General features: G+C 45.5%; 4 protein-coding genes, 1 long non-coding RNA gene and 2 pseudogenes across 11 annotated transcripts; 4 read left to right on the top strand and 3 right to left on the bottom strand.

Moving 5' to 3' along the window:
• Positions 1-2,225: 2,225 nt before the first annotated feature.
• Positions 2,226-39,659, bottom strand: Tmod2 (tropomodulin 2). The gene is made up of 10 exons (XM_003471875.5): positions 39,504-39,659; positions 31,286-31,464; positions 30,154-30,310; positions 27,736-27,858; positions 24,844-24,930; positions 22,526-22,656; positions 21,259-21,366; positions 12,510-12,653; positions 10,748-10,892; positions 2,226-8,781 (listed from the first exon to the last, which is right to left on the bottom strand). Exons 2-10 carry the CDS (start codon positions 31,409-31,411, stop codon positions 8,747-8,749), a joined length of 1,056 nt encoding a protein of 351 aa, XP_003471923.1. The 5' UTR covers positions 31,412-31,464; positions 39,504-39,659; the 3' UTR covers positions 2,226-8,746.
• Positions 39,660-53,413: 13,754 nt separating this feature from the next.
• Positions 53,414-56,152, top strand: LOC134471220 (uncharacterized). The gene is made up of 3 exons (XR_010040527.1): positions 53,414-53,592; positions 55,771-55,878; positions 56,016-56,152. It is a non-coding gene; the product is annotated as an uncharacterized LOC134471220 (long non-coding RNA).
• Positions 56,153-57,485: 1,333 nt separating this feature from the next.
• Positions 57,486-68,931, top strand: Lysmd2 (LysM domain containing 2). Its single transcript, XM_003471780.5, has 3 exons — positions 57,486-57,965; positions 67,118-67,440; positions 68,417-68,931. Exons 1-3 carry the CDS (start codon positions 57,777-57,779, stop codon positions 68,457-68,459), a joined length of 555 nt encoding a protein of 184 aa, XP_003471828.1. The 5' UTR covers positions 57,486-57,776; the 3' UTR covers positions 68,460-68,931.
• Positions 68,932-72,010: 3,079 nt separating this feature from the next.
• On the bottom strand, positions 72,011-105,645 carry Scg3 (secretogranin III). Of its 4 annotated transcripts, none has more exons than XM_003471874.5 (12): positions 105,457-105,644; positions 104,720-104,772; positions 104,163-104,208; positions 103,851-104,066; positions 99,112-99,254; positions 98,121-98,270; positions 95,544-95,721; positions 85,453-85,569; positions 84,382-84,465; positions 82,034-82,171; positions 73,727-73,807; positions 72,011-72,287 (listed from the first exon to the last, which is right to left on the bottom strand). In XM_003471874.5, the coding sequence occupies exons 1-12, from the start codon at positions 105,545-105,547 to the stop codon at positions 72,169-72,171; spliced, it is 1,416 nt and encodes a 471-aa protein (XP_003471922.2). In that variant the 5' UTR covers positions 105,548-105,644; the 3' UTR covers positions 72,011-72,168. The 4 variants fall into 4 exon arrangements, 3 of the variants coding, with proteins under 3 accessions (XP_003471922.2, XP_063104819.1, XP_063104831.1); XR_010047526.1 differs by lacking the exon at positions 72,011-72,287 and adding an exon at positions 75,050-77,147 and having other exon boundaries at positions 73,741-74,358; positions 105,457-105,645; XM_063248749.1 differs by lacking the exon at positions 72,011-72,287 and having other exon boundaries at positions 73,741-77,147; positions 105,457-105,645.
• A 28,058-nt stretch (positions 105,646-133,703) lies between these two features.
• On the top strand, positions 133,704-267,267 carry Dmxl2 (Dmx like 2). Of its 4 annotated transcripts, none has more exons than XM_063248726.1 (44): positions 133,704-134,085; positions 171,802-171,927; positions 172,980-173,051; positions 173,879-173,957; positions 175,221-175,356; positions 175,968-176,034; positions 196,797-196,975; positions 198,822-199,005; positions 201,447-201,621; positions 208,154-208,393; positions 208,951-209,222; positions 209,823-210,525; positions 210,858-210,979; positions 219,191-219,280; positions 219,614-219,731; positions 223,972-224,091; positions 226,144-226,371; positions 228,286-229,965; positions 232,980-233,090; positions 235,228-235,397; positions 236,883-236,980; positions 237,369-237,534; positions 238,807-239,071; positions 241,505-242,580; positions 243,031-243,222; positions 244,672-244,748; positions 246,181-246,308; positions 248,061-248,309; positions 250,311-250,489; positions 252,790-252,920; positions 253,783-253,868; positions 254,900-255,101; positions 256,345-256,462; positions 258,836-258,898; positions 259,475-259,561; positions 259,641-259,762; positions 260,658-260,796; positions 261,289-261,349; positions 261,460-261,587; positions 261,977-262,054; positions 263,433-263,524; positions 264,056-264,108; positions 265,188-265,405; positions 265,986-267,267. In XM_063248726.1, exons 1-44 carry the CDS (start codon positions 133,999-134,001, stop codon positions 266,193-266,195), a joined length of 9,177 nt encoding a protein of 3,058 aa, XP_063104796.1. In that variant the 5' UTR covers positions 133,704-133,998; the 3' UTR covers positions 266,196-267,267. The 4 variants fall into 4 exon arrangements, with proteins under 4 accessions (XP_063104796.1, XP_063104804.1, XP_063104809.1 ...); XM_013154621.3 differs by lacking the exon at positions 133,704-134,085 and adding an exon at positions 169,161-169,274; XM_063248734.1 differs by lacking the exon at positions 258,836-258,898 and having other exon boundaries at positions 133,705-134,085.
• Positions 140,529-141,768, bottom strand: LOC100717940 (small nuclear ribonucleoprotein Sm D2-like; annotated as a pseudogene).
• On the top strand, positions 210,986-219,172 carry LOC134476072 (RNA-binding protein 39-like; annotated as a pseudogene).
• Positions 267,268-276,808: the final 9,541 nt, after the last annotated feature.

The following is a 276,808-nucleotide window of genomic DNA, read 5'->3' as shown; positions in this document are numbered from 1 at the left end:
GACAAAAAGAAAGGGTGTTTTTCCACTCCTTCATGGAGTCACCCACTAAGGATTGTTCTGCCTGCTCTCCAGGACCAGACCAATGCTAGGAGCAAGGCTTGGCTCTGATACATTTTTCAGAAATGCAGCAGAGGAAGAGGGCTGAAGAGCATGCTAGAGGTGCATTCCACCTACACCTGGGGTGCAGGAGCCACTTACTGGTTAAACCTCTCCTGGCATCTACTTCTGTTCTTCAGAAGAGGCAGCACCCAGGTTAAGTAAACATCCTGGAATTTCCTGCAAGTGGCACTAATTCCAAGAAGGAAGATCACTGATCATTTTGGTCGATTTGATTGATTTGGTTTTTGTTTTTCTGAGACAGGCTGTCACTGTGTAGTCTTAGGCTGGGCTTGAACTCTCTAGATAAACCCAGGCTGGCCCCAGACTTACAATTCTCCTGCCCTAACCTCCAAAGTTCTGGGATGACAGGTGTACACCACCATGTCTGGCTAACTTGGGAAGAAAAGCTCTTATAAATTGCAAGTACTCTTAGAAGACAGTCAATATTCAGTCCTGTGGCCATTGCATCTTATTTTCCACAGCATCAGCTTGTGAATCAACTTCTCAAATGTCCTTGGCGGCAACAGCTTTCTGAGAGCAATTTCTTATAGAGCAAAGGCTCAACTAACATTTACTGAACACTTAACACATACCATTCTAATGCTGCATTAATACTGTCTAATGGAATTCTAAACAACCACACAAAGATTCAATTAGTATCCTTGAGTTTTTTTGTTTTGTTTCTTTGGTACCAGGAATTGACTCAGTACCTTGCAATTGCCAGGTAGGTGCTGTGCCACTGAGCTATATTCCTGGCTCAGTGGCCTCATTTTCTACAGGTGAAAAAACTAAGGCTCAGAAGAGTTAAATCTCTTGCACAGTCACATAGCCAATAATTTATTTGTAGACCTAGCAGGGAAGCATTGCGTCCTGATACAGAGTTTAGCGTGGTCACTAGGTCAGGCTGATGTGTCTCCTAAATCTCCAGTCCTCCAAATAAAATTGGGGACAAAGGGGGGGGGGAGAACTCTCTCACTATAATCTATTCTCTATATCAGCAGCCAAAATGACATTTTAAAACTAAATCAGAGCCAGGTGTGGTGGGAGAGGCAACCCTTAGGGAGAACGGGAGTGGACCGGAATGGCAGGTAGGAGCTGCCCCTGAGTCAGCACTCTCTTGCCTGTGTTCAGCTCCTGGAGTGTGGGAGAGGTCCCTGCTGCTAGCAGGGACTGGATGGTGAAAATTTAATAATGAGTTATTTGGTCCTGCTTAAACACTTGATGTCCGCATAAAATGGAGACCTGTGTTGGCATTAGTATTGATGGACATTTCTCTACAATTCAGGACACACAAATGCCTTTGACATGCTAGGCACTGTGCTACCCATGCACGGTAACACTCAGTGGCATGACTGTGAAGGATTCCTGTCTTTGTTTCTATTGTATGGATGAAGACACTAAGCCTGGATTATTTAAAATGCAATCCCTGTCCATTACGAGGTCTAGACCAAACAGGAGAATCCTGTAAGCAAGGCAAGATAGCAATATATTTCCTCATTCAAAAGAAAGCATGAAACAAGAAAAGAAACTAGACAAAAACCCTCTATGCTTTTTGGACCGCATCACCTGCCTAAATGATAAAATTCAGGAATTAAAAAGTTGGGACTTTGAGTTCGACAGAAGGTCAGGAAATACAGTTTTACCAGGTCATTCTTTCATTATGTAACTTTCCTATTTTTAGTGTTTAGTGTTACAACTTCCCAGTTTAGGTTTTAAAAAATGTATCTATACTTTTTTTTTTTTTTGTCTTTTTCTTTTTTATCGGTACCGGGGATCGAACTCACGAACTGCCTGCTTGCAAGGCAGGCGCTTATGCCGCTGAGCTAAATCCCCAGCCCCAAAAAATGTATCTATACTTTAAAATAACTATATATATATATATATAAACTGCATACAATCTATATTCCCATTTCCATTTATTCTGACAAATTTTAACTCTGTCACCACCAAATGTGTACATTCTGCTTTGATAACAAGTTGTCACTTCTCCCTGTGGCTAGTTATGGTTGTTTCTTCTATTAAGTTGAGGCAATTCATAGTTCTGTTTGCAAAAGTGCTCATTTAAAGTAAGAGGCTGACTCGCCCAGTTATTTGGAGGAGACACTCAAAATAAGCCATAAACAGTCTTTATGTTCACTTTTGAAGCTGAGTTTATTAATTCCCAATGTTTTTTACATTTTCATTTAGAAACCTCATTCCAGACACAAATAAATTATTTTACATCTTTGAAAGCAGAAAGATCTTAGTTAATTAAAACAATTCACATTGACTCAGCATTAGGTCTGGGGCTAATTCCAAAGGGCCAAAAATTGCATCTTTTTGGGCCAACCGGAGTCCTTCTTATCAGGTTATACCACAAGTGTTCAACTTCACATTTAAAAGGCAAATTGGACTTTTTTCATTTTCTTTTTCAGGACTGGAAACTGCACCAGGGTAACAGCAAGTGCTTTACCACCAAGCTGTATCCCCAGCCCTGGCAAACCAGTCTTTAATTCCTAACCAGTTGGCCAGCTTTGATGGAAAAGCTTCAGATGAAAAATAAAATCACATAGGTTTTTTTTCAACAACTGCTTAGCTAAGTGGATGTTGCCAATGGAAGTTTAAACCATTTACAGTTGACAAAAGTGCTCTTATGTTCTCTTCGCAACCACACAGAAACAATACACAGGAGGTCAGGCAGAACAGGCATCTGAATTGGTAAGATACTACAGATCGGAGGCATGCAAGTATTTTACATTTTTAAATGCAAAGAAAAAATGCTGCTTATTTATTTTCCTGGACAAAATGCAACAAGATAAAGACTTAAATAAAATATAAATATTATTTTCCATGTAGATACCTTTTTCCCCCTTAAAAACAAAGTGGCAAAGATTAGAATTTTAGGTCAGAATCATTTCTTTCTTAACTAAAGATTGTCACTGGCAACATTTGGTACTAAATAAAATTCCCTGTAAGAACTTATTTTCAGAGCATCTCATTCCCAGCCGGGCAGTGCTGCCCATCCCCCACAGCTAAAGACTCCGCCCTGGGGCCTGTAGCTTGAGCAGTGCAGAGTCAGGCTGCAGGGATTTACAGCCACACCTGCCATGAGAGAGCTTGCTACGCTCTCTGCATTTCCACCTTTCCTTTCCCATTCATTCTGGGAGCAAAATAGAATATGCTTAAAATATCCTCTCTGGTCCCCTCATATCATTCAATTTATTTTTGTTCTGTGGAGCTAAGACCCAGCCTGTACCTGTGAGGCCATCTCTGTCCTGGATGACACCCTGGCCCTAACTCACCTGTTCTGAGAAATCCAGAACCAAAGACAACACGAGCTGCTGGGAGCACTGCCTGCCAGTGTCACAGGTGGTGAGAACAATTCAGAATCATGGGTTGCATGTTTGGGAGGCAGGAAGGGATGAAGGGAAGCCCGGACAGACCAACAGATGGAAGCTTGCCCAGAGCCTCGGGCAGCTGGCATCCTAACCAGAGTCGTTTTCCAAAAGTATTACCTGGTGACCAATAGAGCAACTTCGTGTGGGATTGGAGGCCAATGAAGTTCAAGCGGTATTTATTAAGCACCAACTATGTACAAAGCACCTTACTGGATGGTACTAGAGATACGAAGATTGCTGGGACGTGGTCCCTGCCTCCAAGTGCTGATGAAAAGTCTTGAGGCCACATTTCTATCCCTTCCTTCCTTAGCAGAAAAAATGCTGGCTGGGCTGGAGTTGCTGGTGAGGGTCACTGCTGCCATGGCCAGCTGGTCACAGCAGGTGCCACTCTCTCCCCTTTCTCTCTTACTAGCACCTGTCATGCTGCTGCTCTGCAGGCACGACAATTCTTGGAGTGCTGGGACAGTCACCTCTTCCAGGCCCCCACTGATACCTTAGGACTTGGCCTCCCCCACTGCAGGGGTGACAGGAAGGTGGCCAAACCCAGACCTTCTGTCACCTCAGCCTATGCTTGCTTCCTCCTGTGCAGTTCTGAGCCTTCTGCAAGGATTCTGGTCAAGGTACCATTGACACAATGTAGGAAAACACCTCATCCTGCACACCCCTGACACACGGCACGCTAATCCACCATCCACCCCTCCCCACACTGGGGTACATGTGAAATAATTGTAGTTCCTCCACCACACCATGCTACAATTCCCCCTACTCCAAAAGATGCGGACAGCGTAAAGCACACTCAAGAGGCAGCGGAACACATTAACCCATTGATAATAACAAGAATCTCCCATTTTGCATAGTACTTTCTAGTTTCTACAGTGCTTTCATCCAACAATCTGATGACAGTCTCACAATTCTGTGAGGTAGTTAGTGAAGGTGTTATTCCCACTTTAGAGCAGAGAGATCACGTGGCCTGTGAGATCAGATGGCTTGCCAAACAACGTTGGCAAGCCAGGAAAGCGTGGAGCCAATGACTCCAAATCCAGCACCCTTCCCCTGGAGATTCTATAATCGGAGGTAACTGAATGAACTGCCCGTGATTGTGGCCCTGCTAAGTGTTGGGGATGGGATTACGTTTTGGAGTCTCCATCTGTCTATGCCAACTGGCGAGCCTGTGTCTGCAGTGACTGCCATGGGTGAGACACTGCAGGAAGTCTGATTAGCTGTCTACTCCCTCCTGCCTCAGTCTCCAGCCCTCTCCTTCACCTTCTTCCAAGTCCTGACCTAAGTCTTGCCACATACATTACTATTAGAACAGCACCCAGGTCACGTTGCAAATTTAAAACTTGCGAATCCATCTCCTGACTGTTAAATCACTGCTGTTACAAAAAGCTCAGAAAGAGGCAACTGGAATGGAGCTCAGTTCTGCCATGAAACAAATGTAAATCTTTGATCTCATCCTCCTCCCTCCTGTCTATCAGCCTCTCCACATCACTGAACTCCACAGCCACGAAGATCTTGAGTTGGTGGACCAAGAACACAGTGCCCATATTGTCGGGGCTCTGGGCACTTTCCTCTGGCCAGGTGGGTCCAAGAGGCTGTCCATGTGGTGGGTCCAGCTAAGTGCTTTCCTCTGCGTCTTAGTCCTTAGCCTTGAGCAGGGCGGAGGTGAGGATCAATTAGGAGTGGGGGACTACTGGGGACTCAGCACAGGACGCTCCCTCTTGGTTCTCTGCCATTAAAGGGGAGACAGCGCCCACTGCATCACCAGAGGAAATGGGGAAGGAAGCTCAGGACCGTGACTTTCAACCTGACTCCGCAAATACTTGCACCTAGGCAGGTCACGCACCATAGAAGCCACGTTCACAGCTTCCTGTCCTGTGCCCACAAGTGCCGAGGCCACTAAACTGGACTACAAAGGGTATCTACTTTGCAAAAAGCCACTCGTCTCATCCCCAGGCCCCAAAACACATAGAAAATTCCATCAAGAATTCTGTCTCTGTTTCTTCTGTCTCCTTCACAGTATCTAGAGAGAGCCGAGCACATTTTATCCATGCAAAAGAAAGTATTTGCTATCCTAACTTTCCTGGGACTATGTTAATTTGAGAGCCTGTAGATGCTTCACACTGGCTTGAGGCTCCCAGCATTGAAACTGTCTTCAAGGCAGCAATCCTCAGGGTGGCTTCCCCAGTGCTGGGGGAGCAGGGAACCACGTCTGGTTCTGGAGTAGAAGCGGTTCTTTGGGTTGAGTTGGGTTTCCCCTGGGGAATGGGTCTGGGAACACAGACACTGGGCTGGCCTCTGGGGTTTATGCAGAGGTGAGCTGTTACTATAAAATGCGCTAAAAGGGCCCCAAGAGGGCCAGGAACAAGGCTGGGAGCTCGGTCTCCCTTTGCTCGGTGGTCCAAGGAAGCCGACTGCCTCAAGGCAGTATTTGCTGATCTCTGTGTACAAAACACGTATGCACAGCGTGTCCCAGAGGTGGAAGACAGGGGCCAAGTTGCACTGATGAGGATGGAACACTACAGCTTGAGGTAGATGGTAAGATTTCATGCTGGAACAATGAGATGACTTCTAGCTTCTACATCTATTTCCTAAGAGTCACTATCCAAATTATAGACAAACTATAGACCCCAGGGAGTCGCTGCTGAGCCTGTAGCGACCCGACAGAGGACAGGGAAAGAGGACCTGGGGAGAGAATATCTCCCTTCAATCAGGTGTTCAGATGTAGCCAGATACCTCCTTGGGTATCTGACAGTACACACACACATACAGACACACTGGTACACACACTGCCAAACCTCCCAACAAAGTACTGAGCAAAACACACACATACAAAGACATTCACATTCCACCCCACGCTAGCAATCAGGAATGAACTTCCTCTCGCTCGCATAGGGCAGATGGGAGCTGAAGGCGTAATGAAACGATCTGACAGGTTCCCCAGAGGGTATGTCTGTCTTCTAACAGTCATCTTCCCTATGCAAACAGGCATGGAAAGTCATGGGGAGGCCACTTTACAAACACAGAAAATAACAAGACAAAGTGGTCAGTAACAAATATTTGATCTCATAAACTCTATTATATGTGACCCAACTATTTTATAAACTAAAAACAGGGCTGTATGTTTACAATGTCTTCCTCGCTTGCTTTGACACAATCAACAGCTGCCCGCATGGATGAAATAGCCATGATCCAGTTCTGATGCTTTTCCCTCACTTTAGGCCAAGCCTTGCCAACTGCCACCGTGGCCCGCGGCTGTGGGGACACTGCTGGTTCTCGGTTCTCTGGGTGAAGGCTGGGAAGGGTGAGTGGGAAAGGAAAGGCTGAATTGGCCACATCAGGAACTCAGCACTTAAGGAGCTGGTCACAGATGCAGAGTAGGGAAGAAAGAGAAGGAGGGGTGGATAAGGTCCCATTGGCAACAAGGTACCCCGAAGGGATGTACCTCAAAATTGGAGCATTTCACCCAGCACCCAGATGACAGCTGACAAGCCAGCAATTAGAGGAGGAAAACCTCCAACTTGTAACATAGCAGTAATTTCCAAAGTATGAACACTCCCACCCCGAGCAGGAAATAACTGAAGAGCTATAATGTCCAATAGATAGGTGGTATTTCCACCTACAGACACACAGATGTGGGTATCTCAGAGCATAGGAAGCACTGAAAGGAAGTATTCTTGACTATTTATCATTACGACCTTCAAGGTCAGTTTTTAATTTCAAGTGCATAGCATTTAATTTAATTTTTAATAATGGCCGTGTTGGGCTGGGGATGGTAGGCAGGGTGCTTGCCTCCCATGTGCAAGGCCCTGGGTCAGACCCCACCACCAGCAAAAACAAACAAAACAAAACAAAAGGTTGTGTTGAGCAACTTGTGTGCAAACTTCTAAAAAACAGAGTAATCAGCAACTGAATCTGAAGAGGGCAGGAGGGATGGGAGGAGCACAGAGAGGGGAGCCCCAGAGAGCCAGTACCCCCATCGCCATGACTGTCTGGAGACCACACTGGGTCTCCCTTCCTTGCTTCTCCATGTGGCTGTGCTGCTCCATTCAAAGATCCACGCATGCTACGGTGTGATCATCTCAGTCCCACACCCACAGGTTCGTCTCTGAGACGACAAACATCTGTAGCAGTGACAATCCGTATTTCCCTTGATGTTTGCAAATGTCTAGATGGATCATGTGGACAAAAATCTACATAATGAACCCAAAGCCTTGCTTTTTATCCTGTAATCATGTTACATAAAGACAAAGCAATTTGTGATTGTAAGGTTTGTCAAGTTGATGCAATTGTGTGTGTTTATAATCTTATTAAAGGTGTGGTTATTATTATTTTTTGACAGGGTCTCATTATGTAGCCAGGTTGGTCTTGAACTTGCAATAATTCTCTTGCCTCCCAAATGCTGGGATTACAGTGTGTGCCACCATGCCCAGTGAGGTTCAGGGATTATTATTTTATGTAGGGGTATATTATTTTAAAATTCTGTCTCACTAAAATTCAACCATTTCCTACCATGTCAGGAAAACTTTACAACAGTTTTGTAAGAAGCTTTTCAACAGGATCACTTTACCAATTGAATGAATGTCAAATAACCAGCAAAGGTACATGTGTTGGTTCGTGTCGCTGCCTAGAACCTCGCTTGGCTGGGTGTTGGGGCTCAGACGGCTTCTGCTAACGTGCCAATGCGCTGTTAAAGCTTCTTGCTTTGTGAAGATGACATCGCTGATCTTTCAACGGTTGGGCATGTGCGTTTAGGGATTTTTCTACAACTAGAGTTGAGCTAAGTGGGTCACATTTTCTCATCCAGTGAAAGATTGGCAATGCTAACTTCTCACATGATAAGCAGAACACTTTGGGTATATTTAGCCTAACTCGAAGCTATGCATGTAAACAGAGGTAGGCCTCTACCATAATCAGTTAAAACACACAGTATAAACTAAATACCTTTCAGTGATTAAAAAAAAAAAGTTCACGTAAGAAAGCGAGGGCAACCTAGTATGAAAGCGGTTAAATTCACGGTCACGGCTGTCTCTCTAATGTCTACATTGGTCCCTTTGGGCAAGTTGCAGAGAAGCCCAAGAGCAAGGAAAACAGTTGGACCCGTGGAAGAATCCCAGATAAGTAAGTAGCGCTAAAAAATAGAAATTAAATCATTAGTTGTACGGTTAACGGAAATGAACAGCCTCTGATAAAATGGTCCCTCGTTGGAGAGGAGTTGGTATCCATTTCCAACGGCTCTGTAGAGAAATTTCTCTGCTTCCAGTGGACATTCACCTTCGATCTCCTTCAACCCTCTTCTTACGAACTACGCACATGAGAGAGAAAGGTTTAAAGGGACAAGTTGAAGGAAGGCACAGCCTTTGAATTCCAAACAACACCAATCCTACAAAGCAGCAATGCCACACGCCTGGGATACAAACTATCCTAAACTTCATTATTCAACAAATCATGGCAATAAATGGAAATAACTAGGGGCCGAGAGACAGCTCAGCAGCACAGTGCCTGCCTGGCGAGCATGAGGTCATGAGTTTGATTCCTGTACCAAAAAATAAACAAATAAAAAATAAATGGAAACGATAGAACAAACCCAGTGTCTGGAGGAATTTACGGTTCTATAAAGGAATTTACGGTTCTATGTCTGGGACTTAAGGGCAAGTACTTCTCATCTCTGGGGAACAGAAAGTATTTGGCCTCAGCACGTCTTCCTCCCGCCACTCCCACCCCCCAGAAGGCAGTCACCCTGGCTTTCATAAACTACTTAGTAAGCACAGCTGCTGCTGTTACCTCCAGTAGTGGCCAGAGAGACCCTGGCTTCTGGACAGGCCAGAGTGTCTGAATCTCGTCCCAATAAAACCCCTAAGTGTCAGCCTCCACTGAAGATGTGACTCAGATGGCGAGCTGACCCAAGTACCAGGCTCCCTTCAGCTGGCTCCTGGGATCCAAGAGGGTGTCGGGCCGCCTGACCCCATCTCCACCACTTCCCTGCCTGGATCACCGGCCTCCCCGCTGCCAGGGAGCTCTTCCAGGGTTCAGTGGAGGTCTCATCCCAGCTCCTGCTCTACACACCCCAATTCCAGGAAGCCCAGGACCACCTTTCAAATCTCTTCTTTTGCCTGTTTTCTGTGTGGTTCCAAGTGCTGCCTGCAGCCTGTTGGGCGGCCTTACCCTGGTGCCTGCAGTAAACCTGGCCGGTCCCTGCCAGCCTCCCCATGCCCACAGCTCAAAGCCCATGCTGGCCAGGCACATCGGGGCAGCGCACAGGGCACTGACCTTTACGTGCCCTTCTCCTTCCCTGTTGTGTGGCCAGTACCATGCAGGGAGGAGAAGCACCGGCTGCTGCCTGCCCATACTGGGGGTGTGGTCCCTGAACCTCAGCTGGGGACTGTGCAGCCACTGGCTGGCTGGCAGCCCGGCATTGTGCTGCCCCAGATGGCTGTGATGTCCCCAGGTGGAGCCCTGAGTCTGTCCTGATCCTCCCTGATGCAGTAACCTTATGCTAACAGGAGAAAAGGCCCAGCTCCTCAGCCAGTGCGGCAGGGGCTGAGGTGAAGCTACTCCGAATTTCACCTCTGTCACCCAGCATTGCCAGTTTACCTCCCCGAAAGTACTGAAGTCCTGAACACACCCTGCGTTCAAACCTAAGGACTGGAAGGTGCAGGCAGGGGCAGATGCAGTGGAGGAGACCTGCATGGCTGGGCACGGTCCACATGTGAGAAACGAGGTGAGAGCACGCCGGGTACCAGAGAGGCCCTGGTTCTCACCTGTCCAGGCCTGCGGGCCATTGTGGGGTGCTGGAGGGGACCATGACCATTGCCATCACCCACACATGGACGGTGACCAGCTCAGTTCTGATTTAGAGGTCCTCCAAACCTCGGGCACTCAGAGCGGCGGTCTTGGGTGCAGGGTCCTGGGTGTGTGAAGCTGCGTGAGGGTGCATGTACTGTGTTCTGGGTATGTGGTGCTACCCCTGGGTGTGTTGCACTGGGCATGGGTGTGTGATGCTGCATATGGGTGCGTGGTACTGGATCCATCCACTGGTGGGTTTACAGCTGGGTACGATGTCACAGGCAAAGCCTAGAGGTGGTGGTGGTCGCTGGCCCAGTCCACCTGCCTCCTCCTTGATCTGTCTGTTTCCCAGGCCCTGCCTTGCAGCTGGCTGACTATGGACTGAATCGATACACACTCTGAGCTACAGTAAACCTTTCTGCTCTGAGTTGTGGGTGTGTGGTACTGCGTCCCAGCGATGAGAAAGCAACAGACAGTGACATTACCCAGGTCGTTGTTCTTCGTGATGGCAGCTGCCACCCTAGTGCGCGGCCCCTGCTTGGTGAACTGGTATCCAAACTTGAGGATCCTCGAGTTTTCCTCCAGCATCTGCGCGATCTCCATCTCCACGGCTGTTCCCAGCTGCTGCCGCTGGTGAGGCACAGGCACAGGGAAACCAGAAAGGAAGAGGAAACCGTTACTGGCACAGCAAATGCATGAAGCATGGGGCAGAAATGAAAGGGCCTTGCGCAGTGTTGCCTCTGACACAGTCATCGAGTCCTGCACATGGACTCTAGAAGCAAGATCTAGACAACAGCGGACTCTGCTGCATCTGAAAATGAAAACGCTGAAATACCTGGGATCAGCCTGGGAAACTCAGCAAGACACTGCCTCAAAATTAAGAGTAAGGGGCCATGGATTTAGCTCAGCGGCATAAGCACCTGCCTGGCAAGCTTGAGGTCATGAGTTCGGTCCCTGGTATTGCCCCCCTAAAAAATTAAGAGTAAAATAGGGCTGCAGGTTTGGCTCTGTGGTGAGTGTCCCTGAGTTCAAGCTCCAGTTAAAAAGAAAAAAGGCAATTCTACAGGTCAAGAAAAGTAAGACTAATACTTGGTATTTCCAAACTACCCAGTGTTGGTTTGAAACATGGAACCTTTTCTTTTAACCCATGAAACTGTCTGAATGAATAACCAATCAAAGAGTGGACTGAGAAGAGGTTTGAACACCAGGTAAAATCCTGTTTGGTGCAGGCAGGGAAGCAGTGACTCCTGGGCGTGACTCTCCACAGAGGTAGAGACTGACTTTCAAAGTCGGTTAGGCATCTCCCAAAACCGGAGGTGGGCTCCTCTGGCTCCAGCCAGGACCTGCACTTGGTCTAGGAGTGGAAACTCCTTGGGGATGCTGCGTGTGGGACTCAAGGTCCACAGGACTCGGAACCCACAGTCGGAGCCATGGGTCAGCACCAGTCGCCAGCTGAGCAGGTGCAGCCCTCACCGCGTGGGAGAATCATGCAGTGATTTGCAAGGCAGTAAAGGCTCATTACCAACGTGAAAAGCCTGGCAGTAAAGGAAAATAAACACATTTCCAGAACGTGCACCACCGTAACCAATTTATGTGACAAGCAAGCGTGACCACAGGGGCTAGAGATCAGGGAGCCATGAATGGCTGCACAGAGGCCTGTCCAGGCCCAAATCTGTGCACTGATCTGGAGGACACAGCCCAGGGCCTTGCCAGGACTATTATAAAAGATATGCCCTGTCCCCACGCGGCCCCAGGGACAGGATGTGGAAGGACCAGAAGCAACAGCTTGCCCTGGTGGTTGCCGAGGGAGACTGTGACTGCGCCGAGGGGGTGGCCTTTGGCCTGAAGCCAGGAGTCTTTCAGAGCCCTGATGCCTTCCTGGGGGCTTTCAGCATTGGGGTGCAGGGTTCAGGGGTGCTGAGGACAGGAGGCCCAAGACCCAGGCAGGGCAACCCTGCTTTCTCCTGAGGAAAAATTTCTTTCCTCCCCAGGGAAGGATGCCCCATATTCCCTGAGTCCCCAAGCATGGACACCCCGCTTTTTCTTGCTGGCCACAGTCCTGGTGAGAGGCCAGAGCCAGGCCAGCACAGCGCAACGCTGAGATTCTCGGGAAATGACGACAACAACGGAGTGGGCCAGCCGTGACACCTCTGTCGCAAGACCCCTGAGCACGGGATAATCGGGCCACAGGCTTGGCCTCTCCCATCTCCATGCCTGGGCAGCCTGGCACTGGGCGCCTGCCCTCACCTGGTTGTCAATCTTGATCTCTGTCAGGCTGTCGTTTTCCCTCAATGCCTCCACCAGAGCCAGGATGCCCGAGCCAGTGATGAAGTTGGATTCTATGTTCAGGCTTTTCAAGGTCCTGTTCACTTTCAGCATATCTGCAAAAGCCTTATGATGCACACACAGACAGGTTAGGCTTCTAAAGACTGGCTTTAGTGAATTTCTACCCTACAATGCAGATTTTCTTTTATAGCACTTAAAGGAAACTTTTGTTAGGTCACATTTTCACCTCCAAGTAAAAAGGGAGCCTTACAAAGCTGTAATAAAAGGCTGGCCATGGTGGTGCACACCTATAATCCCAGGACTTGAGAGGCTGAGGTAGGAGGATCTCTGTGAAGGCAACGAAGAATTTAGCCTAAACTGACATATTTCATATACCTGCAAATTTAAAGATACTGACACAGGGTTCTCAACTCTTGAAAAGTAAGCACATTTAAAAGAAAACTGCTATTAGATATTATCATTGTTTTTTGATAAAACACATTTTAATATTAGGAAAAAATAGGATATAATCTCAGAATTATTTTTTTTCCTTTTAAAATAAGTGAATTAAAAAAAAAAAAAAAAGAACCCTCCCAGTGTGTAGCCTTAGGGCACTACTAGTGTAGTATATTCAGGTCAGCTGTGTTATAGTCTGTGCCTAGAGGTCCTCCCAAAGCCTCAGGTGGGCACTGGACTTTTTCAGAGGAGGCTGAATCCAGAGTGTGGGGTGCTGGGATTAAGGGCGAGCGATCGCTGGATCACTCTGATGACTGGCTGACACTGTCCTAATCCCAGTAGATGGGATTCAACATAAGTGACAGAAAAAAAGCTTCTCTTCCCGTTTTGTCCTTGTTGCTTTTGCTATCTTCTGCCACCATGAACTGGTTCTCCTCTGGGATGCACCTCTGCCAGGCCACCCTGCCTTGAAGCCAGCTGGTATGAAACTTCTACAAACCTGAGCAAAACAAGTTTAACTTTGAGGGTTGGGTATTTTGTCTTAGCAATGAGAGAAAAATAACGAAGACAAACTGTGAGTCAGAAATCCTGAAGGATCACTTTAGAATAAAGACACCACTTAGAATGATGAAGCCACTGCGACTTCAGCTTGTGACTGTGGACTATAGACATTCTCCACCTGTTCGCCTCTGGTCACCATGAAGAAAGGATAAAAGCTTCCAAGCTGGCATGGTGGTGCACACCTGTGATCCCAGCACTCAGGGAGACTGAGGCAGCAAGAGTGCAAATTCAGTCCCACCTGGGCAACACAGCAAAACCCTGTCTTAAAAAATAAAAGCGGGGGGGGGGGGGTGGCTGTGGATTTAGTTCAGCAGTGTAGTGCCTGCCTGGTAACAGCAAGGTCATGAGTACAATTCTCAGTACAAATAAATAAATGAATAAAATTTTAAAAAGCATATGGGGTTATAACTCAGTGGGGTTCATCTGCACTAATGAAACACAAAGAATTTTTAAGAAATGCAAACTCTTACATTGCAAAAAAACAAAACAAAATGCCATTACCTGTTGTGACAGATGCACTGGAAACAGAAGCAGTGAGACTCAGACACCTCCGAATCTTCACGGGGGTGATTTTAGGGGTGCACCAGGAATAGGGGGCAGTGACACTCACCTTCCCAGAGATACAGGAGAAATACAACTCCCAATTGACTGGTTGTCAGATACACCCAGTCCATGTCCCTAAAATTGAAGAATGAACTCCAAAGAACAATGGAGGATAAACGTAGGAAAGAGTTACTGAGACACAGCTCCTGAGAGACAGGAGGAAGGGGTCCCAAAAATGGTTTGCCACTGTTATGGATTGAGAACTGGTGGTCAACTTAATAACAGCTGGATTACATCAGTAAGGCATTGAGTGAAGATGCTCCACCTGAGGAAAGTTGCCAGGATAAATAGGTAGAAAAGAAGGGCAGTGTAGAGGGTTGAGGCGTTAAGGAGGAATTGTGGGTTCTCCTACGAGTTGCTGTCTGAGCTGTTGGTTCTCCTGGAGAAGCTTTGGTCCTCACATCAAGCATTGCTTCCTGGCTCCGGAGGTTAGACATATGCTGCTTGGTCTCCAGAATGAACTTGTCACGCTGCTTCCTGGCACATACCTGCTGTGCTTGTCGTCTGAGGAGCTCAGGGCCTCTGTGTCACTGAGGACAGCTGTGGTGCCTTTCAGGATAGCCCTGCTCTTCGTTGTGAGTGTGACTTCTCGGCTCTAGCGTAGAACCCTCATCCCACTAGCACAGCTCCTTCATCCTGCTGGCATAGACTTTCTGGCTTTCACCACTGACCCTTGGGGCTTCCCGGGATGAATCAGTAAAAGACCCTGGCGTGAGTCCTTTTTGTGGGCTCTGGACCTTCAGTTGGACTCGTGGGAGGCATTGTTCTGAGCTCTGGGTTTTTATCTGGACTCATGTGGGACATTGCCGTGGGGTTTAGGCTCTTGACTAAATAATCTATGTCTTTGGTGTTGCAGATAGATTTCCTGCATTTTCCCGTGTTAACTTCCGGTGACCATTATAAAAATATTATAAATTACATGTCCTGATCCCAGTTGTTCTTTGTGTACAACCCCTGACTACGACAGCCACCAAGGTTATTTCTCTTAAGAGTATCTTATGGAGGCAAATCACAAGGTAGGTACAGTGGAGATCAACTATAATCAACCACTAAGATCGCCAGTCCAGCTGCCTCACTACTAGTGCTTCAACAGGTGACCAGGTCACACAAGGACACATGGACAGAAAAGACGTTTTTAGCACAGGCTGGGCTCAGATGCTCTGACGACCCGCCTGGCTGACTGATGCCTACCTAGACTTTGTTGGGCCGGGTGGTACCAATTACAGTACAATGGCAAACTGCAGGATTGCACCCTGAGGGGAGGAATGTGGGTCAGCCTAGGCTTCTTCAGATGGGCCTCCAGCAACAGCTGTGACATGTTCTTATCTTCTGCACTGATTCCCCGAGGGCCCAGCCCTGTCTGACTGCCTATTAATTTCTAGCTCACTTATCGGTCTATAATACCAGGACACATTGCTCAGCCTCCCGACTGTAGCAGTGACCATGGTGGATGCTGGGGCCCACATTGCTGCCGGCTCCTCAGACCACCACAGAGAAGGCTGCTGGGTAGCTCACCTGCCTGCTGGAAAGAGCACCCCTTCCTTCCTCCATTCCTTTCTTCCTTCCTTCTTTCACCCACCCACGCACCCATCTATGCATCTGTCCACCCATTCACCCATCTATCCATCCCACCTATCTATCCATCCATCCACTCACCCATTCATCCACCCATCCATCCACTTATCCACCCAACCAACCACTCATCTGTCCATCCACCCACCATCCACCTATCCTATGCATCCATTCACCTATCCACCCAGAAAAAACTGCCAGGTTCTATGGTGCTCCAGAGTAAAGGCAACAGAAACCCTGACTTTGGCAGCTTATATTTGAGCAAGAGGGCACAGTCAATGAGATGATAATTATTATCAGATGTGACAGCTGCAGAATGACAAACAGTCTCCTTTTTGAGAGAAAGCCTGTCGTGAACAGACCTGCACAAGAAAGGATTCTAGTTTATACTGAACAACCTGCCTCCACTCATAAATCCAGCAAACAACCAGAAAGTGCTGGGTACATTAGAAAAATCAACCTCTTGAGAGCAGGAAGCCATGGTGACTGAGCAGAACGACACACTAGAGAAGGAACAAAAGCCAGGATGGACACTCTGACCGTCCTTCCTCCAGAATAAGGAAAGAAAGGCATGGTATCCATAGGATAAACACCAGTTTGTATTTATTATTATTATTTTAGTTTTTCTCAGACAGCCTCAGACTCACAGTGCTATTTTTCCTCAGCCTCCCCAATGCTGGGAGTAAAGTATGTGTGACCACATCCACTGCAGTACACATATGTAAAAGAGGAAGAAGAAAATCAGAAGCACTGTACTGAGACAGAGGAGAGTAATGAGCATGGGAAATATAAACTGAGCAGGGTTAACTGGAGGACAAAGCTGAGGGATTTCCCAGGATGCTGACAGAAAAACATCAGAACGATGACAGAGACACACAGGAAAAGACGGAGTGGTCCAATATAAACCCAAGAGGACCCAACAATAAACCTAAAAAGACAAGAAAAAGAGAAATTCTCAAATACTCCATGGGAGAACTTCCCCAGCACTGGAGACTGCGCTAACTGCTGAGCAGAATGAGAGAAACACTCCCGTCAGAGCACACAATGACATGTCAAACTCACAAGGAGCCTGAGGGACCTAAAAGTTCCCAGGAGTCACCTGCAAGGGGGCAAGAGCCAGCCCAGGGCTGGTCCCCAACCAGGAAGGGAGGGGGACTTGAATTCAGTCTTGTGACTACAGAGCCACTGACAAGTGTTGGTTCCTGGAAAGGGAAGGCGGCAGGGCCACAGTTCAGAGGCGGAAGACGAAGGGTAGGAAATGATGGCAGAGCTGCCCGCTGGGACCAACCGAGGCACGGTCCGCCCCAGGCTGTGGCACGATCTCCAGGTGGGCCAGGCCACCTAAATTACAGTGAAAAGACAAAAGGAGAAGAATGAAGACAAGCTGCCTGTCCTGCTTGCTCAAGGCAGAGAAGCAGGAAGCTCTGAGCTGTTTCCCTTGTGTTTATGCGGAGAGGACTGGGAGGAAGAGGGGAAGGAATTCAGCAGGGAGGGACCAGAGCCTCCCACACATGTGACCCATGACACTTGGTGCCAGAACGAGGATCTCTGTCATGAGGGGTTGTCCCGGGTGCCGGTGGATGGCTGGCAGCTGCATGCCCCTGGCTCTCCTCCCGGTACAGCAGCAGGAACCACCTGCAGACAAACATCCACACCCAGTGACCTTGGGAGCGCCCGTAGGGTGACAGCCATGGGGCCCAGAGAAGAACCCAGTGTATCACCAGGCAGTGATGTGAGCTGCAAAGAAGGCTCACGGCTCTGGACAGAAGGTGCCGGGCACCACGCACCTGAAAGCGCGTTTCTTAATTCAAATCAGATGCGCACATGGGAGGCCGAGCCCAGGGAGGAGCGTGAGGAGCCTTTAGCCCCGTTCCGCTTCAGGTTCCGAACAGCCAGGTGTCAGTGTGACAGTCCCTCACAGAAGGTTGCAGGACCCCAGCCCAGCCGAGGCAGGGATCCTGCCAATTTCTTTTACAAACCAAGCAGGCAAGGCCCAGGCCACATGTGTGCTAGTCAGGCTGTCATTTAAGTCCCCCAGATGGGGGTTTGCGGGGGGTGGCGTGTGTCACGAGTGCTGGGGTGACACTGACAGGAAGCCAAAGGGAGACTGTGCGTGTTACATAAACGACAAGAGCAGAGAAGCACCTGAAGCAGAAGGTTTTGCTCCTAGTACCTTCCAGGACTGTATGAAAATGGGGTTTTTGTGCTTCCCGGTGGCAGCCAAGAGAAACAAAGCTCAAGGGTGGCCCTTGGCGTGGGACGTGCTGGTGGGGACAGTGCCCAGGGCGGCAAAGATGTCCTGAGGTGGGTGGGGACACCACAGTACGTTTCCAAGCTCCACTCTGAGATGGTATTAGTTTAAAGTCACTTAGTGATTTTGTTTTTCCTATTTCTTCTCCTTCTCATTCTCCTTCCTCTTCCTCTTCTTCTCCTTCTCATTTTTCTGTTCTTCAAGACAGGGTCTTGGTAGTCCAGGATGGCTTCCCTCTCACCATTCTCCTGCCTCAGCCTCCTGAGTCCAGGATTATAGATTTTCTTTGTTCATTTCCTAAAGTGGCCATGATTTAAAATGACACACAGGTCCCATTTGCTTGCTACTGGATGGTGCTAAACTTCTGGTTTCCATGAAGCACCGGCAGCATGGTCAATAACAGCAGTGCCCACACCTCCAGGCCATCAGTCAGGGCAGGTTCTGTCCTGCACCCTGATACTGGGGCCGGGAGAGCTGCTCCTGATGACCGGTGACTAACGCTGGCCTTGACCACTCGCTGTGCCTCCAGCTCCCGAGTGAAACTGCCTCCTCAGTGAGGCGCGGGTGACGTCACTTCCTGCCCGCAGCTCCTGTTTTCTCATAATCCCAGGAGCCCCCGGTTGAGCCTTGTTTTTGACTTTAAATAGAAAAGCCTCCCAGAGTTCCTGGCTTTCGTGCTTAAGTTTGGTTTTGCTTTGTTTTGAGCCAGGGTCTCACTGTGAGGCCCAGACTGGCCTTGAGCTCACAATGATCTTCCTGCCTCAGCCTCCTCCCGAGTGTTGGGATGACAGGTGTGAGCCACCACACCAGGCTTGGTCCCGACTTTTATCAGCGAGTAATCCTGAGCAGCAGCCATCATCATAAGGTTTTGAAAAGTGATTTTGGGCTGGGGATTTAGCTCAGTGGCATACACGCCTGCCTTGCAAGCAGGCAGTCCTGAGTTTGATCCCTGGTACCGATAAAAATGAAAAAGACCAAAAAAAAAAAAAAAGAAAAGTGATTTTAAATATAATTTTTAAAACTCCAGGCAGTACTGGGATTGAGCGAAAGGCCTCATGCAGCTAGGCAAGTGCCCTGCCACTGATCTTCACCCCCGGCCACCTGTAATTTTAAACTACTGTGTCAAGTTAATGTAACTGTGGTTGTCACGATCCCTGAAATCTAAGGCTTTCATGTTAAGTAAACAGCTCTTGATGAGGACACAAGGGGACTGAGGCCAATGACATAGTCTTTCAAGACCCCAGCGGGTTAGCAGGATGATAACTAATTATCAAAAGCAGCGAAGATTCAGGAGCACAAATGACATCCACTATCAGATACCTCCTCAACACACGTCTGGATGCTAAAAATGAGGACTTTCTCAAAGGGCTTCTGAGGAACTTGGGGCCAGCAACCATCAAGAAAACGTTTCCTCAGGCTGGGGATCTAGCTCAGCGGCATAAGCACCTGCTTTTGCAAGTACATGGTTGTGAGTTCGATCCCCAGTACCGATTTAAAAAAAAAAAAAAAGAAAATATTTCCTAGCCAGGTGTGGTGGTGCATGTCTGTCATCCCAGCACTATGGGGCAGAGGCAGGAGGATCTCCCTAAATTCAAGGTCAGCCTGAACTACACGGTGGGACTCTATCTCAAACACACAACATAACAAAACAAAAAAGGAGAAAATATTTCCTAAACCCTGGCTTCTTTCCCTTGGTTCTTGTTCTGTCTCTCCTGACCCTGTTAGGAAGAGACACAGAGGGAGAATGAGGTGTTTCACGCCTCAGTCCCAGTGGAAGAGAAAGTGATGGCTTTCAGAAAACAGCAGCAAATCATCCACTTGGCCGGACAGGTGGGTGGATGGTTTTTTTTTTTTTTTTTAAACAGGGTCTCACTTTGCAGTTCAGGTTGGCCTTGAACTCACTATGTAGCCCAGAGTGGCCTCAAACAGTGATCCTCCTGCCTCAGTCTCCCAAGTGTTGGGATGACAGCTGTTGCCACCATGCTTAGCTTAAACCAGGTATTTTTTAAAAAGCAAATTACAAAAGAGGTCAAATATGCCGGAACACTGATACTAATTTTTGTCCTGTGCTTTTAATGCTCAGAGTGGTGCATTAAAAGCAGAGCAAGGAGCCTATCTTTGTGATTCCTCTGGTCCCCGGCTCCTTAGCTAGGTCCTAGGATGGGAGTTAGCGCTCTGACTGGCAGTGCTGCCAGCAGACCTCCAACCGTCCCCACCTTCCCACCGCAAGGAGCCTCCCTTTGTGCAGCCCTTTATTCATTCAGACCCCAAGCGTCCCTATTGTGCACGCTTTTGTTTTTAAACAAATCTGTTTAAGGACAGAGATGATACAAATTGTCCACAGATACAACTCATTTGACTGCTCATTTTAGTTTACGATGATATTTCATTTTTCTATTATTATTATTGCTCTGTTTTATTTTTATTTTTATTTCTTTTTGGTGCCAGGGATCGAATTCATGACCTCGAGTTTGCCAAGCAGGCACTTACACCACTGAGCTAAATCCCCGGTCTCTGTTCTGTTTTTTTGAGACAGGGTCTCCTATGTAGTTCAGGCTGGCCTTGAATTTATTATACATCCCAGGCTGGCCTCAAATTGGGGTTGGTCCTCCTGCCTCTACCTCCTGAGTGCTGGGATTACAGGGTTGCACCACCACACCCAGTTCTTTTTTTTCATTTTAATAAGAGGTTTCAAGTTCAAAACTGCTTCCGACTCACACATTTGCCTACATAATCACTGCTGGCGAAAACATTGCTTTTGTAGCTCAGTCTTTCTACCCGTGCTCACTTCAGGTTTGCTGTCGCGATGACGGGAATATTCTCTGATGCTGAGGGGCTAGAGGTCACCACAATGGGTTCATCTAAGGAGTACTTTCCAGCCCCGATGCCGTGCCGGCTCAGAGACAGCATTCCTGCTTTCCTGCCCTCTGTCATACATACTTCCATCTCCCCACATCCTCCTTAACAAAAAGCCTGCTTCCGTATCTGGCTGTTCAACACCTTTGCGTGATCCGCTTCACACATAAACGTAAACTATGCTTTACTACATTTGCACATATCTAGCTTCTGTAGGATTTGGGGTCAAATTATCTAACACTGGTAACAAAATGCAACCTTGAAGAGAACCTTTCAGAAAGTGTGGCCAAGCACAGAACAAGCCTTAAATATTTCCTGAGCTGTGTGTCTTGTTTTGTGCTTGGGGAACAGCAGCGCAGGGTTGGGATGCATCCCTGCCCAGCCCACTGTCCCTGCGGACCCCGAGACCCATCGCCTCCGGGCCCCACTCACTATGGCCACGGGGTCGTTGCTGCGGGTGGCGGCCAGGCTGAACTTCTTCACGTGTGTGTTGGTCTCCAGGGCTTTGGCGAAGTCCTTCAGTGTCGGAATGGGGATGTTCTGTGGCACAGGGGACACCAGGTTATCAGAGCGACCTTGCTGCAGCACTCGCACCTAGGCCAAGGACCTGGCCATGTGTGTGCGTGCCTGCCTCACACATGCTGAGCACATGCTGTACCACCGCCCCCCCCACCCCCCACAACTTTTGAAACTCAGCTGTGTTGGGAGAGAGGTTCAGTGCCCAGCCCCAAGGCCAGGCTCTCCTGGGGCAATGGCGCCACCCAGTGTTCAATAGGGAAACTGAACACAGAGGCACACCCTGGTTTCCCTAACCCAGAAACACATGTGTGTGCACACACACATGCACACATACATGTGTGCATGCACATGCACCTGCAGGCACGCACACATTCACAAGCATGTGTGCACGCTACTTCAATCTCTTTTCTCCTCCATTTCCTAGGTTCTAGCCAGACTGGCCCAGCTGTCCCTCCTTCCCTGCGCCATTGACGGTCTCCTCCACACCCTTAGGCTTTTCCTTCTGCCTCAACCTCCCTCTGGCCCTTTCTCCAACTCAGTCCTGCTCGTCGTTCAAGGCCCAGTGGGAACCTCCCTTCGTGGCCTGCTGGCCACCCGGGCAGCTCTCGGATCTTCCTTCCCTACGATGCCACATCTCAGTGTGGTCACCTGTGTGGTGTTTTCCTCCTGATACACTTGGACTTGCTTGGCCCTCTCTGTTACGGAGCACAGCTCAGTGCCAGCTCTGGGAGGAAGGTGCGGGCACAGCTGGGGCACAGCAGCCTTTACACTAAGACCCTAACAAGTAACCTCTTTGTGTCTTTATTGATGGTTAAATGAGATCCAAAGTGTCACTCTGACTACTCCATACGAGTATTACTGGATGCTAGGGATTTGTCCCAGGAGAATGAACAGAAGCAGCCTTGGAGATGTGAGTGTCGACACACATGAGGGGATGACAAATGGCAATGTATGTACCATTGTTGCCCCTGACCGACGTGTTCTGAAATTTTGTTGTAGATGTTTTTTTTCTCTTTGAAATAAAATGGATTTGGAAAAAATGTTTTGAAAGAAAAAGATAAATAAAAGTCTACTTCTGTGAGTAGGGCCTGGCACCTCAAAATCCATGACCAGAGAGCTGAAAAGGCCCAACAGCAGGCGGAGGAGGGGCCGGCAGTGGGTCACCATCTCCGTGGGCTACCTTGATGTTGTTGAGGTTCACTTCCTGCAGGCTGGGGTCGTTGGCCTTCATCTGCTGCAGGCTGACTTCCACGTTGGTGGGGTTGGGCGGTTCCTCAAATAATGGCTTGACCTTCTCACCTTTCACCACGTCTGCAACACAAATTTCACCTCTAAGATGAAACGCAAGGGCTGGAAACGGAGCTCACATGTATCCCTGAAGTGAAAGTCACTGCCCAGGCTCTGATCCCAGGAAGGCCCTAAGAACACTAGGCTTATCCTCAGTTAAGCAGGCACGGGTGTGGGAGAGCACCGAGACAGGGTCTCACCATACAGCTCGGGGTGGCCTGAATTCACAAGGGAGCCCATGCTGGCCTCAAACTAGCAGTCACCCTCCTGCCTCAGCCTCCTGATGCTCTGTGCCACCACCTACCTCAAACTCACTGTAACTTTCCTGTTTCAGCCTCTGGAGTGCTGGGATTACAAGCACTGTCCACCACACCCAGGGGTAATTTGGTACTATCTATTAACATTTAAAATGTGCTGTATGACCTGCCAATTCTATATCTAGAAGTCTCACTTATGGAAGAAACAGACTGACTGCATAAAAAGATGTACTAGGTGTTTCCTGATGAGGTACTTTTGACGGTGAAACACGGTACGTTGATGTTCGGCAGTGTGAAAATGGGTCAGTTCCGGCACAATCATGGGCCAAGACGCTGCTGTGTGGTTAGAATGAGGGAGATAGACACTGCACAAGGTCAGGGTTTGCAAGAGGCCAGTGATACAATCACAAATACACTCCTGTGAGGAGAAAGCACCTGCAACCCGCTCAGAGAGAATAAGCCATAATTAATCCAAGAGGGCTGAGCACAAAGTGGATGTAATCGGTGCTCACATGTTTTGGGGTCAAAAAAGAAACGAATCTGTCATCACGCCATATGTTCTTTTTTGTTGTTGTTGTTGTTTTTGGTGCCGGGGATCGAACTCATGACCATGATCTCTGTTTCGAGCCCTTGCCAGGCAGGTGCTTACACCCCTGAGCGAATCCCTAGCCCTGTGCCAAATGTTCTTTTGCAACTCACAGGTCTAATTGCCTTAATAAATTTTTTTCATTTAGATTTCAAAATCATGTATTTAAATTTACAATTTATTATAGAAAAGACTCACTTTTTTGTTTTTTGAGTTTTTTTTTTTTTTTTTTTTTTTCTTGTCCTTTTGAGACAGCATCTCGCCATGCAGTTCAGGCTGGCCTTGAGCTCACTTTGTAGCCCAGGCTGGTCTCAAACTCGTAGTGACCCTCCTACCTCAGCCTCCCGAGTGCTGGGATCACAGGAGTGTGCCATCACGCCCAGCTAAGACACTCTGTTATGAATCCCCCCAGAGCCCTCCCACTTGCTTAGCATGCTTATCCCATGATTCTTGCCAGTTTTGAAGCAGCTCCGGAGTCTTTCCCAAGTGTCTTTATGGGGTAGATCAAATACACAGTGGATGTCACCACATGTACTGTTAAAGAGAAAGGCAGCTCATAAACACAGGATGCCATGTCCTTGTCCACCTTATTCACTGGGTCCTGCACTGTGCGACTTCCGGCTCTTCCCCAAAGTGAAAATAATCACAAAAGGGAAACGTTTTGAATCGATTCAGGAAATTGAGGCAGCCACCACAGTGCAAGTAAAGACCCTCAGGAAAGAGCACTCCAGAGCTGCTGCAGAAAGGGGTGGGAGACCTGGGATCGTGGGGGGCATGGAAGGGGACCCTCCCAACAATGTTTTCTACTGTGATAAATGGCTGAAAATGTAACCATTCGGAGTTTTCCCAGCCCTGGCTCAGCATGTGCTAAGACTCCTGATGAAAGGTCCCTGCCTACCTGGACAGGTGAGCTCCTCTGGGCCGGACCCACCTCTGCACCTATGCCTGGAAATTCCTGACACACAGCAGGGTCTCAGAAGATGACTGAGGAGTGAACATGCACCTCATGCCCTGGCACTTTTCTGAGACACACTGAATCTAAGACGGCGGACTCTGCCTTCTGTGCTAGGAAGGCTGGTCCAGGGTCCTTCAGCTCCCCGGGTTAGAGGGGGACAAGCACACCTAGGAGACAAGGGGATGCTTGTCCACCAGGGAGGGGACCTTGGTCAGCAGCTGCACCGCAGTCCCAGCTCAGGAGCAGGTGGCTTTGTTTGCATTTGGTGCTGACAACCTCTTACTTGGCAATTTCTCTTCCGGCTAAACAGGCCAGCCCAGAAGGTGGGTTCCGGAGAACACGCACTGGTGCCGTTCGGGGCAGAGCTAGAAGAGCCCCAAGAGGGGATGGAACCCAAGCCCGTGGCGACTTACTCCTCACGGGACCCTTGCCGCCTTTGCCGTTGGCCGTTTCTTCATCAAACTTGGGGTTGTTGAGCAAATTGTGGACTCCGAGGACGGCTGTGGACAGAGGCACAGGAAGCAGCGTTGGGTGGGGAGCAGCTGTGTCCCTGTCCAGGCTCCTCCCCCGCACCCTGAAGAACAGTTCTCAGGGTTCTCTGGAAACCCGAGTCATGTGGGTGGGGCATGCAGGGTGTTCACAGTGTCCTCTTGGATGCCCACGCGCCTTTGGAAACGCATGGACAGCACAAGGCCCTAGATACAGTGGTCCAGTGATGCCCCATGACTCACAGCTACCCAGACTCTAGTTAGGGAGACAGACCATTCAGTTTTCTTATTCGTAAAACAGGTCCAAGTGATTTTTGTCCCTCACACTCATTTATTTATTTATTTATTTATTTATTGGTCTTTTTCTTTTTTATCGGTACCAGGGATCGAACTCAAGACTGCCTGCTTGCAAGGCAGGCACTTATGCCACTGAGCTAAATCCCCAGCCCCTCACTCATTTATTTATTTCTTTTCTTTTTGTCTTTATGAGACAGGGTCTCCCTATGCAGCTCAGGCAGGCCTTGAGCTCACTTGGTAGCCCAAGATGGTCTCGAACTCACAACAATCCTCCTGCCTCAGCTTCCTGAGCGTTGGGATTACAGGTGTGTATCACCACACTGGCCCAAACTTTTTTATGTCTTTCAGTCCATATCTGCAGCATGTGACGATCATACGCCTTGTGGGGTGCTGGTCCGTGCACAGGACACGCCGCCATTCTCTTTCCACACCTGTCTCCTGACCCTCGTCTCCCTCCTCCTGTCTCTGACTCTTGTTTTGGTCTTTCCCATATTTGTAATCTGGGTTGCTCACCTAAGAGAAACCATGTGACTTAATCTGTGCATCGGATTTGTCTCATGAGCATTATGGTCTCCGGGTGCAAACCTTTTCCTACCAATGAGTCAAAAGGTTTCAAGGCCTGACATTACATGGATGACTGGATATACTCTTTTAGGGGCAAAACTAGAAAAACCATGGTCCTTTTTCACATCAGCACCCCCACTGCCTGTCTCAGTCCTCAAAGGCTCTGTCCTTTCCCAGCCTTCAGCGTCCCAAGCTGCACACAGAGAGCAGCTGCTGGCCTCCGCCCCTGCCTCTCTGCCCTTCGGGGATGTCAGTGTCTCTGGATACCCGTAGCTTGCACCAGGGGCAGCATGGTGAGATGTGGGCAGGGCGGGGACCAGCTGGCCCTTAGCTGGAGACCTCTCCACTGTGAACCAGAAAAGCCCCACCCAGACCATCAACTCCACCCAGGCTGTAACCTCCATCCCAGTGCGGGGGCGGTGCCCAAATAGGACCAGCCAGGCGGAGAGGCCACCACAGTCTGAATCCAGAAGCCACCATGTCACCTGCAAAGTCACCACACACCTGTGTGACTTCACTCTTAGAAAGGAGGCATGCTAATTCTACCTTACTTATTCAGAGGGTAAATGAATTCCTCCTGTGTGTCAGGTGCTCTTGTACGGACTTCACACATTGTTGAATAACTAAGAAATTGTCACCACCTGTCTGGTGTTGTCTAGTGAGAAAGTCAGTGTCTGTCTGTCTGCCTGTCTCCCACCCTACCCCTCTCTTCCTCTCTCTCTCCCTCTCTCTTCCTCCAGTGGCAGGGATTGAACCCAAGGGCACTGAGCAGTGTCTTCAGCCATTCTATTTTAAATTGTTTTGAGACAGGCTATGTAGTTCAGGCTGGCCTAGGACCGACTGTGAAACTGCCCTTTTATTTCTGGAGACTGCGTTTGCTAAGGTGTCTAGGCCAGGCGATCCTCCCGCCTCAGCCTCCAGAGTAGCTGGGACTACAGGGGGTGCCACTACACCGGGCAAAGGTGCCCTGTGATAAGCACAGGCCACTGAGGTGCCCACCACACACCTGGCCCTGTGACTGCTGAGCAGCTTCTACTTACACACAGTAACTGGGCTCTGCTGCCCAGGTTGGTGGGTTGTTCATAATGAGGATGGAGCCTAGGGCTGCTCTACCACGGAAGCTTGCCCCGGCCCTTTTTATCTTGAGACAGAACCTCGCTGAGTAGTGCAGGCTGGTGCCGAACTTACAATGCCTCTGCCTTGCCCTCCTGAGTAACTGGGATTATAGGTGTGAGGGACCACGCTCAACTTTCCTTACTTAGTTTTTGAAATCTGAGGACTCCCTGTGTTGCCTGCGCTGGCCCTGAACTCCTGGCCTCAAGCTACCCTCCTGCCTCAGCCTTCCAGGTTGCTAGGATGACAGGTTTTAATTTTGGTCTGATGCTTTTGCCATGAGTGTGGCCAACTGATCTGCCCCACCATCCTGCTCCAAGTGGCCCCACGCCATGTGTGCCCACAGAATAAAATCTCTAGACCAGCACGCTGCAAGCTGCCTCTGCCTGATGACCAGTCTGGGAGGGGCTGCCATAGAGACCCATAGCTGCCCCTTGACAACCACTTGTCCTGGTCTCCAGTCATTTGCTGAGGGACCAAGTGGTGCAGGAGTCTCCCCAGTCCCCATCTGCTGAGCCCCTGAGTTCCCAGGGAGCCCGGGGCAGGGCAGAGGCTGAGTGAGTGCATCCAAGGCGGTGTCCACTTGCTTCATCCCCCTGGTTTTACTGCATGGACTCGGATCCCCCAAATGACTGGCATCTGCCTCTACCCTCCTTTCCCAGGTATTTCCTGGGAATCCAAGTCCCACCCTGCATCCATCCAGAGGAGGACAGGACGTCCCCATGTCCCCACAGCAACTCCCAGACAGCCCCAAGCACCCCACCTTGCACAGGAGCCTGCAAGAGGGCACCCAGGGGTCACAGAGGGCGTGGACACGTGGCAGTGGTCAGCATGGAGACTCACCTGCCAGATCGTAGAGCTCTGTGTCCGAGGCGCCGGCCAAGGCTTCCTCCAGCTCTGGGTCCAGGGTCACCTTTTCTTCTTGCCGAGGTTCCACAGGCTTTTCTTTGGGGATAAAGACTCTCCCTTAAATCAGAAGAGAAAACATGGGTGCTGTGATTCACCGGGAGGCTGGCTCATGCCCATGCACTCCTGACTCTTCAGCTGAGGCCAGCACCGGGAACCCAGTCCACAGCCCACACTCCCCAGTGCTCCGGCCCTGGGGATGCTGGACTCCCTGCCCTCAGAGCCCAGGCAGCCTGCCTTCCTGATGGCAACTGTGTCACCTTGCTGCTCCACCACACAGTGCAGCCAGCAGAGTGGGGCGCCCCGCCCTGCAGAGATGGGCGCAGCTCCCTGGCAGAGGGGCACTGACAAATGCCCTGTCTTCTGCCTCAGCACCACCTTCTCAGCTGCACTCTCTCGAAGGAGGGGGACATGGAGGAGCACAGGAGGAAGTGGGAGAAGCAGCCAGGAGACAGACCAGGCCCTAACCCCAGGCATGGTGCCATCTCTAGCCCCACTCCAGAGCGTCGATGGCTGGGGACTCCAGCCTCCGGCTCAGGGTCTAGCAGCATTACAAGCTTCCCGACTTCCCCTTTCTGTGCTGTTTCTGAAACTCGGGGCCCAGGTGGCCCAACACTGGGCAGTGTTAGGGACAGCAGCTGATGGGTCCAGCTGCCATCAACGCTGCCCTGAACAATGTCCAGCCCTGGACTCTGTGGTGGTCTCCATGCCACTGTGGGGACCACACTGTGCAGCCCTAGGATGCTGGCACAGGTGTCTGTGTATCTGACTCCTGTGAGCCACCTGCAGGGTTTTGTTTGTTTTGGGTTTTTTTGGTACTGGAAATCAAACTCATGACCTCACACTTGCCAGGCAGGCACTGTGATACTGAGCTAAATCCCCGGCCTCTCTTGCAAGTTAATTTGGTCCAAGAGAATCACGACATGCCTCGACCTCGACTCCGAGCACACAGAAGCTCCCTCCTGCGCTGTCCCTGCCTGTACTTGTGGCGAATGAAGATTCTACATGATTGTTTCATTCCTGCACATCTCAACTCTGTTACCATAGAAACAGCTCTGCATTTCCAGAATAATCCTGGTCAGTACCCAGTTCGCCACTGCTGGACTTGACTTTGTCAGCAGCGTTCTCCACGTGTGCCAGGCAGGAATCCCCACCGAGACCGAGCAGAGGAAGAGAGGCGAGCAGCACTGTCGTGCCATGGCAGTCACCCAGCGCTCTGGAGAGAGGGGCTCAGTTCAGACAGAGGCCAGGAGGCCAGGGCTGACATCACACCCAGTCTTAGGATGGGAAACTTGGGGCAGGGTCCCGGGCTGCCACGTCCAGAAGGTCAGAGTGAGACCAAGAGGCCGAGCAGGTCAGTGGGCTAGGACTGAAAGAGGTGGCAAGTCTGTTTTGGACTTTAAATACTCTGTTTAGTGCAGGGTCACTGAAGACCCTGTTAGCATCCATGGGCCCAGGTCGCTGTCTGTAGTGCTGGAAGTTTGAGAGGCTAATTTTCTTTTTATTTTTTGCAGTACTGGATTTGAAGCCAGGCCCTCTCCCTGAGCTACATCCCCAGCCCTCCTCTATTCTGAGACAGCATCTGGCTAAGTTGCCCATGCCGAGCTTGAACTTGCCATCCTCCTGCCTGGTGGGGACAGTGACTGATACCTATCCTCCCTGCAAAGGGAAGCTGAGTTGGGCGTGAGAGAGGATGGTGCCTTTGTCCTGGCTCAGGGACATCCTCAGCCCTCACAGCTTCCCCACCCCATGGTGCACTCCTCACCCTGGTATCTGGAGGTCGGGGAAGGTGTGGCAGGTTCTGCACAGTGACTGGCTGGGTGTGCTGGCCCTCTTGCTGCCCTGAGCCTGGTAAGGTGCCAGGGCCCTGCCATTTCGGCTCCTGTGAGGCTTGGGCCCAGGAAGTTCCACTCAGGGTGGAGCCACTCAGACAGCTCTGCCTTAAGGACTCAAAACCTCTCCTTGGGAGTCGGAGGGCTCACTCTCAGGCCATGCATCCTCCTGGTGCTCTTCTGAGTGAGGGGGCTTTGGTTTTCACCACGGTTTTAGGTTCCCAGCCAAATGACACTTGGAGTACAGAGAACTCTCATCTCTCACCTGTGCTCCCCGAATCCCACTCACAGAGCCCTGGAGACCCACGGGGGAACCGCCCAGCCCAGTGACGGAGGAGCTTTGCGGGCTTTCAGTGATCACAGCAGCTGCAGCCTGCATGTCCTGGGTTCACCACCACTGCTCGAAGCTGTGCACCCCCAGCCCACAATGCCAGGAAACCGTTTCCGGGTATGGCCCCTCTCTGAGCTTCTGAGACAACCCAGCAAGGGGACCTTTGTCCCCAGGGCACTGCCCGGGCCTCACCTTTCTTTTCTCCAGTGAAGGGCACGAAGTCCTCCCTGTCCTTCTGCTCCAGGGCCTCCTTCTCCAGGTACATGAGGAGGTGCTCGCGGTCGAACGGGCCAGTGGCCGCCTTCTGCGTCTGGTCTTTCTGCCGGAGCCCGGCAGGCAGTGTGGCACTCTGTGGGGACAGAGGTGTGAGCAGGAAGGAGGGTGACCTCATCTAAGGTCTGGCTGAAGTGGGGAGTGGGGAGAGGGACCTTTGCACAGGCCAGGGTCAGCTCTGCCGCCCTGCTTGTTCATCATCCCATGCCAAAAGGCTCGCAGAACTGCAACGTGATGGCCTCTGTCTCGGTAGTTGCATTAGGTTGGGCTGGGTGTGGGCCCCAAATGCTCGCTGGGCAACACGGGGGGACCCCAGCAAGGAGCCCCCCCTGTTCTAACCACCTCCTGCAGAAACAAGCAGGTGACTCATCCTTGTAATCCCAGCACTCATGAGGCTGAGGCAGGAGGATAGTTGTGAGTTTGAGACCAGCCTGGGCTACAAAGTGAGCTCAAGGCCAGCCTGAATTGCACAGAGAGACCCTGTCTCAAAAAGACAAAAAAAAAAAAAAAAAAAAAAAAGAAGAAGAAGAAAAAGAAAGAAAGAAACAGGCGGGTGAGTCCCATGGGAGATGAGGATCTCTGCTCCATCAAGCTTTTAGAGTTCATCTTTGCTTAAAAAAAAGAGAAAACCAGGGGGCTGAAGATGTAGCTCAGTGGTATAAGCACCCGCCTGGCAAGCTTGAGGTTGTGAGTTTAATCCCCTGTACCAAAAAAAGAGCAAACTTTATACTTGTATTTTTAAAATACCTGAAGAACCTAGCATAGCAGAATGCCACATAAAAATTTTCACTTCAGCTACACCTTTACAGTCAAAGCGTGATTCTGAATGCTGCTGAGCAGAAGACAGCACCATCAGGAATGAGAAAAGTGCTTGTTACACAAACACCAGAGCATGCAGCTCAGCTTTGCAAGAGCTCCTGTGAGGTCCTCTACGAGCTTGTGAAAGTGAGTGACCTCAGCCCTCCGGGAGCCCCTGGCCTGTGTCCCCAGGGAGTCACAGTCAGCCGGCTCTAGTGAGATGACCACGACACCCGTCCGCCCAAACACCAACCTGGGGATCTAGGTCATCGAGCACATTTTCCAGCTGCTGCAGCTCCTCTGCAGACAGCTTGCCAAGGAGCTCATCCTCATCGAGATTCTTGTATTTCTCCAGCTCCTTCTGGAAGGGGAGGGCCATGGCTGCCTCGTGTCCCAGTCACCGGGCGCCAGCTTCCTGAGCTCAGAGCGGCCCTGTGAAGAGGGAAGTGTCATCCTCCTCCTGAACGCGGCACGGAGGAACCGTGGGGTCCACTGGGCACGAAATTCAGCCGAATGATACCCAGAGCTTCGCACCCAGGGCAGCCTGGCAGCTTCGCAAGCAGCTGCATGGTGCACTTAGTACCCTACTTCTTCGAGCTTCACAGCAGCCCCGAGAGAGAGAGGGACGGTCACTCCCGCCTTAAGGAGATGGCATGACTCCGCATAAGGGGAAGGCTGCATGGCCCCAGGGGTCACACGGCTGGGACATTTGTGCCCAGCCTGCCTGCATCCGGGGGAGAGAGCTCTTGTCAGCTGCCCACGTGGTCCGAGCAGGACAAGGCTGTGATTGTGCAGCCTTAAGGGAGGGGCGACTCGGGGAGCACAGAGTGGACTCATTCGGGAGGGGCATCCGAAGTCGTCAGGGCACTGCTGCCATAGATGGGTGACACTGAGGTCCCTACTAGTCACCGCCCTTGCTGCTGCCCTTCTTCCCTCCAACTCTGGCTTCCTGGATTTCTTCGGCCCTCCCTCCCTCTCGCTTCTTTCCTCAGACACCTCGACCGTTCTCCTGGCAGCCCTCACACTCTCTTCCTGCCACTTTACCCCTAAACTGTCACCTAGAATGACAACAGCTCTCAGAGCAGATTTCAGACTTCCCCGGAGGATAAACTCATGGGCCCAACAGCAGGTGCTCCCAGGCAGTATATCTGCGCTGCAGACCCGCTCCTGCCAGAGGGGAAAATAATAAGACGGGGCCCTTCCTGCCCCCGAGGAAGGGACGGAGGGAAGTGGAGACAGTGCAGGAGTCACTCGGCACAGGAGGGACGGTGTCCACTCAAGGCTGATGCGGGAGGGGACAGGAGTGTGGTGAGGGGTAGGCAGAGGCCACTGGGTGATGACTCTGAACTTCGTCCTCAAGGGAGCCACCAGGGGATCAAGTACTGGACCAGGCTGGGTGAGAGGATCACTGAGGGTGTTTGTTGAGGCACCACTGACACACAGCTGGGTCCCCAGCTGTCCCTGGCCACGCTAGGATGCCACGTTTCCCATCTGGCCTCTGTGAGAGTGGGGATCCCGTGCAGCCCGGGTCAGATGGAGGAACTGAGCTCTGAGAGGTGATGTGACCCACAGGTCCAGAGCCCATTCCCACCCTGCTGTCCCTATGGTCCCTGCCGTCTCCAAGCCCACAGTGGGGCTTTCAAGACGCCCAAATCCCCCAGGAGTCGTTCCTCCCCGACTTATGTTTACACACACTCTGGGCTACCTGCACTGTAGTCACAGCTTGGTTCTCTCTCTAGCAACACCAGAGGGGACCGGGCAGTAAGTGCTCCTGTCTCCAGGCTTCTTGCCCTTCAGATTTGCAAATTCAGCTCAGCCTTGTGGACACCTCCGCTTTCCACATGCTGCTGTTATCTCAGGGACAGCCTGCGCTCTGACCGAGACTAAGGTTCAGCCGGGAGAGACACAGTAACTCACTATGTAATCGATAATCAATAATCGCAATTAGTTACGGTAACACCTCACCCAATATAATAGTGCCTATCGGAGAGAAGCGCCTACGTCCTGCTAATGTGCAGCTGGGCTTGAGGCAGAGGAGAAAACAAACACGGACAAACGATCACAGGTGAGTCCTCCAGCAGTGCAGCTTTGGACTTGAGAACGAGGGAAGAGCTGGTTATTTTCTCAAAGTGTAGCTCTACTGCAGAGAAACTTTCCAGGAAACTCCCAGGTCTTCCAGCTCACGGGGGCCTGCAGTGGTCCTCACCAGGCCCATAGGGGCCACCTCCATCCGCCCTCCTCTTCCCAACAGTTTGCAGGGAGTCCGACCCAAGGCAAGCACTCGATATGCAATAAGATCCTAGGGTGGGTCCAGAACCAGGCGCCTGCTGGATAAGGTTCCCAGAGCCCAGGTGGGCAAGCAGGTATGCCAGTTAGAACAATGGAAACTACAAATGCAGACCTGAGCTAAACTGGGGGTGGCACTGCACACCTGGAATCCCAGCACTGAGGGAGGCTGAAGCAGGAGAATCACAAGTTTGTCTGCACAATTTAGCAAAAGCCTGTCTCAAAATTAAAACAACAACAACAACAACAGTAACAAAAAAGACAAAATAAAAGGTAGGATGGTTTGGGCTGTTAAGTAACTTCTTGTTATCCAGAAACACAAGCTGTGGAAAAGAAAAAAAAACACCGTGGCTTTCTTGATTTCTCTTTCACTACTTAATTTGTATAACTGTGCTGTGGAAGAGGAAAATCAGAAAGGACACCCAGCGCTCAGACTTCAGCCCACGCGCACAGACAGGACGGGACCCAGGCAGGCGACCCTGTTTCCTAAACCCAAGCCCAGTCAAAGACCACTGCCCGCGCAACAGTAAATACTCTCAGAAAGCCGGTGCAAAGCTTTCTAATGGACAGAACAGTGCAGAAACTGCCCCGGAGCACATTCATGGCCAGGAAAGGCGGGACAGGCTGATTCTGGACAAATGACGGGTAGCGGAAGGGCCATGGACTGGGACATTACCCACTGGTGGTGATTCACTGCCAGCTCACACGGGATCCACAAAGAGTCCACTTACTCTTTACATGCCGTCAGGCTTCCACATTTTAAAACAATTAATATAGCCAATCCACATTTTCTAAAACTAGTCTAGAACAAAATCAACGATCGAGGTAGTCATCCACAAAACACAGATGGGTCCTGTATATTTAATTCATCTCTCGATGCCAGACGTAAGGTAAGTACAAAGATTAACAATGAATCCAGTACGGTGCCTCATGCCTATGATCCCAGGACTCTGGGGGCTGAAACCTGACAATCACTGCAGAGTACAGGTCACCTTGGGCTGTAAAGTGAGTTCAAGGCCAGGATGAGTTATGGGTGAGACTGTCCCCCAAAACAAACCAAAACAATGCCTGCATTTTGGAATCAAGCTGTGTGAAGATGGGCTGGGCAAGTGTTTTTCTTTGTTTTAAGCAACCAAATAGTTCCTGCCACATTCTGCGAACTACCTGCAGAGAAGTGACCTCCTCCCCTGGCCAGTGTCCCCTCCTCTGTACAGCAGGCAGAGGACAGGTGGACATGGCTGCTTCTCCAAGGCTACAATGTTAGGCAACATCACAGAGTCCTGACACAGATCGAGACAACCATGACATCACCAGGCGATGAGACTTCATGGGACCCCATCACCTGCGGTCTATGGTGACAGGGACATGGGGTCAGGCACGGGATCATGCTTATCTCAGAAGGCCGGCAGAGGCTGAGGGGATACTTCACACCTGAAAGCTCTCCAGGTGACAGTCACTTTGAGACTAAGGTGGCTAAAGGTTTTTTGGGGACAAAGAATGTTCTTTGGGGATGTTCTCTCCCGGCTTCCTTGTGGGATCTGTTGAGTGTAAGAGGCCGCAGCTGTAGGAGTGGGTCAGTGTTGTGGCTTGGTTGGCCTTTAGTGACTGTTAGAGTTGATACACTGTGTCAACTTGAGAACTTTAGAAGTTTAACTGAGAGACTCAGCAGGGAGCCAGGGTCCTCACTTTGTAAATATCCTCTGTGCAGAAGGAGGGCACAGAGATTCTGTGAGTGCTCCACCTGCCCTACAGGTGGGTACCTTGTGTACAATACAAGGAAAAGAGGCTGGCACTCCCCCTCTTTTGCTCTGGCTGCTGCCTTGGTGTTGCCCCTCAGCCAGGCCACCCTGCCTTGGAGCCAGCTGATTATGGACTGAAACCTCCACAAACAGTGAGCTAAATAAAGCTTTCCTTCCTTCATTTTGGGTGTTGGGTGTTTTGTCCCAGCAAGACAGTGACCCAGATTTCATCTGGGCAGGGATTGGTTTGAGCCTCCGGCCAGGGCAGAGTTGTCACTGTGAGACAGGTCTCGGGTCCCCTCTGAGTGGTTCCCAAGGAGTCTCTGCTTCTAACCCTGCCTACCTCCTGTGCCTCCCTGGTGGCACTGTCTGCCCTTTCTGGGTTTAAGTCCTGTCACTGTAGCCGGCTCCCCTTACCCCAGGTCCCTCCTGACCCGCACCGTGCCTCCCAATTTTGGTCTTTCCTGTACCCTCTGGCTTCTGCCTGCTCGAGTGGCATTTGGTGCTGACTTGTCTCCTTGTCTGGCACCTGTCTCTAGGCAAGGTTGTGACCTGTGATTTGCTGTGGCCCACGGGTGCTATGTGCACTGCAACTCCTGAACCCTTCTGTATATCCAGGCTATGCCCCTCCTGTCACCCCACCCAGCTGTCATCAGGGGACCCAATCACACTCACGACATACATGGAAGATAATTAACAGCGTAGCTTAAGGCCAAAGTGAGAGAGCAAAACACAAAAGCAGAAACAACCCCCAACCATAGCTCTGCTGAAATGCGGGAGCAAGTCCAGGGGGCTCGAGGCAACCCTGGAAAGAGAGGTGACCATCACGGCTACCACAAGGCCACTGCAGAAGATGCAGCTCATTTTAACAACCACAAGGCTTCCGAGTGAGGTAAACAGACTCCCAGGTGTGCCGAAAGTCAAAACAGTGCCTGATTTTCACGCAAAGTACTAAGCAGGGCAGTTTTAAGACGAAATAAGGGAGATTAAGGTTGGAACAGTAGGCTGCGGTCAAGCAGTTATGATCCATTAAATAAGACGCTGAAACTTGAATTCTAACTGTGGGTGACAAGAAGCAGATGACAAACATTAACAATCTACACATTCAGTCAGATGTTGTGCCTCCAAACGCATTTGAAGGCAGGCAGTGTTTCCCAAAGTTGGTTTCTGTGGTGTTGATCCCTCTGGACTTTTATCTTTACTTTCTGCACATAAAAATCATTCAGGATCATTTCATACAGCCCTTCCTGCCAAGCAAGACCAATCTGCATGGGTCACAATCAGTAACCCTCCAAGGGCTCTGAACAAGGGGCAACTTAACTGTCAACCTCTGTGTACCCGAGGGCTTCCCAGATCTGACCAGGCACTTCCTTTTTTTCCTAGTGCCTCGTAACATTGAAAGATTAGGATGAAACACTGATTGAAACGCACATGCAATGTTTCAGACGGTTAATCAGTAAACATGCACACCTCATGACATTCTTCATGTAGACACACACAAACACAAGGCCCAGGCAGAGGGAAACTATCCAGGCAGGATTCTGTATGAGAATTACATGCTGCATGAACAAGAGTGGAGGGCCAGGAGGGCATAACCACCTGCCTGACAAGCACAGGGTACTAAGTTCGATTCCTGGTACCTAAAAAAATTATAGTGGATTCTGTTTTCTTGGTCTTAACGGTAATAAGGAACTCCTCGGTATATGCCCTTAGGACTCTATTTGAGCACCTTGTCACTTATGAGAAAGATACTGCCTGCATGTGATTTGCACACATGGGGGAGGGGGAGAAACTTACAACTTCTGTCAAAAAGCTAAGTCGGTTCTTTCCCCAACACTTCCTTAGCCCCAAGTTCATGGCATACCATGCTCTCAAACAGGTGGGGGTCTTGGAGGAAGAAAGGAAAGGCCAGCAGTGGCCAACTAGCTCCTGCAGAGGGCTGGGATTTTGGAGTGCTAGGCATCACTGATGCAGTCTGCCCTACATATCCAGGGGCTCCTAAAGAGTCAGCCAATCACAATCTGAGAATATTCTTTTAAACGTTCTATACTGAACATCTGCAGAATTTTTTTCTTGTCATTTTCTCTTAAAAATACAATACAGACTGAGGCTGCCCCAGATGGAGAACCAGCGACTCCTGAGATCCACGCCATGTTGGAACTTAGGGCACTGGGAAGCCAACCAACCCACTTACCTCCCCAGTAAGCAGCCATGAGCCTACCGGCAGGTAAACACATCCCCTGCCCCCCATCAGCAAATGGGAGCCAGAGGTCTGAGCATCTCTTAGGAGGTTAACCATATGCAATGTAGCAAATAGGGGGTATTTCCTTCTACCATTTCTTTGAAGGCAATAATGTTGTCACTGTTTTGCTTTGTTCTGATTAACTGTATTGCTCTATTCAATATTCTGTTTTGGTAAGTTTTATAATGTTCTGTATTTGGTTTGATTTTGCTATACCTGATTGAAAGAACAACTATTGTGAAGATAACGAGATATACCATGGTACCTATTACTGTTATTCCAGTAACCTGCCGTGATGTTCTGTACCAATTTCACTACACTGTCTAAACTGGCTTTGTTCTGTTGTGTTCTGTTATATTTTACTACCTTCAAAATAATAAAAAATTAAAAAAATACAATACAACAACCAAGTGTGGGGGTGCACGCCTTTAATCCCAGCACTCATAAGGCTGAGGCAGGAGGATCATTACAAATTTGAGGTCAGCCTGGGCTACAAAGTGAACTCAAGACCAGCCTGAACTGCATAGCGAGACCCTATCTCAAAACAAAACAAAACAAACAAACAAACATAAAACCCAACAACAATGTGACAATTATTTACATAAGATCACATTGTACGTGGTATAAACAACCTAGGCAAAATGAGGTGCATAGGAAAATGTATCATAGATGATACGCAGGCTCTATACTACTTAGTACAAGATCCTTGAGAGCCTGCAGATTTGGAGGTCGGTAGGGTGTGGGGGTCCTAGAACCTTTGGGGTGCAGAGGACAGTTTACACTTGGAGACTGAGCGAGGTGATGGGGTCTCTGCAGCGTGAATGACCGACTGTGACCAAGATGGACCAGAAAAGAGGCCTGGCCCCTACTCCAACAGGATTTCAGCCCAGGAGCTCGAGGCCAGGGGTTCTCCGAGGACTCTGACCACATAGCCCTCCGCGACGCCCCCTCTGTGTTTACTTATTTGTTGACCCACAAATCTACAGAAACTTTTACAGACTGGCGAGCAGCTTGCTGTCCCTCCAGCTCCGCCGCTGTCGCTTCCCCGCCACCTCGCATTTGCTCTGAGCCAGGTGAAGGCTGCGGATGCCAATGCGCGTTGCCGGCGACACCCACTTCTCAGGACACCACGGATTCGCCGCGACCCCGTAGCTGGGAGGACGCACAGCGACTGGCACAGCGCCACCCGCACACGCAGCGGGCCGTGATCGAGCCCAGGGTCCCCAGAGCTCACAGCACTGTTCCCTCAGTTCCAGTACAAGCATCTCGCTCTGCAGCGCTCGCGATTGGCCCCTGCATGAGGCCTCACTCTCCCGCAGGGAGGGGAGCAAATGCTTTGACATAACGGAAAATCCCGCTCCCGAGTTCCGCCGCCTCGGTGCTGCCGGGCTCGAGCCCGACCCGGAGGGGCTGCACCTGCGCCCGCGCTCCTCCGCGTGCGTCCCCTCCGGCCACCCTGCGGGGCCTCCCCTAACCCTCTGGCTACCTTGGAGGCCTCCCCTCACCCCGACAGCTCGAGCCGAGCCTGGGAGCCCCAGCCCCGCGCTGCACCCCTCCCCCGCCAGCACGGAGCGAGGGCGGCGGCAGCCTCCTCCGCACGGGCCGGACCCGAGGGAAGACCGCGGAGAGGGCAGAGAAACCGTTTTTCATTTTTAATTGTTGCCCCGGAGCGCTGGAGCCCTCCCCGCCACGGGGCCCGCCCGGGCGGTGCGCACAGAGGCGCCCGGATGGGGGCAGCGGGGCAGGCAGGCGAGCGGCTGGGAGCGGCCGGGCCGGGCCCACCTGCCGGGAGGAAGGCCGCGCGGGCCGCGCCCGGAGACCCGCGATGCCGCTCCTCCCCCTCCCCGCCCGCGTGGCGGGGACAGCGCCGAGGACCCAGGCCGAGGCCCGCGCCCTCGCCCCGGCCTCGCAGCGCAGACCCTGGCCTGGCTCCGGTCGCGGTCCTAGGAGTCGCCCCCCTGAATCCCGGGGCCCGGGAGGCCGCAGGGGCACGAGACGCCGCTCCACTAGCCCCAGCGCCGGCGCCGAGGACGCGACGCCGCCCGCGCCCACCCGTGTCGTCCCCAGCCCCGGCGCGCCCGGCAGGGGCTGTGGGGACAAAGCCCGGCGTGGGGACCCGCCCGCGCCCCGGGGAGCTGCGGAGCCGCACCGCGGACCGGGATCGTCTCCGCCCGCCGCGCCCCGCGCCCCGCGCCCCTGCTCACCCGCGCGCACGCCCATGCCCGGACCCGGGCGCGTGTCCGTCCGTCCGTCCCTCGTCCTTCGTTCCTCGGTCCCGCGATCCGCGCGTCCCTCAACAGCAGCAGCGCGGGCAGGGGCGGGGCGCGGCGGGCGCTGCGGCTCACGGAGGGGGGGCGGCAGCGGAGCAGCCTGGGAAGCGTAGTCCCGGCCCGGCCCGGCAGGGGTCCCCCGAACCCCGAACCTGGGGACCCGGGCAGGCGAGGGGAAGACACGGAGCTCGGCGGGAACAGGGGACAGGGACAGGGACAGGGACGGGACAGGTTCCGTCCATGCCACTCCAGGACGCGTCCCCTGGGTGAGCTTTGGGTCTGGGGGCTCAGCATGGTGGGGTTCCGAGGTGGGGCAGGAATTGGGTGGAGCAGGTGCCTGCGAGCCCACGCACACTTGGTGGCCTCCTGAGGGACAGTGTGTCCTCTCGGAGGCTTTGGTCCTCATTTGTGAAGTTTGAAGCTTAAGGAAGGGATGCGTTGAGGCTCCGGGTTCAATCCCTAGTGCCAAAAAGAAAAAGGAAAGAGGGCGGCCGTGAACGCAGTGACCAAAAGCCCGCGGCGAGGGGACGCGTGGCCTGGGCCCCGCGGCGCTCGGCACACGCAGGTGCGGTTCCCGCCCGGCGAAGCTCCAGGCAGCACAAGCTATGCCCGCGCTGGGCCAAAGCTCCGATCCCCGGGTCTGTCCTCGCCTGTTGCCCAGCCCAGTCCCCACAGCTCTGAATGTGCATGGAGGCGTCCCTTCCCCTCTGTCCTGCTCTGACGCACACAGGTATGGTGACAAAGAACCAAACTTCAATTACAGACCATGCGAGAGAGTAGGGTTTCCTTCCACAAGCGGGTTTCTTTGTAAGGTAAGTGGTAATTGAGGCCTGGGCCACACCCTGTGTCCCTGCGGCAGCCTGGGGGGCTCAGTCTCCCTGCGGCTCCCACCCTGGAGCTCAGGCTCCTTGGGGCTCAGCGGTGGTGGGGTTTGCCCAGAATTCAGTGGAGGTGACACTGAGCGAAAGGGCAGCTTGTTGCCTGGCTGTGTCACCTCCATCCGTCAGGGGTGGCAGTGATCAGGTCGCCAAGGAAAGCACTGCAGAGGACGCCCATATTTGAGGAGGATGGTGCTTTGCATTGGTGGAAAACCTCCCCGTGCATGTTCTTGCTGGAGTTGCACAAGTGCCACAGGAAATGGGCAGCTTTTCTTTTGTCTTTTTCTTTTTTATTGGTACCAGGGATCGAAAAGACAGGCACTTACGTCGCTGAGCTAAATCCCCAGCCCCAATGGGTAGTTTTTTCCAGAGAGCAGAGCCCAAGGTTCACGGATGGCATGACTTGGTCCAGCTGGCCACTGAGGCCATCCTCCCCCTTCCACACTGGGCACCTGTATGTGTCCTCGATGCATTTCAAGTTAGGGTGTGAGTCAGAAAGAGAAGTGAATTCTTCCAGACTTAGGGTGCCAGAATGACCGACAGTGTGTGCTGGAGTCTCCCCTGCCTGGGGCAGTAGGGACTTGGTGGACAGAGCTAAAGAAAATGAAGTGAGATGGAGGTAGGGGCAACCCCAGGCAGATCGCAAGGGCAAGTCTTCATGTGCCTCAGAGGATCCATGTCCTGGTGGAACAGCTGGGAGGTCTGGTTTTTATGTGATATATTTACTGTAAGTCAGTGTTCTGCTGAGAGAGCTGGTGATTTCCCCAGAAGGCTGATGGTGTGCTAAACTGAAAACAGTAACAAAGCAGTTTTGCTGAGATTGTAACAAAGAGAGAAAACCTGGTTCTGTGCTACCTTCTTCTTTGGTTTTCTTGTTATTGCTCTCAGGGACCTGCCCACATGTGATGGGATGGATAGAGTGTCACCTCTTCAGAGGTTCAGGAAATCGAGCAGGGGAGATCGATGCTCAAGTGGGTCACGGTTGGCAGCCAAAGAAGAGATACAGGAGCCGCCTGCACTCCTAGAGGCAGGTATCAGCCCAAGGAGGGCGCTGACTCCAACCTGAAGAAGGTGAGACATGAGAAGGAACATGCAGTTACCTTGTGTGCTATGAGGGCTGGGAGCTCGGAAACTGCGTGAATGAATGGGTGAAGAAGGAAGAACACTTAACCTTTGTATTTTTTATTTTAAAACTTAAGGGGATCATGGTTGATACACTATGTAAACTTGAGGAGTTTAAGAGTTTAACTAAGGGACTCAGCAGGGAGCCAGGTTCCTTACTCTGTAAATATCCTTATCCTGTGCAAGAGGAGGACACAGAGGTGGTGTGAGGGCTGCACCCAGGGTGACAGCCTTGCTCTGTCTCCCCTTTAGCTTTTGCTGTCTTGTGCTGCCTTGAACTGTTGCCCCTGGTGCCATGCCACCCTGCCTTGGAGTCAGCTGATTATGGACTGAAGCCTCCACGAACCATGAGCTAAATAAATCTTTCCTTCCTTCATTTCAGGTGTCGAGTATCTTGTCTCAGAAAGGAGAGAGAAGTAACCAAGACACACCCCTTCCAGTCTGTTTGGATCTTTAAATCTAACGTCTCGGAAGTGTTCTTTCAATTCTGCCACAGGCACAGGGCCCAGGAGCCTCCTTCCTGGCCCAGGTAAGGTGAGTGGGCATCTGACCTTGTTATGGCCCTGCAAACCCAAGGAGAGGTCTGCCTGAGGAACTCTGGGAAAGGAATTCTTGTTGAGCAAGGTCACCGAGGAAAAAGGCCACCGTGTCCACCAGATGCTGTCATATCTGCCATGTGGTCTGGAGTGGCTAGAAGTGACCTCAAAGCCATCAGAGGCTCTGGCACACACTCACGGAGCAGAGCGTAGAGCACAGGGAGAGAACGAGCTGGGACCTGCACTGCTGGCATTGAGTCACCGAGTCCTCTGGCCTGGTGCTGTCCCACTCCCGAATCTGTCATTATGTGAGATGATAACAGTCCTCACTGCCCAGTCAGTTCAAGATGGCGCTTTCCGTTACCTGCAGCAAAAACAAGTGAAACGTGGAAGGGAAAGTTCTCTGGATGAACTGAAAGGCTTCTTCCTGGAGCTGCTAAAAGCCACTCAAACCAAATTACCAGTGGTGACATTTAACATGAGACACACCTGAGGCTGCACCCAGATGTGTGCTGTGGGATGGGCTGTGGCCCTACCTCTGCAGCCTCTCTAACCCTCACTTCCTGCATCTGTAGACCGAGCACGTGGGCTGCTCCGAGAGCGGAGGCGGTAACTTGTGCTGTATGTACTGCCCAGGCCCCTAAGAGTAGCAACTGTGTCGATGTGTGAGTAGAATCACAGTTACAGTGCCACTGGCAGCGAGCGTGTACAAGAAATCACTGTGTCACCATGGTCACGCTAGAGTCATAGAGTCACCGCAGTAGTGGCACCAGCAAAACCTGCAGGTGTCAGAAACTACACAACGAACAACCCAGCGTCTTCCGTAAACACACTGCGAACAAAATAAGAGGATGAGAAAGCTGATCATTGATGTACTTGTGAGCACAGTGGGTCACCATGTGGAAGTGGGCCTTGGTTTGAGCAATGCAACTGCTATAAAATGACATTAGTGAGACACCAGGGAGAGAAGAGCAGAGTGTTCATTACATCATGTCCTGGGTAACAAGTGTCGGGTGTGATAGCTACATCATGATCGTGTTTTAAGAGTCTTTGTCTTTTGTAAAAGACATGATCTCTGGGACTCAGTTTTTAAAATAATCCTGTGGGGGGTGCAGCAAGCCTAGATTACTTTAATAATCTTTTTTAATAGTCAACACCATTTCACTGTGTGGGCAAACCACATTTTGTTTATCTATTCATCAGCTGATGACAAACAAATAGATAAACAAAATGTGGTTTGTTTACTTTCTTTCTTTCTTTCTTTTTTTTTTTTTTTTTTTTTTTTTTTTTTGGTACTGGGATCGAACTCACAACCGAGCACTTGTAAGGCAGGCATTTATGCCGATGAACTAAATCCCCAGCCTTACCTACTTTCCATATTTGTGAATAATGCTGATATGCACATTTATGTACAAGTTTTCACATAGACATATGCTTTCATTTCTTTTAGGTATACACCTAGGTCTGAAATGAATATATCATATGGTAACTTTATGTTTAACATTTTGATGAACCACAAAACTCTTCTAAAATATCTGCATCATTTTGCACTCCAATCAACAATGGTTGGAAATGCTAATCTCTCCATATCGTCATCAACACTTGTTAACATGCATCTTTTTATTGCAACTAACCTAGTGGGTAGGGAGTGGTATGCATGGTGATTTCAATACACATTTCCCTAATGGTTGATGATGTTGACTTTTTAAAAACATGATTTCTAGGGCCAGGGGTTTAACTCAGCATCGTAAGTGTCTGCTTGGCAAACATGAGGTCATGAGTTCAATCCCGGTACTCCTCCCCCCCAAAAACCCACATCATTTCTAGCCATTTTTATGTCTTCTTTGGAAATATGTGTGTTCAACTCTTTTGTCTATTTTTTTTAAAAACTGGGTTATTTTAAAGTTCCTTAACTTTTTAATTGGGTTATTAGTGAAAGTTTTTTGTGTGCTGCATACAAGTTCCCTATCACATAAGTAATTTGCATACCTTCTCTCCAGTGAGTTACCCTTTTCCACTTCCTTCTTGATATCCTTGCATAGACTCCCTTTGTTGTTTTGGGAATTCCTGTCTATTTGTATCTTATTAAATATATTTATCATGAAACCATGATGGTTTTCATCAAAGTATTTTCCCGTATCTATTGGGATGGTCACATGGGATTTTGTCTTTCATTAATATAGTATATTTCATTAATTACCGGGACAAATCCTGGTCTGTGATGGTGTATAACCCTTTTTATACATTAAAAGATGAGGTTTGCTAGAATTTTGTTGAGAATACCAGTGTCTGCATTCTTTTTTTTTTTTTTTTTTTTGGTACCGGGGATTGAACTCAGGACCTTGTGCTTGCCAGGCAGGCACTGTGCCGCTGAGCTAAATCCCCAGCCTTGGTGTCTACATTCTTTTTTTTTTTCTTTGTCTTTTTTTTTTTTTTTGAGACAGGGTCTCGCTCTATGCAGTTCAGGCTGGCCTTAAGCACACTTTGTAGCCCAGGCTAGTCTCGAACTCACAATGATCGTCCTGCCTCAGCCTCCCGAGTGCTGGGATTACAGGCATGAGCCATCATGCCCAGCTTCAAGTGTCTACATTGTTGAGGTATACTGGGCTGCATTTTTCTGTTGATGTGTTTGGCTGGTTCTGGCATTGGGATGATGCCAGCCTTACAGAGTGGCTAAACCCTTAGGAAGTCTGTCCTTCTCTTATATTTTCTGGAAGTGTTTAGGAAGACTCAGAACTAATTCTTCTTTGCATATTTGGTAGAATTCACCTGGAAGGCCATCCAGGCCTTGGATTCTGTTTATGGAAAGTTTTAAAATAACTGTATCAGTCTATTTCCTAGTTCTATTGTATTTTCAGAGTACACATTTCTTCTTGAGCCAGTTTCATTAATTTGTGTGTTTCTAGGGATTTTTCACTTTACCTAAGTCGCCTACTTTCTTGGTGTATAGTTTTTAATATACTTGTTATCCTCTCCTTTCTGTGTCACTAGTACTGCCGTTGTGTCCTTTATTCCCAGCTTTAATAATCTGAGCTCTCCAACCTGGCCAGTCCAGGGGGAAGTCTGTCAGTTGTGTTCATCTTTGCAAAGTGCTAACTTCTCAGGTTGATTCTCTCAGTTTTTTTTCTAGGCTACTTTATCCCTGCTTCAGTGTTTATAGGGTTCATCGTGAATGATTCCAATGGTTTCAGGGTGAATTCTACTAAGCATTGTAGGAAGAGGTGACATCAGTTACTTATGGTGTCTTCTGGAAAACTGGAGCTGGGGAACATTTCTGAATTCATCCTGGGAGGCTAGCATTACCCGAATACCAAACCCAGACAAAGACATTACAGGAAAGGAAAATAACAGGCCAGTACTGCTCAGGAATTTAGGTACAGAAGGCCGCAGCAAAATATTAGAGAATTCAATTTGACAATGTATAAAAATAATTATACACCATGATCAAGTGGAATTCACTGCTAGGTATACAAGGCTGGTTTAACATTTTAAAGTGTTTTTGTATCACATCAACAAGCTAAAGAAGAAAATATAAGATCAAATTAATAGATGTAGTAAAAGAAATTGATAAAAATCTAACATGCATTCCTTATAAAAAGCTCTCAGCAAATTGGGCATCCAGGGAGACTTCTTCAATTTGATAAAGAACACATATTTTTAAAAACTACTGCTAACATCATACCTAATAAAGAGAAAGTGGCTGTTTTCCCCTAACGGTGGAGACAAGGCAAACATGTCTCTGTCAACACTGCTATTTAAAACTCACACTAAAAGTCATAGCTAACACAATACGACAGCAAAGAAGGGAAAAAGTATTCAGGTTGGGTGGGAGGAAATAAAACTGTCTTCATTCATAAACGATATGAGTGCCTGTATGAAAATTTCAAAGAATCATTAAAATATGCTCCTGAAACTAATGTATGCCTTTGTCAAAGTGGTAAAATACATAGAAAAGGCAGCAGCTTTCCTGTAATTGAAATGTGAGATTAAAAACACGATATGTACCATTTATATTACATCAATCAAGGAAGAAAGAAAACAAAAGCACATATGCGATGTCTAGATGAGGAAAATAATAGAAACTCTGATGAAAGAAATCAAAGATCTAAATCTTTGGTGATAAATAGACCCAATAATATCCAGATGTTGGTTCTTTCCAACTTGACCTGTAGATTCAGTATAAACTCAATCAAATTCCAAATAAGTTATTTTATGGTTATTGACAAATGGATTACAAGGTTTACATGGAGTTATGGTGCCAATCCAGATGTCCCCCAAAGCCTCATGTGGGCATAGGTGGGGATTTTGGAGGTGGCAAAATCTAGTTTGTGTGATGCTGGTTGTGATTGAGGGTGGGTGGTTACTAAATCAGTCCACTGATGGTCTGGCATGTTCTGGTAGGTTAGGAGTGTCCCATCCTGCGTGTAATCCTGCCCTTAGGGATACAATATAAAGGAACAGAAAGAATTTGTTGCTTGCTGCTTTTTCTGTTTTCTGCCCACATGAACTGCTTCTCCTTTGAGATGCTTGTCTGCCATGCTGCCCTGCCTCAGACCCAGCCTACTATGGACTGAAACCTCTGCAAGCTATGAGCCAAATAAACCTTTCTCCCATTAACTTTGGGTGTTGGGTAATTTTATCTCAGCAATGAAAAAATATCTAAGACATATGGAAAGACAAAAGATTCAGAGTACCCAATATAATGCTGAAGAAAACAGATTCCAAGGATTTACACTAGCTAAATTCAAGGCTTTTTTTTTTTGTACCAAGGATCGAACTCACGACCTTGCCGCACTTGCCAGGCAGGTGCTTATGCTGCTGAGCTAAATCCCCAGCATTCAAGGTTCATTATAAAGCTACTGTAATCAGGATGGTGTGATATTGGTGAAAGAACACACAAACCAATGAAATAGAATTATACCCACACAAGTGTATTAAACTGACCCTTGACAAAGGAGAAAAGAGACCTTTTCAACAACCTATTGGAACAGGATACCAACATGCAAAACCATCAATCTAAACACAGATGTTACCCGGTGTGCGGGTGCATACCTGTAATCCCAGCACTGAGGAGGCTGAGGCAGGAGGCTCAGTGTGAGTCCAAGGGCAGCCTGGGTTACATAGTGAATTCAAGAACAGCCTGAATTACAGAAGGAGACCCTGTCTCAAAACAAACAAGCACACAAACAATAATGAACAGACTATGCTGTTCATAAAAATTAACTCAAGATGGATCATAGACCTAAATGTAAAGCATAAAACCATACGACTACAACACGGAGGAAATGTGGGTGAATGTCTGGGTGTCACCAAATGCATGATCTATGAGAGAAACAACTAATTTGACAGAAGACTCTGACAGGAAGAAGAAACAGACAATGGAAAGGCAAGCTACAGATCGGGACAAAGTTTTAAAAACATACCTGATAAAGGGCATGTATCCAAAGTATACAAAAAGTTTCAGAAAATTATTTTATTTATTTATTTATATTTGGCAGCAGGAATCAAACTCAGGACCTTGCACTTTTCAGGCAGATGCTGTGCTGCTGAGCTATATCACCAGTGCTTTATTTTATTGGTACATTTTAGATAAACACATGATAACATTTACTATGAGGATTTATACCTGTACATGCTACGTCTTGATTCTTTATTTCCTCTCCCCTCCCCTCCCTTCAATCCCTCTTCCCCTCCTCATTTACAGAATCACAAAAAAAAAAAACTCTTAAAAGCACAATAAAAGGAAAATGAGCAAATAAATAAAATGAGACAAAGACCCCAATTTAAAAAGTGGGCAAAGCTCATGCCTGTAATCCTAACACTTGGGAGGCTGAGGCAGGAGGATTGTTGCGAGCCTGGACTACAAAGTGAGTTCAAGGCTGGCCTGAACTGCATAGAGACCTTGTCTCAAAAAGACCAAAAAAGAAAACTGGGCCAAAAAATTGGGCAAAAGACCAGAACAGACATGTCACCAAGAAGCCAGGTGACACGATGGAAACCTAGGAAATCCCGCTCCCTGTCACCACTTGCTGGAGAAGTACAAATGCAAACAGCAGTGCAGTGTTACTTGCAGCTATCAAAAAGGCCAGAATTCAAAACTACAACAGCCCCAAAGCTGACGGCGATGGAGAGCAGGCACGTTCATACTGGTGGGAGAATGGCTTAGGAATCTCCCCAGTCAGGGTGTCAGGTCGCCCGGAGCTGAGCACTCGCCCAGAGCTGAGCACCAGCTCGGCTAATGATCCAGCAGTGTGCTCCAAGTGGCTGAAATTTATGTCCTCGTGTGAACCTGCCCGTGGGTGTCCGTGGTGCCAAACACCGGGAGCAGCTGTAGGGGGAAATCTGTCAGTAAGTGAACCACTAAGCAGCTGTAGGAGAGCCATGGAAAGAGGAATTATTAATTGATGGCAAGAAATGAGCCCTCGAGCTGCAAACAGACATAGAAGGATCTTGAATGCATATTGCCAGGCGTCTGAAGCCAGGCTGAAGTCTTCTGTACGGTATGACTCCAACTACACAGCATTCTGGGAAAGGTAACACTGTGGATATGGTTAAAAAAAAATCAGTGGAGCCAGGAGTTTAGCTCAGCCACACAAGCATACACCTAGCAAGCTCAAGGTCATGAGTTTGATCCCCCGGACAAAAAATTTTTTTTACTTTTTAAAAAATCAGTGGTGGAACTAGCAGTCTCCTGAGAACCACGCCATGTTGGAGCTTAGGACTCTGGGAAGCCAAGCCAGCACCTCCCCTCCCTGTAAGCGGAGGCAGGGTGTCAGACTGCAGCCCTTCCGGGGGAGAACAGCAGTGTCTCCTGAGATCCACGCCATGTTGGAACTGAGGACTTTGGGAAGCCAAGCCAGCATCTCCCCTCCCTGGTAAGCCGCGGTAGTGTGGCCCACTGCAGCCCTTCCAGGGGGAGAACTAGCAGTGTCTCCTGAGATCCACGCCATGTTGGAACTTAGGACTCTGGGAAGCCAAGCCAGCACCTCCAAAAAAAAAATCAATGTATATTACATGCAAGTTGCAGTACACCAAAATGTAATCCACTATTCTGTGCAATTTACATGAATTTATAAAATCATTTCAGATTCTATAAAAAAAATCAGTGGTACTCAAGTGTTCAAAGAAAGGAAGAAAGAGGAGGAACAGGTGAAGTGCACAGGTTTCCAAGATATGGATGAGCCCCGTAGGACAGTGAATGGCTGGCACATCACATTCTATGGATCTGTCAAACCCTGGAACTGTAAAACACAAAGGGCGAGCTATAGCACAAACTAAGGATCTCATACATCAACACTGACTAACCAGTTTTAACAAAGGCCCACAAACACAGGATTTTATTTATTTACTTTTGAGATATGGTCTCACTATGTAGTCCAGGCTGGCCTTGAACTTGTGATCCTCCAGCCTCTGCTGCCTCTGTGCTGGGATCATAGGCTTGTGCCACTATACTTGCACAAGATGTTAATATGATAAACTGAGATGAAAGGTATTTGGGAGCCTGGTACTTTCTGAATCCCTGAGACTTCCAATCCTCCCCACAAGTCTATTAATAAAAAAGAGAAGAAAAGATGTATGTATCTCACCATCGTTACCGTCCTGTCTTACTTAACTCCGTTCTGTGACTCACCTGTATTAGCACGGAGAGCTCAGACCACTTGCCCTCGTTTCTCTACACAGCACACAATTATGAATTCTACAGGCGAAAGCACAGAGGATCGGTGAGGACAGTGCCCAGGGGCAGCTGGAAAGCTGTAAGTGGCTGCAGAAGAAAAAACAGGGATGAGATAAATAACCTAATTTTGTAACTCGATAAACTAGAAAAAGAAAAGCAAATCCAAAGCAGACAAAAGGAAACAAATGAAGGTGGAAGCAAAAATAAACAAAATAGAAAAACAGTAAAATCAGTGAAACCCCAGTCTGCTTTGCAGCCAGAGCTCCATGGGCTGAACCCACTGAAACCAGAAGCTGGACAGACTCCTCCCCGTGTGTGGGAGTTAGGCATTTTGTCACAGAGACAGGATAATGATTAAGAAACATGCCATTGAATTAACCTGGATGAAGTGAATAAATTCCTAGAAACACTCAAATTGCCTAAACTGAATGAAGGAGAAGCAGAAATCTTAACGACCTGCAAGAGACTGAATCAAAAATCCTCCAATCAAGAAGAGTCCAGAACAAATTACTTCACCGATGAATTCTATAGAGCATTTAAAAATAGCAGCACCAATCCTTAATGCTTCCCAAGAAAAGAAAAAGACAGAAGATTCTCTAATTTTGCATGAGGCCAGTATTATGCTGATACCAAAACACAAGATATGAAACAATATTATACTTAATATCCCTTATGACTTTAGAAAATCCTCAACCAAAAAACAATCTCAAAAAATATAGGAAAACTGACTCCAACAGTACAGTAAAAGAACTACGTCAGATTTATCCCGTAAATTCAAGCTTCTGGCATCCATCCTCTTTCCCAGCGTCTCCCAGGGTGCGGGTAATTTTGGTCGGGATTTGTCTGCAGTTGAATCTGCCTTGTGGATTTCAAAGGTCCTGTTGGGGTTAGAGAAACTTAGTCTAAACCTCATCACTGTTGCCCCCAGCTGTTTCTGCTGGGAAGTTCAAGCCTCAGAGTGTTCCGTGTTTGGCATGATTTTGCCTGACGTGCACTGGGGTGGACAGTGGGCTCCAGGTGGGGACAGGTGTGTGGGACCTGGGGTAAGGTCTCCACAGTTCCTGGGACAGACCATAGCTTGCAGGCGCTGCAGGGTCTCTGGCTTCTCTCCATGGTGGCTTCCAGTTCTGGGCTCCTTGAGGCACTTGGCTGGGAGGTGCTATTCGCATCTACCTGCTGAATTTCCTGTCCTGCTGTGATTATTAAAAAAAGTTTTTTGGAGACAAGTTCTCACTGTGTAGTCTAGGCTGGCCTTGAAGTTACTATGTAGTATCAGGGAGGAAGATCCCCAACTGCCTGTGTAAGGGGTGCAGTAAAAGGGTGAAATAAGAAACAGACAAATCTGGTAAAGTATGGTGGGGACTGAGTCCCAGATACTCCAAACCAGCCGCAATTTATTGGGTGCTACAGTGCAATGTGTGTACCATGCTAGGCGGGGCTAGGAGGATTCAAGGTCAGCAGATGACTCAGAGGTGGTAATCCTGGGGTGATTTAAGACTAGGGAGATGATCTTATGCTAAGAAGGATTTTGCTCTAAGTGTTTTTAATCTCAGTAGTCTTAGTTTGGTCTTAAAGTGGGAGAGGATGGCCCATCCCAAAAGGGTTAATGGGAAGTCTCAAAAGGGTGATATCATAATCCCAAGCCTCCATCTATCCCTGAGGAAAGTATGCAATTAGCCATTGTGAACTCAGGGTCCCCAACAAGGTAGCCCAGGCTGGCCTCAAACTCACAGCATTCTTTCTGCCTCAGCCTCCCAGATGCTGGGGTTACATGTGTGTGCCACCACACCCAGCTTGATGGTCAAATTTTAAAATTTATGTTGTTAGGTATGGTGCACATGCAATTCCAGCACTCCAGAGGGCTGTGGCAGGGGGATCTTGCAAGTTTGAGACCAGCCTGGGTTACAAAGTAAACTCAAGTCCAGCCTGAACTGCATAGAGAGATCCTGTCTCAAAAAGACAAAAAGCAAAAATTATGTTAACCAAGGTTAGATGGTATTTTTTTCTCTTCTATAAGCTAAGAGTTCATTACTGACTCATATGATACCAAAAAACAAGATATGAAACAAGATATGTGTGTGTGTGTGTGTCTTGGAATTATGCTCAGGGCCCTGTTTTATTTTTTGAGATGGGATCTTCATAAATTGCTAAGTTGCCCAGCTGGGTTCAAATCTGTGATTCTCCTGCCTCAGCCTCCCAGATTACTGGGGTTACAGGATGTGCCATCATGCCCAGCTCCTTCACTGACTTCCTGGTGGGCAAGGGCACTGAGACTCTGCCTGTGTCCATCGGATGCTGGTTAATATATGTGGGATACAAAGCTGAATATAGTGCATGCTATTTATTTTTGAGTAAGGCAGATTTTCCCTTTTGATGGTGTGACTACCACTGCAATAATTCTCCTCCTCCTTCTCTTCTTATTTCTCCATTATCTCCGAAGAAGCACCCACTGCAGGCTCGGGGTGTGTTTCACACAGAAGGCGGTGAGGGTGTGCTCCTGGTCCTTCCCAGGAAGAGTGTGGCGGGAGGGCTTGGGTTCTGGGTTGCCCTCCGCCCCAGCCCGGCCCCTGCTCCCTGCCACACACCCAGGCCTGTGCCTCTTGGCTGCCTAGCAGAGCTTGGTGGACAGGAGAAGGGGACAGAGCTGTCATATCAGAACGCCTGCCCCACAGGGCCTGGCCTCCTGTCACGTCCTTCGGAGAATCCTGTAGAGATTTTGGTTGGTATCTAATCAGTTGATACATTAGTTTGGGAAGGGGTTATATTTTCATTACTTTGTACCTTCCAATCATAAACAGGTTATACCTCTTTTTAATTTGCAGTTCATGTCATTCGATAATATTTTATATTTATCCTATTTATATATTTATCTGTATAAGGTATACATCTCTTTGGCTAAGATTTTTATACCTGGGTTTTTTTTCTTGGTGTCTAGCATGTCACTGTTATGGCTGATACACTGTGGCAACTTGAGAAGCCACCCAGCAGGGAGCCAAGGTCCTTCCTTTGTAAAGGTCCTCATCCTGGGCAGGAGGAGGGGAAAGAGACTTAGTCAGTGCTGCACTGGCCCTGGAGGAGGTGGCCTGTGTAAGTATAACGGAGGAAGAGACTGGCTCTTCACCCTTTTGCTCTTGATGCTGTGCTGTCTTCTGCAGCCTTGAAGTGTTGCCCTGTGCCATGCCACCCTGCCTTGGAGCCAGCTGATTGTGGACTGAAACCTCCACAAATCGTGAGCTAAATATCTTTCCTTCCTTCCCTTTGGGTGTCAGGTGTTTTGTCTCAGCAACAGGAGAAAAGTGACCAAGACCGTCATCTTTTTCACACTTCACATTTCCTGGCAGACACAGTTGACATTCCCATCTTGCTCTTGGCTCTTGGAACTTTGATCAACTCTTTATGGTGTGTACAGTACCAGGCTGAACATTGCTTATGTTGCTTGCCAACAGTTATTGTTGCTGACCGCGTCAGCGTCCTGTCACCGTGACAAAATACCTGAGGTCATTAATTTCTTATGAGGAAAGATGGACTTGGGTTACAGCTTCAGGGTTTCTGCTGTGAGGTCACTTTGTCCCATTGTCTTTTGGTTGGGAGGTGAGCAGGATGTTGAGGCAGGGCCTGAGCAAGCTGCTCAGCCTCACAATGGCTGGGAAGGGGGAGCAGCATTCAGGTACTCCAACAAGAACCTGTGCCCACCTGGCTTCAAGACTCCCAATTTAGCTCCACCTTTTAAAGGTACAGCACCTCCCAACTGCACTGTGACTAGACCGGAGGACCAGAATCTGAAGCGCAGGACCTGATGTCTATGAATAGCGGTTTGTTTCACTTCAGACTTTGCTTCCCTCTCCTCCTCTTCTTACTGCATCAGCGAGGAGCCTCGCTCAGGGTTAAAAAGCAGCAGCAGTAGATGGTTCCTCTTCTGCAGGATTTTTGCTGCTAGGTTTCACCATGGATTGCCAAGTTTGCTCTCTGTTGTGTGCAGATATATTCAAAAGCCAAGTTAGTCAGGTGTAGTGGTGCTCTCCTCTAATCTCAGTACTTGGGAGGCTGAGGCAAGAGGATCTTGGAGAGTTCAAGGCCAACCTGGGCTACGCGGTAGATTCAAGATCAGCCTGACTTACATAGTGAGTCCCTGTCTCAAAAAACCAAAATAAATAGTAAAAAATAAAAGTAATGTTAAAGTCCTAGTTCAAGAAGAAGAAAAAGAAGAAGCAGCTCTAAATTATAGATACTAACTTATTCTTTGAATTAAGGAGAAATAGACATAAAATTCACAGGAAGCTGGAATCCCTGTAAATAGCTTAGGTATCTAAGCGAAAGCAACCATGAAGAATTCCCACTATAAAATTACTAAGTAATTGCTAAGTAAGTAGTAATTCAAGTTGATTAGTTTCCAAGAATGAAACAAAACACTAATGATGATCACCAAAAACGATCATGGAGATAGATGTGATAGATTCTAGTGTATTTTATAATATGTTTCATAGCACGAGATATTTTTCAGCTGCAGAAGTTGCAAATAACTAAATACAATTTAGAAATTAAGGAAGTGGGCTGGCTTTTGATTCTTTTTTGATACCCTTTTGGGAGACCGTTTTACAGACACCTTGGTCATTCTGGAGGCCTCCCTATGCCTCATTCTCTGCCCTGTGTTTAGGGACCTACCAAGCTGTCGTTTGATAATCTCTGAGTCTTTGAGGTTATCTTCCTGATTTCTCTTTTAGGCTTAATTTCTCTCCTTTAACCCAATATTTCTCAAACTGTAGGAATTCTGAGGGAGTTTTTCTAGCGTTTCATGAGTTTGAGAAGTGCAATATCAGGATACCAATGTGCACTGTGAATCTTCGAAGCAGGAATTGCAATAATGTCCCCAGTTAATTGGTTATGGACCCTTCCTTCTCAACGCGTACTAATGCCTTGAAGTTCTTTAAGCAGAAGCATCTGGTACTTCAGTAGCTTTTCTTCAATACTGGGAATGGAGCCAGAGCCTTTACACTGAGGTGCATCCTTGGCCTTTTTTTACTTTTTAAATTTTTATTTATTTATTTATTTTTTTGTCTTTTTATTTTTATCGGTGCCGGGGATTGAACTCACATCTGCCTGCTGGCAAGGCAGGTGCTTATGCCGCTGAGCTAAATCCCCAGCCCCCTTTACTTTTTATTTTGAGACAGTGTCTCACTATGTCACTGAGATGCTCAGGCTGGGCTTGAAGTTGTGATCCTCCTGCCTCAGCCTCCCAGAGCGCCGGGATTCCAGGTACCCATTGCTGCTTCAGCAAACTGTCTCAGTGGAAAGCACGTCACACGCTGTCTTTGCTACCTGTCAGCATCTTTAAAGGAAGAGGTGTCTTTTCTGAAACCTTACCAGATCTCCGGTGTGTTAGACCTCGAGGTTCTGCCTATTGCTTACGTCCTGGTGGACCGAGAACACTGGATACCTTCACTCTGCCTAATCCAACTGTCACAGGCTGGGTATGAGGGTCCCTGAGGCTGAGATAAGGAATTTAACCCACCCTCTACAGTAGGTCACCAACTGCTGTGCAGGAAGAAGAATTTTCAGGACTCATTGCTGAGGCTCTATTAGAGGTTTAGGACGTACTCAAGAGCAGGTGTGGACGGAGAGAAAGGGGATGCACTGCGGTTAGGAACTGGGGACATTTACAGCTCTACTAAGGGATGCAAAAGCCCAGAGAAAGGTGCCCACCCGAAAGATATCAGCACATTCTATGGCTATCGGTGCTTTCTTTTTTTTTAATAGATAATTTGAACGTTCCTTGAGTTTGCTCAACCTGTTGCTTTATTTTTAACCTGTTCTCCATTTTCTCTACTAAGCCAGTTTATGGACTTTTAGTTTCTGAAGGAGTTTTGGGTGTGATGGGTCAGGTAGAGAAGGAGTCTAACTTTAACCAAAAGAATACGAGTTTTCCTCACTTTGGGTAACTTTGGCTGGATCCTGGAAGTTGCAGAATTTGTTTGTTTTGTTTTTAAACACAGGGTCTCACACTGTGGTGCAGGTGGGCCTTGAACTCCCTGTGCAACCCAGGCTGGCCTTGAACTTGTGGCAACCCTCCTGCTCCAGCCTCCCGAGTGTTAGGACTACAGGTGAGTGCCTCCATGCCCAGATTGGCATCTTGTTACAATTGTTTAGCTATGGTTCCCTTGACTTTTTTCTGTATTTTATTTCTTGTACCTGATCTTACAACAAACACCTGATGATCACATGTATTTTTATTCCACAGAGTTTGGCACTGCTGGGAAACTGCTGTGACCGTGGCTTGATCCTGATGCTGCTGTCCTCCGAGCGCCCGGACGGAGTTCTGAGTAGAAGGTGGTGGCGAAGCAGAAGAGGTAAAGTAGGTGCAGAGGAGCCAAGGATGACTGGAAGTTTAAAACTGTACTTTTGAGAAACTTCACTGTAACAAAAGTTACTTGAAACCTGTTACGGTTTGTGTCTGGCTGTCCCCCCAAAGCCTCATATGGTCATGGGAGCAGGCTTCTAGGGTTTGTGATTGATTCATGGTCCAGTGCTGGCATTATGGGTGTGAGTGCTGCACCGGCCCTAGGTGTGCCTGCGTACAGTGTATTAAGGGACAGAGAGAGTCTTCTCTCCATGCTCCTCCCTTTTTGCTCTTTCCCCATGAACTGTTACCCTCTGCCATGAGCCACCTGCATTGGAGCCAGCTGGTTACAGAGTGAAACCTCCACAGACGGTGAACTAAATAAACCTTTCCTTCCTTCATTTTGGACAGCAGGTATTTTGGCTCAGCAATGAGAGGAAAGTAACCAAAACAAAGCCATTTTCCTTTCCAGGAAACTCACTCAAAATCCCTCCTAAGTGTCTTGCAGACACATAGAACCTTCACCTGTAAATCTCACCTCCCACCCAGCCTGTACCTCACCCCAGGCAGTATGTGTGGACCCCAGGCCTCAGCCTGAGATTTGGAAATGGTTTGCAGCCTGCACGGTGACCTGAGGGGCAGCACATGCACCCTAGGCTCATCCTGAGGACGCCCCATGCCCATGAATGTCCCAGCTCACAAGACCTCTCCTGCTAGGCCTGGCCTCTGTGTCTTTGAATTGGTGCTTTAAATTTTTGCCTAAGACCTTCCTCTGCCTCTCGCCTGTAGTCTGGCAGGTGTGTGTAGGAAGGTCCTGGGCCCCTGTGGGGTGATGGCAGCAGGACCCCTATCTTCTCTGTGACTTTTTTTTGCTTTTATATCCCCGACCTCTGTCCAGCAGAGCAATACAGGAAAATCCAGCCAGATTCTCCACTTCCAGTCTTCTGACCTTTGAGTCCCTGCCACCCACCTGCAGCGCCTGGGAGCTTGGTCCCTGGAGGGCGGCCCAGCATGGGGGTGGGGGTGGGGGTGGGGTGGGGGTGCAGGGGTTGGGAGGGATGGGGCAAGTGGGAGGGATCCGGGAGGGTCTCATGGTGACACTGGGCATTGAGGGTCTCACCGAGTCACAAATGACCTGATTAGAAGGAAGGTGGGGCCAAAGGGCAGGGGCGGTGGGGATCTCCCAGGCCTCGGGGTACAGTTGGGGACACGGTAGCTGTGTTTCCGGCCTGGCCCCCAGCCAACCCCGGAGTCGCTGGTGGGTGGGAAGAACCCTGGCCTAAGCAGTCAGTGACTTATCTGCGTAGGTGGTGGCACTGTAGACCAAGGCCTTCGCAGTGAGCCGCCTAGATCCCTGGCTGTTTTCCATTTATTTTTTAAATTTCGAGGCGGAGTCTCGCCGGTTGTCCAGGCCAGGCTTGCCTTGGAGACCCTCCCGCCTCGGCTGCCCCGCGCGCCAGTATTGCGCGCACCGCATGCTCAGGGCGCTCCCGGCCCTGCGCCCCCGCTCCGCTCCCGCCCCGGCCCGCAGGGAGGAGCCGGCGTCCGGGCTGCGGCTGGCGCGTCGCGGCCCCGCTCCTCCTCCTCTCCCCCCCCCATGCCCGGCGCGCGGCCCCGCTGAGCAGGAGCCGAGCAGGAGGACGAGGCGGCGCCTCTCGGGCCATGGCTGCCCCGCCGCCCGCCTCCGAGGACGCCGCGCTGTCGCTGGGCCTGGCGCGCACCAAGGCCCGCAGCTACGGCAGCACCGGCCGCGCGCGCGCCCTGGGCCACGGGGACCACGTGCGCCTCGTGCAGCACCGCGTCCGCGCCGGGGACACGCTGGCCGGGCTGGCGCTCAAGTACGGGGTCACGGTGAGTGGGGCGCGCGGCCGGGCGGGGGCGGCGGGCTCTGGGCCGGGGCCTCCGGACTCCGGCCGGTGACAGGTGACCTGCAGGTGTCCCGCAGCGCCTCAGCCGCCCGCAGGCCGGGTCATTAGCCATGAGTGAGGAGGCTGGGGTGCTGGGGACGCCCCGGGGCTCGTGGACACCACGCGTGACGGCGCCCTCGCGCGGGGGCCCCTGCGCGAGGGTCTTCTGTCGCTTGACCTTCAGGGTGGGTGGAGGAGAGGTGAACCCGCCCCCTGGCGGCTCGAGGAGCCCGTGAGAAGGGCGTCTCCAGGTGCGTCCCTGGTGGGAGCCCTGTGCTCAGGGGTGCAGGACCAGCTGAGCGACGGACCCGCGTCCTGTAGCACCCAGGGGAGCCCTACTAGTCCGGTCCCTGGGGCGCAGTGACTTCCTCAGAGCACTTCACCTGCTGGCCATGGGGTGCCACCCAAAGGAGTCCACCAGAGGACCATTGCCTCTGCTTGTTCTCACAGTGGTCACTCTGTGACCCAGCGGCCTCCTAAGTACCTGCTGGCCACAGTCCTGCACCACTTCAGGTTTTGTCCAGTACTACTGTTACTACTTAATCACACTGTACTTTTTCTATTCAAGTACAAGTCAGATTTTTTGTTGCTTTTATAAAGACTGTTAGCTGGGTATGGTGACAGAAGCCTGTCTGTAATCCTGGGATACAGGAGGCTGAGGCAGGAGGGTAGTGAGCTCAAGGCTGGCTGGATTCCTGTCCCAAAATAAACAAACACTCCTCACTTGAGGATATTTGGCTTAGGTTTCATGAACTGGAAACCCCAATTTACAGTAGCAGGTAGACTATTCCAGTTTCTCAACTGGTCCTACTGATATCGGGGCTGGGGTAACCCTGTGGTCAGGGAGGATGAGCAGAGCATTGTAGGATATCTGCCAGACTCTCTGGCCTCTTCCTGCCCCGTCCAGACACTGCCACAAGTGTCTTTGGAAGAAAACTCACCCACAGTTAAGATCTACTGTTTTATTTTTGTACTAAAAATGATATGTGATGTCACTGTTTTATTTATATTATTTGTATTTCTTTGGGCCCTGAACTACAGTTGATGACGTTTTGGGGGCCTCTTCTGCCAGTTATTTGGGACCGGTGAATGGGATCACTGGTGATAGCATAGCTCAGCACTGAGGTGATGTTAATGTCTGCAGGCCTTGACTGGATCAGTTGTGGTAAATGAGACTGTGGTGGAGGCTGGAAAGGTGGAAAGGCGTTTTTCTTCTCCGCACTGAACAGAGAGAAGGCGAATGAGTTTAGGTTTCCAGGGTTCACTGCTCGGTCCTCTGTGGCGGACCTCAGCTGCTGCGTAGCAGAGTCGGGGTGAGGTATTGAGGGCTCTGTGACCAAGAGGGCCCAGGCCTGTAGGTGTCTGCAGGCCAGTGGAGCGGCTCTGTGTCCTGGCTTGGGGGAGCAGCTGGACGTCCAGGCAGGACCTCACCCTTCCCTGGAGACTCTGGTGATGGGGCTGTCCTTTCCGGGAATGCAGAATGAGGAGGCCACCTAGGGGACCTGGTTGCCAGGCGATGAGTCTGTTCCCAAAGCACTGTTGTACCTCAGGGCCTCTGGACTTCTGTCCCGGTGTTTGGCATAGCCTGGCTGTGCAGTTGTGCCCAGGGCCCTGGGCTCAGGTGGGGCTGGGGCTCGCTTGATGCTCAGCTGTGACATCCTAGGGCACTTAGAATTTGTCAGCAGGTCCTGCGTTTTTTCTGGGCCCCAGGCAAGTGATGTAGCTGGGCTGTGAGCATGGCTGCCCTTCCACACACCACAGATCTTTACTTCCTGATGGCCACTTAAGCCTGGTCCTCACCAACACGCTGCCTGCCCTGCACTGGTTCCGGAGGGGCTTCTCAGCCACCTGCTTCTCCCCAGCCCTTCCTTTCCAGCCACACATTAGCGAATACATAAAAACTCATGTCTTCCGGAGTGTCTGTTTTAGTTGGTGGAGACAGTAAGGAAACAAGTATGTGACATGTCAGGCATCAGTAAGCAAAACAGGGAGAAATCAAGGAGGCAATAGAAGGCCAGGACCAGCAGCTGAGCAGGGCACAGCCAGGGGAGGGAGGGGCAGAGCCATACAGGAACCAGCTGAAGAATGCGCTGGCAGGGGGAAGAGCAGACATACAAACGCCCTGGGGTAGCAGCAGGATTGCCAGCTTTCAGGAATGGTGTGGCTGGTGCTTCAGGTGTGGTGGGGAAGGGTTGGGCCAGGTGACTTAGGGCCTTGGAAGCTGTGTAGGCATGAGGCTTTCTCTATGGAATTGGACTGGCTGGGGACAGGGGCTGGGCCTAGAAAGCAGCCTGGTCACTGAGGCTGCTGTGCTGAGAAGGGGTGTGTTGCTGAAGGACTTCTCCACAGTGTTAGGGAGAGGACTGTGGCTGGGCCATGGCGTGGGCAGGGAGGCAGTGGCGAGAAGCTGGATTCTGCAAAGCTTGTGGAGGTTGAGAGGGGACAAGCACAAGGAGGGACCTCCACCCCCGAGCAGTGGCTTAGAAAATGTCCTTATGACCTCTCCTGGCCACTGCCCTTCAGTCGCTGGGACCTGCTTTGCTCCAGGTCCCTGCTGAATGCTGGGTGACAAGGTGATCCCTGTTGTCGATGTCTCTGGAGTCACTGTGCCTTTGCCTGCAAGCTCTGTGTATGCTGAGCCCAGCCTTGGCACCACGGGACAGTGACCCTGCGACATCCAGGCCCTGGAGGAGTGGACCGGTATGTCAGGGCTGGGGAGGAGGCACGGCAAGCTGCAAATGCCCCTGGAGGCCCGTTCTGCAGGCTGGAGGGGGCTGCCTTCCTTGCCGCCTTCCCAGGTGGCCCCACCCCAGGCTTCCCCCCTCCCCGCCCACATCACACACAGGCTTGGTCTTGGGTGGAGGTGGCTCTGGGAAACGAAACTGGCCCAGGTTGAGGAAGCCTCACATCTGGCCCACCTCCAACAGGCGCCTGCTGGGCAGGGAACTCCCGGTCCTTTGTCCCCACTGAGGCCCCTCTGTGACCCAGGGTCTGGACTTCGCTAGGCTTTTCTGGGCCCTGGCTCCTCCCCTGGGGTCTGCTCTACTCCCTGGCCTTGGGTTTGGAAACCTGGAAGAACCGCAGAGACCAGAACAGAAACTGAAAGCTGCGGGAACTTGGTGTTTGTTCCACCTTTCTGTTTGTCCTTAGGTGACCCTGACAGCCTGCTGGGCCCTTCTCTGCTCCCTAGGCCCCTCCCCCGGGGACCTCCTGTGGGTTCTGTTGTGGGGCTGTAGTCTTTCTCTTCTTCCACGAAGCTGCTGAACTGGGCTCCTGCTTCAGGTGTTCCCCACACAGAAGTCTGAGAACCAGACAATTGCGTTGAGGGGATTCACCCCGGGTGTCAGAGGCTTCAGGACTCTGTAGTTCAGAACTTCAGCCCCTGCTCACAGGGCCACCCACTGTTGGGAGAGGGACCCGAGGCCCCGTCCCTTGGGCCTGTAATGGATCCTCACGTAGCCCTTTTATAAATCACAGATTTATGGAGGTTTCATTACAAAGTCCCCTCTCCTAGAAAGAATTTGCATTAGCATCTGTTTGCAGTTCCTCCTGCTGCCTCTGTGTCCTTCTCCTCCACTTCCCTGTTCTCCTGTTCCTACTCTCTCGGCCCCTTCCCGTCTGCAAAAGATCCATCTCCCTGTTTTCTATTATTCATCTTTACTTGGCTCTTTAATTATTTATACTTCTAGTTCCTCACATGAGAAAAACCAGGCGATATTTAAGGTGTGACTGGTTCATTCCACCATTGTGGGCCCTGATTGCACCCATTTTCCTTTGGATGACAAGGGTATCCTCCTTTTTGGCTGAGTAGTGTTCCGTTGTCTGTAAATAGCACCTTTATCCATCATCTCTTGGTGAACATACAGGCTGCTTCCAGAGGGTGCTGCCACAGACATGGATGTGCCTGTGCCATTATGATACAAGGGCTCTTTTGTGAAGATTCTCTCAAGGGGATAAGCTGGGGCAAATGGACTCCCCGTCTTCAGTGTATAATTCAATCCCAGCATTTGAGAGGCTGGGGCAGGAGAAGCACCGTGAGTTTGAGGCCAGCCTGGGCTGCGTGGTGAGTTCAAGGCCAGCCTGAACTATGTAGCAAGATCTTGTCTCAAAAACAAACCAACAGACCCTCAAGTCAAAAAAGTGTACAATTCCGTGATTTTTGGTAAGTTTACAGAGTTGCACAACCATGACCACAGTTCAGTTCTAGAAAGTTCCTCACCCTGCAGAGATGCTGGGGCCTGTGTAAGTCTGTGTTCTGTGAAAGACCCAGGATGAGTGACCGTGGAGATAAAGTCCTCCACAAGCCACAGGGTGCCATGTGAACATTAGCTGTTGTGCCTCCTGTGAAAGCTCATCTCTCTCGAAGGATGGAGAATAAGCCACTTCAAGTGTTTGGTCACTGCGGGGCAGGGGACAATGGCTGGGGACCAGGCTTCCCTGGGATACGCTCTTGTCTCTCTGCTGTGCACGCCCCTCTTTGCAGCCGTTTTGTGAATTTCCTGCAAAGCAAATCCACCTTACAAAGTCTGCTCATAGGAAAGTTGTGGAGACTTCCTGTGAGTTGGTGGTGGTGCTTGTGGTCCCTTTCTCTCCACGTTTGACCTGGGGGGCCCCTCAGTCCACCTGACCTCCCTTGTGCTGTGACCTGTTTCCTGGTGCCAGGAGGTTTACATTTCACTGAGTCATGCGATTAGGAGGGACCGGCATACGAAACCATTTGGTTTTTGTCCCTCCCTCCCCAGAGACAGGAAAGGGTCTGTGTCACCTGGAGGGTCACAGCCGCTGTTCTCAGGACCAGCTGATAGGAAACCTGTGCCGAAGGCAGGTGTGACTGCCCCCGGCAGCCTCGATGGCTTTTGGGTTTTCCTGGCATAGCTGCCCGGCACCTGGGCCTCACCTGGGCGACAGGGTTTGCAGCCTGTGTGCTTGCCCTGGGCCTCCCACTTGCAAGGAGCAAGTTAACATCAAATTCATTGTTTTAAAAAAGTTTCGTTGGTGATCGCATGTTATTCATCTGGGCTTGTTTATATGAAATTTTCTTCATATAGTCTTATTCTGGGGCAGATAAAGAAGAATTTGTGTCTCAACTTTCTCCAAATATATTAAGAATTGATTTTACCACTGCTTTCTTACCTTGAACCTAGTGTAATGATAATAGTTGCTAAGTTTGTCTTCTTTTGGGTACCGGGAATTGAACTTAGGGCCTTTGCCCTAAGCAGCCCCCAGCCTGTTATTGTTCTCTTCATTTTGGGTCAAATTCTCACTAAAGTTCCCAGATACTCATCAAATGTATGACTCTCCTGCTTCAGCCTCCCACGGGAGGGATTATAGTGTGTGCCTCATATTGCTTTCCTATTTTATATGAATTAACTGACTTAATCCCCACCACGGCCGTGCTGTGTGGGAATCATTACTTTACAGATCAGAAAATGAACGTGGAAAGTGGTTAGGAAGTAATGAAGCCAGAACGTGGACTCAGGAAACGTGGCCCTGTGTTGCCCCCCCAATAACTCCTGTCCTTAGGTGGCCCCACCTCTGAGCCTGCTATTCCAGGTGCCCCGAGTCTTTAACCCCGGCCTCCTGTTCACCGTCCAAGAGTTAGGGCTGCAGGGGCCTTACAGGTGCTGGGGCAGCGTGGCCCCTGAGTTCGGAGAGCCTTGTGTGGTGGGCACTGAGCACCTGCTGGGCCTTGAGCCCCGGCTTCCTGCCTGGGGCCTCCCTGCCTGCAGACAGTGTCTGCTCCTCTCCAGTCAGTGCTTAGGGTCGCCACCCTTGGTGGCCTCCTCACTCTGCATGGCAGGCACGTGGGTTGAGTGCAGCAGGACACACATGGCCTGCTCCATGGCCGTGGCCGCAGGACTGGATGGAGGGACGGTACAGTGTGGGCGGGGTGCAGGGAGGAAGCAAGGCCTGTGGCATTTGTGAGGCCAGTGGCTGCAGGCTGAGGGGAGCTGTGAGAGATGGCACCTTGGACTAGGCTGGCTGGTGGGGGCGTGGTTCCCGGAGTTGTGTGCTGGCCTCCAGTACCAGCTGGGGCTCAGGAAATGCACTTCTCAAGCATGGGCCTCCTTGGGCTTTCAGAACAGGAGGGCGGGGGTTAGAAGGAGAGCAAAGCATAGCAGGTAACTTGCTCCCCAGTTCTGGGTCCTTCCCTGGGTTCATCTTGATGCCTGCTCCTCTGATCTGTATTAAGTCATCCATCCATCTGCCCATCCATCCATCCATCCATCCATTCATCCATTCATCTGTCCATCCATCTGTCCATCTGCCCATCTATCCATCCATACATCCATCGTTTAGTCATCTATCCATGCATTCCTCGGTCCATTCATCCATCAGTCCATCCACCCATCCACCTGTCCATCTATCTGTTTTATTTTTCTTTCAGTTTTTTGAGACAGGGTCTCACTATGTACGCCAGGCTGGCCTCAAGTTTGTGGAAATCCGCCCTGCCTCAGTCTCCTGAGTGCTGGGGTTGTAGGCATGCACTAACACACCCTATCTGTCCATTTAAAAAAACTCAGTGTGAAAAGACTTTTGCCGCTCCAGGGAGGCTGTGGAGGGAATAGTTCTCACCCTGAAGGGAGTCATGGTGAGTTCTTCCCACTGGTTTCTGTTCTCAGAAAGCCATGACTGCTAGCGATTGCGGGCCCCTTCCTTGAACATTTCCAAGAGCGCTGTATCAGCGAGGGCTCCTTCAGTGGCAAGGGATAGGAAATCTAATGCAAATTGGCTTCAGCAAAAGCCAAAAAACAAAAAAAGTCAACTGGAAAAGGAGCGGAAAAGTTTGCGAAGGTTCTGGCGTCCAGCTGGGCTGGAGGTCCAGGTGCCGTCCCCATGGCTCGGAACCAGGCTCCAGTGGGGCAGGGTGACGGGCAGCAGCTCCAGCCCACCTCCTTCCAGCAGGAGAGGTGTGAAAGCAAGGAGACAGACATACAGACAGACACAGGGACCGTGCGAGGTGAGGCTGTGACTGCGCGGAAGGAGGCGGCACGGGCTGTTTATGCGCAGGAGGAGTCGCCTCTACTGAAGCCCTGCGCCGCACTCAAAGGTGCCCGAGATGCGGTCACCGAAGGCAGAGCCACCGCACTACGGGCTTCTGCACGCGGCCTGAGTTCAGGCAGGGCCGCGGGCACTCTGGGACTTTTAGATTTTTGTTTTGCTCCTCAAATGCACCCACCCACGGGCATGGTCTCTCCTTCTCACCTCCTGAAACTAGAACCTGAACGCAGAGGCCCAGCCCCTCTCCCGAATGTTGGTGGATTCAGTCAGACCGGAAGGCAGAAGGAAGAGGTGTTCATCAGGCAGGTGTTGAAGCAGAAACAGAAGTTGTTTTTGTTTCTTTTCTCAGAGTCAGTTTAGCATTAGAGGCCCCAGAACCTGACTCCATGAATCATGCCCTTTAATCTAGATGGTGCGTGGACTCTAGAGCCAGGTGGACTCCCAGTGCAAACGCGGAGCCCTGTGCATGCTTCAAATCAGTCTTGCCGTGTGAGCCTGCGTCTCTTCATTGCAAAATGGAGAAAGTGCCATCAACCCCGTGTTTCCCCGAAAATAAGTCTTAACTGGAGATAAAAAATGCCAGTCGCAATCAGCTTGCCCCGACTTCCCTGCCATTACAGAGTAGCCACTGAGCAAGTTACTTTCCAGTTAGGCCTTGGGGTAAACACGGAGATAGAGCAACATGGATGGATGCAGGATGGATGGATGATTGGATGCAGGATGGGTGGGTGGAATACTGGGTAGATGGATGCATGAATAGATGGATGATTGGATTGATGGATATATGGCTAGATGGGCCGGAGATATAGCTCAATGGCACAGTGCCTGCTTGACAACTGTAAAGTCCTGAGTTCCACTCTTGGTACCAAAAAAAAAAAAATATGGATGGATGGATGGATAGATGAAGAGATAAATGGAGTAATGGATGGATGGATGAATGGATGGATGGATGGAGAGAATAAATGGATAGGTTGATGGACTGATGGATTAACGAACAGAGGGATGGCTGAAGAAGTAGATAGCAGAAACCCAACAGTGGATGGTATTTGCCGTGTGCTCTGTGTGTATACACCCGTGTGCTTCCTCCACTCATGCACATGAACTCATTTATCTTTGTGACAGCCCTGGAAAGGTAAGGTGAGGCTCCATGGGAGCTGGTATGGGCTAGACAGAATTTCCCAGGGTTGCCGGCAGCATCTGCAAACACGGTAGAACACGGGGTGGCACGTGCCAGTGTGGACAGTCCTGCAGGAGCTCACAGCCAAGCCTGTGTGGGCCCACGGAAGGGGCCCCGCAGTGGGAAGGAGATGATAATGACTCAATTACAGAGCTGCCCTGAGGGTAGGGCGAGATAACCTCGATAAATTCCACCCCTCCCCATCCCTGAGCATGGGGGCGTAAAAGGCTGGGGTTAGAAACCCTGGGTTCCATGATGACCCCACAGTAGGGACAGGGGTCATTGTGGCATTTATTTGGAAAGCAGGTCTCACGCCCTGCACAGGGGCCTGAGAGACTCCTAGGGAGAGGCCCTGACTCCGTCCCACACCTATCCCTGTCACTGCTACCAGTTCTAGGGGACTCATCCATATCATCACATTCGAACTCAGAACCCCACCTCCTCAGCATCCTACGACACTCTGAATGCTGCTTGTACTCCCATCTCTGCAGCCTCCTGCTCTCTCCAGCCCCAGGCCGGGTCCTGCAGACATGGACGCCCTCCCCAAGCAAAATAGCAGCAACAGGGACCATGCGATCAGACTCTGCAGGTGGGGTTCATTAAATAAGTGCTAAGACTCCTGAACCTTTAACCACCTAGGACCACTGCTGTCAAAAGCCGTCTGATAGGGGAGAAATCACAGAGAGAGAGAGAAAGAGAGAGAGAGAAAGAGAGAGAGTGTGTGCGTGTGTGTTGGGACAGGGGCTGAGTCTTTCCTTTTTTGCAATCAAGAAACAGAATTTCCGGACATCTCTCGACATTTTTTCGAGGTGGCCAAATGTGATGAGGGTCTCCTGGCTCATGCTGGTTCGAGTGCACTTTTGTGCTGTGTAATGGGATTTGGTTATAGTCACTCTGCCTCCTTTGTGACATTTCAGATGGAGCAGATTAAAAGGGCCAATAAACTGTTCACCAGCGACTGCATATTCCTGAAGAAAACCTTGAACATCCCAGTTGTATCAGAGAAGCCTTTGTTGTTCAATGGACTGAACTCGCCGGATTCTCCAGAAAACGAAGCTGAGGACAGCAGTTTTCCTCCTGGAGAGCAACTGGGGATGGCAGAGGATGAGTTCCCTCCTCCCAGTCCCCAGGAATCAGCCCCTCGGCCGGAGGAGGTGTCGGCCAGGGACTTCCTGGACAGGCTAGACCTGCAGATCAAGCTGTCCACGCAGGCAGCCCAGAGGCTGAAGCGGGAGCCCAGGTAAAAGCGCCCTGGTACCACTGCCAGCAGCTGCCTCAGGTGGCTCTGACAGGAACCAAAATAAAAGGTTTTTTTTTTTTGAGGTAGGGTCTTGCTGTGCAGCCCAGGTTGGGCTTGAGCTCACTCTGTAGCCCATGCTGGCCTCTAACTCATGATGATCCCCCTGCTTCAGCCTCCCAAGTGCCACCACACTTTTTTCCTGATGACAGTTTTTAACTTAGAGAATCTCAGGCTGTGTGCTAGCCCAGTGCTGTCGTCTCTGATATCTGGTATAAAAGGTCAGCTCCTGTGCTTTCATAGCAGCCCTGTCCAGCCAGCAATCTGGATGGTGGCCTGACATCGTCCACTGACGCCCTGCCCAAAAGGAGACTCGCAGGCCAATGCCCTTTGTAAAATCTGTCAGATGTTCCCCACTGCTTGTTACCGGGGTTTTCCTCATAAAGTTTCTTGTGAACTATGTTTTTTTTTAGTACTAGGGTAAAAGCTTTTCTTTCTCATACACTAGGTTACTTCTTCCTTTATGATTTCTTGAGGGTATATCCTGCTGTATTTCCCTTTTCTCCCCGGGAAATACTACTGGGCTAGTTACAAGCTACTGGGAACCTTGTAACTACAATGGATCCTCAGATTTCATTATTTATCATTCCTGTGGTTAGCATGTTGATTTCCTTTTCCTTTCCTTAGTTCTGATTTTTTATTTCTGTTATTTGTATGCACTTTGTTATATGTACCTTAAATCTCCATGAGACAGAGGTAGAATACAGGAAACATAAACATGAATATAACTAAGTATAAATAGAATATATACTTAAATAGCATATAAGCAATTAGCTTCATTTACTCCGGTCCCTGAGAAGCCAGTAGGGTGGAGACATACGGTACACCCTTGGCAAGCAGATACTGAGGTGAATGATGTGTACCTGTTTTTCTGAGTACAGTACTGACCTCTGATCCACGCTGGACTTCCATTTTGCAGGGAGAAAGAAAGTCCCTATGCAGCTTCTCTCTATCACAGTTAGGCGGCCGGATGCCAGGAGACATCAGATCCTAATTCATCGGGACAGACTCGGGGAGAACTGGGATCCCGCAGCCCAGCAGGCTGCACCTGCCACCTCCTTCCCAGCTTCCTGCGATTTCCAGCCTTGTCATGGCATGGTATCGACTGTGCACCCTAACGCCCATCCCTTCTCTAGCTGTTGGCAGTTTTCAGCCTGGCTTTTATACTTGCTGGTGGGTTTGGTCCCAAGAGGTTACACATATACACCGAAGACAATGTTTGTCTCCTCACAAAACTCAGATTTTGTGAAAACCCTGGTGGCTGGTGAAGGAATGCTGCATTGCTGTGTGTTTATAACAAATGCTATTTAGGTATTATATTTCAGTGTGTGTTACATGTTCCATCAATGGAAAGAGTCAAATTTTTGTCTGCTATTTTGTAAAACTTAACTATGAGAGTCTGAATGAGAAAATAAACTATGTTTTCATATTTGAGTCTGCTTGTCGACAAAAGGGGGAAATAAAATTGATTTTTTAATTGTGTTTTTGAATCAGTGGCAGGTTCTCCTACACTTTAGTGGTCTTTTTATTGCAAATTCAGTTTTTTTTTTTGTCTTTATCATTTTTATCGGTACCGGGGATTGAACTCACGACTACCTGCTTGCAAGGCAGGTGCTTATGCCACTGAGCTAAATCCCCAGCCCCCGCAAATTCAGTTTTGAGAGGCAAAAAGAAATTTCAGTAATCTGAAAGCAAATTGATCATGGCTCCTGGCAACATCTCTCTCTCTTCACAGCATGGGAAGAGTGGGCTGATGGGTGCACAGCCTGAGCCTGGGGTTGAGAACAAAACGTGTGATAGGAGGTTGGGAAGGTTGGAACAGTAGCAAACCTTTATCCAGTGGGAAAACAGTTACGCAGTGAGCTGCATGCAGTAAACCAGGAAGTATGTTTCTAATACTGACTTCCATGAGGCCAGATGGAGCGGTAGGCATCTGCAACAATTTCTCATTTATCCTCCCCGAAGGCCTGCGATTCTGGGGGCAGGTGAGACCTCTGCTTCTGGTGTCCACTGGCCCTTTTCTCTCATCCCTGTCATTTTTCCTCCTCCCCATCTTGCTCCTTAATCTTCCGTTAAACATGAAATGCGGCAGCCAAGGCAGGACTGCACATGTTGCCCCAGGAAGTGGACATTAGGTGCACTGGGGCTGCACTGGCACCTGCCCTCGGCTCGTCCTCTTGTTCATTCCTAATGACATACAGAACCTGGGTGCCTGGTGTCTCCTCCTCATGTTATCCCTGCATCTTAGGCATGCTTTGCTGTAACCATCTGATCTGAGTTCACTGGATGAGGAGAAAATGAAAATAAGAAAGGAAGGGAAACAGTTGTGCTTGCAAGAAAAGATCCAGCAATGTAAAGTTGTCATGCTATTCAGCATAACCAGGCAAGGACGGACACGCCCTGATCCCAGCACTTGGTAGGCTGAGGCAGGAAAATTGTGAATTCAAGGCCAGTCTGAAATACATGATGAGCTCCTATCTAAAAAGAAAACAAAACCAAAAAACATCAAAATTGTCAGGTCTCTGAATTAGACCCCCACCCAGATAGGTGAGAAACTCTAAGCAGGTGTAATTCACACCTGCGGAGTTCGGTGCTCAACAGGAAGCCAGCAGCTTCCCCAACAGCTCAACCTGAAGAAAACCATGAAAACTCAGAAAACCAGCAAGACTCACGCTGTGCCTGCCAGCACCCCACCCCACACCTAACCCGACCCTGTCAGCTGGCCCTACCCCCCCCACTCAGAGACCCAAAATCTGCACCCCCTCAGCAGTGCCCCCTACCCCGTACCTAAGCTCCCCTATAAAACACAGGCTCAGGCTCGCCCCTTAATCAAGAGCAATGATCTTTTCACTCCTGGCCTGGTCACACCTTGTCTGCAATAAAATCTTCATCCGTTAACTGCCTGTCTCCATGTTCTGAACTGTGCCTCAGTTTACTTTAACAAAACACTCCCAAACTCAAAATTATGCTGTTCAAGTAAAGTGGCTTGAACTTCCAGAGTAATCCAGACACCGATGCCCAAAGGATGGACTATGAGCTCAAATTAGAAATTAAGGCTATGATCTCAGAAACATTTTCTGAGTCGTATTCATGCTCCTCTCAGCATTTTCCAGCCAAGCCTCTCTCACTGAGTTCTCTCCTGTGGCTGAGGGGACCTACCAGGAAGAGGAGGGTTCTGCGGGCTCCGCCCTATGGTAATCACTATGGAGGGGCAGAGCCTGTGGCCTGCCTCGGCCTGGGCATAACCTGTGCCCTTGTGCCTTTGCAAGCTGATTTCTTCATCTCTAAGTCCCCGTGACTGGCCCTCAGTAGGAGCTGACAGAGGGCTGTGTGCTCTGAAAATGACAATAAACCCTGGAATGCTTTCCTCGTTTTAAAAAATCCTGCACAGATGCTTACAGCTTAGAAAGTATGGGAGGAAATGTTTTATTCGGAGCCAGTCTGTTGCCTGATGTGGAAGCTGAGTACCCCTTCCTATGCAGGGGCTCAGTGACAGTGGTCTGGTCACCATCCCGGGGGCCTCACACTGTGCGCAAGGTGTTTCTGGTCCCCATGCCCCAGCCCCCTGGGGGCCTAGCTACTCTAGATCACCCCAGGATCCTCTTGTGTCTGTGGGCTCTGAGCCTCTGGGATAGCACTGCAGGCATCAGAAGTCATCTGAAGTAGAAACAAAAAGATGGCTACAAAAAGCATTATGCTGTTTTTGTGACTTTAGGCAGATGTCTAGAGAAACATGCCGGTACTCTATACTGATTGAGACATCGCTGGAGGCTTCTTAAGCTTGGGGACAACAGCCTTTGACATCCGAGGAGGACCTGTCCAGTTGCTTCCTGGGATTTGCAGTGGTAGCTGCGGATGGACTCTGGGGATTTGGGTTCACTAACCTGCCTTCCAGAGTACCCCCAGCTCAGCTCACAGGCAGCAGAAGGAGTCTCAGCTGTTTCTACCCCGCGTGCACCCGGGTCCCTGGCTCTCTGCAGAGGTACCTGGCTTAGACAGGTCCACCTGAGATATGTGAGATGCGTATGAAATTCTCCTCTGCTTTTGTACTATTTATGACTACGCCTGCCCGTCTGCCAGTAGATATAAATATCCCTCTTTATCCCCCAGCCCGATGTCTGCAAACTCACCAACAGGAAGTGCTATGGGTGGGGTGAATTGTTAATAAATCCAGGAAACCTTATGCCAGTTTCAGGTTTCTAAGGGTGCCACTGGGCCAGAGAAAGAGCCAGCTAAAAAGAGCAGCTGAAGAAGCTATAAAGGAAATGCCGTTCAAGGCACAAGGCTTTGAGAACATAGGAATTTGACTGAATCGACTGGGAACTGTGGGCAGAAACAAGGCCTTGTAACAGGGCTGGTCCAACAGTGCCCTGCCCACTGGCCTGGCCTGACTGCCAGGAAAGAAGGGTTGGTGTGGGCTCAGCCCAGGAGCATCTCCCACAGCAGCATCTCTGGGAAACACAGGAACAGGTGGAAAGGAGGACTCTAGGTGCAGTCTCAGCCTGCAGACAGCTTTACTTTTCAGGTAGTTTTTAATGGCAAAGAAGCTATGTTTTATCCACTCCTAAGAGGTTAACTACTGTGAATTCAGCGCTTTCTAATACCCTTGGGTCAGAGAACATCTGCTAGGGGTGTCTCGGGCTCCACGAAGATCTCCGGGGTCCCCCGGCATCACAGGCTACTGTAGATGCGCTTGATGGTGCTGGCTTCCTCCTTATCCAGGATGCCCTTGGCCACGTATGCATCAGCCTGCTGGGTGATGAAGTCTCTCATCTTGGAAAGGTCATAATCTGGAAGATACCATCATCAGAGCATCATGAGCACACGTGCGAAGGACCAAGCCTATCACAGTCATCAGCGTTTTGTTTAACAAAGTCACCTGGGAGGCTGAGGTGAGAGGATCCCAAGTTCAAGACCAGCCTGGGCTACACAGGGAGTTTGAGGCCAGTCTCTTTACTATCTGATAGAAGCCTATCTCAAAAACATAAAATAAAATAGCCAAATCATAACCTTTGTCCTACTTCAAGTCTGTGTGAGGGAAACCAACAAACTTCCAACCAGAAGTAGATTCCCCAAGTAAGACAACTGCACGTGGTATCTTTCAGAGACCTGAAGATCGCTATGCTTTGCCTTGATTAAGGGTTGGGTGATTACAATCACGAGTCCCGAGAATCCTGCCGTCTGCCAGGCTGTGCCGGGGACAGAGAGGAGGGACAGAGGAAAGCACAGAGGTCCTCAGTCACTCCCAGCCAGCTCACTGTCACCAGAACCCAGTCCCTGCACATCATGAATACCCCAGGGGCGAGGAGGACGGAGCTGGGAGGACCTCAGCCACACTGGGCCTGAGGTGGACCCGAGGCAGCGTCCCTGGGGCCAGTGCAGAGAGGCCACTCGAGTCTGCTTCAGACCCTGGCCTCCTCACCTCCCTCCTGCCTTCCTGGACTTTTTCAGTCTGCAACCTCACTGTAGCTGGATGGATCCCTTCCTTAGCCTTGAGAGGTTCTGATTTAGGCTCCGCTGGCCCCGCCACCCTTCCTGGCCTAGCACTGCCCACTCCCAAGTCCAGCTGCATTCCTGTCTGCAGCTGTCCAGAATGCATGTACTCCACTGTCCTTCACACCTTGGTACCTGGGCTTCCTTCTTTCCCATCTCTCCTCACTCACAGGCTCTTCCGATCTCTGTGACCCTCTCCCAACCTGTCTCTGTCCTGGCAGAGGCCCTGCCCTGTCTCCTGGCCTCTCTGGTACTCTGCACCCACCCATGACTGCCCTAGGCCAGGGCAACCACCGTCACCCACACACGGGCAGACCTTGTACTGCTCTGGCAATCAGAGGTGGCTGTGTGTGCTGCTCTGTCCCAGCTGCTTTCCTGGTGGCTGTGGACACCCAGCAGGTGCCCAGAAGATTCCTGTGCTTAAGAGATGCCAGGAAGCGGGGAGGGTGTAGACGCACACGGCCGGCAGAGGCTGATCACTGTGGACGCAGGACAGGAACGGATGCAGGGAGACGTGCTCCACTCTCCGCCCTGCTTCTACCCTGCTTTGCAGCACCATGGAATAAAAGCTGTGCCTTGGAAGGCAGCTGCGGGTAGCGGGAGAGAGGAGTTTTTCCGCCTCCACACCTGAAAGGCAGCGGATGCCCCGGGCCCTGTGGGGGGCCTTCAGCCCTTCAGTTTCCCCATAGAACCAGGGGAGATGGCAAGGCGCCCCCGCCTCAGCCCTAGTCCTTACCATCTTTGTTTCCCTTTTTGTCATGTTTCTTCAGCCATTCAATATTTTTCCTAATGGCTTCCAAGTAGGCTTCCGTCTTCCCTGGAAAAGAAGAGAATCACATCAAACGCGTGCTCTCAAGGTACCCCAGCATCATTTCTGAGCCCCACTGACTCAGAACTGCAAGCGTGGGCTGCATGGACGTCATGGCATGGAGTGTGGCTGGGGAGTGTGTGTGCATACACGTGCGTGCTGTGGGTGCCAGCGTGAGCAAGGCTGGTGCCAGGGAGCATCCTGCCCACACACCATTGAATGTGGTGTGGGTTTTGGTTTGCTTGGCTTTGTGGCACTGGGTCACTTTGGATTAGGGGACAGTTCTTCCAAACCAAGGAGCAGCCTCAAATCAAGGATGGAGTGGGGTCCAATATGCCACATCTCTGCCCAGTGCTGATGCACAGCTTGGTGTCTCCCCAGGTCTCTGCCTGGTCCTGGTGGGGAGTGTGACATCCTTGGAGGAGGCGGCACCAGGCCCAGAGGGTGTGCTCTGAGTTGGTTCTGATCCGGCTGCCAGGCAGAACCTGCTCTCTGAGGCTCGGGACACCTCCATGTGGCGGTAGCCGTGACTGGATCTCACTGGCTTCTAGGCGAGGAGTCTGCAGTGTAGAAAGAGAAGCCGGGGCTGGAGTCGGGGCCCATCTAAGCCTCTGACACCCAGAAAGAATCGCAGTCTGCAGACGGGCTCAGTGCTTGTCTCGTCCTCTGCTGAGATGTCTGCTGTCCTCTCAACCAGCTGTGCAAAGTTCATGGGTCAAGAGACTTAGGTGTGGAATCCAAGGCCAACCCAGGCTGCCCAGCAAAACTCTGACTTACAGAAGTGAAAAACAAACGGGGAAGCCAGGTATGACTGAGCATGCTTGGAATCCCAGCATTCCGGAGGCTGAGGCAGGAGAAGATGGCTGTGAGTTTATGGCCAGCCTGAGCTACGTAGTGAGACCCTGACTCAAAAAACCAAGATAAAAATAAAACTAAAAGTAAAAATAGACCAGGTAGTCTCTCTCTGTTCCAACAGGAGCACTGAAAAGGCCCTCTGAGACCTGGCCCCTCAAGCTCCCCACTCTAGGGTTCCTTGGGCCCTGCAGTCTCCAGGCCTCATGGGGGCGCCTTTCCCCCTCCAGCCTCCTGTGCCACCTGCTCATGCTGCACAGGGACAGTGCCTTTAGCTCGAAGTGCATTCTCTCGTTTATTCTTCACAGCAACCCCCCGGCAGTGCCATCACCACCCCCACCTTACAGAAGGCAAAATGGAGGCGCAGAGCGAGGATGGCGCTGGCAGAGCCAGGCTCACCTTTGGATCCCTCTGAGTCCAGCCTGGGAGTGAAGACGCTGCCCTGCGGGTCACTGGTGCTCAGGTCCCACTGCCACACTTGCCCAACTTCTGCGCGTTTTTCTTCCAGGGCTCTTACTGCCCTGGCCTCACTGCCAGGTCTGTGTCCTCCAGAGCCGATAGAAGCTTCCTCGATAAAAGATCAACTGGACAACAAGAGTGACCCCAGTCTTCCACCCCAGGGGCGTGGATTGCCTCAGTGGAGACAGTTCCGGCCCCCTGGTCTGTTCTTAAAGACAGCAGACAGGGAAGGGTACTGTCCCTGGCTGACCTGGGACGCAGCACAGCCCACTCGGAGACTGGCATCGCCATTCATCTGGATTTGCTGTTTGCTGTTTGTTTGCTGCCTTCCTCCCCAGAATAGCCAGGGCACCCTCAGGCCTAAAACGAAGCTGCTCACAGGGAGCCTAGACAGATATTTACCGAATAACTCTCCTTTTATGAGCATCTTCAGGAGGGCCAGTCAGAAAGAAGAGTGACACCGTGTCCCCACTGCCTTATTCAGCAGCTCTGGCATTGTGGGAACACTGGCTCCTCCCCAAGGCCTCAGGTTCAAGTGCCATTCACCATATTTCTCCATCACACCTCATTCGTCAGAGACACCTGAAAGCGCCAGGGTGCGTGTCCTCTGATCGCCACAGTTCTGCTCATGGAGACTCAGGCAAGGTGCCAGAAGGATACCAGAAACCATGCGGCATCCAATGGGTGCAGCCTTCCAACCCCCCTTTAGAATCCAGGGAGTTTAGTGGCTGTTGGTCACCAACCTGGCCAGCAAAGTGGGGTCCCCAACTGAGCTGCACAGCAAACCTGCATGACAGAGGCCCAACATTCAGGTTAGATCAGGAAGGCTGGGGTGGAGACTGGGCTTCTGGTTCTTTTTTGCTTATTTTTAGCAATTCTGAGAGGACTTTGCTGTGTGGCAAAGCTTGGAAGCCACCCACGGCCACCCACACAGGACACTGCAGATTAGCGGGAGTTGTGATGCCAGCAGGGATGAGATCAGGTGCTCTGCTGTGCTTGGAGAAAGCAGCTGGTTCCTATTTACACTCCCCCTTCTCCGAGCTGCAAAGCAAATGGTTTATTTATACAGTGCATACGCAAAGCCTAGGAGAGGCCACACCGAAAAGCTGGGCTATTTTTTTTCTAATCTATTTCAGCTTCCTTTGGAAAAAAATAGCTCATGGCTGAGGTAATACAGCACGAGCCTGGAAACATGTGCTGAAGCAGAGGGAAAGGGGCCATGGGCCAGATGCAGCCCCACTCTGCCAGCTCTGCTGGCCTTCGGCACCAAAGCAGAAATGTCCCTTTCTGAAAGAGGTTATATGCATATAGGTGTGTATATATACACATACATATATGAACAGGTATACATACATATGTATGTCTATACAAAATAGATAGCTATACTGCTAATCCCCATTAGTTTATCCAAAAGAAGTTTGTGCTTTTGTTGTTTCATATTTTTGTGCCTAAATCTTGTAACCTGAACAGCTACTTCTAAGAAAACAACATACAGTATTTTTTCTTCAAAAAAAAAAAAAACTGCAAGAAAAAACAAATGTCCCTCTCTATGCATGGCTTTGTCCTGACCGTGCCACCCTGCCTGAAAAATGAAGCACAGAAATCAATCAGGTTAACCCAGCACCCACAGCCCGCATGGAAGACATCAGATCTTCTGGGGGCGTGGTTACAAAATGAAGTTTGATACACTTAAAATTATGTCAAAAGTATTCCAGACGATCACAGTTTGGAACCGCGTGAAGCAAGGTGGCTGGGATTGATGTCACCCGGGCCACAGGGCCCTTTGGCGCAGGAGCTGCCCCAGAGTGTGGCATTGTGCACGCATGTGGGATGCAGCGGGAGCCTGAGATGGCACTGGATGGGAGGTCAGGGGTGCAGGTCCAGGGCCTGGCTCTGCTTGTTCCCGCTGGGGCGACTCCAGCAGGTCGCCTCATCTTCGGGGCCCTGTGTTCCTGGTTGGTTAGTGAAGGAGTGAATCTAAAGCAGCAGCTCACGGATGCTCCATGTGGGATGTCTTCCTCTGGGATCCTCGAGAAGCCTGCGGTGACAGAAAGTTCACCGTGCTGTGTTCCTGACCCCCGTGACTTGGGGAAGAGGTGTGAAATCGATGTTGGGGCTTTTCTGTTGGACCAGCTGGGCTGCCCCTTGTGTTGCTTGGCTCCATGAGTGGGCTGATCTCCTAATCAAACAGGCGGAACTTCTGCCTCTGTGAAGACCTCGTGTCAGGCAAAAGTGACCTTGGTGACGACCTCAGCTCCACTGTCTGGTCATAAACCTGACAACCGATGGGTCCGCAAGGTGTCTGTGGGGGTTTCAATGCCTATCTCACCCCTCAGACCCCTTTAAAAGAGATTTTCAGTGACTCACCGGAAGTGTGTAAGTAAGCATCCAACTGGAAAAAGGCACCAGACTGAGATCATGGAATGAAGATTTAAAGTCCTTTCCCTTGGTCTCCAGGGAGAAACTTATTTGCAAAATTAGGCAAAGTTTAAATCTGCCTGGAACTGGAATAAATGTGGTTTTATTGTTGTATTTCTAAATTTGGAAACAGCTACTGAGTCAAATATATGTTAGAAGTCATTTTAACATTTAAAACTTTCTTGATTGTGAGTCTCTACAGAAAGCACCAGTTTAAATAGCCTGTGCTAGATGAGGAGATGAATCTGTCTTTTCTGTCACCAGGAATTCATTTGGATTTATTTTTTAGAACAAGCTGTAATAAGATACATGTGGCCCTGCTTTGTAAGGCAACAGTGACATAAAGGACAGATTGCTGTTATTACTGTCCCTGCCAGGTGCTGTTCCTGAGGCCTGGCATGTGCTGGACGGGAACGCACGTTGCTGAGGCCACGTGGACCCCAGGCACAAGCGTCCCCCAGGTGGCTTCTGCTGGCCCTTGGCTCAGCTCTCAGGCCACTCTGCCAGGCCTCACACACACACACAGGTCCAGACGCGCACCGACTGTCCTCTGAATTCTGCCCAGTCCTCCAGACAGCATCAGCTCTAGTTCGCCTCCTGTGCCTGGCACCAGGCCCCCAGGATGGGTGTTCACCTGCAACTGAACAAACATCAGGGAGGCCAGCAGCTGCCTGCACCCACACGAATACCCTCATTTCGTGGGCTATGGGCAACCGGTGTTTCTCACTGGGTTTTATAACAAGGATATAAAACGGCCCTTGAGAAAACCACACATAAGCACCTATGAGCACAAAGACACAGGTTTAGGGTGTCCTTGGAGGACCAACTGCAGTTTTTCCAGGAATGCTGACCCCGGTGTTAAGCTTTGCTTGGTGTGTGCTAAGCTGAATTAGAATTAGCTGTCCTTGCAGAGGGCTGTCATTCCAGCACTTGGGAGGCCGAGGCAGGAGGACAGAGGCAAGTTTGAGACCAACCTGAGCTACACAGAGAATTCCAGGCCCACTTGAGACCTTGCCTCAAAAAAAATTTTTTTTAAATTAAAGCAAAGCAAAACAAAACAAAAAGAATCAGTTGTCCGTGCCCTAGACCTATGATGGCGAACCTCTTAAGAGTTTTCAGGGATGGCAAGCATCTGGCAGTGGCACTCATGCCATAGCTTTGCCACCTCTGCCCCACACTGATGTCCCCAATCAGGGGAATTATGGACACATTGGATTTCTTCATCACGGGATGGGGCTAATTTTAACCTCAAGCCTCTGTCTTCTTCCTAACATTTCAGTGGAGCCGTGACAAACAGCAACACTAATCAGACAGGTGTGATGGTGCATGCCTGTAATTCCAGCACTCTGGGAAACTGAGGCAGGAGGATCACAAGCTCAAACCTAGCTTGGGTGACTTAGCAATTTGGTAAGACTCTTGCCCTGAATAAAAATTTAAAATGCTCATGAATGTAGCTCGTGTGAAGTCCCTGGATTTGATCTCCAGGATCACCAAAAACTAATACAAAGAGAAAGAAGAGAGAAGGACAGACAGACTAATGGATAGAGTCTCATCCTCATCTCTCCATGTCCATCGCTCCCTCGACTGTTCACCTCTACACACTCTGCTAGTCTGGCTCCTGCAGGCCACCTTCAAGGCTGGTGACCAGGGTGGGCCCACTGGGGATGCAGGGAACCTTCAGAGGTGTGGCCAGTGAAGGTCTTTGGGTGGCTCAGGTCTGCCCTTGGAGGGGACCGTAGGACCCTGTGCCTCCCATGTGGATCCCACCACCACATGGTGCCTCAGCCCAGTTCAGAGGCCCACTGGCTCAGGAACTGGACCCCCCACAGAGCTGTGACCAGGCCAGGCCCCTGCCCTTCATCTCAGGTATGTTGTCATGTGACCGCTCAGGCTGCAGCCACTCTTTTCCTGTTAGCTGTTTTTCAGAAGTTTACCACTCACCCTCCACTTTGTGTTGGTTAGGACACAAAACCAAGCCAAGCCAAAGAGAAACCCGAAGCAAGCGTGACCAGGTTGTGGATAAACCACAGCCCTGTGTATGCAGGTGAGGAGCTGAGCCGACGCAGCTGCTGGGGACCGCAGCACGGCTCTTCCTTGGAAACCCACCAGAGAATGTTAAGGTGGTAACTCTCCTGCGCATTTTACCACAGGAGCCGGTGAGTCCTTCTGGTCACGTACCCCAAGAGCCAAAGTGGTGTGTCTGTGTCCATGGCAGTGCTGCTCACAAGGCCTTGAGGCTGCGTGGGCAGTGGTTGGGGCAGTGGAGAACCATTCAGCCTGCATCGAGGGAAACTGGGAAGCCTGCAGCCCACCCTGAGCCTCAGGACCCAAGAATCCACTTGGAGGGGTGACCTGGAGGGGTCAAGTCTGGAAGAAGACAGCCCAGGGTTAGGGGAAGGATGGGATGTCGCTTAGTGGGGACAGAGTTTCTGTTCTACAAGGTGAGGTCTGGCAACAGATGCGGTGGTGGTCACACAATAATGTGAGTGTGCTTTGTGCCCCTGAGCTGTGCATTTAAAAATAGATCAGGTGGTAAACTTTCTGTGTATTTCACCACAGTTTAAAAGGGCAGCTGAGCATGACGGCACACCTCTGTCATCCCAGCACTGAGGAGGCTGAGGCAGGAGGATTGCTGTGAGTTCCACCCTGCTTGTTCACCACTCACCCAGAGCAGACCTACAGGGTCCCCACAGTGGCACACATGTCAGCCGTCCTGCCGCCCCTTGCCCCATCATGTGGTGTTAATCAACTATCCCACTGTTCTCTCCTCCTGAGCCCAGAGGACACATCAAACCTTACTGCACACAGCACAATACAAGGCCCCCGGAGCCGGCAGTCAGCTGTGTCCACGGAGACAACAGTGTGGTGGTGAATGATATCCAGGTTGGAGAAAAGGTTCCAGAAGCCAGAGAAAGAACTGAGAATGTCACACAGCAAGCAGGGACTGCTTGTCTGGCTTTGCTGCAAAGAGCTCCAACAGCTGCAGAGAAAGCAGCACCTCTGCCTGGATCTCAGCAGCCCGGCCCATGTCCCTTGAGACGTTTTCCAAAGAAACAACAGCTCCTGGAAGGAGACTGTTTCCAACTCCACTCTCACCTCTGTGGTTGCCACAAAGCAAAGATAATGTGTCAGGGCGGCTGCTGATCAAGCCGGGCCAAACTGCACATGAAATCACCACTGGTATCATCATTGTCAAGTGGAACTGCTCACATGAAACGGGAAGTGTGAACAAGAACCTGTTCCCACCCATGTGGCAGAAGTTGGGTGGGGAACCTCTAAGGGGACCAAGAGGTCCCCTCAAGTTAAGGTTGTACCGTCAGCCTGACTGGCCCTTTTGTTCAGAGGAATACACCAAATCCTTGTGTTCGTGCCCACCGATGGTCACACATTAGCCAATAAAAAGAGAGCCCAGGGAGTTTTCAGATGACAAATTAGATGAGTGCCAATGCACCTCAGTTGGGAGAGCTTGGCCACTCATGTGGCTCCCAGGGAATAAGACCTCTACGAGCCCATTAACAAGACAGGGCTGTCACCTAAGCAGGTTCCAACTGTTCCAAAGAGGTCAATCTATCATGACAGGACAGTCAGGTAGGGTCAAGGTGTTTTCTCATGACTTCTCATAAACACCAAATTGCAGAAAAAGGACACCCATCAGAGACATAGGGAGGTGAATTTTCTAAAATATAACTATGTAAGTTTGCAATAACGGGGCTTGCAGCTAGGCATGGTTGTGTATGTTCACAGTCTCAGCACTCGGGAAGGCTGAGGCAGGAGGATCACAAGTCTGAGTTGAGCCTAGGCAATTTGGTGACTTAGCAAGATCTCTCAAAACAAGCACAAAAAGACTGGGGATGTAGTTCTTTACAAAGGTCCTGGGTTCAGTCCTCAGTAACACACACACACACACCCCTGTACAGCCAGACCCACATTCTGATATGAAAAGGGATGAACAACTTAGAACTTATGGCTCATTAAGGCTTTTTCTTTGAATGTCTGGCAGTTGGTAAAACGCTAGGAGGATATAAATGATAGATATGGAAGCTATTTTAGAAAACACAGGTATTAGCCTTGTAATTTTTAAATCAAGTTCTTACAGGTATTTTTCATGTTGTAATCACTGCCTACTTATTAAGCAAATTTGTTCAGCTAAGTGGTGAAGTTGATAACCCTGTGGAGTGAACAGTATTTAGCTGTGCAGGAACTTTTCATGAGAACCCTCAAGTGTCAGAGGTGAACTGGAGCCCAGCAGGTGTGCAAATGGGAATCAATACTCCTCCCTGCATTGGAGCCCCAGGCTGGGATGCCGACGGCCCCCGGATGGAATCCAGGAACCAATGAGAGTGTCACAGGTGTGCTTGCCTCCCCCGGCAAGCATAACCCTGGGGAGGACGCCGCCTGCTGCACACCGAGACCCACGGACTACGAGGAGCTGGGTGGCTCGCTTCCTGGATTGCTGCAGGTGGTGTGGGGAGCCCTGGCCTCCCCAAAGAAGAGACCGGACCATACCTTTTGGGGCGTCTGTCTTCCCCACTGGCCTGCTGCTGCTGTCCTTGGTGGAATCCTTCAGAGTGCCATGCTGCTGCTCCATCTTGGCGGCCTCCTCCTTGGTGCTGTCGGTCTCCTCAGGACTCTTCTCCGAGGGCACTGCAATCAGAGGGGCCAGTTTGCCCTGCGTTCCTGCCCCTTCGCTCTTCTGTAATATAGCAGTGTCTTCAGCGGCAAAGGTACTGTCTGCGGCCTGGTCATTTTCCTCAGGAATGTTAGTGATGCTCTGTACAACTCTCTACCCTCACTTCCCAGAAAAGGAAACTGAGTCCCAGAGGTGGGAGAGACACCCCTAAGCTGCCCCTGAATCAACATAAAACTCAGCCGGGGGTGATAGCTCATGCCTGTAATCCCAGCATTTGGGAGGCTGAGGCAGGAGGATCATTGCGAGTTTGAGACCAGCCTAGGCTACAAAGTGAGCTCAAGGCCAGCCCGAACTGCATAGTGAGACCCTGTCTCAAAAAGACAAAAGAAAAAAAAAAAAGAAGAAGAAGAAAACTAGGCTAACCCTCAGCTTTCCAAATTCTAGTCTAGCCTTTTTCCTTTTTGCTGCACTGCATCATTAGAGGGTAGATTATTTGTCTTACATTATTATTATTGTTATTGTTTAGTGATGAGGTCTTGCTATGTTGCTCAAGGTGGTCTTGAACTCCTAGGATCAAAAGGTCTGCCTGCCTCAGCCTCCCAGGTAGCTGAGACTGCAGATGTGAACCACTGAGCCCAGCTACTGGTCTTTCTTTAATCAGTACAAGCCAGTGGTGGTGAACCTATGTTTCTTTTAGGACAAAAGATGTTAGTGTCTCAGTTGTTTTTTCTAAGCTAAGACCTCAGCATTCAGATTTAATTACAGCGCTGGCACTTTGTTGTTAGTATGTGAGTTCTGGGCTACAGTTCAGGCATTTGGTCTCTAAAAGGTTTACCATCACTGCAAAGGTGATCGACTCTTTGAGGTAGCTCAGGTTCCAAAGAAAATATGGTAGGTCTCAGTTCCCAGTGAGATTATAATACAGCTGGTCAGTGCTCCCCATGGAGGAGCTGGCACCCAGAACAGTACGTGACCCTCTGCCCCTCCATATTTCACACCTTTCGCCCTGGGCGCCCTAGCATGAGGAAGAGATCTAGGCCTTTGTTGTGCAAAAAGGAAAACCCTTGTGTGCCCCTCACTCAGAAATAAGTATATCTGCTTCTAGAAATCTCATACTGAGATTAGGTAACTGCTTAAAACAATGTTATACCTGTCTGGAGCTGATATAATAGCAGCCTCAAGCAGCGGAACAAGAAATCTTTTTAAATAAAAAGTATTTTTACCATAGGGATGGGGCTATAGCTCAGCGGCACAGCGCCTACCTGGCTGAAGTGATGAGGTTCTGAGTTCAATTTATTATATTATTGAAAAAATAACAAGACAGAAATCAGCTGTGGGTCACACATCTGCTAGTGCACTGTGGTGTATAACACACACATACAGATTGTGTGTGTCTATGTTTTTCATAGTTTTGCAATTTTGTTCCTTGCTTTGGTCATCATGGAAGGCATGAAACCATTACTTTAAAGGGCTCTAAAACACTCTGAAGGCTATGCACATAATTGCCCTGATAAGTCTGAAACTTACGGCGAACAATCTTGGCCTGTTCTCTTTCACTCCGCCACCCCCTCGAGAGGTGGAGCCATGCTGAGCCGGGTTATGCCTGGGGATGCAGAACCACAGAAACCGAGCCAAGGAGGCATATAGGAGACTGCAGCACAGACCACCCCAGACGAGAGGGAATAAGTGGGGTGGAAGGAGGACTAGGGAAGTGCTGCTGGTTCTGCGATACCACCTTTTCCATTCTGGAATGGTTAGTCTTGATTGTCAACTCAATCAGTTTGAGCAAAGCTTAGGAGCTAGGACCAGTGATGCACACTCCTGGGTGCATTTGCGGGGGCCATGCAGCGCGGCCCTGGGGGCCCCCTCTGGGCCCTGGCCTCTTCCTCTCTAGTACCTTTCCCTCACTCTGTTTCCCAGATGCCATGGTCTGAGCAGCTTCCTCCACCGTTCCTTCCACCACGCTGTTTCTGCTGTGGAGCAGCCAACCATGGACTGAACTCTCTGAAACTATGAGACAACACGTACTTCTCCTGCTTGAGGTTGTAGGTGTCAGATTTCTACACCAAGATAAACCACACAGAAAGGGTCTAGCTCCTTAACCCTATTGTTGGATCTGAGATACTTAACTTTGAAATTTATAATTCTTTATTAATGCTTATTGAAAGTTATTATTTACCACCTAAAAAGGTGAAAGCTACAAAAATAGTTAAGTAAATCATACCTGGGAAAAGCTTGCTTTTATTGTCAGTAGCAATTTTTTCTAGCTTGTTCTTTGTCTGAAGAGCAATTGTTTCATCCAAGTTTTCTGGGGAAATAAAGGGAAGGAATAAACTTTGCACATGACCTCTGCCCCTCCACAGTTCACACTCTACCACCTGCATGCCCCAGTGTGAGGAAGAGACTTGGGCCCTTGCTGTGAAGAAACTTTGTACTAAAAATGTTTAAATCTCACCAGAAATACCATATTACCAATTCCAAAAATATTAATGCTGCTAGAAATATGCTCTGGTCTGGATTTAACTTCTAGGAATCCTGGACTCTGGGTTGGGTTGGGTTGGGTAGGCACATAATCCAAGATCATCAGGTTAGAAGTGCAGAAGTCCCTTCTGCCTCTGGCCACTGCCAGAACACATCCAGGGTTAAGATCTGTGCTTTGATTTATGCAACACCTGTGGTCAGGACACCCAGCTGCTGTGATCCCAATATTCAGCTCCAGGGTGGCTGAATGTTGACCAGGTTGACCAATCAGGATGGTGCTGATCCTAGGCTACAGTGATTGGTTCAGGAACGAGCATGTGACTCAATCCAGGCCAATGAGAGGCAGGCTACAGCCTTTGGGTAGAGTCCCTGCACCTTTTACAGCCTGTTAGAGACAAAAGAGTCTTTCACTTGATGGATGCAGAAGGTGAGACCCCAAGGCTTAATGTGTGGGGACCAGGAGCCAGGACCCCGAGGTCCAATCAGGACTCTTAGTCTCAATCTTCTGAACACAATGGGGAAAAAATTGAGTTAAATTTTAATCAGATGGCCATTCTGGGAATTATTAGAAAATGGTAATAACATTAAATGCAATACATGAGAAATGGTTATACTCAAGTTAGATCTGGAAAGAGTTGATTTCTGGTTAATTTCATTTGCATTCCTCATCACACTGGGGAATTCTGGTTACCCGGGAGATCTGGGCTGTTGGGGAATACATTATCAAACAAGTGAGGAAATTATTGCCAAATCCCCAGTTGGCTTTGGACAACAAAAACCATCACAGCAAGAGCAGAGCAGCCGGACTTCTCACCAAGGTAGGCGACCCCCTCCTCTGGAGAGATGGTGCCATACTTGACCATCATCTTCACAAAGTCAATCAGCGTTTTCATGATGGTGATCAGTGTTTCCTTCTCCTTTGCCTCCTTTTCTATAGAAAAGGACGAAATAATTCAAAGCAATTCAGTGGAGAATAGCTTCGTCTTCCATACCAAATTACGAAGTACGGCATCTTGTTAAACTATTCCTTCCTCCACATATAGCTAACACCACATACATTTAATTTAAAAAACAAAGAAAATCTACGACTTAACTGGGAATCCAGGGCACTGCACAGCTATACCAAACTTCTGAGGAAATGAGCAGTTATTACTTGGCATTAAGGCTTAATTTCATCTAAAGATGGTATTGGTAAAGGATCAGCTTTCCACCTGAGATCACATAGACCTCAAGGAGAGAAGGCTGCTGCCTAAAACTTCTCTCAGGCAGCAAGTCTTTGGGGATAAAAAACATCTGTATTCATTAATTACGCTTAATTTCCCTCATCAAAAATAAGAACACGTATTCACAGTGATCAAAATAAGTGTTGAATATTTAAATTTTAAAAATGCATTACAGTAAAGGATACACTGCCATTGACTCCCCTCCAAATACCCCGCCTTGCTTCAAGAGCACCCCACCTTCTTGTCGCTTTGTGAAACCATCCAGAAGTCCTGGTATTTACAAGGTGTGATCAGAAACACGGTGAATGCTGCTGCCGTGTGGCATCCAAGGAAAGAACAGGCTTGGGAAAACATGATGCTGCGTGCTCACCCAACTATTCACCAGAACTGGCCCTGTCAGACTTCTCCCCAAGTCAAAGTGGCCAGCAGAGGTGTGGACACTTTGAATCAATTCAAGGACACTGAGGCAGCCACAACAGGGCAGCCAGAAGCCCTCAGGAGAGCTCTCCATGGTTGCTACAAAGGTGCCAAGAACCATGGGGTGAGTAGATTTGACTTGAGGGGAAGATTTTGAGGGAAGTCAATGATAGTGTGTCTTTGTAACTTTTTAAAAATTTTAGCTACTTTTATTCATTTTTTGGCATTAAATACATTTTAAGAAATTATTTGATAACTGGAGCTCTTGGTTATATGAAAAAGAGGACCACTGAAGGGAGTTTAGGGTAGGAGGGAGCCTGGGTCCCTAAAAAAAGATAGAAAAAAGCCAGGCAATGATGGCACACACCTGTAATCCCAGCACTCTGGAGGCTGAGGCAGGAGGATCACTGCAAATTCAAAGCCATTATTATAACATTTTTTAAAAATGTAAACATAGGCTGGGGATTTAGCTCAGCAGCATAAGTGTCTGCCTTGCAAGCGCGTGGTCATGAGTTCGATCCCTGGTACCGATAAAAAAAAAAAAAAAGGACTTCCAGGAGAACATGGTAGATAGATAACAGCAGCTATAGAGGCTCTCTTAGATAGCCAGCTTAGATTCCAGGAATGGTATGGTGTGGGGGGTCCTAAGCAGGGGGAGAGATAACCTGCTGACCCAGGAACAAACTAAGCTGAGAGAAACCAACTGGAAATGCAATCCCGGTGCTATGACTGGAACAGCTAAAGTCCCAGGGCCGAAGCTGGAATCCATGCCTCTGGAAACAGCGGCTTGAATTTCCTGCCACCACTGCTGCATTTGAATTGGCACAGCAGGGATAGAGACGCAAAAACTCTGAGAGCGGGAATCTGCAAACCGAATTGAAAGCAGAGCTGGCGGGGAGTCCTGCATTGACCCACGGTGACTGATTGGAACGGGGACCCTTCCATAGATAAGGAAGCTCCAACAGAAGACATTCTGGGACTGGGCAGACTAGCCCGAACAGGATGCTGCAGGACTTCAGTCACATATTCCCCTCTCAAGCAGGATTGATGGGGAGTACTTGACCTGGCTGATGCCGCAGACTAAGACCCAGTAGGCTAGTCCAAACAGGTCCCTGCGCTGGCAGTGCACCCTAATGTAGTGAAGCCTTCAGCAGGTTGACTGACCTGCAGGGGTGGGCCCAGCATAGGTGCCCAGGTCTGTGTCTCTCTACTATACTGCAGTGGGCGGGAACACCTAGCTGGCGGGATTCAAACAAACTGAAACTGACAAAGAAAGAAACTGGACCTCCTATATACACTTCTATGGAAGGAACAAAAAGTATGGGAAGAGGGAGCAACAAGAAAGTGTACTCAGTCCCCAATCCTGAGAATACGGATCCAGGAAAGGTAAATGCAAAGGACAATGAGGACAGAAATGCAATTATCAGGCATGGTACCAATAGACATTAAGTGATATCTCCAGAGCCTCATAGTCGAGTTCAAAAGTGAAGTACTTAACCAAGTAAAGCAAGATGTAAGTAGAATAGTTAAAGAAATGCTAAGCACCTCCCAAGAAAAAACAGATGGTGGAATGGAAGAACAGAAAAAAGCAGAGAATTGTTTGATGGAGAAAATAGAGAAAACGTAAATACATGAAGCAAGTTCAAAGAAATTGCCAGGAAACTAAAAACTCTATTGAAAGCTGGCATAACAGCTTGAAAGAGACTAAGGATAGATTATCTGAATTGGAGGGCAGATTTGTAATGTGGGAGCATGAAAGGAAAACTTAAAAATAACAAGGAAACAAGCAGTAACAATACAAAGGCTAGAGGATGATAGGATCTATAAACTTAAGAATTAAGAATGTAAAGGAAAAAACAGGGATACAAACAAATGAACTGCAAAGGCTATTCACATAAACAATCAAGGAGAACTTCCCTAATATGGGAAAAGGTAAAGATACTCAGATCTATGAGGCATACAGGACCCCAGCTACCTACAACCCAAACAGAACTACACCCAGGCATATAATAATCTAAATTCCAGAAATTCAATATAAGAACAGAATATTAAAAGCTGTCAGAGACAAGAAACAGATCACTTACAAGGGAACACCCATCAGAATTACAGCAGACTTCTCGGGCACAAACCATTAAATTATGAAGAATGTGGGGCAAAATAATTCAAGCTTTGAAAGACAATAACCCCCAGCCAAGACTGATATATCCTGCACAACTATACCTAGAAATTAATGGAGAAACAAGGTGCTTCCAGGATAAAGAGGAACTAGGGGAATTTGCAACTACCAATTCTCCTCTACAGAGAATACTGCAGGACACTCTAAAAGAGAAAAATACCAAGATTTCAGAAACAGTGGCAGAGAGGCCACAATGAATGGAGCAGAAAGTGAAATGAAGACGACAAACTGACAACTAATGATAGAAAAAGAGCTCAACAGAAATGAGGCAGAGAAGGTTGGATGGTATGAACAGCTATATTGGAGAAAACAAGACATCATAATAGCTAGTGCTGATTTAATATCATCTTGTTTTGAAGTACCATCAAGCTTTTGTTCTTCTGTCTCCTTCGGTCTTAACATGTATCTCATTGGATCTTATTATATATGATAATATAAACAAAAACTTTTATAGACAAGGAGATAATACAGAAACCATTGTTCATTTTCTGTTGGTTGGTTCTAAATACCCTATAATACTGTCATTCTCTTGAATGGTTTTACATTCTCTTGATATGTTTGATGCTATAGTATATGAAGTTATACTCAAAGATTTCAAGGAAAGAGACACTATGGTAACTACTTTCATGTCGGGATATCTTGTGGTGAAACACTATTTTGCTTAAATGGTTATGTTCTGACCTATGCTGTTTTGTTGTTATGTCCTCTTTTATCTCAATCTCCTTTTTTATTATTTATTTTTGTCTTTTGTCTTTTTAATTAAGGGAAAAAATAAAAAATAGCAGGATATATTATAGTAACCCACTTTGATTTCCTAATAACTTGATTTGAACCCCTGTATTGCTCTCACCATCTTTTTTTTTTTTTTTACTATTTTTTAAAATTTTACTTAAGGAGAAAAAGGAAAAAAAGCAGAAAAAGGGTACAAGTTATACAGAATTTCAGAAAAAAAATAAACAGTAGGAAATCACTAGTTAAAGGATTACATATTGTCATCTTAGAAATACTTGTTCAAGTAACAAAATTAAAGCATATAAAGTGGACATTCAAACAGTGAGACTGCAAACAGTTCTGTTCAATGATCCAACAAAACTCAGTAATATCATTGTCTATCTTATACACTTAAATATACATGCAGTTATACTGTTTAGAGCACTTTCTTTTCCTCTCCTTTGTACAATGACTATTACACATTTTGGGTTTTATTGCTCCCACAGTTCTTATTACTTTTTTTGGAAGAGAGTAAAACCAAACATGACCACAGAACAGAGTCAATTAAATCAAAAGGGTGGACATAATAGATAATGTAAAAACATAATAAAAGGTGATCAACAATGGTTACCATAATGCCTCCCACTATCTCAAATAGAACTGCCTATATCATCAGTTATAATAAAATTGAACAAAACAGTAAAGAATGAAACCAACAAAACCAAAACATTGGAGACATTACAGGTCTTCAAAAGTAGATAATAGTCAACCAGTATGGGCGTCATAATGAATCCCACTATCTTCACAGCTGTTGCCTAAACTTTCAAACCTGGTACTATCAAGCAAAACAGAATAGTGGAACATCAGTCAAAACAAGATGGTGAGAGCAATACAGGGCTTCAAATCAAGTTAATAGAAAATCAAAGTGGGTTACTATATTATATCCTGCTATTTTTTATTTATTTTTCCCTTAATTAAAAGGATAAAAATAATAAAATGGAGATTGAGATAAAAGAGGGCATAACAACAAAACAGTGCAGATCAAAACATAACTATTTAAGCAAAATAGTGTTTCACCACAAGATAGTCCCAACATAAAAGTAGTTACCATATTGTCTCTTTCCTTGAAATCTTTGAATATAACTTCATATACTGTAGCATCAAACATATCAAGACAATGTAAAACCATTCAAGAGAATGACAGTATTCCAGGGTATTTAGAATCAACTAACAGAAAATGAACAATGGTTTCTGTATAATCTCCTTGTCTGTATAAGTTTTTGTTTATATTATCACATATAATAAAATCCAATAAGATACAACATGTTAAGACTGATGGAGACAGAACAAAAGCTTGATGGGACTTCAAAACAAGATGATACCAAATCAGCACTACCTATTATGATGTCATTTTTTCCAAAATAGCTGTTCCTATCATCCAATCTTCTCTGCCTCATTTCTCTTGAGCTCTTTTTCTGTCATTAGTTGTCAGTCTGTCTTCTTCATTTTGTTTTCTGCTCCATTCATTGTGGCCTCTCTGCCACTATTTCTGGATTCTTCATATTTTTCTTTTTTAGAATATCCTGCAGTATTCTCTTGTAGAGTTGAATTGGTGGTTGCATATTCCCCTAGTTCCTCTTTATCCTGAAAGCACCTTGTTTTTCCATCAATTTCCAGGGATAGTTGTGCAGGATATCTCAATCTTGGCTGTAGGTTATTATCTTTCAAAGCTTGAATTATTTCCCCCCACACTCTTGGTGATTTGATGGTTTGTGCCGAGAAGTCTGCTGTAATTCTGATGGGTGTTCCCTTGTAAGTGATGTGTTTCTTGTTTCTGACAGCTTTTAATATTCTGTTTTTATATTGGATTTCTGGTATTTTGATTATTATATGCCTGGGTGTAGCTCTGTTTGGGTTGTAGGTTGCTGGGGTCCTGTGTGCTTCATACATCTGAGTATCTTTACCTTTTGCTAAATTAGGAAAATTCTCCTGGATTATTTCTGTGAGTAGCTTTTGTAGTTCATTTGTTTGTGTCCCTACCTCTTCTTTTATGTTCTTAATTCTTAAGTTATAGATCCTCCTATCATCTTCTAGTCTTTGTATTGTTGCTGTTTGTTTCTTTGTTATTTTTAAGAAGTTTTTCATTTCATGCTCCCATATTACAAATCTGCCCTTCAGTTCAGATAATCTATCCTTAGTCTCTTTCAAGCTGTTATGCCAGTTTTCGACTGAGTTTTTAGTTTCCTGGTAATCTCTTTGAACCTGCTTCACGTATTCTATGTTTTCTCTGTTTTCTCCATCAAACAATTCTCCCCTCTTTTTCTGTTCTTCCATTCCACCATCTGCTTTTTCTTGGGTGGTGCTTAGCATTTCTCTAACTATTCTGCTTATGTCTTGCTTCAGGTCATTAATAACTTCATTCCTGAACTCATCTATGAGGCTCTGGAGATAGCGCTTTATGTCCATTGGTGCTGTGTCTGCTATTGCCTGTTTCTCAGGATTGGGGGCCGAGGAGCTTTTTTTGTTGCTCCCTCTTCACATATTCTTTGTTCCTTATATATGCAAGCATATATAGGAGGCCCAGCTTCCTTCCCTGTCGGCCACAGTCTGATTGAATTGCACCGGCTAGGTGTTCCCGCCTACTGCAGCACACCAGGGAGTTACAGACCGGGAAGCCTATATGGGACCCACCCCTCCAGGCTTCACCACTAGGGTGCACCTCCAGGCGCTGGGACCTGGGTTGTGCTAGCCTACTGGGTCTCAGCCAGCAGCGTCACATAGGCTAGGCACTGCTCACCAATCCCGCTTGACAGGGGGATGTGTGACTGAAGTCACTGCAGCGCCCTGTTCCGGCAAGTCTGCCCAGTCCCAGAATGTCCTCTGTTGGAGCCTCCTAGACTGTGGAAGAGTCCCAGTTTCCCTCACTCACTGCAGGTCGATGCATGGCTCCCCGCCCGTCCATCTCTCAACTCCATTCACTGATTCCTGTTCTCAGAGCTTTCACACGTCTCTCTCCCTGCCGAACCGATTCAGACAGCTACGGCAGGAAACCCAAATTGCGGCTTCCAATGGCGCGGGCTCCAGCTTCCACGCTGAGGCTTTATTTGTTCCTGTTATAGCACCAGGATTGCATTCCCAGTTGGTTTCTCTTAGCCCAATTCATTCTTGGGTCAGCAGGGTATATCTCCTCTTGGTTAGGATTCCTCACTCTGCACTATTCCTGGATTCTAAGCTGGGTCTCTCGGAGAGCCTCCGTAGCTGCTGCTATCTGTCTGCCATGTTCTCCCAGAAGTCTTCCACCATCTTGTTTTGACTGATTTTACTCTATTATGCTTTGCTTAATAGTACCAAATTTGAAAGTATAGGCAACAATTGTGAAGACAATAAGATTCACTATGCTGCCCATTCTGGTTTGACTATTATCTTCTTTTGAAGTCCTGTAATGTCTCCAATGTTTTGGTTTTATTGGTTTTGTTCTTTACTGTTTTGTTAATTTTATTATAACTGATGATATAGGCAATTCTTTTTAAGACAGCAAGAGGTATTATGATAAACCATTGTTGATCACCTTGTATTCTGTTTTTGTATTATGTACTATGTCCATCCTTTTGATTTGACTGACTCTGTTTTGTTATGTCACAGTTGACTTTATTCTCTTCAAAAAAAAAGTAATAAGAACTGTGGGAGTAATAAAACCCAAAATGCACAATTGTCATTGTAAAAAAGAGAGGAAAAGAAAGTGCTCTAAAGGATATAACTGCATGTATATTTAAGTGTATAAGATAGATAACCATATTACTGAGTTTTTGTTGGATCACTGAACAGAACTGTTTGCAGTCTCACTGTTTGAATGTCCACTTTATATGCTTTAATTTTGTAACTTGAACAACTATTTCTAAGATGACAACATGTAACCTATTAATTAGTGATTTCCTGTTTATTTTTTTTGAAATTCTGTATAACTTGTAACCTTTTTGTTTTCTTTTTCTCCTTAAATAAAATTTTTTAAAAAATGTAAACATCTATGGTATTTATCCATCATAGCTCATGCTTATTTTTTGAACTTGTTGAAGCCAAGGCCACAACAGTGATGAGGCATCTGTGCACATTCTCTGTGCAGTGGCACAGTGGACACTGCCCTGGGATCATGTGACTCACCAGGATGCCAGAGATCCTGAACTGGGCATCTGCCAGCCAGCAGAGCAAGGAGGCTCACAAGGGACCCTCAAGACAGACCGGCCCTGTGGACACCTGCATAGGGCCATTGCCTCTGGCCAGGGTCTGCAGCAAAAGGACAGTGGGAATTCTCCGGGAATGAAGGCTCACACTGAGGTCATGCCTCAGGGCAGGGAGAGTCCAGTTACAGAGTCTCCAGCAGAGGACCCAGGGCTGCAGCTTTGGGTTTGAGACAGGGTCTCCCTATGTAGCCCAGGCTATACTGAACTCACAGTGTAGCCTGGCTGCCCCTGAACTACGGCCATCCTCCTGCCTCAGCCTCTCAAATGCTGGGTTACAGGTGTGCACACAGCTGGACTGCATTTTTGAAAGGGAGAAGAAAGTGGGAAGGTGAGGCAAGAGCCTCTGTCTGAACAGTAACAGAGCCCTGGCCATTGTTATCCTCTTTGCAGATTAACCAAAATAAACATGGGCCGAATCCTCCCATTAACTCAGCACAGTACGAGAGAAGAGAGTGGATACACTGATGAATTTGTTTAAAGCAACATCAAATACTTTTCCAAACATACGCCGGGGATTTAGCTCAGCAGCACAGTGCCTGCCAGGCAAGCACAAGGTCCTGAGTTTGATTCCTGATACCAAATAATAATAATAATAATTTTCCAAATGTGTTTTGGGCTCCTGGTTTCCTTTTATCCAGTGTCTATTTTAGCTCATTTGAAGGCTGAAGCTGGAAATGTTTATACAGCAATGTCTTGAGTCGTGTAGAGAAGGATGAGCCAGATTCTACACCCTGTTCCCACAGAGTGGAAGGGAAGACTTTTTAAAAGATCCAGTACAGATGGTATGACTTCCTTTTTTTCCCCCCACTAGGCAGATGAATCTAGAAATAGGCTAAATGAAATAGGCCAGACACAGAGAGACCTCCTCTGTGATCTCACTTCAAAATAGCCCTGGCTGTGGGCTCTATATGCAGGGATTCAAATAACCAGGGGTTGAAAATATTCAAGGAAAAAGGTGTCATGACAAACATGGTGTTTTCTTATCTTTGTTCCCCAAACAAACAGCCTAACAAGCCTTTAGGTAACACTGGCCTTTAGGTAAGGCCCCTGGAGATGGTGTAAAGCACATGGCAGGATGTGTGAGGGTTATGCAAAACTACGAGCTGGTTTTGTTTTTGTTTTTGTTTTTTTCCGGTAGTGGGGATCGAACTCACAACTGCCTGTTTGCAAGGCAGGTACTTATGCTGCTGAGCTAAATCCCCAGCCCCTATGACCTGATTTTGATACATAACTTGAGCAATGTGTGGGTTTGGATGTCCAGGGGAGGCCGGAACTGGTTCTCTGGATGCTGAGAGCCAACTGAACACAAAATCTAAGAGTCAAACTCACAGAAGCAGGGAGAAAAGTGGCAGCCAGGGCTGGGGAGGTGGAGACAAGGACATGTTGGTCAGTTTTAAAGTTTCAATTATTCGGGCTGGGGTTTAGCTCAATGGCATAAGCACCTACTTAGCAAGCATGAGATCCGGAGTTTGATCCCTAGTACCAAAAAAAAAAAGTTTCAATTATACAAGAGGAACACTTGGGGGACACGCAGCCTGGTGACCGCAGTAGCAGCACTGGGCTGTATGTTTGTGGTTTGTTGAGAGAGCAGATCTTAAGCGTTCTCACAAAAACAGAAGCCAAAAGGAGAAGGAGGAGGTGGTAGAGGAGGAGGCTGTGGGTATGCTAATGACTTGATTATCATGATAACTCCACAATGCATATTCATATATTAAAATATCAAGTCGTATGCCTTTATTTGCAATTTTTGCCCTTGATGTCCCAATAAAGCTGAGAACAAAAAGGGGTTGCAGTGAGTGTTGAGGCTGAATACGTTACGGCACTGCCAGGCTCCCCTCCTATCTGCAGGACATCTGTTCCTGTACCTTGTTCACTAATTGTTTGCTGAACAAATAAAATGGACCCTCTATGAGCAGGATCACATCATCCAGAAACTCCACCTTTCCTGGTTGCTCTTTCCTGAACATTCCCACGACCTGTGCACTTCTGAAAAAACAGTTGTGAATGATTTTCCCCACAGCTGCAGGTGAACAGTATTGGTGATTGTCTTTGGAAACTGAAAACAGGATGCAAAACCCAGCCAACACACATCCTAGAATTACGATTTCTGTTCCCCATGGTCAAAAAGTGCAGTGGTTACCTGAATCGATGCTTTTCAGCAGCGCATAGAAATTCGGAAAGTACTGGAGCTCCTCGAAGTCGTCTTCTCCGAAGGTCTGGGTTCTCCTCTCCAGGCCATTCACCAACGTCAGCGCATTGGACACCGTTTCATCACTTTCCCCATGTGTCAGACTATTCTGAGTTGCTGCCTTTAGGGTCTCCAGGAAAGGGGCAAAGCAATAGAAAGTGGGCATTTGGTTAGAACTCATGAGACGTCGGCTCAACCCCTTGTCCCCTGATGCCCTTGACCTCGAGGATGGGACCCCTCCATCCGCCCTGCAGGGCTCCCTGAGCTCCAGGGACAGAGCCCAGCCCAGTGTCCCGCAATGAGTGGCGGCTCCTGCTGCAGGGGACGGGCCAGCTCTGGGACTCTGTTCTCTTGGTCTCTCCTGGCTGACAACGGCCCACACCTCTCCCTAGCACAGAGGCCCACTTGCTTGCACCAAGCATTTTCAGCATGTCCAGTGGCAGCAGCGGCCACACCTGCGTATTTCTAGGTGAGGTTTTAATGGCTGTCTGTATAGTGTTTTTCTTCAAGATCTGATTTCCTTCAGGGTTCCCATCTGAGGAGCAGCACACTCACCTTCCCAGGGACCAGTCAGGAATTAAGAGCTTTCCTTCCTCCTCTCTTTCCCTCCATCAGTGCCTTTGTTGGTCCTGTTCCCCATTCCACAGCTATCTCGTCCTCCCTCCCTCCGTCTCTGTCTCTACCATCTGTCTCTGTCCCTCTCTCTCTCTCTCCTTTTCTCTCTCCTATGTTGGTCTCTCCCTCCCTCTCTCCTACCCCACTCTGCCCCCAGCTCTCTCTCTAACCTGCACCCCAGCCCCCTCAAATCTCTTTACAACACTCATTTCCCACGTGGTAGCCAGGCTGATGCTTAAACAGCCTGACCCCAAAGCCCCTGGCTTGAATTCCGCCTTGGCTGGGATGTGGCTGTCTCCGCCGGAGCCCACGCTAACACTGGACGGTAAGTTGTGGGGAAAGCGGTCACTGGCAGCGGTGTCTCTCCTGGGGGCAGACTGGTGCCCTGGCGGGAAGCAGGTGGTCCTGAGTTGGGCAGCAGCACCCTCCCGCCCCCACCCCACCCCGAGGTCTGGCCCCTACACCAGTTCATTCCGCCATGCGTGGGGAGCGGCACAAGGCCCAAGCTAGACGTGATGACCCAATCTGGGGCTTTCTGGCCTTCAGAACTGCAAGCCAAATAAACTTCTTCTCTTTATAAAATGTAACAGAATCCTCTGATGTTTCCCAAGGCCGTGGCAGTAGAGCTCAGGCTGTCTACCAGGCCGACAGGGCTCTGCATGGGCTGGCTGGCTCCACGCCCAGGCTGGCCCCTGGGTCGGCAGTGCTGACCCATTCACACTTCCTGCCCCATCTCTGCTTCTCGAGGCCAAGATCCAAGCTGATCTGCAGCTCTCAGCGCTAGTCGCCCACCTGGTGCAGGACAGATTCCTATTTTTCTGAGGCCTCACGGGACAGGCCGTTGTGCCACAGACAAGGGCCACCTGAGAACTGCGAGCCTCTTCCCCCAGACCAGAATCTTCTCCATGGCAGGTCTGGCATCTTGGAAAACAAGCACAGTGTTTTCAGTGCTTGGTACTCGGGAGACGAGTAACGAGAGCAAGATCGTGGAAATAGCTGCATCAGCTCAGTTCAGACCCATAAGCCTGAGCCAGCTGTTCTTTGAGGAACCTACGAAGTGTTGGTGCCTTGTTTTTTAAGAGAGGATGGCTTGCAGTTAGAAGCTGTTTAAATGGATGGCAGCAGGCGGGGACTGGAAGTTGAGAGCGTTTTTTTAGGCTATTGAGTAAAAAAACAGATCCGATTTCTATTTTCTAGCTCCTCTAAAACAACCCCAAGTCTGCAAGCTCTTTCTCTGTATTTGAGATCAGCTGTTGGAGGACAGGAGGACCGGTGATCGGGAGAACCAGAGGAGAGGCAAGGAGCTGGGCATCCTCCTAGGGCCAGCTTCATCTAGAATCCTAAAGAGAATTCTGGGAATCTCAGCACATGGAAGGCTGAGGTAGGAAGATTGTTGCAAGTTCGAGACCAGCCTGGACTATAAAGTAAGCTTAAGGCCAGCCTGAACTGCATAGTGAGACCCTGTCTCAAAAAACAGGAGAGAATTCACGGAGCAGGGATAGGCTGGTCATTGTCAAGGGAAAATGGATAACATCTACTTCAAATGGAAACAGAACGCCAAAACAGCGATGAGGTATTTGGTTCCAGGGTACTAAGACTATGCAGCCCCTATTATGTGACAATGTTATTTTGCATATTAACTGTTTTTTTACAGTGTGGCATAACAGGTAACATTTACTATATAACAGACTATGATATGTGACTTCTAATTATTTCACTGTAGAGTATATTTATATCTTTTACCTTATATACATTTCAAGTGGGCTAAAAATGCCACATGCTCCAAACCTTCTTTGGCATCAAGTAATGTACTAATTATAGACAGATATACTCACCATGCATACACACACCTGTGCACACGCATTTACATGCAGCCATAATGTACACATATACATAATGTACACACATACATACCACTTTCTCCGAGATTTTGCCAGCCTGATTCTCAGTCCTGCTTATGGATTTATTGAGCTCCTCCTCATAACTGTTGGCTTCCTTTGAAATTAACTTTTGTAAAGCTTCTGCAACTTCATCTTCTAGCGTGTGTGCCTGGCTTTCTGTGATCTGTTATAAAGGGCAAAACACATATAACTGCTATTCTCAGGCTCCCAATTAAAAAAATAATCTAGATAAGTCCTGAACTGCACATGCACTTTTAGAAGAGGAATCTTTGGGCTATTTCTGGACAATTCTCTTTTTTTTGGTACTGGGGATCGAACTTATGACTGCACTCTTGCAAGGCAGGCCCATATGCCGCGGAGCTAAATCCCCAGCCCCTGGACAATTCTCCTATACCTGTGTCACACATTGGCTTGGGGACACCAACCATGTGACTGCCAACCTGCCTGTGGAAACCCACAGAGTCCTTACTTCAACAGACAAGGTCACAGGAGCCAGGGATTCAGCTCAGTGCACAGCTCCTGCCTGGTAAGCATGAGGCCCTGAGTTCAATTCCCAGGAACCACCAAAACCAAAAAACTAGACAAACAAGGTCAGGCCAGCTTGGGACTCTGGAAAGTTAACATCTTTCTAAACCTGCCAGGCTGGGTAAGGCAGATGGCTAAGCCAAGGCTGGGTGACATGAGACCGCTTAGAGTGTCTGACACACGTCACCTGCCATTGCATCTGTTACTTCTTTGATCATCACGTTTGTCTACTACTTATGCTGGTGACAACCCTACCATCCTCCTGAGATCCTTTCAGACACCTCTCTTTGCCCCTGCTGGACTGTCCAGTCTATAGGATGCCTGGGTTTGGGCTCGTGTGCTCATCTAGTTCTTCTAATAAAATAGAAACTTGTCAAGGGCAGCCCACCCTCCTTAAGTACATAGTGGGTGGGCTCTGAACACCTGGGTGTTAGTCGAGATGGAGCGGCCTGACTCTCTACCCTCTGCACACAACTTACCAGGCCGAGATTCAACAGTTTAGAAACGATCTTGTCGAATACTCCTCTGTCATTTTCCTCATAAATCCTGGTAGCGATTTTATGGACGATGTCGTCAGCAGTTAAAGGAGTCCCGTCCAACTGATGAAGGCCATCCGGGTCACCTAGACGGAGCAGCCACAATGTCACACCTTGGTGATCATGGTTTCCCAGTGCATCACACTTCTAATCTACACCTCGCTTTCCACACTCACATACACTTGAAAGATGGTTATGGTGATGCTTGGCCCACGTAAATTCCTGGTTTGATATAAAACTGGGTTTCAAGCTAAGAACCTGGATAACAATGGAAATTCTGAAAGCTTCTGTAGCAATAAGAGCTAAAGACAACACAAAAATACCTCTCGTTTACTACTATCACTAATAAGGCAAACAATACCTTTTATTGACATAGTATCCTGCATTTATATAATACACCATATTATTCAAACATGTTATATTATTCAATTTATTATATTATACAATTTGACATTCTACTCTGAACTGGGGATTGGGGGTTATATCTCTTCCTCTGTTCCCTCTGCAGACCACATTCCTGGGAGAGGGGTAGGGGAAGCAGACTCACACCCAGAACCAGAGGGTGAACCAAAGATTTCCATGGCTTACCTGGAACGAATATTTACTTCTTAGTCAAACACGTCAGAGTATCTTCATGTAAGGCAGTTTAATGTGACAAGCCTCATTGTCTTTTGGGGTTTTTTTTTTTTTTTGGCTTTTTTGTCTTTTTGAGATGGGGTCTCACTATGCAGTTCAGGCTGGCCTTGAGCTCACACTGTAGCCAAGGCTGGTCTCAAACTCACAATGATCCTCCTGCCTCAGCCTCCCCAAGTTCTGGGATGACAGGTATGCATCACTATGCCCAGTTTATAAGTCTCATTCTTAAGAGAATGGGAAAATTCATTTTATAAGCCTGGGATTGAAACTTTCAAATATAGCACTAGATCTGCACAAAGCCATATGGAAATCTTTGCAAGGAAGCCTGGCACACACATCCTGAGCTGTACCGCGGTGTCTGTGCAGCTGCTTTTCAGACTAATGGCGGGGCCTGCATCCACAGGGACCTGTTCATCTCATGTTGAGTGGAACCAATGCACAAGCACATAACTCTCCCTGGCACCTTCAGGAAGATCGAAAAGACCAGATTTCAGACCCAGCAATGTCCTTGGTCCACTGGGAAGAATAACAAGGGCTGAAGTCTCTTGGGATTTTACAAGGCTTGGGTCAAATAAGATGGAAAATTACTTCTGCACCAACCACACAGTTCTACATGAGAGCAAGCATATTATTGTAATTCTGCACAGTGGCTTTGGATTTTGAAATAAACCACAGTTATCTTCTAGAGAAAGAGGAAATTGAATCCCTGGCCAGATTTCGCCCAAATTATCCTTGTCATATTTATGGCCTTGTACTTCCACACTGACTGCCAGTGCCTTCTTCAACCTTTTGGGGATTTGCACAGACTCCTCCTGTGGCTTCTCTTCAGACTCTGTGGAGGTGGTGGCACTCACAGCCCCAAGGAAGGTGCCATCCTGGAGTTGGGAAAGAAGCTCAGGGAGATGGGTGGGTTGCCAAGAGGAGGCAAGTTCTCTCTGCTGTGTAACTGCAGAGCTTCAAGCCCTGTGAGCCCCGAGAACCAGACTGACGAAGAAGCAGAGAAGCCCCAAAGGGTGAAGAAAATATAAAGCCAGGCCCCTCCTAGCACGAGGGGAACTGGGCTCATCACGAGTTTTCCAGAAGAGGCTCTCAGGCTTCAGGCCCGAGTTTTCCATCTGTGGGCAGTAGTCAGGCCCTCGGGAACCTGACCGCCTCGGTCTGTGCAGAGGTGGAAGAAACTGGCTCCCTCCCTGGCGATCCCTCAGGATCCGGGGGAAGAAAGAGTCCCGCTTGCCTGCAGGGGCTGGAAAATAACTGTGATGAGCTTCTTAGTTCATTTGCTTCCCCATGGGAAGGGCATCAGGAACTCACTGAAGAATGTGCTGCACACTCACGCAGCTCCCCTGTGTCAGGAGCTCCAGTCCCGGAAGCAGAGCTTTCGGCATGGGTGTAACATGCAGCTCCTGGCCACCATACCTGGCCTTCCCCCACCAATTTCCCTGGGAGCTTCTAAAAGGGACAGAGAGCTGGGCGTGGCGGCGCACCCTTGTAATCCTAGCACTCAGGAGGCCGAGGCAGGGGGATCACTGGGAATTTGAGGCTAGTGTGGGCTACAAAGTAAGTTCAAAAGCATAGCGAAATGAAACTCTAGTCTCAAAAAGACAATAAAATAAAGTAAAATAGGCAGAGTAACCCACATAACTTCCTCCATGCTGCTCCTACAATTAACTTATAATGACCCCATAAATGGGTATTTCACTCTCCTTGTCTACCCTTGGAAAGAAGCCACTCCTGCTGTGAAGTGTCCACCCCATCCTGAGAGGGTGGCAAAGGTTCACGTCCCAAGTGACTTACATTGTGAATGTCTGCAGCTAATATAAATACTTAGCATTCTTTTGTTCAGTAATTTTTTTTATTAAAGTCTTAATATGCGGACTGGGGATATAGCTCAGTAGTGTAGGCGCCTGCCTGACAAGTGCGAGGTCATGAGTTTGATCCCCAGTACCAAAAACAAGATAAAGTCTTTTTTTTTTTTTTTTTTTTTTGTCTTTTTCCTTTTTATTGGTACCGGGGATCGAACTCAGGACTGCCTGCTTGGATGGCAGGCACTTATGCTGTTGAGCTAAATCCCCAGCCAAGATAAAGTCTTAATATGTGCTACACAGGAATAGAGTGGTGAATAGGTCAGTGATGGTCCTGAACTGTACAAAGCTGACTGTCTAGTTCACACTCTGAAAACCAATTACATGATAAATGTGGGCTCGGTGGGGGCTGGCACCTTGATAGTGAGAAGTCACCATCGGTAAACTACAGGTGTGCCATGGGTGACAGGTACGGAGGCTGCATACTGAGCAAGGAGACCCGCTGTGGATGTGGGTGACTCCCACCAGCAGGTGCACAGCCTGGACAGAGCACAGAAAAAAGGAAGCAGAAGTGTCTCTTCTCTTCATAGGAGCCCTGGTCTTTGCCTTCGCCTTTGGATGCTGGGGTCCGGTTTTTCAGTCTTCTGGTGCCAATGCCTAGCTTTCCAATTCAGATTGCGACTGTAGTAGGCATTTGGGCCTTAGCCTTGAGCACCCACCTGACCCAGAGCTCTGGTTATCCAGCACGCAGAGGGCTGGATTCTTCCCTCTGTGATCTGGCAGATGGCCAGGGGATACTTCTGGTTTAAGCATATACATATTTTATCTTGGTTCTGGTACTCTAGAGAATCCTAACCAATACAGACATGCACAGGAGCCCAAGGCACCACCACATAAAAGTTAACTTGGAAAAACCCTGAATCGTGCATGGTACAGAGAGCACAGAGAAGTAATGGCAAGGCCTATAGGGTGAGCTTATTGGGAGGGCTTCTCACAGTGCTTTGAGGTCTGGGAACATCACCTAGCCTTCTAGGATGAAGTCTGTCTCCCTCAGGTCCATTCACCTTCAAGGCTCCAGGCTCTCTTATTCTAGACTTCCAGGGCATGAGGGAATAGTAGAAGCTCACCCATAAACTTAAAGCATTCTGGACTAGCACATGGCAGTTCCAAACCTACTTAAGATGGTAGCAAAATATTGGACAATTTAAAAATCAGCTGCTCAAGTTTGTGGTCAAATCACAAACGGACCCACATCTGCCTGGGATGCACCATCAGTGTGACAGACCTGGTCGAACAGGTAGAATGTTTTACTAAACCAAATGGTCAGTTCACTCACAGTGCTTAAGTCTATTTTGCAAACAGTGAAGGCCAGTGTCTATTTCTAGGACAAATATTTTAGGTTACAATGTATAATTCATGATTTTAAAAAATGTCCCTAAGCCAGGTGTGGTGGCACACACCTGTAAACCAGCACTTGGGAGGCTGAGGCAGGAGGATTGCTGCAAGCTCAAGGCCAGCCTGGACTACACAGTGAGCTCAAGGCCAGCCTGAATGCATAGCAAGGCCCTGTCTCAAAAAGACAAAAAAAAAAAAACTAGAAGAACAGGAGACAGAGACAAAACCATTTGGATTGGGGATGTCAGGGTACAGGTGATAAACATAGCTACAGAAAAGTGAAGATGTCCAAATGAGAAAGGAGATAGTTTGGAGGAAAGCACTGTAAAGAAAATAGTGATGTTCTGCTTTGGGAGAGCGTTTTATTGATCTAATTATTGGAGAATTATTGATATTTTATGCTGATTGCTAAAATAAACTATAAAATGAATCTAATAATGTGAAATACAGATAGTAGATACGAATTTTTTTCAAAACATCAGTAAATAATCCTTTGAGAAGAGAATAAAGTTCAAGATTTTATGGAACAGGATTTTTGTGTATTATCAGTAAATCTGAATTTTATCTCAATTTGACTTAATACAATTTATGAGTTTTTTTTTTTTCTTTTTTGGTACTGGAGACTGAACTCACGACATCACACTTGCAGGCAGGCACTTATACCACTGAGCTAAATCCCTGGCCCCCTGAAAGTTATGAATGTACAAAGGATATTCTTAAAATATGAACTTTCCTTGGTTCTCATGTAACCTAATGATAAAATAAAAAAATATGAACTTTCCCTCAACTATAAGGAGAAAGTCCAAATTAGAAAAACTAGAGAGCAAAAAGTTCGTTTGTAGCATTTACCTTGAAATTTATGATCCAATCCACTCTTAGTAGAATCATAATCTTCGATCAGTTTTCGATTCTTAGTTGAATCAGCATCTTCCACATTCAATTTATTGTCAAATGGGGAGCTTCTTATGGATTGCTTTTCTTTCTCAGTTTTTTCCTTTTCTGTTATTGCTTTTAGCAGGTTCAAGTTATCAACAAAAGAATAATTGCTTTCACCTGGCTTGTTTTCTGGGGGAAAAAAGTCCCAAGCCCAATATATCCATTTTAATACAGATTCTTATAACCTATATCATTTAAATTAACGTTGACAAAATTTCTCTTTACCTGGAGGGTATACATTTTTAATCTTGTCTGCTTCTGCTTCAGCAATCTGTGACACAAACAAGAGACAGACCTCGTTTTAAACCACTGCTTCACCCCAAGTATAAAAGCCAAATGACTTAATCTCTGTAGATTTAGTTTTCTTTTTCTTTCTTTCTTTTTTTTTTTTTTTTTTAGGTAAAGTGTGAGTAATGATTCCAATCTCAAAGCACTGTTGTAAGGATTAAATGAATTAAAATAAAGAGCAGATGCTAAGCATTGATTCTTTTCTCCCAGAATAGTGGTGAAAGACAACTCTCTGGGAAATTAAGCATAATAATAGAGTGGCTGTGATGACAGCTTGCTGAGTTATTATACGCTTTGTCCTGTGTATCACACAGAGCTCAGTATACATAACCATTAAGGCTCGGAAATTACTAGAACTAGACTTCCCATCCTAATGTCTGTTAATTTACTTTCAGACTCCTGCAGTTTGTATGGCGAAAATGTCACAGCATAGTAATAATAACGACTAAAGCAAAACAAAATGGCATTCGCAGTATTATTTCTGACCTACCTACCTGTTCATTCAAAGGTCTTTCTGCACTTAATTCTCTATTATGTAGAGATCTGTCTAGAATAAACACACACAAATTTAATTATGCGTTGGAAATATACAGTATGTCTCTCATTGAAATATTTTTGAAAAGAAAAGGAAAAACGCTTATTAGAAGAAATACTTTTGGATGTCTATTATACACAGCATACACGAACCCAGACCACCGTCAGCACGCAGTGCCTGGTGACGGTCAGTGTGGCCTCGATGTTATGTTGGTGCATCTCCCCCGAGCTCATAGAATCCCATCTTTTTCCCTGACAGAAATTTAACACAGTTCTAACACTCGGCTGGTCAGCTCGGCTCAGCTAGAGCCAACATAATTTGATTGGCATTATTAGCACACCGGAAGCGCTTTGCTCATTAAAGCACATGTTATGAATAGGCTATGAGAAGGTTGTAAAACAAGAAAAAGAAAGAGAGAGAGAGAAAGAACCCAAGTCACTTTAGACAGAACAGCCACTCCCTCCCTTTCTTCAAAACAAACAACCCATGTCATTATTGTTTAAAAACAAACCAGGTTCTTATTGCTCTATCGTGTGTTGGGGGTTCTGTCTTTGGCCTCCAAACGCAGGCTGATCGCTGTGTCAAGACGCACGGTCAGGATAGGACGGGGTCAGAGGAGCGAGGCTGGGGCCGAGCCAGAGCCGCCTCCTCGCGGCCGGTGCAGGGCGGGTGGGGAAAGCGGCGGCGTCCACCTACCTTCGCTGCCCCCAGGCTTGGGGAAGGCGTGGATCGGGCCGCCGGGCAGCGCCAGCACCAGCAGCCAGGCGCCGGCGCACAGGAGACCCATGGCACACAGGCCGCGCAAGCGGGCGGTGGGCGGTGGGCGGCGGGCGGCGGGCGGCGGGCGGCGGGCGGCGGGCGAGGGCGGCGGCAGCGGAGGGGCCGGGCGCGCGGTGCGGGGCGCTGTCCGCGCCGCGGTGCTGAACGGAGCCGGGTGCGCGGGCCGGGCGCAGCGCTCCAGGGAGCCGCGGGGGCGGGGCGGGCGCAGGCTCCGTGCGCGCCGGGGGCGGCGCTGTGCGTCACTCGACGCCGGGACGCAGGGCGTGGGTCTGTTGCCTGCTGCCGTGCCGGGGCGCCCCGCGCCGCCGTGCTCGCCTTCTGCCGAGGAGCGCGGCTGCCGTGCGTCCGCCCGGGGTGGGGTGGGGAGGGTTGCGGGGGGCAGCTCTCCGTGCCGGGGGGCTCGGCTGTGGGGTGTGTGATCCATGCAGACCCTCGTCCTCCCTTTCCACCCCTGCACCCCTTCCCTGGCACCGCCCCTCGGGAGAAGCCGCGGGGGCGCCGGCGCTGCTGGGGTGCCCCGTGTCTGCCACCCTCACTCTCCTGGATGTGAGAACAAGTGGAAAACTGGCCGCCTGGCCCCAGGGGTGAGAACCGTCCCGGCAGATGGCAACAGTGGCCAGTCTCACGGTCCTTCCTTTGGGGGGCGCACGAGGGGAGCCACGCTCCTGCGCACCTCTTCCCTCGGTCTCAGTTACCTAAGCCCCCAGCAACCCCCGGTCCTTCGGAGAGAAGGACATCAATCCTCCAGAGGAAGGCGGCCCCGCAAAGCCCTTCCCGCAGCTGAGGCAGGAAGGGCTCCAGCATCCTGCGGCTGTTGCCAGAGCCTAAGTCGATGCCCGCAGCAGCTCGCCAAGACTTTTACGTGGTGACTACGGCAACCCAGTGTGAGCTGCGTGCTGAGTGAGCTCTTTTAGTCTGGTTTTTTGAGGGAAACTTGGCTCCTTTCCTCTGAACTGCGGCTTGCTGGGAACCAGGTTGAATAAGGACCCCAGAGAAGGACGCTGCACAATCAGGCCTTTGATTTCTGCACCCTGCTTTTCCAAGGAGCAAGTTAGTATTCAAGTACCTAAAAACAAACAAACAAACAAACAAGCTGACAAACACCTCTCCCTCATGGGGGGGGGTGCTTTTCAATTTGGAGGTCAGTCTGTTAGACCGGTGTCGCGAGGAAGACTCCAAGGGCCTCGCTCTCATGTAAAAACAATGGGGTTTTTATTATTCCGTGTACACGGGGTCCTCCAAACAGGTGGAAACGGAGAACCCTGAGTTGGGGCAAGGCTGGTGTTTTTAAGGATGAAAACCGCAAAGCAAGCAAGCATTGTTACAGAAGCCAATCATAGCAGTTAGAGCAGAACAGTTGGTGATTTGTCCATTTGTGATTGGTCAGATCATGAGGGGTGACCAGTGGGTCAGAGTTGATTAACTGTCTTGTTTTGCACAGCTTATTTTTAGGTCACCTAGCTCCTGTGTGGCTTGGTTCTGACATACTTTCCAATCTTGATTAGCATAGTCAGCAGACTTTATCTCTGAGTTTCCTGACATAATTACCTTACTTTAGCACCACAACCTTTCTATTTGTAGAGGGCAACAATGGTTAACATATCAATTGGGTAAGATTTTACAATTCTTTACAGAAGAGAGCATTGATTAACATATCAATCTTTTACCCAGGGGAAAAGGAAGACACACATTTACAGTTACAGGTATTACTATGATATAAACGAAGCTATTTCTGTGAAGAATGTACAATCTAATACAATCTGATGCAATTAACACAATTTGTGACGGGGCTACCAGATAGGGAAGACCCAGGATGTCAGGAGCTAGTACCTCAGGCCTTTGTTTTATGGCCTTTAGGAAGTTAAAACTTAACCTAGTTGGATTTGAAGGGAGAAGGGGAGGGGAAGCAGCAGATGGAACGAGCTTTCTTCGTCTCTTCAAGTCCAATACTTCCCGTAGGAATCCAAAATGTATTGGCTGCTGTGTGATTATTTCCAAGTGACCTTTTAAACATCGATCCATAAAAATTATACTTACTAGGGACTGGGGATTTAACTCAGTGGCATAAGCACCTGCTTTGCAACCAGGCAGTCGTGAGTTCGATCCTCGGTACCGATAAAAAAGGAAAAGACAAAAAAAAAAATTATACTTACTCGTGGGGTTTACAGAATACTACTACATCTGTCCGCTACAAATAGGCCTTTTTGGCACGGATAACAGTAGTAGTATTCTGGTACATTGCATTCTTGAAAAGTAGGTAATATTTTAAAATCCTGTTTGGAAGATGGATCTTTTGCACATGGGAAAAGGATCAAGAGGTGGAGGGAGGGTGAGGAGGAGACAAAGAAGGAAGGACGCCAGGCTGTGTCCACGTGCCAGCTCCCCTTGATGCAGCAGCCACCATGTGCTGAGACAGCCATCAGAAAACATGAAATTGAGAAACATGAAAATCCCATTGAGGGAAGCGTTGATCTCCTCCCTTTCCTCCTCTTTAACCCAGGTGGCAGGGCCTGTTTGCCTCACGTTGTTATTGTGGGAATCAAGCAGGAGCTTGTTGTGAACAAATCATTTTGAAGACAAGAATATTGTGCAGCCGTAAAACAAAGCCTTGAGATTCTGGGGGCTTTCTCCCTCTGTTCTGTGGTGCTGAGGACGGCAGGAAATATCGCCCAGTGCTGTGTGCAGGGGCCCTTGGCTGACGCTGAGGGTCACACGCTCACTGCCCTGACCCCTGCACTTGCTGTGTCCTTTGTCCCCTCCTTGCCTTCCTGTACTTTAGCCTGTGTTTGCCATGGTGGAGAGGGAGCGGAGACTCAGAGGGGATGGGGGTCCGGGAGACTTGCAGGCACTGATTGCCTGCTCAGGTGAGAGGGGTTCACAGTCCTCTGCTCTTTGGACTCAGAGGCATGTTGAATGCACACACAATCTGGAAACACTTGTTTACCGTGTGTTTCCAGTCTGACGAATTGTGGAGCACTATGTAAGCTGTAACTCTAAATTAATCCACGTCCTTGTGGCTTGTACTTGACCCCACCGATCTTACATAGGTCTGTGAGTAGAGAAATCGTAAATTTCATTCATTCATTCTTTCATTTGTTTAACAGATATTTTTTGAGTATTTGAAATGTGCTGGTGTTTTAGACAGCCGCTGGGTAAGTCTGTGGTCACTGCTGGTCATGTAATATACTAGGGAGAAAAGACTGATTACAGCAGGAACAGCCACTTAGTTAACAGGTGTGTGTAGCACCCTGTTCTCATTTAAAAATAAGTGACTGTCACAGTTTGCAGGTAGAGGTCCCCTAAGCCTCCAGTGTTCTTATGCTTTTGGAAGATGATTGCATTGTGGCAGCTGTAGCTGACTTGCAGTTGGGAGGCAGGGTCTGGTCTGAAGAGGGGCTGACTGGGGATGTGGCCTGGGAGTGGTTATCTCCCTCCCCAGCGTCTCCCTGCTTCCTGATATCCATGGCATGAGCAGTGTCCTCCGCCAGGCCCTGCACTGGGCCATCCTGCCTTGGAGCCAGCTGATTATGGGCTGAAACATGATCCAAAATCAACCTCTGCTCTTTTAGGTGGTAGTGTCGGTATTGTGTCTTGGTGACAAGGACAGTGACAAAGACAGTGATGAAATTATGGTCAGGATGTGTGATGGGTCCCTTATGTAAATGGAAAGTTCAAGTGGCATGCAAGTCATGGCACCAATGGTCAAGAAAGGGTTCGAAGTGAAAATAGCCCCTTTATTCATATTTAAAAGGTGTGAGTACACTATAAAGATTGAATAATACTTTGAAAAATTATGTTGAAATTACAGAGCTGGTGGCACTAACCCCCAGTGCAGGGGTCAGCTCTGTCACCTGTGACACACAACTGCAGGCAGGGTGCCCACCAAGTGGGATCTTGACTCTAAAGGCATTTAAAGGAGGTTTTTCGCTTATTGTAGGAAAAAAGTAGGTTTGCCCAATTTTATCATAGAAAATTTCAAAGGAAAAAGGAGAGAAAATATTGAACCGACCATGCACAAATCAATCTCCGAGTTCAAGAAGCGTTAGCGCATGGTCATCCCTTGGATTTTATGTCCCCAGCCACCTCCTGCTCCCAATGAATTATTTACCCACAAAAGTCCCAGGTTTCAGGTCCTATCAGCCATAAAAATGTCAGTCTGTTTATTTAAAAGTAAGTTTTTTTCCTGACATTACCATAAATGCTGTTAGCATATCATAAAAATAACTCTGGCTTAGCATCTTGAACATCCAGAAAAAGGTTCTGTTTCTCTGCCTATAAATATTTTTTCAGCTGGTTTGCGTGGACCAAGATCCAAACAAAAGTCCTGTGTGGTGTTTGGTTGAGTGAAAGATGGGGAGGCTGGGGCGGGGATGTAGCTCAGTGGCACAAGCACCTGCCTGGCAAGCACAGCATCCTGAACTGAGTCCCAGTACCAAAACAAATAAAGAATAAGCTTTGAGGATTTGAGACATCTAATAGATTCCTGACCTGTTAGATAAGAGAGGTGGGTATGTCAAAGTTTGCTTTGATTCCTCCAGAAAAGTCCATTGTTTCCTTGAATCTCACTGTGCTGCTTTTTATAGACACTTCTTTTGTCCTTATTTCAAAAATAATAAGTATACACTGAAGGAAGATTTCCGAAAATACAGATAAATAAAAATGAAAAAAGTCATCTGATAAAGACAACCGATATTATTTTTGGTAAAGGTCATTTTGGTGCATGTTTTTTGGGGGTACCAGGGATCAAACTCTTGACCACACGTGTGCAAGGCAGGCGCACTTATGCTGCTGAGCTAAATCCCCAGCCCCTTGGTGTGTGTTTTTAAAGAAAATATTTGATCCAAATTTCTGAAGTGGTATCTCTGCCTGCAGATAGATGTTTACCTATCTGGCTTTCTGCACAGATACACAGCGAACTTACCTAGGGGAAGGGTGCAGCTGGCGCCCATCTAGGCTAGCCTGCAGGGCGCGTCTGACATTTCCCCCAGAGAAAAGTGGTAATGGAGAGATGGGTGAGGCTCTGGTCCAGGAAAACTGTCACCAGACAGGGTCCTAGGAGTCCCTGAAGGTGAGATAAGGGGCCTAACACCCCACACAGCTTCTCTGACTCTCCTAGGGGAAATAGAATTTCCAGGATGTGTCAGTAACCAGCATGGGAAGGGTTTATCAGGCAGAAGTGAAAAGGTTTTCACTCAGAGAGGTAGAGAGCAGGCCCGCAGAAGAGAGGCGTCTGTGTTCTGGAACTGAGACCATTCCTGCTTCTCTTGAGTGGTGGAAACCCTGGGAAAATGTGGCCCAGCCAGACAGGCACTGGCCTGCTGTAAGGACAGGTTTATCTATCAAGAGAGATGACCGAAACATTCTTTGCCCTCTCTCAACCTGTCCCTTTATCTCAGGATTGGGTTCCTGCTCTTGACTTTGTCCATGAAGCCAACGTTTTTCATATAAAAATTTTTCATTTAAAAGACAAGGAAATTGCAAACACTGCAACAATATTTTCAAAGAATTATCTGAAGATTTGTCTAAGAGATGTTTGAGTAAATTAAGTATAAAAGATTTTTAGCAATTTTGATTCATATAAAAGTATCAGTGTCTATCAATTTCTACAGTAGATGTGATGATGACAAAAACCTCAGCCCAAGTATGGTTGAATTTTATATTACATGTCATAGAACATTGTGTATGTGTGTGTGTGTGTGTGTGTGTGCTGAGAATCAAACTCAGGGCCTTGCATTTGCCAGGCTGGCACTTACGCCACTGAGCTATATCCCCAGCAAAACCCAATTGTTTTTGAAGTGAAACAAATTTAAAATATACATAGTTAAATAATCCTTTACCCATGTGAAGCTTTCCATGTAAAGATGTACACAAATCAGGAAAAATCTTAGTAGGTTATGCTGAACATACAACATGTGATCCTGCACTGGGTTCACAACATATGGCAAAGATTAGAGTCATAAATCTTTTTTTGTTTTGTCACAGATCTTGCTATGTAGTTCAGCCTGGTCTTGAATTTACCATGTAACTGGAGCTCACCTCAAACTCTGGTGATCCTCCTGCCTCAGCCTCCGGAGCGCTGGGATGACAGATATGCACCTCCACACCAGCCCAGAGTTCTTACATTCTTGATGTCCCAGCAGAAACCAACAGACAAGAGCAGGGCAAAGGGCATCTATGTTTGCTCAGATCCTCTCTCAAGCACCTGGGCTGGCACTGCTGTCCGGCCAACATGGGAAGCAGAGGCATGCAGAGCCCTCGATGTGCAAGCAGAGGGTGGAGTAAAGGGGCAGTCTGGCCACACAGCCGGGCATTGCACGAGCTGGAACCCCAGCTGGTTCAGGTCTTGTCCTTCCACCGCTAGTACCCACTGGGCTGCTCCTCCCCCTGGGTCTTGGGTGAGCGGCTGCAGGTGCCCCTGGAAGTCAGGAAGAGAAACCCAGTCGGGGTGCACCAGATATAGGGGGTGACCCGAAGCTGAAGTCTGGCAACTGCCCGTCTGCCTGAGATAGGTGTGCACACCAGGACCACACTCTGCCACCTGCAGCAGCCAGGCGCTGAGGTGCAGGGAGGGGTCCAGCAGCGTGGACCAAGAGCCAAGGAAGGGAGCCAGAAACTGCTGCTGCAGATGACAATCGGACATCAAGACTAGCATGACCAAATGGGCAGGACAGACAGGCAGAAGGCTCTTGAGGCCCACAGAATAGAAACTTTGAATGTAAGGACACGGAAAAAGTGGAAGAAAAAGAGCAATGCAGAGGCCAGCTGTGGTGGGAGTGGTTCTCCTTAGCATCAGAAGCGTGAAACCGTAAAAACGAGGTTCAGGTCCTCGGCTGAGCAAGGTGTCTCGTGTCAGGAGTCTACTGGAGAATGCGGCGAAGTTTGAAATAATGCCTCTTTTTCTTTCTTCTTTCTCTTCCTCCCTCCACCCTGTCTTTCATTTGAGGCAATGGAGTTTGAAGCCAGGGCCTTGGCACTAAGCTACATTCCTAGCTGGTTTTTCTTTTGAGATAGGCTCTTGCTGGGCTTGAAACTTGAGACCCTTCCGCTTCGGCCTCCCAGAGGGCTGGCATTGTGGGCCTGGGCTGCCAGTGCCCAGCCCTTTTTTCATTTTCCACAGGCATCTCACATAATAGATTTTCTGTAATTCTTGTGTGTTGGACCATAAATCCGCGGTACTATATCTGGGTGTGAGGATGCGTGTGAAATTACGGAGAAGAAAGGGGCTGTGAAAGTGTGTTGGGCAGTGGGTTCAAATGCTTTAGCGCTTTCTGATGCTTTGGTATTAGTCAGCTTTTTAAAATTAGGATTTTGGAGTTGGGCGTGGTGGCTCATGCCTGTAATCCCCGCACTCCGGAGGCTGAGGCAGGAGGATCATTGGGAGTTTGAGACCAGCCTGGGCTACAAAGTAAGCTCAAGGCCATCCTGAGCTGCATAGAGAGACCCTGTCTAAAAAAAATTTTTTTTTAAATTGGGATTTTGTTGTGATCTCTTCTCTCACCCTGGTAAAGATTCACTTTTCCCAGAGAACACATAGCTGGTCCTCAGGCCTGGAGGATAGAGAGCCCGGGGACTGGAGCAGCCTGGAAAGGTGAGGTGTGGAGGGGCTTAGCAGAGCCAGAACTAAGGAGTCCAGAGGGATGCCTTCCTATGGGCGCAGGCAGTGCTGACGGCTCGGTGCCAAGTGATGCCCTGGACAGCAGAGGAACAGGCGGTGACTTCCTGTTTTAAGGTCACAGCTCGCTCCAGCTGCCTTTTCAAGGGCGGACTGAAGTGGAAAGAGGAAGCAGAGGTGAGAGAGGTCGCTGTGGTCCTGTGTGAGCCAGGCGGTCCGTGGAGGTGGCCTGTGGTGGTCAGAGTGGGACACTTTCCACGGAGGGCACTGGAGAAGCACAGCTGCCTGGGAGCTGGGGGAGGGAGCAGCCCTCAGCTGAGATGGAAAACAGTGCAAGAAACAAGGGGTGTGCGGGTGTGCGCCTGCGTGTGCACGTTTGAGCATGTGTGCATGCCTGTGTGTACATGTGTATACGTGTGTGTACACATGGCACAAGTTGGGAGGTCTTAATTACTTTTGTCTCATTGCTGAGACAAAATACCTAGCACCCAAAATGAAGGGTGGAAAGGTTTATTTAGCTCACAGTGTGTGGAGGTTTCAGCCCATCATCAGCTGGCTCCAAGGCAGGGTGGCTCATGGCAGAGGGCAGCAGGTCATGGCAGCAGCTCCAGGGCAGAGCAGTTTGGCCCTGGGGCAGATGACAGAAAAAGCAGCCAGAGCAAAAAGGTGGAGAACAAGCCTCTTCTCCTCCCTTCTGTTGTGTGCAGGCTGCCTTTTCTCCGGTGGTTGTAGCATCCACACCACCTCCCTGCCCTCCTCTTGCCCAGGCTGAGGCTGTGTGCAGAGTGAGGACCCTGTCTTGCTTACACTTCTGACCCCAAGTTGGCACGACTGCAGCTGTCACCTGTGTTGCGGCAGAGGCGTGAGTTAAGCCGGGGAAGGAGCCTGACCTACTGAGGTGGGGAGTGAGAGAGCCTGGCGCTGGGGGCTGAGTTCCCCCTGGGATCGCCCTGGGCACCCAGATTGAGACAAGGACCCCGGAGAAGATGAGGAGGTGCAGCCAGGCCCCTGGGAAGAAACCAGTGGAGGCTGTGTGTGGGTTGTGGTTGCAGGAGGCCTTGGTGGAGGGCGAGGCTCGTCAGGCTGGGGGCTTATGGCCCAGACAGCTTCTGTGTGAGCCCTAGCTGGCGGCTGGCGGCTGGCGGCTGGCAGACCAGACTGCAGACACACACTCCATGGATTTGGCTTCTGTGTTTAGTTTCTGCAGTGCTGGGAAGAAGTCTGGGCATGGCACATGGTAGGGTTGGTTTATTTATTTGTTTATTTATTTATTTATTTATTTATATATTTGGAAACAAGGTCTCACTTTGCCATCCTCCTGCCTCAGCCTCCCGAGTGCTGGACCACAGGCGTGCACACTGCACTGGTTTAAGGTTTTATGTTTTAAGTAGGGGGCACGCAGCAGAGTACCACACCCTGATGAGGCCAGGCCCAGAAGAAGAATCCCTGGGGGAAGGAAGGGATTGGGTCAGGGGAGGAGGTCGAATCTCCAGTGCTGCAGACTGATGTGCTGGAGGCTCCCATGAGGCCTCTTGGGATCCATTACAAGTCCTCAGGGAACAGGAAGCAGTCACCAGGAGGGGATGGAAATAATGTTCCTGCCAACAGTGTAGTAAAGGCCTTTCGTGTTCATTTGGAGGCGCAGTGTTGCTATGCAGTGCAGACTGACTTCAAACTCACAGCAGCCCTCCTGCCTCAGCCTCCAGGGCTCTAGAATTACAGGTGCGTGCCACCGTGCCAGGCCATACGTGCCTTCTGAAACACTTTTTCATGCCTTTCTGAGGGAGATGCAGTGAGTGGTAATGTGGGACATGGGAAAATTAAGGCCAAGTAGAACTTTTAGGATCAAAATATCTTCTGATTTTAAAAGCAGAAATTACAGACATTTTGAAGCAGTAAATAACAGTCACCTCTGGCTGCTTCTGTTAGGAATAAGTACTTCTTCACTTTTAAGACAGGGTCTTACTATGTAGGTTAGGCTGGCCATGAACTATGTAGCCCAGGCAGACCTCAAACTTGAGGAGATCTTCCTGCCTCAGCCTCCCAGCTGCTAGAATGACAGACACAAAGTACCTTTAAATATGTTTAAAATATACAACTATGTAAGTATATTTTATAAACACATTGTAGCATATTTCAATATACTCATTTCTCCATGTAATGCTAGGTAGAAAGTAGAAGCCAGTTTTAAATACAGTTCAATTATAACTATAAATATATGCTTAGGGGAGAAAAGATCAGAAAACTATATAAAGATATTGAGGGGTTATGCAAATAAACATGCTTAAGATGTCTGCAATCTGATAGTTTTAATGAGAAAAAACATTACAAGTTTTTAAAAAGCTATTTATTGTAGCAACCCTCACAGAAAGCTTCTAAAATTACTCAACAAGTAGGCTGACCTAGTATTTGCAGGAACATCCTCCCTCTTTCCGTTCATGTGACACTGGATATCACTTTATAGGGCTGGATTTACGTGGAAAGAGCTCTCTAACAGATGGCTCCTATTTCCTCAGGCCCTCAGGAAATGTTAGGAAAGCCTGCCCCCCAGTGGACAGCGGGGACTCAGGGGTAAACCTGAGGAACAATTCCGAGGGGCTCTGCCTTCCCCTCCTGGCATGAGAGTGCCCCTCAAAGTAAACATTCGAATGTTTGAGGAGTGAGAGCAGACTTGGAGGTGCACATCTGTAATCCCAGCGCTCGGGATTACAGGAGAATTGTCAGGAGGTCTAGGCCAGGCTGGGCTACATAGTGAGTCCTTATCTCAGAACAAAACATCACCACCGCTGGGCATGGTGGTGCACATTTGTAATGCCAGCGCTCAGGAGGCTGAGGCAGGAGGATCACTGTCAATTCAAGGGCAGCCTGGGCTACAAAGTGAGCTCAAGGCCAACCTGAGCTGCACAGTGAGGCCCTGTCTCAAGAGAGAGAGAAAAAAACCACCACCATCCAAACCCACAATATCTGAAATGAACAAATGAGCGCTGGTCTTGGCTCCATGATTTACTTCTTAGACTTGCTGTTAGAATATGGTGACTAGAATTGGCAGTTATTCCAGAGGTGAGATGGAGTCAAGGCAGAGTGAAATAATGGAATGTTTCTAGTACCACTGACCCTTTTGTGATGTTTTATTTTGAGACAGGGTCTCACCCAAACAGTGCTAGTCCTTAACTTGCAATCCTCCTGCCTCAGCCTCCCAGAGTACTGGGATTACAAGGCTGTGCCACTATGCCAGGTTTCATGATGTAAGCATGTATCTATTTACTCTTAAGTTCCTCGTGAGCGTCGTAAACCTGAAGAGATAACAGCTCTCCACTGGCCAGGCTGAGCCAAGAGCCTCCACACAGTGAATTTGCCCAGGGGCCTGTCATTCGTAGCGACCTTGATAGCGCATATGTTTCCTTAAAATAATGTAAGGGAGACTTTTGTCAGATTTCTTGCTGAAACAAAATAGAAGCTATGTATAGCACCAGTTTATGCTATTGAAAAATAGATATCAAATTTATGTATTTATTTTGGTACCAGGGATCAAACTTATGCCACTGAGCTGAATCCCTGGCCCAATAGATAATAAATTTAACATAAATTGTTTTGAGCAAATTCTTGATTCCTGATGTATTCTTTTTTTAAAAAATTGCCACAAACCAGTGATTGAACCCAGAGCCTTACCCTGGCCCCGCATTCCCAGCTCTTTATTTTTAATTTTCAGACAAGGCCTTGCTAAGTTGCCTAGGCTGGAATTGAGCTCCAGATCCTCCTGCCTCAGCTTCCCACAATACTGGGCTTACAGGCCAGCACACCTTGTTTGTAGCCACTTTCTTAGAGAATTAGAAGTGTCCCAGAGAGGTCCTTCCATGACCCAAAGATCTCTTTTCTGAGGTGAGCGATCAGGTAGTTTTGTTCGAGGCCTGCTTTGTTGTGTACCTGGCACATAACAGCTGTCCTTTGTCACTGTCCTCCTGAGGAACCCTGGCTACCCGGCATGAGCTGGGTCACTGGGGAACCGTTTCCTCCACTGGAGAGCTCAGGCAGGGCAAGACCACGATTTCTTACTGCTAGTTGCCTGATTAAAAAGGAAAAATTCACACATTGCCTTCGTAGGAGACCATTCATGCATTTAGCAGGGTAGCTGCAACAATGTTTTCCCCCCCACATGTGATTGGGAAGCCAAATTACTCACAGAAGTCACACGTCTGTCATTTCAGCACTGGGAGGTTGAGGCAGGAGGATCGCTGTGTGGTCCAGACCAACATAGACCACACAGTGAGTCCAGGTCAGCCTGAACTACGTGGCAAAACCTTGTCTCGAAAAACAAAAAACAAAACAAAACAACAGAAAGAGGATGGTGGGAGGTGAAGTTTGGGGCCGCGGGTGAGTTATTCTGTATGGATCCCCTTCCGCGGGTATTTTCCTCATACTTGCATTAGACAGGAGACTGTCTCTGTGGTTCTAGTGCTGGCTAAACCCACTCCTATGGGGCCTCGCAGTTCCTGGGGGACTCTCCTATGACTGTATCAGGAAAATGGAACAATAGATTCAAAGGCAATGTGTACCTCTGATTTTAATTTTTTAAAGCTGCTGGGGGAGCTGAGTGGCAACATCCACCTGTGATCTGGGAGGCTGAGGCAGGAGAATTGCAAATTCAAGCGAAGCCAGGGTAATTTAGTGACTCTCAGCCAGCCCTGTCTCAAAATAAAATACAAATAAAAGGGCCGGAGATGAATCTCTGTGTGAAGGTTGTGGGTTCAATTCCAGGTACTCCTTTTACCCATTGCCGACGAATAACCAGTCCATTTCTGGTGGGTTTAGTAAAAATTCATAGTGTGACTCACAGAGCTATAATCTGTTCAGCATTTGTTTACGCCAATAACTAATTTTTGAGTTGCCATACCTTTTAGGGGTATCTAGGGGTGATCCTAGAACTAACAGGGACTTCTCAACTTACAAATCCTATTTTTTTTCCCCCTGAGACAGGCTCTCACTATGTGGCCCAGGCTGTCCTGGAGCTCTCAGTGATCTTTCTGCCTCAGCCTCCCCAATGCTGGGATTATAGGCGTTCATCATCACACCTGGCAACAAATCCTGAGAGAAGGTAGGAAAATAAGGAGGTTTCACTGCCTCAACCAAAAACGCTTGGGAAATGCTGACTGGCATCACAGGCTCCTGTCCTCCAGTTTAACAGAGGTCACCACCAACCCAAGAACTGGAGAATGAGCAAGAGAATACATAAGAGGCACTTGTAAAAGTCATGGCAAAGACGGGCAAATGAGGCTTATTTACCAAACCGGACTAAAACCCAGGAGCTCTGCTTGGGAGATTAAGGCTGGAGAATGGCAAGTTCTGGGCAATCTAGTGATTAAATGACATCCTGCCTTAAAGCAAAACATTTCACACTGGACATGGTGGTGCATGCCTGTAATCCCAGCACTCGGGAGGCTAAGGCAGGAGGATCGATGTGAGTTCAAGGCCAGTCTGGGTTACAAAGTGAGCTGGAGGCCAGTCTGTACTGCACAGTCTCCAAAAGATTTTTTAAAAAAATTTTAAAGCTCAGTGCAAAGGCCCTGTGTTCAATAACCAGTGCCACAGAAGAGAGAAAGAAAGGAACCAGATAATATCTTTATCATAAATTTCCAAGCAGGGATTTTGCTCAGTGGCATGGCACCTGCCTGGCAAGTGCAAGATCCTGAGTTTGATTCTTGGTACCAAAAATAAAATAAATAAATAATAAATAAATTTCCACTAAATGCTCTGAATATATAAGGTAAAAGTTCTCATTTTTGAGCATTTGGCTCATGCTGAGCAAGCTGTGGTGTTTTCAAGGGTGTCGCTTTTTGCAGTTCAGACTGGTTTTGAACTCACTAATTAGCCCAGGCTGACCTCAAATTAGTGGCGATCTTCCTGCCTCAGCTTCCTGGGTGCTGGGATTACAGGAGTGCACCTTCACACCTGGTAAAGAGGGATTTTTAAACTGGGATTTGAAAAAAAAAAAAGGTGAATGTGGGGAGCTGTGGTTGAAGAGGAGGGGGAAGGGAGACAGACCTCCAGGCAGAAGCGGTGCTGTGGACCTGGGAAGATCTGGGCCCAGCTCCTCCAAACCCTGGGAACCCAGCTCCTACTGTAAAATTTTGAAATATCTTAGCACTTAGGAGGATCATTGGAAGTTCGAGACCAGCCCAGGCTGCAAAGTGAGCCTAAGGCCAGCCTGAGCTATAGTGAGACCTTGTCTCAAAAGACATATATATATATATATATATATATATATATATATATATATCTGACATAGCACGTATATATATCTATCTGACATAGCATGTATATATATATATATATATAGCATGTATATATATATATATATAGCATGTATATATATATATATATATATGTATATATATATATATATATATATATATAAGCTTTCCCAGTGGTTTTTGTTATTTACTTGTTTTTGTTGGTTTTGTAGTGTAGTACATAATGAATTGAACTTGAGGCCTGTGTTGTAGTGAACTACATCCTCATCCCTGTTTTATCTTTTATTCTGAGACAAGGTCTTGCAAATCTGTTTTAGTCCATGTTGGACTAAAACTTGCCCTCCTCCTGCCTCAGCCTCCCAAAGTACCAGGATTACAGATATGCCTCACCATTCCTGGCCCCTAGCTTCTTAACTAGACCTGAACCTGAAGAAAGGACACAGACATGGACCTGAAGACAGATTCCAGCTTAAAAATGTAAAGTCAGTTCCAGGAGAACATGGCGGACAAATAACATCAGCCACAGAGGCTCTCTGAGATTACCAGCTTAGAATCCAGGAGCAGTGCCGTATGAGGAGTCCTAAGTGAGGGGAGATGTACCCTGTTGACCCAGGAACGAACTAAACTGAGAGAAACCAACTGGAACCCTGATGCTATAACAGGAACAGATAAAATCTCAGTGCTGAAGCTGGATCCCGCGCCATTGGAAGCGATTTGAATTTCCTGGGGCCGCTACTGCGTCCCAGTTGGCACGGCAGGGAGAGAGACACGCAAAAGCTCTGAGAGCAGGAATCGGCGAACCAAATGGCATGAGAGAGGGACTGGCAGGGAGCCCTGCATCGACCTGTGGTGAGTGAGAGAAATGGGGACACTTTCATAGACTAGGAGGCTCCAACAGAGGACATTCTGGGAACGGGCAGACTAGCTGGAACAGGACCCTGCAGTGACTTTAGTCGCATATTCCCCTTTCAAGCGGGATTGAAGGGGAGCGCTTGGACTGGTGACGCTGCGGAATAAGATCCAGTAGGCTAGCCCAAATCAGGTCCCTGCACCTGGTGGTGCACTCTAGCAGTGAAGCCTTCACTAGGTTGATCTGGAGGGATGGGCCCAGCAGAGGCTGCCCAGGTCTGTGTCTCCCTAGTACACTGCAGTACGTGGGAACACCTAGCCGGCAGATTCAAACAAACTGTAACAGACAAAGAGAAAAAAAAAAAAAAACTGGGCCTCCTACATACGCTTGTATGGAAGGAACAAAAAGTATGGGAAAAGGGAGCAACAAGAAAGTGTACTCAGTCCCCAATCCTGAGAACACTGATCCAGGAAAGGGAAATGCAAAAGAGAATGAAAACAGAAAACATGCGATATCAGACACGGCACCAATAGACATAAAGCGGTATCTCCGGAGCCTCATAGATGAGTTCAAAAATGAAGTATTTAATGAAATAAAGCAAGAAATAAGTAGAATAGTTAGAGAAATGCTAAGCACCACCCAAGAAAAAACAGATGGTGGAATGGAAGAACAGAAAAAAAGGGGAGAATTGTTTGATGGAGAAAATAGAGAAAACATAGAATACATGAAGCAGGTTCAAAGAGATTACCAGGAAACTAAAAACTCTATTGAAAGCTGGCATAACAGCTTGAAAGAAACTAAGGATAGATTATCAGAACTGGAGGACAGATTTGTAAGGTGGAAACATGAATGAAAAACTTCTTAAAAATAACAAGAAAACAAACAGCAATAATACAAAGGCTAGAAGATGATAAGAGGATCTATAACTTAAGAATTAACATAAAAGAAGAAGTAGGGACTCAAACAAATGAACTACAAAAGCTATTCACAGAAATTATCCAGGAGAATTTCCCAAATTTAACAAAAAAGTAAAGATACTCAGATGTATGAGGCATACAGGACCCCAGCCACCTACAACCCAAACAGAGCTACATCCAGGCATATAATAATCAAAATTCCAGAAATCCAATATAAGAACAGAATATTAAAAGCCATCAGAGACAAGAAACAGATCATTTACAAGGGAACACCCATCAGAATTACAGCAGACTTCTCAGCACAAACCATCAAATCACCAAGAGCGTGGGGGGAAATAATTCAAGCTTTGAAAGATAATAACCTCCAGCCAAGATTGATATATCCTGCACAACTGTCCCTAGAAATTGATGGAAAAACAGGGTGCTTCCAGTATAAAGAGGAACTAGGGGAATTTGTAACCACCAATTCAACTCTACAGAGATTACTTCAGGATATTCTAAAAATGAAAAATACCAAGATTCCAGAAACAGTGGCAGAGAGGCCACAATGAATGGAGCAGAAGCGAAATGCAGAAGACAAACTGACAACTAATGACAGAAAAAGCTCAACAGAAATGAGGCAGAGAAGGTTGGATGGTAGGAACAGCCATTTTGGAGAAAACAAGACATCATAATAGGTAGTGCTGATTTAATATCATCTTGTTTTGAAGTCCCATCAAGCTTTTGTTCTTCTGTCTCCATCAGTTTTAACCTGTTGTATCTTATTGGGTTTTATTATATGTGATAATATAAACAAAAACTTTTATAGACAAAGAGATTATACAGAAACCATTGTTCATTTTCTGTTAGTTGATTCTAAACACCCTGTAATACTGTCATTCTCTTGAACGGTTTTACATTGTCTTGATATGTTTCATGCTACAGTATACGAAGTTATACCCAAAGATTTTAAGGGAAGAAACACTATGGTAAGTACTATTATGTCGAGATTATCTTGTGGTGAAACACCACTTTGCTTAAATGGCTATGTTTTGACCTGTGCTGTTTTGTTGTTATGCCCTCTTTTTTTTTTATCTCATTCTCCTTTTTATTATCTACTTTTTCATTTTTATCCTTTTAATTAAGGGAAAAATAAATAAAAATAGCAGGATATATTATAGTAACCCACTTTGATTTCCTATTAACTTGATTTGAAACCCTGTATTGCTCTCACCATTTTGTTTTGACTGATTTTCCTCTATTCTGTTATGCTTAATAGTACCAAGTTTGAAAGTATAGGCAACAACTGTGAAGACAATAAGATTCACTATGATGCCCATTCTGGTTTGACTATTATCTTTTTTTTGAAGTCCTCTAATATCTCCAATGTTTTGGTTTTATTGGTCTTATTCTTTACTGTTTTGTTCAATTTTATTATAACTGATGATATAGGCAATTCTTTTTAAGATAACAAGAGGCATTATGGTAACCATTGTTGCACCTTGTATTTTGTTTTTTCATTATGTATTATGTCATCCTTTTTTTTTTTTTTTTTTTTTGGTCTTTTTCATTTTTATCGGTACCAGGGATCGAACTCACGACTGCCTGCTTGCAAGGCAGGCGCTTATGCCGCTGAGCTAAATCCCCAGCCCCTATGTCATCCTTTTGATTTGACTGACTCTGTCCTGTCATGTCACATTTGGTTTTACTTTCTTCAAAAAAAAATAGTAAGAACTGTGGGAGTAATAAAACCCAAAGTGTGTAATTGTCATTGTATAAAAGAAAGGAAAAGAAAGTGCTCTAAAAGATATAACTGCATATATATTTAAGTGTATAAGATAGATAACCATATTACTGAGTTTTGTTGGATCATTGAACAAAACTGTCTTCAGTCTCACTGTTTGAAAGTCCCCTATACATGTTTTTGTAACTTGAACAACTATTTCTAAGATGACAAATGTAATTAACTAGTGATTCCCCACTGTTTATTTTTTCTGAAATTCTGTATAACTTGTACCCTTTTTCTGTTTTTTTCTTTTTTCTCCTTAAATAAAATTTTTAAAAAAATGTAAAGTCAGCATGTGTTTCTCAACATAAAAGCAGTGCATATGTATTCATTCTAGAAAATTTATAAACAAATGAACAAAAGTAATCAAATTAAGCATATGATTCTATGAGAACAGTTAACTCCAGTTATTTTTCTTTGTAAACATGTTCTTCTGCACACAAACACTTTTTTTTGAGACAAGGTCTCCCTATGTAGTTCACACTGGCCTTGACTCACTGGGTAGCCCAGACTAGCCTCAAACTCACAGCAATCCTCCTGTCTCAGCCTCCCAAGTGCTGGACTTACAGGCATGTGTCACCATGCCCAGCTCACAAAAAATTTTTAAAATTCAGAGTATGACTTTTCTCTGTCCCTCTCTTCTTCCCTGTCCTCTCATTGGAATGAAATTCATGTCATATAAAAATAATCATTTAGCTGGGCATGTTAGTGCAGGTCTGTAAACCTGGCACTCAGGAGGCTGAGGCAGAAGAATCACTGAGTTCAAGGCCAGTTTGAGCCTCATAGCAAGACCCTGTCTCAAACCCCACCCCCATCAATCACATGAAGTGCACAGTTCACGGGTCATACTGCCATCTCCTTATGCAGACCCCAGGCATTTTCACACTGTGTGAGGAGCCCCTGCCCCATTAGGCAGGTCCTCCCCTGTTTTCCTTCCCTCAACTCTTGGTAACCCCCAATCTACTCCTTTTTGGGTTTTCCTATTTTGGGAATTCTACATACATGGAGTAGTGCAGTGCATGACCTTTTGGTCCTGACTTTTGTAACTGAGCATGGACCTTTAGCATTAGAGCTTTGTGAGCACCTCAGTAGGTCTGAGAAACCACCTCCTTCATGTTTACAGCACCGTTTGTTCATCCCTTCATGCAATGGTGGATGCCCGTCTCTTCTTACCATCTTATCAGAGAGCTGGCCTAGATCCTCAATCTCCCAAAGGAGTGTATGGTGAAGGCTTAAATAAATTAGATGGGTGATATGATTGTAGGGCTCCAGAGGATCAAAACCCTCTTCAGAGTTCGAGACTCTGGGTCCTAACACAAGGAATGTCTCTGGGTGGCCCGCATTTATTTAGTTTTCAAACAAGGAAGGGTTAGAGTAGAAAATGCAGGAAACTGAGCAGGATCTTGGGAGTGGTTCAAGGGTTTTGCCAAGTAACAAATTATGTTAATTTAGGAGAAGTATCTTAGGAGAGGGTCTCCACCATCTCCATGTAGCATTTCACTAGAGGAGTGAAATACCTGCAGCTACAGTTTTTAGTTAATTGGAGTTGGGACCTGGTATCCTCAGCTGTGACCTTGTCTTGCCCTTTGAGGCGTCTCTTTGCTCTTGGGTCAGCCATGCCCTGGCCATGCTGTAGCCCCACACGTGTGTTCAATGGCTTCCAACACCATCTTCTTCTTTTTTTTTTTTTTTTTTTTTTTGGTCTTTTTGAGACAGGGTCTCATTATTCAGTTGAGGCTGGTTTTGAACTCACTTTGTAGCCCAGGCTTGCCTCAAACTCACAATGATCCTCCTGCCTCAACCTCCTGAGTGCTGGGATTACAGGCCTGCATCACCCCATCTCTGCCTTGTAAACGATCTTGCCTCAAGGGCCGATGTGCCTTGGTCCAGGAACACTGGGTTTTGCTGCTGGCATTAATACCTGGCGCAAGCCGAGGACACAGTCTTGTCCCTCTCACTTCCCTGGGGTTTGGGGGTTTGGGGGTTTGGGAGAGTGGCCAGGTTTCTGCCTTTCTTGGTGACTTCAGAGCCACAGGCTTGTCTGTCCCACTGCCCAGTTCCCTCTCGGTCACTGAATTCGCTGATAGAATCATCGAAGTCTGGGCCCGATGATCCTGGTCCTCCTCTTAGGTTACATTTTGCTCCAGGGCCACTCCAGGAAAATGAGTTCATTGTTCCAGAGGCACAAAATGGTCCAGGCTAGCTTTTTTCCTGAGGCCTCGGGAAGGTATGTAGGTTTTAAACTGTTTGTGACATTTTCACTAACTCGATTTGCGTAATGCAGCCCCAGTACAGTAAATAAGTACTTGGCTTAATAAGCATCGCTTGAGTTCCCACTGTGTCCCAGGCACTTTGCCAGGTGTTCGGCGTAAGGCAGCGCAGAGTAGCTGGGAGCATCCCGTGTGCTTGGGAGCAGCTCCAGCAGAGACAAGAAACAGGGCTCAAATATGGCAAGTTTACCTGTCACTCATGTCAAACACTCAGATGTGGTCATCCAGGGCTAACAGGGGCCTCTAGTTTTTCAGGACTCAGTGGGAAACCTTCAGTTCTCTGTGCCACAGCCCTGCGTTATGGCTCTGATCAGGGAAGGAGGAAGGAGGAGGCAGAGACCCAGCAGCTGCCTTCCAAGGAGGATGCAGGAAACAGCTGTCCTTCAGCTTCAGACATTGTCTCCTTTGTCAGAATTTGGCCATGTGACCAACAGCAGCAAGGTGGGCTGGGAAATGTAGTCTTGATTCCAAGCATCTATCTCCCAGCCAGAAACTACATGTCCTAGCGAGGAGAAAGATCCAGGGGATGCAATCAGCAATTGTCCACAAGACACAGTTTCTGCCCTCCAGACAGAGAAGGAAAGAGAACCCAATGAGACTGCCTAACAAAGGACTCTAAGTCACACAATGCTAAGTTTTGTAGAGATGGGGGCCTCTGAACTGATTTTGAAATTTTATTTTAATTAATTAGTTGATTAATTTTGAGACAGAGTCTCCCCATGGAATTCAGGCTGGCCTTGAACTCACAGAGATCCTCTGGTCTCAACTCACCAAGTGCTGGAATTACATGTGTGTGTTCCTGTTGCACCACACCACTATGCCTGGCTCTGAACTTTTAAGTTTTTAGAAAGTCAGGCGAAGAGTGTGATGGGACGGTGGAGGACAAATTTTTACATGGTGGGAACAGCCAGCATTCAGAGTCCTGAAAAAAGATCAAAGGAATTCCTAGTACCTCAGAGCGGATGGACCATAATACCTGACACCCAGCAGTTAAAGGAGGACAGGTTTGTTTTGGCTCACAGTTTGTAAAAGTTTCAGTCCATAGTTGCCTGGTACCTTCATGTCAGCTGACAAAGGGCTGACACAGAGGAGAACAGTCCGTGGCAGGGCAGGCCGGAAACAGAAAGGAACCAAGGGAGGCAGAGGAGGGAGGCCCCGCCCACAGGGGCAACTCTCTCTGCCAGGCTTCACCTTCCCCGTCAGACCCAGCCAAAAACCCATTGGTGAACTAATCTGGTATCACACAGCCACAGTCTAGTACCTGTCAAAAGCCTCAGCTGTGAGCACATGTGCTGAAGGGGGGCCATTTAGATCTAAGCCATCACGGTGAGGGTCAGGAATGTTGACACAGGAAGTTGAAAGTATAACTCTGCTCCCAGTTAAAGTCTCACCTAAAGCACTGAGCATTGATTTTTTAAAGGAATGAGTTGTGTTTGTGGATCATCTTATTTTTCATGGTGTGATTATGAACAGGTGCCTACAAAGGTACATTTTCTCCACAATCCAAAATGAACAGTCCTTTCTGAGCATGGTAACAAAAGGATCTAATATGGAAACTTATATTACTCTCCTGCTAATAGATTCATAAAGATTTATCCCTGTCCCTCCTCAAAAAAAGATGTTTTCAGACTTTCCCTGTGTCCAGTGGACTCATACTAAAGACAAAACTTCAAAGGTTTACGGTTTAAGTTAAAGAGCTATGAATCTGAGAAATAAGAGACGGTAGTTTGTTTCCTCTAACAAGCCAGCCATGGTGGTACATGCCTATAATCTCAGCATTTGGGAGGCTGAGGCAGGAGAATTATTGCAAGTGGAAGACCAGCCTGGTCTACAAAATGAGCTCAAGGCCAGCCTGAACTACTTAGCAAAATCCTGTCTCAAAAGATAAAGGAAAAGTTTCCTGTAACAGAGAGGTAGCAAATAGCAAATATGTTTCTTTTTTTTTCTTTCTTTCTTTTTCTTTTTCTTTTTCCTTTTTTTTTTTTTTTTTTTGGTATTGGGAATTGAACTCACAACTTTGCATTTGTCAGGCAGGCACTGTGTTGGTTTTTTTTGGTACTGGGGATCAAACTCATGACCATGTGCTTGTCAGGCAGGCGCTTATGCCACTGAGCTAAATCCCCGCTCTGGCATTCTTAACTAAAAGAAAAATAGAACAAATCATAGGCCTTAGGGATGATAAGAGTAAAAGTTTGTGTCTCTGATGATCACTGAAAGATATGCACATGTACACCTTCATAATGTGACTTTTCTGTTGCTCTTCCCTTTAAAAGGCAGGGTTTATTTCCCTAGTCCTTGAGTCTACATGGGCTCTGGGGCCTGTTTTCACCAAAGTACATGGTAGATGTGACTGTGAGACCTGATGGGGGCAGGAGGCCACATGAACAGGAACCATAAACCCTAGACAGCCACGAGCATCAGCAGCCAGGGTGACACAGGCTTAGACTGCCCACCTCAAGGACCTCCCCCACAACTATACACACTGCCTCACTGAGCCTGGTGAGGCCAGCAGAGCAGCTTCCGGACCGCTGCACGGAGGGTCAGGATTAAGAGTAACTGGTTTAAGTCACTAAGTCCTGGAGTGGTTTGCTGCACATTAATAGAAACTAAAATAGGCTCATCTTCATGATTTGTTAGAGCAAGATAAATAACTGTTATGCTTATAATTCAAAAGCAGTGAAGGCTCTGTTAACACATCAGGGTCAGCCTTATCACCATAGACTGCAAAGTGTACTGGGAAAGGTGGTGTCTATCTGTAATCTCAGCCTTTGGGAGGCTGAGGTGGGAGGGTGACTGCAAGTTGAGGGTCAGTCTGGGCTGCGCAGATTGTTGAAGGCCAGTATGAACTACAATTGGGGATCCTACAGTTGGGGATCTCAACTCAAAAAAAAGAAAAGCTTCAGAATGAGTTGCTAACAGGAGGTCAGTGTTTCTATTGCTATAGACTGGAGAATGTAATAGCTTAAAGTGTTAGATATCTGTAAGGAAGCTGTAAGGACCTCATCACCAGGTAGGTCCTTTTAAAGAAATACTTGAAAAAATTGATACTAGCCTTTCAAACAATAAATTACTTGAGTCAATGTTTTATCTTTTATTCAGTGTTTAAACCATATAGATAATTCAACAATGATGACTGATAGCATATATTAAAGACCAGCATTATGATGTTCTAGATTTATAGTAGAAATGCCATTTACTTCCATAATAAGAGTACAAATGATACAAATGATTCCTCTCCTGAGGATGAAATGCTTGAGCTCTGTGGTGTAGTACATAAAAGTTCTAATCTTCTAAGATGGCTTCCAAAACAGCTCCCCATGATTCTCACTTTCCCATCTGTTTTTCTGGTTTTTTGTACTGGGGATTTAACTCATGACCTTATACTTGCCAGGGCAGGCCACTTATGTTGCTGATTCTCACTTCCTAGCCCACAGTCTTCTGGGAAATACTCCCAGAAGTATACTCCCACACTATATTATGGCTGGCCTGTATATCCAATAAAATATGGCAGAAGTAATGGTGTATGACTACTGAGGCCTAGTTACAAAAGACATTGCAATTTTTTCCGGGGTGTCTGTCTCTCTCTCTCTCAATCTCTCTCTCTCTCTCTCTCTCTCTCTCTCTCTTTTTTGTCTTTTTGAGACAGGGTCTCGCTGTGGAGTTCAGGCTGGCCTTGAGCTCACTTTGTAGCCTACGCTGGTCTTGAACTCACAACAATCCTCCTGCCTCAGCCTCCTGAGTGCTGGGATTACAGGCGTGAGCCACCATGCCCAGCTTGGGGTCTCTCTCATGTCATTTGATTTATCAGAAGCCAGGTGCCATGCCTTGAGGACATACATCCTTGTGAAGAAGATCACATAGTGAAGGATGTCCTCCAGCCAACTTCAGAATCACCTTGTCAGCTATGACAGGAACCTGTTTTAGAGGCTTGAGGCTCAGTCAAGCTTTTAGGTGACTCCAGGTCTGACTAAAATTTTTTTCTTTTTCCTTCTTTTTCTTCTCTTTCTCCTCCTTCATTTTTTGAAAAGCTTTATTGAATTTATAATTTACTTACCATGAGATTTGCTAATTTCAAGTGTACGATTCAGTGATTTCTAGTAAATTTACAGAGCCACTCAAATATTACTGCAATCTAAATTTAGGATACTTCTGCCCAGAAAAAACCCATGTCCATTAGCAGCCACTTTCAGCTCCAGGCCACCACTAACCTGTCTTCTGTGACTATAGATTTCCCTTTTCAGAAATTTCACAGAAATGGATTTATACAATTTGTGGTCTTTTGTATCTAGCCTCTCATTTAGCATCTAGTTGACCCTTTGACTAAAACCTTATGAGAAATTCTGAACTAGAATTTCTATTCTAGAAAGCTAACTATTGAATTTTTAATCCACAGAGACTATAAGATAATGTATGATTATTTTGTTTTCAGCCACTGAATTTTGGGGTCATTTTTAAACTCAGGAGTAGATAACTAGAGTACACAAGTTACGTGATTACTGCTAGGAAGCTAAGTCCCTCTGACATTCAATGTGCCATTCAATCCCAAAGATGCAACATTTGTTACTACTAAAACAGGTGGATGGAAAAAAATGTATATTACAATTGTATAAGGATGTCTTAATGACACAAAAGTATTGCTTTTTTTCCCTTTTTTTGTGTTTTTGAGATAAGGTTTCACTATGTAGTTCAGGCTGGTCTTGAATTTACAGCAGTCCTCCAGCCTTAGGGTGTGCCAACAAGGCCTGGCCCACTGCTTTTTTTTTTTTTTTTTTTTAAACAAAATAGCCATTTCTGAATTAGAATAAAGTAGCTCCAATTTAATTTTAGGTTCATTCAAAAGGTAAAATGGGCAAGGAAGAAATGAAACTGTAGACTGTTAAAATGTTCCTCAGGGCTGGGGCTATAGCTCAGCTGCATAAGCAGCTGCGTACCAAAAATAAATTTAAAAAATGTGGCTCAGCTGTCCTGGTGGGTAAGAAAACTTGTTTTGGTGGATCAGATTGGACAATAAAGGAGTCAGCTACAATTCCAGGTGACTTTGCTGATTGCAACTTTGAGATACAGTTTTCAAGACATAATGTTTGTAGTACTCTTGAAGGCAGAAAAGGAGCAGCCTTCACACTTTGAGCTGAGGCTGAGGGGAAGAAAGGAGCCACTCAAGCAAGAGTTTTACAATGTGCTGATGGGTCAAAATTTTGTGGGAGTTTCTAAAAACAAGTGCCAGTTGTGAAATGGGTTAAATAGCGTGGAACTAGTAATGATTTTGGCAACCTTAGTACGATTTGTTGTTTGATGATTTTTTTCTGAGACAGGGTCTTGCTATATAGTCCATGCTGGCCTTGAACTCACTACGTAATTCAGGCTGTTCTCGAATTTGCAACTATCCTCCTGCCTCAGCCTCCTGAGTGCTGGGATTGCAGATGTGTTCCACCACGCCCAGCCCTATACGTTAGTGTTTTATTCTAGTTTTTACTGAAGTATTTATCTACAACCTTCTTATAAAGGAATTTATTGCATTTGAAAGCTTGCCTTATACAAATTTCCCATGACACATGCTGTATCTATTTGTAAAATATAGGAATTTTCTCAAGTTTATGTGGTCCTGGGACATTTGGTTTAGTTGCCAGTACCAAGGTACGGCACTGGTTTTTGCTGTTATAGTTTTCTTAGCATAGCACAGGGCCATTAGTTACTGATGTTTTGTTTTGTTGTCCATTGTATTTCCAACATATCTCTTTTTGCCATATAATGTAGTATTTTAATTGGATCAGAAGTATATAATTATGGAAGCAGTGATTTCTCGTAACTCCCTAAACTGAATATGGTATCAAAAGACAAAAGTTACAGTTCAAGACCTTCATTTGTTTTCATGATTCTAGAAACAGACTGGATTTTGTATTGAGCCGAGTAGAGGAATTTGGTTTTCCAGACAGAGAAAAGAGAAAAGGTGCAAGAGAACAAAAAAACCCCCCAGATTTTCTTTCTGCCAACTTCCTTCCCAGGTTCAAGCAGGGGGAGTTCCTTGTCAGGACTGTTAAAACTGGTTAGCTATTACCCAGCCAGTATCTTTCACTCTCCTTATTTCCCAAAAGGTCAGATAAACAACTTAGTTTTATCCTGGTGATGTAGAACTTCACTACTAGGAACTGCACTCTGATTTGCTCTGGTGTCTTGGGGCCTGGCATTAATGCTCAACAGAATACTTACTTGTATAATTGTGTAACACATTTCACAAAATTACTGTAACATCATTGAAATGCTTTTACAAATACAAATTAATATACATATAATAAACGTGGGGCTTTTTTTTGATACTGGGGCTTGAACTCATGACCATGTGCCTGCAAGGCAGGCTAAAAGTGGGTTTTTTTGGGGGGGGCTTTTTATTTTTTAGCAGCTGACATTGAACCTAGGGCCATGTGCATGCTAAGTGCTCTACCATTGAGCAACACCCCTGGAGATTTTTTATTATTTTTTTATTGAGACAGATCTCACTAAATTTCCCAAGCTGGCCTGTAACTTGTGACCCAGCTCCCTCAGCTTTCTGAGCTAGAGTTGTAGGTATGGGCCGCTGTACCCGGGGAAAGGTATATATCATCTTAAAAAATTAGATGTTTTATTCACACTCAACTTGTATACATCAGCAGATAAAGTACTGTGATTCAGGTGCTGAAGAAACCAAGAAGCGGTTACTGAGCCTGACTTCAAATACCTATGAGTCCAGTAGGAAAGTGGCGGAGTATGAGCCAGTACTTCCATTGCCTTGGGACTCCTGTGTGTCTTCCAGAGGAGGAAGCCTCAAGGTGCTTGGGAGTGCCCAAGAGAGGTTTTACTGAATAGGTGACTTCTGAGGTAAAATCGTCTTGTCAACAAAGGAAGGGACTCCAGACCGAGCAAAGAGCACGGGGAACGTCAAGGACACAGAGAATACAGAATATTCTGCAAATAGTGCAGTGCGGTGGGTAGAAGGAACGGCCTGAGACATTAGGTCAGAATGACTGGGCCGAAGCTGACTGAACCGGCCAAACTGAGGAATTTAGACTTTATCTGATAAGGTGTGGCAACTACTAGGGGATTTTAAGCAGAGGAATTTGTCCTGGAAAGACATTTCTCAGGGGTGGGTTGGGCAGAGTGCACAGAGTGCTTATCATCTGCCAGGTTCTCGGTTCCATTCCCAATATTGAACACAAACAAACAACAAACTAAAGGTTTTTCTGAATAGATTGGAGAGCAAAGGAGCGGAGGCAGTCCATACAGTTGGAGCTGTTAAAGTAGTTAAATTCTGAGGGCCTTGGAGATGCCCTTCAGAGGAGCAAGAGAAGCCACAACAAGGCTCTGGGACTTTACTCTGGGTGGCTGAGGGGCAGGCCTGTCACTAATTGAAAAGGAAAACTCCATTGGGCCTTCGGAATTATCTTTGACCCCAACTTTCCTGAGCAGATTACCAACTACACCAGATCTTTGCCTCCAATGTTTACTACCTTTTCTTTTAAAGGCTGCAAGATAATTTCCTAAAACACATCTGACTGTATAGCAATTTTTGCCCAGGAGCATCTGGTCGACCCCCAGTGAGGCAGCAGGAAATCTGTACTTCGAAGTGGGGATGCTGCGACTCCCCAGGAGCCTTGTGGCAGAGCTAAGACCTTGTAGCTGTCTCTTAACTCCTAGTGCTTTTCCCCATCCTGTGTCCGGCAGCGGCTGCCTCCAACACGAATCTGACCTAATCTTCGTTCCTCTGACCCGCCCTGTCACTTCTGCAAGCTCAGCCCTGTCTGTCCGGTCAACGGAGGAGGTCTTTTCCGCCTGCGCCTGTCACAACTTTGCCCATCGCTGAGGTCAGCTTGGCCTCTGTGCACATCCGTCCTTGGTTAGCCTCCTTCTTCCTCCTCTTCGGCAGTGCGTGGACTTTTGTGTTTCAGTCGTAATGCAGGCCTGGCGCGCTGCCTGCCCATCAGGTATCCCCGCCACTTCCTCGTTCCTGCGACTTTCACTCAGCACGAGATCAACGTTTTGCAACGAACGGACCTGGAGCAGGGTCTGACCCCTGCAATAACCGAGATTCAGCACAGGGCCCCTGAGATCAGAGGCGATTCTGCAGCCCCGACATCAAGTACTGGGGAAAAAAAGAGTCTCCAGGGCCTCCCTGCGTTGAGGGCGCCCTTAAACTGTCGAGACCAGAGGTGGGAGTAAAAATAATCTGCTGTCAAGAGAACTCGGCCTCCCTAAGTAGCTGCAAGATGTCAAATAAAACATCGCAGGCACCACACTTTAAAAAGGGCTCTCAGATGCCGCGAGGCGCCCCGGTCCCCGTCCCCGTCCCTGTCCCGGTCGGCGGCGTTGATGTCCAGCCGGGGGCGCCCAGGGAACTCCTCACGACTGCGTGCGCAGCTCCGGCGCTGAGAGAGGGGGTTGGCGCGCGGTTGCCTTGGAAACCGAGGCGCGCGCAGGCGCAGGCGGGGCGGGGGCGGCCGGGCTCGGCGGCGCGCGCGAACCTCCCCGGTCGTGGCGGGCGGCGGCGGCGGCAGCGGTGGGCGTGCGCGCGCCGGGCGTCGTTCCGCCCCTCCTCCTCCGCTCGTCCTCCCCATTCTCCTCATCCTCATCGTCGCTCGCCTCCTCCTCCTCAGAGGCGGCGGCGGCGCGGTGGCGTGGGAGCATCCGGGCACTTCCGTGGCGAGGCGGGCGCGGCGGGCGGCGCGAGGACCTCCTTGGCCGCGCGCGGGGGCGGCGGCGGCGGCTGGCGGGCGCGGCGCTGAGGGAGCGCGGGCGGGCGGGTCCCGGAGCTCGGCGCAGCCGGAGATGCATCTGCACCAGGTCCTCACCGGGGCTGTCAACCCCGGCGACAACTGCTACTCGGTGGGCAGCGTCGGGGAAATCCCCTTCACGGTGAGCGGCGGCGCGGGCTGTGGGCTGCGGAGCGCTGGCGCGGGGCTTCTGAGCCGGCCTGGTGGCGGCCGTCGCCTCAGGACAAGACTCCCCAGGCACCGGTGTCTGGCGGGGTGCTCTGGGCCAACCGAGTCCACGCTGTCTTCCTCCTCCGGGGCGCCCCCGGGCTCGGCCTGGGTCCCCAGCCTGGGCGCCTCCCGAGACGGCGGCCGAGCATCTCTGCGCCCAAAAGGCGGGCGCCCGGGCTGCAGGGACCGTGGCCTGGAGAGCTCTTATTTATCACGCGGGCGCTCCGGGCAGCCCTGCGAGGTTACATTTTAATCTCCGTACAGGATAGGCTCTCTTCTGGTTTTCAGCGAAGGCAATGAGAGTGTTTCATGGCAGCATTATTCTTGCATGTGTGAGACAAATATAAACATGACATTTTAGACCCTCTTACATGGTTGGATGAATTAGGTTTCTCTAGGAAATGGGACTTATCAGTGTTTTTGGAGGACAGGATGTGTCTTCCAAGCCTTTGGAGGTTTTATCAGACTTCCATGGATAAACATGAGAAAAAAATTAAATTTTTATATGGTTCCCTTTAGAAAGCATTGAGAGCTTGGTTAGATAACTTTATTATGGACAAGTGTTCTGCTCGATAAAATTGGAAGTAGCACCGTAAGATCATTTTTGGACCGGGGGGAACCCTTTGGTCTGATGTCTGCTTTCCAGGAGCATGTTTTTAAAACTGCAGGGGGAAAAAGGTTCAGCAAAACTGCAGAATCATTATGTAGCAGTGCATTCTGGAATAGATTTTATCCGTTTTTTAATGTTTTGTGATTTCATTGAAAATAACCCTGTGAGTTTGCTTTGGGGCTGGATTCGTTTTAGAATATGATCAGTATGGCTTTGTTCCCATTTAGAATGAATCTTTTTAGAATAAAATTTGCCTGACATTGTTACACCTGTCACATTGGTGGTGGCCTCTCTGTTTTGTGTACATGTGAATGAAAAGATCCAGTATAGAATTGAGTGTGGATGATCTTTGGAGGATAGACAAAAGAAAATTTTCGGTTCCCCAACTGTGTGGAGAGAATAAATTCCCTGGAGTGAGAAGAGCGGGTTTCTTCCACAAGAGACAAATTGGGAACCTTTCGTTATGGGGTGTTTTCCCACTGTCAGCTTGGTGATGTGGTGGTTTACTGCTGCCTCTAGATTGGAGCATTGCCTCCCTGCAGGGCTGGGATTCTAAGTTAAAACAGCATCAGCTGTGGCCTGGGGAAGCCCGAGTAGGAGCTGTTAGTGCTTTGCAGGTGTGTGGTTATGCTGTAGGCCATCTGCGACCAGCTCTTGGGAATCATTTACAGTCTTTTTCCACTTCCCTAACCCAGCCTGTCCCCGAGTCTGGCTGACTCTGCAGGAGCTGTCAGACTTGACTTTTCCTGTCCTTAGCCACCACCTTATTGGGGAGCCTTCTTTTTGTTACTTAATGTGAAAGCTTCCATATGGGCTTCCTGACACTCATTTCTCATTGGCTCATCCTCCACACACCTGCTAGTATAATTTTCTTCAATTATTATTTCATCATATCACTGGTATTTTAAAATACATAGTAGTTAGTTGTTCATAATAGTTGTGGTTAAGGAAATTTATACTTGTCAAATATTCTGCTGACATTGACTTTGTGTTTGATTATATGTACTGTTTACCCTTGGCCTCTCTATTCCAAACTGATTTATCCTAGTCTACCTTTTTATGTTGCATCAAGAGAGCCCTTGCTTTTTATTTTCCCAAATGCAATTCAGAATTTATCTGGTTTAGGATGCCTGTCTGTAATACTGTTACTTTGGCCCTTTGGTAAATGCAAATACAAACCCATTTTGCACATCATCTCATTTTAATACGTTAGTTATGATGCACTCATCCATCTATAATTTTGTTGTGAACTAGAAATGACCTTTTGGGCTCTGTGAAAACAGATTTGCTTTAAATAAGTGATAACATTCTGTTTTCTAGTATTGTAGAATCAACTAAGAAATACCTTGAACACATGTATTTGTATAGTTAAAAAAAGTGAAATTCCTCTAAGGATCCATTAGATTTTGTTTTATTGAGCCATTTGATTTTTATAGCAGTCAGATGAAAACATTTAGCCTGAATCAGGTGACTGAAGAGACCAGGCCTACTGGAATGAGGGTCTTGTGACTGTTCTTTTGATGGGCTCCTCTCAGAAGTAGGTTTCCTTTTTTTTTTTTTCTTTTCTTTTTTCTGTCTTTTTGCAACAAAGTCTCACTATGCAGTTGAGGCTGGCTCACTTTGTAGCCCAGGCTGGCCTTGAACTTGGAAGGATCCTCCTGCCTCCTCCCTTCTGCATGCTGGGATACAGGCGTGTGTCACCATACCCAGTTTAGGTTTCCTTCTTGACAGAGGGCTTTATGGATCTCTTCTACGTATATGAGTGTGTAAAGCCCTGTAGATGTGGTTGGTATAACAGGTGTGTACAGCTGATGGCTTTGGGCTATTTGTGGCCCCACATGATTGTACATTTGTCACATGGTGTCACTTGTTGGTCTTATTGTGTGGCTCTTGAGGTTGGGGGCCTTTGAGGGGACCAGAGAGGCCACATTGGGTGCAGGGTAGTGTTGTCTCTGCATTGTGCACCTGCTGTGCACGCACCTGTGTGACTTGGTGAGTGGTCTCACTGGTTTTCGCAGTACTGTCTCAGCCTCCCTAGCATGTGCACCTGTGAAAACAGCCTTTATCCTCACCTAAACTTGGGTAGCCGCTTCCATTGAACCAGTGGTGTGTTGGTTTCCCTAAAACAAGGTCAGATACCCTAATAGTTTTGGTTTATGTTGCCCACCTTTTTAAACATTAAATCATATGAACAGTCTTGTTGCTTGCCTGTTTTAACTGTGTTTTACATGGGACCCGGGACCCCCATGTTATAGAGGAAACCCTGGGTCACAGGTGACAGTGGTTTTCCGGAACTCCTTTTCAAAATAGCGTGAGTCATCGTGCAGTTTTTGAACTCAGAAAGTTTGAAGAGTGGAGTTGCCCTAAAAAGACTCTGAGGTGCTGGTGCCATTGTAGTAATCATAGCAGAGCACCCTGTACATCGCAGTACCCACAGGGAGGCTTGCTTTGCTGAGCTGGGACTGTTTGCTTTGGTGGTGTTTCTGACCCTGTTGGTTCTATGTGGACAAGTCATGCAGCTGGCCAGGGACAGTCCCTGTGCATGTGGTATAGCGGTGACGTGCAGCTGTTGTCACTTATGTCTTGGCAGTTAAAGGCAGTTTTTAAAGACATTCAACTGGGTCTTTGCAAATATAGCGTCACTTGTGTCTTGGGCAGTTAAAGGCAGTTTTTAACGACATTCAACTGGGTCTTTGTAAATATAGCTGTGTACCATATTTTAAAACATCACTTTCTGGTCATGCTGTTCTTTTCAGTGTAAGATCTAAGATTTGGAAATACTGTTGTTGTGCAAGAAGTCAGATCCTGGGGAGTCCAAGGAGATGACCTGCCCCCTCTGAGCTTTGTTATACATTTTTTTTTTCCTCTTTTTGAGACAGGGTCTGACTGTGCAGTTCAGGCTGACCTTGGGCTCACTTTGTAGCACAGACTGGTCTGGAACTTAAAACAATTTTGCCTCAGCCTCCTGTTTGCTGGGATGGTACACCACCACTCCTGGCTGTTACATTTTATTTTGCCTTTTAAGATGAGTCTAACTATCCTTCAGATAAGTGATTTGAGGCTTTATGTAACTGATATGGTAAATTTCTCATTATTATCATTGTTTATTGCTTTCTTGAGGAGTATTTTGTTGCTGGTTATGGTGGTGTAGGCCTGTAATCCCAGCATATTTAGGAAGCTGAGGCAGAAGGATTGTGGTGAGTCTGAGGCTAGTGTGGGCTACATAGGGTTCTACATAATGAGACCATGTCTTCAAAATAACAACAACAACAACAACAAAAAAAAAACAGGAAAAAAAAGTATTCCATGACTTCTAAGAAATTTTTAAAATAAATAGTAAAGTATTAATTAAACTAACAGTGGTACATGATATTTAATATAATTCAAAAATTTCCCCATTTGGCCTTATGGGATGCCAGCTATATTTTCACTTTTTGTTTTTTGTCTTTTTGAGATAGGGTCTCTCTATGCAGTTCAGCTGGCCTTGAGCTCACTTTGTAGCCCAGGCTGGTCTCAACTCACAAGGATCCTCCCGCCTCAGCCTCCTAAGTGCTGGGATTACAGGCGTGAGCTACTACGCCCAGCTCTTTAGTATGATTTTTTTTTTTAATAGGTACTGCGGATCGAACTCACGACAGCACCCTTGCAAGGCAGGCGCTTATGCCGCTGAGCTAAATCCCCAGCCCCCATTTTCACATTTACAGGGCCAGTTGTTATTCCAATTCTGTCATGAATTCAACACCTTGATTAGAGTTTGCAAAAATTATTTAAGTCTTAGATGGGAGTGGTGGCACGCATCTGTCATTCCAGCACTTGGGAGGCTGAGGCAGGAGGATTATGAGCTTGAGCCCTGGATGGGCAGTTTATCGACTTGACAAGACCCTATCTCAATATTAAGAATAAAAAGGGGGTATAGCTCAGTGCGAAGACTTGGGTTCCATCCCCTGTAATGCCAAAAATAAAATAAGTATTTCTACTTTTATGGCATTATGGTTGGCAAAGATTAAAAACAATGCACATAATTATAACATTGGGCAGATGGAAGAGAGCATACTTAGTGGGGAAGATAAAGGATTTCCTGAAAGATTGACATTTGAAAAGACACAGAGAGAGGTATTAAACTTTTCTGATTTCAAGAACAATGAAGCTGAGGAATAGTACAAAGAAGAAATTATGAGGTAACTGTTCTCTTCCTAAGGGGCTTTTCCCCCTTTATTTTTTTGAGACAGGCTCCTGCTGTGTAGTTCAGGCTGGCCTTGAACTCACTATGTGGCTCAGGATGGCCTTAAGCTTCCAGGGATCCTTCTGCCTCATCCTCCTAAGTGCTGGGATTAAAGGTGTGTTTTACCATACCCAGCATTAATGGGATTATTTAAACTTCTGGATTTCATTAAATGGCAAATACTCTTAGAACGCTAATCAATAAAGTTTGCAAGCATTATTCATAAGTTTTTAGGAAAACATCTGACATTCTGATACTTCTTTTTTTCTGGTTTTTTGAGGCAAGGTCTCACTGTGTAGCCCAGGCTGGCCTTGAACTCACCGAAATCCTACTGACTCAGCTTTTAAGTGTTGGAATTACAGACATGTGCCACCATCTCTGCTGAAAAACCATTTGTTTAAAAATTAGAAGACAGGACAACCCATTCACGAACCTTCCTTTCTCTCAGCAGCTATTCCCACGCCCCATTCCTTTTCTTCAATAAATTTTCCTCTTAAAAAAAAACCAGAAGATAATGTTGCACAACCGGTTTTGTTTGTATTTTGTTTTAAGTTTTTGAGACAGGGTCTCACTGTATAGTTTAGGCTGGCCTTGAACTCACTATGTAGCCCAGGCTGCTTCAAACTTGCCATAATTCTCCTGCCTCAGTCTCCTGAGTGCTGGGATTACAGGCCTAGCTAGTGACCTATTTTCCTGAATTTAGATGTTGTACCTCTACTGTAGTGGAACATTCTAGCTTAGAATTATGACAGTACCACACTGTATAAATAATCAACCTTATAAATTAAGCAAATGTTTGTTGAACACAGGCTTTGTGAGGATTTTAAAAAATCAAAAAAGAGATCCTGATTTCAAAGAGTTTAGTAAGAAAGTGTACACACCTGGGAATCTGTAGGACGGTTAAAATGTACTTCATTGCAGCAGGCCAGCCATGTGATATTATTACTAAGTGCTTGAGCTCTTATGAGAATTCATGCAGAATACAGTTACTTTGGCTGAGGAGTATCAGGAAGTACTTCATGGTTGGTTATTAATATGTGTGACAACTCATCCATTTGTTGACTGTGCTGAGAGTGAGGGAAAAGACTGAAGTGAAGAATTCAGGAGGAGTTTGTTTTCCTGTTCTTAGAGTGTAGCTTCTTTCATATTTAAGTGATATACCTTACTTTTGCCTTTGTGTGACTGTTGTGTGATTATAGACCGAGAAAGTTTCTAGGGCCCAGTGTGGATTGTTAGTCACCCTTCCTGCTTTTGGTGGGAAGACTCTAGCAGCCAGCCAGAAGCAGTGGTACAGTCTTGAGTAACATTTTCCCAGAAAAGGAGAGGGCAGAGACCAAGTATCATATGATTTGGGCTATATCACTTACCTATTTGTGGGCTTTCATTTGTAAAATGCAGTTCTTAAGTTAGGTGCTAAGTGTTTAGACCTTGAATGATCCTTATATGGACATTAGAGATTTTGAGGGGCTAAAAGAGAAAATGGGGCAGAAACAGAGAGTGGGTAGAGCATTTTAGAGGTTCTAGGAGTGGGTCTTCTTGGGGCTCACAGCTGTTGTTTCCTGAGCACCTGGTTGCCTAGGACAGTTAGAGCAGTGTGGGTGGAAGACAGGGCCCTGCAGTGTGCTCAGGTGTGTCTTTACTTCCTCAGTTTCTCTTCTTAGGGTTTGGGATATTTAAAAGATTCTTGAAAAATTATATTCAGATTGTCTTTTAAAAATTTTTTTATTTGAGGGGCTGGGGATTTAGCTCAGCGGCATAAGCGCCTGCCTTGCAAGCAGGCAGTCGTGAGTTCGATCCCTGGTACCGATAAAAATGAGAAAGACAAAAAAAAAATTTTTTTTTTATTTGAGACAGGGTCTCACTGGTTAGCTCAGGCTGGTTTTGAATTCACTATGTAGCCCAAGCTGAGCTCGAACTTGGAATGATTCTCCTGCCTCAGCCTCCTGCGTGCTGGGATTACAGGCATGCACCACCGTGCCTGGCAATCAGATTGTCTTAATTTTGATTTTGGGAAATTTTTAGAACAAATCAGAGTCTTAGTATTTAACCATCAAAAAAGAACACAGGATGTTGGTTAACAACCACAGTGGCTTAGTGGAAAAACAAGTCATGCCTGACCAATTTAATTTCCTCCTAAAATAGAAAGCAAAGTAAACTGGGTGCGGTAACGCACACTTGTAGTCCCAACATTTGAGAGGCTGAGGCAGGAGGATTGCCATGAGTTTGAGACCAGCCTGGGCTACAAAGTGAGCTAAAAGCTAACCTGAACTGCATAGTGAGACCTTGTCTCATAATGACAAAACAAAAACAAAAAACCCCAAAGCATTATTTAAAAGGGGGTAATACTGGAGAATGTCTGCAATTCAGATTTAAAAAAGAAACAAACCACACAGCGTTTTATTGTCACTACAGTCATATGGGGAGCAGGTCCTGACCTCAGGGAAGAGGCCCTGCCTGCCAGCAATGAGAGGTTCTGCAGCACCACCATGATGCTGGGTCGTCGTGGAGATGTTGCAGTCCTTGGTGACGGGCTGCGACTTCTTGCCCTTGCTGCTCTTGGGGACCTTGGTCCACATCTTCACGTTCTCCAGTACCGTGTTCTTGTGTCTGTCACAGGCCTTCACCCAGCCGAGGAGTTCCTTGTTGTTGGGGCAGATGATGAGCTCCTGGGTGGTGTTCTTGACTGACTGGGTCAGCACAGAGAGCGGACCTGTGTTAAATTCTTCCCACTTCTGCAGCTCCTCTGGCGTCAGCTCACTCTTGGGCTTGTTGAGGAGGCTCATGGTGGCAGCTGCGACCTCTGGTTACTCTAGTCCCCTTTGTGTGGCTTCAGTCTCCTGCAATTAAGATCTATAAGGCTTCTGTAGCTTGCCAGTTACTTATTTTGAGGCAGGATCTTACTATGTAGTACAGGCTCGTTTTGCACTGATGGCTATCCTCCTGCCTCAGCCTCTTGACTGCTGGGATTTCTGGCATGTGCCACCATTCCTGGCTTGCCAGTTATTTTCAATTTAATTTTAATTTTTCAGGTCCTGGGAATCAAACTCATGGCCTCTTTCTTGCCAGGCAGGTACTGTATCGCTGAGCTATCTTCTGGCCGAGCTAGTTGTTGTTGTTGTTATTATTTTTAAACTAAACATTTCAAAACACATCAATAGGTAATGCGTTCAATCACCGGTTCAAAAAAAAACATCGTAATGCCTCAGTGTGAGAAGTGAGAAGCTGAAAGAAAGAACATATGTTCACTGAAGAGAAAGATTTGTTCTGGTCCTGTTTGGACAATTGAATGCAGCTGTATTGTGCTCTGGGCGAACAGTTTGGGGATGACAATGTGCAATGTATATACCATTCAATTGTCCAAACAGGACCAGAACAAATCTTACTCTTCAGTGAACTCAGAAAAGTGTAGTATAACTATCTTTTTTTAAAACACATACATATGTTCTTTCTTTCAGCTTCTCGCTTCTCACACTGAGGCATTACGATGTTTTTTTTTTTTTTTTTTTTTTTGTGGAACTGGTGATTGAACTCATGACCTCGTGGTTGCCAGGCAGGCACTTATGCCACTGAGCTAAATCCCCATCCCTGGCAGTATGATGTTTACATGTGTGTCTTATTTCACTGATGAGTGTGTCTCAAGTTGCATCCATTTACCTATAAAACCTGATAGTTATTTTTAAAGCAAGTTTGGGGACCAAATATTTAGTAGAAATTTTAGTCTTCAGTCTTTGAGTTTATAGACTTCTTTTGTCTTGTGTTTTTGTTCTGGGATCCTAATTCCTGGTGAAGACAGGACCTGCTGGTAAGGGAGAGGTCGCCTTCCACAGTGGCATGACCAAGTGCTCTTCCTGTCAGCGGGTGCTGGAACCTGGGACTTTTGTCTATGGGCGACCGACCGAGTGCCTGAACTTCTCACTGTCAAACTTTCTCATTTCACGAGTTCTGAGGGCCTCTGTAATGTTCCGCAGTTCTAAACACTCAAGAAATGTGATGATTATCTTAATAACCCTTCTTTCTGATAGAGGTTAGTGGGTGTAAAGAGATCTGTTGAATAGAGCCTGCCACCTCTAAAGGCTGTGCATAGTAATTTGCTGGGGTGGTTGGAGGAGCATAAATCATACCTCTTACCCAGTCCAGTTTTCCATTTCTTCTAAATGGAGTCCTTCCCAGGTGTAATAACATTGAAATATACCAAATCATTAGTGATGTTTTCCTACTGGGCTGAAGAGAAACACAGGAAACTGGGAATATGGTTTTTCGAAGTGGGCATAGACAACCATAAAAAGCACGTGAAAGGTTTGGCTGGGACCTAGTTCAGGGGTGCAGATGGCTTGTGTGAGAGCTATAGTCAGAAGCCTTGCATTTCACAGGGATGGCGACTCTGGTTTCCCTATGTGCTGGCAGTGCCAGCTGTCCCCTCTGGCCTGACAAGGATCTGGTCAGCAGCAGCACGTGACCTTGGCACACCTGTCTGGTGCCGACCCGAGGGGCTGCGGCGAAGGTGCCGCAGGGTATGTGGCCACGAGGTGGGACACGCTGGGGCACCGGCCCGCACCTGCCGGGGCCTTGCTCCTCTCCTGGTGGAGTGTGGTTTTCACTTGGCTGTTTCAGTTTTCCTCTCCCGCCTAGCTGCGCTTCCTTAGCTGACTGGCAGTTCTTTTTTATCCCTGGCTTGGATGTTGTAGAATGACAGTCACCGAGTGCTCAGCCTCAGGGCATGACCCTTCCATCTTCCCCAAATCAGGGAGCAGAGCAGAGGCTCCCGAGTTTCCTCTGCCCTTGGAATCGGTGTCTACCCCCCACCCCCATGGTAGGTGGTCTGTGGGCTGCAGTGTCCAGCACACCTAGTGTCCGATGCCTGTTTCCTTCCCTGCTGTTGCTGCCATCCTGTGTGAGACATCATCATTCCTTTCCTGGGTTGTGGCAGAAGGATCTTACTGCCTAGTAGTCCTTTGTGTAAACTTTTTTTTTTTTTTTGCTTTTTCTTTTTTATCGGTACCAGGGATTGAACTCACGACTGCATACTTGCAAGGAAGGCGCTTATGCCGCTGAGCTAAATCCCCAGCCCCCTTTGGGTAAAATTTTAAAATGAGTTTTTAGAAACTGGGTAAAATCTCAAGGACTTTAGTGTCCTAGGTTTTCTTTTACAGTACTGGGGACTTAACCCAGGCCTTCACACTGAGTTACATTCACATTCCTTTGTTTATCTCTTGAGCCAGGGTTTTGCTGAGTTGCTAAGTTGCCCAGGCTGGGCTTGAGTTTGAGACCCTCCTGCCTTAGCCTCCCAGAGTCCTGGGATTTATAGGTGTGTCCATCATAGCCAGCTTGAGTATCGGTTGCTGCTTGCTGTTCTTTAGCACCTGGAAATGAATCCGGCAGGCAAAAGCATTCATTAAGTTAATAAATGGGAAGGGCACTTGGTGTAACACAGTATTCTCATGTGAACACGGTGGCCATTTTAAGGAAGGCTGTGTGCGTGGTGCTGGGATCAGATCTAGAGCCTTGTGCCTGTTGGCTGGCACTCTGCTGCTGAGGAACGTCCCCAGCGATAGGGTGTTTGTGAGCAGTACTTCTTGGGGAGAGCAGCTGTTTTCAGTCATAAAGTCAGTTTTATTGGTCAGGCATGGTGACACATGCCTGTAGTCCTTATACTTGGGAGGTTGAGGCAGGCAGATTGATGTGAGCTTGAGGCCAACCTGGGTTTCACAGGGAGTTTGGGTCTATCTGCTTTACATAGCAAGACCCTGTCTCAGAAAATCAAAAAAACTTTTTTTTCTTGGGTAGAACAGGGAATGTCTTGGGTGGACCGGGGAGCATTGACAGGATGCCAAGAGGCCTGTGATGTCTGGAGGGTGTGGTTTGACCCAAGGGTGTGCTGCTGTAGCAGGAGGTGTGCTGGCCTGTGCCTCTAGCCTGTTCCGACTCCTCCGTTAGGCCTGAAGGCCCCAGCTGTGATAGATGGGGTGAGCCCAGCAGATCCCTGGAGCGCAGCATCCCATGGTGTAGGCTCTGCGTGGCTTGCCGGGGCCACCACGGCCGGCGTGGCTCAGCCAGGGAGAGACTGGAGACCTGCGAGCAGGTGTCCTTTCACCGGGTCGTCCTCTAGGCTGGCATGTGGCCAGCGAGCCGTGTCCTTGCGCGGCCCTTGCTTGTGGGCGTGCTCTCCCTGTCCTTCTCGTGGGATACTTGTACTGTTAGATCAGGGCCTTCTCTTCTAAGTTTATTTTGTAATTTTTTACTTTTACCTGACAGTAAAACATTGAAATTGTATTTCTGGGCTGCCTTGTGATATTTTGACGCAAATAAGGATGAGTACGGTTTAAGTCAAGTTGCATGTCTGTGTCCTCAGACGCTCCTGCTTGTTTACGAGGCCTTTCCTCTAGCTGCGGCCTGTGTGCTGTGTGGCGTCGTCCCCAGCCTTTTGCTGCTGCTGACTGTGACGTGGTACTTGGCCTCTTGTCCCTTCTGCGCTGTGTTAGGACCTCATTAATCTAATCGAGTCCTCAAAAGTCAGGAGCTGGAGTTTCAACTTTGTAGTTTTGAGGAGACACAGGTCCATTCACAGCAGGCTCAGCCCCCAGCTGAGCTGGTCCCCAAGTGGAACATCAGGACCCTGATGATACAGGCTCAACATGGCCCTCCTGGTGACCTGAGTTCAGCCAGAGAGAAGCCTTGACTCGAAGCTGGTCTCTTAACTTTAAGAATGTGCTAGTATGTAGACAGATGGACATTCAGACATGTCTGTGTAGGTATAGTTGAAAGCCTCATTTGGTCACCAAAAAAACAATAAAGAATGTTAATTTTTTAAAAAAATTAATGTCTGCATTACAAGAAACTTTCTAGCCAGGTGTGATGGGGCACACCTGTGATCCTAGCACTTGAGAGACTGAGGCAGGAGGATCTCTGAATTCAAGGTCAGCCTGGGCTCTATAGTGAGACCCTGTCTCAAAACAAACAAACAAACAATGAAAGGAGGAAAAAAAAGAGAAACTTTCTTTTGCTGTGGGCAAATACCTGAGTGAAGACACAGGAAGAGGGAAGGTTGCTTTAGGCTCATGCTTCAGGAGGTGTGGTTTGTGTCACTGACCCTACTGCTATAGACCTGTGGTGAGGCGGTGGGATGTGCCCAGCTAAGCTGCTCCCCTCATGGTGGCAGGAGGCAGAAGAACCAGAGAAAGGGCAAGGGGTGGGGTCCCCCAACCTAGGCAGCCCCGGCTGGGCCCTGCCTCCCAGCACTCGCTCAGCTCTGCACTCAGCACAGAGTGATGGACTTGCTGAGAGGCCTCCTAATCCATTCAGGGTGACAACAAGATTAGCGGTGGCACCTGGGGAGCAGCTGCCCACGCCAGGGTTGCCGCTGTGGATGATGGAACTGTGACTTTCTGGCAGTAGTGAGCAGTGCCATCTGCATTTGACTCTGTGTGGGAAGCGGCAGTTTTCTAAAAACTATGTGGTCGATACCTGTCCTGTGTGTTGCTTTTCAATTTAAATGTATCCAAGGGCCTTTCTTTTACAGATGAGGAAGAAATATCAGGGAAGGCCACACAGCTAGACCCTTGGCAGAATTAGGACCCAATGCTCCCATGCCTTTATTTTTTTCTTTTAACATTTAAACAGTTACATATATTGTAGATAATTTCAGAGGTACAGAAGAAAGATAAAATTACCTGCAGTGGTGCAGCGCAGGGTGAAACTCTAGCATGGTGGGAGTTGGATCGTTGCAGAAGGAAGCTTACCTGCTGTGGGTTTTATTATGTGCATCTGCACTTAACTTACTTGCCTGACATTTGGGGCGTTATTTTTCTAAGAATTTCTTCTTTTGTGCACATTTTCACGTTGCTGAATATAAAATTGTTCACAGCAACCTCTTATCTTTCTAAGACTTGCATATCTGTAGTGTTGGTTGTGTTCTGATTCCTGTCAAGGGATATTTGTGTCTTGTTTTGGTTTTCTCTGGTTGCTGAGACAAAACACCTGACACCCAAAATTAAAGAAGGAAAGGTTTACTTAGCTTACAGTTTTTTTGAGGTTTCAGTCCATAATCAGCTGGCTCCAAGGTAGGGTGGTGTAGCAATGAGGCAATGCTTCAAGACAGCAGCCAGAGCTAAACGGGGAAAGAGGCGTTTTCCCCTCCCTTATAGTATACACAGGCTCCATTACAGACAGAGCACTCACAAAATCTCTTTTGTGCCCTCCTTTGCACAGGGTGAGGATATTTACAAAGTAAGAACTTTGGATCCCTGCTGAGTCTCTCAGTTAAACTTCTAAAGTTCTCAAATTGACACAGTGTATCAACCCTTTGGTGCCTTTTCTCTCTTCTGCTGAGGTGACCATCTTTATTGATCTTTTTAAAGAATTCACTTCTAAACTCTTTAGTTCTCTTTATTGTATGTTTATTTTCTACTTCATTAACTTTGTTATTTTTCCCTTTGCTTTATTTGGATTAATTTTGCTGTTTTCCAACATAACTTGTTTAGACTAGAACCTGACTCATTTTATTCTTTCTTACATAGGCACTTAAGAATGTAATCTTTCTGTCGAGCATGGTGGTACATGCCTCAGGAGGCTGAGGCAGGAGGATTGCTGTGAGTTCAAGTCGATCTGGTCTCCATGGTGAGTTCAAGGCCAGCTTGAATTACATAGCAAGACCCTGTCTCAAAAAAAAAAAAAAAAAAGTTTTGGGAAAGTCATAAGTCACATAATAAGGATGCAATCTGAAAAAGCACATTGCTAGGTGTTAACTGTATGAATGTCATTGAGTATATTATTGCAAACTAAGACAGTTACATTGTCATTAGATAATATAATTGTGTGTGGTCACTGTCATACAAGATAAAAATGTATGGTGAATGTTTAAAAAATTAACTCCTGTAAGACATGTTGCCATTAGTAACCTCTCAGAGTACTCCCTCTCCCCTTTGAACACACTTACCCCTTGTTTTTTTTTTTTTTTTTTTTTTTTTTTACAGGGATCAAACTCACGACCACGTGCTTTCAAGGCAGGCACTTATACCGCTGAGCTAAATCCCCAGCCCTATCCCTTGGTTCTTACAACTTTCTTTTTTTTTTTTTTTTTTGTACTGGGAATTGAACTCAGGACTTGGCCCTTGCCAGGCAGGCTCTGTACTGCTGAGCTAAACTCCTGGCCCACTTGCCACTTTTGGAAACAGTTCTGGAGTCCTGTGTCCTGAGTGTCTTTAAAAGGTGTGATAAAAACAATATGGTGAATACTGCTGTTGTGTCCCACCCAGTGGAAAGGCAGGCTTATGAAAATCACTGTGCTGTGTCCTCATCCACTTTGTTCACTGGATCTGGTGCAGAGCAACTTCTGGCTCTTCTCAAGGTCAAAATGACCCTGAATTGATTCCGGTCACCCAAGCAGCCAATACAGTTCAGTTCAAGACACTCAGGAAAGAGGATTCTAGGGCTGCTTCAGAAAGTGGGGATAAGTGAGGGGGAGGATTTAGAGGGGGATTAATAGCAATGTGATTTTATTGTAATACATTTCTAAAATTTAAACATTCACTATACATTTCGAACATACCTTGGACGTCTGGTCTGTCATTGCCTGAAGTATGGTTATGTGGCCCCTGACCCTGCTGTTAGTTGGCACATAGTAACTGTATGTATTTACAGGGTGCAGGGGGATACTTCACACACATGCAGTGCATGATCATCAGATCCAGGTCATCAACATGGTGTTGCTGTAGACATTTATCATTTGTAGCCAGGTTGATGACATTACCCTATGTGTAATCTCAGCACTCTGGGAAGCTGAGGCAAGAGGATGACAAATTCAGGTCCAGTCTGAGAAACTTAGTAATTTAGCAAGACCCTATTTCAGAATAAAAGGTAAAAAAAGGCTGGAGATGTAGGTCTGTGGGAAGGCCTTGGGTGCAGTTTGCAATATAAAAAGTATTGTTTGTTATGTTGAGAGCTCTCAGTCTTTTCTGCTAGCTCTTGGGAGCTGTGTGTGGCTGTCTCTTGCAGGCGTTGGTACTTCTCACTCAGCAGTGTGTCATCAAGCTGAAGCGGTTGGATCCTGTCCCCTCCCCTCTCTCTTGCCTTGGGGGCCACTCTTCTGCTTTCCACAAGAGCAGCTCTAGCTTTGCACATGCTCCGTGGTCTCTCTGTGCCTTCTTTCCCTTCACAGTGTCCTGCAGGGTCATCTCTGTGCCACAAACAACAGAATCTCATTCTTCTGTGTGGCCAAGTGAGGCTGTGCTGTGTCTCTGTCACCCATTCTGTCGCCGTCTAAGGAACTCTGAGCCTTGCCCTGCACTGTGCTTGGGGCGTCTGGCCTCCCTCTAGAGAGTTCTCTAGGTGGCAGGGGCGGCTCCTGTCAGTGTCTTGATGTCAGTACTCTGCCTTTGGGGAAATCATCTGAGAATTCCAGAAACAGCTAGAGAAGAAATGATTACTTTCAAAGAACCAGCAATTACAATTTAAAAAAAATGTTTTTCTGAAGTTTGGCTATTTTGGGTCTATGCATTGAATTAAACAATGTGGAATTTTTAAAATTTCTGAATCTGTGAACTGATTTCTTATTCTAGAAAAACTTAAATTGTTACTCTTCAAATATTACCTTTTCTGCATTGATCTTATTAGATATATATTAGGATTTCTCACTTACTTACTATTTTTAATTGATAAAGTTGTACATGTTTACAAGGTATGGTGTGATAATTTGATACAGTTACACAGCGTGTGATGATCAAGTCAGGGTAGTTAGCGTTTTTTGTTTTTTTCTGGTCTTGGATTGAACTCACGACCTAGCACTTGCCAGGTGGGCACTGTGTTGTTGAGCTATATCCCTGGCCCGTAGTTAGTGTTTTATTACCTCATGCAGTCATCGTTTGTGTTGGGGACCTTAGTGTCTCACATGCTAGGGCAGCAGTTTCCTCGGCCTCCTTTATTATTCTGAGATGCACTCCATAATAAATGTTGTAAGCCATAGTCTCCCTGCTGTGCTAGAGAATGCTAGAACTTTGTCCCTTTCTTTTTTGCCTTTCTTATCTTTCAAGTTGTAAAGTGCATCATTCTGGATGGCTTTTTGGAATCCATTTGCTGATTTATTCTCAGTTGTGTCTAGTTTGCTTTTAAACCTACCCTTAAATTCTTACATTTGATCATTACATTCTTATCAACCCTTAATTCTTGTGTGAATAAATATTGTTATTTCTGAGTACTTGAAAAATGACTTTTAGGAATAATTCAAGGACCAAAATGGTGGAATTTGCTCTACAAGGGGATTTTGATTTACTTAAATCACTGCCCCGAGGATTTCACTGGTTTGGGACAGTATTAATCCAAGCCCTAGGCCTGAGGTTTTCTAAAGCATTCCGCTGATGCAAAACCAAGGACAAGTCTACACTGGATCTGCTTTAATTGTGGGGCTTTCATATCTGGTGAATCTGTCTTCACAGTCTCAGTTTAAATGTGGGGTGGTTCTGCTTCCACTTGTGTTCCCTGAGCCCACAAGAATACACAAGCGTGGCCCAGTTTACCCGTCCTGTCCATTGGCAGGTGCTCTTGGGGCAGTGAGTTCAGAGGTGGGCACAACTCGAGTTTCTCCTTTTCCTCCTGGATTTTGCCACACAAATTCCTCAGGGTTTTTTTCCCTACCTCTTGTAGATGTTTTTGTGTATTTCATGAGTTTCATGTGTGTTTTAGATTTATATCATGTGACTTATCTTGAGTTACTTTTTGTAATAGATACAAGGGATTAGATTTTGTATGTGAGTGTTCAGCTGTTCTAACACCGTTTATCAGAAAGCTATCCTTCCTCAGAAATCAGTTGGCAAGCTGGGCATGGTGGCTCATGTCTGTTATCCCAGCACTCGTGAGGCTGAGGCTGGAGGATCGTTGGAAGTTCAAGACCAGCCTAGGCTACAAAGTGAGCGCAAGGCCAGCCTGAACTGCATAGAGAGACCTTGTCTCAAAAAGACAAAAACTAAAAACAAACAACCCCCCCCCCAAAACCCCCAAACAAACAAAAACACCCCAGAAAACAGTTGGCTAAATCAGAATAGCTAGAAGAGGGTTTGCAGTGCTCCTGGTGCAGAGGTGGTCCCTGTGAGGTGTGCAGGTTCCCGGATTTGGCCCTTCAACATTATGTACCCATGTGAAGAAGTGACATTGTATCCCAGGACATAATTCTTATATGTCAATTAATTAAAACCCATTTGGCTGTGTTTGTGGGGTCTGTTTCTGTAATGGAATAATGGAATTATGTTCCAGTGATCCATGTATGTGTTCTTTGCTTCAATACCAGGATCTTGATTATTTTTTAGTAAGTTTTATAATTAGGTAGTGTGATTCCTTCAACTTTAACAGTTTTTTTAGGTATTCTAGTTCATTCTTTTCATTTTAAGTTTTAGATTAGTTTCTCTACATCATCCAAAAAAGAATATCCTGCTAGAAATTTTATTGCTCTTCTGTTAAATATGTAGATTAATTCAAGGATAATTGATATCTTGAGAATGTTGACACTTCTTTTTTTTAATGTTAACTTTGTTTTTACTTTTATTTTTTAACACCAAGTACATTTATTAGAAAAGAAAGTTATGAAATATCCTTGTGTCTTTCCTTGAGAAATTAAAAATAAAAGAATAAAACAAAAAATGAATAGAAGAAAATAATAAAGATCAGAAAACACAATCCCTTATCAAACTGCACTTCTAAATATGAATGTGACTAGTCTTATCTTTTTAGATGTTTCATTTTTCATTGATTTTTTATATATAGATTCCATACATGTTTTATTACTGAAGTGTTTAATTCTTTGAAGCTATACTAAATGTTGTACATGGCTAGTATATAGAAATATTACTAGTTCTCATATGTTGATTTTGTTTGGCCTTATTAGCTCTAGGAGCAAGCAAGCAAATTACCTTGGTTTTTAAATTTTTTTATAAAGAAGTTTGCTCTGTAGTACAGTCTGGCCTTGAACTCAGTGATCCTCCTGCCTCAATCTTCCAAGTGCTGGGATTATAGGGATGTGTCACCAGGCCCGGCCAAACTAACTAGCTTTCCTTCACTGTCTGCCTGCCTGCCTACCTGACTATTCATTGGCTAGGATTTCTAGTAGGGTTGTTTTTTTTTTTTTGTTTTTTTTTAGCTTACTTTATGGATCTTCTTTATATGGTTGAGAAGTCTCCTCTATAATTTTTCCTTGCTCTAAGTTTTTATTATTACTGTTATTATTTTAAAGAGAATAAAACCAAACAAAATAAAATAGAATAAAGCCAATCAAAACAAAACAGTGAAAGTGATATAGGACTTCAAAACAGGATAACAGGAAATCCACCATGGTTACCACAGGGCCTTTTTGTTATCTTTAGAACTGCTGCCCTAGCTGGGTGTGGTAGCACATGCCTGTAATCTTAGCACTTGGGATGTTGAGGCAAGAGGATCATTGGAAGTTTGAGACCAGCCTGGGCTACAGAGTGAGCTCAAGGACAACCTGACAACCTAAACAGCATAGTGAGACCCTGTACCAAAAAGCCAAAAAAAAAAAAAAAAAACCCCACCCCCCCCAAAAAAAAAACAACAAAAAAAATTGCTGCCCATACCATCAGACATAAGATCAAACAAAACAGAATGAATAAAAGCAATCAAAACAGAACATTGAATAAAACAGAACAATAAAATAGCACAAAACAAGGGTGAGAATAGGACTGGATTTCAAAAACAAGACAGAGGGAAAATCCCCCTATTTGCTGTATTACCTATTGTTATCCTTTTACTAGATGCTCAGACTATTGGTGTTAGGCTTAGAAGGTCAGTCAGACAGTACAAGCATTCAGTTGTTTTTGTGTCTCAGTTGCTATCAGCTTAGTCTGTCCTCTGAAGCAGCTGGTTGCTTGGGGAGGGGATGAAATATCCTCATGTCTTTCTTGCTGTTGTCTCCCAGCTTGAGTGCTGCTTGGCTCACAGGAGGGGTAAATTGGCTTCTTGTTCCTCCTCCTAGGCTCAACTAGCGGCTTCCATTGACTCGCAGGAAGGGTGAGTTGGCTTGTTTCTCCTCTGGGCCCTACATGGCGTGGGCCTTCTCACAGGTGGGGCAAATTGGCTTCTTATTTCTCCTCTTGGGTCCCACATGGTTTCTGCTGGCTCACAGGAAGGGCAAATTTGTAAGTTATATAAAGGAATCTTTGTAAGTTATTATAAAGAATTCTTAAATATTGTTAAATGCTTTCACTGGATCTATTCATGTTGTTAGATGCTTTTTCCTTTTTAGATTCTGATTTGTTAGTATGATGGATAATAGTGATTGATTTTTGGACATTGAATCAGTCTTGTATGATTGGTATAAGCCCCAGGTGTTTATTGTATTTTACTACTCATGGTTTTTACTGTTGTGACTAGATTCGGCATGATACTTTGTTTTTGCATACATGCTCACTAAAGGTATTACTATATGTATTTTTTCCTATTATTGTTTTGGTCTAATTTGGGTATCATTGTGATGCTGGTTCCATAATAAGTTTGGAAGTATTTTGTTCTTTTTGTGTTTTCTGTCAGGATTATACACAATTGGTGTCATTTCTTCTTTACATGTTAGAATTTGCCTGTGAAACCCTTTGAATCTGTAGTTTTCTTTTCAGAAGGGTTACTACTCTTCTGATTTCATTAGTAGGTAAAGGACTGTTGACCTGATACTGTCCATCTAGGTGTGTTTTCATAGCTCCTGGTTTGTAGAATTATGTGCATTGAATTTTGGAATTTTATTTATTCTTTTAGTATTTGTAGGATTCTCTCTCTTTTGTTCTTGATATTGGTAATTTGTGGTTTTCCTTTTCTTTCTCTTGCTAGAGTTACATGTTTTACTGGTCATTTTCTGAGAGCCAGATTTTGATTTCATTCATTCATATTCCTATTGTTATTCTGTTGTCAGTTTCCTTTATTTCTAATCTGATCTTTATTTCCTATCCTCTGCATGCTAGAGGTTTTTATGTTCTGTTGATGTTTTTTGAAGAACCAGTTCTTGACAGGCCAAGAATGAAGAATTATTCCAGATTAAATATATCTAAGATATAACAAAACATATACTTTGGACTTTTTTCTACAAAAGATGCTAGTCTAACAGTTGGATAAATCTTTTTTTTTTTTGAGAACTCTTAATAAGCACTATAGGTTAGATAAGAGTATTTATTATTACTAGATAAGAGTATTAGATAAGAGTATTAGATAAGAGTATTTATTAGTACTTTCTGGTTTTGATAATTGTATTGTAGTCATGTATGACTTTTAAAGGAAATTCTATCAAGGAATTAAATCATGCCTCTTTCAAATGGCTCAGAAAAGATAGATATGTATATAAAAAGAAAAAGTTAAAGCAAATGGGATAAAGTATTAACATTTGGGAAAACTGGATAAAGGGTAAATGAAAATTCATTCTAGGTATTTTTACAACTATTTTAAACTTGAAATTACTTCAGAATTAAAGTTATTGTAACATAAAAGAAGACAGTAATAATAAATTGGACTATTTTAATGTTAGAGACTTCCTTGTTAAGAGGGCTGGGGTGCAACTCAGTGATAGAGTAATTGTCTAGTGTGTGTGAGGCTCTGGGTTCAACCCCAGCACAGCGCATACACATGTGCCCACACATGTGTCAAGAGTGAAAATGCAAGTCATGGAGTTGAAGGTAATTGTAACATCTATGTTTGACAGAAGTCTGGTATCCAGGATATAAAATGTCTAAAGACTTGAACAGCTACTGTATACAAAAAATTTGAATGATCAATAACATATGACAAGGGGTTCCACTTTATTGATAGGCATAGAAATACGGATTGAAGTCAGGACATACTGTTGTGCCAGGTGCCGTGGCCAGCGCGGGGAAGGAGTCAGGCGAGAGACTGAAGACACAGGGAGACCAGTTGCTCAGGAGGCAAAAGGCGATTTATTGAAGGACTCCAGAGTTTTTATAATGTTTCAAACAAAGAGCAGTACAAGTCACTTCAGGACACTTTCTTGTGCATGCAGCAAAGGTAAACATGTTCTTGGGCCCATGAGAAACTTCTTTGTTGTGTAGCCCAGGAGGTAAACATGTTCCTGGGCCCATGAGAAACTTCTTTTGTTTATGTTATGAAGCTATTCCCAGGTTAATATCAGCGCGATGCTTTGTCTAGAAGGCTGAGGTTACTGCAGGATGAGGAACTGGTTGAGGTCCAGCTTCAGTGTGTGGTTTTCCACACCCGTTCACTGCCGGACCCCTGGTTCCTGCTCCCAACATATCCCCCTTATTTCTTAGACAGAGCGTCGCATGGGAATTTCATTAGCAGTTGATTCTAACTTAAAACGTTTCAAGTCCAACGCACATTTCTCATTTGCCCAACAACAATTCTCACAAAATATGGAAAAATTGTTATCATGACAATAAATGCTAGAGCTCCAATACCAGCTAGAATGATAAAATGTGAAATGCCCGTGAGGCTTAGGAAATGGCTGGTTAATGCGTTGAATATTTGCTCAGTTTCTTTTGCTATGTCAATTTTTATTGCTGGTGCATTGGTTATATCTTGGATAGTTTTATGCAGCTTAAGCAAATCTAGAGAAGTATTGGAATTATGCCATATTCCTAGCAAATGATTTTTCACCCTATCCCAAGGTACATCACTTTCATTATATCTGTGTGAAGTAACACAAATATGTTCGTATAAGGCATGACATTTCAAAGAAGATTGTACTTGCAAAGTATATAATTGGTCTCCTAAGGTTATTACTGTATCTTGTAGAGCATTTAGTTTTTGTTCAATCAGGCTATCCCAATTTTCCTGTATTATCAAAACCAAAGAAACATTATGGGATAATTCATTGACATAGGATGCAGTTTGCACACTTTCCATAAGAGATATTGCAGACATTGCAGTGGAGGCTATTAAAGTAATAAGTACAGCAATTCCAGTCATTAACATCCCAACAAATCGTTTGGCCCGATTTAAAAGATTAGTTAATTTTTGCAAAATAATCACAGAAGGATCTTGATACCACTCTGTGGTGATATTAATAGGTAAAAATACAAATGGAGGTTGTTGACCAGTAATATGGATGAGTGGTTTCATGAAGCATTAACACAATTGGATAAGATGCAATCTTTACTAGTAATTTCGTAAGATTTCATTGTTCTTATTTACAGTAAGTTTTCCACTTATAACACCATATGGTTCAGAAACACAAGCTATGATAGTTACATTTTTTACTGTGCCATTAACAGAAATAGCATCCTGTGTCCCTATATGTTGCCATACAACCTTTTCTTTTGCAACAGCAATATAATCAAGAGCTGCAACCAACTTCCACAGCATGGTAAAAAAAAGGTGATGTTATTCCTTGTCCATATTCCATATAATAAATTTTGGGGCCTGTAGGTTGTTTCTCTGTAATCACTCCAATCACATAGATCTTTGTAACATATAGTATAATTATGATGGCACAAACGCCATGAGGGTCCATATACATTTTTGCTTGGGCATTTTTGTCTACATTCTGGAATATGCTCAGGGGGATTACCTTTTCCCACTCTAGTTTCACTACTGTTGTGAAATACATACATCATATCTACTCCCCAGTGCATTCCATTAGTAAAGTTTCCATCCCAATCAGAGTATCTTTCTATTTGTTTTAGAAAAACATAGGGGTAATGAAGCAGACATTCCAGTGTAATTATATACAATAGAGATAGGTTGTATATGAGTGGAAGAAGGAAAACTTAAGACACGAGTATTATTTACATAAACAGTAACATCATCGTTGTCGCCCCATTGACATAGGGTGCAACAAAGGAGGATTAGGTACAAATGCCCAATAATTATCCGCCCGCACAGGCATATGAAATGTATGCCTGTAACCCAAATAATGCTTAGCAGCTGAGCCAAAAACAGAAGAGTTTCACCTCTTGTCGCAGGAGGCCTTCTGGTCGTTGTTCTCGTCCTCCAGGTCATGGTTAGTCGAAGCATCTTCCTGCGCAGTTTTTCTATCTTGCTCTTGGACATGTCGTACACAACGTTCTGGGATCCACCTGGGTGTATCAGCGTCTGTGGGAAAAACACAAACATATCCTCTTCCCCATATCAATACTGGGTCAGGACCATGTAATAGATTAGTTAATGGGTCTTTCCAATAAACCATTGGCTTGAAGGACAAATCAGGAGACCAATGTCTCTCAGCTGCAGATCTATTGGAAGCATCAAAAGTTAAAAAATTAAGAACATAAAGAGCATGGTTAAGAAGGGTTTTGGGAGAATACTTATACCATCTTCCCCTTTTTAATTTCTTTAATGTGTTTTTTAGTGAGAGATTAGCACGTTCAGCAATTCCTTGTCCTTGAGGGTTATAAGGTAATCCAGTAACATGTTTAATGTGGAAAGTCTGACAGAATTTGGCAAAGGGTTTACTAACATATGCTGGGCCATTATCAGTTTTAATGGATTGAGGAATGCCCAGGATAGAGAAACAATATAGTAGGTGTTGTATTATATGGGTGCAGTTTCTCCAGTCATAGGTGAAATAAGCATGTAATGAGAAAAGGTGTCTATGGTGACATGTAGGTATTTTAATGACCCAAAAAAAGGATAATGAGTGACATCCATCTGCCAGATGTCGTTTGGACGGAGTCCTCAAGGGTTGACTCCAAAATGCGGTACTGGAAGGAGAGGCGCACATGAGGGACAGTTTTTAACAATTTCTTGTGCTTGCTGCCATGTTATACCATATTGATAACGTAAAACCTGTGCAGCTTGGTGATGAAGAGCATGTGACTGTTGTGCTTGCGAAATAGCAGACAGTCCAATATGCGTGGCTCGATCTGCAATTGCATTTCCATGAGTCAAAGCACCTGGAAGATTAGAGTAACTGCGAATATGTCCTACAAAACAAGGTGCAGATCGAGAATGTAAAGATGATTGAATAAGACCAAATAACTCTGCAACAAGGATATTAGCAGTGTTGATAACAGGTATGCATTCTAAAACAGACAAGGCTTGTACTACATATGGGCTGTCTGAAAACAAATTAAAGGGAACATCAAAGAAAAGGATAAAAGCCTGATGAACAGCATAAAGTTCAGTCTCCTGAGCTGAAGTACTCCTCAATTGCCATACATAAGTTAGATTTGGGGATACTAAAGTAGCTTTTCCATTGGAGCTTCCATCTGAAAATAAAGTAATAGCATTAACAAGGGGTTTCATGCGTATGATTTGAGGAAATGAAAAGGTAACTTTAGAGGCAAATTGAAGAATTTTATCCTTGGGATAATGATTTTGGATTTGACCGGTATAGGACACTAGAGAAAGAGGAAAATAGTCATATTAAGCAGCCATTCAAGCTGTTCAGATGTATAAGGGATTATAATAGAGTGAGGGTCTCTTCCTAAATGCATTATAGACAGTTTCCTTCCTTGCATAATCCTTTCTGCAACCAAAGAGGCGTAAAGGGGGAGAGCCCTTTTCAGGGAATATGAACCATGAATCCATGAGAAAACTCCCTGCTGATATAACACACCTGTAGGAGAAAAGGACGTGGGTCTGATGATAAAAGACCAGGGAGTGGAATAATCACAATAATGAAGCTGCGCACTTTGAAGAGCCTTATTAACCAGTTCAAGAGCTTTGCGAGCTTCTGCTGTCATCTGGCGGGGTGAACTTGGGTCAGAATCTCAAGCTAATAAGGAAAACAACGGGTGGAGGTCTTGAGTAGTTAACTTTAGAGACGGCCTGATCCAATTAATTTCGCCTAAGAGTTTTTGAAAATCATGTAACGTACGCAAGTGAGAAGTATTAACAGACAATCGTTGAGGAGAAAAATGCCATGGATATAAGTGAAAACCTTAGATAAGAAAAAGGAGGTGAAGTTTTGACCTTCTCAGGTGCGATGACCAGCCCATTATTTGTTAAATCCTGATGAAGAGAGGCATACACTTGCAAAAGCATCTCAGAATCTTGATGGGCTATTAAAATATCATCCATATAATGAATAATGGTGGCAGAGGCAAATTTAGATCTGGTATTGGCAATGGCTGCATGTACAAACTTTTGACCCCTGGTAGGGCTATTAGCCATACCTTGAGGTAACACAATCCACACATATCTTTCCATAGGTGAGGACAAATTACAGGAAGGAATACTAAAAGAAAACCTCTTGCAATCCTCGGGGTGGAGAGGGATAGTATAAAAACAGTCCTTCAAATCAAGAACAATACGATGATGTGACAGAGGTATTGCCATAGGTGACGGAAGTCCAGGCTGAAGAGCCCCTATAGGAAACATAGTATCATTAACTTTTCTAAGGTCTTGTAATAACCTCCATTTTCCTGATTTTTTTTTGTCTTTTTCATTTTTATCGGTACCAAGGATCGAACTCACAATTGCCTGCTTGCAAGGCAGGTGCTTATGCCACTGAGCTAAATCCCCAGCCCCCTGATTTCTTTTTTATCACAAATATAGGCGAATTCCAGGGGGAGGAGGAAGGTCGGTTATAACCATAGACTAACTGTTCCTGCACTAATTGCCTGGTGGCTTGGAGTTTAGCCTCAGCATGGGCCACTGATCTACCCATACCAGTGTATCAGATTTCCAGTTAATTTTATCAGCATGGATAGCAGGACGATCAGCGGCCACTAAGAAAAACCCAAGCCCTGTTTATCAACCTTTTGTGGGATGGATAAAGGGTCTTTGATACCTTGATTATTTTTTCCCATACCTGCAAATGGCAATTGGCCCATTTGCAACATCTGTTTGGTTACAGTGGGACTTGGACTCCACAAGTACACTCCCATTTGGCTTAGTATGTCTTGTCCCCACAAATTTAGGGGAAGATTAGGTAAAACATATGCTAATAAAGAAGTACTACAACTTTTATGCTGTTGATCCTTTAAATTAAGCCTCACATAATTTTTGAATCTGCTTAGCCATATCAGACAATTCTTTTTTAAATGTTTCAATCAAGTTTTCTAGGCCCTCCGTTGGTTCTTTACATTGTGGGTTTGCCTGATCTTGAAGCATGAAAGCCTCATGTTGATGCTCATATTGGGAGGCTTCACGCTCTAACTCTTCCCATTCTTTCGGACCTAATTCTTCATCTGAATCTGAATCAGTTTCTCTATCAGGGTTATTAAATTGTAAATCATCAGGCCTTTATTTTGTTAGTCCTAGGGAGGTCGGGCTGCTTGTAACAGGGCAGCTCAGAGAGCGGTGGCGGAGCAGAGGGCGGGGGGGGGGGGTATAAGGAGGATGCCACATTCTCTGAGGATTTGGTTTTTCTTATAAAACTTTCTCGAGTTCTTTTTTCCCATTTACTAGACTCAGTCCCCTTTTAAACAGTCCTTAATTAAAGTCCAAATCGGAAACACATCCACAGGAACCTTCTCAGGACCCCAAGCACAATAATAATCTTTAATCTTTTCTCCTACTGTCTTCCAAGTCTCGACATTAACCGTTCCCTGTTTGGGAAACCAGGGGCAAACCTGATGCACAAAATCAACAAACCGATGAATTTGGAGCTTAGCTACAGGAATGCCCCTACTCTTTAACAAAGAGGAAATAACTTGTTCAAAAAGTTCCTGTTCTGAAGACGGGGTGTTACCCATTCTCAATCCCTGCAATATGCCACTCCCTGCTACTTTTACTTTTCACTTACCCGGGTCCTTAGTAGCAGCGATCTTCTGGGAACTCCCGATTCTCCTTCCACTGGAAAAACGCTCTGAATGCTTATATTCCAAGCCTCACGTTGGGCGCCAGGTGCCAGGTGCTGCGGCCAGCGCGGGGAAGGAGTCAGGTGAGAGACTGAAGACACAGGGAGACCAGTTGCTCAGGAGGCAAAAGGCGATTTATTGAAGGACTCCAGAGTTTTTATAATGTTTCAAACAAAGAGCAGTACAAGTCACTTCAGGACACTTTCTTGTGCATGCAGCAAAGGTAAACATGTTCTTGGGCCCATGAGAAACTTCTTTTGTTTATGTTATGAAGCTATTCCCAGGTTAATATCAGCGTGATGCTTTGTCTAGAAGGCTGAGGTTACTGCAGGATGAGGAACTGGTTGAGGTCCAGCTTCAGTGTGTGGTTTTCCACACCCATTCACTGACGGACCCCTGCTCCCAACACTGTTGCATACCCTAGACATTTATACAAAATTAGTAATTCTCACATGTCTGATTGATGGCAAAGATATCTGGTTATGGGAATTCTTATATAGTGCTAGTGAGGACATAATACAATTACTTGAGAAAGTAATTTTGTGCTGTTGAATTGCAAAACTTAAGATCTACATACCCTATGACCTGTCAGTTTCACTTCATGTCTCCCTTCTAGAGAAATGTGTGGTCATATGCAGGGTGTATACAAGAATGTTTAGAACAGCATTTTTTATCATGGGCAAAATATCCATTGACATTAGAGGGATGAATTGTGGTACCTAGAAGGAATTGTTAATAGTGAAAGTGGTTAAGTGACAGTTGCATGCATCATTGGATAAACCTATGGCCAAGGAGCAAAACAAAAGAAGATATACAGTATTTCTGTAAATTCCACTGTATTTACAGAATCCAGAGTCGGCAGAACTACAGAAGCAGAGAACTAGAGAGAAGCAAGGAAGGGATACCCCAAGAGTTAGGGGAGTGGCTAGTTTGCTTTGAGAGAAGTATAATTTGGAGAGGACACATGACTTTAGAGTTGCTAGAATCTCTCTCTTCTTGAATAGTGGTTGTACGTATGCACTGGAATTTGTTCTTTGTGGTATAATATATGTATGTATTTTTCTTTGTATACCTCTCAGTTTTTCTAAATTGGTCCAGTGGGTTTTACGATATTCTATGGAGGATGAGTGCTTAGACTGTAGATGCATTTTGCTTAATATTTGGTCTGCTATTTTCAATGGAAATCTCAACTCCTCTTTACAAATTAAAGAAAATTGAAACAAAAACCTGTTCTCCACCTCTTTTTCTTGCTGCTCTGGCAAGTCCCTAACTACACATGACAGGGACTCTGTTTCTCCATGTGATGCTCTATGTGCCCAGGTGAGAGTAGCCTTCAGTGGACATTTGTTGTCTTGAATTCACAACAGCTGTGCTATAACATTTGTTAAATGGAGAGGTAAAGTGGAACTTGTCACCACAGATTACTTATTAATGGGATTTATTGAAAGGGTATAGAAAGGAGAAGATAAATCTTTTTTGTTTGTTTTTGTCTTTTTTTGAGACAGAGTCTCATTGTACAGTTCAGGCTGGCCTTAAGCTCATTCTGCAGCCCAGGCTGGGCTCAAATTTGCAGCAATCCTGCTTTAGCCTCCCAAGTACTGGAATTACAGGTGTGTGCAAATCTTTTGAGATGTCTTTTTTTTTTTTTTTGAGATAAGATTTCACACTATAGTGTAGGCTGTCCTTGAATTCAGTATGTAGTCACAGCAATCCTTCTGCCTCAGCCTCCTGAGTGCTGGAATTACAGCTGTGTACTACCACACCTGACAAGACAAATCCTGTAACACCAGTTATCTTATGGCCAGACTTCAGTTATCTGGAGTTTGATCAGCTCATGGACTGGTTCTTCTGTCTCTAGTGGGTACTTGGGGTCTCACAGGGCCTCTGCCTCTGTGTGTTGGGTTCACTGAAGTGACTTGTGTGATAACTCATTGCTGCCCTGGCTTCTGGGTATGTGAGCCCTTTTAATTCCTGTTATTTACTGCCTGCCACATTTCTTGCTGTATCTTAGTTGAATGTCTGGGGGAAAAGAACTCTGGTCCAGCGGTGGTTTTGAGTTAGGAATATATGTCACAGGTCATCTGACCCGCCTGTAGTTGATGGTGTTAAGTCTGTGGTCTGTGTACTGTCGGTTGTAAGCCATGGTGGGTCATGGTGGGCCAGGGCTCTCCTTGCAGGACTGGGAGGGGCAGTTTTGCCTAGAAAGGCCTGTGAGGTAGACAGTTTACTTCACATGGTAAAGCATAGTTTTCTACTGGGGCTGTTGAAGTCATTGCAGTTTCTTAATACTTTACCTGGTGCTGCAATAAACGTCTTTGTTTGGATGTGCAGTGTTAGTCCAGAATAGAAACAAACTTATTTTATTTCCTCCTAGTCCTTTATTCACATTTCCCCCAGAGTTTTTCCTTTTGCTGCCCATAGATTTTGTGTTTATAGACCATTTGTTCTTTACCCTGATGTACCACTTCAACTTTGCTGTGCTACACTGCTCCTGAGGAGTATTGTGCTAATTTTGCATTTCCTGATGTCAGTTGTTTCTAAAAGGAACTGTTCCTTTTGGTTGCCACACAGTCATTATTAGTTTCCAGCACTGCTTCACCCGCTGTTGACCCAGGTTAATTTTTTCCTCTGGGGCTTTCTTTCTCATTTGTTTACCATGCTCACTCAGAGCTCTTGAGTAGACTCTTGGCTGTGGGGGTGACTGGCTCATACCAGTAAAGTGTGTTCTTAATTGTGTGGAAAGAAAACTTAATCACACGCTGCCCCTCACCATTGCCTAACTACAGTGTGAACACATAGCTGTGTGATAGGGTGTATTTATTTTGCAAGTGGTGGTGGAGCTTTAATTGACAATGGCCTTTACATTAGAAACTCATAGAAAGGCAAGTGGATCAATAACATTAATAGTTTACAGGGAAAGAAATAGAAACAGCTGATAAATATATGAAAAGATCCTTCACTTTCTAATAAAATACAAAGGAAAACAACAGAAACCAGGTTTTGTTGGCGATTAAAATATTTGATAATGTGTTATTTTCTCTATAAAACCTTATTGTTGATAACTAAAATTAAATATTTAAAAATATTTTTTAAATTTTTTATTTTAAAGAGATTAAGATAAAAGAGGACATAACAAAGCAGATCAGAACAGAACAATTTAAGCAATACAATATTTCACCACAAGACAACCCCATATAACAGTAGCTACCATAATGTCTGTTTCCTTGAAATAGTTGAGCATACCTTCCTAAGTAATAGTATCAAACATAACAAAATAGTATAAAACCGTTAAAGAGAATAAAAATACTACAGGACATTCAGAACCAAATAACAGAAAATGAACAATGGTCGCTATATTTTCTCATTGTCCATAAAAAGTTTGTTTGTACTACCACACATAATAAAAAACAATAAGATACAACATGATAGGACCCACGGAAACAGGAGGACACAAGTATGGTAGGACTTCAAAACAAGATGATACTAAATCAGCACTGGCTATATAATGGCTTTGTTTTCTTCAAAATAGTTGTTTATACCATCACAGATAATAAAATCAAACAACCCAGGATAAAACCATTCCAACTAGTGAATGGAAACATAATAAGGCTTCAAAGCAATGTATTGGGGAATCATGATTATCATAAACTTTTATGTGCTCTTATCATTTCTTACACTAGGGAGACTATATGGTATTTATACATGTGAGTTTGATTTATTTCGCTTATGAGTATGGTCTCAAGTTGTATCCATTTATTTATAAATATCTCAATGTTATCATTCTTTATAGCTGAGTAGTACTCCATTGTATAAAAATACCACATCTTTTTTATCTGCTCCTCAGTTGATGGACACTTAGGTTGTTTCCAAGATCTGGCTACTACAAATTGTGCTACTGTAAACATAGGTGCACATATATCACTGTGGTATGATGTTTTCAGTTCTTCTGGGAGTATGCCTAGAAGTGGAATAGCTGGGTCAAATGGGACTTCCAATCCCAGCTTTTTGAGAAATCTCCAGACTGAACTCCACAATGGTTGCACCAGTCTACACTCCCACATTTTAAATGACTTAGTTTGTGGGTTTTTTTTTTGTGGTTTTTTTTTTTTTTTTTTTGGTACAGAGGATTGAACTTGGGACCTTTCACTTACTAGGTAGGTACTTATGCTGGTGAGCTGTATACTCAGTCTCTGTAAGTGGTTTCAATGGATAAGTGATATAAGAAATTTTTAGCTTAAGGATGCATCCATAAACAAACTTATTTGTCCGTTTAATTTAATTTAATTTTGAGACAGGGTCTTGGTATGTAGTTCAGATTGGCTTTGAACTCACAATGTAGCCAAGGCTGGCCTTGAACTTGCAACAGTCTTTCTGCCTCAGCCTTCCTAGTGCTGGGATTTCAGGCATGCACCACCACATCTGGCCCTTATTTTTATGTTTTATGGAGTTAGGATCTGACTTTTATTGCCCAGGCTGGCCTAAGTCTTGGGCTCAAGTAACACTTCTGCTTCGTTCTCTTGAGTAGCTAAGGCTACTGGTAGTGCTGCTTACCCTGCTTCTTGGGGAAATTGTTGTCACCCTATGCTTTGTGTTTTCCTGGTTGTAAGACTTTGTCCCCCATCGGTCATCATTGGCCTCTTATGGTAACCATTTTCTGAATGTAGAAGTGTGTAACCTAGTGGCCTGCCTTGCCCCCTCTGGTTTCAGTGTAGAGAGAACACTGCGGTACTCAGGCAGTGATGAGTCTCCTAGGAAGTGTGTGAGTGTGTGCTCTGTGTTTTCTGGGGAAGGTCATGTTGGTATAAGATCTAAATGTTTTCATTTCTTTACTCAACATTTTAGTTTATCTGAGAAGTAAAGTGAATGAGAATAGTTAGGATCCGAGTATGAGAGTCCATTCTGAGAATAACGTGGTCAGGGCAGGAGAGTATAAAACCGAAGTCAGACAGCATGGAGCGAGGTGCTCTTCACATGCTTCTCCGTGACAGTCACCTAACTTAGAGAAGGCAGCAGGGTCTTTATGATAAGATAAAGATTAGAGAAGCTTATGGTCAGCAGGGTGTCAGTTTGGAATACTAATGTCTGTAAGATTTTATCCTTTTTCATTAAGTGTTCAAAGCAAAGTTCTTAAGGCAAAGAAGAGCGTTGCTTTGTTCTTTACACTTAACTAGTTGACAAGGCTCTTCTGATGACACTTCGGGTATCACAACTGAAATGTTGAAAGCAAATTTGGTGGCAGATACTCAGGGTTCCAGCTCTGATGTAATCACTGCGGGGTAACATGACACATCTGCACTTTGCTAAGGAGGAAGGTCTCTTAGAGAAACCAGTAAATTGCTGCAGACTTGGCAGCAGCAAGCACCTTCGCTGGGCTTTGAATCCTTTCCCAGTTCCCAGAGCATCTGTGACTTTGGCCCTGAGATGTGGATGGAGTGCTCTGTTAGTTTGTACTTTTCTCTTTCCTTGTAGGATGGATTTGGTTTCCACAAATAAGATTAGGATAAAGGAGGGGTAATAGTTTTGAGAGAAATGTCTCTGTCTTTAAAGGGCTTATGCTACAGAATTGTCTTAGTTGTGAATTACTGTCAGCTAGTTATTATCACAATCATAGGAACACTTTATCCTTTCCATTACAGAAAGCTTCCCACATGCATGGTGTTGTTCCAAGACTATCCCTCTTTTCTTGGACCTGCTGTGAGTACTGAAGCCAAAGCATAGTTTTGAGTGACTCTTTATGGTCGTAGTGCTTTGTCAGTGGGATGGTTCTGCAAAGACCCCAAAGGGAGGAGGAACCTGAGGAAGGGGCTGTTTTGTCCCAAAAAACCTGCTGCCCTGGCCATGACTCTCTGTCTCCGGCCCCCGAGGAGTTTATGCATTCCGGCCTTAGTCAGAAGAACTTCATTGACCTAGCATTGAGGGCCCACATGGTACTCTCTGGTCATGTTGGTGTTCACTTGCAGTCCACTTTTGATCTCGGAAATGGAGAGAATGTTAATGGTTGGTCTTTATTGAGTGCTTCTCTGTCTCAGTAGAGCAGTATGTTGGTTGGAATTCTACAGATGAGCCTGGTCCTTGCAGCACTGGTAAGAGATTTTATTGGAATAGAGGCAGGACGATGCAGTAGAAAGAACAGGAGATTCACTGTAAAGCAGATAATCCTCACTCTCTGAATTTGGACAGCTGACTTACTCTCCTGGGCCTCAGTTTCTCTGTTTTTACAAGTGGACCTGTGAGATTAGCCATAGTGTTCATGAAAATCCTAAGTCATAGGGAAGCCTGGGTAGAGTCCTCTTTGGTAGGTCTTCCACATTCCTGTTGTTATCTGGGAGGATCAGTCAAAATCTGTTTTCTCAAGCTTTGAAACTAGTTTGGCCAACTTAGCAGCACGGATATGTCACTTTTAATCTCTATATTCTTTGACCAATTTTCCATGTTGTGGATCCAGAGATTGTCAGGATAACTTTATTACACTGATAGTTCCTGAGGGGTGCTTATGGACTAGGTGAGGATTGTCATAGTAAAAAAAAGGACAAAGGTGGTTCTTTCCTGGAGAACCTTTGGGATACTGGGAACCAGACAGACAGTAAAACACGGGCTCCTGTGCCCTCCTCTGCAGCGTGAATGTGTGATTCAATGCTGATGGATTATACCAGTCCCCCATTCTTCCACACTGGGGTTATTTGTACAACAGACTGATTTCTTTGAAAAGTGTAAAGAATGGTAATATTCTTTCTCTATACTTTCTTAAGCTGCTAGCATGTGTAGTTTATGGGTTCCATTCTGGCAGTGACCACAGATGTTATAGTGATAGACAGGGACATAGTTGGTCGATTTTTGTGGGAGTTACTAAATTGGCAAGGAATTTGAGAGCATTTTAGAATAAACTTAGTAGCTGCATGGTATCCCAGTGTGGGTTTTCTAGAATTTAACAACTCCTGTTACTAGTTGATAGTGTGATTTTCAGTTTTTGTGCTATGAATAATAGGGCAGTGAATATATTTTTGTTTTGACAAACTTTGTAAGTATGCTTATAGGGCAAAATAGGACATTGTTTGATCAAAGGGTATATCATATTTAAAATGTTGACAGATATTGCCAAATTCTTTTATCCATGAAGATTCTGATGTAGTAAGTGTGGGATAGGACCAAACAACCTGTATTTTCAACCTTTCTAAGGTAGTTTTGATACAGCCAGCTCTGACAAGTACGAAGGCTGGGAAAACTTTTGAGATTCCCTGCAGCTAAGGAATGTACCGTCCTGAGGTACAGGTGGGTCAGCGATAGAGACCCAGGAAAGAGGGAGAGCCTTCACAGTGCCGAGCAGTAAGAGTACATCTGTCTGTAGTCGCAATAGCTGGGAATGGCCAGCTTTGGAGAAGCAAGGGAACTGGTTTATCTGGAATGTTTTCTTCCTGTTTGTTCCCCAGAGGTAGGGATTTGTGCATAGAAAGGCACCTTTTAATGCCGTATCTCATTGTGACCTCAGATTCTTATCCAGGGTGTCACAGAGGACTCATTTACTTTTCTCTTGTTGCTTAGACCTAATACTTGACCCCCAGAATGAAGGAAGGAAAGTTCATTTAGCTCACATTTTGTGGAAGTTTCAGTCCATACTCAGCTAGCTCCAAGTCAGGGTGGCATGGTAGGGTGGCATGGTACAGGGGCAGCATGGCGGCTGCAGCAGATACCAGAAGCAATCAGAACAAAAGGGCAAAGTGGGGAAAGGAAAGCACATCTTTTCCCTCCCTTAAGTTGCATGCTGGCTCTACCCCTGGGTGGGTTCTGCACTAACACCACCAATCCCAGTGCTAGACAGCAAAGTAATCACAAACACCAGACTCAGCCACCTCCATGACTGTGTGAGGCTTTGGGGGGCACCCACACACAAACCATAACATAGAGATTTGTTTGTAGAAAGGTCATACCTTTTGTGCTGCTTCTCACTGTGACCTCAGATTCCTATCCAGTGTGTAATGTCCTTCTTTAGGCCCCTTCCTCTGAGCCCACCTCTTTTATCCCTTTAGACTTAGAGTGTAGGGAAATGAGTGTAAGAATTACAAGGGTGCAAGTTTGGACACTTATACTAACATGTCATTCTGGGTAGATGAATGGAGTTGAATCTTGATTTACACAGTGAGACCACCAGCCTTCCAGGTTTGTTGCAGAGATTAAAGAGGGAGTGATGGAATCCCACTGAGTCACTCCTGTTTTTGGTATTTTCTGGAGACGTCCATCTCACAGTCTGTCAGTGTGACCGGTGACTCTCCCCTTCAGACTGGTGGGGACTACATCTGTGGCTCTGGATTCCCAGGCCCACCCCAGGCTGGGACGTGGTGCACTGTTCTGCTTCTTAAATTAGTGGTATATGTTTGTCATGCTGCAAATAAATTTTCTATGTTAATTTTCATAATTATTGTAACAGATAAATATTCTTATATTTGACTGTGGGCACTGCTCAGAGCATGTTAGAGTGATAGAGCAGCAACTGGAAACGCCTGATTTCAACTGGAGCCAGCTTGTACTTTCCTGTCAGTCCACTCTGCTAAGATCATGGTGCAGGACACATGGGAATTGGGAAATGCTGTTTGAGGGTAAGATTATTTGAGTTCTATAATTTAAAAAGATTAGCATGGTGCCTCACTTAATATTGCCTTTCAGTTAAGTTTTCCTAAGCACATGGTACAGTAAATCTGCCTTTTCTTTAAGGATGTAGTCATACACTCCTATGTTTTTTCTTATTCCTGTTGTTTGTTTGTTTGTTTGTTTATTTATTTTGTCTTTTTCATTTTTGTTGGTACCAGGGATTGAACTCATGACCACACACTTGCAAGGCGGGCACTTACGCCCCTGAGCTAAATCCCCAGTCCCATTCCTGTTGTTTAAAATTGTTAACTTTTCTTTCTTAAATTGTTTGGTACTTGTGAAACGTAAGTTGAGGGTGGTTTATAGTCATTGCAGCAGGATTTTGGTAGCTTTGGACATGTTGGCATCCACTGGAATAAATGCTTGTGGTCCCTAGTGGTCCTTATCCTCAGCCCTCTTGCCTTAGTAACCATGGGCTGAGGGGCCAGTTTAGGGCACAGGTCGGCGATGAACTGTTATCACATGTCAGCCCTGGTATTGGAGCTTACATGGTAGGGATTGCATTGCTTATGGGTGTGGGAATAGTGGGAAAAGTACACCGTATGAATTCTATATTATGTTACTTTTAAGTGAAGCTATTCATTTGAGGATTAGGTTGTTGGGTTGTTTTGAGTGTTTCAACAGGAGTAGGGTTTAGAAGAAACTCCCCACTCACTGTCTGCCCCTTAGTCATAAAATTCCCAAAGTTGCTAAATGAAAGTAGCATATGTGAAGAAGTGTGGCAATACAAGAAATATGTGTGTTTCTACTCACTGTAAATTGAAGGAGGGAAATTCTGTTTATTCTTTTTTTGGGAGGAGGGCTTGAACTGAGGACCTTGTGTTTGCCAGATAGGCCCTGTGCCTCTGGCTGAGCTATGTCTCCAGCCCCTGTAGTTTGTTCTTTAGGGCACAGAGTTTTCTTTGCCCAATACTTTTTTTTTTTTTGTCTTTTTCCTTTTTTATTGGTACCAGGGATCGAACTCATGACTGCCTGCTTGTAAGGCAGGTGCTTATGCTGCTGAGCTAAATCTCCAGCCCCTTGCCCAATACTTTCACAATCTGTTTTGGAATTTATTCCTTAAAGCATGCTGGGTTGGTGTCCTTCCGCCCTGATGCATGGTGTGCTTGGGTGAGTGGTGCAGGACTCACGGCTCGCCTGGGGGTGTGTGACAGCCTTAGCTAGCCGCTGTCCTGGCACCTGCCATCCTGCCTCAGATACTGCATGGGTTTTGACTTGTTACCTTGTGTGAGTTGTGTGGGGATGCCGTCTCTGATTTCTGTCTCAAGCCTGAGTTGAACCTGGGGGATGCAGTTGAAGTTTTCAGTGCCTCCTTATTTTCAGGAGAGATGAGTTTTAGAGAGGAACTCTTAACAGAACGAAGTATGACCTACAGGGTCGGGGGCTGCCCTGTTTGTTTTTCATGAATTTCAGTTATTTATGTATTTCATTGTAGTGTTGTGACAATAAAATGACTTTTGGGTACCACAGCTTGCGTACCTCAACAGTAAGATGTAATTTCTCATTTCACCATGGCTAAAATGTTTAGCTTTTTGTGGGTGACAGATGCATGTAAGATGACCACAGCAATTTTTTTAGGTAGTCTTAATATTTAAATCTTGATCAACTTCACTGTTAATAGAACTGGATTATTATCTGGATGATGGTGTGTGTGTTGAGGAATCATTTAGTCATACTCTGTGCTAGTTGCTAGAGTAATCTCATACCCTAATTAAGGGCTAATTATTGTTGTTAGTTGCTAAATGATAAAGTTCTTTTGAAAATAACAGCCTACTCTCATGTGAAAAATATACTTTCTACTTACACAGGAGAAAAATTATTCAAAATGTTATTTTTGGCCTTATGTCAAAAAGTCAGTTGTACAAAGATAACATGTTAAACCTAAAATTATACTTTTAAAAGCCTGTTTTTAAAAAGCCTGTTAAAAACAAAATTCTCATACACTTTTATTATCAATTTTGTAGAGGCTTTAAAGCTATCTAAAGATCATGTGGTATGTATTAGCTTTTGTACTGCTAATACACCACTGACTGCAGACTTGATTGGATAAACAGAAATCTGTCATAATTACACCTCTATGGGTCATACTAGAGCGACAGATGACAATAGGAAAAATTCTACCTGTAGTGCTTAAAAACTGGAAGAACCATTTTTTTTTAATAGCAGTTGTTGAATGACAGTGCACAGAATGGAACCAGTTTACTTTCTGATGTGACTTTCAGTGTTTTTTGTTTGGAAATTGATACTCATCCTATCTTACAAAATGTTGCAAGGGGCTGGGGACAACTCAGTGGTGCAGTGCCTGCCTGGCAAGCAGGACATCTTGAGTTTGATTCCCATTACCCACAAAAAAACAAAAACAAAATACCCAGAAAATGTGGCAAGGCACATTTATAATGGCAAGAGAATCTAATGTAAAATATTACATAATAATTCAAAAGCTGCATATCTTATCATTAAACTCTTTCTTTCTAGGCCTATGGATCTGGCTGTGACATTGTTATTTTGGCAAGTGACTTTGAATGTGTGCAGATCATTCCTGGTGCTAAGCATGGGAACATCCAAGTCAGCTGCGTGGAGTGTTCTAACCAACAAGGAAGAGTAAGGGCTTCTTCACTTTGTGCACACCTCCTTGCTGTTTTGAGTAATAACCACAGTTTCCTGTTCCTTTGTACAAGGCTTGCCCGCACTTCTTGTTAGCATGTGTTGCACAGGGGGCTTTTCTGTTGATGGGAGTTGTAGAACGACTTGTATGTTGGAGTAAAGTGCTGTTAAGCCAGTGATGCAATGCCTAGTGTTCCATGGGTCTGTCTGTCCCTGAAGCTGTGTAGGCATCACTGCATTGCCAGCAGGTGATCCTGACAGCCATTAAGCCAGTAGAGGGGAATAAACTTTATTTTCCCTACCTAACACTCCTTAAACATCAAGACTTTCTACTTGTCTTCTGAAAGAGTTTTAGACTGGCCTCAAAGGATTCTCCTACCTTAGCCTCCCAAGTGCTGATGCTGCAGAGCTATGTTACTGTGCCAGGAAATAACATCAGTTGTTTTTATTGTGGTGTTGGGCATTGAACTTGGGCCTTCACACTGAACACTGTTTTTCTTTGTTTTGAGACAGGGTCTTGCTAAGTCACTAAGTTGTCCACACTGGTGATCCTCCTGTCCCAGTCTCCTAGAGTGCTGGGGTTACGGGTGTGCTCTGCCATGCGTGGCTTATAACATCACAATTTTATCAAGATATTTAGTGAGTTGTTAGTGTTTAATGTAAATTTGTCATATAGTAGGTGCTTTGTAAACTCTGTAATTTAATGGATGTTTATTTTTGAGAGAATTTTATAGTTCATTCAATCAAACAGAATTTACTTTGAAATAGTTAAAATTTCATCATATACTCCCTCAATTTCGAACAAAATACGTATCAAAAAATTCTTAGAAAAGTTGATTTCTTTGAATAGGTCAACTTTGTCTTTATAAAGCCTACTGAATTGTTTTAGATTCTTAACTCTAAAACACTTTCAGGTATGTTCGTGTTACTAAATAGATGATCAGGGTCGCATTGGGGTTGTGTTAAATGCCGTTAGTTTCTATGTTACTATAAAGATGAGGTTGTGCTTACCTTTTTATAAATATCTGTGCTGTGCTCTTTCTTTTTAGATTGCAGCTTCATATGGAAATGCTGTGTGTATATTTGAGCCCCTGGGCATAAATTCTCATAAGAGGAATAGTGTAAGTATTAATGATGATAGAATACTTCTAGAATCTACTAACTTTTTCAGGTTTCTAATTGATTCTAGTTAACTTTGGGATCTGATTGACAGTGCTAATTTTTTTTCTTTGTTGTTTTGAGTTAGGGGTCTCACTGTGATCCCTGAGCTGGACTCTAACTCCAGTTGGGGATCTCACTGTGATCCCTGAGCTGAACTCTAACTCCTGGGTGCGCCAGTCTCCTATGTGTGGCACCATACTCAGCTCTGAAAAAAAAGTGATTTGTTTTTTAATTACTTTATTTTATTCTGTGTTAGCTTTAAACTCTTTATTTTACTGAAATGGACTTTCACTTATTAACTGAAATGACTTCCATTTATTTTCTCTTTTGGTACATGGGATTGAACTCACAACATTTTTGTTGTTAGGCATGTGCTTACGCCACTGAGCTAAATCCCTGGCCCCTTCCCTTTATTTTGATATGTCTTTTCCCCATGGTGATTTACAGGATCATTTAGCCAATATAAATATTTCATAAATATTTGGCCATTTGGGTATATACGTACACAATACTTCAGCAGTATCTTTCAGCAAGAAGAACACTGAAGTGAAAGCTGCTTTGAAAACGTTGTGTGAGAGTAGTTTTTGCATCTTTATTTCAGATCACAAGGGCTTACATCGAAGAAAATGATAAAATGATAGTTTTTGGATATTTTATTTTATTTTTTTAAGAGTGAGAAAGTTTTATTGGGGAATAAGAATAGCTCCTGAGAGACAGGAGGAATCACGAGGAGGTGGATATTTTAAAATCATCTCTTTTTGTTTTCTTTTTTCTCTGGGTGTTCCAGCAACTCAAGTGTCAGTGGCTTAAAACTGGGCAGTTTTTTTTGAGTTCCGTGACATACAACCTGGCATGGGATCCTCAAGGTATGTAGTAGTGACACTTAGAATTAGAAAAATTAAGTATTTGTTTTAAATGTATGATTACAGTGTAATATGGTCTTTCATAAAAAATGATCAATGTTATATTTTCTTTTATTGAGTTCATTGCTTTGTTTAGTGCTCAGTTTACTGTTCTATGCTTTTTTGCCCCTGCCTTCTAATGTTTTATTTCAACAAAGTGACTTGTTTCCTTAGTTAACGTGTGCTATACTTTATTCTTCCTGTATTTAATAGGTAACAAAATCATAAATAATTCCATCTTTTTTTTTTTTTTGTCTTTTTCATTTTCATCGGTACCGGGGATCGAACTCATGACCGCCTGCTTGCAAGGCAGGTACTTATGCCGCTGAGCTAAATCCCCAGCCCCACAAAATCATAAATAAAACAGGGACCAAAAATATTCCATCTTTTTTGGTATCATTTGTATTTCAGGAAATCAGTATCTTTAATTTTGTAAGATTAGAAATCTTAATGATAATAGCCATTGTCCCCATTTACACCCAATTATTGATGCTTTGATATGTTATCATATAAAAACAAATCCCATTAATTTGCAATTTTTCTTACATCCTGACAACCTTTTTTGTTTTGTTTTTTATTATTTGTTACTTTATTTACTTATTTTTTTGGTACTAGGGATCAAACTCATGACCTAGCACTTGGCAGGCAGGCATTTATACCACTGAGCTAAATTTCGCCCTGTTTTGTTTGTTTTTTGAGGCAGGATCTTGCTGTGTAGTCCAGGCTCAAACTTGGGACAATCCTCCTGCCCCTTTCTCCCAATGCTGGGATTACAGGTGTGCACCACCAAGCCTGGCTATCCTGAAAACATTTTATATCATATATAACAGAGTTTTTGGGATTTTTCTGTTCTGTTTTTGCTTTTTATTTTTGTTTTTAAGACTTTCTTGATAAATATAGCTCTTTGCTAGTAAGCTTTCTTTCTTTCTTTCTTTTTTTTTTTTTTTCTGTTTTTTGGTATCAGAATGGAATTTAGGACCTTGCTCTTGCCAGGCAGGTGCTTAGTAAGCTTTCTTTTTGCTTCTCAAGTTTTTTGTAAGAACTGTTCTTTTTGTCTAGGGATCATTATTATTCCCCCTCCCCCCTACTTATTCTGGGAGACTGCAAGTGTTTTTTGTAGATGGCATTGCTTGTTTTTCACAAAATAGTTGCAGGCCTAAACAGCAGTCCATGTGCACATTTCTTTCCCTAGATAATCCTTGCTTATGAACATTCTTTAATTTTCAGATAACAGATTGTTGACAGCAACTGATTCTGTTCAGTTGTGGGCTCCTCCAGGAGGTGATATTTTGGAAGAGGAGGAAGAAATTGACAATAAAATTCCTCCCATTTTAAATGATTGGAAGTGCGTCTGGCAGTGCAAGTTAGTGTCTCTGTTGTTATGTTCATTAATTTAAAAATGCTGCTTAAGTTACGTTCTTTTTTACAAAATTTTTTAGTTTTTGAAGGTGTGATTGCAGTTAAAAGTGTATGAAGTAGACCTTTTTGGTCAAAACCCGTTTCGTCCTGCTTCAGTCTGTGCTGTAGCTTATTGCTGACAGAAGGACGGCAGTATTTCCTGCTCACAGCTCTGGGGTGTTGGGAGTTGACAGGGTTGCCGAGGTGTGGGTGGGGAGGCAGTTGCTGGTCACTCTTTCCCTTCGGAGGGTGTCGGCTGCACTGCTAGAGTGACAGGGTATGTGCAGAGGCCAGCTAGCCAAGGAAGGCTCTGGGTGCAGTGTCCCACCTGTTAAGTTAGGTGCCGAGGGGTTGTGTGTGGGGTGTCCTGAAGGTGTTCGCTTTCATTCTGCTGTCTCCAAAGCGAACTTTGGATAAGTTTTAATTGTTACATGTTTAGGAAGGTGAAATTTTTAGGGAAGCAGAAACACCTAGGTTCTGTTAATTGTGACTCTGATGTTATGAAAATCATGATCATTTACATACATAATATGCCTAATTTTAAAAATGCTAACTGTTTAAGTTTGTTTTTCTTAGAACCTCCATATCTGTACAGTTGATGGAATGGTCTCCAGATGGTGAATATTTTGCCACTGCTGGAAAGGTAAAAGACCAAACAAATAAAAAAGAAACAAAAAAACTAAAAAATGTTCCTCATTTTCAGTTCTGTCCTCTAACCCTGAGATAACTCTGCTCTGAAAGCTGGCCCGAGGAAGAAAGCTGTGTTGAGCGCTGGGGAGGTGGCTGGGGTAGGGGTTCCCTGACAGCACTTGGAGAATGGCGGCTGGTCGCCTCTCTGACCTTGGCCCCCTCACCTGTTTAGACCAACTTCCTGTGTTTGTAGATGGCCTGTGTAGTTCCATTTAGGAGTGGATTGTTCCACTGGGTGCCTCATTCTCCTACTTCTGTCTCCCTTGTCCTGAAGGCAGTTGTTGTCTAGAGGAATTGTTTACATTTCCTTTCATGCTTCTGCTCCTTGAGTTTTCCTCCCAGGGTGAGGCCCTGGGCGCTCCTGCTGATGCACCCAGCCCCGTCTCCGTGTCCGACAGCGCACGTCCGTATGCCCTTCTTCAGGTCTTCCCCGCCTCATCATTTTTGGGCAAGTTGGCGTGTTTACAGTATTAAGATTGTATAAAATATTCTTCATAGTTAATAGTTATTTCAGAGGCAGCAGTTACTGTTACCGTTCAGTTTTCTGCATACCTGATTCATCTCCAGAGTCACTCACAGACTGAATCTTTGCTCGCCTCGGTATAATCTCATGCAGGTGATATCCTGAAAGGTGTTCTCTCTTTGAGTTTAAAGCAGCACAGCTAACACTTTGGGAGTTTTTTGCAGCCTTGGCATTCTCGTTTGCTAAATTCCCTGCTTGGAGAGCCATTCCCTACTGCCTTCTTGGCTATGATGGATGCGCTCGGTATGCTCCTGAGAGGAGGTAAATAGGCACACACATTTTGAGGCCTTGTATGTCTGAGAAATTTTGGTTTTGCTCTTGTGTTTGCTTCCTCTGGGCATGGAATTGGACTGGAAACCATTGTCCTGCAGATCTGTGAAGTCACGGTTCTATGCCTCTTGGATTTTGGGGTTGCTGTTGGGAAGCAGGGAGCCTGTGAGATGCACCCCTTCTCCAGCCTGCATGTGGGGGTTCTGCTCCCCACTCCAAGGGACTGGAATTTTATCACAGCGCCTGTGCCTCCCGTGGGGGGACCTCAGTGTCCTGTCTGAGGGGTGCTCCCTCTGGGCTCACTTGCCAGAGACCATCTCACATCCTTCCCTGTCGTCACTTCTCTCTGTCTGGATCACTTCACTTTACATGTGGGTCTTTCTACGCCAACCCTCAGACTTACTGTTTTCCTCCTCCTGTGTTTTCCAGCTTATTATTTTTAAATTTAACTTCTGGTTAAACTATGAAAAATTTTTATGCTGTGATATTTTTGACTTCTAAGAGTTCTTTTCTTATTTTCAGAGTGATCCATTGTAAACTCTAGAACGTTTTGTAAGTTCAGAGATTATATAGAGGGCTTGGGAAGCAATGTGATAAATATGTGCACGTGTACCCACTACCCATGGGGACAGAGGACTAAACCACTGGGCCCCTCGTCTTCCTCGTGGTGTCCCATTTTCCTCTAGCCCCATGCAGCCAGAGTCTTGTATCATTACTATCTCAGTGCTTTTTTGAAATCGGTAGCACATTGGCATTTTCTTTATTCCTCCTGGATGTGAGTATCTTTTCCTTTACTTACGGACCCTTGCTGTTTCCTTCCTTTCTTCTCCCCTCTCTTTCCCCTCCCCTCTTCTTTACTCCTCCTTTCCTGGGAGATAGGATATTACTATATTGCCCACAGTGGTCTGAAGTTACTCTCCTGTCTTAGCTTTCACACCCCTGCCTCCAGAACTGGGGACTGAACCCAGAGCCTGTACCCAGAGCTATGTCCCCAGCCCTCTTTCATTTTCAGTGTGAGACAGGGTCTCACTAAGTTACTCAGACTGGGCTTGAATGTGGGATCCTGCCTCAGCCTCTCAGAGTGCCGAGATTACAGACATACTCCCCATGCCCGCTGTGAGAGGTCTCTTTCTTTCTGCAAAAGTGTTTATTTTTTTATTTTAAAAATTTTATTTAAAGAAAATAAAACAGAAAAGGGTAGAAATAATACCTAATTTCAAAAAAATAAACAGTAAGGAGTCACTAGTTGATAAATTACATATTGTCCTCTTAGAAATAGTTGTTCAAGTTACAAAAGTAAAGCACACAAAGTGGACATTTAAACAGCGAGACTGCAAAGAGTTTTCTTCAACTATTCAACAAAAACTTAGTAATATGGTTATCAGTCCTACACACTTAAACATACATGCAATTATATCCTTTAGAGCACTTCTTTTCCTCTTGTTTTTACAACAGCAGTTACCCTTTTGGGTTTTATTACTCCTACATTTCTTATTATTTTTACGCTAGAGACAATGTGGTATCTATAAATATAATTCTTACTTATTTCACTAAAGAGAATAGACTCAAGTGGTCTCCAATTGCCTGTGAAGACTTCAAGATCATCTTTTTTATAGCTGAGTAATATTCCATTGTATAAAAATACCACATCTTTTTCATTTACTCTGTAGTTGATGGGCATCTTGGTTGTTTCCAAGATTTAGCTGTTATAAATTGTGCTGCTACGAACGTGGGAGCACATATATTACTGTGATGTGACCTTTTCAGTTGTTCTGGGCAAATACCTAGGAGGGGAAGAGCTGAATTGAATGGAACTTCCAAACCTAGTTTTCTGAGAATTCTCCATACCGATTTCCATGGTGGCTGTGCGAGCCAAGGTCCCAGGGCAGCACGCATTCCCCAGTGTTGTGGGAGTCGCACAGGAAGTGCATGGCGAATTGGGCCAAGGTCCCAGGGCAGGATGGCCTTCCTTAGTGCTGGCTGGAGTTGCATCTATTTCTGGGTTTTGAGCGATGTTTCAAAGCTTCCTTGGTGCACTGGGAATCACCTGGCCCACTTTTGACTCCCGGGGCAGACTGCTGGCAACTGCTTGCCACTAGGAGCTCCCTGGGTGTGGGCCAGTTGGGCATGTGGGACTCCGTGTGTCCTTGGTGATTTCAGATGCAGGGCCTGGTCTTCCTGGTTAGGAGCAAAGTTCTGAGGCTTCTCCATGCACTGGAATTCAACTGCGCGCGGTCAGGGCCCCGGACTGGATTCTGGGCCTTGTTTGTGTTTCAGGTCTCTTTTATTTGAGAGAGTTTTTTTTTTTATTTAAAAAAATTTTTTTTGGTACCAGGGGATTGAACTCATGACCCCGTGCTCACCAGGCAGGTGCTTGTTGCTGCTGAGCTAAATCCGCAGCCCTAAAAATAATTTTTTAAGAGAGAGTAAAACAGAACAGTGAAATGAAACAAAACATCGATAAGCAGTGGGAAATCCACAATCATTACTGTATTGCATATTGTTGTCTTCTACATCATTGTCCAGATTACTGGCCCCAGGCCTGCAGAGTCAATCAAACACAAATGTCAGGTTGCTTCCCTACTTCAGTGATCATCTCAACCTGTGTCACATCCGGTTGCTCAGAGTTGGTGGCGGAGGGGGGTGGTGGTGAAGGTGGCTTCCTTGCTGCTTCTCTCCGGTCGGCAGTGGCCCTGCCGGAACACAGGGAAGATGGACTGCCTCCCTGTGAGGGAGTTCTTCTTATACTGTGGTCATTATCCTTTACTGGTTTATGTGTTGCAAATGCAGTTTCTTAATTTGGCTTCTGTTTTCCACTTTTTTATGGTGCCTTAAATGAAAGCATGGATGAAGTGTGGTAGAAAAGTGTTTCCATGCTCTGGTTTCAGTAGTCAGTGGCCAGCTAGTTGATTTCAATGATACCACTCCTGTCAGTTGTATTATGTGGGTTAATAACCCTGATGTCATACGTTTGTAAATATTTCCGTGATTTTTTTTTTAAAGATAAAGACTAAATATATTCATAGTATGTGGTAGATTAAATGTAGTTTGAATCTTGTTAAGGAAATTCTTAATTCTGAGAATATTATGAAAGCAGTCTCCATTATTTCTCAAATTAAAAATACTCTTTCATAATTAAGCTGTGGCCCAATGGATGCAGCCATGGCACTGTTTATTGGTGCCTCCTTGTTTTTGCATTGATCTGCCCTGCCATTTCTCTGTGTATTAAGCAGTACTGCGTGAGCATCTTGGGCACGTCTGTTTGCAGGCATGGCTTCCTTGTGCTGTGTCCTAGGCGTGGACCTTAGGGACGGTGCCACTCAGTCCAAAGCGACTGCGGGGTCAGCACCTTCCCACACTGTCCCTGGCTCCTGCTGCTCCCGCCAGCCTCATGAGGTCAGACTCATGTGTTGGTGAATGTTCACCGTTGGCAGCGTGGTTTTAAAGCGCCTCCTCTGATTATTCCTGAGGTGAAATTCCTTTTCTTACATTTATTGGGTATTTGGATGCGTGACATAAAAGAAAATTGTCAGTCCCTTGCCCATTTTTAAATGGTTGGCATCTTCTTTTCAACTTGATTTCTAAGAGGTCTTTATTCAGGATGTGAGCTTTTCTGTCTATGTGTTTTGCATAGATTTTCTCCCACACCATTACTTGCTTATTCACTTTGTTAACAGTATCTTTTGATAGATTTAATTTTAGTTTGATAGATTTAATTTAATTTTAATTTGATAGATTTAATTTCAGAATTATCAATTTGTTTCCTTTAGGGCTTTGGTTTCTAAATGCTATTTAGTTTTTCCTACCTTCAGATTCTGAAGATTTTTCCTGTTTCATGTAGTTATCTAGAATAAAATTCTAAAATTTTTTCTGATTTGCTTTACTCTGTGAGTCTTGTGCAAATCTAGTGAAGGCTGTGACTGCAGTATGATGACTTTGTTTTGTTTTGTTTTTTTGTTTTTGGTATTGGGGATTGAACTTACGACCTTGCACTTGCCAGGCAGGCGCTTATGCCACTGAGCTAAACCCCCAGCAGTATGATGATTTTTAAAACCATAAAATTAAATTCATAGAATTCCAAAGAAAGTAAATTATTAAACTAAACTTTCAAGAGGTTAAAAAATAAATTTGTGAAATTGGCATTACATACTTCTAATGAATGTGTTCAGTGACAGTACTACTTTTAAAATATGGGTAAATTGTTTAATTGTATTTGCTTGCTGTACACAGAATTAAAATGCACACATCTCACTTTACCAGGTGAAGTTAGGTTTTCCAGGACATAGCAGTTCACCTACAGCCTCTTCATTTCACCCCTGGTTATAAAAACATTCAATTTCACTGATTTATGACTGGATAATTACCTTGCCCAGAAGTTGCATGAATATCATGACAGGAGAACTGTATAACATAGTAAAAAGAATGCAATCATCTGCAGTTGATTAGTGTTTCCAGGAACTAGCAATTTACAAGTAGAGCATAAAGCATATTTTGGGATGTGCTGCATTTCGTGCACGATGTAAAATATTTGTGATTTCCAGGACAGAGTTGTGTGCCTGGTACCACTTTGCTGGCTAAAGCATTTTCTTCAGCTAGCAGTTACAAAAACAGAACTAACTGTGGTTAGCAGTTGTTTCTCTCCGACCACACTCATGGTTCCTGGGCTTTGTGTTCTTGGTTTCTCCCAAGGCAGAACTTGAGGTAAAGATTCCGTATAAGTAATTAATGGGGAGTGATCACAAGGAATATACTGGGTCGAGGCATCTACCTCTTGAGTGTGGTAGTATTTCCTTTACTGAGCATATTGGTGGCTCCAGCCTGGGAGTTACGGCATGCTTCTCATGCATGCCAGTGATTGGCATGGGTGGTGAGGATGGGACATCAGTCCTCAGCACTCAGTTACCTTCTAGAAAGTCAAAGACAAAGAGGTGTAGATGCTTCCAGTTCAAACCAGCATGCCACGGTAGTGAGGCACTACAGGGTACAGATGAAGCACCAAAGGTGTCTTTTTTCCTTTGTGCTTTTTTTTTGGCCCAAGAATTGAGCTCAGGACCGTGCACTTGACAGGCAGGCACTGTGAGCTATGTACCTGTCTTGGTTTTTATCTGTGCGCCTGTGTGGAACAGTTTTTATTTATGGCTAGGAGGAGGCCAGGTCTAAGCTTTCTGTGTGGCTGTCCAGTTGTCCTGTATAATTTATTGAAGAGCCGCTCCTTCCTTACTTGGTGTCACCACTTTGTTGTAAGTCCGGTATCCCTGTTCTGTGGTGTGCCGTGGGCTCTCTTCTCTAGTGTACTGTCTTTCCTTGTAGCAGGGCTACCTGTCTTAATGCAGTGGCTTTTAAATTAGGTCTGGCTAGCAAATCTTCCTATCTTATTTTTATTTATTTATTTATTTTGGTCTTTATGAGACAGGGTCTCCTATGCAGTTCAGGCTGGCCTTGAGCTCACTTTGTAGTTTGCAGGTTGGCCTCAAACTTAGTGATCACTCCTGCCTCAGCTTCCCGAGTGCTGGGATTACAGGTGTGTACCACCACACCCAGCCTTCTTATCTTGTTTTTCTAAGATTAGCTTATCTGTTCTTTTTCTTAATACCTGTATACTTTTATTAGTCTGTATTTGAGTACATAATGGTCACATTCCTAGGGGTAGTTCCTGAAAGACAAAACACATCTCAGTTTATTTACTTCTTCCCTCCTTCCCCCAGGTAATCTGCTCTTGGCCCTTTGCATTTCCATATAAATTAGAATAAGCTTGATGAGTTTTATGGGACAAGTAGAAAACCTTTTGATTTTGATTGGTCCCACACTGCCCCTGTTCTGTGATCAGTTTGTGAGCATTGGTGTCATTATGAAATTTGGTCTTCTGTCTGTGAGCATGGCGTTCACATTAACTTATTTATATCTTACTTTTCTCAGTAATGTTTTATAATGTCCTGTGTAGAGATACTAAACATTTGTTAATATGTTCCTAGGTACTTGACATTTTAATGCTGTTATAAATGACATCATCATGTAAATTTTATGCAGTAATTGTCACTGATATGTATAAGTGCAATTAATTTTAATTTTTTATATTAAAATTTTTATCTGTTGGCTTTATTTTCAGCAATCATACTACACATATTCTAGTAATTCATCTGTGGATCCTTTTGAGTTTTTCTATTTGTAATAACAAAGGTCTAGTTGATCCCCTACCCCCATCTTTTTGAGACAGGGTTTCATTGTGCAGAATTCAGGCTGGCCTTGAACTCACTTTATATCCCAGGCTGGCCTTGAACTCTCAGAGATCCTCCTGCCTCAGCCTCCCGAGTACTGGGATTATAAGTATGCAGCACTGCACCTGGGCTGGTTGATTTTTTTCTGATTCTCGCATATTTCTTGTTTTTTTTTGTACTCTATTATCTAGAAGGAACTTCAGGTAGTATTGAACAAAAGTAGTGATAGAAAATCTCCTTTCCTTGCAGTTTCAAAAGGATACCTTTCCCTGTGTCACCAATAAATATGATGTTTACTTTTGATGTTTGTTATAGGCTTCATTTGTCAGGTAAAAGGAGTTTCCTTTTTAGTTTATTTGAATTATTTTAAAATTACAAATTTAATTAAATTTGTTTATTTATTTTGGTACCGGGGATTGAACTCATGACCCCACACTTACCAGGCAAGCACTTGAGCCACGGAGCTAAATCCCTGACCCAAAATTACAGATTTTATAGTAATAATTTAAAATAACTTTTAATATTTAAAATAAATTTTAAAAGGTGATGGTGATATAGTGTATGTATTTGCCAATTAAAATTGTAAGTTTAATGCATGTTATTGCATGTTAAAAGAGACGAATGATGTTAAGTCTTAGTAGATACTGTTTCTGCATATAATGAGATTATCATTATTTTTCTTCTTAATCTTTAGTGTGAAAGACTTATACCAATATTCAAATGTTAATAAATAAACCTTGTATTTTACCTGGGCATGGTTTGCTAGTCTTTTAAGATTTATGAGAGGGACTTGTAGGTTAGTGTAAGACTTGGCCAGGGAACTTTTCCTTTGCTGTTTTGTTGTGTTGAACTCAGGGCTTTGGTTCTGAGTTGCCCATGCTGGCCTCAGTCTGATCCTCCTGCCTCAGCCTCCCGGAGTGCTGGGATCACAGGGGTGCGTCACCACTCTTGGCTTTTGTGTTTTTGTTTTGTTTTTTTGGAGATGGGGTCTTGATGTGTTACGCAGGTTGACCTTGAATTTGTGTATTTCCTTTTCTGTAATGTCCTTGACTGATTTTCCAGTTTTAGTATATGTGCTGCTGAAGTAAGCACCAGATTTTAATGTTGACGTTATGTTACCTGTAACAGTGGAAAGTTCCTCTGCGTGTGTGCACACATGTGTGTACACACTTGAGTGTGTTCCTGGGGATTGAACTCAAGCCCTGTTCATGCCAGGCAAGTTCGGTACTGTAAGTGATATCCACAGCCCTTTCTTTTTCTTTTTTTTCTTTTTTTTGTTGTTTTCCTTTTTATCGGTACTGGGGATCGATCTCACGACTGCCTGCTTTACAAGGCAGACGCTTATGCCGCTGAGCTAAATCCCCAGCCCCTCCACAGCCCTTTCTAAACTTTGTTTTGAGACAGGCTCTCATGAGCTGTCCAGGCTGGCTTGAACTTACCGTCTTGGCTCAGCCACCTGAGTAGCTGGTATTACAGGTGCACCTTGGGCCAAGTGCCCCTTTCATTTATTATGTGAAAGTTTCTTTTAAAATTGGGATAGTTTTTTGTAAACACTTGCTAACAAAGCTCTCTGGACCAAAAGTTTTCTTTGTGGAATTCAGTTTTTAAAATAGTTTTGGGGCTATTTAGATTTTCTGTTTCTTTTTATGTCCATTTTGGAAAGTCATATTTATCTAGAATTTGTCAGTTTTATCTGAATGTGTACATTTGTTTGCAAAAAGTACAGAATACTTTGTCTTTAATATCTGTAATATGTGTTTAATGAATCAGACACACTTGGGACTTGGTGCTTGCCAGGCAGGTGCTGTGCTGCTGAGTTACATATCCCGAGCCCTGATTTCTTATAAATTTTTAGTATTGGTTATTCCAGGAGAAGTTTATCTAATTTCTAACAAGCATCCACGGATGCTCTCAACTCAAAGTGAATTTTGTGTTATTAAGAAAAAACTTGCAATAACTAGTGGCATGGTTACAGCAGCTGCTGTGATTGGGAGTGAGGTCCAGGACCTGGTCTTTTGGTCTCCAGGAAAGTGGAGCGGTGGTTGCAGCCCAAGCCTCCCTGAGGAGCAGAGCTGGCAGGACACCCTCTGCTGCAGGATGCTAGGCCATACGAGTGTGCCTTGCGTTTCCTGAGGCCAGTGTTGTGCTTACTGACAGCAGAGGAATGTTTCCCCGTTAGCCAGCTGTCACCTGGCACTTGGTCTTGCCCTGTCCCTGTGAGCCAGGGTTGGTTTTACAGCCTGCTCTTACCTTGCCTTTGAGTGCAGTCCTCAGGAGTTCTCTTGGCTGTAAGCGTGTGGATCTGAAGTGACTCTGCCCCTTGCAGGGCTGTGCTTTTGGTTCTGCAGGTTTTTAAAACACATTCCACACCCCTGGGAATTGGTGGCTTCCCTGCAGTAGCCTGGTCCCCTGCTTCAGCATTTGTGCACTGTGGGTTCTTGCTTGAGAAAGTGGGTGTCACGGGAGCTATGCTTGAGAGGCTCCTGTCTCGAGGCTGTGCCCATCAGTCCTGTCAGTTCTCCTTGATCAAGAGTGTTCCTGTGCGTCTCTTCTCTTTAGGTCAGGTTTCCCTTCTCGACAGGTCCTACATGGGCTCATCAGCTGAACACATGTATCTTCCCTGCTTCCTGTGTGGAAGTCCTGAACAGATAGCAGGGTGATGGCGTTTGGGTTGTACAGGGTTATGAGGGTGGACCTGCATGTTGGGGTTACTGTTGCCCTGAGATCTGAGAGCCTGCTCTGTCCTGGTGTGAGGACAGCGAGGAGGTGGCCTGTGCTGGGCTGAGGAGCCTAGGGGAAGTAAGCATCTGTGGTCTGCGCCCCTGTGGGTGAAGTTTGTCACGGCATCCTGCATGAGCCCAGCAGAGCACATAGCATAGCTGCAGCCCTGTCCACTGTCACACAGCCCGTGACAGCACACACTCTGCTGTCCCTCCCAGCGGTGGCGTTCTTTGAGTGGGACCTAAGAAGGCTGTTGTGGCGTTTTCCCCTTCGTTTCCATGGAGCCCACCCACCGTGACTCTTCCAAAAGGGTCACGGGGACTTCCTGTTACTGCAGCATGCGGTTCCTTCTTACCTAACCTCTCACCAACACAGCTGGCAACTTCTACTTTTTTTCTTTGAGTCTTCAGTTTTGTCAGAGCAGCCTTTGCCAGAGCTGGGCTCACAGCTGTTAGGAGGAAGATAGGGAGGGTGGGACTCGTGCAGTGTTCCGCCCTGTTGGTTTAGGGATGTGCCTTATGCTGGGGAGCCATGCCAGTGAATGTTTACACCTGGAGTCAGAACTTGCATCAGGGTTCCCCTTGGCTTGCCTTTCTGGATGGCAGGTCTCTATCCTTAGTGCCCTAACTACAGTCTGCCCTACCTCCCCTCTTAGCTTTTTGGTATCACTCCACCTCTGCTGCTTTTCACTATTGGAGCCTAGGACTCCAATAGGACTCCTTGGACCTTTGCTCTAAAACACCCTTCACCCCAGCAAACACACACCAGGGATTAAACCCAGGGCCTTTGTGCTGAGCTCCACCCTCACCCACTCTGGATGGGACTCCTGAAGTGGCCAAGTTGCCCAGTCTGAGCTGGAACTTGTCCTTTTTCTGTCTCAGGCTCCCTGAATGCTGGAATTTCAGGTGTGAGCCTGCACACCGTCCATGCTGATGATTTGCATGCTTCCTTTGCTTGTTAGCACTCTGGGGCTTGCTCCCTGCCCCTCAGTCCCATGAGTGGCTTCACCTTCAGAATGCAGCCACAGTCTGCTCTTGCCCTCATCTCCAGATGCCTCCTTGAAGTCACCACTGCTTGTCACTTGTGTTGCTGTATTTAGATACTCATACAGAAACTCCCCATGTTTGCTGTTCTTCTCTGCTTCCAAGACATCAGTGGCACTGATCATTTTGAAACATAAATCATGTCAGTCTTCTGTTTGGAACTGTAAGAGGTTCCCATTTCATTCCGGAGCCTGAGTCTTTGGGATGGCCTCCTGGGCCCACGTGAGTCCAGGTTCCCAGTGATCCTGGCCACATCTTTTGTTCTTTCCCTTGCATGCTGGACTTTGGCCAGCAGCACTCATTGCTGTCAAGCTGGCTCAGCTCGATGACCCCATCTGTCCTTTATGGAAGTCACACTTCTCAGCATTGCCTGGACTTGTGAATGGGTAGAGCCAGCAGTTGTGCTTTGACTCCCAAGTCTGAGCAGCCAGGGCCTGGGTGACTCTCCCAGAACTGGTCCAGCTGCTCCAGGGTGCTCAAGTCCATACGGTGTGGTGGGGCTGCCCTGCACTGCAGGCTCAGCCCTACCCTGCCCAGGACCTGCCAGCATGTGCTTGTCCTGTGCTGGGAGTGCTCGGCCTTCCCTGTTCCTTGCTTGGCTGTCTTCTGAGAGTCTCCATTGAGTATAAAAATCACTTCTCGGGAAACCTCTGAGCTACCAGACTAGCTCATGTCTCCTGTTCAGTGCTTTCCTGGCATCCCCTGCTGCTTACTTGAAGCGCATATCACAGTTGTAATTAAAGCAGTAATGCATGTGCTTACTTAATGTAGCCTTTCCACCCAAGAATAAGCTCTGTATGGTTAGAAAATCCATTGTCAGCTGGGCACACTGTGCATGCCTGGTGTCCTGGCCCTCCGAGAGGCTGAGCAGGAACATCACAGATAGTTGAAGCCTGGCTTTGGCAGCTTAGTAAGACTGTCTCAAAATAAAAAAAATTTACAAAAGCACTGGTGATTCGGAAGAAAGATTCATAGTCTCTGTCTTGCAGCCCGCCCCAGTTATGTGACCATCAGTTCACCTAGTGCCTACATTCAATATATACTTATTACTTGGCTGAGTCTTGTTACTATTCTAAAGTCTTGGGGACGTAATAGCTCAAATTTGTATGTTGCAGATTGATTTTGTTTTTAAGTTTGACATGTTTTGAAAACTGCTGAATAAGAAGTGATTTCTTAGGAGACAGGTGACATGGTTGGATTAAGAATCGTACTGTACATTTGAGCTGGGATGTCTGTCTCAATCATAGAGCATTGGCCTAACTTGCTTGAGGCCCTGGGTCGTTGGTGAGTTGATTCAAATTTTTATTTTTATTTTTACTTTTTGTCTTTTTGAGACAGAGTTTCACTATGCAGTTCAGGCTGGCCTTGAAACTTGCTTCGTAGCCCAGGGTGGTTTTGAATTTGCAAGAATCCTCTTGCCTCAGCCTCCAAAGCACTGGGATTACAGGCATGTGCCACCATGCCTGGCTTTGAGTTGATTCAAATTGAAGGACTCCTTCCTTTGTCTTCCCTTTCCTGGCTGCTGTCTTCTTGTTGAGGTCTGTGCCTAGATTCCCAGTCTCCCAAACTGGTGCATGGCGAAGGACCAAAGGAGTGAGACAAGTAGCATGGTCTTTTGGGCTTCAGGAAGATTAAAATCCTTGTCAGAGCTCGTAACTCTGCTAGCCCACCAGCCGGCACGCTATGTAGCCTGTATTTAATCAGAACAAGCAAGGAGTTGAGGGGACAATGAAGGAAACCTGAGCAGGATATTGGGTGGGGTTCAAGGATCCCTCAGAGCAACAGACAATGCTAATAAAGGAAAACCATCCAGAAAGTCTCTAGGCAGACTCAGCTGTGGCCTATCTTGCCCCCAAGGTGTCTTGTTCTCAATTCAACCATGCCCGACTATGCCACAGCCCTGAATGTGTATTTGGCTTCAACACTCTCCAACACCTTTCCATATTCCTTGTTTCTGGTTACCACTGTACGCCTGCTTGTGTGATGTTTGCCTCCCCTGTGCCTCAGCTGCTTGCAAGCTGGGCTTATTTCAGAGCATCTGGCCTCTTGCTGGGGTCATTTGGCACTTGAACAGTATTGTATTAAAGGCCCATGTTTGTACAGTATTCACTATTGGAATCTCTGCTTCTGAATGCACATTGCTGATGCCCCTGAGATGCCCATGTGCTGGAGATGGAAACCGGTCCCAGCCAGTCCTGACACCAACAGTGCGGTCACTGCACCTCAGGAAGGTTCCTTTGCCTCCTCCAGGATGCTCAGTCTTTTTCCTCTGCATTTTCACAGCACAATGTTAGCAGCAGGTGAACACTTTCCCCGTGGTTTTTGTTCTGTCTCTGTAAGCTTTTGTACTCAATCCTCTGAGAGCCAAGTATTTCCTAATTCTTGTGGAAAGACAAGACTGCTGCATTGGTAAGACTCTTTGGAGGGTGGAGTGAATGTTTTTGACTTTACAAAGCTTGTTTCTTTACATGTGTGTGTGTTTGTTTAATTGGTATTGGCAGTTGAACTTGGTACCTGTGCTTGCCAGGAAGGCACTTTCACTGCTGAGCTAGATCTGTGGCCTTCTTTACATGTTTAGAGAGATACTACATTTAATTCAGATTCTGTTGATAAAAAGGACAGAAAAGGACTTAGGAACTTCAGGTGGTTTGTGCCCTACACACCTGCTCCCCGTCTGTTGGTAGAGCCCAGGGTACAGAAGGTAACACGTGTGTCTCCACCCCTGTGTCCCATGCTGCAGGGCTTTGGCTGGAGAGTCCTGTAACTCAAATCCAGTGAACTTCAGAGTTTTCATAGTAGAGCTTGTTAAGCACTTTGATGAGAGCAGTTTAAAAATAAATGTAGTGGGCTAGGGATTTAGCTCAGCAGCATAAGCACCTGCCTTGCAAGCAGGCAGTCGTGAGTTCGATCCCTGGTACCGATAAAAACGAAAAAGACAAAAAAAAAATGTAGTAAATTAAATTTACTTGGGCTTAAGAGTATTTGGAATTTTTATCCGAGTTTAAAGTAGAACCTAACTAATTAAAGAGCCATTTTCCCCATCAGACCTACCTGATTAAATCCTTAGCTCAAGAATCTTTAAAAAAATTTTTTTTTGGTTTGCTTGCTAAGAGATTTCATTAACATTCTGTTTTTTAAAGCTATATTTGAATTCTTTTTAAAAGTAACGATTATTTTAATAAAATTTACGTATAATTTAAAATAGTTCTGATTGCTATAAAAAAGTTTAGTAGAGGTTTACTCCTTCGACTTAAAACAAAAAACGAAACAAAACAAAACAAAATGGGCTTTCCAAGGACTGGACCAGGCTTCCTGAGGGAAGGTGATTTGGGCAGGGAAGAAAGGGCTGCAGGGTGTTATAGAAATGCCATGGCAGTTATTTAAAAATGTGCAGAGATAATTAAATTCCCCTGCCAGCCAGCACAGCTCACAGTCAGAAGCGGCCCTCATTTCTCTGTTCATATGCTGTGTACTCTTTCAGACTCTGTGCCTCCTTGTGAATGTGTACAAGTATGTGTGCATACACAACCTCAAATGAGATCAGGTTCTTGGCCTGATTTTCCTATGTATTGTAGGTAGGCTTCATATCAGTTCTCAGATGTCTGTGTTCTTTTATGAAAGTGACATAGTTCTGTGTTACATGAGTAAGTATACTGGAATCTAAATTTAGACAACTCCTATGAACTCCAAATGCATCTCTTTTTTCTATTAAAAATTCCTTGTAGATGAATCTTTGTGGTATAATTTACATAAAACAATATATTTCAAGTGTATGTCAATGGTTTTTGACAAATTTGAAGACCCATCTAGCTGTTACTATCGGGCTGCAGGACATTCCTGTGGTCTTAGAAGGCAGCCTTCACCCTCCCTGTTTGCTGCCCTGCTGGTTCTGGCAGCAGCTGCTCTGTGCTCTCTCCCTGTTGGTTGGAATGCGCTTTCCTAGGTTTCCCTGGCGGTGCAGCTGCCCAGGGTGTAGGGTGTGTGCGTTGAAGTTCACTGGGGAGGTCTTTTGGGTCTAGGGTCTTAGGTTTTCAGAATTCCTTTTTCCAAAGCTTCAGGCTGATTTCGGAGTATGCCTACAACAAACGTTCTTAATAGATGTTAGTCTTTTTTTTTTTTTTTTTATTTAAAGAAAAGGAAACAAAAAAATACATGGAGATTAAAAAAAAGGGTAGAAATAATACAAAATTACAGAAAAACAAACGGTAAGAAATTGCTGGTTGATAAGTTACACATTGTCATCTTAGAAATAGCTGTTCAGGTTATAGAATTAAAGTATTTAGAATGACATTCAAAAAGTGACACTACAAACCGTTCTGCTCTATGATCGAACAAAAGCTCAGTAATATGGTTATCAGTCCTACACATTTGTTTTACATCTCAAAGAGGGTAAGATTAAACATATCAAAACAGAACAGAACATTTAAAAAAAAACAGTTTAAAGAAATACAGATTTCAAAGCAAGTCCATTGGAGATCTTCATTATCTAACTATCTCTAGTTTCTTACAAATAGTTGTCCCTATCTTCACCCACTTTATATACTTATTGCATATTATAGAACTAATCAAATCATTACAGGATGATGAAGGCTTTTTAGGTCCTCAAGTTCCAAATTAGGGAAGACAATAGTAACTACTATCACATCTCTCATTCTCTTTGTGATAGCTGGCCCCATCTCTACATATGCTGAAATTGAACTCAAGAAACCAGTCCAATGTCATTCTAATCAGCGAACAATAGATTGCTAGAATTTATATTATAATGCTACAAAATAAGCCTCGGGTTTCTCAGCGTCTCTTCCTCAGAGTATCTGTTCCTTACATCTTGCATTATAGAATCTGTTCCCGTAAATAATTAAAAAAAAACCCATGTGTGAATTTCTACATATATATCTATCCTCTCTGTATTATAGGGAAAACCAAGTCATAGCAAGACAGCAAAACAATTTCCTAGAAAAACATGCAATGGATAAGACATATAAGACCACAATATAAATGATCTTCCGTAGCTACTATGTTTTCTCTTGTTATTTTCAATAGATTTGTCCACAACACTGGCTTATTATAGTTAAACATAGTATCACCTATTTTTATAAAAACTTAACTTTGACAGCATTGTAGGATTTGAGAGCTGTTACTAATTAATACCTGTATGGATATCCTTTACATCTTGTCATCCTCAGAGTAGTTGCCTCTACTTTTAGGGTTGATACTAACAAGCATACCAATTTCAAATAAAATCAGCCAAGGCCAACCCATAGTCTTATGATTCAGATTCAATTAAGATCAGTCAAAGTAAGACAATGTAAGAAATACAGGATTTCAGTTTAAGTTAATAGGAAAGTAAGGATAGTTACCATGGTATAACCTGCTATTTTTGGGTCAAGATGTCTGTGCCCTCAAATCTGACATGAGTGGACAGACCAGAACAAATTAAATTCAAACTAAATATGGCAATAGGACTACTGTGTCTTTTAAATCGTTATATACCATTAACAATGACCTCTGCCTTTTTTTTTAAATATAGTTTCAGAGCTGTCTATACTAAAGACTATAGCTTACCGTCTCTGCCTCATGTCTGCTACTCCACTTTTCTGCTATAATTTGTCCACCTTATTCCCTCATTCCATTGTCTTCCCCATTCACTGAGGCCTTTCTGCCACTGTTGCTGGAATCCTGGTATCTCTTCCTCTCTTTCTCTGTAATGTCCTTCAGCGTTCTCTGTAGGGTTGGATTGGTGACCACGAACTCCCACAGTTCCTCCTTGTCTTGAAAATATCTTATTTCTTCATTAATTTTTAGAGAGAGTTTTGATGGGTATATGAACTTTGGTTGCATATTTTTTTCTTTCAGGACTTGGAATATTTCTCCCCACTCCCTTCTTGACTTAAGAGTTTGTGTTGATAAGTCTGCTGTTATTTTGATAGTTTTCCCATTGTAGGTAATCTGCATCTTTTCTCTGGCTGCTTTTAATATTCTGCTCTTGTGGTGGATTTCTGGAATCTTGATTATTATATGTCCAAGCGTAGATCTGTTTTGGTTGTAGGTAGCTGGTGTTCTGTATGCCTCTTTTATCTGGATATCATTTCTTTTTGCTATACCTGGGAAATTTTGCTTTAATATATTTGTGAATATTTTTTGTATTTCATTTTTGGTTGTTCCTGCTTCCTCACTCACATTCTTTATTCTTAAGTTATGTATCTTTTTGTCATCTTCCAGTTTTTGAATTGCTTCTTTCTGGTTCCTTGTTATTTTTAAGAGGCTTTTTCTTTCACGATGATATGCCATAAATCTCTCTTCAAGTTTCAGAAGGCTGTCTTTAGTTTCTGTCAAGGCATTTTGCCAGTGTTCAATGGAGTTTTTAGTTTCCTGGTATTCTCTTTGGATCTGTTTCATGTATTCTAAGTTATGTTTAAATTCTTCTTCAGAAGTTTCTCTTTCTTTTCTGATTTCCTCAGTTCTTCCATCTGTGTTCTCTTGGGCGGGGCTTGTCATTTCTTTAATTAATCTCTTTATATCTTGCCTCACTTGGATCAGGAGTACAGCTTTAAATTCCTCTATGAGATCATGTAGGTACTTTTTAATTTCGGCTGATGCTGTGTCGAGCAGTGGATGGTTACTGTGCTTGTTCTCTTCAGTGTTTACTTCTCCTGGACTTATTTTCTCATGTTGGGCAGCTGGGGATTTTTTTTTATTTTTATCTCTTGTCATGTTTCTGGTTTCTTTCAGACTGTTCTGGGGTTCTCTGGTCCTCTTCAAATTGCTTAGGGCCTTTCAGAAGCGTGCTGACTTGAGTTTTTGCTGTCCTCCCCAATTTGCTGTTATCTGGGGTAGGCTGGGATGCAGGGGCGGTACAGGCTAGTCTCCAGCCTCTGTGCCAGTTAATCCGTAAATTAGGCTGTACTTTCTGGATGTCACTGAGTTGTGACTATTTTGTATCCGCTTATTGGGCCCCAAGCAGAGGCTTGGGTTAGCCCCAGTAGCTCCTGCCAGTTCTCTTTGTACCAGAAGCAGCTGACTAATGTCACTATGGCACAGGGTTCTGCCCAAATCCCAGCTGTTCTCTTCCAGACCTCTGCTGTGACAGGAGCACCAGAACAGCAGAACTGCCCAAATCCAAGATGTCTCCCACTAGTTCTCTGTATGGAGCTGAAGCCAGCACGTAATCAGGCTCTGCCCAATTTCAAGATGTCTTCCACCAGCCCTCCCTACAGGGGGACCCGGTGATGTCACCGAGCTGTAGTTTCTGCCCAACACTAAAATGTCTGCCACCAGACTCTGTGTTATTGATGTCCCTGTGGTGGCGGGCACTGTCCAGTTCCAAGATGTTCTCTGGCCAACCCCAGTAGCCGCGGGGTTCCCAGTACTCACCAGAGTCCGGCGCAGGTCCTTGTCCCAGGTCCACCGCACACCAAGCCACCCACCTTTCCCGCACTCCCAGCACAGCGCAGAACGGTGCACAGTGTGCGCTCCCGGCACAGTGCGGAACGGTCAGAAATCTGTGCAGTGTTTGGCTTTGGAACTCCAGAGCCTTTTACGATCTCCTCTGGTACAGTGGTGCAGTCCTGGCTGCTACTCGGAGTCCCGGGTCTCAGTTTCCCGCAGTCACCGAAAGCCAACACAGCTTTTCCTGCTGGGTCCATGGGTCAGTTTGTTGATTTAAAGGTGCGGGATTTGCAGCCTCCCGTTATCAGCGTTCACAGTCTCAGCACGACTTTAAATTCTCCAGCTGCAACCTAGTCTTGGTTAATAAGAATCACTATTGATTTGTCTGGCCCTCTCCATGTTGTCATATTCTAGCTTCTAGTATGATTTCTTTGGAGAGACTCTTCGCTCAATCCCCTAGCAAGCCGCCATTTTGATCGAATCTCAATAGATGTTAGTCTACTTAGGTTCTCTATGTTTTCCTTTGCCTATTTTGGAAATTCAGAAGGAATTTGTTTGTTTTACCTAAATGACTGAATTTTGAAATATAAAATTGCTCATAGGGGCTGGGGATTTAGCTCAGTGGCATAAGCTCCTGCTTTGCAAGAGCATGGTCCTGAGTTTGATCCCCGGTACCAAAAAAAATTTGCTCATAATATCTTTTCTTTCTTTTTTCTTCCTCCCTCCCTTCCTTCTTTCATGGTGGTCCTTGCACCCAGGGCCTCTCTGGTTACATCCCCAGCATTGCTCACGTGGCTGGTAATATTTGGAGGATCTGTAGTCATGTCTGCTCTTTTATTCTGGAGATAAGTAATTTGTGTCTCTCTAGAACCATTTTTGATCATTCTAGATTGAGAATGATCAATTTCATTGTTTTTTTCAGTTAGCTTTGGATTCTCTGGTTTCTCTTTACTTTTTGTTTTTCATTTAGCTGCTTTTTTGGGGGGGGGGGAACTGGGGATTGAACTCACAACCTAGTGCTTGAGAGGCAGGTGCTTATGCCACCGAGCTAAATCCCCAGCCTAGTTGCTTTTCATTCTTCCTCACCTGTATTTGCAGTGGCTTCACTCACCGTGGGCTCCTTTGATCTGTCTCCAGTGGGTCCTACCAAAAACTCACTTTTTCATTAACTGCCTAAGGTAAAGCCTTAGACCGCAGAAGACCTCTCGTCTTCCTTCAGGTCAGCATTTAAAGCTGTCCCTTTCTTCCTGAGCACTGATGTCACTGTAACCCTTGTATATTGATACATTGTGCTTTTCATTTTATGGTTCATATTTTTAAAACATTTCCTTATAAGCTGGAATTGTTTCGTTTCTAAGTAGTTGGGAATATTTTGATTGCTAATGAGAGTGTCAGACAGTGACAGACAGATGAGTGGGAGCTGGAGGAGAGGGGATAAGGGCTTGCATACCACTGCTTAGGGGGCTCTCACCATTCTTGTGACTTTCGAGGGATTGGGCAGTGCTATGAGATTGTTTGTAGCATACAGATTGTTTGAGTCCATTGCCACAGACCGAATCACTGTTGACTGCATGAGGATGAGGCTGAAATGCAGGAGGCTCCCAGAGGAAAGTGGCTAGGACTTGGGTGGTTGTTTCAGAGTAACCACTTAAAAGAATTTACAGTGGGGTTCAGAGAGCCAAGCAGGTGATGCCTTACTGGAGTTTGCATTTCACTGTGGGTGTAGGTGGAGAGTGTGCATGCCAGGACTGAAAGATACAGAAGTCTTTGCCTAGCCCAGATGAAAGGACTGGATCTACACATACTTTTTAAGAATATGTCATTTCAGTATTTCCTAGAGATTGATAGTTTTGTGTAAATACTTGTTAATTCTCTCCATATACTTTTCACTACCAAGGATAAAGTAAACAATTTCTGTTAAAAAGGTCAGGGCCTTTGACAAAATGATCAGAACTGAGTAGAGTGATAAAGTCAGCTTCTCTTTGTATCTGCAAGTGTCTTAATTGGACGTGGAAATGACTCCTGGAAGCTTTCTTGTCACGAAGAGTAGGAGTTAGGACACCATGAGCCGGTGCACTAAGGAGGCGTTTACATTTTGAGGGGGTTGTGAAAAGAAACAAGCGTGTCACAGAGCTGTCTGGCTCTTTGTAGAAAAAGCTTGCTGCGCCCTGATTTAGAGCAGGAACTTGTTCATCTGTAGGCAGAACTTCACCCTTGTGGGCCCCTTCACACACTGAGCAGGGGCCACGTGTCACCTTCTCAGCCAAAGTGCTGGCTCAGGCTCCTTCCTCACTGATCTATGGGTCTTGTGGGGATTTGGTGTCTGTCTCCACTCGAGGGTGTGCAGAGAAGATTACTGATAAACACTGTCCATTCCATCTTCTGTAACAGTGTTCTTCAGAGCAACAAATGGCACTTCAGGTGTGGTTCTGTCCTATGTATGGGTCACAGTTAGTATTTAGACACACTATATCTTAACTTTGAAAAACTTGACAACACTTACATTTTGAATTGTGTATGTACACAGTAATTGAATGTTGATGTAACTGTTTTGTAGGATGACTGTCTTTTGAAAGTGTGGTACCCCACGACTGGTTGGAAGTCTTCAATCGTACCTCAGGACCATCACGAAGTGAAACGGAGGCAGTCCTCCACCCAGTTCTCCTTCGTTTACTTGGCACATCCTCGAGCAGTGACAGGCTTTTCCTGGCGTAAAACCAGCAAGTATATGCCCAGGTAAGATGTACATGTCATGGCACTTTAATTGTATGCTTACATGTTTATAGCAATACTACAAGTAAAACCCATATCCAGCTTTCTGAATTGAAGCCCAGCTGTTGTCACTAGCTTTGTGAGCTTGGAACTTTTTTGTCTTTTTGAGATAGGGTCTTACTATGCAGGTTAGGCTGGCCTTGCACTCCCTCTGTAGTTCAAGCTGGTCTTGAACTTGCAACAGTTCTCTTGTCTCAGCCTCTTGAATTTAGGGATTACAGGCGTGCACCACCATGCCTAGCTTTGTGATTCATTTTTAAGTGCTATCTCAGCTTTCTCCTCTGTAGGGTGTGTAGGGTAGCAAGCACTGCTTCAGAGTTGTGGTGAAACTAAAGTGCCTTTGTGAGTCTGAAGTGTTCCGCACAGTGTGTGCCGGGTAGTGCTGGCTGGTACCTGGGGTAGTAGCTACAGGGCCAGAAGAGTGTGTTTGCAAGTGACAAGAAAGCATACATTGAGCACAAGTAACATGGCCAAAAACTGTCAACGGTATGTAGGCTGATAGACATGTGGTAGTGGGAAAAGTGGCCAGCTTGTGCTTTTCTGATCTTAGACCCAACAGTGGGACCTTTTTAAAGGATTTTTTTTTAAAAAGATTTTTATCAGTGTTCCATTAAATGCCATGTTCTCCCCATGCTAATCACAAGCTGTTCCTTTTTAAAATTTCTTTTTCTTTGAGACAGTGTCTTCCTGTTCTTCCCAGCTGATCCAAACTTGGGCTCAAGTAAACCTCCAGCTGTACCCTACCATGCTGGGTTACAAGCGTGCTCCACCATGCTTGTTTCAAAGTGTTCTTTGTTGTCGTTCAGTGTCCCTGGGGAATTGGGTCTGGGATTCCCTGAAGGTGCTACAATCATCAGATGCTCATGTTCTTTATATCAAATGGTGCAGTGTTTACATCACACACCTCCTCCCATTATTGTAAATCACCTCTAGACTACTTGTAATACCTAGTACAGTCTCAGTGCTATGAAAATCAGTGTTACACTGTATCATTTAGGGAATGAATGTTTATTTGCATCTATTGAAAACATTTGTGCAGTAGTTTTTAAACTTTTAATTGAGTCAAATTCTATGTAAGCTTTTTTTTGGGGTGCTGGGAATTGAACTCATGCCAGGTAGGCGCTGTGCCATTGAGCCATATCCCTGGCTATGTAAGCATTTTTAAAGGAAAAAAGATGTTTTTGTTCCTCACCAAGGAGCATCAATCCCTAGCTGCTTAAGGGAGAATGTGTGTCGCTTCCTACTGCACAAAGTGGCAGAACATTCATTGGCACAGCCTCTCCTAGCAGTTAAGAGTGCTTCAGCTTCTTCATGCTATGACATTTGTACTTACTTTAACTGAGGGTACATTGATTTGCAGTTTGCAATGATGTCCTCTTTACAGCTTAATGATGAAGATGTGTCTTTAGCTATTTGTAACTGTTTGGATTATGGTAAACTGCTGCTGTAAGCCAGATCATTTAATTGGCATTGAATGATCTTTTTCTAGGACTACACTGTAGCTTACAGTGGTTATGCTTTCTTGTGCTGCCTAGTTTTGTTTAGAAGATGCTGATACTGCATCTGCCAAGCTCTAGTTTTCAAGTAGCACGTGCACAGACACGCATTTCTTTCTGTTGCTTTTGTCCTGACCATATCCTGATCTTCATGATGCATGCGGTGACTTTGTACTCTATGATTTCAAGCTCTTCGATTGGTTACTGTTTTATGCTAATGTCCTCCTTATGTATGATGAACCAATATTAATAGTCTTTAATTAATTGGTGGTATTTCTTCCATAGCAACTGCTGCTCAATTCTTTTGTTGTCAGGGGCTCTGTCTGTAACGTGTTACTAACTTCATGCCATGATGGTGTGTGCCGGCTCTGGGCAGAAACCCTCCTGCCAGAAGACTGTCTTATGGGTGAGCAGATCTGTGAGACCACCACTTCCAGCGTCGCCAGCCCTCTCTCTCATGCTGGAAGGCACAAAGACAGGATCCAGCATGCTCTGGAGGTATTGTTGTTTAAGATGAGCTGGGAGGTCACAGCCTAGGGGCAGATGGTGTGTGGTTCACGTAGGATGGCGTTTGCAGCGGTAGCTCTCATTGATGCTTGTGGGGCAGCTATATAACCAGTGCAAAAGAGTGGTCATTTCAGAGGTGTAGTCCGAGGGAGCAGCATAATAGTAATCTCTCATTGCATGTTAGGGTGCCAAGATCTGTAGGAGTACGTGGCTTTGATTAGGGAAAGTCTGAAGGTCTTAATAACTTGTGATCAAATCTGATTTTGGTTTCATGAAGATTAATTTACTGTTTTAGGCAGGTCATTTTGTTTTGTTTTGTTTTTGAGACAGAGTCTTACTGTGAAGTTCGCACTGGCCTTGACTAACTATGTAGCCCAAGCTGGTCTCAGACTCATAGCAATCCTCCTGCTTCAGCCTTCCAAGTGCTAGCATGACAGGTGTGCACCACCATGCCAAGCTAAATTTTACTGTTATTTTAATTAAAATGATTATTTTTCTTAAGAATAGTTATTAAAACAGAAAATATTGGTATATATTTTTCATAGTTAAATATTTTGAAAGTGAAATAATTTGCATTTTTAAAATGTAGCATGAAATGTAGCATGAAATGACAGTGCTTTATAAGAAATTAGATTATTTATAATATAGCGTAAAGCACTGTCCTTAGTGTGATTAAGAAATAAAACAAAATGAACAGAATTTCCAGAAATTTTTGATAGTAAGCATAGGCTAATTTTTCCTTTTAATTGTTTCTGCTACATGAGGAATATATGCATGTTTTTAGGATTAGATTAAAGAAAGGAAAAAAAAGCTGTGAAATTTATAATCTAACCATTCTAGTCATGTGTGTATATAAATTTTTCTTTATAAGATTGAGGTTCTGTCAAATAGAAATTACTGTAACTTGCTTTGATATATTTCATGTGCTCTAATGTCTCTCTCCATTACTGATTACATGTGTACATTGTCTGTTTACCTTAATGTTTCATGGTTGTGTGGCCACACTTTGTTGCTTTGCTGCCAAGCAGAAAAACTTCACAAGTTCAGTAGCTTGAGGGTATGGTCCTTTCAGGTTTTCTGTAAAGCAGGCAGCTCTGTGTCACTGGGCACTGTTTGTACTGTTTTTCAATATTGAAGTCATAAAGAGAATTAAAAGTACAGGTCAGAACACCTCAAATTGTCTTTTGATCCTGAAAAATAGTGGATCAAAGGGTTAACTAGATTCTTAAGATCATTTATATATACTTCTATAAATTTAATTTCCCAATTACATGTAAGACTTAGGAGACTGAGGTTTTAGACAACTTTCTATCCTACAATAAATTGCTTCTCAAATGATTTTGTATTACCAGCTAGTACATAAAATAAAACAAACGATTATTGTATTACCAGCTGGTATATAAAATAATACAAAAACATAAATAAACATGTAATCAATGATTTGACAGGTTTTTTTTTTACTGTCTTGTAATAGTGTTATTAATAATATTTAGATGAGTTTTAAAAGAAAAAGGTCACTTATCTGACTCAGGAACTGTTTTACTTTCTAGTATCCTCTCCTATATAACTCCTAACTGCTGGGTCTATATAACGGTATATTCTTAAATTATTCTTTTTGTTTCTAAGAGAAAATAATCAGCCATTGTTAGATTAACCTTGCCAGTCTAGTTTAAAATCATGGTACATGTTAAAAACCTATTGAAGCTAGGCATGGTAGTGAATGCCTATAGTTCTAGCACTCAGAAAGCTGAAGCTGGAGGATCTCCACAAGTGAGACCTTGTTTGTATCAAAAAACAAAGAGAACAAAACAAAAAAAATCTATTGAAATAATTCACTGGGCAATTTGGACCCAGGAGGTCTAAAAAATAAGCAGCTCCATAGGAGACTGTATCTTTGAACTGACACTGTTTTCTATAGGAAAAGGCATTAAAATTGAAATTGAAGAAGTCCAGAATGTTACTTTACTGGAGAGAGAATTGATATGTGTTATAATCTTTTTAAGTGACTGGGGAGCACAGTAGAAGGAAGGGGGATTATTGTAGAAGATGGCATTGGGGTGACAGACTGAGGGAGTGGTGCTGTGGGTGGGGTCATGCTGTGGAAGGAAGGTCACCCAGGTGACACTTGGCCCGGCCCAGGTACCCCATGCAGAGGCACGTGAGCCGAGGTCTCAGTTTGCATCAGCCCTGTGAGGAGGCCTTCCTTGGTGCTGACTCTTAGCAAGTAGGTTCTTAACGGTACTCGGTCTACAGGGAGGAAAATCTTAAAGTCCTTGATAGTTTAGAGTTCTTTAGGGACGGGTTCAGAGGTGGAGTGTTTGTCTGGCATGCAGGAGGTAACAGAATCCATATCTAGTACCACAAAAAGAGTTTTCCGCTTGGCATTTAATAACTTCGTGGAGTCGGGCTCAGCAGCTGTCCTTCTGATTTAGACGATACACCATTTGAAGAATTTGCGGAAGGGACAGCGGAGATCTTCTGTCCTAGTCACTCACACTGAGCTGATGCCCGACCAGACGGCCACGCATGAAGTCCAGAGACACATTTCCCACCATGCTAACGCCCTGTGCCACTTCCACATTGCTGCGAGCGTCAACCCCGCCACAGGTTAGGGACGGCGCATTTTCTTTCTTGTAAATATGCTGAAATAAATGTACATTGGAGAGTGGGGCTGATTTTATTCTCACCAGTCTCATAAGTGTATGTTATTTTATGTCACCTTCTAAATACTTCTTAATCGGAATGGGGACACAATATTTGGTACCATTACTTACATTGGAACTGTGATTCTCAAGATATGACTTCTTTTTCTTTTTTTTATAGGTGATCTCATGAGATTTTATTTTATTATATACTTTTAAATGAGATTTTATTAATACATTTTAGATATATTTAATGATCATATTCCTTATGGGCAGTTTGTTCTTGTACATAATATAACTTGTCTCTTTTTTCCCACTCCCCTGCCCTCCCTTTAATTCATCATCTCTCCCCATTTATAAAAACTTTGTTTCCATTTTTTTCGGCTTTCCTCATTTTTTCTTTTCCTTTCTTTTCTCTCCCCTTCTTTGTGCCCTTTCCATTTGAACATTTTCTTCCTGTTTCACAGTATGTGAAATAGTATATGTTTTGGTCCTTATTTATACACAAACAATGTGGTATTTACACCTGGGTGCCTAATTTATTTCACTTAAGATTATGGTTTCAAGGTGCATCCATTTACTAAAATATTTCAAGCTTACCCTTCTTTATGACAGAGTGGTACTCTACTTTATGAAAAAATCTACGTCTGCTTTATCCAGTCATTGGTTGATAGGCATTTGGGCTGTTGCCAAGATTTGTCCTTTACAAACTGTGCCACTGTGAATATGGTTATGCATGTATTGCTGTGGTATGATGCTTTTAATTCTTTCAGGAAGATACCAAGGAGGGAAATAGCTAGTCAAATGGAACCTCTATTCCTAGTTTCTTTCTTTTCTTTTTTTTTAATTTAAAACAGCAGCAACAAAAAAGAATAAAAATTACGATAATAGAATTTCAAAACAAAATAATAGGAAATTAATACTGGTTAATATATTGCATATTGTTATCTTCAGAGTACAGATTACAAGATTTAGGCATAAAAATGATCAAACAATAAAACAAAGCACAAGCTGATGTCGATGTCGCTCCCGGCCTGCAGGAAGAACACGCGACAGATTCTGATAGTGTGCAACCTTGCCTTTATTTGTCTCCACGTGGGCCCCGCGAGGCCTCCTCTCTGCCACCAGCCCTTTCTCGCCGGTGGACTTTCTCTATCCCTCTTTGTGCTTCCTCTCGTGGCGGGAAAGGCATTCACTTTTATAGGGCAACAGTAGCCAATCAGTTCAAAGCGCGCGATGCGGGCTGACTGGCTAACATCAGCTGTTGCTAGGCAGACTATCTTACAGAGCGGGTTGTTTAAGTCGCCAGCACAATCAGGGGGCAGGAAGCAGGCGCCAACTTGACTCACTCGATGGGAGGGGCAATCTAGCTCAGGCTCCGCTCCCACCCACAGGCCCTACGTCCGCCAAGTAAGGCGACTGGTGTAGGCGGCTCCCAACATCTCCCCCTATTTTATTTACTTTGAATGAATGTATGCATCGCAGCCCGCCCTGGATCGAGTGCAGAGGCTTATGCCCTGTGTTGAGGCCCACCGTAGGCCCTTGGCTTGGACCCTGGTCGGCCGCCCCCGGGTCTGCCAAGGCCTTGAGACCCTCGTCCTTTTTCCAGGGCCAGGAGTGAACTGGACGGAACCTGGATGCACATAGGCATGCACTCATGCCCCTCCGTGTGATCCCCTCGGAGAGGCATCTAGATCTGGGCAGATTCTAGTAATCCAGCGGCTTTCGTGCGCCATGGGGTAGGGCCTGGCTTAGGTCGAGTCATGCTGGGGAGGCACGCTCTTACCCGTCATTGACTCACCTACCCTGCTGTGTGGTGTCATTAGGGAAGGAATGCGGAAGACCCGCCACACCTAGACCCGGTCGTAGGCCAGTCGAGCGAGCCATGCGTAAGCCTGGGGGTCATTGTGCCCATCACGGGCTGCTGCCAGGGCCGCATGGGCAACCAGGCGTACTTGACGCCAGGCCGCCGCAAGGCGCCCATTAATAAATGATGTAACCCATCGGAGCAAGAATGGTCCTACAAGTAAGAGCAGAAGCAAGGAGCACAGGGGACCTAACAATGGTAAAACATAGGGGAGCAAGCCATTCCAGGCTCCCCAAAAAGGGATTGTCCTGCAGTTCTTTTAGGGCTCATCTTGTTGTTGGGTCTGCGGTTGGCCCCTGGTGGAACAGGCCTGATCTTCAGTCGAGGGACTTGTCGCGTCAACCTCTCTGGGACCCACAGTGGTTCTCGTCTCGATTCCTGCAGAAAAACACAAACCGCGCCTCGGTTCCAGCTAACCACCGGATCCGGGCCCATCCATTGTCATGCCATAGATAACCGTGCCTTTGGAGGCAGGCCTTGGCTTACTCCCCCTTTTTGTTTTTTATTTTTTATTTTTTATTTTTTTTTTTATTTTTGGTCTTTTTCGTTTTTTTTTTTTTTTTTTTTTTTTTATCGGTGCCAGGGATCGAACTCGTGATTGCCTGCTTACAAGGCAGGCGCTTATGCCGCTGAGCTAAATCCCCAGCCCCCGTTTCCTCGACCGGCGTTTTTCTCAGCCTGCTCGGCAGAGTAGCCGCCCATGAAAATACCGTCCGCCCCGCAGCGCAACGTCATAGGACGGCGGTCGCGACAGAGTGGAACGGGGCGTCACTTCCTGTGCCGGCTGAGAGAAGGGAGGGTTCCCTGTAGCGGCCTCTCGGCGGGGAGCCGCTTTTGGAGAAGAGCTCCAGGGCGGAGCGGATGGCTCTCTATCTCCTCCCCGCCAGAGAGCGCTCGGGGGCCCTTTTTTCTCTCTCTGCTTTTTTCGAGCGGCGCACGCACACAATTCGCGGCGCAACTCGGCATAGGAGTCAAGGCACGCATGTATCATTTCCCACAGGGGGCGAATAGCCGGCGAAATATCGCCTCCCAATTCCGCCGAGGCGAGGTCCCCGCCTAACTTGTCCCATGACGGCAGGTTTAAATGCCCTGTGGGTAAAAACCAGGGAGCCACCCTATCTACCTCTGCTATGAATAGTTTCAGTGTTTTTTGACCTACCCTGAGGTCTCTAGCTTTTAAAAGCTTCCTAAGGGCCTTTACCAAGGGCCGCGCCTCCGCGCTCGGTAAATTACCCATCCTCAACCTCTAAGGGCTGTAACTCACCGCGTGTGACTTAAAGAACCCGTCACCTACGCGTGAGCCTGAGGGGAGTCTAAAAGCCCTGTAGGTGCGTGCCACCCAGAGCCCAGGCTTATCCCCAACTCACCTGTCCGGCAGCACCACGCTGGAGCGTTGCACACCACCGCCGTGTCTCGGGGTTGATCAGTCCCCGTACGGGCCACCAAATGTCGATGTCGCTCCCGGCCTGCAGGAAGAACACGCGACAGATTCTGATAGTGTGCAACCTTGCCTTTATTTGTCTCCACGTGGGCCCCGCGAGGCCTCCTCTCTGCCACCAGCCCTTTCTTGCCGGTGGACTTTCTCTATCCCTCTTTGTGCTTCCTCTCGTGGCGGGAAAGGCATTCACTTTTATAGGGCAACAGTAGCCAATCAGTTCAAAGCGCGCGATGCGGGCTGACTGGCTAACATCAGCTGTTGCTAGGCAGACTATCTTACAGAGCGGGTTGTTTAAGTCGCCAGCACAATCAGGGGGCAGGAAGCAGGCGCCAACTTGACTCACTCGATGGGAGGGGCAATCTAGCTCAGGCTCCGCTCCCACCCACAGGCCCTGCATCCGCCAAGTAAGGCGACCGGTGTAGGCGGCTCCCAACAAGCTGATCTTTTTGATGAACTAACAGATTAGTGGACTTATCTGTCGTATATGTGTGTGTGTGTATATATATAGTTGTCCATTCCATCAGATATGGCAAAATCAAACCAAAGCAAAACAGAATAAAACCAGTCAAAATAAAATATTCAATAAACCAAAACAGTTAATTGGAACAAAACAAAACAGAATAATACGGGATTTCAAAAACTAGATAGAAGGAAATTCCCCATGGTTGCTATATTGTATACTGTTATGCTTCTTATGGATGCTCAGACCGCCAGCCTCAGGCCTGCAAAGTCAAACAACCGATATAAACCTTGAGTTGCTTTGTGTACCTCAGTTGCTATCAACTCAGCCTGTCCTTCAAACCAGCCGGTGGCTTTCAGGGGAATGGAGGTGTTGGTGATTCTTAGCCCACGCCCCGGCAGGCTCACGGGAAGGCATTATCTCCCTGTTCTCTTCCTGGTCCCCACATGGCCTGCACAGTTTACCAGAATACTGGCTGGTTGGCTGGTTGGGTCAGCTCCTCCCAGACCCGGTGTGGCCCTCGACCTGTATTTTTATAAGCATAGTCACATTTCATTGAAATGGAGGTCTGTTGTGACAGAATGTGGAGGAGTTTTTGAATGTTTGCTTGTACAAAGACAGTGTTGAGGAGGTGCAGAAGCGGTTCTTAGCAGTGACTCTGGGTATGTGCTGTCCAGGACAGTGGCTTCCCCTCCTGAAGCTGTTGGAGCACTGGCAGTATAGCCAAGCCAGTGGAGATGTGCTGTGAAGTACCAGTGGGGTACTTACGGCTTTGTATAACAAGCATGTGAAATCTCTTGCTAGCAATTTCATTTCTTGCTGGTGGAGAAGCAGGAGGCTGGAGCAGGTCCTGCCCTGCAGCCCTTTGCAGTCAGGACTTGCTTTCTGCTTGTCCTGGCCTGAGGTGCCCAGATGGAGTGATCTGAGGCTGTGGCTGTTGGCTCTGGGTGAGCGATGGCTGGGCTCTGAGGTTGACTTTCAGACCAAGATTCTGGTTCATCTGGTGAAGATGACATGCGGTGGGTGCTTGACAGAGAAAGGTGTACTCTCTTGAGCACACAGTGCTTGCAGTGTGAGATTAGGGTGTGCACTTAGACTTGGATGCATGGGAGGGTATGCAGAGGAAAATGAAACCTGTGATTGTCTTGAGGCAGCTTCGGCAACAGCTGAAGCTGTTGGGATACTGCATTTTATCCAGATTAAAAAATTTTCAGAAATAAAAGTTCTGTTAAATCATGGATCAAAGAGAAGGCCACTGACTGAATTCAGTCCCCTTTCCCTGCTGAGGATTGGATCCATTGGAGCTGAACTCTGTCACCAGCCTTTTAAATTTTTAAAATTTTGATTCAAGGTTTTGCTAAATTGTTCAGACTGGCCATGAACATGGAATCCTTCTATCTCAGCCTGGGTGAGGCTCACTGTAGCCTCAGTGGCTGAGGCTCACTGTAGACTCAGTGGCTGAGGCTACAGGTGTACACTACTGTGTTCAGCCATAATGTGTTTTCTGATAAAAGAAAATTGTCTGCATAATCATAGTACTGTTATGGGATGCACAGAACATGGATAAATAGTGTCATATGATACTCATATTTAAATTCAGACTCTTCTAAAACTGCATTTTATTACCATTTTTCTTTAAACTGTAATCTGCATCAGTCCCTTGTCAAAAAAGTGTGAGTTTCAATATTGTTTTTCAGTTTTCTTCTAGAATTTCTTCTTTTAGAATGTTTTTCACTCTTGAGCATTTGTCCATCTTGACTTGGGTTCAGCATTTCTAGTGTACACAGATCCATAGGTAATGTGGTGTTTTACAGAATCGTTAATTTCCAACTCTTATTTTATATGATTTATTTCATCTTTACCATAAAATCAGAATTATCATCTAGGAATTGCAAAGAAGCATGTAGAGCATTAATACTGCTATTAATTATAGAATGCATTGTTCACTATGTAGATTGAAATTAAAGGGGTTGTTTTGACTTAGGCAGTTTTATGTGGATTATTCTGTATCATGTCTGTCATGTACTTCAGTGGAGAGGTACTGCTGTGCTTCTGAGTGTGCCTTCCCTTCCTCCAGGTGTTTTCCTTCAGACATCCCCACAGTCACAGTAACACAGGGAGTTGCACTTCCAGGGCCTTCGTGTGGATGCCACAGTTGTGAACGGCATGTGCAGCTGCTTTACTCCTGTGCACGCCTGTGTGCACGTATGTTCCCGCTGTGGGAATGGAAGTTTCTCCTTGTGTTTTCAGACCAGGATGCACTTGGCACAGCGTGTCCCTCACACACTCAGCAGGCGTCTCCTGTGCAGGAGGACATTCACTCGCAGGATGGGAACACTATCAGCCTGTCTGAGAGAAGTAAAAGCGCTCTCCTAATACTGACACGAATTTATATTTAAGCTTCTCTGGCTATTTCTTGTTTCATTGCTTTTCTTCTGCCTTTCCTTTCTCATCCTTCTGTCCTCAAAACAGGATTCAGAAAAAACTTACGTATTGGTATGTTTAGTTTTTAAGTTAGTACTGCAATTTCATAGAGTGTGTGCCATTAGTTCTTCAAATTTCTAGTTACCATGAAACTCAGTTAAAGATTTGACAGATCTTGCTACAGTCATGTCGACTTGTTGTTTGGCACCTTTTCTGCATATGTATAGAACTAGTTATTATCAGCATTTGTTATATTTTTAAAGAAACTAAAGAATCATGTTGGAATCTACTGTTCTTTGTTTCTGCAGATATCCCAAATGCCCTGGTTGGCACTGCATTTAACATTGATGATGGAAATGGGGGGTTTGTTGTTCATTGGTTAAACAACAAGGAGTTTCATTTTACATCTTCAACTGAAATATTCATGCATCAGTTGCGAAAACTTTCTGAAAAACATTTAGATCATGAAAGTGATGATGCAGACAGAGAAGATGAGGCACGTTCACAAGAGGAAAGGGAGCGGGGCTTGCGCATGAAGCTAGACCATGGTTAGTAACCCGTGCCCAGAGCGTTCTGTTTCTGAGGTCTGCATGTTGCTGTGTTTCTTATAGTTTGGTGCCCTCCCTGCTTGTCGTCCTCTTCATGTTTCGTAGCCCGTAGTGACATACCAAGCACCTAGCATGGGCCAGGCACTGTGCCGGGTCCTGCAGACATCACTGCACTGTGTGTGTGTGTGTGGATGTGTGTATATCTGTGTGTACGCGTGCATACGTGTGTGTGTGTGTGTGTGTGTGTGTGTGTGTGTGTTTTGTGGTTCTGGACACTGAACCCAGGTCTTACATAATACATGACTATGGAAGCCATATCATTTTTGGGGTAACAGGATTTGCTAAACATAACATTAAAAATGTAAGTGAAATCTTGGTTTATCTAAGAGTAATAAATGAAGTAATTTTCAGTTCAAATAAGAAAACAGTTTTCTTGACCATAAATTGGAAAGGGGTTTATAGTATCCGAAGATCTTACGCTATTTGTAGTCCAATATGTAAATTATCTTTATAGTATTATTTAGGGTACATTCTGATAAATGTCTTTTCCAATTCAGAATTATCACTGGATAGAGAATCGGAGGGAGGCACAGGCTCATCAGAGCATGAAGATGGAGAGCGTGAGGGCAGCCCAAGGGCCTGCTCCCGGCCCAGCATCCCAGTGCCCCTGCCCACAGTCCTGCTGGACCGCAAGATGGAGATGCTGCTGACAGAGTGGAATAAGAACCCTGACATGCTCTTTACCATACACCCTGTAGACGGCACCTTTCTAGTGTGGCACGTAAAGTATTTGGATGAATATAACCCTGGGATATTTAGACAAGTCCAGGTATATTTCCAGATGAAGCAATTACTACATTTCTTTGGGAAATAGATACCATGTAGATTTAGGAGGTTTTCAGAATTACTAAAAAATCTTATTTTTGATAAATAACTAAGAAAAGAATACTTACTTTTCCCAAGGGGCTCAGTGACCATACATCCTGCAGACCTAGTTCAAGAAAGTGAATTTTGGATTTTTTGGTAATATTTGAGAAAAATGTATACTAATTTTATAGGCATTAATATTTTTAATAAAATTAAGAATCTGCAAAATGTGACTCAAGATGAGCCTCTCTACTCCTCTCCTCACTTTTGTTAGCTGTATTAACCTGTGTTACTCTGGTTCTCAGCTCTATTCCAATTTAAATCTGTGATTGTGATTTTTTTTTTTATGTAAAGCAAGGCATTTGAAATTTTTTGTGTTTCATCTTAGGCTATAAATATTGAAGTACTACCTAAACTGAAGAAAGAGATTTCAATCATAAAGAGGTTGAAAAAGATGTTTCTTGCTAGGAAGTTGAGATTTGGCACTTCAAAGTGTCTTAGGAAGATGACTTTTGAGAGAGGGCAAACTGCTCACACTGAGTTACATGCTTGTGTTTTTCAGGTTTCTTTTTCTTCTCGAATTCCTGTTGCATTTCCCTCAAGTGATGCAAGCTCCCTGAGTAAAAACATCATGATGTATGCGTGTGTGAGTGTCGCGAAAGACTCCCTCCGCAGCTCGCCCTCGCCTCCGCAGGAGCTGCTCTCAGGGGACAGTCCCTGCAGGTCGCAGCCCTCCTCAAGGGCCCACAACGTGAGCTTGACCATGCTGGACCCCACAGTGATGATGGTCTCTAAGCACATCGATGGCTCTCTCAACCAATGGGCTGTCACTTTTGCTGACAAGTCTGCCTTCACCACTGTTTTAACTGTGTCCCACAAGTTCCGGTACTGCGGTCACCGCTTTCACCTCAATGACCTAGCGTGCCACTCAGTTTTGCCACTGTTGTTGACGTCTTCCCATCATAATGCCCTGTTGACGCCTGATTCCGACTGCCAGTGGGACTCAGACAGTAAGTTAGGTAGACTAGCGGATCCCATAAGGCACACAAAAGGTTTGTCAAAGCAGCCTCTTAGGAACGCGGCCACTCGCACATTTCATGACCCAAACGCAATCTACAGTGAGCTGATTCTGTGGCGGGTGGACCCAATAGGACCTCTGTCCTACACTGGTGGAGTGTCGGAACTGGCTCGGATCAACTCTCTGCACACATCAGCTTTCTCCAATGTGGCTTGGCTTCCAACCCTTATTCCCAGTTATTGTCTTGGTAAGTATTCATTTAAATTGTGAAATTATAGGGGCTTTTATACTGTTAGCTACAGAATGGTTTACATTTGTCATTATTAGGGTACCTTTTAGTAGTATTCAAAATGTAGGTGCTGGTCTTATTTTATGAATTTTAAAAGTTTGCCTGTAATCTTTTCTTTCTTATAATCTATTTTTTCTGCTGAAATTTTGCTTAATAATTTTAAGCCTGTTGATTAATTGCAATTCTAAACCATAATTAGGCCTAAAAAGTGTGAATATTTGTTTCTTATGTCAGCGTATGATAAGAGAAATAAACTACGTTGTAATCCAAAGTCTGTTTCCCTCTCTCAGGCACATACTGCAATTCTGCAAGTGCTTGCTTTGTTGCTTCTGATGGCAAAAACCTGCGACTCTATCAAGCTGTAGTAGATGCAAGAAAGTTACTGGATGAACTGTCTGACCCGGAGTCCTCAGTAAGTGCTGCTGATCCTTACTAAGATGTTGAAGCTGGTAAGGGTTCCCTTCGTTTTTTCTAGGACTGTGATGGTGAACCCATGGCACATGAGTCAGTTCCTTTTAAGACAAAAGATGTTAATGTGTGAACTGTTTTTTAAAACTAAAACCTCAGTGTTCAGGTGTCATTGCAGTGTTGGCACTGTGTGGTAAGTAAGCAGGTTTTGAGTTGCATTTTGGGCACTTGTCTCTAAAAGGTTCACCATCACTTATCTAGGGCTATTTTCTGTTCCTCGGTGTTTAAGGAATGAGCGTATGTTCTTGGCTCTGTATGATTCACATTTAACATAAAGTACATATTCTATGTCACAAGAAAAGAAGTTTTAGTGCATGCCTATAATTCTAACACTTAGGAGGCTGAAGCAGGAAGATTATTATGAGTTCAAAGCCAAATGGGACTCTGTCTCAAACCAAACCAAACCAAACCAAACCAAAACACACAAACAAAAAAACCCAACCAAACAAAAAGACTAAAAATTTCATTCTACAAAAAATGTGACAGTACATTTAACATACATAGAAACAAAGATGATCTTTTTTCTAAAGTGTTACCAATTGTTGACGTTTTTCATTCTCTATGTTGGTTCTTTTAATTGTGCTTTGCTAAAAAGAAATTCTTAAGGCATCTTTACCAAGCTATATCTTTAGGTTGGAAAAAATCTGAAGTTTTCTAAGCTCAACTTGCCTTTTAAAAATCCTGGGGTTATAACATATTATCAGCGGGTAGCAGTATCTCATTCTGATACTTCTGTAGCTGAACTGGAAGTCATTATATGAGCTAATAGATAGAATAAATAGTGAATTTTCCATTTATCTATTCAAAGTCTCTTTACAAAGCAACCGTTCTAAGAGAAGTATTCCCAGGATTGAATACCAAACACTGTCTCTGAGTGTGTGTACGCCCCTACATGTGGAAAGGGTACAGGGTAAATATTTTAGCCTGTAAGGAGCTTTTAATTTAGTTGACAAAGGAAATTATTAGTAAAATGTTAAAAACCAGTTGAAGTCGGAAGAACTGCCAAGGTCCAGTGTAAAACAGTTAAACTGATGGGCAGAGGGGAAATAAAGGTTCCAGAGTTGCAAGTGAACTGTGCTCATATATTTGAGGTGCTGTCAGCTGCAGGGACTTTTAGGCTTGTGGAAAGTGAGCTGAACTTGACTTCAATAGTAGAAGTAATCCATAGACACAGAGCAGCTTGCTTTTGGCCTTGGTTTCCCTTGGTGGTGCCTGGATGATAAATCTGATTGGCAGCAGTGTAGTGAAAGGGCAAAATGCATCAGACCCTGGTTAGACCGGGTGTCTTCCAGCGTCAGTTCTGTGATGTGAGTTTTTCTGAGCCATAATCCAAATGGCTTTCTTTTTCTTTCTGGTTTTTTTTTTTTTTAAACAGTCTTGCTTTGTAGTTCAGGCTGGCCTTAACTATGTATTCCAGGTTGGCCTTGAGCTCACAGTGATTATCCTGCCTCAGTTTCCCAAGGGTGGAATTATAGTCATGTACCACCATGCCCAGCTTGGTTTTCTGTTTCTGGAATAAGCTTTCTATATGTATTTTCTGACACACTTAACTTTCAGACCAAGCAGAAAGTCTCATCTTTCTAAATCTCTCTCTCAAGGACAGCAGCCTCCCCCAACATGTGTGCATGCTTGTGTGTGAATATGAGTATGGGAGGCAGTAGCTGCCCTTTCTGGGAGCATGTTGACTCTATTGTGGGCAGATGTGCAGCTGCCAAAGACTTTATCTTGTTCTTCTGCGTGCTCCTATAATTCCGTTTCTTTTCGACACTCAGACCTATCTGTCTTCAGAGCTCTGTGGTACCATGGCCTGGGCCTAGGGCTTCACAGTAGAAGCAGTGGTGGCAGCAACTTTCCAAATAGCGCAAGAGCCCAAAAATGTGCACCGGTGTTGAGAGAGTAGCTGACGGTTATTGATAGTGAGCAACGCTTGGGTGCCTTACCAGGAGACTTGTCTGATGATCTCCACTTCTGCGAATTCCACTTTGATTCTAGTGTGAACTGTCAGTCATGAGCCAGGATGTGTGACAGAGGTGCTATCAGGCTTTTATGGTCCCAACCCTCCAATGGAAATGGGCTGAGGTCTTAGGAGTGGCTTAGGTCCCTGTTAGTGTAGGCAGAAATAGAGCCATGGATGAGAACGAGTTGAGCAGTGCTAATGGTTGTGAAGAATGTAGCGAAAAGAGGGAAAAAGCAAGAACAGAAAAGAAAAGCAAAAGCTGCGAATGGAAGTCCAAAAACAGGAGACAAAGAGTCAAAATCAGATTCCAGGGCCAGTACAGAGTCCCTACTCCAGACCAAAATTTAGCAGTGCCACACAAGGACCAATGGTGTTGGCTCTTAGCATCAAATTAAGCAAACGATGCATTCTTGAAGCAAAAGACCATGTAGAAAAGACAGTCCTGTGGGAACCTGATGATAATCTAACCACAGAGGAAACAGATGCAAGGACAGCTTTTTTTGCACGCAGCTGGCAGGAAGAATTTGGCCGAGAGATGTGGAAGAGTTTTTCTGTACAGTAGAAAAGATTTGACATGTGAGGGTGACTTCTGGTAGAAATTCAAGGTATTCCAAGGGAGTTGCTTCTGTGGAGCTTGTGGCTGTTAGCTCAGTGCCTTAGCCATAGGGTTAACCAGTTGGCCCGTGGTTTTAGGAGTGCTCATCATAGAACAGGCATCGTAGGCAGAAAAAACCAGAGCAGTGGCAGTCTACAAAACGGAAGTGCTGGATGATGTGATTTTATGTGGGTACATTATACCTTAACATAACTGAAGATGGGCATCAGGATATTTGAACCTTTTGGAAGGTTCAGAAGTGTCCAGCTCATGATAGATGGTGAAACGGGTCCATCTAAGGGGTATGGATTCATTACATTTTCTGACCCAGCATGTGTCAAGAAGGATTTGGAACAACTTACTAGATTTGAGCTAAAAGGAAGACCAGTGAAAGTTGGTAATGTTCCTGGCTGTACAGATACTTTAGTGCTAGTTCATTTTTGGACAATGATGAACTGGAAAGGACTGAAATTGACTTGGGAACAACTGGTCGCTTCCTGTTAATGTCTAGACTTGCAGAAGGTACTGGTTTGCAGGTTCAACCAGCTGTGCGGTAAGCTTTTCAAATGAGTGACTCTTCAGCATTTGGTGCTGTGGCAGATTTGCAGAATGACTTTCCCAGCAGACTGAACTTCAGCTGCAGCTGCCTCTTCACAGCCCCTTGCAACACAGTGTTTCCAGCTTTGTAATGTGTTTAATCCTCAAACAGAAGAAGTGGGGTGGGGTAGAGACGAACGGTGATGCCATTGGAGAATGCAGTGAACACGGAGGAGTTGCTCATGTTTACATTGACAAGAATTCTGCTCAGAGCAGTGTGCACGCAAAGTGCCCATCAGTCGCTGCAGCTGCTGCTGCTGTCACTGCATTGCACAGCAGGTGGTTTGCTAGTAAAATGGTAACGGCAGTGTGGGTACCTCTTCCAGCTTACCCCAGCTGATTGCCTGATTCTGTGACAATCGCTGGCACATAGACAATGAAGCAAGATATAGACCCCTGTATAGCAGTGTTTTTCTGGAGAGGCCATCTTTTATTTAGATTAAAATAAAGTGGCAAGTGGGCTCTTTTGTATACAATTCCTGTTACCTTAAAGAAAATAAAAATGTTAGCAGGAAAAACAGAAACACACACACACAGAACCCCAAGCCAGTTAATGGTGACATAGCACATCAGCGATCCCAGCATGCTAGGATGCTGAAGCAAGAGGATTGAAAGTTCTAGCCCAGTGTGGGCAACTTAGTAACTTCGGAAGACCTCTTGTCCTCTCCTTGCAAAAAAATGAAAAAAGAATTGGGGGAGTAACTTTGTGTGAAGACCTTGGATTGAGTCCCTACTATCACAAAACAAAACAACCCCACAAACCTGCCTCTTCCCACCTTACTCAGATCATTTGCTTCTAAATTATAAACACTTCTAATATCATCCTCTTGACATTTATTACACACTACCCCATAATTCCTCCTCTGCTTCCTTAACGTGTTAAAAAATTTAAAAGGAAAAAAAAAGGAAAACAGAACAGTGAAATGAAACAAAACATCGATAAGCAGTGGGAAATCCACAAGCCCTTGTGCTGCCTCCCCTCCCAATACAGACCATGTGCTTCTTCTGCCAGCTCAGGGCTGCGGCCACCTCTCCAGTCATTGGTCAGGGAAACCTGCCGGACCCCAGCCCGGCTTCCCACCAGCCATCTGCCACACAAGTAATTCAGCTGTGTGCTGTCTGTGTTTCTTTGGAGTGTGAGATAAGTGTGGTAATGGTCGTCCTCGGTGACACCTGATAAGCGCTCAGTAGATGCCTGAGTTAGTGAATGCATCCCTGAGGATAATGCGGAAGAGTTGTGTTACCTAGGACAGCAGTGGGAAGCCTTACCATGATTTACAGATCAGTGACCTAGCAAGGTGAATTCATGGAGTGTGGATTTGCCCCTCCTTTTTATTTCTTCTGGGAAACCTGTTCTCATTACCTATGTAACTATTTTGATGTGCATTTTTAATTACTGCAGAGTTTCTGACTTTTAATATTTTGTTGGCTAATTGTAGCCATGGGGTCTCACGCACGCTAGGCAAGTGCTCTAGTGAGCTGCAGCCCCAGCTCAATTCCTTCCTGCTCAGCTTGTGCACAGGCGTCATCCTGTGGAATGGAGTATTTGGACTGCAGGGTAGCACCAGGCTAGGCTATATTGGGAGAGAAGGCCTCTTCCATTTGGTGAGGAACTAACACCTTGCTGGGGAGGCTTTCGGTCCTTAGCCTCTGGGCTGGCCAGAGACTGGGTGGAGACAATGGTCACACCAGGAAGGGTTGGCTGAAGAGGCTTCCTAAGGGATCTTACAGAGATGGCCCTCGGGGCCCAGAAGGAACAGCAGAGCACTCAGGTAGGGCAGAGGATGGAGTCATCAACGCGATGGTGGAATCCTCGGGCCAGTGCTGAGAGCCTGCAAACACCTTGCTGCATCCAGCATGGGAGGCCTGTGAACATAGGGAAGAGCCCTCACCAGCAGGTCATCTGGCTTCTGTGGTGCAAGTTCCTGGAGTAGAGAATGCCCCACTTCGGCTGAGGGAGTGACATGAGTGGCAGAGGAATGCTTGCTGACTGAATGTGCCTGCATGACAGAAGTCTCTGGCCATCTGAGGTGGCATCTTCTCAGGTTCTAGAATGAGGATGTGGATGTGCTTGGGAGAGTGTGTCGTTTGGGTCACTTCAGCATGCTTATTCCACACTGACTAGGAGACATGAAACATTAACTAAAGTAGTTTTAGATTTTGAACTTTTATGTGGAGAAGAGTCTTGCTATGTGTAGCTAGATCTCATTTTACAGTACACAATAGTGTACTGTAAAACTGTATACACAATTTTAACTTATTTTTGTGGTTTTTTTTAATAGAACAAGCTCATCAATAATATTTACAATATGACAGACGATATAGCTCAATGGCACATATGGCACAGATTTTCTAAAGCTGAGTCATAAATTTTGCTTAGTGCAGGCTTATCCATATTTTGAAGTACACTTGAAAAAATTTTTTTACACAGTCACAATGCCATACTACAAAAGCAACAGTGGGGGCTGGGGATTTAGCTCAGCGGCATAAGCGCCTGCCTTGCAAGCAGGCAGTCGTGAGTTGGATCCCTGGTACCGATAAAAACGAAAAAGACAAAAAAAAAAAAAAAAAAAAAAAAACAAAAAAAACCAGCAGTGAATGGCCTGGTCTGTATACACTGCTTGTTCAGTTTTTTTGAGACAGTGTCTTGCTATGCTTGCTGGCCTTGAATTTACTGTGTAGCCCAGAGTAGCCTCAAATATCAAGGTGATCCTCCTGCCCCAGCCTCCCAAGTGCTGGGATTACAGGTGTGCAGGCTGTATATACTTTCTGACCGGAGCAGAGCTTTATTAAAGAGAGGAAATGAAACAGGCTCTGCAGAGGGAGCATGGGCCAAGTAAAAGCAGGAGAAGAAGTACACTGTGCAGTGTGAGGGCAGCTGTCTATGCAAGAGGGAACGCAGTGGGCTGGTTCTTACATACTGACAGTGGGAGTCCTGTGGCAGATTTATCGGAAGTAGCTCTCTGTGGCATGCAGGTCAGTAATTTGTAATGTGAAATCAGCATTGTGTTTGGGTTTTCTAAAGCTGAGTCATAAATTTTGCTTAGTGCAGGCTTATCCATATTTTGAAGTACACTTGAAAAAATTTTTTTACACAGTCACAATGCCATACTACAAAAGAAATTTCAATAAACCATTAATTAAAAATTCCTTGAGAGTACCATCCAAGAGAAATTATCAAACAAGGCAGTTCTGTTTACTGAAAACAGGCACACAAGTAGGTATTGTAAATATTACTATTATTTTTTCTTTTGTAGTACCTGGGATTGAACTCAAGACATCATGCTTGTCAGACAGGTGCTGTGCCATATGTGCCATTGAGCTATATCGTCTGTCATATTGTAAATATTATTGATGAGCTTGTTCTATTTAAAAAAAACCACAAAAATAAGTTAAAAATGTGTATACAGTTTTACAGTACACTATTGTATCTTTAAAATTTTGGTATCTTATAAATTTGACATTAAGTTTGATTTTTTAAAAAATTCTGCATTAAAATTAAAATTAAGCTACTGAGTTTCTTTGGCATCTCTTAGATTTTTGTGCCTAAAGTAAATATTTCATACCCTTTGCCCTAATTATGATGTTCTCTTCTCCTGTCACACTCCCTTAGTTGAAGTTAGAGTGGGATTCCGTGGGGTGAACAAGTTGTTTGGCCCTAGAGATAGAATTTCTAGCCTTGTATGGGGAGCTGGCAGAGACCTGTGGACAGGGGAGCAGACTTTAGCGGTGGTATCATGTTTTTGTTCCTGAGCCAAGGGTTTGGGAGACGCCCGAGGAGATTGGAAAACTCCTAGTGGATCTGACAGCACCCCATGCCAGTGAAACTGTCTCTGAGCCAGATGCAGGTGTACTTAGGGTTGGAGCTCTGCAGGTGGTCATGGCGTGGCTGAGATTGACAGCCACTGATCTACAGCAGTGACAGGAACCCTTTAGAGCTTTCAGTGGTAAACAGGTGGCTGCGGTACATGTGCTGTCGGTTCATCACCACTGACCTGTAGCAGCGGCTCTTTTTATAGGCTCACGGATCAGGAGGGTTGTGGAAATTCACATGTATTGCTTTGATGCTTGAGAGTGCATTTATAAAAAGCTTACTTTGAGGAGTAAAACTTCTGGTGTGTTAGAGGAATTCTGGCATTTTCACCTTACAAATTGGAGTCCACAGTTGAGTCCTGATTTGCACATACAAGCCCAGTACACTGTCCACATGGCTTCCAAGTGCTTAACACTTAAAGCCCAGGTTACAGGTACTCTTATTAATTAATTCAGCCCTTCCCAACCATGTAGGCAGTTAGTTTCTTCCTCTCTTGAGGAAGAATAACCCTGGAATATATTAGCTGCACTGTAGAATTCTGGTAAAATCTGGAGGGATCCTGCACTCCAGTGCAGGCACTGTTTCCTCTCAGAGTTGCCTTTGGCTACCTGGATCTCAGTGCGGTCATGGCCTGGAAGTGGGGAAGCTGCTGGACATAGTGCCAAGGAGGGTGTCTCTTTTGGAGAAGTTTGGTTTTCATGCAGAAGAAGGCTCTGTGGAAGGTTGGAGGTGGAAGACTGCTTCCTTTCAGCAGGAAGCTTTGGAGACTGAAAGCTGGGCTTCCTACGTCTGTGCACACACCTTCATCCTGAGGAGCAGAGCCCCACTTCTCCATGTGCCCTGCCTTTTTCCCTGACGGGGTTGCATATCTGTACCCTACACTCAAGCATTGGGCAAGACCATCAGTCAGGTCCTCTGGGTGCTCAGCCTTACAGAGAGAAACTAGATGCCTTTAGTGTACAGAGTATTTCTGTAAGCACTGTCAGATTTTCTAACTTCTTAATTAACTTTAAAAGTGAGAATGGGTATAGAAAGTTGAAATAGTTTTGGAATGTATTAACTGGCATTGTCAGTCAGTGACTATCTGGGAGGGATTGAATGTCTGAGATTCAGTATGATGTGTGTGTACCTGTAAACTTACTTGATTGATGTAAATTTGTTGCATACTAACATTTTGTGTTTTTATTTACAGAAACTTATTGGAGAAGTGTTTAATATTGTGAGCCAACAGTCTACTGCCCGACCTGGCTGCATTATTGAACTCGATGCAATAACTGACCAAGTAAAGCATGCTTGTGATATTAGTGCACTCCATCCCAGTGTGGTTATTATGCATATGATGTGTTTCAGTCCCAGAATAGTTCTCATTCGATATTGAACACAGTCAGCTTTTATTGATGCCCGCTGTTGAAATCTACTTGTGACACAGAAATGCATCTGTGTCCTTATCTTTGTGAAGGAATCTAGTGGGGTCAGGGAGCGCCCCTGCCCTGCCCTGCCCTTCCCCTGGCCCGGCCTTTTTATTTCTTCTGCATATTAGGAAGGTGATGGATGTGAGACAGGTCATTTCAAAGGTGAAAATGTCTTTTTTTTTTTTTTTTTTTTGTATTTGTAGTGTGGCTCAAATACACAGTTGCTTCATGTGTTTCAAGAAGACTTCATTATAGGATATAAACCATATAAGGAAGATGTGGAGAAAAAGGAAACGGAGATATTTTTTCAGCCATCACAAGGTACCCTTGAAACAAGTCAAGTTTGCTTCCTTTGTTCAGTGCAGAGCTCGTCAGGCTTCCCTGGAGTGTGGCCCGCAGGCCTGTGGTGAACCCTGCCCGAGGCTGGTGTGGTGGTGCGGGTGCGTGGGGGAGACACACCGGCAACAAGACCTTCACCAACTGTTTAGGAAACTCAGTTAGTTCCTAAAAGCAGCTTTAGTTATTCTGCCTGTACTGTTTTTTGTTGGTAGTAGGTTCCCTGTGATATCTCAAGAAAATCAGTTCATTTTAGCAGAGGTTTAAAAAAGTTCCCAACAAATTGCCGCAGACTGATGATAAGTACAGAAGCGGGATGTTGGGTTGTTACTCTGGTATCCGGGTGGGCACTGAGTGGAGTCCGTGTCTCAGTTTGCTTGTTTCTTTTTTTCAAGAAAGTAGTTTTTTCATAAGACCTTTCAAAAACGAGCAGCTATGATGTTCAGTTTCAACTTTGTAATTTAGCTTAAAATGTGTCTTTTAGAAGTTACAAACTTCAGGGGGCTGCAGATTTAGCTCAGTGGCATAAGCGCCTGCCTTGCAAGTGTGGGGTCCTGAGTTCAATCACCAGTACAGATAAAAAAAAAAAAGTTACAAACTTATAAAACCGTCATGTTTCATTTGCATGAAAGGATATATTCTGCTTTGGAATTAGTTTTCTGTGAAGAATACTTCCTTAGTTTACAGAGGTTTCTCAGTTTATCTTAGTTATAGACTGACTACAGTGGGGCTGCTCAGAATATGTAGTGAATATTTAAAGGTTGTCACAGGACAAGTCACGTTCCTCCCCCTGCTTCAAGCTTATCAATCCCTTCATTGTTGCGACTTTCAGAAGCAGTTGTGGAAGCCCTCTTTTGTGTGTTTATAAAACATGATAAAAATACAGTGAATGCTGCTGTCCAGTGCCAGCCAGCAGAAAAGCAGGCTCCCAAAAACATGATGCTGTCTCCTCAGCCACCTTATTTACCTTCCCTGGCACTGTGCCACTTGTGGTTCTTCCCTGCAGTCTTCACGACCATGAATCAGTTTAGGGCACTGAAGCAGCCAGTACAGTGCAACTGAAGACTTCAGTGACTTCGGGAGAGAGGACTTCAATGAGTCTTCTATTGCAATTTTATTTTATTTTATATTTATTTATTTGGTATTGGGGACCAAACTCGACCATGTGCTTGCAAGGTAGGCACTTATATGCTACTGAGCTAAATCCCCAGCCCTCTATTGCAATTTTAAACTTTCACTCTGTTTTTTGATCATAGCACATATCTGGACAGATACACTCTACTTTGTGTGGTTTTAATCACAGAATTACATGCAGACATTGAAGAACACTACTGAATTTATGTAGGGAATTTGTTTTAGTGGGAAATTAGAGTGAATGTTTATGCTTTGTGAAACCTAGCTCAAACATCTATTTTTACCCCTTAGACAAGTGGTTTTTTACTTTCCTACTTTTCTTCACTCATCAGAACTTTTCTTATGTGTGTTATGTAGTTGCCATGTTAGATTTTGTTACACTATGGCTATAGCATAGCAGCCTTGCTTGTAGATTTCAATTTGCTTTTGTGTATATTTTACTTTCTCTGAGTTAATGTTTTTACATGCTGGCCAACAAACCTAATTACCTTTTATGCACTGTTTCCAAAAAGAAATATATACAAACCTTCTAGAAAACACCACCTATAAAAAGTTAGTATTTGTACTTAGCAGACTTGCACTGTAGTATTTTTGTTGTTGCTGTTTTTTTTTTTTAATTCTTTCTTTTTATGCTTCTTAAGCTTTTACCAAATCAAGCCTAAGGACTTCCCTTTAGCAAGCTTGCTTTTTGTTGTTGTTCTGAGACTGATATGGCTCACCCCAGCCTTGGGCTTGCCATCCTCTGGCCTAGTCTCTGTTGGATGCATATACTGTACCTGACTTGCTTTTTAGTTTTGGTGTGAACCTTTTCTTCCCAATTTTGTAGCTGTTTTATGAAAGAATTTGAGTTCCCCTGTACTTTTCCAACAGTCTTCATCCCATTTCTCCCCTTGACCGTTTGTTTTAAATCAGTGATATTACTGGGGATTACAAAGTTAGGTTTTTCTAATTTACCTGTCTTATTATTTATTTCTCATTTATTTATGTATTGGCTGGCAAGCATCTGTAAAGAAAGAGCTCCCGTTATTAGCAAGTGCTGTTAGTTACTCTGAAAACCAGTGCTACTTTAGGAGACGCAGGATGCCAGAGTAGGAATTTGTGCTGTAGTTATCTCCAGTGTTACTGTTGTTTGGCTTTATGTTTTGAGTCTCAGTAGAAATCCATTTTTGAAAATTCTTGTTGTATGATAGCATCTGCAAGGTCTTACGGATAATTTAGGGAGTTTTGCATTCTCAGAACATTTATATTATTTTGCATTCATTCTTTTTTTAATGCTCAGATTGTCCTATATTAGGCTGGTAATGACTCCTTCAATTTTCTCCTGAGTCCTTTTGACACCATCTTCTTACTCTGATAGTTTATATTCTTTCAAGCCCAGGGTATCTCAGGCTTATTTTAAACATACTTTGTAAGCAAGTTGTCTTTCCTCCAGCTGTTCATTTTAACAGGAATGCTATGAGTTGTTACTTGGAGTTTTCTTTTTTTCTTTTTGTAGTACTGGGGTCAAACCAGACTTGGACACTCAGCTATATCCACAGACCTTTTAATTTTAATTTTGAGGCAGGGTCTTGGGCTCCTTGTGATCCTCCTGCCTCTGCCTCTCAGAATTCTGGGATTGCACCTGGCCAGGAGATTTTACAAAAATTTTTATTGTCTTGTGTGTCTGATTTTCGTATATGAAGAATGTAACTGTCAACAGAAAATAATTATGCCCTCAAATGTGTTTTCATAAGGAAATACATGAAATTTCTATGAAGTCTTCCTATGCCCTTACCACTACCCTTCCCCTGGTGAGTTTTTAGATGCTGTTTTAATGCAGAGCAGGGTGAATGGGTGGTTTCATTTCCCTTTTAACTGCCGATTTTCAAGATGAGGAGTGTGTGCTCGTTAGTTTAGGGTGCTGGATGAAGCTAGCGCTTGCTCATTTGTTTGCCTTCTCCTTTCCCTCTGTCTGTTCTTTCCCTTCCTTCCCTTTCTTGACATGGTGTTTCATTTTTTATGTTGCATAAGTATTTTATTCTTTGATGTTCTGTTGTCCCTTCTGGTTTCCCTGTTTGCTGGCCTTTGTGAGTTTCTGGTGGAGCCCCATTAGTCTTTGATGGCTAGTTTTTAGCACAGAGTGGTATAAAAGACCTCTTAGAGCCTGTTCTATCCTGTATTGGTCTGTTTTCTATTGCCAGTCACACAGTACCACCGAATGGGTAAATCCAGAGGGAAGAGGGTCACTTCGGCTCACAGTTCTAGGCCAGGAAGGTAGAGATGGCCCAGGTGTTTCCCGCCACCACCTATGAGAGCGAGATGGTGTGATCGCCCACTGTTTCCTTCTTGTTGGGAAGTCCCTGGCATTCAGTCATGCAGGTGCCAGCCATGACCATGTCTAACCCTAGCCATCTCCTAAAGTGCCTGCCTCCAAGCACTGTACTCAGATTGTCTTCTTCCTCCTGTCTCACAGTGGGAATGAAATTTCAGTGTGAGCTCTGGAGGGGACAAACCATGTTCAGACCACAGCACTTTTATACATGTCAGGATGTGTGGGTGGGTGGGTGAGTGTTTTGAGGCAGGGTCTCGTGATGGAGTTCTGACTAGCCTTGCACTCATTATATAGCCCAGGCTGGCTTCAAACTCATGAACATCCTCCTGCTTTAGTTTACTGAGTGCTGGGATTACAGATGTGTGCCATCATGCCTGGCAAGAGGTGTTCTTAGCTTCTAAAAATATTCTTTTAACCTTGTAGAACCAAATTATCCTTTCCCAACTAATAAGTTCAAAGATAGAATGGCTCCTTGTTTTCCTCCACTAAAGTTATTTGCAATAAAAATAAGGTAAGTGGCATAAAAGATGTCTGAAGGTTCTAAGGTAACCCGTCAGAAGGCTGCATGGACGTCTCATGGATAGATTCAATGGCAGAATCGAAAACAAGTGGGTGAAACGCAACATCCCTGATTCTGACAGCCCAGGTGTCTTTTGCAAACATAACGTATACTATTTTTACCTAATTTAGGATGTTATTGCTTGTGTTCATGAGTTTGCAGTAGTAAACAATGTGTTTTTATTAAAATAAGTATAATTGTCCTTTTCCTTTGAACACTAGGGTATCGTCCACCATCGTTTTCAGAGAAGTTTTTTCTTGTAGTCATTGAGAAGGACAGCAACAGTTACTCCATCCTCCACATGTGGCATCTCCATCTGAAGTCTGTGCAGGCATGCTTAGGTAAGGACAGTGTGACTGCCTCAGACAGAGGACATGGAACAGAGTCCACTCACTAAGTACACTGGAACTGATGCTTTAAAATGCAGTTAGGCTGAACTAAGACTCTGCTCAACTTCAGTTACAAGGTCCTGAGTTGCTTATGAGACAGGCTATTCCCTGCCTTGGATGAATGCATGGCCCAGTGATGGAGAGGTGTGATATGGGGCAGCTCTCGCTGCAACTGAGCGCAGACCTGCATCTGCTTAGAGGTTACACTCCTGAGGAACTCAGGCACCCAGCCTGAGGTGCCTTACAGAGCCAGTCAGCTCGTACTGCCTCCAGTGTCTGGAACTTGTGTTATTCTTTTCCCGTCTCTTCTCTTCTTCCTTCTTTTTTGAGACAGGGTCATACTGTGTAGCCCAGGCTGGTTGTTGAACTCGTGGCAATCCTTCTACCTCAGCCTTCCAACTGCGAAGATTACAGGCGTGTGCCACCATGCCCTGCTTGGAACTCTTATTTTTTTTATTTGTTTTTTAAGTAGTTACCATATATGAGCACTTGATAGTTGTCTTTTTTGCTTCTGGATAATTATATGGCCTTAGGAAAATCTTTGTGCTTTCCAAGGTTAAATGTCTTCATTTGAGGAAGTTTACTGTTACTTCTCAAAGGCTGATTCATAACTCACATGTTTTAGAGATCTCTCGGCTGCTTACTAAAGTGCAGATTGTGGGATCTGTCCCAAATCAATAGAGTCAGTTCTCTGGAGGTTACTTGTAAGAATTTATATGTTAAAAAAAAAAAGAATTTATATGTTAACAAATTCCTCAAGCTTTTAATATGTTTAAAAGGTTAAGGGCATTGAATAAACAACTTAAGGGTTCTTTCTAGCTATTACACCTTGTAGTTCTCCCAGAAGTATCCCTAAGAAGGTGTTGGTGATGCTAAGGAGTAAACTAATTTAAAAATACTGTTGAGATAACCAAGCAAAAATCTGAAAATTGACTTGCTTCCTAAGAAGTACTTCTAAGAAGCATTTTGTACAGCATTAGTGTCTTAGTCACCTTTTATTCCTCGCTGAGACAAAATACTTGATGCCCAAAGTTAGGGAAGGAAAGGTTTATTTTTTACAGTTCCTGAAAGTTTCAGATACTCAGTTGGCTCCCAGGCAGTATGGCATGGCGGGGCAGCCCTTCATGGCAGCCACAAACAGCAAACAGCAAAGCATGAGCCAGAGAGAGAGAGAGAGAGAGAGAGAGAGAGAGAGAGAGACAGACAGACAGACAGACACACACACACACACACACACACACACACACACACCCTCTTACCACCATTATATCATATCCTGGCTCCACCCCTGGGCGGGTGAAGCACTCACACCACCAATCCAAGTGTGAGACCACAAACCAATCACAAACACTAGATTTGGTCACCTCCATAATTCCATGAGGCTTAGGGCCACTGCCATAAACCATGACAACTAGAGATTGAACAAGGACCTTGCTAGGCAGAGGCTCTCTACCAGTGAGCCACATTCTTCCTCCCATTTAAATTTTGAGACAAGTTCTCACGGTATTTTACCAGCTGGCATTGAACTTTCAGTTCTGCCTCAGCCTCCCAAGTAGCTGGTATAATAGGTGTCACTACTGCACTTAATATTTCTCTAGATGAGTGATGGCAAGTCTTTTAGAGATAAGTGTTCAAACTGCAACCCACCCTACTTTCTTATGGCATGCAATGAAACATGAAAGCCGAGGGTTTAGTTCAGGGAAAAATAATCAACCCATACATTAATATCTTTTGTCTTAAAAGAAAAATACAATAACAGAGCTTTCAGTGATACAAACAGCTTTTTATTAAAAGGTAAAAGTTTGCATTTGGTGTGCTTTTGCATGTAATCTTTGCTGCTGTATATGTGCTGACAATTTGTTAAACCTTGTATGGGCCAACTTGGATTCTGTGCCAACAGAGAAGGCTCGCGCACATTGGCACATGTGCAGAAGGCTCACCACTGCTGCTCTAGGTCATGTGTACAGTGATGATCACGATGAATTCTCTCATTCACTTTCAAAGCTAAAGCTTCAGAAGGCATTTCATCTGAGAGTCTGCTGTCAGTTCCTAGACAGAAGAATGTGGACTCTTCTCCAGAAACCTCCCCTAGTGTGAGCCCCATGCCGCATTCGTCATCCATTGCCAACCTCCAGACCGCAAGTAAACTGATCCTGAGTTCCAGGCTGGTCTACAGCCAGCCTCTCGACCTCCCGGAAGGAGTGGAAGTCATAAGAGCCACACCTTCGGCGGGTAAGCTGCCTCTGAGGGGGGGCACTTGCAGCGTAGGGTGGTAAGTGGTGAACTCCGCTGAAGCAGGTACTATATTTAATATGGAAATACTTATTTTCTAGTAATGGTGCATTAGTTTAGAAATGTTTTTATTAGAAGTAATTTTTTGTGATACAAATGATCAGTTGGGCAGAGTGTAAATAATTTCCTACACTTAGGAATACTATAGTAGTAAAATTTCAAAGAACAAATATGTTCAGGTGTAGTTCACAGAAGCATTATTTTTAAGCATTGCAGCATGTCTCTTTCACTTGTGTCTCACTTTTATTATGTCTATTTGAACAAGTGTTGGTAAATACTTGGGGAAAGATTGAAGCTAAGGCAATCATGTGACTGGCAGAATGATACTGACTTGAACATGGTTGGTGAGAGACTTTGGATGTTAGGACAGAAAGCTAGATTTAAAATGGTCTGCTCACTGTGCAGTTCTAGTCTGGGAGTTCCTAGTGTTTTTAGGGAACCAAAACTGTAGGCTCAGTGCTATTACCGGTTCCTGGTAGGTGATACTGAGTGTAGGGGTTCTCTTAATTCAAGCCTAGGACAGGTGTGCTTCACAGTTCACAGTGTGTGTTTTTCACAGAAAGATAGCCTCAAGGAGAGTTCATTTTGTGAACTCTACAAGTACAGATCCAGGCAAGATTTTTATTTCTTCATTTTTGGAATATTTGGGATATACTTAATGTAAGTTTATTGGAGCATGTGAAAATCATTTTGTAGGGGTTTTATAAACTGTCCTGTGTTATTTAGATGGAGCAGGCTCAGATGTTTAAATGCCTTTCTTACTCTTTTGAAGATATTGATGGACTGGGACTTGAATTCAGGTCTTCTGACCCCAAATCATTTTTTTCTTTTCAAATATATTTTATTTTAAAGACAAAATAGAACTAAATTTCAAAACAATATTTAGAGGGTAACAATGGTATATAAGTTGCTTACTGTTAACTTCAAATCAGTTACTCAGTATGCAAGATATCTAGATGTAATTGTCCAAACAATGCTAGAACAGACCTTTCTCTTCAGTGAACTCAGAGAAATCAGCAGTATAACTATCTTAACTACCACACACACACACACACACACATTGTTTCTTTCAGCTTCTTAACACTAGTAGACACTATGACATTTACACATGCATGTCTGGTTTATTTTACTTACAAGTGTTGGATCCCACATCTTAATCGTTATGACCCATTATCCTATAGCTGATAATAGATGGGCATTTTAGTCTCTTGAAGTCAGGAAAAGATAGAGTTTTGCTTCAGTGTTATGAAAGAAAGACTTAAACAATAAAAAGAGTAAGTTAATTGATCTTTTTAGCTGTCTGAAAAAACTTGATGGCAGGAAGGGGGGGCCTGGGTTATATAAGGGTGATGGGGCATCTGAAGGGCATCTGTGATGGAGGTGACAGGATGTACAGGGCGAGGGTCCAGGGAGATGTGTGGTAGTGCAGGTGCTTGGAAATGATAGCGTGTAAGACAGTTACTTATAAGGGTTGACTTTCTGCTTTGTTTTGAGTTTTACTTTTATTTTTTGTTGCTGGGGGTCAAAGCAGGGCCTTGTGCAAGTGCTGGTTATGGAGCTACATCCCAGCCCTTGCATTTTATTTTAACTGAATGTCCCATTTAAATTTAATTACTTAAAATCCAGTGAAGTGATTATTCTTGCGTGTTCTTATTTTGCTGATGGGCTGTTGAAGACTTCTGTAGAAATCTTGGCCAGTGGAAATTTAGGGTGGGACATCAGATGGGAGAGGGCAGTAGCAGAGTTATTCAGAGCAGCTCACAGTGGCTTTTAGTTTATCTTATTCTAGAGTTTGATTGTTTGCATATTACTTTGTGGTTCTGTAATTCTGACTACCCACTTTTTCTTTTTAAGGTCATCTGAGTTCCTCTTCCATTTATCCAGTGTGCCTTGCACCTTACTTAGTGGTTACAACGTGTTCTGACAATAAAGTACGCTTCTGGAAGTGCTGTGTGGAACCCAGCCCACCAGGTACTGCTGGTGTCGAGGAGGAGACCTATCACTGGAGGAAATGGCCCCTGATGAATGACGAGGGAGAAGCCAATAGCAGCACAGTGGACATCGTGGGAAGGCCTGTTGCTGTTAGCTGCTCATACACAGGCCGCCTGGCTGTGGCTTACAAGCAGCCTGTCCACCACAATGGCTTTGTTTCTAAAGAATTCTCCATGCACGTTTGCATATTTGAATGTGAATCAACGGGAGGGTCGGAATGGGTTTTAGAGCAAACAATTCATCTTGATGATTTGGTTAAGGTGGGGAGTGTGCTTGACTCACGGGTCAGTGTGGACAGTAATCTTTTTGTATACAGCAAATCAGATGCACTTTTAAGCAAGGATAGGTACCTTATTCCAAATATCAAGCATCTGGTGCATTTGGACTGGGTGTCCAAAGAAGATGGCTCCCACATTCTCACAGTGGGAGTTGGTGCTAACATTTTCATGTATGGCAGGCTCTCAGGAATTGTGACGGAGCAGACCAACAGTAAGGATGGGGTCGCCGTCATCACTTTACCACTCGGTGGCAGCATCAAGCAAGGAGTCCGGTCCAGGTGGGTCCTTCTCCGGGCCATAGACTTGGTGTCCTCTGTTGACGGCACCCCTTCCCTGCCTGTTTCTCTCTCTTGGGTGAGGGACGGCATACTGGTTGTGGGCATGGACTGTGAGATGCACGTGTATGCCCAGTGGAAACACGCCGTCAAGTTTGGAGACCCCGAGGTTGATAGTTCCAGTGCGGAAGAGACAGTCATACAAGATCATTCTTCCTTTAAATCGAGTTTGCTGCCAAGGAAAAGTCTGATTGAAGGAACGGCTGTTGCTGATGATGTTTTCTGTTCCCCAACTGTAATTCAGGATGGTGGCTTATTTGAGGCTGCACATGTGCTGTCTCCAACTCTTCCACAGTATCATCCAACCCAGCTCTTAGAATTGATGGATCTAGGGAAGGTTCGAAGGGCTAAGGCCATTCTGTCTCATTTAGTGAAATGTATCGCGGGTGAAGTTGCAGTAGTTAGAGACCCTGATACTGGAGAAGGAAGTAAGCGACATCTTTCTCGAACTATTAGTGTAAGTGGCAGCACAGCAAAGGATACAGTCACCATAGGCAAAGACGGGGCTCGAGATTACACCGAGATCGATTCCATACCCCCACTGCCACTGTATGCACTGCTTGCTGCGGATCAGGACTCAACCTACAGAATTTCAGAAGAAAGTGTGAACGTGCCTCAGGGCTATGAAGATCATTCTCAGATTCAAGCAGAGGACCAGTACTCAGAGCTGTTCCAAATCCAGGATATCACGACGGATGACATTGATTTAGAGCCAGAAAAGAGAGAGAACAAGTCGAAAGTCATAAACCTTTCCCAGTATGGGCCGGCTTACTTCGGCCAGGAGCACGCCAGGGTGCTGTCCAGTCATCTCATGCACTCTAGCCTGCCAGGCCTCACGCGGCTGGAGCAGATGTTTCTCGTGGCCTTGGCTGACACTGTGGCCACCACCAGCACCGAGCTGGATGAGAACAGAGATAAGCATTACTCAGGTAAGTGGTCTCACTGTGAATATATAGAGAATGTGGAGAAGTGTCGGGATTTTCAGTACAGTTATTAATACTGAGTTGTAGTCTTTCTCTGACTTTGCAGGGGAAAGGCCAGCCTTACAGACAGTCATTGCTCTCTGAGGTGCTTTGCTGTAAAGGAAAGGAGCTCACTTGCACATAAGACTTCATAGACTTGTGATATCTGTGTGTATTTTACACATGCATTCTTATCCTGAAACCTTTGTGTGATTTTGGATATACAGTATCTCTTCTTTTTAAAGATATTTTACTTTATTGATACTTTATTTTCCTGTTAAGTGTACATTTTTTATAAAACTCATAAAATTAAAATTAATTTATCAGTAGAAATATTCCTACTCCCCATGATTCCCCCAGGGCTACTCTTTTTTTCAAACAGACTGAATCCTACTTTTTGTTTTTCTTTGAATGATATTAATGACTCATTCATTAGTTTTTCAAAGGAATCATGAGACTTTGGGGGACTAAATTTATTTCTTTCCAGTTGTAGGCATGAGTAGTATTTTTATAGTTAGAAGGTCTCTTGAGATGAGACAAAGGTTTTCAGACATTTAAGGTAATGTGTTCTTTGCCTGATTCATTCAGTAACTAGAAAATTTTTTGCCTGCCTCTGAAACTGGGTTTCATTCTTTTCCGTGGAGATTGTTGAAGGTAATGGTATGGATTGTAAACAGTGGCATTAGTAAAGGAAACTGAAGTGATTGATCATTCATTCAGTGTTGTGCAGGGAAAGTGACTGTGTTCCAGCACACTTTGCACCTTACCTCATTTAGTATCATACTGTTTTAGTAGGCATGTAGCATTACATTGAATTTAATGGGTTAAGATCCTGATCCTTAGGAGATCGTGACTCATCTGATATCACATAGGCATTAATCAGAATTGGGGTTCATGTGTGGAAAACTTGTTTCTTCTAAGTGTGTATTCTTTTAAACTATTTCATAAGGTTTCCAAATTTGGGTAAAAAAGAATATTCCTCAGAGCCAATTAGAAAACAACACTATGTATAGGTTTCTACCTTGGCAGTATATTCCCAATTTCCTTTTGTGGATTAAAATTATAGGAGTCTTAGAGGGTTTTGCCTTTGACCTATTTTCTTACTGTGTGAATTAAAAAAATAGAAACAACCACTCACTGTTAGGACCTGTATGCAGCAGAGTGACATTCTCCCCAGAGTACTCTTAGGCTTTTGTCGCAAACTTACTGTGTATTGGAATTTTTTTCTTTTTTTTTTTTACTTTTTTTATTCTTTTTTAACTTTTTATCGGTACTGGGGACCGAACTCACAACCGCCTGCTTGCAAGGCAGGTGCTTATGCCGCTGAGCTAAATCCCCAGCAGGATGTTAAGAAAGTAGGCGTGCTGTAACCCATGAAGAATAGTTTAAGGTTTCTAACACAAAACTGTCCCCGGGCAGCAGCATGGAAAGAGCATACCTGGTCCCAGTGGACATCCATGTGGTAGGCGAGGTAGGAACCAACGTCTCCATTTCACAGGTGGGAGCTGAAGCCCAGGCGAACGAGTTACACTCCTCCAGGAGAGGGTTCCATTTGCTCAGGCGAGACCCTGGCTTCCTGCATTCCCCACACAGTCCACTGATGGATGCCCCAGTTCTGTACATTCAGACCGTCTCTTCGCATCTGCCTGCAGCTCTGCTGTGGCTCAGGCTCTATGCCTCCAGGTGGTTGCTGACAGAGGCTGCAGATGCTTCCTTTGTGTCAGCTCAGCCTGTCCTCCACTTGGGAACCAGTGCTTCATCTGCTCCATGCGTGTCAGTGGTTTCCCGTGTCACTTCAGAGAAGGCAGGGTCTCTGTCTCTGGTGGTCCTCGGGGCGCCTAGACCTTTGCTTGTTTCTGCTCCTGCACTGGCCTCCTTCCATCCCACAGACATGAACGCACTGCCTTCCTTTCTTGGGGTCTTTGTGTGTCCCCTTTCCACTGCACAGAACACTCTGTTCTTGATTTCCAGAAATCTCAGATTGCTGCTGAGATTTTGTCTTCCTAGAAAGTTCTTACTTGGTTACACTGAGAAAATAGAACCCTCTCACTGTAACATTCTCTCTCAGTTCTGCTTCTGCTCCGTGGCATGCACTGCCGCTTGATTTGCTTTCTGTCTCTTCCTCCTAAAATGTCAACCCTATGAGAATGTAACTGCCTGTTCTCTGCCAAAGCTCTGGTGCCTGAACAGTGCCGTGGGCAGTGGATGGTGTATCTGCTGAAGGTGTAAATGAATGAGTGAATGGAGGTCAGGGGAAGCTGCAGGAGCTTAAATTCTGACATTGGAAACATCTGCTTCTGTCTGGTAAACACTACTTATCCTACCCTCTTGGAGCACTTCCTTCAGGGCTAGTGCTGGAAGAGCTTTTGTATTGCTGTTTTCCAGAAGGGGCTGTAGCTGCCTTCAGACTTCTGTTCAGCTTTGGACTAAGTGGAATCACATTCAAATAAGGAAATTTATGGAGTCAAGGTTTAGAGTGTGTTCGTGTTTGTGGGATCAACTTAATTGTGGAACGTTTATTGACATTACTTTTTTAGTCTGGCTAAGTGGCCTAGAAAATGTTATCTGCTTAATTGTGTAACAAAAGATGTTACTTCAGTTATATAAACCTGTCTTTAAATCTCATCCGAATTCATGGAGGAAATATTTTAAACACTTATACCTACCTTACTAAAGTTAATGTATATTTTGTTTGATTTCAAAGTTTATTTCATTTATTATGAGTAAATATAAATGCTGTTGTTACTTATAGTAATAGGTAATTGGATTTTCCCAAATAATTTTTCATTTAGGAGTTTGTGTAGTCATGTTTTGTGTGAAGATATGTTCCTCTTAAAGATAGAATTTAACGAGGAATACATTTAAAAATCTTAACGGTTTGTATGCATTAGTCATGGAGTTTAACATTTGTTTTGTAACTGTTTTTATCATTTGCCCTCCTGAACTCCTTGTGCCTTAAGTGTGCTTTACTTAACTCGCAGGAAGAGACACGCTGGACGAGTGTGGCTTGCGGTACTTGCTGGCGATGCGCTTGCACACGTGCCTCTTGACGTCGCTGCCACCTCTCTACCGGGTCCAGCTGCTTCACCAAGGTACTCCTCTTGGCTGTGAGCCTTGCACAGCCTTGGGGTAGTGTGAGGGTGGCGAGTGTCTTGCTCTGTGCTCACAGCAGGAGAGTCATTGTGTGCCTGGCCATCACTGCCTGAAGATCCTGTCTCATCCTCCCCGGTTGCCGCTCCCCAGTGTGCTTAGGCATTGTCCTGTGACCTTTGCTCAGGTTGCTGAAGCTGCAGTAGCTTAGCAAATAAATGTCAAGTGGCTGAGGTTGTGATGACTTAAGGTGACAAGGAGGGTAACTTGCTCTTAACCTCAGCGCTCACCCCGTACCTTCTGGGTGGCTGATGGAACAGTGGCTGCCTGACGACCTGGCATGTGTTTGAGCTACCTGTTCAGCTTTGTGGTTTTGAAATACTTAGCTTCTGTTGATTTTTAAAATTTGAGTTACTGTTGTGACCAGTGACCTTATAGCCTTACATATGAATACGTGTATCCATTTCCCTTCCCATTAGTTTCCATTTCCCTTCCCGTTAGTTTCATAGCAGCTGAATTTTTGAGTCAAAGGTCATGGAACACCAAACTCTTGATAAGTGCTAGTGCAGCAGCCTTCAGAAAGGACGAGCTGCTTTCCACCCCCAGAAGAGTGTTTGCGCCCAGCACTGAGCCTGGTGGCAGCATTGGAGTTAGCTTTTTCACCCATGTCTGCTAGTGGGAGTCTAGAGGGTTGGAACCCACAGTCAGCGGTGCAGCTCAGTTAGTGGCAGTCATGTCCTGGGTTAGGGAGAGCCAAAAGCCACTAGTTGCTAACCCTTTCTCAAATTCCATTTTCTCTTTGACTGTCGTTAAAACAATGGAGATGAGAAGTGACCAGTGTTACAAGTTATAGTTTGGGGTACAATTTTCAGAGGAAAAAGTCAAATAACCAGTGTAGATAAGAAAGTTCAGGATGACAGACGTGCTAGGATTACAGGCATACACCACCATGCCCAGCAATTTCTTAATTGTAGTAAAAACTTTATAATTTAATGAAAGTATAGGAGATACATTGTTCTTTTATAGTGTTGATTTTATGACAGCAAAAGAATATATTTTATATTACTATATAATGTAAATGTTCTAAATGTTTTAAAGCAGAACATTAGTTGATATAGTAATTTATTCTTAAACCACACCAAAATTTGAATAGTGAAAAAAGTTAATCGTAAATTTTATTCATGTTTCCCTTTGTGGTGGCATGACTTGTTGCAATAATTTTGTGGAATGATTGTATATAAATATTATTAACAGTGGGAAATTTAAGACTTAAGATTATTATTTAATATGGTTGTGTAAACTCTATTTAGTTAATAATGAGAAAATTGTGTGTTGTATTAATCGTTTGCTTCCTTTGAAAGACCTGTGTTATAATGTGACTGTTGTTGACCTCAGACATTTCCTTGTTTTCAAAATGGCTCAAAGGGGTGGCTGCTCAGTCCAGTCTGTGTCACCTCCTCCTCCTCCTGGGCTGGGCTCAGACCCGGGGCAGCACTGTCCCTCTGAGCAGCGGCTCCTGCCTGTCACCCTGGTGCTCTGTGCTGTGTTCCTGCCTGTTGCTTTCCACCTGCCCGGGGTGGAGTGGGTGTCATCAGGATGCTGCCAGTGAGCACCCACGAGTACTCGCAAGGATAAGTAATGTCTCTGAGCCTGTGTTGTCACCTCTTCACTCAGATGGCAGCCATGTAGTGCCAGTACTGGGCAGCTGTAGGTAGCCAAGCTCGGAGGCAGAGGGCTGTTGCTCAGGATGTGACTTATGCCTGGCGTGGCCCAGAACTCGGATGGAGTTCAGGGGTGCTGTGATGTGATCCTCTGCTCCCTGGCCGGGGAGGTGTAGAGCAAGCTCCTGTGTGCGGGGCATGGGCCCCATGTGTGTACATGTGGATAGCTTGAGGACCGAAGAGCATTCTTCCTAAGGATTAATGGTGTGTCGCTGTTTTTCTATGGGAAAGAAAGCAGGTGTATTCAGGAAAAAGAGATTGCCACTAGCCTTGGATTCAGAAGCTTATAGTCTGACATCCTGTTGCGAAGGCTTCCCTTCATCTGTTGGACAGTGCTTTTCAGATGAGTGAAAGTGCAGCAGATCACTTTTCTCCTTTTTGATGGCTCTGAAGATTATTCCTTCCTTTTCCCACATAGGTGTGTCTACATGCCATTTTGCCTGGGCTTTTCATTCTGAGGCCGAGGAGGAGCTGATCAACATGATCCCAGCGATTCAGAGAGGAGACCCACAGTGGTCAGAGCTGAGAGCCATGGGCATAGGGTGGTGGGTGAGGAACATCAGCACGCTTCGAAGATGCATTGAAAAGGTAACTACTGCTTTGGACTTGGAAGTTTAAAAATAGTCTTTAAAGAGAAAACTGTCTCCCAGAAAACCTGTCCTGGGCAACTGCTCTGAGCTTGTAAAGATTTTGAGAATTGTTTAATTACAGTTTTTAGAGATTCCAAAAACTTCACCTTTGTAAAATATTCATGTAATATGATATCAATTGTCTTTCACTATGTACACTGAATTTATAATATTCCTAAGGAATAACAGTATTTTCTGTTACTAGCCGAGGTGGGCCTTATTTCAAGAAAATATAAATATTAAATTTAGAAAATTTAAACTGTTGTCCTTTATATTACATAGAGAAAAATGTTCCTTTTATATAAAGGATGTTATGCAAGGCTAGTCTAGTATGTAACAAAGTTCCTTCATGCACCTAAAATATTTAGTAAAAGTAATTTTGACTTTTGTGCACTTGAACATACCTGTGGCACCAAATGAAGCAACTGTGAAACAGTCAGTGAGAGCTCACAAACCACACAAGGGTCTTCCTGGATGCCTCTCGGCTCGGGGATTTGCAGTGGAGACCTCAGCACCCTAGAGAACTAAGAAAGGGCCTGGGCTCGTGGGTTCAAAGAGGTGTCGCCACATCCTTTACTAATTTCTAACTTGTAGGAGTGACCTGTTCTGTATAAATTCAGCAACTTCAGCTGTATAGTTCAAGGGTGTGCCAGTAACAACACATGGAGAATTACATATTCTTTAAATCTTTTTCCCGTGGACTGGTTACAGACGACACATTTGTAAGGCAGGGACTCTGGCTGTAGCTTAGCATGTGTGATGCTGGCTTCCACACGCCCAACAAATTTGTCAGCATTCAAAACAAAAGAACTTGGACCTTTCCTATCTTAATTACTTGCCAGAAAGAATGAAGTTTTTAGAATTGTCAAAATTTAATGAAAAGGTTTTTCTGAAGTATGTGTAGAGCATTTGTTTTTCTAACGAGTTTCTTTGCTTATGTGTGTAATTGTTTATCACAGGTGTCTGTGTCAGTGCTAGTTGGAAGGGTCTTCAATTATGAAATCCCATTTACCACAGTTTGGCTTTCACAAACATTACAGAAACACAGGGTGTTGGGTTTCACAAGTGCTCGCGTCTGTCGCACGCTGGTTGTTGTTGCTGTTTGCCCTGTTAGCTCTGTCACCACCTGAACTCTGGTCCTTTTCTGCCCTGTGCTGTGGGACCTGCAGCCGTGCACTGGTCTGTCAGTGCCACAGACCTGCATGGGTCATGGTGCCCAGTGGGTCAGGGAAGGGTGCTGGCTGCTGTGGGGTTACCCTAAGGCGAGCTGCCCGTTGTGCACTGTGTGTTGCTATGTGTGGTAAAGCACTGGTGACTGGAGAAGAGCCAGGCTTTCCCGTTTGCATAGCTCCTGTCAGCCATGGAAGTAACGGGAAAGAATTCATTATTAGCTGATTGTAATGTCTTGTCATACAGCTGCAATAGCACCTTGTTTGTTGTTTAGGTGGCCAAAGCCTCTTTCCAGAGGAACAATGATGCCTTGGATGCTGCGCTGTTCTACCTCTCCATGAAGAAGAAGGCGGTGGTGTGGGGCCTGTTTAGGTGAGTTGGGGTCTCGGGGGCGGGACCCTGTGCTTGTGAAAGTGATCAGGCCAGACCAATCCACTTCACTGTGCCCTGGTGCCTTTATCTGCACCAAGTGGGGAAACACCTTCTCAGCTTAATGTAGTGCAGGGTGTTACAGAAGAAGTGTGGGTAGAAGCACCACTGGTAAGGAGCAGTTCCTCTTGAGGCCTGTGTGTGTGCTCGCAGCATGTGAGTCTGTGTCAGAGGTGAGGAGGGCTTCACAGTGATGCCTTCAGTGGCACTTACTGCTCCCGGTACAGAGGTGTTTAGTTGTTAATGCCCTACTCCCTCCATGTGCTCTGGAGATGACTAACATGGTGGTCGAAGTTCTCTGCGACCACGGATTTTGTGCTCTGCTTCCCAGGTCACAACATGATGAAAAAATGACAGCGTTTTTCAGCCACAACTTCAATGAAGACAGGTGGCGCAAAGCTGCTTTGAAGAATGCTTTCTCTTTACTTGGAAAACAGCGCTTTGAGCAGTCTGCTGCTTTTTTCTTGTTAGCTGGTTCACTGAAAGATGCCATAGAGGTATACGTAAAACTTGTTATAAAATGCAGCTGAGAGGCTGAAAACTTGAACGGTCTGCAGGGACATGGCTAGAGAATAACTGCAGAAGTTGCTCGATGTGTAACGGTATTGTGATTAACAGATTATAAATAAGTTGCATGTAGCGTACATTGCATTTCAAGATAATGTGTAAAATTTATGAAAAAATGGTTTATGAATGTCATCTTCTGGGCCCTCTGGTGATTCTGAACCATTTAAAGTACATAAACTGTAACCTACTTATCCTATGCAGAAAGGCAGATATTTTAATTTCGTTTTATATAATTGAAATTCATAGATAAGGAGCCACAATAGCAATTTTTGCTGTTTGCAAACTTTAGATACTGGTAATCATAGTTCTAGATACTGCACATCACATGTAATGAGTAAAACTTTGTGTTGTTTGATATATAATCCTGGCAGGTGAGTATGAGAGTTATTATTAGTGTTGCCTTCCTTTTAGGTTGGTTACCGTCATTATGAGCAGTTCAGGTGAGTGCAGGAAGAACAGAAATGGCTGAGCTGCTGCTGTGATAGAGTAGTACGCACCTAACAGTAGAAGGATGTAAACTGAGACGAGTCAGGTGTCCTCAGGCATCTGATTTTAAAAGTAGAAATGCTTAAAGTACTGAAATTGGAAATTACCTTAGAAGACAGGCATGAAGAACGGGTCTTTTCCTGCGGGCTGGGGCTCAGACCCAGTCCTACGCGTGGCAGCTGCCACCTGCCTGAGGGTGTGGGAGGCGCTCGCGGGGTGCGCAGGCCCTCAGATTCACACTTGCATTTGGCACAGGTTCCTGGGTAGTAAGGACAGAATTCTGTACCTGGTTTTATTTCACACACTACTTGCTATGTAAATAGAAACTTCTTTTAAAGTAGCATCTTTGTTTACGTGAAATTGTGTTTGGGAGTTAAGAGGAACTGATACATAACTGATGCGTAAATTCAAATGTCATAAATAATTTGGAAATTAATGTTACTAATTTAAATTGACCTATGTCTGAGGTGCTACTGAAATACTTTGTTTTATGCTTATTTTATAACTGATCTTTCTTGGCTGGAGTTACTATGTTCCAGTCTTATTCTTCATTCTCCCATCAAACAACCATTTCCCTGTCCCTGGACTCAAGCCCTAGAACCACTCCCCACTCATGAGGAGAGAAGTGGAAGACAGTTTCAGTATGTCAGTGGGATAGTTCCTGACTGGAATGACAGTAAACGTCACTAAGTATTTTTTAATATTTAAATCTGCAGGTATGTCTTGAAAAAATGGAGGACATTCAGCTAGCCATGGTTATTGCTCGTTTATACGAGTCTGAATTTGAGACCTCATCCACTTACATATCCATCTTGAACCAGAAGATTTTGGGCTGCCAGAAGGATGGCTCAGGATTTGACTGCAGAAGGCTGCACCCTGACCCCTTTTTGCGTAGTCTTGCCTATTGGGTGATGAAAGATTACGCCCGGGCCTTGGACACGTTGCTAGAACAAACACCAAAGGAGGAGGATGAACAGCAAGGTAGGCTACTCTGTGGCTTTCCCTTTTTGCATTTTTCTGAGACAGGTTCTTGCTGTGTAGTTCAGGCTGACCTTGAACTCATTAAGTAACCCAGACTAGCCTTAAACTTGTGGCAGTCAATCTTCCTCCTTTAGCCTCCCGAGTACTGGAACTACAAGTTCGTGCTGCCACCACCTGGACCTTTTGTGAATAGGAAGATAATTTCTGCATTTATGGTCACTCAGAGTTCTAAAAAGTTATTACCAGATTTACTTTGCAACTTTAAGAGATTATTACCAAAATTTGTGTGGCTATCAGATTAGTTATCTAGTATTTTGTCATAACTTGAGTAGTAGAGTTCTAAAATAGTTTTACACATTTTTTACTGTCATATTTTAAGGAATGTAAGATAGTATTGCCATGCTGCTCTAACATTACCTACATTTAAAAAGCATTCAGGATGTTTCTGCATTTCTCAGTGGTTTCTACATAATCATGTGGCCCTTTTAAACGTGGAAACTGATGTTAGACACTGGTTTGATGCATGACACTGGAAAAACTTTGTTCTTATGTGGTGAATTTTCTTTGCTCTTGATTATCTCCTGTAACTTAGGTTTTTTAAGCACCTAAAGGTACTGATCAGGCTGTTTGCAGTAAGCTTTTTAAAAGGGAGCACTCTAATAGAGCAGCTAAATACATGTGACTGTCTGTGCCGTAGAAGCAATGTGCTGTTAGGAGTGAGGTAGAACGGTGTGTTAGGTGTGAATGTGTGCTGTGCGGTTGTGTGACAGTGTGAAGATGGAGGGTGGTGTTGGTTTACATCTGTGTGGTGCACACACATGCTGTGTCTGCCAGCCTTTGACTCTGCCTCGAGGGTGCTTTCTGGAAGAAATCCCAAGAAACTAAATACTGGTCACTGGCTGTCTTGGGAAGACACTAACTTCTATTAGGTTTTATTATGTCCTACTGTTAAAAGGGTAAATGGCTGACATGTTTTTAGGAGTGAAGGGACTAGGGCTCTAAGTTTTACTTTCTTACAAAGAAAATATATGATAGAACTTGTAGAAGAAAATCAGTACCTGAGTCACCCAGGTAATTTTCATAATGTGCATATATTTTTGTAAAAGGAAGATTCTATTTATTTTCTAATGTTTTCCAGATTTATTTTTTAAAGCTTGTTACTATAGAAAAAATTTAAAATATGTAAAAGAAAGTCTGTGAATCTATCAACCAACTCATAACCAACCTACTATCAAGATAATGGGTTGAATCCCTAGCATCCTACAAAGGTGACCGATTATCTTTTCTAAAAGGTTATTTTGTATTCACAGATTTAGATAAGCTATATATTGCAGTTGTTTGCAGTTTGGTTTTATAGATGCTCAGGCTGTCTTTAACCATTGTGAGCTTGTCAGGTTCCAAGCCCCTGTTGGCGTGATTTCCCCAGGTTTATTGCTTTCTGGTGGCAGAGAGTTTCAGGCTCATCTCGCCCATCTCCTGCCGCAGACTGCACCAGACATGCCTCGGAGCAACCTGCCTCCTGCTGAGGACTAATGTCGAGACCCCTGCCAGACACAGGCCCTTTCCTCTACCGATATGGTTGTCGTTTCTAGGCCACCGAAGTGAATATAGCTGGGGCTTTTTTCCCCCTGAGAATTTAGAAGCTCACCCTAAAAATTCTAATTCAAATATGCATTGTAACATTCACATTTGTGCCTTACAGGGAAAACCTTGGATTTGCATGTCATTCACATACTTATTCACTATTTTATATATACAGAATTAATTTAAGAATACAGAGGTGTGTGTTTCATAACAACATGCTGACTGAGAACAGGTTACACCTTTGTTTCTTTAATCTTTTGCAGGTTTTTCTGTTTTTATAATAGTGTATCCCAGTACAGTTGTGCAGTCGCGTTTCTTGTTTTACTTCTCATAGTTCACTTTTGTCTGGTTTTACTACCAACTTTTCACACACAGATTTGTTTACTTAATCTTGCTTTTTGTGAATTACTATGCTACATTTAAAATTTTTTTTTAAATGACGTAAACTTTTTTTACATAATACATGAACTGTGTAAGGCCAAAGGGTTCTCTGAGAAAGCAGGTATCTTTTCCTGTCTTTTAGAGAACCAGTAAGAATTTTTTTGTGGGTGTCCCTTCCATTAAAAAAACACAAGCAAAAAACACATGTGTTCGTTTCCTCTTGTGCAGTTACAGTATTTTCTGTATCTTTTACTTGGTGTGCTCTTGACATTGCTCCATAGTGTGCATGGGAATTATTTTTATTTCAGTGTAAAGTTTTAATGATTATATGAATATATAGCTTAACCTATCCTCAGTTAGTATTTGTGCATCCTTTATTATTTGGAAATGCTGACATATTTTATCTTTTTGAAGTGTAAGTACACATTAAGCTAATAACTCATGGTTACATATGTTTGATTTCTGTAGTTATTATCAAATCGTGCAACCCAGTGGTATTTAGTTTTTACAACTACCTTCGAACACATCCTTTGATTATTCGAAAAAACCTGGCCTCCCCTGAAGGAACTTTGGCAACCTTAGGTCTCAAAACTGAGAAAAACTTTGCTGATAAAATCAACCTCATTGAAAGGAAATTATTCTTTACCACTGCAAATGCTCATTTTAAAGTTGGATGCCCAGTTTTAGCTCTGGAGGTACTTTCTAAAATTCCCAAAGTAACCAAAGTATCTGCCTTATCTGCAAAACAAGACCAGACTGGCTTTGTTTCTCAAGCAATGGGTAGTGGCCCTTTGGGATCCAGGGCTCTGAGTAATGGCAGTGCAAGTGCTGGCCCCGACTGGGCACACATGACCTCGTCACAGTTTGACTGGAGCCAGCCTGTCACTGAGGTTGACGAGGAACCGCTTACTCTTGATTGGGGTGAAGACCATGGCAGTGCCTCCGAGGAGGATGATGCTGCCACTGGCTTGGTGATGAAGAGCACAGGTGCCAGGGAGAAGGATGCACCGGAGGGTGAGAGGACCCCAGCACCTGCCACGGCACTGACCCCGCCAGAGGAGGGGTGCCCTGATGGTGACACTGAAGTGGATGTGATTGCCGAACAGCTCAAATTCAGAGCGTGTTTAAAGATCCTTATGACTGAACTAAGAACTTTGGCTACAGGTTATGAAGTGGACGGAGGGAAGCTCAGGTTTCAGCTCTATAACTGGCTTGAAAAGGAAATTGCTGCCTTGCATGAGATATGCAATCATGAAGCGGTTGTCAAAGAATATCCCAGCGAAATATCATCCAAGGTAGATAGTGATCTGAATCAGGAGGAAACGGCGGACAGACCAGATATGGGATCCTATGAGCGTCATCAAATAGAAAGACGTAGGCTGCAGGCTAAACGAGAGCATGCTGAAAGACGGAAGCTGTGGCTGCAGAAGAACCAGGACCTCCTTAGGGTGTTTCTCAGTTACTGCAGCCTTCACGGGGCCCAGGGTGGCGGTCTGGCCTCCGTGAGAATGGAACTCAAATTCCTGCTGCAGGAGTCCCAACAGGTATGGACATCTTTATGTGTTCAGTTTCTGTTATTTAGTGATTTCTGTCGTTTTTCCGGTTAGAGCTGTAAAATGCTTTATGTGTTGATCTAGTCTTAAGAAGCAAGTACTTGTACTCTGTGTAGATTTTGCATGTACATGTTTCAGTCCTGAAAAGTGTACTGAAGAGTAAGGAGCCCAGCACTGTCCTCTGCCCTCTGTATCCAGCAGTGCCTGGTGCATGGCTGCTCAGAAAGCTTGCGTAGGGCCAGTGGGTTTTATTCCAGAGTTTATTTTATTAGCTAACCATTTTCACTTTTTTTTTTTGAGACAGGATTTCACTACATAAAGCCCAGGCTGGCCTTAAGCCCACAGCAATCCCCCTGCCTCAGCCTCTTGAGTGCTGGGATTACAGGAGTGTGCCACCACCCAGTGTTTTCACTATTTTGAACAACTAATTGTCACCTGCAGGAAACCACAGTGAAGCAGCTCCAGTCTCCGCTGCCATTGCCCACCACCCTGCCGCTGCTGTCAGCAAGCATAGCGTCCACGAAGACAGTCATAGCCAACCCAGTGCTGTACCTGAATAACCATGTCCATGACATCCTCTACACCATTGTTCAGATGAAAACACCACCTCGTCCTAGCATTGAGGACACAAAGGTAACGTGTGATCGCCTGATGCTGCTCACTGAGCGAGAGGTGCATGGTTATGCTTGTGCAGCCTGTGGCTTGAACCTAGAGGAATTGTCTCCCCGTTTACTTCCCGTCAGTTTAGGGCTGACCAGTGAATGTCATTTAGAAGTGTGCAGTCTTATTTCTGGAAAAGTTAGGTCTTCTTTAAGACAGATGGGTTATTTCGGTGATAAACTAACATTGCAGACAGTATTCTTGCTACTTCTATTCTGTTCCCTTAAATGAGCCACTGAATTGGATATCCATATGACTCTTTCCATGTCAAGATACTGGGAAACAGAAGGGGAGGAGGACTTGGAAGAACCATTGCTGATCAGAAATGGTTCCTGAGAAAGTGTCCTTACTGCTGGAGGCTGAGCAGAAGTTACGGGCAGTCAGAGTTACTGAGCCAGATTCAAGCTGTGTGGAACCGTGTCTGCGACCCTTGCCCAGAGCCCAGGACTGCGTATTCCTGACCCTTGAGAGAGCTGGGCAGGGTGGAGGCTTGAGGAGATGTGTGTACTGCCACGCCCTTGTGTCTGTGCTGTGCTCTCCCCAGCACATCCCAGGCCCCTACTGTGTTTTTTATTTCTTTTGTGTGACAGTTATGTGTGATCTCTGTGTGTTCCTCTGAAGGACCCAAGATTTACTGGTCCTGTCAACTATTAGAGACTTTGCTTTAATGCATTGCATGAGTTGCAGTCTTTCAGCAGAGATTAGATGGAGATGAACTTGTGAAATGCATAGATTCTCTGTTTTCAGCTCACAGAAATTTGGATAAGGCTTGGATAAGGCATTCAGCATATGAAACTATTTCTAAAGTCCCTTCACATTTTAAGATTTTATGAGTCCAAAAATACTGTTTTAGTATGACATTTCAGATGTGGTTTTTTATATTATATAGAGAATTTTTAAAGCAAAAATTAAAACTATCTTTTGAATATGAATATTAAGTAAATTACTTGCCTTCTAGAAAATCAGTCATTTCACTCAATGACTGTGGATTATATTTATGAAGCAAATTTAGTTGATTTTTACTGATAAGTATATTCAGTAAGGGGAGTTTCTTAAAGCTAACCTAAATAAAAGCTCTGAAAATTTTGTATTTTCACATTGTTTGTTTTTGCACGTTACCATTTAATCTGATTAGTAGCAGGACTAGCCCAGTAGCCTAAGCCAGGCCGCTTTGCCAGGCCTGGGGCACAGCAGGCTCCCAGGTAGCCAGAGCTTGGTGCTGACTGACGGGTGCGAATCAGTCGGGTGTGCGGTGGGTGTTTCTGTACAGATGGATGTGGGTTATTTTAGAAGGGTTAGTGTAGCTAGTTGTCTCATATAGGGTCTGGTCATATCTGTGATGTTACTGAGTATTTTCTGTTTTTAAGATAGCATGTTTAAAAATGTTAGTATCAAATGTAATTGTGGCTGTTTTGGTTTTAGGTGCATACACTTCATTCACTAGCAGCATCACTTTCTGCATCAATTTACCAAGCTTTATGTGACAGTCATAGCTACAGGTAAAAATAAAACTGCCAAATAGTATATAGTGTTTATGTAGTGAAACATCAGGCCGTTCCAGAGTCTTACTGGGTTTCTAGCGCCATGGACTGAAAAATGACCAAGTGTGACTGACTCGCATACTTTAATAGATTAGTTAGAACTACAAAGAAAATAATGACAATATGTTTAGTGTTCTTGTCACCTAGTAACAATAGGAAAACATAGAAAACAGTAAATAGTAAATTTTATTACCATATGTTTTTTGGTTTACTACCAGAAAAGTTTACTGTCCAAAATAGCTTATAGCAAGAAGTTTTCTACTTTTTCTCCTTAGGAATTATTTCTGTGTTTATTGAATTATTTAAGTAGTCTTAAGATGAAACAGAAAACTTTTGAAAAATGAAAAAAACACATTTCTAAAATTGAATGACTAAAGTAATGTTACTTGACCATTTATATGTGATGTAAAAGTCTTTGGAAGCTATATCAATTAAAAGTAATGGTTTGGATTTTTTAAGGTGTTAAATCGCCTTGTAGCTTTGTAATGTAATGATGAGTACTGTCTTGGAAAGATGAACTAGATTTAAATGAAGTATATTAATGAAAAAGTTAATAGATATGTATTAATATGAAATTTCACTAAAATGTCTAGATTTTTTTCTCATAAAATTGGCATCTTTTTATGGGAGCATTTGATACTGAATAAGGAGTTGCCCGTCCTCTACTTTTACCTTGTCTAGGCCATGTGTAAGTCAGTCCAGAGATTTGGAAATGTGAGGGTAGAAGAGTTTAACTTGGTTGGCAGTCACCTAAATGATCACAGATAACTTGTTTGGTACTAGTCATTGGTTAAAATCGAGGTACCAGGTGGGAGTTCAGGTACCTTGTTTTCAAATCTGTGTGTCCAGTCATTTGGCTGGTTAATTTGCAGTAGTTCAGCTTTCCTTTCTGCTTTTATGTTTGCCCCAGTTCCACACAGACAGTCACTGTGGCCAGGGAAGTCAGTATTTAGAGGTATTTGGCGTTAGGTTTAGATATTTCCACAGTATTGTCTAGATTTTAGCTCAGGGTTAGACTCCCAACCTTGCAGACCTAAGAAATATAACAAACTAGTGCCCTAAAACTTTCTGCCTGTGGTGCCCTAATCCAGCAGTAGTCTCCTTACCTATGTTTTTTTTTTTTTAAGTGAAAATAGAAAATATTTTTAAGCTTCCGGAAAATAAATGACTAACTGCCATCTGCCCAACAGTAAAATTTGATGTTTTGTAATGATTGTCAATAAACATTGCAACTAATTTCAGTACCTTCCTAAACTAAATTCTCAGTAGAAAATTAAATTCAGTGTGAGGGCCCTGGGTTTTCTAACTAATCCTGTAAAGCAGGTGAGACAGGTGCAGTGCAGGTACACAGACCTCTTTTGGGTGCTAACTGAGCCTGTCTGACTCGTAGCCAGCCAGAAGGGAGTCAGTTCACTGGAATGGCTTATCAGGGGCTGCTGCTAAGTGACCGCCGGAGGCTGAGGACGGAGAGCATCGAAGAACACGCGACACCCAACTCATCTCCTGCTCAGTGGCCCGGTGAGCATTTGCTCTCGTGTTTTTCCTTCTTCTCCTAAATCATCTATTTAATAATCCCCCTTGTGATTTTGTTGGGGATGAGGGAATTCTGCTGGAGTTTGAACCCAGGAGCACTTTACCACTGAGCTATACCCTACCCCTTTTATACTTGTTTTTATTATTTTGAAACAAGGTCTTACTAGCCCAACCTGGCGTTGAATTTGAGGTGATCCTCTTGCCTCAGCCCCTGGAATGCTGAGATGTGGCAGGAGTGTGCCACCACACCCAGTTTTGCTACTTGAGATAGGGTTTTGCTGATTTGTGTAGGCTGTGCTCAAACTTGTGATTCTGTCCCAGCTTCCCAAATACCTCAGATTATGGGTATGTCTCAGCATGCCCACCTTGGAACTATCTTTTCAGAAACTGTTCACCAGTTTCCTGATTGTTGCTATTTGTAGGTTGGGTGAATGGGTTTTTGGTTTTATTTTTAAACCCTGTTTCCTCTGTAGATTAGAAATTTTTAAGTAGTACTGTATTAATTGATGACCTGAAGTTAAGGCTTTGAAAACCAGCTGTCAACGACATACAAGCTTCACATTCTTCATAGGATGAGCACATCATCTTCTTTTTGGTCAGCAATCTGGACCAGAGTCCTAGGGTGTCACACAGCTTCCCAGATGAGCAGAGGGAATCCACTCACTACAGAATGTGGACTTCTCCAGTGGGGTGAGGGACTGCCTACCCCTCTCTGGTCTTTCGTTCTCTCTGCATTGGTTACACAGACCTCTACTCTGTTACATTGAGCATAGGTTTCTAGAAACATACTGATTTTGAAATAATTTGAAATGATTTTGAAACATACTTCTTTTGAAATAATTTCAGACTTACAAAAATGTTGCACAAATATCAGTTCTGTGTAACTTTCACACAGATTCTTCAAGTGGGGTTAAGATGCAGGCACGATACCCTTTTCCATCCAGATAGTTCGATGTGTTTTTCCTAAAAACAGATACTGTTATGTAACCACAGCATCATTACCAAGTCAAACTCTAGTATTGATATATTACTGTCTTCTCATCTTTTTCTTTTTTTCTGCTTTATGTGGTGTTAGCTATAGGGTCTCTTGGGTCTCCTTGGATAAATAGTTTCCTTTTCTTTGCCTTTCATGACTTCTACACTTTCAAAGAATACTGGCTGGCCAGTTTCGCTTTTCTAGGCTCTCAGCTTTTCTGATTTTTTTTTTCTTAGAGTCAGGTTATGTATTTTTGCCAGGGAATCCATAAAAAGATATGCCTTGCTCAGTGGGCAGTACCGATGGGCATGAGTGTCTTGTCCCCATTACTTGTGCTGTTAGCTCTGATCACTTGCAGATGTTCGTGCCAGGGTCTCCTTTATAAAGTCACCATGCTTTCCTTTAGAATCAGTTAATATCTTTGAAGAGCTCACCAGAGACTCTAAAATACCAAATATTTACACCCAATGAGGATTCTTGTCCAAAGCAGATAGCACTGTAGGCTGACCATTGGTGCTTTTTGTCCTTTTACTGAAATGCTACTGTGAAACTTTCCATTTTCCTTCTTGATTCACGTTTTCGTGATATCAGTACTCACTGGTAGATTCTTTACTCCATGGGTTATAATTCCTTCATGCCGCTATTTATTTTGTGGCTCGAATTACGAAAATGCTTCCTTCATGGCATAGAAACCTGTGCTGCTGGCCACGTTGCCTGTTTGGGTGTCGCTGTGGCGCCCTGAGAGCCCCATCACCTCGCAGGTGTGAGCTCCCTCATCAGCTTGCTGAGTTCGGCCCAGGACGAAGACCAGCCCAGGCTGAATGTGCTGCTGTGCGAAGCTGTGGTTGCCGTTTACCTGAGTCTGCTGATCCACGCTCTTGCCACCAACTCCCCCAACGAGCTCTTCCGCCTCGCAGCCCACCCGCTGAACACCCGCATGTGGGCCGCTGTCTTCGGCGGGGGTGTGAAACTTGTGGTGAAGCCCCGGAGACAGTCAGAAAGCATCTCAGGTGAGACAGGTCCTGCACCAGTGCTGTCCCTAAATGCAGGTGATCCTGGGCCTAAGATGTTTTTAACATTTTAGAAATTGTACCTTGAATGAGGGATGGTAGCAGTATAATCAGATGCTTTTTGGGGATGGTAAATTACTACACCCATGTTAGAATAAAAACATAATTGGCTACTTTGATTTTTATAGAAGTAACACTTTTAGGTTCACAAAGCAGGAGATGTTTGAGGAGGGTAAGAAAACAGAAAGTGAAGTCGGGCGAGGGGTAGCTCTGCACTAGAGAAGGGAGGTTGCAGCAGACCTGGCGTCCTTTCTTCCCAGCGTTGCCCCGCAGGTGCCCGCGGGAAGCCCCAACGTGGTTTTCTGTGTTGCAGTGCATGTGTGAGCGGGCACATGTGCACCTGTCCTCCTGACTGGAATACACTTTGCTTCCCGCTTTTCACCTTGGTGCTAAGACACAGAAAGCATCTTAACTCCTCTGCAGTTGTTCAGGTGATGCAGGTTCCGACCTTCATCCCTGTGGTGGCCCCAGGCCGACTGAACAGGCAGGTCCTGTGCGTGGCCTTCCCCTTCCTGCTGGTTGTAAACTGCAGGGTCCCCCAGTTACTCGCTGTCTATTTGTGGGGTTTCTTGGTGGCGATTCTACAGCAGGCCACTGTGCTGTACACCTGAGATGTATTCGTGTTTGCATTCTCCTTCGCTCGACTCCTGTGGGATGCCAGGCACCGGGGCAGGCTCTGGAGTGGGGAAGCAGGAAGCAGGGCAGCGCCCGCACCCTCTGGAAGCTGTGTCCGGTGGAGGAAGACACTCGGGACAATTAGCGGACACAGCGTGCTGGAGCCACCAGGAGAGCTGTGGGAAGGTGGGCCAGGGCCAGGCCAGTGCAGTCAGGTGCACAGCGACTCTGAGGAGGGCATGTGCTGAGCGGAGCCCCTGGGAGGAGCCTAGAGCCTTGAGCCTCCCTGGCTGTGGAACCGAGGATGCAGAGACCCTGGGGTCGGGCTGCAGCCAGCCTTTCCAGGATATTCGAGAGGCCCGGGGGCTCTTGTGATTGGGGAGCTGTGCAGGAGATGGGGATTGGGGTTCTGTGGATCGTGGTAAAGACTTCAGCATGTGCCAGGTGAGCGGTGCTGGATGAGATCTGCTGAGTAGGAGAACAAGCCCAGGAGGCTGTGTCCACACGAAGGTCTAGAGGGGGAACAGGAGAGAGCGGGCCTGAGGCCGAGCGGCTGCTCAGTAGTGTGGCTTCTGTTGGGCGTCACAGCAGTGTTGGGTGCTGCATGGGGGTGGCTACACCAGGTGCCTGCATGTGCACAGGCGTGGCCGGGCTGGGCAGAGCAAGGCTCATTCAGTCAAGGATGTTCGAGGATGAACAGTCAGAGGCCGTGGGACATAGTCTTGTGTGGATGGAGTGGAAGGCAGCGTCCAATGGGTTTATCTACTTGCTGGGCCCTGGAGCGGTTAGCACCCCTGTCCTTTTGAGCGCCTCTTAGCTGACTTCCCACTGGCCCTGTCTGGCCTTCTTGTCTTCCTGGCTTCCTGCAGGGTTATCAGGTATGGCCACCTGTGCAGTACAGTTCCTAAAAGCCTGGTTCTAGACTTTGTCACTGTTGCCCCTGACTCCTGGGCCACACAGGAGCGGGGCTCCTTGCATACCACGCCCTCCTCTGTCCCCTGCTGCTCTCTCCCTCTTTCCCATTGTGCTTCTGCTCTTCTTGAGACACCTGTGCCCTGCAGTCTGTTGGCCTGATGTCATCCTGCGGTGTCTTTGACACTTCCTGCTTACACCATTTCTTCCCTGGGATTTATGTAGATGTGCGATAATCCAGATACTGGGCACGCACTAATGTCTCTGCTGTGAGCACTGGAGAGCAAGTGCTGTGGCTGCTTTCAGAGCCCTGGTTTAGTAAGGAATTCAGACCACAGCACAGCAGGGGAAGGGTGAGAAGAGGTCCGAGGTAACAGCACAGAGCAGGAACTGAAGTGACCCACCTTCCTGCAGCGCCGCCCCTGCCCTCGGAGGATGCGGACAAGCACCGCAGGAGGTTCAACATGCGGATGCTGGTCCCCGGGCGCCCGGTGAAGGACACTACTCCGCCTCCGGTGCCCGCGGAGAGGCCATCCTACCGCGAGAAGTTCATCCCTCCTGAGCTCAGCATGTGGGATTACTTTGTCGCCAAGGTACGCAGCGTAGGGCGAGCTCCTGTGATGTGTCCGTGCATCACAGAAAGGCATTGAGTCCTGCACAGTCCTGGTGTGCTCGGCTGAGCCAGGGACTGTGAGGCATCAGAGATGCTCGGGACTTAAGGTCAGGCGCGTCCATGAAGCACACCCGGAGCCAGCTTGGCTGCGCCCTGGTTCTGGCAGCACCAGCTGTCTAGCAGCAGCTCTCCTGTCCCTGCTGCTCAGCTTTAATGTTCCTCTTTGCCATCCTGAAAGCCCTTGCACCTTTAGTGTGAAGGGTAACGAGGTATAGTCATTGAGAAACCGTATGGAGAATCCCAGCACTGGGAGGCTGAGGCAGGAGGATCACAAGTTCAAGCCCAGCCTGGGAAATTTAGACCTTATCTCTAAGTAAAAATGGGCTGGGACATTGGTCAGTGTGAAGGCCGTAGGTTAACTCCCCCAACTAGGGAGAAAAAGGGTTTGTACCTGGCAATGTGCCAGTTTATTTTTGATTTCCCAAAAACATTTCTTCCTGATTAATAAAGGTTTTTGAAAATTTGGAAAATGCCAAAAAGTATAAAAAAATAAAATATAATCTATGCAGAGATAATTGTTAACATTTTGGCAAGTTTGCTTTTAGCCTTTTCTCCTCCAGTTTAAAAGATACATAATGGGTCAGTGTATATAGTTTTATGTTTCCTTTTTTCAATTAGCATTGCAAGGCAAGAAATTTCACATGCTATTAAAAACCTAGCCAGATGTTGTGGCTTGCTCCTGTAATCCTAGTACTCCAGGGGGCTGAGGCAGGAGGATCACAAATTTGAGACCAGCCAAGCAGCTTTGTAAGACTATTGTAAAATAAAGACATGTAGCTAGTGCAAAGGGCCTGGGTTCAACCCTCAGCACCACAACAAACACCTGTATAGCCATCACTAAACAAAAATTATAAGCCGGGTATGGTGCATCCTGTTATTTCAGTATTCTGGGAAGCTTAGGCAGGAGTATTATAATTTCAAGCCCAGCCCAGACAACTTAGTGAGACCTTGTCTTAAAAAATAAAAAAAATTAAGGAAGGCTGGCATACAGTTCAGTGCGCAGGCCCTGGGTTTAATCCCTAGTGCCACCACTAAGAAACCACAAGGGCCCTGTGTCATGGAAAACCTCACACATACATGGAGCACAGAAGCCAGAATAACAGCACCGCCTTGTCCAGCATTGAGCTTTGAAAGTCAGCATCTCATGGACAGCTGTATTCACAGTGCGGCTGCTGGGTGGTGGCGGAGGGCAGCACGAGACTTCACTCGTGTTTCTGGATGTGTGCGAATTATGTGTCTGCTCCGAGGACTGATGCTGGGACCTCTCGCTGAGCCACATCTTCAGCTCTTTTCAGTTATTTTGAGACAGGATCTTGCTGTTCTGAAATAGTTGCCAGACTGCGTTTGAACTTGGCAGTCCTCCTGCCACAGCCTCCTATGCTGAGTACAGGTATGCACAACACCTAATTTCAGTACTTTTTTTTAAAGGATTTTAACAGAATTACTCTAGTGTCTCTCTTTGTCTCACACACATGCACTTCCACTGTATTAGGTATCCAGATGGTGTTCACATTTTCCCCTTGTATCTTTTTTTTTTTTTTTTTTGATACTGGGGATCAAAATCAAGATGTTGTGTTTGTCAGGCAGGCCCTTAGGCTTCCCAGCATAAGGTACTCAGCCCATCAGGCGTCCTGCCCAGGCTGGGAGCTGCTGTGTCTCCAGAGAACCATCCTGTGAGGTGCAGGAGGGGTATGGGTGCTGGTGTCCCCGCTGCTAGGTGAGCGCAGTATAGAGCCCCACAGGGCACGGGGAGGGGGGACACCTTTTGTATACCGGTTTACGGTATGCTTAGTTTTTCTTTTGGTGTCTCATGGTTTTCATTGTATTCTTTTTTTTTTTTCTTTTACTTTCCTAAAGTTTTGTTGCTGGTATATAAAAAACCCTTGATTTTAAAAAATTAGTATGTCTCACTAGTAAGTTATTTTGTTGAACAGTTTTACCTGATATCTTGATGACTGTAAGACTGGTAACATCTGCAGAGAATGATTAGAGTGAAACCATTTAACATGTTTTAAGTCAAAAGAAAAATGTATTTTAAAATACTTTAAAGAAGTAAAGAGTATATATTTTTAAGAAAATTTAAATTTATATTAAATATATTTTAAGAAAGCTTAAAATATATATTTTAAAACATTTTAAAGAACATAATTATATGTAAAATGTATTGTATGTGCTTCTAGAGTTCTACGTACTTTTAAACTAACTTGCCTTCTGTCGCAGCCGTTCCTTCCTTTGTCTGACAGTGGTGTAATCTATGACTCTGATGAAAGCGTTCATAGTGACGATGAAGAGGACGATGCCTTTTTCTCAGATACACAGATCCAGGAGCACCAAGATCCAGATTCCTATAGGTAAGCAAGGCGTTTACTTACTTACTTATTTTTGTAGGACCTCCTGCTGTTAAGTAATTTTAGCTAACATTTCCATCATGGATTTAGATAAAAAGTGACAATATTTTCAGATTAGAAATTCTACACCATTAAGGTAAAATTTCTAAACAGTAGAGTATTTCCTTCACAACTAGTTTCAAAGACTAATTATAAGCATTAATAATTTTAGGTGAGGAAAACCTCTGCAATTTATCGATGTTATCAGATTTTGTGTGACTGTGAAAAATACTTTTCTACTAGGTTGCAAATTCCGTATTAATATTGTAAGTTTGATGTATTGTTGCACATACTTTATTTTTCAAAGATTATAGCATTGCTATGTTAGTTACTTTCTCATGGTTGGGACAAAATACCCAACACTCACAAATCAAAGGAGAGATTTATTTTGGATCAGGCTATAGTCAGCGGACTCTAAGGCAGAGGGCCTGGCGGAGGAGAACTGCTTTGGGCACTGCGGGAAGGAAGCAGCCACAATCCAGGGAGGAGGTGGGACCCAGACTCTCGTGGACCGGCCCGTGAGCTGTGCCATCCCACGGATTCCATCTGCCAGTGTCGTACCCAGCTGTAAACCCATCAGTGGGCTCCTCTGGTGTCACGCACTGACGATCCTAGCAGTGTGTGAGCTCTGAAGGCACCCTGGATAGCAGCCTGACAGGTGCCATCTGTGGCTGGCAGGCATCAGGAAGCCTGTTCTCTGGGTTGGAGCTGAGTTCCACAGTTGGCCTGGAACATCACTGTGCTTCTCTCTCTTTATTTTCTCAATGATATATATATATATATATATTTTTTTTTTTTTTTTTTTTTTTTTGGCTCCTGTGAACAGCTGGGCTCTTCTGCATCTGACAATGGTGAAGCTAGTTCTTCATAATGTCAAGAATTTCTTTCCCATTGCTGGACTGGAATTCTCTGGTAAGTTTGGAATTTGAAAATTAATGTTATTAAATATGTTACCATCAAGTTTCTGTTTTTACAGAGTCTGTATAAATGGCTACTTGGTACCCTATAAAATAGCCAGTGTAGTACTTTTAAGTCTTATTTATTGTGGACTTCATTCTGTGGGTTTTTCCAGTATTATTTTTTATTTTGAAGGTAGTAAAATACAACAGAACAAGACAGAACAAAGCCAATTGAGACAGTATAGTGAATTGGTACAGAACTATATAGCAGGTTACTGGGATAACAGTAATAGGTATCACAGTATATCTCAGTATCTTCACAATAGTTGTTCTTTCAATCACATATAGCCAAAAAAATGAAGTACAGAGTATTATAGAACTTATCAAAACAGAATATTGAATAGAACAGTACCATTAATCAGAATAAAGGAAAACAGTAGTAAAATTATTTGCCTTCAAAGAGATGGTAGAAGGAAATCCCCCTTATTTGCTATATTGCATATGGTCAACCTCCCAAAAGATGCTCAGATCTCTGGTTCCCATTTGCTAATGGGGGCAGGGGAAGTGTGATGGTTCACTATAAGCCTGTGCACCGGTAGGCTCTCTGTTGCTTAACAGGGAGGCAGGCTGATATGCTTGGTTTCCCAGTGTCCTAAGTTCCAACATGGCATGGATCTCAGGAGATGCTGGTGGTTCTCCCCCTGGGGTGGCTGAAGCCTGCCACACCATAGCTGCTTACCAGGCAGTCTAACTGCTTGCTTGGTTTCCCAGTCCAATCTGTGGTTTTAATGCATAGCAGTACCACTGTCTGCATGGAAGGTTGAAAGAGCAGGAACCGAGACTGGGTGTACTTCACGTTTCTCAGTTCACCTTAGAGCTGCCTCAGGTTCTGTTGTGAAAGTATTGAGAATCCAAATAGTATTAGGTTAACATTTTCAGATTTATTTGTATTTTTAAAAGTCTTAGCTCTAAAAACAGACTTTATAAATATGTAGATGATCAATATTTTTTGTAAAAATGAAATGACATTCTCTCACCTTTTAGAACTGCCTGTAACATCACCATTGGGTATTGCTGTGATTAAAAACTTGGAGAACTGGGAACAGATTCTGCAAGAGAAAATGGATCAGTTTGAAGGCCCACCGCCCAACTATATCAACACATATCCAACTGACCTTTCAGTAGGAGCTAGACCTGCAATTCTTCGAAATAAAGCCATGCTGGAACCTGAGAACACACCATTCAAGTAAGAAAGCTCTCAGAATGCCGATGAGTATGTAGCTTGATTTAATTTTCTGGAAGAAATATGCCAACAGCTTTCAAAATACTCATAATTCTGAAGCTGCAGTCCATTTTTAGCAGTACTCTTTAAGCAGAAGACAGAAAAATACACATTTCCTAGAATTACCTGTAATTTAGTAGAGATCCTACTTTTATAATCTGGAAAAGACCTTTTTTATTATCTGTATTTCTGTGTTACTTTCATAATTCTTAAGAGAAAGCTTTTGGCTGATACTAATCTACATGTACACACAAGATGCCCTGATTTTTCATAGATAACTTAATACTAGTAGACACATTAAAGATGTTTGGCATTGTTTTGATCTTCTACCTGTGTGTCTTGCTCCCTTCAGATAAGAAGTGTGCACTTTTTAAAATTATTTTTAACCTAGTACATGAAAATATAAAAGTTGTGCATCTTCATGAGCTACTGTGAAGTTTCAGGACATTGCATGCACTGTGTAATGTTTGAGTCAGGTTAAACAGTGTCTTACTTTCTCGTTGCCGAGACAGAATGCCCAACACCCAGAAGTTAAGGCAGGAGAGGTTTAATTTGCCACAGTTTGCAGAGGTTTCAGGGGATAGCCGACTGGTTCCGAGACAGAGTGGCATGGCAGAGGGGCATCACAGAGGAGAAACAATCGGTGGTGGGCAGAAGGCAGCAAGTGATGAGTGACCAGCCACGGCCACAGCTCTGTCTGTCTCTTACCTAGGCCACCCACCTCAGAGCAGATTCCCTCACACTCTTAACCTCAGCATCACATGCCTGATCCCAGTACCCTCAGGGAAGCACCCCGTAACACATGAGGCTTTGCGGGACGCCTTGGCATGGACAGTGAGCAGCCAAGCTGCGTGGCACTGTTGCTTACGGGCACGAAGGAGGGAGGCTGCTGAGCCTTCGCTGCTAGAAACTCATCACCACTGTGTTTCCTGGTGGGCTTTCACCAGCAGCCATCCTGGACGGTCATCAGAAGAAAGGAGGGGAGAAGATCCACCTGTTTCTGAGTGCAGCCAGTGCATTCGTTGTAGGGGAATTGTCACTAGATGAAAAAGTCATTTCCAGGGGAACTGAAAGCAGGGAAATGACTCATGAAATTGTGTTGAGCTCAGTGCTGTCTTTGCAAGAGATGGTGCAGGGTTTAAAGCAGGTGTCTGAGGACGGGCCTGTCTCCTGTGCACTGGAGTGTGTGTCTTACTGTTTTGAGTAGGTCCCGGGATTCTTCTGCGCTCCCGGTCAAAAGGCTGTGGCATTTCCTCGTTAAACAGGAAGTCCTCCAGGAGACATTCATCAGATACATCTTCACTAAGCGGAGAAAACAGAGTGAGGTACTTTGAAAAAATACTTTGTTTTTCTTTAACCCTTTTAAGTTAGTACATGATTTGCTGTGAAGTTTTGCTTTTAGTTATAACTTACTTTCATGATCTTTCCCACACCATGGCTAGCAGCCACAGTTCACTAAACTGCAGTGTATTTCTTTTAAGACCAAATCCAGTAGTTTTCATAACAATGAAAAAAAATAAAGGGCCCTTTGTAAATCACATATAATTAAGTGAAAGTTGACCTTCTTTTCTTTTAAGACAGCGTTTTGTTATGCAGTTCAGATAGTCTTTGAATACACTGTGTATCCCAGGCTGGCCTCAAACTCTTGGTGAGCCTCCTGCCTCGGCCTCCCAAGTGCTGCTATTGCAGGCATGCACCACCACACCTGGCTTGGTCATTCCTTTTTAAATTGAAAACGATAGTATGGCCCTTTAAAAACAGATAGTCTTAGGGGCTGGAGATTTAGCTCAGCAGCATAAGCACCTGCCTTGCAAGCAGGCAGTCATGAGTTCGATCCCCGGTACCTATAAAAAGGAAAAAGACCAAAAAAAAAAAAAAAAAAAAAGAATATTAAGGGGCTGGGGATTTAGCTCAGCAGCATAAGCACCTGCCTTGCAAGCAGACAGTCGTGAGTTCAATCCCTGGTACCAAAAAAGACAAAAAAACAAACAAACAAGAAAAAAACAGTCTTGTTTTACTAGCATTTTAAAATGAACAAATTTTAATTTTCTAAGAGAAAAATGCTACAGAAATCACAGGAGTGACTTGTCTTCACAAAGCTAGGCAGAAGTTTGGTGTTGCACAGAGATTTTAAAGCTACTGATCATAATTTAACCCTCATGTGATTCAAGAAGAGTCAGAATTCCTGCAGCTGACCTGCCTCTCTTCCTTTGGGAGGGACTTTTCTGTGAACTTCGGTCCCCCGGCCACTGGCTGAGGGAATAGGCAGAGTGGACAGTGCTCAGGCGCTGTGATAGATGCAGTCTAGAAGAGGGCCAGCCAGCCACAGGCCCCGAAGCTAGTTTCCCAGCACCAGGGGCAGAGCCATGGCCCAGGTTCCCCTTCCTCGGACAGTAGTCACCTGGGCAGCAGGGTGTGTCTTTCCTGTGGGTTTGACAGGTACCTAGGCACTGAAATGCAAACCAGCTAGCAAACTTAGTGATTTCTGTGTGTATCATAAACTTTTCAATAAAAGCAAAAGACCCTGAAGGTTTGAAAGGACCAGTGGAGGGCTTGTTAGGGAAAATCACAGAACTGCACTGTTTCTCCCTCATTGAGGCCACTGGGTGAAGGTCTCCTGTGGGGATGCTGAGTCTCCATGGTGATACGTGGAAACTGAATTAACGGACTTAAAAGATATTTGCTCCTTAGGACTGTTATTCACAGCAAGCCAGTTTACTGAAAGATCAGTTTTCTGAAAGTTTAGTTTTTTGATTATTAAACTAATGATTAACCAAAAGTGCATTACAGCTATTGATAAAGTTTGGAGAAATAGGATTTGGCTAGCTTGACATAGCTTCAGCCTGCTGCCTTGGGTCTCCCATTGGCAAACTAATCCTAAAAACACTGAGCTGTTCGTTTGTTTTTAAAAATTACTTATGAAGAGTCCCTTATGTTTTTGCTCATCGAGTTTGTTAAAAATATTTCACTAAACAAAGTTTTATGAAAATCGATAGGCATAAGGCAGGTACATCTCGAGCACTTAGGCTTTCACCCGGGGGCAAGCGGCCAATGTCTGTCCACTCTCTACACAAGTCCTGGTCAGCTGTGCCCTCCAGGAGCCCTGGGCGTGACCCAGGCCATGGCCTTCCCCCAGTGGGGAGAGCTCAGGGCATGGGTCTGCCTTCCCATGCCCGTAACAGCAGGGACCTGCGTCTGATGTGCTGTCCCTACAGCCCCTGCGGCCCCAGCCAGGGGTGGGTGAACCGTGTGCTCCTCCTGTGCCTCTGGGGCATCTCCTCATGCTGCATTGAGTGCACTGCGCTGGGGGCTACTCACATGAGGGCCAGCGAGAGTTGCGCACCTTTGGGTTTAGACGTAGCTTTTATTTGTCTTTAGTTAGTCCCTATAGGATAGGAACCCATGAAATACAGACTATTTGCTCTTCAAGGTTGGTGTCATTTCTAGAGGTTACAGTTTTAGGAGCTTTAATGTAATTAGTGTACAGCTAATTTTTAGATAGCTTTCTGGTTTTGTACATGCAATAGTCACATTAATTTGTCTTTTTGCTTTGCGTTTATCCAATTTTGCTCTAAATTTTTTCTTGATTTTTCAAGGTCATCTTTAAGTGATTAGTGACCATTTCAGCTTGAAATGTTCATTCTCTGTAATTTCATTTCATGCATGTGTTTGTGGTTGTGGCGGTGTGGTGTTGTTAGTCTGTAGAAGAACGTGTGGAGCAGGGCAGACCCTACTGCATGGCAGAGGACAGCCACGCCAAGGTAGTACCGTGCTCCCGCCTGCCCGTGCCCTCTGCCTTCCGGCTCATGCCTGCCTTCGCACTAACCAACCGGCGTCCGGCCGCTGACTAACCCGGACGGTGAGGGAGGAGCTGCCCGGGTGCCTCCTGCCTGTCCAGCCACACTTCGTGGCTGTCTCCATGGTTCTTGTTTTTGATCCCTTCTCTGTCCTCTTTCCATTCTGTCAGCCTCTAAGCTGCTTTGTCTTTCTGTGACTTTTCCTCCTCATTACTACATCACATCTGTGCGCTTCTGGAATTGTGCAAAAATGTGTTACTGTTAAAAATTGCCAGTGCAGATATCCGAGTCACCTTTCGAGACAGTTCACCCGAGTCCTGTGCCCTTTCCATCTCAGGGGACATCTTTATAATCGCAGTTAGTTACAGGGCTTCAGAATATTCAAGCAGAGTTTCCGAGACTAATTCTCAACACTCTAAATGATCACGTTTTTCTTTTTGCTGCTACTTTCTTCTTGTCTGGCTTTTATATGCTGTGGGGGCACGTATGTTTCTGTGGGCAGCCGTGCAGCAGCAGCTAAGACCCAGCTGTATTTTGTAGGTCGAAGCCGATTTGGGCTACCCCGGGGGCAAGGCCAAGGTCATTCATAAGGAGTCCGACATGATCATGGCATTTTCTGTTAACAAGGTAAGGGCGGTGGTCATCAGGAAAGTGTGCTGTACTTAGCGGAATGCCTTGAATGGCTGACTCTACCTTTGTTTTACAGGCAAACTGTAATGAAATCGTTTTGGCGTCAACGCATGATGTTCAGGAACTGGATGTGACTTCCCTGCTGGCCTGTCAGCCATACATATGGATTGGAGAGGAATTTGACAGAGAATCCAAAAGGTGTGTCTTGGAGCCACTCGGAAATGGGGTTTTCCCTAGGAGCCCACTCAGTCACAGACTGGGACACAGCTGTGCATCTCTGCTCGAGCAGATCAGTGCAATTTAGCTACCAGCAAAAGTCTTTGCCTGCATTAATGAGTAAATTGCTCCTTCCATTAAGCTGTTCATAATTTTGAGTCACAGTAATGTGACGTCAAAGTCTGATGGTTACTCCTGTGACTTGAACCTGAAGACGTGTCACTGTCACAGGGCGCTCAGCACAGTTCGAGTTTGCTAAGTGGCTTTGCGGTGCTTCTTGTTGCCTGATGCGCCCATCTCCTCCCAGACCGAACTGCAGGCATGGTTACTTTTCCTAAAGCTGTGGACACTGCCACACTCTGGTGGCCGGCCTTCAGGCCTGGAATTTTGTGTCACAACACTGTTCCTGTTGTTTGCAGTCTCTGTCCCGTAATGTGACCAGTCCTCATTCATACTTCAGAGCAGATGTGATCGTGAGAGAAGCTCTGTACTCCAACAGACTTGAGTTGGCTTCTTTAAAGTGGCTCTTGTGGAGTTGGGGACGTGGTGCAGTGGAACTTGCCTAGCCTGAGTGAGGCCTGGGTGCAGACGCCACTGCATAAAAACCACAACAGTTCTCTCGCCACCTGGCATGTCTATATGTGAGCAGCATGTCTGCTCTTTGTGTGTCTGTATAACCAAGGACAGTCCGTGTGAATGCTTTAGAACAAAGATCGTTCTGGTGTGTGCAGCATGGTAGTTGCCCCCAGACATAATATAGACTAAGTTTATGTTTTTCTTAGAGGGAAAAGGTAAGTGTACCAAGATGGACTGTGCCGCAGTTTTCCCTGGCTGTGGATCCTAGGGCTAAGTCAAGCTTGTCTGTGACTCCCCACAGTTCAGACGACGTTGATTACCGAGGCTCCACCACCACCCTGTACCAGCCCAGCACTGCGGCCCACTCAGCGAGCCAGGCACACCCGCCTCCATCCATGCCATGGCTGGGCAGCGGGCAGACCAGCACAGGCGCCAGTGTGGTGGGTTCCTTCCCCATAGTGTGGGCTCCTCATGCAGGCTCTCTGAAACCAGCGGGTGATCACACCGGCACCGGAGGGGTGGTGTCTCGGGATAGCAGCAGCACTGTCGTGTGCAGTGTCCCAGCTGGGCCCATGGGTGCCCACAGTAACAGCCATGCTGCCCCTTATGATGGGCTGTGGTATGGGCTGTGGTAACAGCAGGGTGGCAGGTGCAAGCTTTTCTTAGCCACCATGAAGCGGCACTGATTGTGGAGGGCTGTTTGCCAGGGTGGGTGCTGGAGCTGAAGGGCTCCTGTCCCTGGGCTGCAGGGAAGGCTCCAAAGGGAGGCCCTGCGTCACTTGGTGAAACCACTCACTGGCTGGGCGAGCAGTCAGCTCAGACTGTGCTGTCCGGGAGCTCAGAAAATGTCTCAGAGTTCATCTCCATGATAGAACATCTCCCTCCCGTCTCAGCTGTGTACACAGAGGAATTCATTTTGCCTTCCTTTAAAGCTCATGAAGAGGAACCTACACAATGTGAAAAGAATGACCTCACACCCTGTCCATCAGTACTGTGAGTACTTCCTGCACGAGCCAACCCTTAAGCGCCCTCTCCTCCCAAGGCTGCTGTGGGAGCCGCTGGGGCCTGGCCCGTGTGGCCCACCTTGCCCGTTTCCTTTTCAGACCTGACAGGCGCCCAGGATGGCAGTGTCCGCATGTTTGAGTGGACACGCCCGCAGCAGCTCGTCTGCTTCCGCCAAGCTGGCAACGCGAGGGTCACTAGGTTGTATTTCAACTCACAAGGCAACAAGGTTCGTGCTCATCCCCAATAGTCGTGGACAGGAAGGTGTAGTAATGGGTGAAAGCACTTCCACAGCTCGGGACCCGAATTGAGGCTGAGTAGGCGGTACGTTGTGTTCTGCCTGATGCTCAGGGTCACACAGGGACCCCTCCCAGCATTGAGAGGTCTCTCTGTGGGGTGGGTGTGGGGGCCACAGGCCCCAGCTGAGCACGGAGCTGCAGTGAGATTTCAGAAGGAAACGGAGGAGCTAGCAGGTGACAGGAAGTGTGGCGCACAAGCCTTTCCTGGATCTGCCATGCTCTGAGCCAGCAGGGTGTGTGACGTTTCCTGCCCACGAGTGGCTGTGCCTTTGGTAGCACCTCCAGGAAGCTGGGCTCAGTGTCTCCCCTCTGTTTGCAGTGTGGCGTTGCTGATGGAGAGGGTTTCCTGAGTATCTGGCAAGTGAACCAAACAACATCAAACCCAAAACCTTACATGGTGAGTGTCTTTCTGCCTCTGAGTGCTGCCCAGTGTCTATGGGGACAGGGACTTGGTGACTGTGAGAACCGCACAGTTCCACCCAGCATCATGGTGAACACTAGCCACCCACTGTGCCCTGGCCTTAGCCTGAAATGCCCCCAGATCCAAACCTGGCTTTCCCCTCAATGGGCAGCCACTGAGAAGTACTAGGAGAAATGCCAGGAGCTTCCTCTGCATCTGGTTGTTTGAGGTCTATCATCAGTATATGCGTATGCATTTTGAAAACAACTTTCTCGTGATAGAATTTTATAATGTGATATTAAGACTCAAACACATGCTAAACATCTGTTTTCCTCCATGATTTTGCTTACTGGCTTATAAAATTATTCCGACAGATTCCCCATTAATCTGAGCCATCTCAGGTGCCTGGCCAGGAGCCAGCGTGACCTCCCATGGTGGCGGTGGTGTGACACACGCTGGCAGGTGCCTCGGCCAACCTCCGGTCTCTGTGTCCAGAGCGGTCACCCAGACTCTGAGATGTTCTTTCCTAGAGTAGCCCCATGTTCTTAATTGCATGCAAGGCAAGGCGTTTCTTTGAAATCAGCACTCTGTAGACTATACCATATTCCCCTCACAGAAATGGATGTTACCTTGAATTTATGCTTTTGCCTTTAGTCAGGTCTGATCATTCTAGGCAGAAAAAATACTGATTTTATTTTCCAATGTCCCAACACGTTTCTTCTGAGCTTGCACCTCAGAATTTCTGTTCCTCACCTGACACAGGGATGGGCAGCTTCCCGGGAGGTCAGAGTTGCCTTCAGAACCCTTGGGCGCCCTTAAACCCCCATCCTCTCTGTAGGACCCTCCTGACTGTATCTGTGCCTCAGTTCCTCACCTGTGGGGCACAGCAGAGCATGTGGAACAGGAGAGGTTTGTGTTCTGCTTGGGAGTTGGCTGACCGAGTCCTCTGCTGTGCTGTGGATCTCGGGAGTGTAGCAGAGCCTCCTGTGGTTAATGGGTGTTTTATGTGTGTTTTGTTTGAACATGTAAACTAAAAGGGTGTGGGCTCTTAGTGTAATCAAGGGACTGGCTAGATCCCAGGGGCCTTGCTCTGTGTCCCCTGAAATCAGTCTTAGCTGCTGTTCTTGCCGTAGCCTCCCACAGAGCTGGACCACACATACATGCCACCATTCCAGCTGGTTCCTGCCCTTTAATGTCATCTTTACCTCTAGACAGACAGACAGATTTTACCAGTTCTTTCCGGTTTGTAAAGCATAGTTGCTGTCACTCACTGTTGGAGCCTGTGCTCACCCATGCAGGGAGTGTGCTCTGTTCCTGCTCCACGCCATGAGTCACTGGGCATTTAGGTGACACCACTGCACTTCGTTTTCCACAGAGCTGGCAGTGCCACAGTAAAGCCACAAGTGACTTCGCATTCATTACCTCTTCAAGTCTGGTTGCCACATCTGGACAGTCTAATGACAACAGGTAGGTGACAGAGGCAAAGCAAGAAATAATGAAATTATCGGCAGAAGGCTATTTTTGCTAGAAAATACAGTGCAAAGAAGAGTTTTTCCACCCTAGAAATAAGAAAAGTTGTTTCATAATTCTTATTTCAGGGGTTTTTCTCATTGAAGAGCAGAACAGAGTTTCTCCTACTGGGCATCTCCACAAGTGTGTCTGGTTTCTGAGTTAACCCTGCTCTGCCCTCACTGCCATCAGCACCTTGCGGGAGGCTGCACTGTCCCTGTGCCCGCTGATGGCCCCACTGTGCATGGGGCCTCGAGGAGGAGGCCTTGTGCTGGGGCCAGGTGTGGGTGGTGCCCTCCCCATCGGGGCCTGAAAAGGACAGGCAGAGCCCCAGGGATAGGCTGGGGTCCTTCCTGGTTGGGAATTTGTGCTCTGTAAATGTGATGGAAACAAGAATGAATAAGGAAGAGCATTTGACTTGCAGACAGAATCTGTCTGTCCTGGTGCTTTGAACAAGAATGTGATGTATCTTTCTTGTTTCTTTAAAAGAAACATATGCCTGTGGGACACGTTAATATCTCCTGGGAACAGCCTCATTCATGGTGAGTGGTGGGTGCAATTGTCACTGTGTTGCAAAGCGACTAGTGCTCTTTAGTTGTGACGAGTGGGTCCAGCAGTGTCATGGGGCAAACAGCTAGGGGATCCCTGCGAGCGGGGTTTCTGGGAGATTATTTGCGAAGTGTCCATGAAATCAGACTTCAGAGAATCGAAACTGCCAGATGGATGTCCCTTTATGCATGTCCTTTTAAGACTGCGTTTGTCCAGTAGGTGGCCTCAAGATCTCTCTTCCACATAATGCTGCCCAGAGAGGAGTGCAGGCTCAGATGGGTTTGAGGTATCTAACAGTTAGTGGAGCTGCATCTTGACCGGTGCAGTTCTTTTTGAGTTTAGATGCACAGCTTTTCTCTGTGTCCACAGCCTGTACACACTAAGCCTTCCACCTGCTAAGATTCTGCAGGCGGGGGCAGTTTGGCGTGTACAGGGCTCGTACTGCAGAAGGAAAATAGCAACGCAGTGAGCCTGGGAAGCACACCACGACTGACCCAGGTCTCAGCTCTGGGCCTGGTCAGGTGCTTCTGGGGGGCGAGTGTGAGCCAAGAGGGGGTCCCAGCAGTGCTGCAGACCCGAGACAGCCTGGCGCGCACTCACCCAGGCTGTACCCAATTCACACATTAAGTGTGCACATGTGTATGGCCCTGCTGGTCACTCGCCAAGGCCCGTGCTGGCCATGTGGGCCGGGTGGACGTAAGGAAGGGGTGACTGCCGAGTGTCCCTGAGAGCGGGCGCTGCTGTCCCCCACATCCCTGTGCTGTCCCAGGTGAAGCCTGGCAGCATTTTCCATGTTAACAGTGCCCACCCCGGGCCCAGTCTACTAGCTCTGCACATGTGTGCTGCGCCCTCATCAGCCTGGCTTGGGCCGGTGGGAGCTTCCTGTGTGTACCATATGCAAAGATTATGGGAAAACACTTTCTTCCTAGCATTGCCTTATAATTTAGTCACAGAACTTCAGAAATTCGGTGACAGAAAGCCTGAGTAACTTCTGTGCTTGCCAACGTGGGATAAATGTTCACTGTGCTGCGAGAAAGAACAGCTGCACGAATCAGGGCATCTGTCTCCCCAGGTTTCACATGCCATGACCATGGGGCCACTGTACTTCAGTACGCGCCCCGCCACCAGCTCCTCATATCGGGGGGCAGGAAAGGCTGCATCTACATCTTTGACATCAGGCAGCGGCAGCTGCTACACACGTTTCAGGCCCACGACTCGGCCATCAAGGCGCTGGCGCTGGGCCCCTGTGAGGAGTACTTTACCACGGGCTCCGCAGAAGGGAATATCAAGGTGGGTCCTGCACACCCGCAGGTGGTGATGTCCACCTGTGCCTCTCAGAGCAAAGCCGAGAGCAGGAGGGAAGGCTCTGTGGGGAGAGTGAGTGTCTGCGCCTGTCCCACCTTGGGTAAGGCCCCAGTACTGCAGAAACCAATAGAAAGCTTTACAGTACTGTTGTGAGCTGTGTGCGGTGGCACATGCCTCTGCCCCGGCTGCTTGGGAGACTGGAGAATTGCACGTTCATGCCTAATGATGGGCGGGGGGGGGGCTTAGTTTGGCTGCTGAGACCCTTCTGCCACCCCCACCCTGCCCTTGATCTCAGAGGCCAGGTTGTTGTCAAAGGGCTGCCCTTCTGCTTCTTCCTGGTGTGCAGGAGTGGTGCTGTACCCCGAATTAGTGCCAAGCTGAGCTAGGGCTGCCAATAGATGTTTGGTGGCGCAGTGTCACCTTCCTCCTTAGGTTGCGGTTAGAGGGAATGGACTGGGAATGGGGCTCTGCTGACCTCAGCTGGCCGCGGAACAGCAGCGAGGGCCACAGCTTTGTGCGTGGCTCACTGAGGCTTCAGAAGCGCTTCTGTTTGTGTCTTACCCAGGTCTGGAGGCTGATGGGCCATGGCCTCATCCACTCCTTCAAGCACGAGCACGCCAAGCAGTCCATATTCCGCAACCTCGGGGCCGGCGTCATGCAGATTGAGCTGGTCCCCGGCAACCGGCTCTTCTCCTGTGGCGCTGACGGCACCCTGAAAACCAGGGTCTTGCCCAATGCTTTTAACATCCCCAGTCGGGTTCTTGATATTCTGTAGCCTTCAAGAGCGGGCCTTTAATAGCCACTTCAGGTGAAATGTAGTCCAGTAATCACCAGGCAGTTAGCACCTTGAAACCACGCAGAGAATCCACGGGGCTCGCCAATCCAGGCGCTGCCTGTCCACACTGCTAGGCGAATGTGCATGCACCGTGCTGCTGCCCTCCCTAGGACCCCACCGCGTGTCTGTGAAGGAGCTGTTCCTCCTGCAGTATGGGGACTCAGTACGGGGAAGCTCCCCGGGAGGAAGTGAGCCGGCGGAAGGATGCATAGACCACTGCAGAGGCGCTGTGCTGACTCAGTTGCTCCCGGCTCGCTCCGGTCCACACACGCCTGGGGTGTCCTGCTCTGCCCGAGGGTGGCCCTACGTGGGCACCAGGCCTCTGCCAGAGAGTGGGCCTTTCGCCCTTTCCTGCTGAGTCTCTCCTGTTAGTGTTTCTACCAAGCTAGTACTGTAACTTGCAGATGAATACAGATTTAAATGCAATGTTTTCTTCATGATTTGCACATTCTCCTTTTTTGGACTGCTAGTTTTTCTATTTAAATATTTGCCTTCATGTTAGGAATGTAATGTGAACAGGACACATTTGTAGTTAACCAAAACACATCTTCTTAGTCCAGTTTATTATTTTCCTTTTCATTGTGTTCAAGATTAAAACATTGAAAGCTGTGTTGAAACTACACCAATAGAGCATTTCATATCAACTCAAATGAATGTTGGGCTTTTTGTGGCTGGGTAGTCGTCAATGAAATTGGTGATATTATTTATGGCCACAGCCTATTGTATAAACTATGCAGAGTTAAATATCATTTGCTTATAAAATACTAGGCAGTGTTGTCACATTTTGATGTATTTCCTAGGTTATGACCAAAAATATGTTCTTGAGGTATTGAAACTGACGTCTGTGTCTGCGCGTTTACCAGCAAACTGTCTCCTGTCCCCGAGAATGTCCGACGCCGGTGTGGTGAACAGTGAAACCTAATGGTACCAAGCACCTTTCGCTGATGGCGATGTATGTTCATGCTGTGAAACACATACTTACGTAAAAGAAGAATAAATGTTATTTGGTAGAGTTGTCTCTTGGTTTGGCCTATTTATGTAGTCTGGACTGGCGTTCTTTGACAGTGTTTTTAACAGTTGAGGTAACTTTTAATTTAATAAAATGTTTAATGTCAGAGAATTAATGAGCAGCTGTCTCATTCACCAGTGTTACCAAGTGCCTGACATGGAGCCACCATGGTGCGGTAGGGCGACAGCTCCCATGCTGCCCCTTCCGGATCCAGGGCAGAGCAGGGCCAGGGCCACTGTGAGTGGCCAGGCAGACGGGATGCCAAGTGCGCAGGATCACTGATTGACACGACTGGGAACCCCCAGTACTCATCACAGCCTGAACACAGCAGCATGTGTCATGTGCCCTATGTCACTCTGCACCACACTAGCAGTGTGGACTCTGCAGGGAGCTGGAAGCCCATCCATCTTGGCAGCTGACGTTCAGATGCGATGGTCACTCAGTCCACTGACTTAATTCTTCCCCAGAGTCTGTTTACAGCCAGATTGGACAGTGCCAGGAAGGGGAGCAAGCACATAGACCCCAGAAACACTGCGGCCACTCGAGTCTCTGCCCCAGCCCACAGCCAGCAGAGACCAGAGAGCCGCCTGCCTTTCCCATCTACCGGTGGGAGCAAAGACGCCATGACCCCGCCAGGAATAAAGGGACTTCCCCTGCAGGATGGGCACCTCAAAAACCGTAGGCCCTACAGCTGGGTGGATAATCATGACTGCCTGGGGCCCAAGACTGCAAGTCCTGAATTTCATTCAGAAACGAGTTTTCCCTTTGACACAGTCTTTGAGGTTTCCAGTTTTTAAATCTTTAATTCACTGGGTTTATTGGAGGTTGAGATTTTTTCTCCCATTTTTTCCCTTTTAGTTTCTTTTCTCTCCTATTTTCCCCTTTCAACTTTTTCTTCTTCCTTTTATTTCCTGTATTTTGCTGTTTATTTTTATTTTTATTCTTTGTACCTGGATCAAACTCATGACCTCAAGCTTGCCCGGCAGGCGCTTATACCGCTGAACTAAATCCCTGGCCCCTGTGCTGTTTATCTTTTTCTCCTTGATTTTGTTTTCCTGTGACCCTAACACTATTAATTTCGTTTTACTCAGTAGGACCCCCATCTTTTCTCTCCTCATATCCCACTGATTTCCCCAATTTTGCTTTTTTCTCATTTTTACCTTTACTAGTATAGCTATTAAGCGTTACGAATCTCTAGATAGCTACTTTTAACCCTAAGCTGTTGTTAAGAGGTAAAGTTCCATTTAAGTGGACATTTACTTTGGGTCAGTAGTCAGTATTCGGTTTGTGTTAGCGTACAGACTGTACTCACGGCTCTTTCCGTGGTTAAGGGCAATGCATTGTTGCGCCTCAGAATTCAGCACTGCTCAGTGTGTTCTGGAGGTGGTCATTGATGCTGATTTTGTTACTGTAGCACACGTAACATGGCTATTGGTATTAATTGGCTTTCTTGGGATGCAAATGCCTAGATCACTGGGGTCATTAGCACTGCTGTGGCCCATTCCTGGATAACTGGGCCGCTGCAAACTCCATCTCAAGTAAAGCAGGTGGTTGGATCCTGAAGGCAAAAGCCAGTAGTTCCCACAGCCAGGGGCCACCGCTAAAATGTGCATGTAATAAAGAGAATTTTCTACTAAAATTAACCCAGAAGCCCATGAAAGCAAACAGAAACGTGAGAAGGCAAAATAACACGATGTCTCTAAGAACTCAACTCCCCCAATGCTGATCCATGAGGCATCAAAGGGGAGAAAACCAAAAGCTACATGTCCAGATTATTCAGAATTATATTGGGAAGCCAGGCATGGTGATGCACGCCTGTAATTAGCACTGATGCAGCAAGATTGCCACAAGTTTAAGCCCAGCCCCTATCTCCAAAAAGTAAATTATACTGGGGATAAAACAGATCAATGAGGCATTTGACAAGCTCATAAAAGATAAACATACTGGACCAAGTAAAACACCACAGAAGACATTAACAGAATGCTGGCAGACCTCATCCAAATGATGCAGAGCTTGAATGACTGGCATAGAAAGAATTGGGGGCCCATTACGAGGCTCCAAATAGAGATTAGGGGATTCAACAGCCTTTGAACCAGCGTGAGGAGGCAGTGTCAGAACTGGGAGCTAGGGCTGCTGTTGGCAGTCACAACAGGAAAGGCCTTGGGAACAAGAAGAGAACATGAAAAATGACTTGGAAAACTCCTAGGTGGTACAAAGAAGCCTAAGCTGAATTGAAATATGAAAAATCAGAAGACAGCACAAATGCACACATACAAACCTGTTTACTGAGATAATAGCAAAACACTTTACAAATAAAGGAAAAGAACATAGAAATGTAATGTACAGGTAAAGTGAGCCATATAAAACCCCAAATAGCCACAATCAGAAAACAACTACAACTGACACGTCATAGTCAAAATCCCAGAGGTCCAACACCAGAATAGAATTATTTTTGATGGATATTTTTGAAACAGTTCCACCATGTAGTTCAGGCTGGCCTCGAACTCACAGCAGACTCCTGCCTGAATACAATCTTAAAGCAGAAAAAAAAAAAAATCGATAAACCACTAAGGTGGAATTTACAGCACACTTCTCAACACCAGCTTTAAAAGCCATGAGCGCTTGGAGTGAAAAATTTCAAGCCCTAAAAGAAAACAATTTCTAACCCAGGCTGATATATCCTACCAAACCATATTTTAAAATTGATGGAGAAATTAAGATATTTTCAGATAAAGAGCATCTAAAGCAATTAATGATCACCAAATCAGCACTCCCAAAAAATCTCAAGGATATTGTAGAAAGAGACAGTGACAGTGAATACACTAGGTGGTGCAAGCAGTTAAGCAGAAGGGAAAGATCCGGAACCAGCACAGAACACAAGGCAGTGACAGGAACGAGGGAGTACCCGTCAATAATGTACTAATGTGAGTGGTCTCAGTACCCAGTTGGAAGACACAGATTGGCAGGATGGAGAAAGAAACAATACAAAATGCCCAACACCTCTCTCAAAGATCTGCACTGGGAAGGCCCAAAGGTCAGTGGTGGAAGCTAGAAAGTCTGCACCAGCAGATGAAGGATCTGTGCCAGCAGGCTGAGGGAGCTGCGCTGGAGCCAGGAAGCGATGCTCAAGGTGAAGACCAGGGCTCCCCCGAAAAGAACTGCAGCCAGCATCAGCAGCCCAGGTCTTCCAATGATGAGAATAGCCAGGTTCATATCAGGAAAGCCAGGGCAACAAGCTTCTCCAGGAGAATCCACAGCACACCATCTTCCCTACGGATCTCCTTTTATGCTGATGGCAACGATCCTCAGGTGGGCCCTTCACACCCGCACCATGCTGATCCAGTTCAGCTGGGTGTTCTGAGTTGGCCATTAGTTAATCCACCAGACCTAATAACAAATGATGCACTTCAGGGTCCTAAAAATCCAAACTAGTATAAGAAGGGAATTATAAAAATCAGAGAAAAAAACTATGAAGGAAAAAATATAGGAAGGAAGTTATAAAAATCAGAGAAAGAAATTGATGAAAAAATTGACACTAATTACAAAGAATGAATCAGAGTCCGTTCTTGGAAAGAATAAAAATAGGCAAACTCTTAGTCTAACAACAGGTCCCAAATCAGTGCAATTAGAAATGACAAAGTGAAATTACAGTAGGTATAGAAAAATAAAAACCTGTATGCCAATAAATTGGAGAACTTAAGAGGAATGGTTAGGTTCCTAGATATATATGAATTGCCATGCTGAATTGAGATTTTAAAACTCTAAATTACCCAAAAAGAGACAATAAAATTGAAGCAGTAATAAAAACTTGCCAACTAAGAAAAGCCCAGCTCCAGATGAATTCATTCCTGAATTCTACAAAAGCTTCAGGGAGTATCTAAGGGCAACACTCCTTCAGCTGTTTATAAACCTGAAAGGGTAGGTATACATCCTGGAAGTCATTCCTGGAAGCTGCTATTACCCTGAATCCAAAACCAGACAAGAATCCAACCAAAAAACTATAAACCAATCTCATTTAAGAATGTAGATACAGGGCTGGGGATATAGCTCAGCAGCACAGTAACTGCCTGCAAGTGCAAGGTCCTGAGTTCAATTTCTGGTACCAAAAAAAAAAAAAAATGTAGATGCACCCTCCTTTCCCAAAGACCTTGGCACTGAATCTTCAAAAAGATCATCAAATCATCAAGTAGACATCATCCCGGCGATGCAAGGATGGTTCAGCATATGCAAATCAGTCAATACATCACATAAACTGAAGGCACAACAAAAAATGTCACAGATTCATCTCAATAGATGCAGGAAAGGACAAAATCAAATGTCCTCTCCTATTAAGAACATTGAAAAAAGTAGGTATTGGAAGACAGTCTGAGAAAAGCCACTTATGACCAACGTACTGCCAACATCATATTAAATGGAGAAAACAAAGCAAAAATCAGGAAGAAGACAAGGATGTCCACTATCACCATTTTTGCTCAACATAGTCCTCATAGACTGGTGTGAGTCCTTGTGGGCTCTGGACCAACAGTTGGACTCACAGGAGGCGTTGTCATGAGCTCTAGGTTTCATCTGAACTCATGTGGGACATTGCTGTGGGATTTAGGCCCTTGACTAAATATTCCATGTCTTTGGTATTACGGATAGATTTCCTGCATTTTCTTGTATTAACTCCCGGTGACCATTATAAAAATCATACTATAAACTCCATGTCCTGATTCTAGTTGTTCTCTGCACAACCCCTAACTAAAAAGCTTGCTTGCACAAAAACAGAACACATTAACCACAGACTCCAGAAAACCCTACGTAGGCACCATCCAGCATGGAAACAGTGACAGTGACTTTTGGCTCAAAGATAATAAGCAGCCTGCTTAGATCTCCTGGAAGGACAGGAACAAACAACACCAGTGGAGGAGGGCTGGGGCACCTCAGCCTTCAATGCCCACATCACTCTGTGCACTACAAGGATCAAGAGCTTCAGGGTCAACACCTCGCCTAGGAAGGGGCTGGAACAGGCCAGCGAGCAGTCGGTGTGGGAGAACCAAACCAGCAGACAGCAAGAAAGCGCTGCTACATAAAACCCAAAGGGCTCAGGGAAACAACAGACAGGTTCCAGCATCTTAACAGAGAAACTCAGCAAGCAGATGGAATACAAATGGTGATCTGAAAAATACAGTGGAATTAAGAATGTGATAGAAGGCTAGATCAAACAAGAGAATTAGCTTGAAAATAGGCCGTTTGAAAATAGTTGGAGGTGAAAAAGAATGAAGAAGAATAGAGAAAGCTTATGGGAACGTGGAACAGTATTTAAAAAAAACAGATATTGAGGCTACTGGGGCTCAAACATGACTTGAGAATGCCAAAGGGGATAAAATTTATTCCAAGAAATAATAATCAGAAGGTCAAACCTGGAGAAGGATATCAGTATAGGTACAGGAAGGTCGAAGGTCACTAGTGGAATTTAAGTCAGCCATGTCTACCACAAGACGTCTTATAATCAAGCTCTCGAAGGTGAAAGGTAAAAAGAAAATTCTCAAGACTGCAGAAGCAAAAAAACAAACACCACACACAGATGTTTCAGAAGCCTGGCAAGCCAGGACAGAGGGACATGAGATTGTCACAGTACCGAATGGGGAAAACACGTCTAAGAACACTGAGCCCAGCAAAGAGAAAGACAGCGCAAGACAGACAAAAGCTTCGAGAATATACAGTCCCCAGCCCTATTCTATGAGAAATGTTAAAGGGAGTTCTTCAAAACTGAAATGCTGGTAAGATGAAAACATGAGAAAGCTAAGACCCAGTAGGAGTAATGACACTAACAAGCCCAGATGGGCTGGTGTTGTGAGTGTGGTGTGCCCACTACTGGCATCTCTGATAGGAAGCCTGAAAGGGTTAGACAATGTAAAGAAGCAGGATTGCATGTAAGATATCCCAAGTTCAGGGAAGAAGGTGTGCACATATATTGCTTATTATGTTTTCTTTTGTTCTTCTTACAATCATGCTAAGTTGCCACCACTTCAAAAGTTTGTTGCAATAAAAATGTTTTTCCCTTGTAAGCCTTATGCAAAAATCTAATAGACAAACCAAGAATAATAAGCCAGGAACCAAAACATTACTTGAGTGTTTCTCTTACTCACAAAGTCAGACTGCAAAAAGTGGAGAAAGGAAGGGTCTGCAGCCCAATAGAAACCAGGGCGCAAATGTGACTGTGCTGAAACCTTACCTCCCACACGTACTTTCTATGTCAACAGTGAAGCTCCCCGGCTCTGGGACCAAGTGACTGAAGGGATGGAAAACACCAGGCCAAGCTATGCATTGCTGACGGGACACCCATGTCACCTCTGAGGGCACCACGGGCTGGAAGTGAAGGGCCGGAGTGAGATACACCACATGGATGGAACGCAAAGCAAGCAGTAGCCAGACCTGGACCAGCTCAAACAGAGTAAGAAGAAGTGATCCGGTTTGGCTCTTAAAAGTTCCATGAAAGCTCATGTGTTGGGGTGCAGAGGGCCTGCGGGAAGCAGCGCTGAGAGATGGGGTCAATCAGGGAGCTGGGCCCCCAGCCGTGATGGGAGCTGCAGCTTCCCAACGTGAGGCTTTGCCTCACCCAGGCCCGGCGGGGGAACAGCGCCAACGGAACCCTGAAATCAAGCACCAAGATCAGTCTGTCTCTTTACATGGATTTTCTCAAGTATTTTGTCATAGTGACAGAAATATAACACAAGAGACAAGGAAAGTGATATGACCCAAGACTCAATTAGCAAGGAGAACATAACGACCCTAAGTGCATGTGCACCCAATTTTGGAGCACCCACCCAGATATCCAAAGCAAGTATCCACCGATGTAAAGGGAGGCTGCATTCCAGTGTGGTAACCCCTGGGCACGTTAGCACGTTACTGTCAGCCCGGGACAGACATGCAGACAGAAAAATCAACAAAGGGACAGCAAAGCTAAGTTGTTCCCTTGATCGTTTGGGCCTTAGATTGTCTACAAAACATTCTAACAACAACTGCAGAATACACATTTTTCTATCAGTACATGGAACACATATGATAGGACACAAAAAAATATTAATTGAAATAACATAAAATGTCGTTTGGGTCCATAATGCAATGAAACTAAAAATCAGTAAGAAAGACTTTGATATGAGTCAAAACAAACAAACTTTGGGAAGCTGGATAGTTAACTGTGATGCCAACATGGATAAGAAACGCCCGGATGACTGGGTTAGCAGAGTTCTGGGTAGTCCAGAGTGGACTCACTGAACAGGGAGACCCAGCCTGGTGGGCGCAGCACCAGCCAACACATTAGACATTATATGAGGTAACTGCATGTCAATAAATTTGATTACCTAGAAGAGGAAAAATTCCTAAATGTGTGCACTTAATCAAAGATGAATCATAAGAAAATTAGGAAACCTGAACAGACAAATAATGAACCAAATAATGAAACCGAATTGGTAATTACAGCTTTGGGGAAGGGGAGCAGAGAGGGAACCTTGACTTGGAACTCCTTCCCCAAGACAGCAGCAAGGACCCTGGGCCTTGTAATCAGGTAGCACCTTCTGCGCCCTGCATGGGGCTGGCAGAGGATGGAGCTCCTCCTCTAATGGCCCTTGAGCTACGCAGCTCAGGCTGGCTTCCTGCTTCAGTCTCCCAAATGCTGGGATTACAGGCATGGCTACCACACCCCGTAGTAGTCTCGATCCACTTTGCATAGTGATATATGTGCACCCATGTTTATAGTAGCACAATTTGTAATAATTTAATCTTGAAAACAACCCAAATGCCCTTCAAATGAGGAATGGATACAAAAGCTGTGGTATTCTTACATAATGGAATGCTACACAGCTATTAAGAAGGATTACAAGAAGGCTTTTATAGGTAAATGGACACAGTTTGAGACCATCTCCTAAGTTAAATGAATCAAACTCAATATGGTATAAGTAACATATTGTCTTCCTAGTATAAGAAACTGAAAGAGCAAATAAAATCCAAAATCTACAATAAATGCTGTGTCAGGGTAAGAAACTGCTCAGTGGGGAAGAGTAACTGGGATACGGCAAAGGAGGAAAGAGGGAAGGGAAGGAAAGGGAAAAGGAAAAAGATAAATTTGTATACACATAAGAAGCTAAGATGACTATAATACTAATTCTATTAGTTCTTGGAAAAGAACAGTTAATACTGATATGATTAGACCAATTTTGCATGTCTGTATTTGGTAATCTAAGCAACTCTTTTGAAGATAATAATATGCAATATAACAAACATTGTTAAATTCTTATCATCTTGTTTTGAAAGTCTATATTGTTATTGTTTTGGGTTTGTTGTTGTTTGTATGTCTCTTTTGCTTTTTTTTTTCTGTATCTTTTTTTTTCTCTTTTAAACAACAACAACAACAAAAAACCCCCAAGGGTAAAATTGTGAAGACTAGTTTTAATGTATAGGAGTGACACATGGTTGGATCTAGTGATGCTGATCAAACTGAACTTTATCCTTGTAACATAGACTAGTCTAATAGTATCTGAGTAGTTTGAAGACAGTTACTAAAGACTTACTAGTTACTAAAACACAAGTGAAGCCAAGGTCACATCACTTAGGCATTATGCTAGCAACAAAGTCTCCAATTTAATTGATTCTCAACCTTAGCAAAAAATGAAAAAGAAACATGAGAAAACAAGGCAAAAATGCCTCCAAAAATTCTCAGTTCTCTCAAGCTGATGCAATAGACAGTGATAAGGAGGAAGTAAACAATTTGTGATGACTTAAAAGAAAAACACCCTCAAATAAAATAAAATCAATAGGAGGTTCAGTGAGCTCAAAGATAATGTAACTAAACAGATAATGGACTTAACTGATAAAGTGATTATTGAGTTTAAAGATGACAAAGACAAGGTGAATTCAATTAAAGGTGATTAAAGGCAGGGTGAAGAGGATACAAGATGTTTAAGACAAATTGAGTCCGTGAGAAAATATCACACAGAAACCTTGTCTATAAAACAGTCTATCGAAAGGATGGTCAACAGACTCTTCCCAGGAAGATGGCTGTCTCCAGGAGTGGTCAGCAGCAGAGAAACAGCCTCTCTGAGATTTGGTACCCAGACACGGAAAGTAGCAACGTGAGGAAGAAAACAGGTGGGTTCCTGGGGCCTGGAAAGATCTGGAGCGAGAACTGAGGCCACGGGAAGAGCAAAGACAGAAATCTCCGCGGAGAAGGAAGAGGCAGGTTGTGCTCTCTGCCTGGGCCTGAGCTTACTGCAAGTTTCTGAATTCAACATAGTAAAGCATCAAAAGCTACTAGAGAAAAGAAACAAGTAACTCTAAAGTCCATCAAAATCACACCAGACTTCATGGTACACATCCTCAAGTCAAGGGGAGCCCTTTCAAGTCCTAAAAGAACACAGCCTCCAACCCAGAGTGACGTACCCCACAAAAATGCCTTTCAAAATTAAAGGAGAAATAAGATAGCTCTGTGACAAAGAACACCTGAGGAAATACATGGCCACCAAACTGGCACTCTAAAATGTTGAAGGACATTCTAGAAAAAGAT

The sequence above is a fragment of the Cavia porcellus genome, unplaced genomic scaffold (assembly GCF_034190915.1).
Source record: "Cavia porcellus strain 051 isolate PalLab524CR breed Dunkin Hartley unplaced genomic scaffold, mCavPor4.1 scaffold_1, whole genome shotgun sequence".
NCBI lineage: Eukaryota > Metazoa > Chordata > Mammalia > Rodentia > Caviidae > Cavia > Cavia porcellus.
Note: the sequence above shows the minus strand (reverse complement) of the source record. Positions and strands in the feature narration are given on the sequence as shown.

Bases quoted from the DNA above. Each gene is read 5' to 3' on its own strand.
- Tmod2 (XM_003471875.5), bottom strand. From the start codon at position 31,411: ATGGCCCTCCCCTTCCAGAAGGAGCTGGAGAAATACAAGAATCTCGAT. The intron at 22,657-24,843 runs GTAAGTCGCCAC...TTTGTGTTGCAG, and splicing joins CGGCAAGGGTCCCGTGAGGA to ACGTGGTGAAAGGTGAGAAG. The intron at 12,654-21,258 runs GTGAGTGGGGCC...GTGCATCATAAG, and splicing joins GCAACGACCCCGTGGCCATA to GCTTTTGCAGATATGCTGAA.
- Lysmd2 (XM_003471780.5), top strand. From the start codon at position 57,777: ATGGCTGCCCCGCCGCCCGCCTCCGAGGACGCCGCGCTGTCGCTGGGC. The intron at 57,966-67,117 runs GTGAGTGGGGCG...GTGACATTTCAG, and splicing joins CGCTCAAGTACGGGGTCACG to ATGGAGCAGATTAAAAGGGC. The intron at 67,441-68,416 runs GTAAAAGCGCCC...TCCATTTTGCAG, and splicing joins AGGCTGAAGCGGGAGCCCAG to GGAGAAAGAAAGTCCCTATG.
- Scg3 (XM_063248749.1), bottom strand. From the start codon at position 105,547: ATGGGTCTCCTGTGCGCCGGCGCCTGGCTGCTGGTGCTGGCGCTGCCC. The intron at 85,570-95,543 runs GTAACCACTGCA...CCTTTTCTATAG, and splicing joins GCTGAAAAGCATCGATTCAG to AAAAGGAGGCAAAGGAGAAG. The intron at 84,466-85,452 runs GTGAGAAGTCCG...TTATTTCCCCAG, and splicing joins GGAGGGGGTCGCCTACCTTG to AAAACTTGGATGAAACAATT.
- Dmxl2 (XM_063248726.1), top strand. From the start codon at position 133,999: ATGCATCTGCACCAGGTCCTCACCGGGGCTGTCAACCCCGGCGACAAC. The intron at 196,976-198,821 runs GTAAGATGTACA...TTTTGTTGTCAG, and splicing joins ACCAGCAAGTATATGCCCAG to GGGCTCTGTCTGTAACGTGT. The intron at 236,981-237,368 runs GTGAGTTGGGGT...TCTGCTTCCCAG, and splicing joins GTGGTGTGGGGCCTGTTTAG to GTCACAACATGATGAAAAAA.